Source organism: Dermacentor albipictus, chromosome 3, assembly GCF_038994185.2.
Source record: "Dermacentor albipictus isolate Rhodes 1998 colony chromosome 3, USDA_Dalb.pri_finalv2, whole genome shotgun sequence".
Classification (NCBI taxonomy): domain Eukaryota; kingdom Metazoa; phylum Arthropoda; class Arachnida; order Ixodida; family Ixodidae; genus Dermacentor; species Dermacentor albipictus.
In genome coordinates this window covers 25,898,456-26,186,813 of record NC_091823.1, presented here as the reverse complement: position 1 = coordinate 26,186,813, position 288,358 = coordinate 25,898,456, and the positions used below count along the sequence as shown (strand labels likewise).

Below are 288,358 nucleotides of genomic sequence, written 5' to 3'. Positions count from 1 at the left end.
CTCGCTTGAGGTCTCTGGGAGGCTCTCACATAAAGCACCTTCCTGCTCAGCCTAGCTTCCTCGATCAATATAGAAGATATTGGGGGCAGGTCTTTTAGTTGCTATGCGCGTATGAGAGGCGACGGAAAGAAATATATCCCATTCATCATCATCATCATCATCACCAGCCTGTTTTATGTCCACGCCAGGACGAAGGCCTCTCCCTGCAATCTCCAATGACCCCTATCCTGCGCCAACCGATTCCAACTAGCACCCACGAATTTCCTAATTTCATCGCTCCGCTTTGTATTCTGCCGTCCTTCACTCATATGGTCTACCTCATCTGGTCTTTTCCGAATTGCAGAGCACTTTTCGTGCAAAACATGCAACTGGAAACAAGAGTCGCAAGGAATTGAGAAATTAAGCGATCTACTAAGGGAGAGAGCAGAGGCAAATAATCAAACAGGAAGGAAAAGAGAAAATTGACAAATTTAACTGCTGTTTCTGAATATATTTATGGATCAACATATTTTTAACCCGCCGTGGTTGCTCAGTGGCTATGGTGTGGGCTGCTGAGCACGAGGGCGCGGGATCGAATCCCGACCACGGCGGCCTCGTTTCGATGGGGGCGAAATGCGAAAACACCCGCGTACTTAGATTTAGGTGCACGTTAAAGAACCCCAGGTGGTCGAAATTTCCGGAGTCCTCCACTACGACGTGCCTCATAATCAGAATGTGGTTTTGGCACGTAAAACCCCATAATTTAATTTTAATTTTTAATCAACATATTTTTATTTAAAAAGGAAGTTGAGAAAACGCCGTCGGAAGTTGAGAACAATTCCGCCTGCTTTGAATGACGCTTCTACAATTATCAGTCGAGCCACCTGATGTAGCAACCACTCTATTGTATTTATGTGGGTGTTTTTCTAACCTCCGCGGCGGGCACCGTACGTCTAGAACGGCCGCGTCCTGCGCACTGCGCAGTTGTACGGGACTGGCGACCACGCATCGTTACGCAACTTCTCAAATAACAGTACGAGCCGGTTTCGGCACTTGGTAGAGCAGTAAACGAGAGATCCAAAAGAACTGTGATTGTTCCGCAAATATATATTTCTCTGTAATTCTTCCATAGCTAATTCAAAAAACGCTACCAGAAATCGCTATTTTACACTTCTCCTTGTTTACTTGTTCTTGGCATTGTTCTTCCTGCGCTTCTCTTCTGCGTGAGTCCATTTGATGTGGTTGCTTGTTTGCCAAATAAAGGAGAGGTGTATCTCACAGGCTGTGAGACACACCTGATTTCATTTCTCATTTATGGGTTTACGCGTCTTTATGGCTAATGGTGGGCATTGTTCACATTTGTGCTAGTAAAGCTACACCCCCCTCCTCATTTGCATGGAAAAGTTACCTGGGGTGCCCCCACACGCTACCCCGAAAAAAAAATCCTGGTTACTTGCCTGCCTGATGGAGAAAATTCGGGAACGACGAATGCTGAGGGTTTTAGTTGAAGTGCGCCAGCCTCCAGTGATGCCGTTATAGTGTCTGTGATAGAAGTCTCCCTCGCTCAACTCTTGACAAGCGCGTTAATGTTCTTTTTCGTTCACAGCCCGTGCACACAACTTATACCGAAAAAGCTAAGCTTGGTCAATGGCACGTAGCGTTTGTGAAAGAGAGGGAGGAGAAGCTGGCCAAGATTTGGAAAGTCTGCGCCCGCGACACGCCTGCAAAGAGACAGCGCCGTTCACCGAATCGCCCCCAGGTAAACACATCGTTTCTCAAGCAATCTAGAATAATAGTGTCTCACTCAGCGCCAGATGTATCCGTTACACAACCCTTCGGGTCCTCGGTGAGAAATCGCCGTTTCCATGACGACGCGCCGTTGAGCCGTCACGGGCTATTCACAGCACGCCCGTGCCCTGAATAGTCTAACTAGATGCGAGGCGGTGCTCTGGGCCGGTATTTTGTAGCGATGCCTTTTTCGATTCTATGCTTTTTCAGGCTTTTCGCGCTTGGCCAGTGGTCAGAGCGATGGTCTGCCCACATTATCAACGGGATCAGGCGGCCATGTGTGGTGGATGATAAGAATAGCATAGAATCAGGCATAAGACATCGCTACAAAATAGCGGCCCTGCCTTGAGGCCGACATTTTCCTGCCATCGTTCGATGTTCTGGACAGTTTACGCATGGCATATGTACGTGTTCGGTCGAGGACGTTTTTTCTAAACACCCTGCAGGTCAGAGTTGCTTAACTATCCCAAAGATTAGTTTTCTTTTCCTTTATTGTTTTCGATGGAAGAGCACAGATTTACCGTATATAAGCCACCGATGAAAAGGGAAGAAATTTCGGATTGCTGTTTTCTAGTGCAAATGGTATATGCAAATTTGTGTACCTCTGGCCCACTTTAACACTATAAATCAAGGACTTCAGAGCAATTCCAGTTTTTCTAACAATCTGTGACGACGCTTTGCAGAAAAGGTTGCAAAACGTGGCTATGGAGCGTTTGGCGGACTCAGCGTTGCCGATAAGAAGCACCTGACGAATCGAATATTCAACAATAAAAGTTATTATTTTGGGCCAACGTGAATTATCATACTAACTGTATGCGAATTCACCGCACGTCACACCGGTCTTTTCGTTAGCCTAGAAGTGGTTTTTCTCGAGGTGTCTCGAAAACTTCTGTTTCGTGAAAACTGCGCCATCGTCCAACATAGCTCAATACAGAAAATCTGTACTACCTCTCCAGGTGTGCTAGTTTCCGGCTCTCTTCTGTACAGGATTACGCAAAAAAAAAAAGAATCGTCAGCAACCATTTTAAGTCCAGTGCAAAACGAAGGCCTCTCCCTGCCATCTCCGCCTGCACCTCTCTTGCGCTAGCTGATTTCAACTTGCGCCTGAAAATTGTCAATTACATCACCCCGCCTAGTTTTCTGCCATCACAAGAAACTGCACCTAAATATCCTCATTGCTGCAAAATATACCTCCAATAACACCATTTCCTTAATAAACCAAATTATATATATATATGGTCATTTTAACACTCCAACGGGCGTGTTCGTCAGCTCTTTAGACCGCAGCTCTTAGGCACTAGTTCCTGCGGCTAGAGTCGGCGTCACTTGTAACCTCGCGAACAAGCACAACGAGGGCGAACGCGGCATGCAGCAGGGGATGAAGAATGGTCACAAAGATGCACACCCATAATCTTAAACGGTAGCAACCTAATTGAATATGCAATGATGTCGATGTCCTTTCTAAGCGTCTGTTGAGAATGTCCCCCAAAAATACAGCATCCCTACAATCTATCTATGAAACAGTGATCTATGGTCTCGGCACCTGGACAGAGTCGACAGTTGGTTGATCACGGCACAAAGCAGCCCATAGAATTCAACCAAGCTTTAACTGGGAGTGTTTCCGAATGTAATTTAAAGAAAAATGTTTTTACTCCAGGAGGTACACACATTTTTCGGACGCGCTTAAATACATCGCGATAAGGTTGGCTTAAGTAAGGTGCACGGTACAAAGAATCTGGGAAAATCGAGTCCACCAGTGCCGCAAGAATTGCTTTTCGATTCGCAGTGACGATGGACTCCAGGCAACTCTGATTAGTTCATTATCTTCCTAATATAGTAGTGTCATCAGATGCCAGAGATGTCCCACAGGCTCCTTGGGGCTTTCTCAGGGAGTCATGCCAACTCTTGCTAGCATGCAGCGGAAAAATGCCCTATACAAAATTTATTCGGCATCCTAGCCCTGCGACAGTGAATGTCCAACGAAGCTGTTGCAGAACCCCCACTTAAACTGCTGAGGGGGGTATGCAATGTTTTATTGATGAGCGATTGCATTTGTTGCTTCTTTACGGGGCCATGAGCCATTGCATTTTTGCTTGCTTAAGAAGGTATGAACCATTGCTGATGATAATAGAAATTTGTTTTGAGCTTGTTCTTTATTGAATCGCATGCTGTTCTGCACGTTGTATGCATGATTGCAATGACTTTATGCACTGTTCGATTCACTTTGCTTAGTGCTTGTAGCCTCTGCCATTATGAACGGGATGAGCCATTGCATTTTGCTTGCTTAGGGGGGTATGAATTATTGCTAATGACGATAGTTTTCACTCATGCCGACCACCGACATGCTAACAACTTCACTGTAAAAAATCTCAGGTCTGTCCGGCACACGCAGCTAAGTCACCGCGTAAGGAACTCCGTTTTCGGTAGCACGCACCACAGGGTCTTCGCGGTGAAGTCTCTAATCGTCGTTTTCACGAGAACGATCTGGACTGTGCGCGCAGCGTCGACGGCGAGCTGCGGTTTGGGCTGTGGCTTGTCCTGCTTTCTGCACAGCGGTTTTGTGAGCCCGATGTTGCGTGGTGGCAGCCGAGCGTGCAGGTCTACGATTCACTTCTTCAGTAGTGATTCGTACCTTGCGAGGAGGCACCATAACGTGTACCGACGAATAAACACAGCTGTCTAGACTACGGGGCACACATGTCCCATCCCTTGACCCACGGCACGGTACGTCGCTGCTGCTGTTGACGGTTTATTGCTGCTGCTGTTGGTTTATAGTGACGGTTTATTGGCATCCCTTACGAAACGTGGTAGTAACCAATAGTCACCTAGCCTGCTTGAATTCACCAGGTCCACATACATGTAGCATGCAACTGCTATATGCATTTCGTTTCATAATTTATTTATTACTAAAAATACAGATAATGACATGCGCGTAGTATACATAAGGAGGTCCCATAGTCAAAGACTGTATCGGGACTTCCTGTTAAAGACACTTATGTGGTTATACAATGTTTGATGCAACCGTAGTAAAGATGAGAGCTAAGAATGTCAAAACATGTTTATAGCATATGAGTAATAAGAACACTTGTTAACAGCATGACAATATAAAAAAAACAATAAAACGAGAGAAAATGGACAATATGAGTAAGTATTTATTATGAATGCTTTTATTTATCTTTGAAATTGGTATTATTTTTTTCATTCCTTATTATAGCTGGTAGAGTACTCCAAAGCGATATCGAGGGAAATTCCGCAGTCTGTTTACTATAGTTAGTTCACTCTTTAGGTAGACAAAAATTATTATTGAGTGCAAACCTAGTGTGACTATGAGCTATCATGTGACAAGGTGAGAAGCAGATCGATGGTAGTTCCGTAGTCATATATTTGTAGAATAACATCCCTAGATTATATTTGGTGTGTTCTGAAATGGTTAGGATGTTGTTTTCATGTATCAGTGATTTTACATTTGCAAAGCGTGAACTGCTTGTAATAATTCTTATGGATTGGTTCTCGTTTACCTGGAGGGACGCCAAGTGAGTGCTATAAGTGTTAACCCTGCATATTATGCCGTAGTTAATATGAGAGTGAATGAATGAGTGGTATAGCGAGATTAATGTATTATGTGTAAAGTGGAGATGGGTTTTAATTAGAACGCGAATACCGTGTGCTATTTTCTTTTTTATGCGAGTAATGTGATCTTTATATTTCAAGTTGCAGACAAGAGAAATCCCCCCAAAATATGAGCATGGACTGGGAGAGATAGAGTGTGAGCCAATAGTTAAAGAAGGGGAGGATGGCAAATGTTGTTGATGGGAGGAAAATACAACAAATTTAGTCTTGGTGGCATTAATAGATAATGGGTTAGCATTACACCAACTTAAAACATTTTCTAGATCAGTATTTAGATTGTTAATAAGAAGGGACATGTTTTTATCAGAGGCAAATATGGTAGTATCATTAGGGTACAGAATGCACTTAGTAGACGACAAGCAGTTAAGTACGTCATTGATATAAATCAAAAACAGTAGTGGTCCTAAGATGGATCCTTGAGCGACGCCAATGTTAGTCGTTTGTTTTCTGGAATAGACATTAGACACAGGCACAATCTGGACTCTGTTTGATATGTAACATTTTAATAGTGAGAGCGCAGGGCCACGAACACCGATAGCTTCAAGCTTAGCAAAAATGATACTATGGTTTAACCAGTCGAATGCCTTTGTAAGATCGATGAAAACTTAACCTGCAAATAGACCATCGTCAATTATCTTTTTAATTGGTAAATTAGATGTATGAGTGCCAAATCTGTGGAGTATCCATTACGAAAGCCAAATTGGCATGAAGAGGAAATATTAAATTTAGTGAGATATTTGGTTAGACGCAATTCGATTAATTTCTCAAGAACTTTGCCAAAAAAGGGTAAAATACAAATAGGGCGGTAGTTATATAATTATGCGCTGTCACCTTTTTTTAGAACTGGAATGACGTTACTGCGCTTAAGCCCGTTAGGAAACATGCCAGTCTTGAAAATCCAATCAGTAATATAAGACAAGATATCAGAAATGAGGTCGGCAATTATTTTAATGGCAGCAGGTAGAACTTCATCTATTCCCGCACTGGTGGGTTTTAGGTGACATATAACGTTATATATTTCTTCTGGTGTTGTGGGGAAAAGAAAAAATGAGTGAGGGAGACGAATAAGTTGAGTTATTTGGGAAGGAGAGGGTGTGTCATTATGAAAAAAATAGGAGCTGAAGGCGTTGGCTATTTGGATAGGGGATTATACTCTAAGGATGGGATCCTTCTTTGCTACATGTCGGGACACCTGGCGCAATATAATGGAACTGCAATACAAAGTGTGTACGTATCGACGCTACGCGGCACGCATGTCACATCGCGTGTGAAATGGCACAATATGATGGTAATTATGATGAGGATGATGATCATTACTGGCATGCCATATGAAACGGGGCGGTGATAAACAGTCGCCTAGACTTTTTGAATTAATCGCGTATATGCCGTACGTGTTTTTCATTACATCAATATTTATACATCTTCATAAGCTTCGTTTTCTTCCTCAAGGATTCACTATCTACCTTGTACTGCTACTTATGCAACTGCTACATGGCCTGACACCTGATATAATAATGGGCAACTGCACTGCAAAGGGGCGCACGTAGGACGCTAATGATGTTGATCACGATTTATTGACATCCCCTTTGAAACGCAGCCGTGAAATAATCGGCTAACAAGCTTGATTTGACAAGTGGCCCGATACGATGCCAATTATGGTGATGATGAGGATTTACTGGCATCCCCTTTCAATCACGGGGTGCTGACATAGTGACCTAGCAGGCTTGATTTAATCAAGTACAAAATATCTTTGTAACATTCTTGTATACATGTCCTTAAACGTCTTTTTCTTCCTCAAACCTTCTTTAACTGCTTTGTACTGCTACCTGTGCATCTGCCACAAGGCATCCTACCTGCTGTAATAAATACGCAAATGCAATGGAAAATGGGTACGTGTCGACGCTACGCGGCTTGCATGTCACATCGCGCGTCTCCTCTCACGCTAGAATACGTTTACAGAGTATATTTCCGCTGCGTGCTTGCAGGCGCTGGCGTGATGCTTCGGTACAACATGCGCGTCTTCCAAATGGTATGTAGTCCAATTAGGAAAAACATATCAAAAGGCACAGGCGACAGGTAACGTTTCACTGTGTAATATAAAGAAAGATGTTTTTGTACATGGGGATAAAGGCACCTTGCGGACCCGCTGAAGTACGTCATGCCCTGGCAGACTGAATAATATAGACTGGTCAAAGGGAGGTCGGAAAATCATTGATATCAAATCTTTATACAGTTCATTTCTGGACGCTGTGTAGAGATACTCAGTAGGAAACTGAACCAAGAGTAATTTCATAGCGGAATGCACTTCTTACATAAAACTTCACCAACAAGGTGGCTCAGAATATTGTGATGAGACTACCAGATTGGATAAAGCGTTGACTAAGTTAACTTGTATGAATGACTGTAGCATTGTGGGTGAAATATCTCGAAAAAGAAGAAACTTCAAACAATCTGTTAGCAGAAATAGGCCCAGTTCGCCAGCACATACGGGTGTAAAGATATTATCTCGCCTGATAGGCTCATAAGTAGAAGACCACACGAAAGTAGCGAATATTCTATGGAAACGCTGAATGTACGTTCGGACACAATGAAGTATCTGTCGTACATAGAATATTTTTGTAGCCGGGAACATGTTATAAGCCACCGCCCTACAAAATATAAATTTCAGTATTCTCAAATGATTGGATACTTGAAGGACATGTATGGCTTTACAGGTTTTCGACCGGACTGGTACCAGCTCTTGATAAATTGTTGCGTCTCATTGCCTTTTTTTAAGTTCAAAGCTAGTTGTTCTTGTGCGGTGCATGGTGTGCTTAATGTGATTTATAGATCCTTCTTAGGCCATGAATACGGGATGTGTTGGCTAGTGCTTGCACATTTCTCGTGCATGGTACGATTCTTGCCTGTATCTCAGGCAATAAATACAATGTAAGATAAGAAGTGTTGGTGTGTCCAAATAGAGCCACGCCAATACTTCTTATCTTACATTGTATTTATTCCCTAAGATACATGCAAGAATCGTACCCTACGCGAGAAAAAACAAGATGTTCTTTGCCGTGTCCGTAGAAGGTGCATAACGCCAGCAGCGAAAACTGAGTATCACGAAGCGACGGCGAACAACTTTACCTTTGTCGTGTCAGGCTACGTGGTATTTTGATATTTTTAAATCTCGGTGCACGATAGTTGTGACAGCCTGTATATGGTTGCACTGCATTAACCGGTTCGAGAATAGGAGTCGCTCTTGAGTTTCCTGAATATAGGTACAGTTTATTTTTTTTCTTTGTACTCATTTTCTACCTCTGTTATCATTTCAATAGGCCATCGGTTATGGAAAATAAACCGGTAAGTTATCACCCAGCAACAGGACGGTGTAACCACTCAGACATTGCGGCGATCAGGTGGACGTGCGTATTGTTCAAGAGAACTGAGACCTTGGCCGCCCTATACTTGGCTGCGGCTCCCGCAGATAAGCCAGTGGCTAATTGCTACTCCTAATGAATCAACGTCACGTCCGCCCACTCTTCGCCGTAGCACAAAGTGCACACGCACGGGAATACTTGGTGGCGAGAGAATTCTATGCGTTTTTAGCTCTGAGTAAAGGGAAGCCTTGATCCAAGGAGCAGCGGCCGATTAGGAAGTGACCCATGGCTCGCCCACTGCTTGCTAGCTGGAAGCAGGCACATAGATATCTGAGCCCTCACTCGCATTCGCCGACCGAGGCTCTTGCACTTAGTGTGGCTGGCACCTCTTAAACGGTGAGCACTCTGTGCATTTGCGAAAAGGAAGTGGCAGCTCCAGTAACTCTCCTGTCGACAGTCGAGGGCACCCGTTCGAAAGGTCGCTAATGCACAGTACTAGTGCGATTCGCTGGGCCACGAAGTAAAGACAATTGGCAGAGGTGCGCTGAGGTCGCAAATAGCTCGCGTGCCGGTGACGCCAGTACTGAGGCTCTTCGGCGTTTCATAGCACGACCTAGCATTTGAAATTCAACGCAGTGTGTCCTTCGACAACACTCCACAAGAGAAGGTGATCTCGTAAGAGCGTTTGCTGCATTATTAAGACTGATCCTGCTGCTACTGTCGTCGTCGCCAAATGGTCGTTTTATTGCTTTTTATCTCATCTAATCATTGCTAGCCCATTAAATTCAGCCCGGTACTGCTCGCTACCATTACTGCAATGATGCTGCATCGAACGCGCATGGTTTTCTCCGGTGCCCCCGCTTACTTGTTGCGCCGCTCTGCTAAATTAAACCTGCTCATGACTTATGAGGCAACCCGTGCTCTTTGGCGCTATGCGCATTGTCGGTATCTGGGCAGTCCAGTAGAGACGCATTACCTATATTTCATAGGCATTCCTCATTCCAACCCTACCAAAATCTGGCAGCTGTGGCGAAAAGGCTAACCTGAAATCCCATGCTTAACATCACCTGTTCCAAGGGGCGTGGAGCATGTAAATGTTGGGTTTGTTCACAATGTCAGCATGCAACAGAGGTCGAATTCAGAAACGTTTTCACTCGTAAGAACTCTTTGTCGTTTACTTTGGCGTCTCGCTAATGATGAACTTTCTACAAAGATTAGACAGGGCGTTTTTTACAGGCCGCTATAGAGTAGGAACTGCCTTTTGACTGCGGGACCAGTTTCTTATTCACCAGCCTAGAGTCATGGCGACGTCCAGGGCCGGTATTCTGTAGCGATGCCTTTTCCGATTCTATGCTTCTTCACGCTTTTCGCGCTTGGCCAGTGGTCAGAGCGACGGTCTGCCCTCATTATCAACGGGATCGGACGGCCGTGTGTGGTGGATGATAAGAATAGCATAGAATAAGGCATAAGGCATCGCTACAAAATAGCGGCCCAGGGCGAGCTTTATTTGTTGTAGGACGACAGCTAGCAGACATCGTGAAGCGCGACAGCACCTAGTCAAGCTCCACTGGCAGGTATTAGAATATTGCACAGATCGTGATGCTGGTATCGTTTCGTAGGGCTGGGGCCCTATAACATAAAACTATTCCAATATGTTTCTATTCCAATTTCCTGACGTCAAATTTGCGTAACCACCGACGCAAGCACCGGGCGGTCACCCGCAGGGTTGTCTGAAAAGACCAATCAAACGCTCTCCTCGTTCATAGGAGGTCAGTTTTGTTTGCTTGAAAAACGAATAACATTGCCTACACTGAGTGTGTTGTCGTATCTAATTGGCTGACAAGAGGCGAGGAGAACGCTCAAGTGGAGAGGGACTCACTGGGGCAGAGCCAGTGCACTGAAAATCGATAACCGGATCAAAAGGGTGGTGCCGGCGTCTGCGATTGGTCGGCTTTCCCTTACTTAGCTTGTGGTGACTGGTCGAAAGTCGCGGCGGCATGCAACGGAAGTTTAACAATGACGCTAAAGCTGACCCTCAGCAAAGAAGAGTTGACAGAATGAGGTAGTAAACGTTCCGAAAGTGCTTGAAACCATTACACGGTCATGCAAGAAGTGTTTTTATACGCAAATACACCCATGCTCACCGGCAGGTGAGAGTAGCCAGCGTCTCAGCGATCGGAGGCAGCCATCTTTTATTCCTTTCGGAACGGGGCAGCCTGCGGCTATTCCGAAAAAAAATTCAGTTTTGTTCGGCATATTAATGCATCTTTATCGCGTACACGTCACTTTGACGTGGTGAGTTTGTGCGGTTTTGTGACGTCGCGTCACAGGCAGGTGAAATGGGTCGAATCAAAATGGGTCGAAAAAGGGGTCGAATCAGAAATAACTGTTTTTCTTTTTTTTGTCAAATCATGCATAACCAGTGTGTACACATCATATCAGATGCGGAGGTATCGCGGTTTTCGTGACATCGCGTGACAGACAGGTGAAGTGGGGGTGGTCGAAAAAAGTTTTTGACCAATCGCGGAGGCTGATAGCAGAATTGGAATAGAAAAGTTTGGAATAGTTTTACGTTATAGCGCCCCCTGAAGTGCCAATGATGATGATGATGATGATGATGATGATGATAAAAACCGAGCTTTATTAAGAGCAGACGAGGTTGTTCGGTCGCCTTCCTTGGTGCTGGCCTCCTCAAGCCAGGAAGCCATGTGACCTGGCCGTCCGCCTTGCCTTGTTTACCAGCTGACGCTGCTCATCAGGGTTTAGGCTGATGAGCTGTCACCCATTGCTCCGGTGTGGCATGGGGGATACTTGGGATGTCGTTGTTTCGGTCGCATTCACATACCATGTACAGGGTGTTTGGGGCGTGACAGAGTTTGCTGTCGTATTCGGGAAGTCTGGGTTAAATGAGGTGATATTTCGTTCTGTGTGGGAAAGTATTAATTGGTTTGTAATCCTTCTAACAAAAAATTCCATATTTAAAAACTGTTCTAATCTCCCAGTAATCTTCACTACTTGGCTTTTGGTCAGCGCGATTTCTCTAGAAATCACTTTAAGGAACATGAATTAACCAATGAATCGCTTCGGGAGCTTGGGTTTTAGTCGCGTCCTGGGAAGCCATGGGCTACAGTTGCTAAAGCTGTGGCGCTAACACTCACTTCTGAATCTCTGCTGCGTTCCCTTCCTTAGCTTGCTTAATACCACTCTTCTGAACCACGAGTACATATTGGATTAGGTGGGTTCCGTCCGACTTCACAGAACGAAATCACTGGTTAAACTACGCTCCATGGCTGTCACGGTCCATGCTGCACTATGTACGGGGTGTATCACACTATCAACCTGGTTGACTTGATGCTCTGGTATTTGGCTCAAAATTTCACTACTACCTCTAAGTAACCAGAGCGAGCGTGCAAAATAAAAAATAAAAATAAAGATGGGCCCTTTACGAAAAGTGAATAAGCATGGTTGTAAGATTAGACTGTAGATAAGTTAAGCACGTAAGATTTGCAATGTGTCAATACAAATCAGTTGTGTATTTCGTTGCGTCATTTATGTACACTAGTAACTATATACCCTCTGCAGCATGTACAAGACGTTTCATGCACCCTACTTTGGCAGCGTTCTCGATACAGCCGACTCGATTTTGTTCCTGTCCAGCCAAAACAGCTATAGATTCTCCGAGGTTCTGTTGCTTCTTTCCCAGCTCAGTTCTACCCTTTGTTCAGACGTACTTTTCTCCGAATTTCCTTCACTCAGTAAGGAAATTCCAGCTAACGTAATTATGGCTAAGCTTTCAAAAATGCATAGGTTCTCATCTCTCCGTACACCTTGTGTCAAAATCAATAACAATCTGAGAGTTATATCTTGCGAAAACAGAAACTCTCAAGTGAAAAACCGCAAGCTCCATCCGTCGTTAGAAACACGTAAGACAAATTAAACATTTCGAGTGGCAAAACGATGATTTGGGGTATACTCAAGTACAGGGCTCTGTTGAGACTTGCTTTCGGGATCGATACATCGCTGTGGTTACGGTTATCGTTGATTTTTTCATCGTATTTAGTTGCCCACAAGATTTCTGAATTCTTCACGAGTTATTTCTAACAGAGCCGTGGGGCGTCGCCTCCTTTTACTCAGTCCGTGTCCACACACAGTGCTGCTATACTAAATCACCTGATTTACCCCATGCAGCTGAATCTTAAAAAAAAAAAATCAAACAACAGGGGCCAATGAACAGACACCGCCCTCAAGAAGGGTCATGCATATCATCAAATGAACAGGACAGGAGTCGACTCGATGGGACAATAAGGCATGCAGTCACGATTTAATACGATTCACAGACAGCTCACTTGGACAACTTTCACAGGCACAGCCTTCCTCAGGCTTGATTACTCGGTTACAGCAGACTTTGAACCCTGATTAGGGAGTCTTTGAAGCCGTTGAGGTTCCCGCCCTAATTATAGTGGAAGCACCGTAACGAGACCAGGGTAAGGGTAAGAAACAAATACAACTCTAAAAGGTCGCTACCGCACAAGCAAATGCCAGCTTTCACAATTGCAAAGGTGCAGCCGAAAGGCTTTGACAGCCCGCCTAAGGATGAACCTGGAACAAATGCGTGCATCCATGTGCCTCATTAGATAGTGTTTACGGGCCCGAACAGCAGTAGCGGCCGACAACATCCAGCGCTAATGAGTCGCGCAGTTCTGCTGTACACGTGCCGAAACTCTTCCTAGAAGATGACTGTTGCTTTAGGGGCAAATAAGAAAAAAAGCGTAAAAAATTTTCTTGAGTCGAGCACAGACAACAACAGAAAAGAGGCATGCTGCAGCTGCCTCAAGATGGGACTGGCACTCTTTATGTGATCCAAGTCCTTTCCTAATGAGGAACAATGAGCACGGAATAATATGTTTGCTAAATCGGAAGCTCCGAGTCGGGAACGAACTCTTAAAGGGCTCACTAATTGGGCTTGACAGCCGCCAGCCCAAAACGAATGCTTAAACGACCACTGCTATATTTAGCCTTTCTTATGGTGATTGTCGCAGCGCTTTCTGAATGGTGCTTTGCCATCGACGTACCTGGAATAATAGAGGCTGGAGTGGTTTGGCCTAACGCCTCAAAGTTTTATCTTCTGTGTGTTCTGTAGTTCAAGACATTTTCGCTCAATCGCATTCGACAATGGAGACGTATAGTACGTCTCGAAGAGATACTTGGTGCAACTTTAAGGCGAGACATGAAAAACGCGCTGCTAGAAGTAAACCGTGCACCGTCGCTGTTGCGCACAGCGCTGCTCGCTAATAAAGGGAAGAATAAAAAAAACATAAAGCTTGCGTTTACCTGTTTTCATTGCACAATGCGAAAGACCACATGCTACGCATGCTTCCCACCCACCTCGTGTAGTCAGTGATTGGAGCCGACACAACAATCCTCGTAGTGCAAGAGAAGCAGACGAGAAGAAAACATGCGGATCCAATGCAATGTTGGAATTTACATGACGCAATGCTTGTTTGAGTTAGCGAGATAGCAGGAGTAGCGGATTTCAGAAGTACAGCCTCACTGCCCTGTAGCTGTTAGCTCTCTGCATCGCAAAGACGAAGAATGTTGATCGCTAGGCGCCAAACGCCTCCCTGATGTACGGCGCAAACAACGCGTTTTGGGGCCTGCAGATGCCGACGTTAAAGTTGCGTAAGATCGCAAGTGGCATGTTTTGTTCGCGAGCTTTATTGTAGTACGCTATGACGGCATCCTTGCTTGTAAGCGGTTAGGCGCACTGTCATGAATGGGTGCACCGTCCCCTTGCTTGCCCCGGGATTGACGTAGGAGGCAACGGCGATGTTTAGCCCTTGTACGTGATGTGACCCATCAGATCTCTCCTGCAGTGTTCTGCACTAGTGTATATTCGACTTGGAGTGACAGACGTAGCGTGGCCGATTTGATAGTGAAATGGCGAAGATGCCTGTCCCAGAAGCGACAGAGTCTCCCTCGAAAGTTTCTGACGTGCAGGTGGAATGACTGCACGTTAATGGCGGCGAGGACAACGCCCTTATCAAAGTTGCCTTTGTCGACAAGCTCATGGGCCCGCTCCATGATCGTGTGCAGCTTGTTCTGTGAAACTGCAGTCATTTCGTCAACGAGGTAGCGGTCGGCAGAGCCTGCCGCATGGATCTTGGGATCTCCGCTGACATTAGTGTTGTAGGCAAGGATAGCGCCAACGAGCCGACCACCGACGGAGAACGTTCCCGCGATGCTGCACGAAAACGACAATCGTCGCGAGCCCGGGTACCTCCGAAAGAGCAACGACGCCAGACTTTTACGCAAGAAATGACGACCATTCCACTATGTGAAGATGTAATGGCAGCGAAAGCTCACGACCGTCAAAGCTCTCAAACGAAAAGCAAAGTGCTTTCGCTGCCATTTCATCTTCACAGGGTGGAATGGTTTTCATTTTTTTTTGCCCTGCCGCCTTTTCAAAGTTCATGTTGGATTCTAAAACACAGGCCACCCAGAGGTTGAAGGTGGTCAATAACTTTTGGCGTGGCTCTCGTTTCAGAAGCGCAATTGTTCGGTGGATGCCCGTCTTCAGCACCCTGATGAAGTCTTCCTCATAGCGGATGCCGTTGTGGGTAATGTCCTCCAAGGAGTTGTAGTCAGCCTCGGCGAGTCACTTATGCATACCGTGGAACTTAACACGTAGCATCTCAAGCTCGAGCACGTTATCATCGTGCTTCAGCTTGGGCGGGACCACGCGCGTCTCTAATGGGCCAGAAAGGAGCGCTGAATTGGCCTGCCTTCTTTGTCTTGTCGCACTTGCACACTTGAAAATGTGCTGGAAAACTTGACACTCCCTCTCGAGCAGATAAGTGTCGAGGCTCATGAGCGTGTCGACCAGAGCGTCTGACTCGGACATTTTGTCGCCGATCTCTACCGGACTCGGTGACATGTGCGTAAGTAATACGTGCCGTGAAGTTAGTAATTAAGGAGATAAATAGTGCAATTATGTCGATTATTCAATAAGGACTCATTTTCTCGTTGAAGTAGTGGCCGCCTCGTCGAGTTATTTAGTGCAAGGTTTAGAATTGCGCTATCTGCCCCAGGCAATCTTTAGAAATTCGGTGCAGTTAAAAACACCCTGTATATATATATCTACAAAAATATTGGGCGAGGAAACTACGACGAATGCCTAACCCATGCGAAGAGGCGCAGAAAGCTTCGCTTTAAAATATTCTATGAAAGACGAAACCGTGGAGCACTTGATATTTGCTATCTGAATTTACCGCTGTTCGATTAGCCTCTTTGGCACCAACGTCGGTCACTATGTATGGGCCACAAGCTATGTGCGGCTATTCAACGAACCTTTTTGATGTCCGTGTGTCTCGCTGGGTACTTGGGTCATTTGGATGACTGCGGGTTCAAATTATAGCCATCACTGGAGACAGTCTACGTCGTCAGCTAGGACGACAGCTTCGAGCCAAAGCAGTGGAATGTATCTCGAATTAATTGTAAGACGTCTATGCGACGTGACGCCACATCGCGGCGACCAGAAAAAGCTAAGAAAGGCGTATATTTTCGCTGCATTTTAGGAAATTTCATGTGAGAACTTATGAAAAACGCAACTTAATTCGCTTACATCAAGCGCGTAAGAAAGCGTGACTACGTTTTCTTGTAAACAAAAGACCTTCTCGTCGAGTTTCCAGGCCATCTGGTTGGCCACCATTCTGTTTGCGCAGCTATGTAGCCAAAAATATTCGACTTCGATGCTGTGTTCGCGAAGTTGTCTCCTTTACAGGCTTCCAAAGAATTGAAACGAGACTTGAGATGGCTGTAATCCGCTTAGCTCATAATTTACAGTGTATAGGAACACAGCGTGAATGGAAGCTTCACAGAAGGATTATAACGCACACTGGGCGAGCTCTCCTCACTTTTTCTGGAACACAAAGCTGTATCTCGTTACTGATTGTCTGACAATAAGCCTCAACGTTCGCTGCTTTACGCGGAATCAGCGAAAGGAAGCAAGTATAGTTAGGAGTGGAAAAAAGAGAACAGGGCCGGGATGACGTAAAGATTCTATTCCAGTTGCCATTTTGCGCTTCGCCGGCTGTCCAAACGATGCTCCTTCTACGTCAACACTAGCATCGGCCTGTCGTCAGCGGTGGATCACAATAAAGAAATGTAATCGAGAGAAAGGAATTGCTGCATTATGCTGGCCCAGAGTGCCAAGCTTTAACGATTAATGGCAGCCGCCATCGTTGTACTGAATTTTTATGGTTCCCACCGGGAGCAATGTACCTCCTGCCAGAAGTTTTGCTTCGGGGAACGTAAAAGTAAATCAGATTTCCCTCATCTTTCCTTTTCGAAGTCGCACCGAACGAAAGCGTATATAGTGGTGATTCCGAGATTGATTGCTTTCATTTTTTTTATTGTTAGCTGCCCCTTCATCGCCTTCTTGTATCAGTATACGCGCCTGTTCTTGGCGGAGTCCAAGCCTGTGGTTGGTGGCGTCTGAAGGCCATATTTCAGGAAGTCGAAAGGCGGGTAAGGAGGCGGTAGGATGGCGAAGCGGGAATGGGTGTCGCTAGCGTTGGGAAGGAGGAGGCGATTGCCTGCTGCCATCTGTGCGGTCCGGGCGAAGCGCAGGCCATTGTTGCAGCTGTCTTTGGCAGCGTCGGCCAGGTCCTGAGATTAATGACTGGGTAATATTCGTTTTCTTTCTGCTGCCTAAATATTTTCATGTAATCTCTTACAAAAATCTTGCGCCCCGTGTGAATTCAATGATGATCATTGGAGAGTCCTACCGGTACGTTTTGTATCAGTAAGTATAATAGCCTAGACTCGTAAAATCTGCGGGGTTAACATTCTCCATAATTTTAAATGACATGTAATCATTTTTATTTGGAAATAGATAAGTAGCGCACAGGAAACACTACCAAAATCTATGTCGTCACAAATATGGTGCGCAAAGTTAAATGTCGGGTCGCCACTGGTCTTTTAGTACTGTTTTTTTTTCTTCCGGCTCACAAAGGCTCCTTTTATGACACGGATGTTTGCTATTCTAGAAAAATAATAGGCAAATCTAACTTAGCATTTTTCTTCAGTATTCTTTTAATTTGCACGTTCCCGCAGATTCAATACATATGTGTGTACACGTTACACACCGGCTCTTAATGTTCGTTCGCAGCTTTGAAGATAGCATTTGTATTTTGTTTTTTCAGTGGAGCTGCTAGAGCCTCGCTGGGTTTCTCTCGACGTCCGCAGCTTCGACGAGCAGGGGGAGAGAGATCTGAGACAGAGTGAAAGCAGAGTATAAAAATAGCATCGCGCAGCATAGCGACGCGGCGAGGGTGGGTGGAGCCTAGCGGGGGAGAAGGAGCGGCGCGACGGGGACAAGGATGGTGTGACGTCATTGCTCTCCGATAAAAAACCGCGCGCTCGCTTCGGCGGTCCTCTTTCTCGCAGTGGAAAAAAATATGCGTGGCTCTGCTGTCGCAAACACCAGAGACCAGCGGAACTGGGGGAAGCCCAGTGAAAATTACACAGATTGTGCAGTTTGGCACTACTTTACTGGCTTTCCCCCAGCTCCACTGGTCTCTGGCGTTTGCGATAGCACAGCCAGGCATAATTTTTTGTGTACCACGTGAGATCTCTAGAACAGTAGTGTTACATGTCAACGAAAGCCCATCTGTTCTTTCCCTACAAGAACATTGAACCCAGACTTACATAACAAGGGTATTTTGACAAGTGACAACAATAGATGGCCATATTTGAGATTAAAGAAATATATGTTTTGTACTTTTATCTGTACTGTTTGCGAGAGAGGGCGGACTAGATGCGCTGACCACGGACAAGTACAGCGGTCTGCATTTTGTACAGACGTGGTTGATGTGTCCAATAAAAGTAATAATGATGCTAATCATGACGGCAGTGGATAGGTAATCTTTGATCTGATGTATACCTTCCGAAACACAAGTGGCATATTGTGTTTTTGCAGCACAAGATATCCAAAATCTGTTGCTCCAAATCTTTCTACTCTGCCGTAGAGTTACATATTTCATCATCTTCTCTGCCTCTAGTGCCTCCTGATACGATATTACACTGAAAGGATTAAGCTGATACGGGCTAAGAAAGATATGCATGGCGCCACTGCGACCTTAAAGCTGGAGCAATGTACAGCAAAACCCACAAAAAAGTGTGTCCCGTGCGACCAGGACTAACCGGTGCAATACCGTGATAGATGTTATAGGTTCCTCGCAGAATCTTTCAAGAATCATGTGTGCTAAAATAAGCAGTATGCGATAACCATCAAAAGATAGGCAAGTTTATCTTCGGTAGGCCCGTTCTGTCATAAGTAACTTCATCGGCACCAACCTTTAGCCAAGCTGAAAGGAAATAGCCTCCACATGTATCTTTCTCTACGACATAAGCAGATCAGAAAATAAAGCAAAAAAGAAATTGAGAAGGAAAGTGCCAGGCCAGTCCTGCGTCATCCTTCTTTCACTGTAGGAACATCCTACATATAAACGCGTCATTGTTTTCCTGTCGGGTGCCGAACAAAGATAAATAGCGTCATAAATAGAGGGCCTGTTAGAAGGGAAAACAAAGGTTAGTGAGCAGTGGGGGCGCAATTTGTGACAATACGCGAAGGCCACGCAGGGGGCCAAGGTTAAAGGAAAGAAAAGAGTCGAAAAATCCGTAGACAGTTAAAATATAAAATCTCATGTCTTCAAAAAATATGAATAAATAATAAAACATAAATAAGACGAAAAAAAATGGCGGCTCCATCTCGTGAACCCGCGCAACCGTTTCGGCGCCCGACGAAGCCGCGTTCTTTTGCAGCAGTGGTCTAAGCACGGCTCATGACATATGTCGAACACGTATGCAAGCTATAGCCAGCGGCGGCTTCAAGCCTGCTTCTCTGTTCTGCCCACGCCTTCGCCATGCGATGGCTCCTTTTTCAACACCAAGGGCGGGCATTGGCCCTGGTCCAACTCGACCGATTCCTATTTTGTAGGCCCGCGCAACAATCAAATTTGGCCACTTTCGCCCTCACGTGGCTCACTGCTTTTGCAATGTGAGAACTCTTTATCTGTCACTTTGATCTGCCAATTTGTATCTGTGAGCTAACCTCTTGGACGGTGCCCAGAAGTGTGGGAATATTAGAAATTTCGTATTGTAATCGGATGCCTTTGCTTGGAATCTAAATTTCCGATGCGATAATTTGATAATCTTTTTATTCAAGTAATACATTTTCGCCTAATCTCTAGAATTTTACTGCGATTCGAAGTATGGCTGCCATGGAAAAATCTTCATGCATATGCTGCACAATCCATTTCAAACGCCTCAATAAGGCAGCTTGGAACAACACTAAACAAAGTTTTCGATCCTAGGTCAAGTGCGCAATCGAACGGAATTCCAGATAGGATTGCTTCGATGAAATGAAATCATGATGAAATTTTACATTTACATTGTAAGCTATGTCTCATTTTTGTATTAAAAGCAAGAAATATTAAGTCTTACATTTCGAGGGCACATGAAATTTTTTGTTGGGTTTACGAGAATCAGGGTTTTCGACTCGTTATAATGTGTTTATGAGCGCTTAAATCTTTCACTACCGTACTGCGGTTCACTGCCCGATAAAAAGGAACCGCAAGCTTTTCAACTGCCTTAGAGGTATGTCGAGAACAGAAACAAAACCACCAAGCACAAGCTAACTACAACCGGCCTACAAGTTCGTGCGATAGTGTTGCGAAAATATCATAGCTTAAACAAAATGAAATCAAAATACAGTATCTTCGGCTCTTACAGTTGAAGTCTACAATTCACTTTCACGTATTCTGCGATTTCCTTTCGAAAAGAATCGTTTCAATTCACCGGCGCTTCTTCGTGTTTAGTTAAAGCTGGCAACGAAGAACTGCAGCTTGCATTGGTGGCGAGCCATTTGCGTTCTAATCAGGGCTCTTCAAGGCATAGCCGCGTCCTCCCGTCTAGACAAAAGTGTCTCCGCCAAGAGCACACTCTGCGTTCTTGTCTTTCGCCTCTGGAAGGTCTATGGATATACTGCTACGTCACTGTAATAAAACTGGGTGGGCGAAGGGAGGGAAGGGTGCACTTTAGGCACGTCTGGAAGACCGCTTAGGCGCATTCTGTGCACGCTGGCAAGCGTCATTGCCTATATATATAGCGGCGCTTCGACTGATGGAGTAAGCCGGTGCATCCTGCCTCACGCGCCCATGCGCGCAGTGCAATTCCTGTCAAAATAATGTAAGGCGCCCTCTGGACACGCACGCGAGCACTTCAAAGGGCTCCCGTCCTCCGAGGGGGCGTGACGTGATGGTCGCACAATAGATATTACTCTGACGTTGCATAAGTCCCTCCAAAAGCTGAACGACGCGTATTGTGGGATCTCAAGCCCTTCACAAGGGACCGTGGGTGAGGGTGGCGGACACACAGAGAACAAGCGACACTGACACTGGCTGTAATGATACTATACGCGAACAAAATGCAAATAGTAATTCATTAGAATCCAAAAGATTTAAACATTGCGCCCCATCGAGTACATTTCAATGCTTCTATATATAGCCTATAAGGTGTTCTGTTCACCACGGTTAATCTCGCACTCAAACAGCAGACATTAGTCGACTTTTTTGTTACCGGTGGTATAACTCTATGCGCATTAACGAAGCGATTCTGTCAACAAATCTTAAGTTTTTGCTTTGAGTGTTGTAAAGTTACTTATGGCACATTCGGCTGGTAGCTTTTGAGCGCTCTAGAGTGCTCTCGTTGTGCACGCTGGTCAAAATCAAGACCAAAAAAACAGATTATACGGTTTCATTCAGATCGCCACGACTCGGCTCAGAGTGCCTCGAAAGCGCTGTGCACTTTCAAGCTGGCCCCTTCAAGCTGTCTCCTTTGAATACCAATTTGTAATTTCCACAGTGGAAGACGCCAAGTGATGCACATAGCTTGACGGCACGCTGTTTAGCTATTTTTGCTTTTTTCTTAGTAAGAGGGGGATCCTGCATTCTCGAAACGAAGAGCTATTGCCAGCTTGCCCAAATTTCAGCACACAATATGCAATATCCGCGGAGCGGGAACCAACACCATACCGGATGAAGGATTTCATACACTTCGAACACGTGTGGCCCGACGTGTTCTTCATGGCTTAATGCTGTCAAGAAGCGTGTTGCCCGTATACATGCACGAAGGGGACCACTTCATTGATTTTCTTGAAGTCAAGGGAGGTCAGCTTTCCTATAAAACTACAGACTATTACTTTTATCACAGGCAGTAACACGACGCCACGTGGAAGGGCCATGCATGCAAACTGCCTCCTGCTCGCTAGTTTACGCGGCCTGCTCTAGAGGCTTGACAGCTCCGGTCAGCCACCTCGGAATACTTACGTTGCCGTAACAGGGTTCCCAGGAGGAGAGCTTCAGTGAATATGCAAGCTGCGCGCTGCAAGCGAAGCCTCTTTACGTCCGCTCCTCCTTTTTGCTTCTTCTCTACCTTGCGTAAGCGCTATAAACGATCATGTAAATCCGGGTGTTCGCTGGCGCCCGTGCAGCTGTCCCGGGGTGAGATCGAATTCAACAGGCTGGGAACAGAGTGCAATAAAAGAGCGAAGCGATGTCCAATGGGGAGCAATAACGAGATGCGCTGACGCCAAAGCAAACATCCTAGCTTTAAAACGGCGAAAGGAGCGAACGTAAAAGGTGCAATATGCGCCATGCTACCGTTCTTTAAGCGTTCCCGGGCGACAGCCCCAAGCGCCATATTCTTTTTGATGTCGCACCGAGACGATGAATCCTGCTGACAGCGCCTGCTTTTGCAGCCACTACCGCTGCTACTCGATACGTCTGAGCGTTACACGTGTTGGCCTGGCTCCGAGTTCCTCCGGCTTCTCCTTTAGATGGAGTTCTTTAGGAAATCGTTACTGTCGTACCGTTAACCGATACCACCCGCTGCAGAATGCGCAAGCGCGGAGCCTACTACGCACGCAGGTGCAGTTGGGGGGAATCGATAACAGTAACCTTAAGCAGCACCTTCATCCTAAACGATGAAAAACCAAACTTTGAGAGAGAGAACGAAATACAGAAAGGTTAATCAAGGTCACGCTTGGTTGATTACCCTACACGTGGGCAAGGGGTAAGAAAAATAAGAAGGAAGAACGAGCGTCACTGTGCCCACACCCGCAGGTTAATGTTACTGGAAAGTCGAGCAGAGGGACGTGTTGTTACATCAAAACACGACTCTCACCGACCAGCAACATTGATCACGCAGAAGGGGATGAAGCGTACACGTAAAAGCAAATAAAAACCGATAACTTGGCACACTTGCGAACAAAGAAAAACAGAAAAGAATATAATTGCCCCACAATTGGCGCCCCCTCTAGCGTAACCTTTAGGACGCCTCATTAACTATACTGAGTAACCACAAGGGACCCGTGGCTGGCACGCATTTGATATGGGTCAGCTGAAAAAAATTTGGTGCTCATAATATTATGAGCACCAAATGTTAAAGATAGGTTACTAGTCGGAAATTTAAGAAGCATGCTGTCGATGAAGAAGAATCGGTGGCAGGAAAGACGAAAAGCTTATCGATAGTTTCAGTTCTTTCAAAGAAGATCAGGATAGCAGCAGTGGACGAACCAGACATACAACATATGAATAATTTTTGCAGGGTGTCCCAACTTTCATGCACTAAGATTTAAAGATATGCAAATCCCACGTAGCTGGACAGAACCAAGGTATCGCTGTTCGCCGCGCAACTTCCGCACGTCTGGCCAGTCGAGGCACTTTGCGTGCATTCGCGGGCTTCTTTCACGTTCGAAAAACACTTTCATGTAGCACGTATTGAGCAACAAAATGCTGTATCGGGAGTTTTTCGGGTTGCTCTACAATTTTCCCATTGACACTTTTTATCTAGTTATAATATTTGAGCAGTTGAATAATTATTCAAGACTAATTATGTAATTTGGCAGGATGCAAAGTTTATTCTGAGTATCTCCAGACGACGGCAAACAGCATTACCTTTGTTCAGTCCAGCTATGTGGCATTTGCATATTTTCACGTCTTGGTGCATGATAGTTGGGACACCCTGTATATTATGTGTTTCTCGCTCTGCATACAATTATGTGACATGCTTCAACATAAATTACGTTTCGCCATTCCAGTTCAACGTACGCACCCTTTATGGACATGTCAATGAGAAATGGCGACAAAATTACATGTGTAAAAGTGACTTTTCAAACACTATACAAAAATAACGTGTAATTTCTAATTTGAGAAAGAAATATACAAAATAAAAGTTTTATTCTTTGAGAACAAAAACAATCTTGCACCAGGCGAACGAGTCCCGACATATTGAGATATCTGACAGGCAACTGAGAATAAGGATTCCGTACTTTCTTTTTTTTTTCGGGTTTCTTGCGTTTTCCTCGCTCCGTACCTCTGTGACGTCACGCATTGATTGAAATGTTCTGTGCCGTGCTGCAGCTGTCGCCACGGTTCTCCGACATCGCGCATCCCTCTCAATATTGCCGGCTGGTGTCGCTCGCGTCCAGAGTGTGCGCCCGGCTTGTGCGCGGTACATGCGCCGTGTCCGCGGATTTGCATGTTGTACGAGCGGTGCATTTTTCCGTCGAAAACGAGAAGCGTGCATAATGCACCTCGTTGGCGCGAGACCGCGCGATGCGCACAGAGACGGCCAGCGAAGCTTGACTTCGGTTCCCCCAACAGCACGTGCACCGCGCGTATACCCTGTTTAGCGTGTCTGAGTGAAAGACATGGCGGATTCCGGAATGGCCACTAAATCTGGAACCGTTTTTGAACAATTTTCTAATGGTGTAGAGAGAGAGAGAGAGAGCAAATGATAAATGAAAGGTAGGGAGGTTAACCAGGACTGAGCCCGGTTGGCTACCCTACACTGGGGAAAGGGAAACGGGGACGGAAAGATTGAAGAAAGAAGAGAAAGTCCACCGGGGATATCGTTCAGTCACTCAGTCCGGATTACAGACGCTGACTCAATCCTGTATCTTTCAAATATCGCAGCAGCGCTTTTGTGGCCTTTTGTAGCTGCGATATACGAGGCCATGGTCCCAAGATCTTGTTCAAGGTGAACGGTTTTCTATCTAACTGGTTGAGAGCTGTGCAGAGATCTTGTCTTTCATTTTCAAATGATGGGCAGTAGCACAGTACATGGTCTATAGTTTCTTCGACACCGCAGGCATTGCACTCGGCGCTATCAGCCATTCCAATCAAAAACGTATATGCATTCGTGAATGCGACACCCAAGCGTAGAATGCAGAAACGCTTGTGTACTGCACGCTGAGTGTGCACTTTAGTGAACACCGAGTGGTTGACAGTTAACCGAGATCTCGTCGCTATATATTGCGTCCGTCGTAGCCCAATGCGCACGTGCGAGGCATTAAAACCACAAACGAATAATGGGAACAGAAATAGTAATGGCGTTTGATAAATCTTTGTGCTTTACTTTCTTCCTTTTCATCTTTCTTTCTTTCTTTCTTTCTTTCTTTCTTTCTTTCTTTCTTTCTTTCTTTCTTTCTTTCTTTCTTTCTTTCTTTCTTTCTTTCTTTCTTTCTTTCTTTTGCAATAATAAAAGATAATTTCTAAGCTTGAGCTTTTATCATTATATAAGCGCTCCGCTTTTACGGTAATGTTGAATGCGCAACACTGATCTGTTCTGCAGACCGTAGTACGCACCTTATAGAATTTTACACAACGTATAGGATATTACACACGGTATAGGATTTTTCGATGTTTCCCCCATCGACAATCAGTTTAACTTCACCGCAATATACCAGCGTAGCTCGAAGAGCAGGATTTTTTTTTAATGCGTTTCAATAGATTGGCCGTCTTTCAACAAGTTTAAGTTAGCAATGTCGAGAAGGTAACGCCTTCTAATAGCATACACATGTTCACCACTTAGTCGGCACTTAGTCCTGCGCTATTGCATTGTTTTGTAAGTCTCAAACCGACTCTGCTTCGTACTTGTCAGGTAACGCTGCGGAAGCTATACACAAGTGGTGCGGCCATGCAAGTATCACGCGGCGCGCTTCGTTGTGCAGTTGCATTTGACCTTAGACGATTTCTACGTAATCCCAACTTCACATATCAAAATCAAAATTTCAAAATCACGTATTCCTGCACCTCTACCGTTCCAGCATGGGAGGTACTATGTCTTAGTAGCGAGCACAGGAAGTGTGACGTGGCCGCTGGTCAAAACAACATGCCCATCCAATAATTCGGGGGTAAATAGGTTCAGATCTGCGAGTTCTTGTGTGGTAATTACGCCATATTGTGAGACGTAAAAGTATAAAGCATTATAATGACATCCAATTACATGACGCGTACCTGTATCTTTCTTTGACTACTTCTTGTCTTTTGGCCAGCGAATACGAACCATGATGGAAGTATCCCTGTAGATACCCTTTGTAGCATTGATTACTATGTATAAAGCCGAGTGTAATCAAAAGAAAGTTATGCGTTCTACGTAAATTATGGACATATATAATACCTTGCAGTATTGGAGCTTAGTACCACTAAAGTTCCAAAGCAAGTAGGTTTGTTTCTGAGTACTGCGTTGACTCGGCATATGCATATGTAGAGAAACTCTAGTGACGGAATGGACTCTCTGTTAATCGAGAGATCGATTAAGTTTGGGTAACGCCCTGGAAACATGGAGAAGTTTTCACAACAAATCATTCAGAATTTTCGGGCGGAAAATTTTGTTCCTGGGGTAATTTTCGCTATACTTGCCGGAGCCTTGCCAATAGTAAAATTTCATACCAGGCTGTCTGTTATCTCACTATGGCTCACGAAGCGGTAAATGGTCATCTACCCGAGAGTGCCGCAAGAATTATTAAGGTGTTGCACCGTCCCGGAACTGGGGGAGCAGAGAGCGACACCTTGGCAGAAGGCACCGGATTAATCTTAACCCCCTGGGGTTTTTTAACGCACACTTTTAACGTTCTTTTCTTTTCCTTTTTCTTTTTGCATTCTGTCCACAAGAGAATGCGACCACACTGCAGCCAAGAACCGAACGCGTTCCCTCGTACTCTGCAGCGCAGCACCATATATCCACGGAGCCACCGTCAGTAGCCATTTTATAACTAATTTAAGCGCAAGAGGGTACGTAAGACAACAGAAAGCGACAGAGACACAGTAGTACTAACAACTGTTAGTTGTTAGGAGCGCTGTGTCTTCGTCACCTTCTGTTGTCATAGCGGGGTCGTTCCACGACAAATCAACAAGCGTTTTTTCGACCGTCAGAAAGGAGGTAAAAAAAAAATCGAAATGTTCGTTTTAAACTTTAAAATTTATTCTTCCCATTTATTTTTATTCTCAAAACTTTTCAAACATTTCGGCAAATATTTATTGTTCTCGTCCAGCTGAGCCAGAAGGCATCAATTAACATTTTTTTTCAAAGGGACATTGTATGATTGAACCGTTCAAATGGCGTGTATGGCAAGACAACGAAGTGATGTGAGTGTCAATATAACCAATGTTTCAAATATTTTAATACTTCTGGGTGATTTTGGTACCAGGAAAAGCCGGAAAAATTGCAAAGTTTAAGTTTTTTTTCTCAGAAAGCGGGAAAAATCAGAAGCCACGAATGAAATGTAGAATGGTAGCCCGGTTGACACAATATTGGAGAAAAACATTTGCACCTTTGAAGGTTAAGCCAACCGCCTGAAGAATACTTGTAAAGGTTTTTTTTTAAAGCTTCGTGTTCAAGGTCAAGAAAGTAGCTTCGGTGGTGGGCTTTAAAATATATATGACATATCGTCGATAGTTCTACATGTCTACTATTTATGTGAGAAGTCATCAAAATGCAGTATTTTTAAAAAGCGTAAAATAGGTCTCTCGGAATGAAGCGCTCGCGACCAACGAGCTCGCCAGAGAAGTCGCATAGCTTTAGCTTACACGAGTCCCAGTCGGTTAGCCCTTCTTCATGTGTGTCATACCAGGTGCGTGCTGGTCCTATGGAGGTAGAAGACTAGATTTACGAGCATCACTGTCGGTTCCGATAGGTTGTGTGCAGCGACTGGTTCGTATACGCTAAGCCATGCATTCTTCGAGGTCGGCGTTGGGGCTGCCTTTACCAGAGAATGTACCAGGGTCGCTCGGATGGGTCAAGACGACTGGCGGTTGCGGCGTCGCGCACGCTGGCGACCCGGATGCACCGGGTGCTGACGCCGTGCTTGACCCAGTGGCCTGGTCGTACGTCTGCATGGTAGGATGGCCATGCAGACATGGTCACGCAGACGGCGGAGTTCCGTCTTAGGCAAGACCCGGCACCTCCACCAAAAAATGAAGCGGGAAGAGATATAGGGTTAAATGAGACAGTGTTCATACCCCGCAGAAGATATGGCCATAGAAACCAGTATGGCGGAACCTTAGGCTAGCCCCACTACGTCTTCTTTTTCGTTCCGTTGGTGATCGTCTTCTTTGTCGCTCCCGTGGAACCGTGACAATATCGGTGAGACGGGACAATCGATGCACGTCAGCTCAAACGGACATCGCGCGGACACAGCTAAAAAGTTTCCCAGAGCCGTTGCCGAGCATTTCAACCAACCAGGTCATAACTTAGATGAAAGTAATCTCTACATCCTGCTGTCCAATTTCCGTTATGCGCAAGACAGAAAATAAAGAGAATCATACTTCATCCATAGGTCAAAAGTCATAGCTTCAAGTCAGGCATAAACGTTTCAAACGGAGCTTTAGAATCTATTCGCTATGTGCGAAATTTCAAGCTATAATAGCACTTAGCTATTTTTCATCGGGTTACTGAGTGTCTTTTTTTTTCTTTGCTTTCCTCCCTTTCTTTTGGGCTTTTATTTATTTATTTATTTATTTATTTCATTTTATTATTTTTTTTTCCCACGAGTACCATTTTCTGCCACGTCTTATATTTTCCCTTGTAGAGAGACGATAGCTCCCTGGCCTCCAGGAAAGCGGATAATGCCCCTAAGACCCCCCTACCCCCTCTCGTCCAGGCCCCTTCAACGAAAAAAAAGGGATCTATAGTGGCACGTCAACCGGCTGACACACGGCGCTACCTCACATTCCTCCACCGACGTTGAACAGCCACACCTTTCTTTTCAATTCCGTACCCTCGCTGCTAACACACCCTCGGTCGTTGCCTCGCCCACCCACATTACCCCCTCTTCGATTTAGAAGAACCCCTCTATACATACCGTGCCGAGGAAAGCATATGTCACCTTGGAAAAAAGGCCACTTGTCGAACCGTTGGCTCCCGCTTTTACTTTCTCTTTATGCTCATCGTCTTCAAGTTCCGTCTCCCGCCTTCTTCGTGTTTTCCATGGATCATACAATGTGTTTTTTTTTTTTTGTAAAATAAAAGTATTGCTTATTGCCTTCTGCCTCAGCTGGGCAGTAACAATAAATTTTTGCCAAAATGATACAAAAATTTCGGGAAGAAAAAATAAAAGGGGAGAATGAGTTCTGTATACTTCAATGGACCCATGGAAATTTTTTCGACTATCTCTGTGACGATAAAAAAAAACGCTGGTTGAATTTGCGTGGAATGACCCACGTGCTCCCATGCCAAGCTATTCAGCACCGCGGCCACTCGATGAGAAAGAAAGATGCCGCCTGCCATCACAGGTGGGCTGCAATTGAAGCGAACGTGTCAGCCGTAGTTGCATTCTCAGTCGCTTTGCAGGGCCCAACGGCGCTATCTGCCGGGGACGGGACGCGTCGGCTTCCACGAGCGACAGCGTTCGAAGCGCGTTCCTCACGAATTCCCTATGCGAATCCCGGACGACAGTCGGCGACTGGCGGCGCCGCGCCGGATGACAGCGTGTACCAGGCAGCTGGAAGGCCGCACATTTTTTTTTTCTTTTTTTTTTATCCAGCGGCCGTGGCAGCCAGTCTACCTACCAGCTAGCCTACCAGTCTTCTGTTTCGTAGCCATTGTAGTGTAGCCACAAAGCTACAGAGAAAACTCACACGTGTTCCCCAGGAAGAAAGCCTCGCTGTTAAAGAAAAATTTCGCCTGGTGTGGGGAACCCAATGTGAGCGCTTTTCCGGGGCGGTCCCTCTGCCATCTCAACTATAGAGGATGTCAGAAAATCACAGTTGTGGCCAAATTAATGGACAACAAGACGCCCGGAAACATGGAATGCCGCAAGTCAGTTGTTCTGATGGAATCCGTCCCTTTTAATTAGTCATGCTCAACCTTTCATTGCAGATTTCCGCTGAACTGACTTGCCCTATTGGATATGAATGCGGCGAAATTCATCCCGGGCCAACTTCCAGCACAATTCACTGGTTCGAGGTCCTCTCAACATTGCATCCCCTCGCATACATTCAATCACCAACACGTTGGGTGCCTTACCAGGAAAGAAAAAGATGAGAAAAAAAACGAGAAACGGCAATGGAACCATCGTAAAAAAACAAACAAAAATGTAGGTGGGCTTAACAAGGAATTGGTACGGCCTTTTGGAAGCTTCGGTGTGCGAGGATTGTTGAGAACAACACGACAATAGAAAGGGAAAAAAATCGGCAACGCCTTACGAGAGCGGGATTGCGCGCCGTTATTATTTATTCGAAGCACGCCACGGTTGCTTAGTGGCTACGGTGCTGGGCTGCGAAGCGCGCGGCCGCGCAGTCGAATCCCGCGGGGGCTAAATACAAAAGCACCCTTCTACTTAGTTTTACTGTGCGTTGAAGAAACCCTGGAGGTCCAAGTTATTTCGGAGTCCCCCACTACGCTGTGCCTCACAACCGAATAGTGGTTTTGGCACGTTAAAATCCCATGTGTTACTTATTTATGGAAGCGGGTCTCCTGTTTTTAAATTTGCATACGAATCTCCAGCGAAACTTTTGTTTTCATTAAGCAACCTGCTGTGGATAGAAAAGAGTTGTGACGGCAAATGATGCCAAGTTTTAATTGGTCTGTTCTTTGATTTATTTCCACATTGCCCTATACTTCACCTTTCTGTGGGGTCGTGCATGAGGTGATATTGTGAGAGCGAAACTTGCCTTCCAAGAAGCAGTAAACTAACTCTCGTACAGTCTAGCACAAATGTCTCTGGCACTGCAGAAGAAAGCCTTCGACCTTACCGATCTTACATTAACTGAATAGATATTGATAAAAAGCTGTATTGAAGTTTGCTAAAAGTACATCTAACCTAAACAGAAGACCAGCAGCGATCTTTCTCCGAATAAATAAATAAATTGTTGAAGAAACAGGCGTTTTAACCGCAAAGCAGCAACGGTGATCTTTGCTTGTTGCGCTATTTTACAACCAATAGCCAAGAATAATTGCTTCACTGCGCTCTCTTCAAGATATTTAAGAGAAACGAAAACTCAAGATTGATTGCGTCTTGGGGAAACACTGCGTGTCGAAAGAAATAATTGCGTTCTCAAGATGTATGGCAACACTACCGAGACAATTAACTTTTTTTCTCCTTATGTTTCCTACTCTGGACGTAGCATGAAAGCGCCACGGTGGCATGAATTTGCAGGAACACCGCCGATATTTACCGGGTGTCGCAACATGAAGGACGAAGTGTTCCACTGAAGCGCGAAAAAGGAAAAGCCATCGTTCTTCTGAAATTGCACACATCGATCATATTATAGGCATGGACATGGCGTAAAGCTGCAAGTGATGACATTCGGTTGATTCCCTAACGCAGCATAAAAACGGGAGAAAATGAAACGAGTTTAAATTGGGAGACGGTGGCACAGTAACAAAAGACGATGAAAATCAGTTATCTGCTGGCAATTTGCGGGCCAAACGGGGATGAAAAGTTGCGTGTTTGACACACTATAACGAAGAAATTAAAGCCGAACAGCAGATCCAGACAAAGAAAACAATGAATGAATGCATAGAAACCTCTTTTGAAGGTAGTTGAAGACACACTGTGGTCTTACGCTTTGTCTTTTACACTTTTTTTTCAATATATGATGTTTAGGAGATGTTAGCGCTTTTGAGTGGTGCTGAAAACTCCTTTTTCACATAGCAACGTATGTCATACAGGCCACGGGAATAGCAAAATGACATAAAACACACTGAGACCTAAAGGAAACTCATATATGTAAGTCAAACACCCTTAATCTTAAAGTTAAAAAAAATTAAATTACGCGGTTTCCCACGCCAAAACCACGACCTAATTATGAGGCACGCGTTAATCTTAAAGTTACATACATACTAAATGAACAAAATCCTAGAGCCAAGTCTCATAATTATACCATATATTTTTAACTATATATTCGCTAACTTGGTAAAATGCAACAATGTAAGCCAAGTCTGTTGACAACGTTGCACAATAATGAATGCGGGGCAACATGACGTGGAGTCGTGCTTATTGAAATTTGCATAGATCGAACATTTTTCTTCAATCACACAAATCTAAGTACCACTTTCGCTTAAACGTAAGGGTCTCAGCGGACGCTGAAAATTCTGGTGCATTTAAATTTAAATGGCAGCGAAGAAGGAAGAAGTGCCGGAGGATGGCTTAGCACACGCCGCTGACGAAGCAGCCGCATGGAACTCACATCGTGGTACAAGAAAGTTGAGAAAAAGGAAACACTGGCGACTGCTGCCACCCTGCATGCCTGGAGGTGACGCCGCCGAGACAATGTACAGCTTTGACCTGGACCCGCTAACCACCAATTTGACACTCGACTTTTTTTTTTCTTCCTTTTGTTACAAGGAAGCAAGAACAAAGCTGGTTCGTTGGCACAAAAGAGGGCAAGACGTCTTTCGTCAGAATTCAGTATAAGAAAATTTTAGTCCCCCCTAAATAACTGTAATAACTCACATACAAGCAGGAAGCATCGATTGAGCACTCGTATATCGCCTGTATGGGAATTATCTGCCCCTGGCAAACAATCTCGGTCGTTGACGGTGGATCTGTTTGTTTATTACGCATTATTGTTCTTCAAGGAAGGTGTAGGTACATAGAAAAAACATTGTCTGTCTTTGTCTCAAGTTTCATAAGGGAATAGTGACATTGAGTGAGGTAATACAGAAGTAATTTTTCAAGTTCCCCTGCAGCATATCCCCTCACCCTTCCCCCCTCTCTTTTCAAGAAAAAAAAAAGTATATTGCGTCCTAACAGTCATTCAAGCAATCATCACTGGTCGGCTATCATGCCTTCGGGAGGTATCTAAAGTATCATCTTTAGTAAATAAAAATTTTGCTGGCAGATACACATAACTCTCGGTAAAAAAGGTTGAAAACAACTGTGAAACTGACAATTTCCGAATGTAAATCATCTTACAGGCTCGTGAAAATTCACATCAATGGCACATCTAACCAACGCGCAACTTTATTACATTGCAGTTGAGTGCGCGACGCGGAGTGAAATACTCGTAGCGTTCGTGCTTATATTTCAAAGGCAACAACAGTCAACACACACATGAGGTAAAACTGTTTAAAACTAGGAAAATAGGAGTTCTCGATAAACGATGGTGCAGATGACGAATTCTAAAGAGCTGTAGCGCGAATGAGAAAGTACGTGCCGCGAATGAACGCGAACACAGGGTGTATAAGCAATGCTAAGGAAGGGAATTTGCCAATCAGACGATGGCCTGGTGAGTACAAGCAGCAGGAGTGTTCCAGATTAAATCTGAATGCAGCGAATAACCAGGAAAGTTGGCTCTTCGCCGATTCAGATGTCAGTCATTCCTAAGTAAAACAGAGACTTCCCGCCCCCTTCTTTAAGAGAACGAAGAGGAGGAGGACCGTTGCTTGCTCTAGGAGGACCTAGCTTTTCAAATGTTGCCGGCAATTGCTCCGTCCGAGTGCCAGCCATCAAACGCGGTAGCATCTGGATGAAGTCCGTCACACTCCATCTGGTAACATAAAAGCACCCTATAACATGAGCAACTTTACACGAACCGCCACAGCCCGCGCGTCATCCATTCCAGGGCGACCCACATGGTTCACCATTCACTTCCCAACTCTTTATCACGGAGGAACTTTGGGAGGAGCCGAAGTACCTCTCTCCTAAATGTACAGTGTTCTCACCTCAGCGAAATGTGGCTTGCACTCCAGTATGGGGTTATCTTTCCACTTCGGTTGATCTATTAATATTTTACGTTCTGCGCCGATGAAGTTCAAGAAACATTATCAAATAATTATCGATGCAACCAAGAGTTTCACAAAGCACGCAGAGCGATGACGTGCTAAGTTCTTTCTTGGAATGCCACGTGGTAGAGTTAACGCTGGTACTGTGCGAATGCGATAAAGGAAAATAGCTTCAGTTCTATGGAGTGCACAGAGATTTCATTTACGTACGTACGATGCACATTATCACGTACGTTTGCTACAGGCAAGGACATACCCAAGTCCAGATTTTGTTAACAGGATCTATCCGGAGAGAGAAACTCAAACCACTTGTAATAAGTGCATTGGCGTCATTACTCTTGGCCACATGCTTTGGCGGGGCCCCGCGGCCTTCACAGACTGTGACAAGGAACAAGAATGGCGACGGCAAATGCTACACACTGAATCACTCTCTTACCAATTACGGGCAGTTCAGAAGGCCCGCGATGTGGCTGAAGGGCTCGGCCTAACAGTCCCAACGCGGGAGCGGCCCACACCAGCCTATAGCGTTGACTTTCAGTACCCAATAAAGTTCTTCATACCATACCATATGGAGTCCACAACGAATGGAAGCGAATACCTCTTTCGCCCGTTTCCATAGTTGGTGTTCGGCTGTAGTTGGACTCTCATTGTCAATACGAAAAAGCTCGTGCTCCCGAGAAACCAATTTACCGGGCGCTTCGTGGCCAAATGGAAATTAGCGCTCTGGGTCTGAGGCGCCGTTGCGCGAGAACTTTGTCGTGTCAGAATATTTAGGTGTAGTGGTGGAGCACACGGAAACGACAGCCCTCTTGTTCTCTCGCTGCCCTCTCCCCTTGTAGCTGCTGCAGGATAGCGCTCTAGAAGCGGGAGAGGGGGATGAAAGTAACTTTACACACTGGCGCTATTTCGGCTATAGACACCACCACCTATGACAGTCAGCTCATTTGTGTAGCCGCCTATGCTATTCCACCTCCACCACAGAGGTGCTGGTTAACGGCTGTATTCTCTACGAAATTGTGCAATGAAACAAATGATAACTTATGTCCTCGCTGCGACGAATATAAGTTTTCAACCCCATCATTCTGTTAATAACCGTGAACACCTTTCTATAAGCGCTCGGCTAATCGCTTACACTGACAGCCATCGTGGATAGTTTTTGTACATTCTTTTTGTCGCTCTTTTTCGGAAGTAAAACACCAGGACTACCGTGCCTAAATACTCTGTTTGATTTTACTATTCCCAAATACAATAGTTCTCCATTATCACATGTGACAATATGATTGCATACGTGGTTTTATGCATTGTTCCTTATGATCATATGGTATAATTCAAATTGCTTATAAGATTCATATGTATATTTTGCTATGGCGCATGCTCAAAGAAAAATAAACGGCTCAAGAAGCAATCGAAATAAGCGCAATAAACATTATTTTCTAGTAAAAATCTCGAAATGTACAGTTCAGATTTCTTTAAACAATTGTAAAGAATTTTGTAGCGCGATGTTATATTAATCTTCTCAGTCTTAGGCACTCATCCGCTATGTGACTTTATCTTGCCACCAATTGAGATGCTATTCGGTGCACTTTAATTATAGCATATCAATTCATCAATGCTCCTTGCAATCAATGCAATCATCAATGCTCCTTGTGATGCGGCGTTTTTTAAATTCTTTTTGGCAAAGCTTTCTTTGATTACACTTCCGCGCTTGACATGGTTGCTGCAGTCTACTGCTGCGCAGGTCAATATCCCAGCGTATATATTCGTGGATTTACGCGGTGATTATTTTCACGTTTTACAGAAATTTAAAAAGATCACTTGTGGCAGATAAGCATAGCGGGAATATTCAAAGTGGTGTGCTATAATTGCAGAAGGAATCAAGGGCCGTATAACGTAAAGCTATTCCAATCTGTTTTTATTCCAATCTCCTGACGTCAAATTTGCGAAACCGCCGACGCAAGCGTAGGGCGGTCACCCGCCGGGTTGTCTGAACAAACCAATCAAATGCTCCTCTCTTTCATAGGAGGCCACTTTTGTTTGCTTGAAAAACGAACAGCATTGCCTGCACTGTGCGGCTTGTCTTATCTAATTGGCTCACAAGAGGCGAGGAGCATGCTCAAGTGGAGAGGGATTTGGTGGGGCCGAGCCACTGCACTGAATATCAATAAACGGATGAAGAGGGTGATGCCGGCGTCTGGGATTGGTCCGCTTTCTCTTACTTAGCTTGCGGTGGCTCGTCGACAATCGCAACGGCATGCAACGGAAGCTTAAGAATGGCGCTAAGAAGGATTCTCATTAAAGAAGAGTTGGCAGAACGAGGTCGTAAACGTGCCGAAAGTTCTCTAAAAGTTACGCGGCCACACAAAAAGTTTTATTACACGCAAATAAACCCATCCTTTCCGGCAGGGGCGAGTAGCCAGTGCCGGAGCGATCGGCGGCAGCCATCTTTTATTCCTTTCGGAACGGGGCAGCCTGCGGCTATTCAGAAGCAATATCTGTTTTGTTCGGCATATCAATGCATCTTTAACACGTACGCGTCACTTTGACGCGGTAAGTTCTTGCGATGTTGTGACGTCGCGTGAAGTGCGTGCAGCCCGTGCAACCAATAGACGAGGGCTAACGGCGAAGAAGCGTCCAATCAGAAATAACTATTTTTGTTTTGTTCGGTCAAGTTACGCATAATAATTGTGTACACGTCATATCAGATGGAGAGCTATCGCGGTTTTCGTGACGTCGCGTGACATAAAACATAAATATTGCATGAGAGTGAAGTCGTGACCTATTGGGTGCGTACCCACAAACATTGCGTGAGGTTGCACGCTGCATATGATGAAGGTAAACATGATTGTACGCATCACTGTTAGTTGTATGGGATTTACTACACATCGCTCGTCTAAAGTATTCCTTTACAGAGATTACAACATGTTCGTATACGGTATGCTTATCCTTTTCTAATTATTTGACCACGACGTCAGCTTCAGCTCCATCCATTCTGATTCAAAAGAGTAGTGTATGCCTACATTCGCGTATAAACGGTTTCTGACCCTCCTACTTTTTTTAGAGAGGAAGGTGTAGGAAGCACATATTTTTAAAGTAATAAGATTGGAGAAGGTACGTTATTATAGTAGCTCGCTCGCCATGTGTTAACGGGATGCTATAACTGTCTGTCAAAACGGCGTTTGCGCTCATGTCAAATGTTTATTTTATACTTATTTTTTGTTATTGCTGTGAGGATAAAGGTGAAAGAGGAAGCGCCACTAACGTCTACACTACCATGCACGGGAGTTCACACCACGACCGACAAAATCAGATAAATATATTTAAAGATTATAAAATCATAGGTGTAAGGCATGTGAAAACATGCACCGCCAGATTCACCGAACGAACGAACGATATCCCCAATGGACTTTCTCTTCTTCTTTTAATCTTTCCGTTCCCTTTTCCGTTTCCCCAGTGTAGGGTAGCCAACCGGGCTCAGTCCTGGTTAACCTTCCTACCTTTCATTTATCATTTGCTCTCTCTCTGTACCACCAGATGAGGCGTCTTGACTAAACATTGCACCAAGAAGAGCACTTTTGCCTGCGTGACGGCTCCTGCACGAAAAACATTTTTTTTTCGTCTTGATATTTCAATACTACGCACCCAGTATATCTGCGTTCTTCTGAAAGAAGGCACATCCGAAAACATAGACCCTGAAGTGGCTTTTTACGCGCTTTTCTTTCTCAATGCAGCCGTCACCGTAATCCGGTGAGCTTGTTTTTGTCCTTTCTTTTTTTCCTTTTTTCCCCGTTCCGTCACACCTCACATCTACGTTTACAAAACGCTTTAAGTTCCACACCCCTCATACGATGCGTGCTGCTTTTTTTAGTTTTGCGTCGCCAGAGAATCCGTCTCTTGCAACAAGAAACCGGCATTTGGTAAGACCAGCTTGAGCAACGGATTTGTTTTTCAGCGACAATTCTTCGTGTTTCCCTCAGTGCTCCGATATTGCTCGCGTTTGTTCTGCTTTTGCACGCCGCCTGTAAGCCCGCTTAACGTACTGCCCAAACATGACCCAGATTTCCCTCCGTTTCGTCTCCACCCTCTCCTCTTTTTACTACCCTTTCCATACTTCTGCATTTTGTAACACTTGTGTCATTGTGAGCGACAGTAGAGGGTCATGTTTTCACGCAGGATACGTATTTGCGCTCACACGTGTAGGTGGGAATTGTAATTCACTTTACACTCTCAGGAAGTGCTGCGCAAATGGCAGCAAGGCGGCAACTCAGCCCTCCGAGCCCGTATGATCCTCGGAAAAAGCGGAAACAAGAACAAACAGAATAATAATAGAATAAAAACTGCCAGTGTGAAATGAAAACGAGGTATTTTTTTAATTTTTGTAACGTAGTGTCTCAGTCGTCTTTTAATATATTTCTGTACATTTATAGTACAGAAAGTACTATAACTAGCCTTTATTATTCATTCCCACACTTCTTTCCTTGTTTCTTTCATTTGTCTCGTATTTCTTCCGTCTCAGTAGAGGCTGGCCATGCGCGGAGATATTCTTTGATCAACCTCCCTCTCGTACCTCCCTGTGGCTGAGGTACCAGAAATAGACGTGTCCTTTACCATGGAAGAACTCGAAGCTGCCCTGGCCATTTCTAAATGACCATCCTCTCCAGGCCCTGACGGCGTCACCTATGCTGCCCTTAAACACCTTGGACAAGAGGCAAGAAGGGCGCTTCTAAGCAGTTTCGACAACTCATGGCATAGAGGTACAGTTCCCGGCAGTGGAAGTTCAGTCGGCTGGTACCTTTGCTAAAGACAGGAAAATCTCCGTTGAACTTGGCGGAATATCGCCCTACCACTCTAGCCAGCTGCATCGGAAAGGTGATGGAAAGGATGGTCCTTGCGCGTCTAGAATGGTATCCCGAGCATTACAGTATCGCGCTTCCATGGCAGGCTTTCCTCGGGGTCGTTTTTCGATTGATAGCGCCATTGACCTGACCACCTTTGTGCAACAGGAGAAAAAGTGTAAGCGCATACCAGTTGCGCTATTTATCGACGTGAAAGGCGCGTATGACAACGTTGCACATGACGCCGTCATCAACCCCCTGAGGACTATTGGAATCGGTGGCCGCGTGCTTCGCTAGTAATCCAACTACGTGACTCGCCGGTCCTTTTTTGTACAAACAGAATGTCGCCCCACAGCTGAATATTACACTTACTGCGGCTTGCCTCAAGGAGGAGTATTGAGTTCCACCTTGTTCAATGTGACAGTCATTGGACTATATCTGAAGCTTTACCTGAAACAATCTACCTCTCGATATACGCAGATGACATCTGCCTTTGAAGCTCTCGGTCACTCGCCTTCAGGCTCGCGCGCGTTTGCAGCGGGCAGCAACTTTGACATCAGCATACCTTCAAACACAAGGCTTGACTGTATCGACTGAGAAATGTGCATTGATTGCATTCACACTTAAACCTATGACACCATGCTCAGTCTCCATTAATGGACACACTATCACGTATGAAAAGACCCATCGATTCTTGGGTGTAATAATTGACCGAAGTCTTTGCTGGAGCCCTCATTGCATGTACCTGAAGAAATGAATACAGGGAAAATCAGACATCCACCCGTTCGTAGCAAATGCTACAAAGAAAACCCATATGGGTTCCTCGAAAGAAAAGCCTCAGAGGTGTAGAAAAATTCGTCCTGGTCCGGGACTCAAACCCGGGACCACTGAGTTTCCGGGACAGCCGCTCTACCATCTGAGCTAACCAGGCGGCTAGCAGATGGCAGGGCGAAGTCGAATTTGTCGACAACATGAAGCGTCCCGGAGCAGCAAGAATTTTTCTTCAACTCTGAGGCTTTTCTTTCGAGGAGCCCGTATGGGTTTCCTTTGTAGCAATTGCTACGAACGGGTGGATGTCCGATTTTCCCTTTATTAATTACTTCTCTCCGCCTTGCGTGTTTCCGCAGAAATACTACGTCACTACCGGAAGAAAAAACTGTTGTCGATTGTCCAGGTACTAAGATTCGTGTGCGGGAAAACATGGGGAACATCTGTACGCTCCATGCTTCAGTTGTACAGAGCTCTATTCAGGGTATTTACGCTACAGCCTTTCAGTGCTGTCCAGTACGTGCAAGTCAAGTAGTCGCTCATTGGAGAGCTTACAAGGTGAAGCATTGCCCACGTGTTTAGGACTTCCTCGCTGTGCATCAACAGCTGCCAACAATCGTGTTCGCCAAAGATCATTCCACCCAAGCATACGTTGTTGTGGATTGTCTCAGGACGCATATCCGTCATCTTTCCCGCGTCCCCGATTATTACTTGGCGTTTTTGCCATCGCGGAGACCTCGTGCAACGTTTTCTGAAGTTATAACAACCATACAGATTGTCTTCCATTAGGATACACACCAGCAGCACGGCCTTCATTGCCCTTGTGGTGTCTCCAACAACCTCAGCTGCGACTAAGTAGTGCGGGTGCAAAGAAGGCCAATCTCCCAACAATAGCTTTGAAACATAGGGCGCTGCTGTTAATCAATGAGACATACGGGACCGAATACACATCTATACTGATGGTTCGTTCTCACCTACCAGCTCTTAAGGTGCCGTTGTCATACCGGCTACGAAAACCAAAATGATATTCAAACTGTCCCACATAACAACATCAACGGCGGCAGAGCTTGCTGCCCTGCGTGCTGCTCTCAAATATCTCCTGCAAGCGACACCTGTGAAATGAGTAATTTTTTGCGACTCTAAGGCAGCACTTCAGCGTCTGCAGTTTGCCCTTTATCATAGGAGTCGTCATGAGCAGCCGACATATGAAATAAGAGATGACAATCGAACTATCGCTAAAGGGCATGGCATATTCCAGTGGTTACCTGGACCTACCGGCATTGCTGGTAATGACCTCGCCGACGAAGCCGCCCGGTCTGCCCATCTGGATGCCCGACCAGTTCCAATCCCCTGATCCAGAACGGACGCTGCAAGAAAGCTTCATATCGTGGCTAAAACTATGACACACAAATACTGGTCTTCTCCCAACCTCCCGAAGTGTCATCTTCATAGGCTAGATCCATCCTTAAAGCTACAAGTGCCATCAAACGTTTCTCGCTCTGAGGCGACAGTATTGTGCCGTCTCTGGCTCGGGGTGGCATTTACGAAGGCCTGCTCGTTCCGAATCGGAATGGGGGATACGCCCATGTGCGACTTTTGAGGAACCACAGAAATGATTGAACCCATCCTATATATCTGTCCCAAATACGACGTCGAGGGTGAAGTTCTCCGGACAGCATTGAACTAGCTGGACTCTAGACCATTTTCGGTAATGAAGATCCTTGGAACATGGCCGTACGCGTCGATGGCACAGAAAGCCACGAAAGCGCTGTTGAAATACCTCAAGTCGACAGGTCTTCGCAGCCATGCGTAAGACTTGGTGCGAACCTTCAAATGTGCTCGATACGGGGCTCTCCGTATCTCCTCTCCCTCTTCATCCCCATACTCCCTTTCCCCAGTGCAGGTTAGCAAACCGGACATGCGTCTTGTTAACCTCCCTGCCTTTCCTGTCTGCCATTTCTCTCTCTCTCTCTCTCTCTCTCTCTCTCTCGACCTTTTTTTCGGTTATATGCACAAACTTTTACTGCACCATTGTAACCCCGGTGAAGAATACTTCAAGGACGCCAATACTGCTAAAATTCTAACAATTTAATTGGTGAACTTGTGCAACGAAATAGAATCAACACTCAACTAAGCGCGATAGTGGCAAGCACAGTGGTCGGTCGTCTAATCTTAACTGGCGAATTAGAATCGTCTCCTGTAGCATGCATACATGTGCATATCATCGTACAGTCCAGCCAAAGTGTCAATGCTAGGGTACACTTGAGAAAGTGCAACACTATTTGTATCGCGCGCGCAGTCTGATTAGACAGGACCTGCCCCGGCATAAAAATCGCCGATAACATTAAAGAAATTTTGAATGCAGTACGTGCGGCTTTCATCGAGTGACAAGTACTATACGGATGTGCCAGCTACACAGCACGTAGCTTTAAAGAAGACGGATCAGAATACGCGAATTAGACCAAGAGCATATTGTTCGGAGTCTATTTGAGAAACTGGCAATACAACTTTACTCCCTGAAATATCCAATTAGGCGATTAAATGTAGTTAGTAAACTTTCTTTAAGTATGTTCTAATTGGCAATATGTCAAATAGGCAGTTGTAGAGAATCGCAAGAGACATCAAATTTAGGTGTTTCTAGCAAGGTACATAAAGCTTGTTCGCTAGTATTCTTTTTTTTTTCGCCACAGAAAAAGCTTGGGAAGTATGAAAAATACCACCTAAATACTAAGAAAGGAATGCCATTGACAACTCTCAGTGGCAAAGCACCATGTTCATTATAAAGTTTCTTTAATCTTTTTGTTCGATTAACGATTATACATTCATAATTTTAGTGTTTAATCAAATCATTGAGTTTGATACATGGTTTCTTCATCGGTTAATTGATTAATTGAAATGTTTTGCCGTGCACTCTTAAAAAGGTTGAAGCACAGTTATATTTTCTTGTAGGACTCTATCTAAATGTTTGAGAGGTAGAACCAAGTGTAAAACACAAGTGCATACACGTGTTATAAAGGATAATCGTTAACTTCTTAAAGACTAAACATAGGTGGTTTTTGAAAAGATAAACAATATGTGTGATACAATGGCACTACTGAATCCCTGTATGGCACAGTTAATCAAAAGATAAGGAAAATGGCAAAAGCGAATGGTAATGTCCAAGTTAATTATGTAAGAAATTGTAATAGGCAAAGAGGAAAAGAAAATTACTGGTTTATGATTTTAAACCACCTGCAAAGGAATGTCAATTGGCTGGGATGTTTGGGTCAAACCGACACATTATTTAAATGGCCACACGACCAGCATGCGAGCATAGACACCCCTAGGTTATATATTTGCTGAAATCGGCAAACTCCATCACTGCGTCAAATACATGCTGCAAACACATGCTGCGTTAAATACATGCTGCTCTTTGAGGGACTGGGAGTGACACGACGGTAAGCGACTGGGTTGCTATAGTATGCCTTGAATTGCAAGAGCATTTCAAGCCTCCTATTTCGGGAGGCGTGGTGGCCTGTGTGGTTTGAGGGAAAGTAAGGGAAGCGCTCGGCTCGGAATCACTCGGCACTGGGAAAAACAGTGGACGCGCAGTCTCCACAACACCAGCAGTAAGTGACATCTTGATCATTAGAAGAGTAATTGAATAGTCAATTAGATTACTTAGATTATATAACTAATTCGATGCGAGGTACCTGAAAATTTCTGGCGGTTTCTCAAATGATGGCGGTGCCTCAAATGATCGATGCTTTTCCCCTTACTGAAATTCCTCTTGCGTGTCAGGTGAGGGCTCTTTGAGCAACGTTTCAATCGGTGAACGTGCATTTCGGCGCCAGAATGTGTACGAACACTGGCTCCGATGCGTGTGTGTGCGTGCGCGTGTACGCCCGCTGTTTGCCCGCTGCTTGCATGAACGGACGGACGGACGGACGGACGGACAGACAGACATTTACCAGCTTGGTAGAAGTCTACCAAGCAGGTAGACTACTTCCGTTACTGGGTCGGCGTAAGATGACAGACAGACATACAGACAGACACATACACACAGACACAGACACGGACAGACACATACACAGATACACATATATAGAGACAAACACGGACAGACATACACACAGACACATACAGACAGAAAGAGGCAGGGACAGACACAGACAGACACAAACAGATGGACAAAGACAGACACAGACAGATACAGACAGACGGCCAAGCCAAACAGACACAGATATGCAGACAGAGAAACGGACAAACAGACAGACATGCAGACAGGCAGAGACAGACACAAGAAACACGAACAGGTGGACAGACCGACACAAACAGACACAGAGAGACAGGCACAGACAGGCATAGACAGACAGAAAGACAGACGCAAACAGACTAACTTTGATGTCCTGACGGCAAGCATAACCGTAAATCATCGAAAAGGTGCATCAAACAACATGATCATCGTGAAAACAACTGAACGCACCCCAAATGTTGTCTGAATATGACCGAAATATACTATAGTCCGACAGCCATTAGTAAAAGAGAAAAATAAACAAGAAATGAGACAAAGAGTGGCCGTAAAAAATGCAGTTTGTCAGCAGTTCTGCATGTGCTTGCCTGCGCAATAATCTTCTAAGCGGCAGGCGAAAGAAGACACATCAGAGGAGGAGCTTGGCAGCATTTCAAGGGATTACAAAATTTTTACACAGAAGTTTAGCTGAAAACAACATATTCGGCGTCAGCGAAATGCCGGCTTCGGAGGATTATTTCCTGAGGCAAGCTTTTGGCTTGCTACAAGAGTACTCATCGTTTTACCCCTCGCTCTTATGCTTCGTTCGAAGAATTTCCTCCCCGTGGCTGAGTGCACCTTCGGTAAACGGCCACACACGAAAAAATAAAGAGATGTTACACAGCGCACGGAGCAAAATAACGCGAGTTCGCGACAATAATAAACAAACATTTAGAACTATTTTATTTCTGAACCCATGTAGGCTACCGCAGAAGCTGTGGGCGCTGAGTGCTGCAGGAACATTTAAAGTAGTCAAGAAACGGTTGAGAAGTATGTGGCATTGAAATGTTTTTGAGCGCGTGGTCGACGATCTGTATAGGTGGAGCCACTAACCCAGTTCCTGCGTACCTTGTTCGTTTGGGAACTACTACTAGATCGTCAGTTACACGCTTTCTTTGGCAGTGCAACCTATAGCGTTCCGTTGAGTTAAAATATTTGCCCTCCGTGCAGCCATTCGTCTTGACAGAGGCGTATATTTATAAATCGAAATATCTATAAAAGCATTTGGACGTGTGCAATCGCCGATACATGAGTGAGAGGAGAACATTTGCTGACGTATGTTGACTGAAGCAATGCCAATTAAAAGCAATGACCATTGTGAGTATTGTGTTTCCACGCATCTCTAGAGATGCCAATTTCTCTGCAACGGACCGGTTGCGCCATCTGTAACCGCATGGCACGTTTGACTATGTTTTTCCAAAACGGTCATAGAGAGCGCCACCATTCATTTGCAGTGATATCGTGAGCTAGGCCTTTGATCCTATATATCGAGGACCAGTGTCTCGAAGACCACCAAATAACGCTCGAGTTTTGCTGCCAAGGTTTTATAACATACAGCGTGATTTACTTTTCATGAAGGTGGCATACAAGCTAGAACGGCTACCTGTTCCGTCTAAATGGGCAGACCTAGGAAGCTCGGGTGCTTCCGTGCCATGCTTAGACGTAATTGCTCTTGTATTCGGAAGTCAGCAAAACACCTAGACAAATATCGCTACTATGGTATAAGTGAGGCGGAGCTACTGCGTCACTCCATCAAATTCTCACCGAAATATTCAGCCATTACTTTCTTTTTGCTACGACAAGCAGTTAACTGCTCAAAACTGGGTATGCCTATGTCCTACCATCCGACCTTTCCTTTACGCTGTTGCTGCCATGTAGTGTTGACGTCAGACCATCTCCTCCTCTTCGTGAGCTTTGCCCTCATTGTGAAGCAAAGGAAGAGAAAAGCACCCCTCGTCGTCATCTCAACGTTGATAAACGGTTTAGTCACGCAGCAAGAAATTTACGACCGCCTATAACATCATTCTAGTTCAGTCTGTAACAGGGATCGGCCATATCGCTATGGAAGTACCACGTATTCTACAGGAAATTAGCACTTGCTACCTTGTCTGTCTCGGTTATAACGAGCGCAATCTGGGTGAACGGTACATGAAGGGGAGAGAAAGGTCAAGAGTCACGTGATGGCGCTCTAAAGTTATGTTCAAGGAGTAAGCATTAAATATTTTCCCGTCAGGCCGCTAAACGCTATTCCTATCTGAACACGCTGTGAAACCGGTTGCTTCCATCGTAAATTAGCGGCAGAGCAGGCGCAGTCGCTGCTGTCGTTGGTCATAAGGTTGTACGGGGTATTTCAGTATTACAGTCTGTCACACGACTTAGCTACAGCGTAGTCAAGAAAAAGGCAGACATCGCTAAAACGTACTGAGTCATCAGTGGCAATTCCTAATTTGAATCACCATATCAGAAAACTAGAGGCAGTAAAAAGAAACATTATGTACCAAATGTGTACCTCTTCAAAACTAAAAATAATATGATGGCCACCACAACAATTAAGGTGAAAATCAAACTATAGGATCGAGCTTAATTATTTAGCCATCGAAGAAGTCAAGTTCGCTTGTGTTTATTCCTTGCAAACCATAGACACATGGACTGCATTGGCTGAGGGTATAGTCCTGTGATCGCGGAACTGCAATCTTTTCGTCGAAAGCTCACCAATCAGAAGGCTTCTGCAAACATGCATTATCATGTTCATCTGCATGCGATGACCCTTCCAACAATGACTTGGGCTTACAAGAATAATTCTTTTAGTAACTATCAGAATACCTGTTTCCGTTAAGTTTAACAGCGGACGTATCCGTCGTGATAGCAAGCAATTGTGTTAGTATATTTCAATTCCAGTAGTGGAGGTTTGAAATGCCGGCATATTAAGGGGTGGATCCCTTCAAATTATCATGCCGTACTGCGAACAGAAACTGTGATGAGCATTGCGACTTGTACGTGCTGCCATGAACACATTAGTGACCATCATCGAAAACCAGACGCGCCATTAACGGGTCGCATGCGCTCCGACTCCGAGTACAATCGTTTCCCCAATTGCCAGTTCGCACACAGCCCAATGGGCGCGTCCTTAATCTATGTTTATGGGTTCACGTGCCAATGCACTTTCCCCGCAATGTCGTTGTGTAAGCTTATCTTCACAAAAAGAAAACAAAAATAATTACCAATGTTAAAACAAGTGTGCAGACTTTGGTGATTTGTCCTGTTCAGCACTCCTCTACTGCGACAGCAGAAGGTTCTGACAGCGGACAGCACCAACGTTGATGACGATGACCTTAAAATCTTAGAAATAAACTTACGATTCCATAATTTTGACGAATAATTGAAGCGACTAAAATCCAGTACGATTCAGTAAGCAGTCATTGTAACAGAACACAGAAATAGAAGGGTAACATGTATTGTCATCATCATTAGCAGCAGCAGCATTTTTCTATGTCCACTGCAGGACGAAGGCCTCTCCCAGCGATGTCCAATCGTCCCTATTTTGCGCTAGCTGATTCCAACTTGCGCCAGCGAATTTCCTCATTTCATCGACCCACTTAATTTTCTGCCGGCCTCGACAGCGGTTACTTTCCCATGGCACACACTTTGTAACTCTAATAGTCCACCGGCTATCTGCCGTACGCATGACATGTCCCTCCCAGCTTTATTTCTTTTTTTCTTAACGTCAACTGCAATATCAGCTACCCCTGTTTTATTTCTAATCCACACCGCTATCTTGCTGTCTCTTAACGTCTTGCCTAACATTTATCATCACGTCGCTATTTGCGCGGTCCTTAGCTTGTTCTCGAACTTCTTTGTTAACCTCCAAGTTTCTACCCCATATATTAGCACATGTAGAATGCAATGATTGTATTTTTCTGCTTGTGACAGGGTTTTATACCTATACGTAATGTCAACACAATAAACACACAATAAACTGCAGGTTTCAGCAGGGCCATTAGTAAAATCACAAGTTGTAGTGGCGGGTAAAGGTTTGCTTTCATTTGCCATATGCTGAAGGTGATGCTGGTAATGAGGTCAAGTGATCACAACAATGAAACGTCAATGACGCAGTGACAGAGAAGCAGAAAGGATAAACTCAGTTTATAGCTTTGAACTGCTGAATCATGCAGTGTGGCGCGCGATGGCCTTGTTCAGAGTTCATGATCGTCTATATGTACAGGCAGGCGGGAAACACATTCGCAGGGACAGAGTCGTTTCTTGTTTTCATGGGCCCTTGTCCGGGTGTGCGCAATACCTATAGATGACCCTAATTGCTGCCACGAAAAATAAATAAATAGAAAAGCAGATTCAACATCTCAAGCACTGGTGATGTTAGGAACAGTTGCGCGTATGAAAGGACGAACGCAGGAGGAAAAAGAACGAGGTAGACTGAGAGAGCGCCATTACCATAGCGTCCATAACAGCCATAGCCGCGTCGACAATTGCACGTGCACTTCTATCGGGCCAGCGTTAACAGGCTATTCGAGCTGATCGCCGCGTAGGTCACGTCGAGTAACACGGGTACGCGAGAGCGCATGCGCGCGCACGTCAGTTTCTTTTACAGCAAAAGAACGTAGTGATTAAACAGTCAAATTTATAGCGTTAGGTTAAACGCTTCCCAAAATATTCGCTTCACATAGGTTCCAATGTGCGCGTTGGTTCTGCATTACGTTTTCTTTCATTTTTTCATTCGTATTGTCAAAGACCTGTCTGCGCACGTAGCTCAAATAACACAACAGCTCGCTGGTTTCACAGGCTTTCGTACTTCTGTCGCATTCACACCCTACGAGGATTAGAGATACTACTTGCGATTTTGCTTGGATCGAACGTCTCTACAGCCTCAACCATTGACATACGTTGTTCCTATTATTGTTGATGAGAAGGGTAAGACAAGGCCATCGTCGTCAACCTTCCTCTCTCTCTCTCTTTCTCTCTCTATGCGATTGCGATGTTTGTGCCCCTCGACATGCTCGAACATGTTCCTGGCTGTTCAACCATGCTAATCGCCTTTTAGGTTGACGGGTGTTTTGCATTTACTCCGTTTGCCCATTAAGAGGAAGCCTTAGTTCGGGCTCAACTTCGACGCAGACTATTCAAATACATGTAAAACGCAGAAACGCTTTTCTGAGATAACCCCTGGACCGATTTTAATGAAATGTGTTGCATTTGAGAGAGAAAGTTAACTTCTGGTGACTGTCGAAGCGCAATTTCGATTTAGGGCCTGACTTTTGTGAAAAGATTCTTCAAAAATTTAAAACTTCGAAACAAAATTGAAACACGAAGTTTACAAATTAATAGCTCTGCATCAAAAACAGATATCGCGGTTCTGTAAACGGCATCCGTTAGATCATTGAAAGCGGTCAAATTAAATATGTCATTTCATATCTTACCTGAATTCGTTACGTTATTTACAAGGGTTCTGCAGAAGCTTTATTAATATATTACCGAATTTTTTCACATTCATTTGTAACACATCAGTTTTGTCCACTTTAGGTGTTACTATCAGATGCAGTTCACAGAATTGTGTAATCATCTTTCCTTACTAAAGTACATAGCTGTAAACTTGATAGTTTCGTTTCGTGAAAATTTTCGAGTTTCGCACGTGTTTAATAAGAAGTTCAGGACCTAAATAAAAAATTAGCAAGCAACAATCAATGGATTAAATTTTTTTTTTAAATGCAACAAACCTCGTCAAATTTGGTGCAGTGGTTGCTCAGAAAAACTAATTCTCCTTTTAAATGTATTTAGATACGAGCACCCAAGCTAAAGCTTCCTCTTGAACCTTATACACCTTAAAACTTAAACCCTATAATAATGGTGCTTGTAGCTACAGCGTTTCTTGCGGTCAAAAACTGTTGGTCTTCGCAAAGTGCAGCTAAGCGCGTCGTCCCGATTTTACCTTAAAAAAAGAAACTGGTGACGTTGCGACAGTAATGATATTACACCACTGGAACAAAAAATAAAAACAATACGACTGTTTCTTATTTTCATTTCCATATGAGCGCATATATTCCTTCCCCCTGCTTTTCGCCACAATGTTTCAGCGTGCTTTGTATTTTTTCCCCCAGTAAAATAAATTATCTTCACTGCTGGACCAAAGGGTGGCCCCAGAACAAGAACAAAATCAGCGGTCTGCTTGATTGGGGCTCCACCCACAGAATGTCACAGCACAGCCTTACCTTGTCCGGCAAAACATGAATGAAAAAACATCATAAGAGAAAAAACTCTGCTCAGCACAAAAAGAGGAAGCTAACTGCAATGCTCCCGTTGAGCGGTTCAAAGCAAAAATAAAATGACATTTCCGCACACCAGGTGGCTTTCTTCTACAGGAAGCTTCTCCAGTGAAGGGGATAACAACGGAAGCCGAAAGGTCTCAGGGGAGGTACGGTGCCCTTATTTATTGGCTGGGGCCCATTGCCGACGAAAATCGCAGTCCTCGCCAGGCAATTCAATTCAACTTGAGATCTCAGGCTTGCAAAAAAATAAACGTTAGCTATGTTTGACTTCCAATGAAGCAAAGCCCCTTCTTTCTTGCACTTGCTCCAGCGCTGTGATTGCAGGTTTCCAGCTTGTGGTGATGTATGTCAGGGCGTTGCAGAAAATAACGCTGGGAAATTTCGAGCACCTTGGTTTCTTCAACGGGCACTGATATCTCCGTACATAAACCTTTCTTCAGTATGAACAATTGTGAAACGCATAATTGCTGCTAATTTGAATAGTTGCGTTTGTCCATGCGCCCTTGGCGTAGTGATTTCAATATCGGGCTTCGATGCTAGAGGTCTTATGTTTCAATTTTGCCGTTTCGCAATTTTAATAGCGTTTATGTAAGTATTTTATAACGCAATACTTTCTTAAAGATGGTTAGTCTGCAAAGTCACGAAGCCGTTTAAAGCCAGAAGGACGACGTTTCGGCAAATGTACGCACCAGCCATCATTGCCACGCCAGCTCAACCACCCTGTTTGCAGTTCCTGTAGACACTAGCCCCACAGTTCATTTTAGTAATTGTTTGAAACTCTATGCTTGGAATGAATGGCCTTCACAGTGATTGCCTTGCATGTGTGAATGTTCTCACGAAATAGTTATCTTCGCCAACTGAAAGACGGCAATGCATGCCGCTTCTTCGTTTGAAATTGAAAGCCACCGCAGCTAAATGCCCCTACAATATGAGAGAGTTGCCGCCATGTTGGGTTTTCTAAAAATTTCTCGTTCCTTCATGCCAACACTTGTCATAATACTTGACAGATCACTTTCGTGGAATGCTTACATATCGTCTCTTGAAGGGCACGTTAACCGCACCTTTAATATGCTTATATGCATAAGTGGCACTAAATATGGAGACAGGTCCGAATCTCTGACGAGATTACACGTTGCACTTATTCGCCGAGCTACTGCTTACTCCTTTTCTGTGATGCATAACTATATCCAAGTCTATTGAGCTCAGACGAGCAAACATAATAACCAGAAGTCTCAGAATTGAGTGTGAATCTTTCGTTTGACGTTGAGCAATAGCAGAAACCAGGCAACCACCTATCCAGGCTCTTCTCGCACCGATAACGTGCCACCGTTTTTTCCGTCTGTCATCACCACCCAGAAATCATTCGTTAGGAAGCAGGCGAATGCAGAGGAGTGGCAGCATCTGCGATATGGGGCGAGCACTAGAGAGCTCATTTCCCCAAGAATACCGTAACATACTGCCCGAGATTAATCCTCCTCCTTGGAGGTTGATGACGCTTTCAGTGATACTGATGGAACGTTTCGATTTTCGACTCATCCATTGCAGGCAATTTTTTTTTTACTCTGCAGGAAACTTACACATTTGTTTTTACAGATGCAGCAACGACAGATGTCAGTTCTACTGCTGCATTTTACATCCCAGCATGGGAAGCCAGGAAAAGTTACTGTCCTTCTCACAAAACAATGTATTCCATTCGGACTTCAAAGCAGCCCTGCAGGCACTATTTCAATGCTATTTTCGTAGTGACAACTCCTCGCTCTGCTACAAAATTAGGAATTTATGAATCCCGGCTTGGTATTCTGGTCATCACAACTGCTTACAATAGATCCCAGGCCACATTGGAATAACGGGAAAAGAAATCGCGGGCAATATAGCTGCTGTGGCGCATGATTTGATTGAACTTCGTGCTTCTACTAGATAGCCAAAATAATCCACATATCCAAGTTATTCACCTCACTCCAGCTCATTTCCTTTCCGTTTCTTTTTCTTTTTCTTTTGTTTTTTTCTGATTTATAGCCTTTATAAATATTTTTGGTTTGTTCTGTTGCGAATGCCTTTAACTGCTGTCTTAATTCTACAACTACCTATTGACTTTATATTATTTTGCAGTTTACTACATTTACTTTGTATACTCTTCAACCTAGTGACTACTGTATTGCTGTTTTATGCTGTGTATTTCCTCTAATGTGTATATTTTCTGACAGGAGGTCCCCTTCCAGCCACATGCTCTGGGACCTCCTTCTGTATACTTGTGTAAGCATGTACGCCTCCTCCTTATTAAAAAAAATTAACTGGAGCTGAAACTGAAACTCACACCTACACCTTTCGCTGGATCCGACGCCAAAAGAACACTTCAGTGACTGAGACACGGATTATCAAAGGCCATGTGGTTCGTTAGCAAGGCCCTTAGCAAGGCCCATAAAGCCTTGCTAAGTTTCATACAGAAAACTGAATTGGCCTTCCGTTTAACACATTTTTTGCCGTGCTCCTACATTCTTTTGTCCGTGTCTATGTCATTTGTTTATTTCCTCTAATAATAATAATAATAATAATAATAATAATAATAATAATAATAATAATAATAATAATAATAATAATAATAATAATAATTGCAATTGCGACGCTAAATTTCTAGGCATTCTTCACATCCGAAGAACTCCTTTGTATCTCAAGAATGGTGATGTGACATGACGCTGGTCTACAGCATAGTTACTTTGTTAATTGTGCCAACTACGAAAGGAGGAGGAAAAGAACGGCATTTGAATGAAAGGAAAAGTGGGAAGGTCGACTGGAGAAGCTTGTATCTAGCCTGCTACTCCACAATTGAAGTGAACGGTTAGTGAGAGACATAGAACAAAGTAATTGGAAGTTTTCATTATACGTACTAGATTTGCGCCAGGTTTGCCATACTGAATAGCCTTTGCAGTGTTTTAAACCAACTTTAACAGAAAATGCATTGAACACCCACAAGCTTCACTGCAGGATTTCATTAGGTCTGATTTTGTTTTTAGCATCTGCAATATTACCGCTGCACTATCATAATTCATGTCAGTGTACGAGCTATTCGCTATTCGATTTCTATTCTTCCTGCATCACACGCAAATTGTGCTTTCCTTATAACTGTATATTGACATTTTCCTCCCCATTTCTCGCACAGGACAAACAATAAACATACTTGATCCCACAGCGAGGCCATATCACTCGGATCAGACCCAGAAGTCGCAACGAAAATTTAAATCAGAGATTATACAGTATATATTTGTAAAATAAAAAAAGAGAATGTCTGCCAAAATTGGTGTTGCCAGATGGGTTGACCTCTCAGATACCACGTTGCAGCCTTGCTCACCAAGATAAAATACTCAATACAACGAGCGTAAGTTCGCTTCATCAATCTGTTCGGTTATCTTGCCTGGGCAGGCGGTAGATTCCCGTCATTCACATTCCGTCTGTTTTTGTTGTATGAATAGTCAAGGCTTTCAAAATATGCCGCGTCATCCAGTTATTTTTCCTGATTATAATTGAAGCCGGGCCGCTGTTGACGTCATCCTGTGTGGCATCCGCGTACTATACGGGGGTGCTGGAAGCTGTCGTCCTTTCTCTTGACAGCGTTCAGGTTCTCCCTTGCTCGTTTCACCGTTTCGTACGTAATCACAGGATAGGCGGGGTGTGTTATGCACCAAGTCATTTTGGCTGGCGTTCAGTCATTTCCTGTCTATAAAGTGAATGTACTCCTGAACTAGACCAGATATCGCCCAATTATCGATCGAACGGGGTGACCACCACTCCTTTCCGAAGGTTTTGTTTGTTCACGGTGTTGTTTCACGATGAGCGCCCATTGAATTTCTCAATTCAGTCAGGGGCTGATCTGCAACACCCGTTCTGCCTTGTCGAGTCACACGTCTCACCTTGTGGGCTCTTAGGTTGGGCACAATGTGGGCGGAAATGCTATAAAAATCAAGTGGCTTTCTCTATTGTCACCCGTTTTTGAATTTTAATTCGTATAATATATCAGGTCCAGGCAAGTGCGTTTACCACTAACCCACTTTTATCATGACACCATGGACATTTCTTCGCACCTACAATTATACACTATACAAAATATTCACGAACAAAGAAACATGTGTTCTTGGCAAACAAGCCCGAATTACTCGTTCAAAGAATGTAAACGGCCTGCAGTTTCACATATTGAGCCTCACCACACATCCCCCCCAAAAAAGAAGAAAAAAGAAAAAAAAAGAAGTAGGGTTCACTAACGAACGCATACAAACACCGACAGCTCCGGGACAGTCATTGCCGCCTGTCTGGACGCTCTCAGAAAGGAAACCAGGTAACGTGAAATAACTAATGAGTGAGGCCGGTTCAAACATCGATTCTCACTTTGCAAGTGCGCCTCGCGTGCAGTAAACTATACCGACTATAGAAGGGGGAACATACCCAGAATGCAGACCGCTTTGTGAGTCATATTGCAAGCCAGCAAAGGTAGCCATAGTACAAAGCGAAGGTGCTTGAAAGCACCCGTGCTAGAATTTTGGAGTGTGGATAACTAATGGCTTATTGAATTGGCTAATGGCTAACAGAAGCCTGCACAGCAGGCCAGCGCAGAGTGTGTCTGCGTGAAAGCCATCAATGCATCCAAGTTGTTTGCGTATCTGCCTATGCAGCTCTATCATACTGCCGCTTTTGTTTCCAAACTCGAACGCACGTGTCTACTGAACTATGAAAGCAAATGCATGCATGGTGTTCGCTGTGGGAATCGATCATGGCGCCGCTTGAGGGCCTAGACAGTCGTGCGAACTCGGAATAACACTGCGCACTGCAACGTGAGCTATGCGCCGAGCTCATGAGAAAGTGTTTGCCTATTCAGCTTTGAGCGATTGAGCAATAACTCCTCTTGGAGCTACGAGATAATGTCCTTGACGTTTGAAAAGCGCGAAGAAAAGTGAAAAAGATAAAAATATATTCACCTACGCCTTTGGATGCCCCAAAAACATTTTATGTTACTCAGCACACGTGCAGTAGCCCGACGTAATGACAATATGAGTCGATAGCGTGCAATTTCAGGTCAAAATTTGAATTAGAGTGGGAATTCTGGCGCTTTCCGATCACACTTCTAATTTGTGGGATCCCTTTATGTGTGTTCAGTTAGATCCTGCGCTTTTCGGTCTTTGGTCAGAGAAGTATACGTTATGGTTGTAGTAGTCATAGTTTCAACGAATAACTCTTACTCACAACCGCGAAACAAATAAACAAAAATAAGCAAAACTAGCAAAATTCGGTGATTCTTCCGACTCCGAACTCGTTTGCGGTGACAGGAATGGGTCATCGGAGTGGACACCATTATCTGCCTTCTTCTTGTTTCTTAAATTATGACACCACTTCCCCCAGAACAATCTTTATTTGCAATGCGCGCAACGCCATAGTCGTCGGCTGCAGGAATGTTTGATGTTCCCTCCGAAATACATGCGCATGCCTCCCCACTTTCAAAGTCTGCTCGGTACACAACGCCCCACACAAGATACCAAGCTCTAATATTGTGCTACAGCTGAGGCTTCTTTACGAACGACCAATCGTTCGCAGGCTTATGCGTCGATTTACTTTTACGGGAAATCTTCCCGCAGTAGTGTAACGGTGCTGCAACACTAGTTTGTGCGCGAAGCTTGCGCTCTAGTAGAAGTCATCATGTACTAGCGCTCGTTATAAGAGGTATTGTTGAAAACATTGCCAACAAATGGCGAAAGCATGTCTGAAATACAAGGAAGGGGAGCGAAGGAGTGCCAACTTAGACCAAGAAAATTCCTCCACTCGTCCTCGAACGCTTGTTCAATTTCGGTCGGAAAAGCAGAACAGGAGAGCAAGAAGCAGTCTGCATTCCTCGCGGCTCTCAAAACTTTATCTTACTTGAGGGAACTCTGTCACTAAGTCGGGAGTGCTTTCAATCGATACGCATCCACCTAATGCAGCTTGATCCGCCACCTCAAGGCGCCAAGGTTGTGCACTTCGAAAGCGCAATACAGGCAGAATCGATTCAGAATCACCTTTTCCTTCACTACGGTACGGTAAAATGAAACTGCTCTCACGCCGCAGGTGCCTTGAACCTGCGGTAAAAATCATTGCCAAGGACGGAACCTTTGGCTCAAATCTCCGGATTGCCGACACGGCTGCGGTAAAACACGACTATGAATAAAACAAGCTGCTGTGGCGATACGGATATAGATTTCTTCCGACTCGCCTGCTCTCTTGTATCACTTATATCCCCCTCTTCTCAGACAAGGGTCGACTCCACTGAATGGAGCACTGCGGCAATCCTCGAATGAACAAAACACCGCGCTTACGAAGCGCTCCTCGGTGATCGCTACAAAAGCGGTTGGTTGAAGAACAAGCTTTCAGTAAGGTGGATGTTGGCAATTGCTGTGAAAGACCTGGCTACAAAGTTGTCACTCAAGAATCACCATGCAGGGCATTGTGTGTGCACACAATGTGCACACAATTTGCACACAATGTGTGTGTGTGTGTGTGCACTAAACACACACACACACACACTTCAATAAGTTGGACAGCATCATTGTAAACTGTAAAATATTACTCGCCTTCTAAAGTGACGAAGTCAAACTAGTAGGATTATGGAAAAATGCATTTGAAAGTCCGTCGATACATTTAGAAAGGCAAATTACTCAATGTGTCATGACAGAATTACCTATAAGTCATACTCAATGCTGGACAATGCGTGAGAACGGTCGCCAAAAATGATGATAGTGGTATAAGCGCTTAACGTCTATTCAGTGGCCGTTATCGGCGTCGAGTGTGCTGTATCATCAGTATTTTTTATAGCGATGCTCTGGCCACACTGATGTCTTGGCTTTTCCTAAAGAAAAGGCGGCTTGAAATTCTTTCGGAGTTCAGAGAACTGCCGATGTTCGGCAGTTCAAAGAACCAACTGTGGATTGATGAAGTGTTTCACACTTCCTGCAGTTTCTATAGTCGTTTATTTCAAACTTGCGCTAATATTTGCTAGCCTACTCCTCAGTTAAGGTTATAGAACGACGTCACATGATCATGTGGTGATGTTATATTGGATTTACAATTCAGGTATTGTGAATTGGTGATTGTGCTGCACTGCGAGAACAGCCTGATCAACTTTTAGAGCTTGCGGGACTAGTAAGGCATGGCCATTCTTGCGAGTAGTTTCTTCCCACTCAATTGTTATCTAATGTAATCATAATATCAAGGTCTTGTTACATCGAACTGTCGCATTCAGCAAGCTTTTTTTTAAACGTCTTGGCTCTCATCATCATATTTGTTACACGTTCGTTCGAAGCGGTATTGCGTCAGCAGTTGATTTGTGGTCTCAAACATTCGCCACTAACACATCTGTGCTTAATATTTTCGTGTGATAACAATTATATGGACCGTCGTCGTCGTCATCAGACTGTCACGATATCGATGGCGCTTGTATGACCTGCGTGCGCAGGGCCACAACGGCTCCAGAGACGCAGCGCCTTTGGCAGCGCGTTTGGCTGCATAAACGACGAAGTGGACGCGTCGTAATGCTCCGCTCAGCCGGTTCAGAAGCGGTACAAGGGCAGCGTTCTGCCTTCCAGTGCCGGCATTCCCATTGTGCAAATACCGTCGCGCGAGAACAAAGCAAGCTACGTTGCTGCTTCGATCGAGCGCTAGAGCGCGTGTGTATCAAGGCTCCTTGCAGGTTGTACACCTGTAACGCCAGTCCCGGCGCTTCGCATCTCGCCGCTGTTATGAGACGCCAGGTAGCGGCTAGAGCGCAGTCTCTGCTGCGCAGCTGCAGTCGCCTCGTGTGCTGCGTTGCGCCAACATGTCGCCCCAGCGATTGTTAGAACACTGTTGGACGAGTTGTAGCGCAATGCTATCATTTGCAGCGCATAGCCCATTGGAACAAACTGCCCACTTTTTTTTTCTTTTGTGATGCAAACTAGTGCGTATATTCCGTGGCTAGGGTAGTTTCGATTTTGCTGCCTTGGTCATCAGCGTTTCGTTTTCTTTTATTACGATAGCAGTTATATGGACACTCCAGGCTGATTTCTGCGCTCGGCATCGCTGTGAGGGTCCGTATAAGTGAAAGCGTGTGAGGGTGAGCCGGCGAACGCGGCCCGGATGCGTGCCCTCTCCTGTCGCACGCGAGGCAGGAGGATCAGGGGAGGGAGGAGGGGCGTTCTTCTCCGCCGGCTGCTAAGGTGCCGCGATGTTCTCCTCACCCATAGATCTGTACAGAGTGGAGACAACTGCAGCATCTACTACGGCTTGGCCACGAGAACCGCGGATGACGTAGTAGACGCCTTTGGCGGATGCCATAGTGACGTGTTACCGACGCTCGAGTGTCTTGAAAGTGATCTGCGACGCGGACAAAGTGCGCGTCCGCATGGGCCTCATCTTAAAACCGATCTGCGATGTTTTCAGAGTGCGCGTAGTGCTCGTAGCATCGGTGAGCTGGGCTTTCGATGCTTCGTTCGCGTTGAAGCCAGAGATGCATGAAGGTCAATTCGCTTGCTGCTGCCGCGATTCCTCCCTCTGGAATTTCGTTAGCGAGTTTCCGCGCCCTTCGAGCGAGATGTATTCACGTTCACCTGTGCGCGTGTTGCGCCGTGCTGGCTAATTCAGTTAAAACACGTTGACGGGCTAGTTGGTTTGAATCCATGGTAAAATGTGTAAAAGTGACTGAACAAGGACGTAGAAAGAAGCAGACACATAAAGACAGCGCTGTCTGTCTGTGTCTGTTTATTTCTGTGTCCTCTTTGAGTCGCGCTTACACATTCTATCATTGTTAATTTAGTTAGTAAGCGAATGTTTACAAGTTTATACGGCCGATAACACTACTGTCCTTACTGCGTACAGGTATCTATTAATTTGCTATCGAAATCGGTGCTTCGCCTTTCGAGCGGAACTGCGATTTTTTTTCTACAGTGATGTCTTCAGCCTACTCATGGTCGAGATTTTAACGCGATAGGGTTAAGGACGCCGTGTCACAGAAAATACAGCGCAGGCGTTCGGGATCCCTCATCCTGCATCGCTTAGGCAAAAATAATTTCGAACCAAATTCCGAACCACGCATACCCAACCACTCTTCTGCCACCAAAGTTGCTCATACCTCGGGCGCTATAACGTAGAGCTATTCTAAACTTTTCTATTCCAATTCTGCAATCAGCCATCCACTATTGGTCAAAAGTTTTTGCAGCCAACACCCATGCGCCTATCTGTCACGCGACGTTACGGAAACCGTGAAGACGCCCTATCTGATATGGTATGCGCACGTTGATTATGCATGATTAGACACGAACGAAAGAAAAATAATAATTTCTGATTCGACGCCTTTCTCACCATTAGCGAAAAAGGCGTTATTTGACGAATTTCAATTGGTCAAACTTTTCGGGCTGCACCCACTTTGCCTGTCTATAATGCGACGTCACAAAGCCGCGAAAGCTCACCGTGTCAAAGCGTCGTGTATGCGTTAAAGATGCATTAATACGCCTAACAAAACTGAAAGTTTTTCTAAATAGCCGGGCACTGTCTCGTTTCGAAAGGAATAGAAGATAGCTGCCCTCCGATCGCTGTGGCACTGGGTTCTAGGAGCTGCCAGGGAGTACGGACTTTTTTGCGTATAATAAAATATTTTGCGTGGCCGTATAACGCTATCGAAACGTTTCAGGACGTATACGACTTTGTTCTACCAACTGTACTTTGCTGAGTATCTGTTTTAGCTGCATTTTTAATCTTTCGTTGCACACCGCCGCGATTTTCGACCAGCCAGCTCAAGGTAAATAAGGGGAAGCGGACCAATCGCAGAGGCCGGCACCACACTCCTCATCCGGTTATCTACTTTCACTATGCTGGCTCGGCCCCGTCAAAATTCTCTCCACTTGAGCGCACTCCTCGCCTCTTCTCAGCCAGGTAGATAAAAAAAATTGCTCAATGTGGGCAATAATCTTCGTTATAAAAGCAAAAGAAGGTGACATCCCATAAACGAGAAGCGCGTTTGATTGGGCTTTTCAAACAACACTGCTGGTTACCGCCCGATGCTTGCGTCGAAATTTACGTAAATTTGACATCAAGAGATTGGGATAAAAACAGATTGGAATAGTTTTACGTTATAGGGCCCCTTGTCTTTCATTCTTTACAGAGTTATTCCTCGGAATATTGAGAACGGCTGCCTACAAACAAATGTAATGGAAAAAGCACCGACAGCGCATATATTTTATGTAATCTGTTCTCAGAGTGAAACAATAAAGGGCGAAACAGCAGGAGATCGGCCCACGCAAGAGGCCGCGTTTCCACCAGAAAGCTTGCCTTCGTGCATGGCACTCGCCGCCAGCGTTTCCCGGTAAACGTTACGGTTAGAGAAGCTGCAGTTGCCGGGAAGCATGAAAAGAACTCAGGGATCTTTGAACGCTATGATGTTCCACTCTTAAAGGCGAAGCTTAAGCGTCCTCCAGTTTTTTTTTTGTGATCTCGTGCTCATCCAAAAACAACACCTAGAAGCTGCGGCCACTCAAACAGACCTCAAATGGCAGTTGAAAAGGGGCTTTGTCTTTGAGTTTCCGCGTAACACAATTATGTTTTCTAGTATATCAGAATTAAAATCCGAAGCTATCATATCTGCAGATTGTGTGTAAGTTGTAGTTTACGAATTTCTTGCGCAATTTACTTTCAAAAGATTCAATTAATTCAGAAGGGCACTTGCGCTTGGCGGAGTGCCAAGAATGAGAATGTGTACTACCCTTCCGCGAACCTGCGTGCGCGCGTGACGTACGTCGATAGTGGTGGTGGTACGTAGAAATATTCATTTAATGCACATAGAATGCAGATGCCCGTGATTTCTGTGTGTGTGTCCTCTCGTATACATGATCATTTTTGTACATACACATCTCGTGCACATCACTTCAAAATTGTGTAAAGTGTTCTATCACATCATCATTGTATATAACCATTGTGCACACTGTATATATTGAAAATCATTTTGTACATGTGGCATTTAGTTTATGTGTAACTGTGCCTTTCCGTGGGTATACGTGTTTATATGTTGGTGCGTGAGGACTCGGACACTACTCGCGTTGACAACGCGCTATATTTCGTGTCTTACATGTTATCGTCCGCGTGGAATTGTGCCGTGATTATGACTGAGTGTTCATATCGTCTCTTGTCGAAATAAACTTTTTCTAAACACACGTGGCACCTGTCTAACGCCGGTTGTGCTTATCTAACGTCGGCAGCAGCTTCGCTGTACATCCAATTTCACGGCGTAGAATTAAGGGGGACATTTACAGTGGACAGTCCAACAGCCCACCGCCCATACCTCGTATCATGCACCATCGCTCAGCGCTAGCAGCACTCTGCTCTTTTCTAGACGATTGAGGTCCACATTACAGCAATGTGCCTTGTCGTTGCTCGAACATCTACGCGCTGTTGTCTCGCCAGCAGCTCACGTCCCGCTCTCCCTCCAGACCCCGCGCTCCCCAAGGCCTTTCTATAACGTGATCCCCGTCTTAACCAACAGCAACGAAATTTTGGACCATGTAAGAAGCCTCGTTATATATATCGAAGATATAGAGAAGCCTCCGGCCAAATTCGGCGTTTGAAATACGAGCGGGAGCGTCACGACAAAATCTAAAGAAATAGCTGTTTTTTCATAGCGAGTCTGAAAGAAAACACCCGCCATTTCCGCTCTCCGGAAGTGACGTATGTCCTATGACGCGTGCCTTCTCAGCGTGACCTCCGAGACAAATGGATGCCCACAGCTGCCCACAGCATAGAGAAAGAAAAAGACTAAGCGCGGACACTCCGAGAAATCTGGCCTCAGGAACTACGTCACGGCTACGTAACGAACGAATGCTCTCATCAAACGCCAGGGGACGCAGGCGCAAAAAAAGAAAATGTTGTAATGAATTCTGCTCAATCGCTTTACAGAATAATAATTATACACCCAAATTTGGCGTGTTTCTGATACGTAAGAACAGAATTTATCGAGAACACCTTCCGTGCTTTTTGTTCTTCATTCGTACTGCCATCAACACCAATCACCATTCGTCCATCGAGAAGAAATCAACGACACCAGCGGCGTGCCAGCGGGAACGTCTCGTGAACGTCGGCTGCGGCGGTGTTCTTGTGTGTGAGAAAGGTGAGTCACGTTTTTAAGCGAAGCTTGGAGTAATTGACTTGTGAGCGCGACGAGGTTCGCTAAAAAAAGCAGTTTGCGGCTCTATATGAGGCGGCGAGACGCGAACATTGCGAAAAGCATCCCCCCTCAAGAAACGCGTAGCAAGAGGGCTGTACTAGCTGTACTTCCTTGCTATCTCCACTGAGAACGGCATAATCTTTGTTGGTTGCGTTCCGTGAAAATAATCAAACGACGCGAAGCTGCCATTACCTTCCACCGGTTCACGGCTGTGCACTGCACTGCGACTCGCAGCTTGTCAGACGCCATCGAGACGCTGCGTCTAGGTTTGCGAGGGTAAACCGTTCTTGCCCAGCGCTGTTTGCGATAACCGCGGTATCGGCGTTCCATTGAAATAGTTCGTGTTGGCGGATTAAAAATGATCTGCTGGACAACGCTTAAGGTCGATATCATGAATTGCGCATTTCAGGAAAATTCCGGTTTCGAGAAAATTGAATTCTTAACCGCGTTTAAATGATCGCGTCACGGTTGACGGTCTTTTCGTTGGCCCGTTCTAGAGGCTGACGAACGCTGGAAAGAACATAAAAGACGCCACGCTGATTCAGTCCGAAAACGGCGTTCCGGGGACGGGCGCTACCTAAATAAAGCAGGATGTTAGGCACGCTGTAGCGAAGTTTTGCTTGCTCGTTTCCTTTATAGAGTAAGGGCTCCTGAATATTTTAACGATATTGCTTGCAAACAATGGCATGTGACATAAACAGCGAGCATAGCTTATTGCGTTTGGTACTTTAGCGAGGTGTGTATCTAAGGCGCACGGACGGACGCTGGTGTATGCGTCCGTGCGGATTGTTTATACAGAAAAGTAACGGTGGAGAAAAGTCACCAGTGACTACTGCACGTACTTATTGCGGCGGCCGTGTTGGGAAGTACTGCGCATTCTAGTAATTTTCGGTTCCTTATCATTTTTTTGTGGCGAAGACATTGCACAACGTATTGTCGCGTAGGCGTGGCGTGGCGCGCATTTGAACAAAGGCGTCGTATTTGGACGTTTCGAATGTATCTTCATCACGCTTATGTGAACTGCTATTTTGCCTACCAATGTACTCCTTATACTGAGTACGTACAGGGGTGTCCAAAACTTCACAGGCCGCGATGCCCTCCATGGGATTAAATGGGAAAGCGGCCTGGGAACTTTTGAACGCCCCTGTACGGGGTATCAACATTTATCCTTGTAAGTCCGGGTTATATGGGTCAGAGGTCAGGATGTGTCGGTGGTTTTATATTATGCATCGGTTCGCTATTCATTCAAAGCGGTTTCCTGGTACAGTTATGACGTGTGCATATGTTTTTGGTAAATAATGAAGCGTGCACTTATTGACATTTTCAGACCGTGCTGATGCCATGCCGTCCGGCGGTCCAAGCTACGGCAGCTACTGCAGTGTGTCGTGGTGCTTTGACAACGGCAGAACCCAGAAGAAGCCTATCTTGACTTGCAATAAAAACATTGCGGAAACTCTATCTCTTTGATACATATGAGCGCTTGTACCAAAACACAAAAGACAAGCGCGATGGATAAAGCCGTAGTGAATTATGATTACCTCTATCTCCATCTGTTACAACTTAATCGAAATAAAAATTGCGTCACTACCTCAATTCACACCAAATATTGAACTAGACAAAAGAGTGAATCGCTAAATCAAAGCGACAAATAAAAGCGTTGCCATTTGGGTGACGAAAAGTGGTCTGAAATGACAAGCTTCCGCGACAGCCCAACGTCGGTTACGCGGGGTAATCCAAATTTCGCGCCAGCGGAACCGAAACAGGAAGTGCAGGCCAGTTGCTCTCATCAACCGCCAGGTGCGCTAGGTTCGATTGGGCCGCTGGGGGTGTATGGGAGTGGCCGCTCTTAACTTTTTTTCTTTCTCTATGCCCACAGTGCGCTGTAATATCTCGGAGGTGGCGTGCTGGGGCTTACGTCATAGCAACAACCACCAGGTGCACGCGTCGTCTGCATAGGTGCTGTTTAAAGGCTACCAACAAGAAAACTATACAATTACTAGCCCTGTGATATTGCCAAGATTGCTTCAGTGGTATAGTACACTATGCATTCGTACTAGATTTACTCAAAGTGTAATTTTGCAGTAGTTGGTCTTTAATCAAAATATCAAGAGGAAGACGAAGCAGTGCTAAGAGAAATGCAGGCCGGTCAGCCCTGCTGAGCCAGGTTGGTTACCGTGCACTAAATAAGGGGGAGAAAGAAGACAGAAAAGATGATGAACATGGAGCAGGAGTTGATGCACGCACAACACATACGCTTAAAAGTTTGTAGCATGGTTAAAGGCGGTCATGTAGGTCGAGAGGTCTGAAGAAACCCAGCACTACTTTTGTCAGTTTTTCTCATTGCAGTTGCAGGAACTTATGGTTTTGAGGAACTTCCTTCTTCGTTAAAACATTGTCGTCTACGTGCACCAACACGGTACGAATGGCGAGCCTGTTATTGAAAGGGAAAGGATTGTCACATAAATCATGCTTCAATTTACTTTCAAGAGCACATTACTTACAGTTAAAGATATTGTAATCAAGAGGGCAGCGATGGACAACACTGAAGTAGCAAGCTAAAGCATGGTTTTACGCCTAGATACCCAACTCTTTTAATGCACATAGCACTCTTAGCATACTACAGCCACTTTGGGTGTATCTACCTAGCGCCTTTAAGCCGCTATTTAATCAAACAAAATCCTTTAAAGTAGTGCTGGGATGAGTAGAAACCCTGTCGCAACGGTTCGTCAAGCAGAGGAGCCCAACACGTTAGCGCCGTGCGACGAATGCGCGCTGGTAGTGAGTCAATAATTCTGAGCATTAGCGCGCATCCTCACATCACGCATCTGTGAAACCGAGCAAAAAGAGGTGCGCTTCCCGCAGTCTTAGACGGCGTGCTACTAGATGACGCATTGTGGCTAGATGGAAGCGCGAGAGAGGAGCCCGTCTGCAGCGCACATGACGCGTTTTGGCGGTGATAATTCAGTGCGTCGCTTTTTTTTTCAGTTTCGCTATCGAAAACGACTAATTCTGCGAGCTCGTCATGTCACTTTATTGCTTGAGTGCTAGTAGCTTTAACGTCGACAGTCATCATGAGGTGGGTTCTGCCGGAATTTTTTATTTGGTGGAATCTTAAGCAGGAGTCCCACGAGTACGGGGCATTAATAAAGCTATTAACTGCGCCGCCTAAACAGGTAGCGGTGAAGCGATGGGACAATTGCACATGATCTTGTTACGCCAATGCAAGTGCCTATCTCATTTACAAGTGAGAAAAAAATTTCACTTTATTTCCTGCTGGCTCTGCTCTGAATTCTTTGTCTCGCGACGGTACCAGTGCTCTCAATACAAGCAGTCAATGATTCTATCCTCTTCAATATTTGTAAATTTTCAGTTTTGAATGCACGGCAGCTGTCTGCCACCCAAATGATGCACCACCGCTGAAATCCTTCAACAACAAAATTTAGTACAATCATCCTTGCTTTAAATTTTAATCTTGTTAATTTATTACTGAATGTATGACTGTTCCACACCAGAAAAGAAATGCTCAAGCGCCAGCAATAAAAAAAAGAAGATTCTCCGAGTAAATGCGAAATTCTTAAGTGGAACGAAAGCACTGAAAACAACCCATGCGTGTATTACCTTGCAACAGGATCTCGCCTCCCGAACCATAGCGATAGAGTTCGGTTTCAGAGTACGCTGAAGAAGTAAAAACAGTAAAATTAAGCATGTACTTTATTGGAGAGAGGAGGGGCTGGTGGGTATCTCATATATATATATATATCTATCTATATATATATATATATATATATATATATATATATATATATATATATATATATATATATATATATATATATATATATATACACATATACATATATATATATATATATATATATATATATATATATATATATATATATATATATATATATATATATATATATATATATATATATATATATATATATATATATATATATATATATATAGGTGCTGTTTCTCCTTAGCAGGAAAAACAAATGTCAGAAGGCGCGAACAAAAACAGCAAGAATGCTGCATGCAATCACGTCGACGTCGCTATATCTCCGAGCTACGTGACAATGGTGCTGGCGGGTGCACCGACCATGGCCACAGTACGCAAAAAGCATGCGCTGGCTTGTCGTGGGATACTGCCGGCTATTCTGCTGGCGTGGCTCGAATGTCCAGGCACCAACGCGTTCGTTTTCCTGTTCGTGTATGTTCTCCGCTACACAGAAGGTATGGATTCTTCACCTCCACCGTACCGCACATAACAGGGCACGTGCGCAGCGTAGAAATAATCTACACCCGCGTCTTCCTTATACCCCAGTCACACGAGCATGCCGAACGTCATTGGAAGTTAAGGAGCATTGAGCTTTCAAAGGCACATTAGTTCAAGGGATATGTGTCGGTGCTACACGGTCTCCAGGTAGTCTCCGTTGAAGCTTTTAATAGAAACCGCAACGTATCCTTAGCGCTGCCATCGCCTCGATAGTAATAAAAAAATATGGCTCAAATGCTTCTTATAATACATTTGTCAGAATTTTTTCAGCAATATTTATTTTTCCTAATACATAGAAACATCAAAACAAAATGTACGCATAGTTAAGGCATTACTTTACGAAATACTGATGTATTTATAGTAATGATGGCCACCATGTGTACCACTTCGTACATCGCATGTTGGCGTCGATTATTCGTTGTTGCCCTTGCTTCAGCTGTTTTGTTTCATTCCTTGTGGCTAGGCAGCGGTAGGTACGCGTAAACGCGGTAAAGAACTACAAAACAGAAGTGACGAGGGAAGAAGACGCGCAGAAAAAAGCCGAGGAGACTGGGATGCCTAGCAGCCACTAACCAAGGAATTAAATCGCACATGACACCAGTGTTGTGTCGATGTTGCAGCTGACGACAGGCCGTGCCGGCGCTGCTGTACCGGCGCTTTCATGATGGAGATTGCGGGTGTCCCGAACGTGTTTAGTACATTATTAATAGTATACAGTACTTATAAGCTTGTTCTGAAGAGGTAAAAATTTAATTTCCATATTTTTAGAGATGATATTTTCTGCTGTCGGACGCCCCCTAGGCTCAAGAGTATTCCCTTGAGGTTTCAAAGGATGAACGCGCACTCCTTTGACTTAAAGCTCCCTTCCAGTAGAGCTCCTTTGCTGTGCCTGTGTGACAGCGTGCATTCTCCCTTGAAGTAAAGGATCTTTGGTTCAAAGGACTTTGAAAGTGCCCGTGTGACTGGGGTATTAGGCGTGTAGGAAAGAAACAAAATAGGAAAGGCCCTGACGTCACGTTTTTGAAGCCGGAATTGCAGCCATGTGGGTGTGCCATCTCTCTTTGCGCCTCCAGTCACTTCGCCGGTGCAGATACGCGCGAGCTTTGGACTTGCATTGCTACGAGCTTCCGGAAGTGTGTGCTGCCGACACCCGTCAGAACAAAGCCTTCAAAACTTCTGTAACAATTTTTACTGATGCAGACGGGCTCCTGTGCTTTTCCGTGGCACGTTGAAGAAGGCGCTTAAGACCGGCGCCGTGATTACCTGAGTGTCTCTGTTGCTGGCTAACACTCGCGCTCGTAGACCCTAAACACGACTTTCAAGCTTACACACCACGCTCCAAAGTCAGCTTGTCTCTCGAACTCAATGCTTCGCTAGAAATACGCGGACCGGAAAATCTTATCTCACTTTTCAGAGGCCGAAAGCAGCAGCCAGAGCTTCACTAGCACGGTTTCTCGTTGACGTTTGGGTGCTAGGGATGGTGGATTTTTTTTATTCTAATAGTGATTAACCATTCATCATTTTCGCCTTTAATCGAATAATCGATTTAGATGCAGGTTAGTCATCGTATAATTCATTATTGGAAAATTTCGCCGGGCCCTTCAAAAAGGTTGAAACACAGTTATCTACTTTTGTAGGACCCTATATTATGTTTGAGAAGTGGAACCAAGTTAGAAATACTAATGTAGAAATTATCATAAGTAATATTTCTGAATTTGTTAAGCACTTAATGTAGTTGACCCTAGCGGCCTTTGAACAGATAAACACTATATATATATATATATATGTGTGTGTATATATATATATATATATATATATATATATATATATATATATATATATATATATATATATATATATATATATATATATATATATATTACAATCACCTTAATGCAGAATTATACAAGATACATGACACCAGTAAATCTTTGTACAGCACATTTAAACAATAAATTAGAAACCTAGCAACAGTGAAGGGTGAAGTCGTACTAAAATATGCGAGAAATTTCAATATGCACAGGGGAAAAGAAAACTATTGGCTTAGGATATTAAGCCTCCTGTTCTTTTCTACAGAGCGAACGAACGTCATTTGTATTTAATGTTTGACTGAAACCAACACCTTCGTTGAATGGCCGCACAACGAGCCTGCGATAATAGACGCTCCGAAGGTATAGATGTGCTGCAATCGACATGAACTCCATCGCTACGTCAAATACATGCTACAAGCCGGCGCGAATGCTGTACCACATTTTTAAGGGATGGGGAGTGAAACGACGATTGGCGACTGGGTTGCTATAATATGCCTTGAAGTGCGAGGGAATTTCAAACCTCCGGCTTCGGGCGGTGGGGTGGCGCGCGCGGTATTGGGAAGTAGAGGGGAACTGCTAGGCCCGGCTTCACTCGGGATTCGGGAAATCAGTCGGAAATGTGTTTTTATTCCAATCTCCTGACGTCAAATTTGCGTAAAAGCCGACGCAAGCATCGGGCAGTGACCCGCAGCGTCGCCTCAACAGCCCAATCAAACGCCCACTATTTTGTAGGAGGCCACTTTTATTTGCTTTCAAAACTATTAACATTGCCTACATTGAGCAATTTTTCGTTTTTAATTGGATACCAGGAGGAGAGGAGCACGTTCAAGTGGAGAGGGTTTGTATGGGCCCGATCCAGTGCACTGAAAATAGGGGTGCGATCTTGTACGCGTCCCAAAATAGAACGGAGGCGGTTCGTTCTTTTCGTCACGAAATAGGCGGTATGTTCCGTTCCGTTCATCCGATAGCAGACGACACGGAATGATCGACAGCAGATATCACGTCACAACTGACGTCATGGCGTTCGGCAAGGTTCAAACTGACGAATCGTATTTGGCTCGTTGGAACGAACCGCCTCCGTTCTATTTTGGAACGCGTACAAGATCGCACCCTAGATAACCGGATGAAGAGGGTGGTGCCGGCGTCTGCTATTGCTCCTCTTTCCCTTACTTAGCTTGCCGTGGCTGGTCAAAAATTGCGGCGGCTTAAGAATGCCGCTAAAATGGATCCTCAGCAAGGAAGAATTGGCAGAGCGAGGTCGTAAACGGATCGGAAGCGCTTGAAAACATTACATGGCCACGCGGAAAGTATTTTTATGTGCAAATGCTCTCCGGCAGGTGCGAGTAGCCAATGCCTGAGTCAGTGCCTGAGCGATCGGTGGCAGCCATCTTTTATTCCTTCTGGAACGAGGCAGCCTGCGGCTATTCAGAAAAAAAAATCAGTTTTGTGCGGCATATTAATGCATCTTTGACGCGTGCACGTTACTCTGACGCGGTGAGATTTCGCGGTTTTGTGACGTCGCGTGACAGGCAGGTGAAGTGGGTGCAGCCCGAAATATTTTTACCAATAGCCGAGGGCTAATGGCGAAAATGCGTCGAATGAGAAATAACTATTTTCCTTTAGCTCGGTCCAATCGTGCATAACCAGTGTGTACGCGTCATATCAGACGGGGACCTATCGCGGTTTTCGCGGCGTCGCGTGACAGACAAGCGAAGTAGGATTGGTCCAAAAAAGTTTTTGACCAATCGCGGTGGGCTGATTGCAGAATTGGAATAGAAAACCTTGGAATAGCTTTACGTTATAGCTCCCCTGCTCCCAACTGCACAGTACCGCTCCGGCCGCGGAGTCAGAATCCGAGTAGTTGTACGTGTTAAAGGCCAAGGTCGTACTCTTTTTTTTTCGCCCTAAGGCAAGGGTGAATGTCGGTGCGAAGAAGTTGATTGACAGTGATGACAACAGTCGGCATGCATGACGCAGACAACGGATGTTCATACCAAATCCGGTTTCGAGTTCTAGACTGCTATTGCCGTAAAATTCAGACAGAAAAGCTTGGATTGCGAATGGACGAGGAGTACAGAAACACAGCCCAGAAGGCATGCGACTAGAAAGCGAAAATCAGTACTATTTCGCACGAAGTATCTCGCTGCGGGGAACCCGCGCTCGCCCTATACTCGTATACAACCGCTCGCCCTGAGCAAACGCACACGCGAAGGTACGCGTTCTGTGCGTTCCAGCCACGGATGACAAATGAAGCCGGTCCCGACGGCACAGCCTCTAAATGTGTTCAGCATCGCTCATCCACCGGGCTGCGTCCCCACGGGTCAGGAGCGTGCACACCGAAGGCCAGCGCACAGCCGGTAGCTCTCCTCGGACGTGAGCGTCCTTACCGCTTGCCTTGTTGCTGCCTCGCCAAAGTCTGTCTGTCTGTTCGTGCGTCCGATCGGGCCTCGAATTTTTTCTTCTCTCCGCAGCCTACGGGCTGGGTCCCGTTGCTTCATAGCCCCGAGGCACGCCACGATCCCGGCAATATTTCATTTTTGCACTGCTTACCACTCTCCTACTTCCTTTCCGGCCTCTCTTTCTTGTTGCTCGTGTAGCGCGCTTACTTCTCATGTCGCAGCCATGCCACCTTTTTCAGACCCTGTCTTGCTGCTCCTCGCCAGAGGACCCCGCCTATATTTGTGCCGCTCTTGCTCTTCATTGAATTCCTAGCGGGAAAACAATAACGCGACGATTCCTGGGCCCTGCCGGCAATGAACGCGTTTCGGGCGAACAAGTGGGAATCTTGGCATTATTTGTTTTTCTGTTATTTTGTGAAACATTGACTACTAGCTTCCGCAGGTCGATTTGTTGACCGTAACCTACTCGGCGTGTTTGGCGTCATGTTGGGTAGTTCTTTTTCCCGTTAACCGCGCTTTCTATCGTCTTGTGCAGGAGATGCTCACCCACGTTTATTTTTCATATTGCGGCCATCATTATCGAAGTTAGGCCGCGATTCTTGCCTCGTCCTTATTTCGCTCAATGAGTTTGTATATTCCTCTTTCTGCTTCAGTTTCTCATTCTAAGGGTCTGACCTGTATAACTTGCTCTGAACACCGTTTGTGTCTTACAACGACAGATGGTTGTAGGGTTGGTGTTGCTATAGCTGGGGTTAGCTTAGGTAGTTGTTGACAATCCATGTTTGTCTGAAAAGGCAGGAGCGGAGCTCGCAAACACAGAAGGAGCGATAAAGGGCGACACAAATGTCCGAGGCAATGTCACAGAAAACAACAACCTCGTAAATAGAACACAGTCACAACCGTATTCCTTCTTTCTCGGTGGCAGCTGAGGCAGTGGGCTGATTTTAGGTCTTTTTTTTTTTTTCGAGATAGAGAGTTACTTTCTCATCATTGGCGTTATTTTTATACTAGTTGTGACGTTTATTTCACCCACCCTCTCGGTAGCCAAGTAGCTACAGCATTGCGCTGCTGAGTGCGAGGTCGTGGGTTCGTTAACGGTCGCGGCGTTTTCATTCAGGTGGGACCTGCTGCGTCTCTAAACGGCAAGGACATTCTTGGTGGGCTTACAACGATGCGACCTACTTCACTAGCGTACGCCTAGACGGCGACGACTACGGGACCCGGCGCTGACAATCGACAGGTCAACAAAGAAGCGCCCTTCAAGGGGACAGTCGCCGCCGCATTCTGTGAAAGCGGTAGCAACCGTCATGACCGGGCTCCCGAAATTGCTACAAGCTGACCGTCACGGAGAACCCGCTAATCGATGCAAGCCGGTCAACGTCGACGACTTCCGTGGGAAAGCGTCGACTTCAGATTCCCAATTGTCTTGTGGTTGCGTCCTATGTGGAGGCGATTGCGCAACGTCGGGGACGGAGTCCAGCAAGCTGATGCGGCATCATGAGAAGAGTATTGCGAGCACTTCGGCCTGTAATTATGATTGGCCGGGACATAGTAGTTGTATAAAGAACATAAAAGTGTTTTTCCTAACGTGAAAGAAGGCCGCGTATACACAGAAAATATCCGCGCGACTGGCCGCTCGAGGCAGCTTACGTGAAATCGCGGGCTTTTTTCACGCTCGGAAAAACACTTTTATGCAGCACGTATTGAGCAACAGAAAGCTGTATGGGGAGGTTTTCATGTTGCTCTACAATTTTCTATTTGACACTTTTCACCTAATTATAATATTTGAGAAGTTACTTCAGTAACTAGGACGAATTATGTGATTAGGCAGAATGCACAAAAAATATCAATCTCCAAGCGACGGCAAATGACATTACCTTGTTTCCGCGCAGCTACGTGGCATTTGCATATAATAAAATCTTGGTGCATGATAGTTGGGGCACCCTATACATGTACTTATGTTAGCGAATATTTATATTTACGTGAGGAATAGCGTGCCTGATAGTGTGGCTGAAAGCCAAGCTTCAACCGATTGCTGCTAGAGACTTCGACGTCAGCACAAAGTGCTGAAACATCAAGAGAAGACCTGAAACTTTGTCAAACACAGCTCCGTTTACTGCATGCACCTTAGTGTCCTATCATTTCGGGGGTAAAGTGCAGGCGCTTCCAACTGCACCAAATCGGATTGCACAAGAAACTTCACTTTGCTGGTTGGTGGTGTAGGCTACTTCGATTGTATATTTAAAATATATATATACATACTAAGCCAGTAATAAAACGCCCGCTAGGCTATTCACTATTGGGAGTGAATAAGATGTTCTTGCTATCGCACAAGGAAGCCCACGTTTCCTCGGATTAATGCGTTTAGAGAAGTAGATCACGACGCGTTTACATATAGTGCGTTGAAACCATATCAGGACATCTCTATAGACGGTTCATTAAGTGACATTCCCCATGAAAAAGTGTTTCAGCGTCACCATAACATAAACGGAATATTATCGCGCATAACGTTTCTGCACTTGAAACGCCAAATTATAATACTCCGTGAAGGAGGCGGAAAATAGCGCGTCACATTGCTTCGGCGCGGGTTCGTTGAACTACCAAACATTTATCTACTGTTTCGCCAATTAAACAGAACGGCCATCGTGGCGTGGTTACACGATGGGGCCGTATTTTCTAAAAAGCCACTCGATCTTCTTTTCGTTTATTGGTTAGCGTGGACGAAGCTAACCAATATTAACCTATTACCTAACCTATTATCGCCTGAATCGACCTAGCCGTGCTGCTTGTGGCGAGATAGGGAGGACGACAAACTCAATAGATCGCTAGAAAATAAGAACCCTAGCGCGTGACAGTTCATTTGCTAGTTGCCCCGCCGCGATAATTTTATAGACAATTGTTTTCTGCATTTGCAGACAAACCGAAACCATCGGCCGTGAATGATATCTAGCATAGACTTGAACGATGACAGTAACAGACAGGGCACCAACACTTGGTAGAGATTTCGATCTACGAAAAGAAAGAGAGCAAGGACAGGAAACGCAGCAGTCAACCAGACGAGCATCCGGTTTGCTATCCTACAATGGGGGTGGCGGAAATGGGAATAAAAAGAGGAAAAAGGGAAAGAATAAGCACTGAGTGCATGTGGGAGGATGCACAGGGACACTACAAACGCTATCTCATGGCGGTGCACTTCAAGTATTGTACTAGTGCACGAATCGCTTTTCGTGCCAGAGACGGGTGCGGCTGCGGTCCGAGTATCTTCGACTCGGAGAGCGGTTTCGTGTACAGTCGGTTTAAAGTTTCCCGCTGTGAGAGGCGTTGTACATCGCAGCAAGGGCAGGTACACAATAGGTGCTCTATGGCTTCCTCGCATCCACAGGAATCGCTCCCCGGGCTCCCGGCCATTCCCATGCGATATAAGAGTAGGCGTTCGTGAACGCCACTCCTATCAGCGAGAATTATGAGCAGATAACGCGCTCTCATCACCAATATTCTGACTTCACTCTCACAGTGAGGCAAGCAATGACCTGAGTGGGACGAAGCGGAAACCAATCAGCGTGTGTCACTTCTCAAAAACGGCTATCGCGGAGGCTTAATTGCCACTTATTAATGTATAATGATTCCCTATAAAAGCAGCATACTGCGCAAGGCGCGTACCTGTACATAGTTCGCTTGACTACGATTAGGGCAGCGATCACGTACATCGCTGAAATCATAGATAACACGGGCTCATTTTTGACCTGAGAGCTGCTGAAGCTGCAGACCCGCACACATAGCGCGAAGAAAGCGAGTGGGCCGTAGAACGGAGCATATTATTATTATTATTATTATTATTATTATTAGTAGTAGTAGTAGTAGTAGTAGTAGTAGTAGTAGTAGTAGTAGTAGTTGTAGTAGTAGTAGTAGTAGTAGTAGTAGTAGTAGTAGTAGTAGTAGTAGTAGTAGTAGTAGTAGTAGTAGTGGTAGTAGTAGTGGTGGTAGTAGTAGTAGTAGTAGTAGTAGTAGTAGTAGTAGTAGTAGTAGTAGTAGATTTGAAGACATGTATACACTTGATAGGAAACGGAAAGCGAGGGGCAGGCTGCCCTCTGCCACCGGAAGGGGCGCAACGCCTGGCCACTCTTAAGAAAAGAGGAGACAGAAACATGGAAATGGCAGATAGGCAGAAGGGGACGGAAGAGGAAAGAAAGAACAAGATGAAGAGAGAGAGAATGAAGAGAAAAGACAGGGAGGTTAACCAGATATGAGTCTCCGGTTTGCTACCCTATACTGGGAATAGGGGATAGGAGTTAGAAAGATGACAGAGAGGAAAGCGCTAAAAGAAAGAAAAAAGAAAGAAACACGCACACATGGAGACACACACAAAAGGCGTTCCAGTTAAAGGCGTTCGCAAAGGCCGGTAGAGCGCAAAAAGCGCAATAGCGCTTGCGCGGCTTTCTTCTGTGATGTTAGCTCCCTTCGATGTTGTAGAATTCTTTTTTCGGATAGCGGTTGGTCGTCCAGTTGGTCAAGTCCTCAAAGAATAAACTAGAACGCACACAGTAGACATCACACGAAGTAGGAATGGTCACTGCAGGTCACGCTACTAAATAATGTTAAATAGAAGAAATAGTGGCTCACTTACAAACGTGAACCTAAGTTAGTTCATTTTAGAAAAGTAAGAAGAGCGCAGTGAGTTTGATCACGTCGAGATGCACAGCCACTGGGTAACAAACACTCGTCGAGTGTCGTACATCGCAGACCAAATAAGGGGATGATAATCCCTAACTAGCGACATGCGCTGCACACTGAAAGCGGGACACTCCAGTATCAGGTGCTGAAGGGTTTCGCAGCAACCGAAAGACGTACACGATGGACTGGCCACACGTACTTGTCTGTATATATAACTTTCTCACACATTCACATAGCGTCAGTATAGTGGTGTTCTAGCACGACGTGGCAAGCCTCGACCATGAACACTGGGCGGGAACATTCCATTTGCGACGCCGCGCTGCTCTGGATGCTGCTTGAGTAGGGCGCGATGAATCAGCAGACGAGCGTCATCAAGCTTGCACAAAATTTGAGGGCAGACCCAGTTATGAGCGCAAGTTGAAGTCAGCCGATCAGCCTCTTCATTTCCGATAATGCCCACGTGTGAAGGTATTCATTGAGCAATGAGAGATACCCCACGTGATCAAATTTCATTTGCAGAGTCAGTAATGCGGCGCACAACTGGACGATCAATCTGACTGTGTCGTAAACTGCTAAGGGCAGCGTGCGAGTCCGTAAAGATGACAATCTTTGATGCTGTTAACTTCTCTTGCACGTATTTCAGTGCAAATTAATCACTGCTAGCTCCGCTGTTGATGAGGTTGGATGGGTTATATGCATTATACATCGTAGATGAGTCGAAGGGCAGGAAAAAGCTGCATAGGCGCCTTGACCATTGCTGTGTACAGATACATCTCTGAATACTTGAAAATAATCTGGAAATCTTTCGAGCTTGTGCGACTGAGTCAAATGGAATATTGCCGAAACAGGCATATATATGTCAGGGACTGTCAGGCAAATGGTGAATAAATGTTTGGCAATATCTTTCGGAGGTGGAGGCGTAACTGAAGCAGCACGTTCAGAAATGTCATCAATGTTCATAAATAATGCTGCCATTTTTCCCATGTGAAAAAACGGACGGTGAATCAGGCAATCAAAGAGCGATTGACCATACGATGCGCGGTGCAGACGCTCAATATGATATAGGGTTCCTTGGTCTGCTTGCATCATCAGGGTTAACTGATGCGCTTCAATGAGCAATGCAACAGATTGCGCCTCACGAGGTAATCCAAGCATTAGTTGAGGGGCAATGCGATGATATGGTCGGCGCATAAAGAGGAACCCATAAAAACGGAAGCAGCTACTTGCCTTCCGACCTCACACCAGAGGCAACTCCCTTCTGCTTGAGCTTGCGTGATCAAGCCCAGTAGTTCAGAGAAGCATGACCGTCTCTCTCCTTATCTGTGTTCCGTTGACTTCACTTCTCCGAGACCTTTTCCCAAACGGTTTCGCTTCGAGGATTAAGGTCAAATAGCTTCATTGACGGGTGCTCCAATGAACGCGATTCTCTGCTCGGTCGGTCGTTGTGTGCATGGATGGACGGTCACGGCATGGCGTGGGCGAACCACGGCAGCAAACGACCCTCCTCTTCCCGTTATCGATTCATTTCCCCTTGGTTCTAGACAGTTCAGAGATTCTTCGAGACTGGTAACCTGCTCATTGGAACTAGCATGTGATAGCGAACGCTCGCTTTCTTTCTTTAATGCGACAAACTACATAGGTGTTATCGCACCCCAGTTTGCAAAGAGGGCTGATAATGAAGGCAGCGTAAAAATCGTGCGTCGGCCGAAACTGATCTATATGCCCTATGTGTGTCATGGGGCGTTTTTCTTCCACTAATATTTTAGGGTTTTACGCGCCAAAACCACTTTCTGATTATGAGGCACGCCGTAGTGGAGCACTCCGCAAATTTCGACCACCTGGGATTCTTTACCGTGCGCCTAAATCTAAGCGCACGGGTGTTCTCGCATTTCGCCCCCATCGAAATGCGGCCGCTATGGCCGGGATTCGATCCTGCGACCTCGTGCTCTTTTCTTCCAATAACATCTTAAGAGTCAGAACTTTGGCCATTAGCGATGTTTAACTTGCTCTCAGGTCCCACCTGTACAACAAAAGATTGCTCCTATCCGAATGTCATGGAACTAGCAACACGGCAACCGGCTTCAGTGAAGTCTAACCAACGTGTAATCGGGTCAGGAGCCATTTAATATGGCGACTGCTAACGGACCCCTTAAATATATAGAAACACTGCAACGGGCATGCCAACACTACACTTATTCTTTCAGAATTCAGACCTTGAATGTAATCACTCGCTTCCAGAGCCAAGCGCCGACTGCCCCCTCCCCCCCCCCCCCCCCCCTTCGCCCCCAACCGCCTTCCGTATGCTTTACTGCGGTAACTACCACTGATGACCAACCGTACCTGGCCACTTAATTCAGATAATTTGGCGATGCGAGCGGACAGGAAGCCAGTGAACTTAATGACTTAATAACCAAGTATATATATAATATTTTTCTCTATACATACCATATATTTAGGGTATAATACTGCTGGCACATATGTGCGAGCAGAATGCTTTCCAAAAACTAAGAAATGATGCTGCGTAAGAAGTGACGTTTCACGTGATCTAGGTCATCGTTTCTTGAAGCCACGTCCACAACATGAAATCGTGTAATTTGCCAGTGTGAACCGTGCTCATGAATGTACGCAAGTGCAGTCGGCGGCAAGATATTTTGTGAATTAGGGCCCTGTGCATGCGAAAAAAAAAAACAACCTGTCACTCTTGATGATTCATTTGTACCTTTAATAATCAACGATTCCTAATGTAATGATAGAAATGTGCTAACCTTAATAAAACTGGGATGTGAACATCGTTTTTATTCAGTTCGCTTCTGGCATTATTCGTATTCGAGTAGCTCTCAAAAATTACTGTTCCCACATCCATAGAAAACGACGACCTAACCAAATATTTGCAGTCTTCAGTCGAGTTTCCGCAGGAGCTACCGGACCTCGCTTATCTTGCCAGTGCCCCTACTTTTTGTAATGTATTGGCTAATCAAACCCTTCTTATACAGCGCCTCGCAATTTATTGGAAACTGCGCTTCTTTCCATCGTTTTCTGCTCTTACGTCTCAAGTTTTATCAAAGCTGTGCTTGGCCTTGAGAACGACAGGTTTTCACTTCTTGTTTTGAAGATTTGATTATCTGCTTTGTTGCTTCATGCTTTATTCTAATTTAGGTGCATGCAAATATTCTAAATATTAAGTACGAATTGAATAACTATTGGATCAGCATTTAATCCAACAATATACTCTTTGAAATTGTCGAATATTTCTTTCTGTTCGAATATAATGGATAGCAACACTTATTGAAGTCTCGAGGGAGAAATATGTTTGCAACTGAGGACAGTCGCAGTTGCTGGGGAGAGGCGCCAGTTCCTGAGCGAAGCCGTGAGACAGCATACTTAGGCTTCATACGTTCTAGTCATTCAATAAGAATACCTTCAACTAACGACATTTCATACGTGCTTGTTGTGATATTACTGTCCCCACAATTTATTGCTCTCAATACCGTGATGCGCCAGAAGGGGGAAAGCAGCATTTTCTCGCACACATGCTCCTCAGTTGACTGGATGTCCAGTTGCGAACGACAACGCTTGCGTCCATCGAACATTTTAAACAAGCCTCATACTTAACTATACTAATACATTGCATTATACTTTCTTCAGAATTGTGAAAATATTCAGTATTCAATACTATGTTCGAAGGTCGTTTTTCTCGAATATCCGCATTCCATCGGACTCGGAAACGTCGCTATTTGTAAACCTCTCATGTACTTGTGTTTTCCTCTTTGTCGTATTTATGGCATGCTATTCTGGTGAAATAGCACAAGTGGCAGAAAATACAAGGCGCTGTTGCCACAGGGAGGAAAGCCTGAAAAGTGATCGAAATTTCTGAACATCGTTAATTGTGAGGCATTACGGGCACATAATTTTGAATAAGAATATTGCAACTTTCCTTAATTTTAGTGCACCCAACATCCGTATGATGTTAAATAAACATATTGTATTGTATTGTATTGTATTGTATTGCATTGTATTGTATTGTATTGCATTGCATTGTATTGTATTGTATTGTATTGTATTGTATTGTATTGTACATTTATTAGTCATCAAGCGCTTGTTATAGGATATTTTTTTTTAAATCAACTTACCTGTCATGCTCAGTGCACCAAGCAGAGTTTTGCAGTCCTGCCATCTGTAATTGCCACTGAACAAGCGTGGGACCAAATTTTTTGTTTTCTGATGACCGTGGGGAATCAACGATGGATGAATATTGATGGCCGCGGACTACGGACTGTGGACAATCGCTAAATACCACGGACTACATATGTGCCACTAGTACAAAGGCACGTTTCTACGCGCATTTTCAGAACCACCTCGTTTCCAAGAACTGAGAGTTCGGAGAGAGAGAAAGGAGCCGAATGAAAGACAAGCCAGAAATCACGCATAACGAATACGGCACACATAGACACACAACCTGCCTTCCGGTGGGCACCCTGCGTGCCGAGCAATATTACCTTGTCGGTGTTTGTCCCGAGCCGTTTATTTCGCTACACTAGTTTATCCCCTTCCGGTGCCACGTATTTGCCAGCTTCTATGGCCTTGATGGCTTTTCCTAGTCCTCCTTTAGAGTTTTCCCCTCCAACAAAATAAGGAAGCCTTTTCTTTCCCTTACTCCCATCTTTCCCACGGCCTCATCGCCTTACTTTGCCCTAAAGTCGATAAAATGGCGCCCTCGCTTTGCTCCAGCACGCGTGCGCGCTCGTGCGTGAAAGCTTTATGCGGATCTGTGAGCGCTTGGACGCTTAACACCTCACGGCTTGCTCTTTTTGTGTGCCCCGCATTTCTCGCCATGGGAAGAAGAACCGTATCGTTTACGAGGCATGTTTCAAAGCCAAACGACTTTCTGAAAAAAAAAAAGAACGAATCGGATTTGCGAGAAAAAGAACTAACGCATCTCGACTGAATCGCAAAAGTAAGCACAGCGTGACAGCATTGGGCTTCTTTACAACAGACCTTCGTAAGCAGCAACATAAAAAGAGAGCGAGAGGAACGTGCTTACCAAGAAGACGGTAAGAAGCGACAGTCGCCTGGCTAAAGAGAAAGTACAAAAACCAACTTAATATAACGTTGACTCAAGGTAAAAAAGAAATTCTTTCTCCCGGGACATTCAATACGGTGCGTTCGAGTTTACCCTGCGCGACGAAGGAGGTCGTGCAGGAAAACCTGTCCGAATGGATGCAACGAGCGTTTCTGTTCATTTCCTCCCAATAACTTAATGCTCCTTTCGCAGTCGTATTTTTCTTTCTTCGTCTTTTTCCGACGAAGTTGCATTGATTTCGTTTGCATTGGAAAGGCACGGAGAGCTCTGAAAGGCGTGCATATCGGAAGCGTTATTCGGTTACTCGTTTTAAACGTTTCCTGGAAACAGTGAATTAGAAAATCGACGTGATTTACAAAAGGGCACAAGGAAACGGTGAAGTGGAACTCCAAGGAAAGTCACGATAGCGCGTTGCGAAAGTCTGTGCAACTCGTTCAGTGTAGAATAGCGTGTCAATCAGGATCGTATTAAATTAAGAATCCCTAGAAAACATTTTTCTCACTTATTTTAAGAATCGCACCAATGATTCAACAGTTCTTTTTATTTTAACAATATTCTCACAAAGCGACTGTCCCAGTATGTATAAATCTGTGTAATCAGATGGAATGCACAAAAAGGTTGACACAATTCGGCGTATATTTGATAAAATAACTGCTAATGCTGCGCTTTGAATTTTCTGTTTAGGGCACATGTTGCAATCTCAGATTGAAGGTAGTCAGTGCTCGAGCATTGGTGTTTTTGCTAAAATCCCCGGAACCGACAACACTTTCAGGACATTTCCATTTTCCTTTTTTTAATACACTTCCGATACATTGGCGTTGGACGTGGTATTTTCCCAGAAGACTTTCCTAATTCTTACGCACTGTAAAGTAAGCCGGCGCAGAATACTGATGCATTTCGTGGCACCTTTTCAGGCATGAGGAGGGCAAGCTCGACGACAAAGTGGGGGTAAAAAAATGGCGCTTCAAAAGTTTGAGAAAGCGCTGGCTTGCTTTGACAGTGCTTTTGCAGCGCGTGCCATGGAGTAAATTATAATAAATATAGGGAAATGTTGTTTCTTAGCTCATTTGTTGTAATTGAAACTAGTCACGACCCGCTGTGGTTGCTCAGTGGCTATGGTGTTGGACTGCTGAGCACGAGGTCACGGGATCGAATCCCGGCCACGGCGGCCGCATTTCGATGGGGGCGAAATGCGAAAACACCCGTGTACTTAGATTTAGGTGCACGTTAAAGAACCCCAGATGGTCGAAATTTCCGGAGTCCTCCACTACGGCGTGCCTCATAATCAGAAAGTTGTTTTGGCACGTAAAAACCCCATAATTGAAACTGGTCATGTAAGTTATTTCTGCCTCTCCAATATATTCAGCCTTACAAGCCACGTAGTTACGTTGCCACCGCCAGCAATTTCTCCTGCATTGGAAAGGTTAAGTGCCGCGTAAATTAGTGGCTATGGCGTTGCGTTGCGGAGATGGAGGCCACGTGTTCAAAACCGGTCGTGGTGGCCTCATTTCTATTGGAGCGAAACGCAAAAAAAAGAAAAAGAAAAACGCTCAGGAACGTAGATTTATGCGCACGTCAAAAAGCTCCAGTTGGTTAAAGGCAACCTGGAGTCCCCCACTACGGCGTTCCTCATAACCAGGTCACGATCTTGGCTTGCGAAATCCCAGAATTCGTTTTTGCGACAGTTTCACAGACGCGCAACTAAAGTTTCCAAAGCTTAGGTCGGGTAGCGGAGAAAAACACATCAAGGGTAATGTTTTATTAATATTTTCTTTTCGTTTTATAATGGGAAAGCGTTTCCTAAAGCCGTTTCAAATTGATCGGCTTTACGGCAGCGCCAAGCACGTATTCGAAAAAGGTGGTGCGGCGCGGAAAGCTTTAAATGTCTTAATTAAGAGTCAAATCCCCCAGTGGACATTGTAAGCAAGACAAGAAACATACAGAAAAACCCCAGTAGTACACACTGAAACCGCCATATTTTTCATGCGCTTATACGCGCAAGTAATCCTTGATTCAGAAATAAAAAAAGACAAGCACTAATCGCGTTGTATATTGTCACCCCACGCAAAACAGACTACATCATCACATGCCTGAGCTCTACGACAAGTCTTATTGCACCGATTGCAATACATACCTTAACGTCTATCATTTACTCTGGCCGTGCTCGCAAGCTCACATAAACTCTGAACCGGACAAGCGCAAGTTTGAGGAAGCAATCCGGCGCGAAGAACTAGCTCCCCAACTCTGGGCCGTCCAGCAGGTCCACGACGCCGCCAGGAAGCTCAACCTCCCGGTTCCGTCGTGGGAGACGCCCACTCCATGAGAGCCCAAAGCTCTCGTGGCCCGCAGTTCCTTGAATAAAGTTGATTTCCTTCCTTCCTTCCTGCGTTGTCAAGTTCATGTGCCAATATCTTGTAGTAAATGGATGCATGGACACCGAATAAAAACAACACATGCAGAAACGCAGTTGTTCCAATACCGTAAACTTTATTTAGGCCCGAGCGAGGTCACTTTGTTGCCGAGCAGATGGCAACATTCAACCAGAGCTTCTGTTCTCGGCGGGCGTCGGGAGATAAAGTATTCGGCAATGGCTTGGGACATGTGCAGTTTTCGCTGCCTGGCTTGAAACTGGCCATTCCTCTTTTTTTTTTGGTTGGTGTGAAAGAAAAATTTGTGATGTGAAATATTCATTGATCCCCACTACATTTCTTCCACGGGGTACAGGCATCTGCGGGCAATCAGAGTGTACCGAATTTTTTTTAATTCCATTAATCGACCTTGTTTACAGAAACATGCCTGACGAATTTGAAGTGAATTCAAGCCATCTTTATTTGTTCTTACTCTTAACCGTCGCTCATTTTTGGTACCGTCTTTCAGTCACGCCGCCGTCGACAACGACGGATTCTAGCGTTATGGGACATATAATGCTTTCACATTAAAAGATGCAAATGCAGTTCGGCAGAAAGTAATAGCTACTTTATTTGGGTAGCCAACACGAGACGAAGTGTAAGTACCTTGCGTGGTAAGCGCCTGATGCAGTGCTTGATATGATAAAAAATTATGAAAGAGTAAAAGACGGGAATTTCTTCTAAGTACCAAGTGTGGGAGCGAAAACCTAATTTTTCTGAACGTGACGCTAGCCATGCCGTCATAAGTATTAAGGCGAAAGCCTTAAGTGCCTCATGGGTCGCAAAATCCGTTCTACGGCGTTATCGAAAAATTGACCGCCCGGTGTTATGGCACCAAAATTCAGTGGCACCAAAATTGATGGTGCCACTCACGACCATTGAAGGACTAGAAACCACGACCTTTGCTTTTAAGGCACTCGAACCCTCCACCATTGGTGGAACCAAAATTCAATGGCACCAATATTGATAGGGCCACCGTTGATGGTAGATCCCAGGAAAATTAATGAGAGGCGAACCCACAACCTTTGGTGTTAATTAAGGCAAAGTTAAGGCACAGTTAAGATAGAGGTAGTTAAGGCACTCTAACCCAAGACATTTAGTGGGAGTTGAACCCGCGATATCTTGTGTTGATTAAGGCGAAGGTAATTAGGATACAGTTAAGACACTCGAACCCAAGACCTTCGGTGGCAGTCGGAACCATGACCGGTGGTGTTAATTAAGGCAAAAGTAATTAACGCACATGAACCCGCGACCTTTGGAGGGAATCAAAGCCTCGACCTATGGCGGGACCAAAATTTAATGGCACCAAAATTGATGGTGACGCCATTGATTTTCGAACCCAGGACCATTGGTGGGAGGCGAATCCACGACCTTTGGCGTTAAATAAGGCGAAGTTCAGGCACAGTTAATTATGATAGTGTTAATTAGGACACTCGGATCCATTGCCTTTGGTAGGAGTCGAAGCGCTGACCATAGGTGGGACCAAAATTCAATGACGACAAAATTGATGGTCGAACCCAGGACCACTGCTGGGAAGCGAACCCACCACCTTTGGTGTAAAGGCGAAGTTAAGGCACAATTAATTAAAGTTTATGAAGGAGCTCCAACCGAATACGATTGGTGGAAGTCGAACCTACGACACAGTATGTCTGTGTAATTTGTCAAAAAAAAAATGACTGAGAGAAAAAAGCAAAAGGAGAGACAAGACATCAATTCAAAATGCAGACAAACAATACAGTGAAAGAAGTGAGCGTGCATTAGATTTGAAATGTGTCATATTAGTTCTATATTTAATGTTTCCGGGAAGAGAGTTCCGGAAGGAATTGGCAGCAAATGTAGGTACGAATTTACCATAGTTAGTTTTGGGCATAGGCAACAACAAGTTGTTTTCCGTTGCAAAACGCGTGGTGCTATTAATAGCAAACCGACATTTGCTATTACGAGTAAAGGAAGTTGAACAAAAAATTCAAGGCCATTCCACCCTCCGAAGGTGGATGACCAGCGGAGCTGTAAACATCGCAGTAAAGAAAACTTGTCGTAAAGACTTTGTTTAAACACTCATTGTCACTATGTAACGACGGACGCAATAGCTTTGTGGTCGCCATAATATACGGTGATCAGCATACTCCCTACTGGAGACACATTCCTTGTTAATGTCAAATCGATGCACGTACGCCGCTGGGTGGTCGATTGGGTCGAATCGGTGTGGCATCGCAAGCGAAATGTCTCTAACACGAAACGCGTAAGCCACTCCCTTTTCAATTCCGACACATCCACATTCCAATCACCGACAACGCATGTTGTAGACGTGATTCCAAAGAATACTATATGCACTGTTCGCTGCACTTTGATACGTGCCTAAAGCCTCTGATTCACGGGGCAATGAGCCATTGCATTATATACTTGCGTACGGAGGATATGAGTGCTTACGGGGGTATGAGTCATCGATGATGCTGATTTTGTGTGTGGGCACGAAAATTTTATTATACCCTAGCCATGTACAGCTCCACTGCAAAATATATATGTGTGCAAGGATACCAAGGGGATGGTTGTTAAGTTTGGTAACTGACAACATGTTATGACAGCGTAATAAAGACGAAACAGTGCATCGAAAGGTACTGAATGTTATCATTCTTATGGCCTGATTTTGAACATGCTGCAAAGGAGCGTAATGGGTTGAGTATGCATGGCTCCATTATAAAGCGCAGTAATTGATCTGACTATGAGTGAAACCATAATATATGGTCATGAGGGCGTCTGTATAAGAAACGAACAAACGTTCATTAGAACCCTTACCATACGCCACTTGTTTTGTGACTAAGTTAACATGTTTCTCAAATTTTGAGTGCTTATCTAGTTCTACACCAAGGAATGGGAGTCTAGTTTCTTTAGAGCTATGTATTTCCGTTGACTCGAATAATACCGAGGGTAACGTGCAGGAATTTTTTGCCCCGAAGAAAAAGTTAAAAATTTTGTTTTAGCGTTAATAAATTTTTTAACATTTTTCTGTTAGCAGCTTACAACATTAACAGCATCCCTGTTAAGTCTCATTAAATCATCGATATATTTGTCAGAACAGTAAACAGTACAGTAACACAGAACAGTAAACATCACGTAATTGTTAACAAAAGTCAGATACTGCACTGGGCACTTACATTAGGGAGCACTTTGATGCCCTAGTCGGAGGCGCACACAATTTTAAGGCGGAATTACCTGGAACCATATACGACGTCAGTTAATCGGCCACTACAATAGAAACAGGATAATTATGAACAATATAACTATGCAAAGTAAACGCTGGTAATTGAAGTTCGAAGCTGAAGCATGCGTGTTAAGTACCGATCCTGTGCTACATGTTCGGTTAATATAACGCAGGTAACATTACAAAAGATTTTTTAGCATTACACTGTGTGTAATGCTTACTTATTCGCTTCCCTATTCGTGCCAATATTGATATAGAATGCATAGGTTGCATTAAAGGCCCTTTTCGAGCTTTTACTCTCAGAGCATAGCTTCTTACATTCTCACTACGTTGATATGCCCGGCACGAGCAGGTGAAAAATCGTTTCGTGAACCTACAAACTTTGAGATTGCAGACGTTGTAACGATCCGTGTCTCTTTCGCTTTTTCGTCTCATAAAACCGCTCGTGAAGAAATATAAAAATGCACGCTTCAAAACTGAGGCAATAAGTACAAAGGCAGCAGCTGGAGGAGAAGTATTTTTTCACCCTCTTCCCTGTCTGTGCCTAATCTCAAGACGTTCATTTCTGCAGTGCATGGGTTAAGAGGAAAGAGCGGGCACAATGAACCAAGTTATCTGCTCGCCGTTTCCCCGACGCACCCACAGACGGCAGTCGGAGATGTATAACGAAGCCGCTCGTGTGAAGGCAGTTCGTTTATGATTTTATTTTTTCTTTCTTGGGTCTTTTGTAGCGCGGCGAACTAATAAGTGCGCTGATGGTGCCGAGCAGGTATCATCGCTGCAGTAATCACGCGTATATTTATCTGGCACCCTTAGCGTCGACCAGCTCGTTTCTGAGACCGAGAACTGTTCACGCGTAGCCAGCTGCTCAAGGCTCCGTAACGCTGGCGACAGGGGATGCAGTTGCTCGGTCGTTAAGAGGACTTACCGACTTTCGTTCGTTCTCTGGTTCTTCTCAGGTTGCTGTCGCGACTTTCCTATTATTATTTTTTTCTCTGCTTTTCCCGGTTCTGGTTGGTTGTGCTCAGCCTCGGGAGAGAATATAAACGCCCCCACCGATTGAGTGCGCCACATGGCGAGAGCATTTATACGAACCCGGAGTTCATTACACGCTTGTACTTTGCGGCTTGCGTCTCTTTGTCGTCGGCTAAAGCCGGCTCCGCTAAGCGAGTCGTTGGTGCACCTTCGTCAGGGTACTAACTTTTCCAGAACGGCATGTTGTATTCTATTTGCCGTTTTAGCGACCACAGATGCTTCCTTTGCTGTCGCTGTCTTGTCCTCGCTTGCAATCTCCCGGGTCGACACAACCTCTTGATCACGTGTCGCTTTTACGTACTGTAAAAATATACACGAATTTACTCATGAAACCATGTGGATTCGCTCCGGGTATTCGAAGTAGGGTGCAATTCCTTCTGAAATAAGGATTCATCAATTTTAAAAGCAGTCAGTACAGTGAACAAATTTTATTTTTCATTTCCGAACAAAATATGTGCCACGTACATGTTATTACAGGATGAGGTTTGGCGGTTAGGAATGGTAACTGGGATGTCTAATAGCTCATTTAAAATCTTCTTTATCAAGTGCCAACGGAAAGAAAAGGAACTGTTTCTGGTTCTGTGAGGTGCGATTTGCAGTATTTTGCGCTCGCATAATAGAACGAGGTTCCACTTTCAAACATCCTTATTTCAAGCCCACCGCGCGTTTCTCGAGCGCAGTCGACCAAGGCAAACACCGATAATAGTAACATTCCAGAAAAAAACAGAATGGCTGTGAGCGCCCAGCGATGCTCCTTTCTTTCTTTCTTTCTTTCTTTCTTTCTTTCTTTCTTTCTTTCTTTCTTTCTTTCTTTCTTTCTTTCTTTCTTTCTTTCTTTCTTTCTTTCTTTCTTTCTTTCTCTTTCATTGCGATATCTATCGCTCATATTTCCTACCTCACTGATTCTTCACCCTCCTTTTAATATCCCTCCTGAGAATAATAAAGATCCAAGAAGGGAGGTGGATGACTGGAGTTGGAAACTCAAACCAACCGAGATTCGCATGGTTGTTGTATGAGAGAAGCGCAGAAAAAAATCACAGCCACGCTGAGAATTTGCTCGGCCACAGCAGTGGAAGGATAAAAAAAAAAGAGGAAAAAAAGTTATTTTATAGATTACAAGACAAACCACAACGTGCGTTTATAAAGCTTCCGGCTGACAGCCCCATTATTTTTCGGGTATGCCTTCTATCGCGTTCCTTGGTGAGACTGTAGCTTTACTCTGCCGTCGCTGGCAACTACAGCGCCGGTAATCGCCTCGGAAACACGTAATGCTGCTGTCTTTATTTTTAAGCAGTGTTCTGTAGTGCTAGCTCTGCAGGTATTACTTTGTGACAGAACAGGACTTTTAAAGCATTTGATTCGGTTAATCTTAGAGGGGAGACAAGTTATTCTGTCCAGGTTTGAAGAAGGCCACTTCAGCTTGTCCAGTGCTCCAACATTACAGTATCAAAGAAGATAAAATTTATCAGTCACAATATGCAGAAGATGTTGCAGGAATAGTTGGCAGCAGGTCATACTGAGTACAGGAGGAAATCAGAAGGATGCGCATGAAATATTTTGAAAAGTTTGTCCGTATCGGAATGGCCGACAGCCCTACTTGTGACACCTGCGGCTGCGAGGAGACGATTGAACACCTCCTTTGTGACTGTCCCCGTTACGCAGTGCGAAGAACAGTGCTTGTGACCGCTCTCGCAAAACTGGACAATCGCCCCTTTACAGAGGAAAAAGCTCTAGGACATTGGTCCAGACGGGCTTCGGCACTGAAGGCCTTAAGGGCTTTGTTGAAGTTTTTAAGGACGTGCGAATTGTGTGACCGCCTTTGAACGTTGTAGAGCGTAGTTTCGCGTTACTCTGTGAATTTTCTTTTTTTTTTCTTTTTTTTTCCTCTTCTTCTTCTTTCTCCTTTTATTCCCTTTACCCCTATCCCCAGCACAGGGTAGCCAGCCGGTACTTACACTGGCTAACCTCCCTGTCTTTTCCCTCCTTTGTCTCCTCCTCCTCCTTGTCCATTCTTTGTGACGTTCGTAGTTGTGTTGATTTCTATCCTATGGCTTTATTGTCAAAATAAGGTCCAGAAATTAACAAAGGCTGCGTAGGCCTACCACATTCAAGTATCGCAGGCGGGGAATATGATAACAATTGATTGGTACAAAAATAAAATAAAAATCCAGCAGATTTCAGTGATTCTTGCAACTGAGAACTCATTTACTGCTACAGCATCAGGCTCTCGTAGCGAGCAGCGCCATCTTCCGAAGAACAAGTTCTTTGCGATGCTCTATAGTTTTCGTGCTCTAAAGGGCATTGCCCACTGTGGCCTCCGAAATGCATGCGAAGACGCCTCCATTCTCGGAGTCCATGTACAGCGCACAAGCTACCCTCCAACTACCAAGCTCTACAGATGTCTGATAGCACAATGGTTAGCTCATGCGTCTCCCAACTCTAAGCGGTGGGGAGCCCAGTCTTGATTTCGTTCGCCGTATAGCGAAGATGAAGTTGAGGAGGTGACCTGACGTTACCTACAACCACGTCACCGGAAGAACTGATGGACGAAGCCACTTTCAAGCTTTTAACAGACGTAGCAATGCAGTAGGTGAACTGTTAGAGCAGCATGTCCTGCCTTACTATGAGATTATTTATTTACTTTTGACCACGAAAATGATGATATTGGGCGCTTGTTCTTTAAGTGGCATGTTGAAAAGGGCTCAACGATAACAACGTAGCGTTCGGTGCTCCTACCTCATCCCGGTATTACTTTCGTAGGCCTTTGGGAAGCAAGTGTGCAGCAAGAGTACAGGAGCGCTGTCGCGTTGTCGTGCCATTCTTTCAGTGAAAACAAAACTACAAATCTATTCCGCACTATTTGCTTCACATATTAATTATTGCAGTTCGGTATGTTTCACTACTACACAACGGAATGTTACAAAGATTTCTTCATTACAAAAGAAAGATATTCGCAACATCGCAAGTATTGATTATTTACCTCCGACATAACATTATTTCCAGTCATACAACATTATGAAGACACAGCATATATATGAATGTCGTGTTTTGCGCTCATTCTATGTATCTTCACCCAATTTGACACATTTAATTACATCAGCTGCACTGCTTCAACAGTATAGTTACATTCGCACACGTAGCACTGACGTATGGTTGATATCACGTTTCCATATTATTTATAAGTTACAATCCTGTTGTTGCTTATCTAACGCATTTCTGTTGATGTGTTGTTTTAATGCTCTGTTACCAACTGATACGTTTCCTGTGCTCTCTGTGTTACTGTTTATGCTAACTTGAGGCAAAGCGCAAAAAGCAAGTAGGACAACCGAAGGGAATGAAGTCCTTGAAACATAACCTTCAGTTATTCCTTAATAGATACAAGCATATGGCGACACGCACATTAACATTACTGCGTTGACTATTCTTTGATTAAATTATTTTGGCGTGCGTTCATTTATGTTCTTATTCAGTTGCGTTGTTGGAGCATGGGCAAACTTATCCTGTCATTATTTGTGCTTCACGTTGTAGTGTTTTATACAGTGAATAATTTCATGTTGAGTCGTTTAATGTTTAATGTTTATCTAAAGCAGTTGTGTTGATCTGTTACTGTAATGCTGTGTTACCAACTGATGTGTTTCCTGTACTCTCTATGTTACCGTTTATGCTTACTTGAGGCAAAGCGCAAGAAAGCACGTCTGACAATAGTCTTACGTGTTATTTTGCGCTTTGCCTCACGTTATGCAGTGCCAATTAGCACACCAGTCTGTTTGATTGAACTTCATTTATGCTAGTATCTAACCTTGCATACTTTATTACTCTAACACCTTTACTCTATTCTTTGTGTTATCATTTCTTCTTAGTATTTCGTACAACGTGTTACACAATTCTAATTCCTGATGATTTGTTACTTTTAATTCCCTTTTTACTCAATTATATGTATCTGCTCATGATTTGGCATACACATCAAGGTCGGACACCACGAGTGCATGAAGTCCTATCTGGTATCCGGTTTCTGGGCCTCTGTTAAGCAACTAACCGCAGCTTTTAGCCCCGGAAACCATTCCAAACATGTTAGAAATAATAAAGAATTTTACATGTTGACTTTTTCAATCTTGGAATTTTCATATTTTTGAAGTCTTAGGTGTTTATGCGCACTTTTCGCCTAACCTACATTGGTCTGCCATGTACCATAAGCCACAATTCAAGAAACAAATAAAGACTTGTTAAACATGTATACAGTAACGTTGAGACCCCGCTTATTATTCTTGTTCGGGTTGCCTGCAAATTCTCCACTCCGAGCTTCCGATACTACGGTTAAAGACATGTCCCTCCGAACCCAAATGTGTCGCTCGTTCCTATAGAACACAGCCCTCGCCTCCCTCCTGAAGATGGAAATGAGCACCATACGCATCGCCTATGTGTCAAGCTGACGGCGAACCACGCCACCCTGACTGTGTCGAGAAAGAGTGCCGCTGTATTTGCAAGAAAACGGAGGAGCGAGATCGGCGTGTGTGGTGATTCGAATAATGCAGAACTCATTACTGACACCCATTTAGGCCACGCACCACAGTCACAAAACTACTCTTCTCGGTAGCGCGCAGGCGAGAGGAGGAGGGGAAAGCGGGCTCATCAACTCTGCCCGGCTGATAGTGCAGGAAAGCCCGTCTTCGCGGTGACGCCATGCGATCCCAATAACGAGGCGCTTTAATCGCCTCTGGCTCGCTCGAAGGAGTCGTCCGGCACTTTGATTTTTATACCCGAGCGTTTCGAAAGGAGACTCTGGATGGTTTAATGCATGCATTTAAGGGCTAAGTTTCTGAGGAGGCGGTTTTTGAACGGCTCGTCGAGAGAACTTTAGACTTAAGCAATCAGATCTTGTCCCTCTTCTCCCCCCCCCCCCCCCAAACCCCGCTCCAAGCGGAGTTCGTAAGTGTATTGCACAGCGTAGTACATTGCGATAAGCTCATCGGCTGCAGGCCAACATCTGTGCTTTTTCGACTATCCTTGTGATCATTGTGGCATTGTTTGAAATGTTTAAATGAAGACTTCACTCAGAACATTGTGTAGTCACTAAGAAAAGCGTTTAAGTACTCCGAGGGTCCCGTGGGTTGAGAGATTAGGAAATGTTTGCCTCTGTGCTCATGACCTCTTATCGATTCACGAGCACTGGTTGAAGGGAACGACAACGTCTAGCGCGTATAACAAAGAGAAATAAATATAAAAATAAACTGTTACTGTCGTGTAACAGCTTCACTACTGCCATACCAGTTCACGGTTGTTCGAAAGATCGAGATAGTACGGATCAGGTATTTTATATTAAGGAAAGACCATGCTCAGAAATTCAAAGCAATCTGCAGAAGAATGCATATAAACCATATATGCACTCTAGATATATTCCGGACATGAGCGTTGTCTAGCACTCAATAGAAGCGGTTACAAGTAAAAAAATAGAAATGGCGTCTGGCTAAGCGAGACGAAACGGGAAGGACAGGCGGCAGCCCCACGAGGAGTGCCCCATGGGGAGTTATTCTGACGTCATTTGTGCTGCCATTCGGAGACAGGCAGTGTGCTAGAGCAGTCCTCACTCTCGCGCCCGCAATCTTTTTCCTCCTCTCTGCCACATATCGCCGCGCTGGCTACCTTTAACAACCACTCTGTGTTTGGCAGGCAAGGAATATGCGACTGCAGTTGAGTGCAAGGTAATCACTGCGCCATTTTCTTCTGACGTTTGCCCTCGAATAGAAGTGACGCTGCAATATGGATTTTCGAGCTGCTCATTATGCCGCCTACATTGCTCACTGATGACGTTCGTTTTCCAAAATGGAGGTTGGGTGGTAGGGGGGATGGAGGGAGGGGGGGAGGCGCGTTGTATACTGACGGCTACTGCCACAGTTGATCTTACTGCAGTTGCGGGTTTTAGCCAGAATTGAGTGGTAGATAAGTTTAGTTGGGGCGTCAGGTGGACAGGTTGAAAGCCCATTTGTTTCCTGCTGCTCCATCTCACTTCTAATTGCGCCGAGCTGCAATGCGTGATAAAGTTATTTGTAATAAAATTAAAAAACTTATCAACTGAGAAATATTATCAACTGAGAAAAAATGAAAAGTAACCAATTGGGGAGGATGAAATGTCATGCTTAGATGCAAGGTCGAAGAAATGAAAAAGGGAAGGTTAATTAGGTTCAAACGCGTGTTCAATGTCAGCATTCTGAGGCTAGGTCGCACGTAACAACTTATTTCTCTGCGTGTGATGACTCACGCTGGAGCAGGTCTGTGTGCCCGTGAGCTCGTGAACTCGGTGTTCCGCTTAATCTTCTTGTTTACCGATCCTATTTAAATGTCAAACAACTGCATTTGGAATACACCGTGCGCTATCTGTGAATTCATGTTATCCAATTCGTCGTTCGCGAAGAGCTCCAAAAATAAATGGGGTAGCGCAATCCACTACTTCAAAGCTTCAGCTCACGATGCCTCTGGGAACTAGTGCTGATACGAGTTTTGCCCACAGGGATACTTTGCATCTGACACCACTCCGAAAATTACTTCCACCTCAAACCACGTGCCTATCGCTTTACAATTATCAAGCCCGACTTCAAGTTCGCTTGACCAACTAGTCCTCCGTCAGGTGATTCTTCTCAAAACGACTGTCATTCATGTTCCATTCTAGATAAATATCCTCGAAGACATATTGCAGCAGCCGGCGGAGTAGCGACGGAAGTCTGTTCCCCGCACTTATAAACTGCGCCTCGAAGAAATGGCCAGATTCGGCTAGTATTCGTACTTAGCGCTACTCGAGGCAAGTTCCTTGCGGCGGCCGTCAAATATGCTTTTATTGTGCCCTTCTGGCGCCTGTCTATTGTCGCACGTCTTCAACATCAATTACCTCGTCTTTGTTCTGCAGTCTTTCTCCATTAAGAATGTTTGTACCTTATATAATAATAGATACAGATTTGATCTCAAATGCCGTTGTTTGCAGGCAGCCTGTATAAGAGCAGCGCAATATTTTTTGTGACTGTCAAAAAAAATATGTAGATCGAACGCTCATGTTGTAATCTATGTAAGGCGGAAAGCTATCATGGTAAATGCAACCCGCACAATTGTCTTTATTGTCATCCTATTCAACGTCTAATCCCACAGAATGTTCGAACTCCGATACTTGGGATCCACTGACCTTGTGTTAACGACTGTAATAAAAACGCTCTTCCCGCTTGGTTTTCCTACCTTCTTCTTTTATTTTTTGGGATGTTCATTGTTTCATATGCAAGAAAGATGACAAGGTAGGTATTCAATGATGTGGTGCTGTTTGACTTTTGGATATGCTTCAACGTACAATTTAGAAAAAGAGCGCCCACTTCATCTTCAACGAATACACGTTTTTAGAGTTGAATCCGATCATATTACTTTTTGTTTAAATCTTAATGTACCAATAAACAACTTACGAAAATGCACGCTGACTATTAGATGCGGATATTCACGTACGCACAGCACGGGAGTATTTCAAAGAAAGCATCAAAATTAGGATTTTGCAACTGTAAAAAACACGGAAATACATAACGTAATAGTCACCAAGCATCAGTAAATTAGCTGCCCTAATATAGTTTTAATGTGGTGATGCCAACTGAGCCATGGCTGACGTTTTTAAAACCTGATTCCTTGCCTTTTTTTCTAATTCGATTTTGTTTGATCTTTTAAAGTCATAGTACACTGTTATTACAGGCCCAAAACAATAATTCTGACCAACTGGTTAAAGCATCCAACTCGGACAACCATCGGAAAACTTATCATTTTGTTTTTGCTGTAAGCTATTTAGCAAGGCGGCGGATGCGGAAGGTCGTGGGTACAAAAGCGCGTTGCCTCCAGTTAGCCACTGGTTATACAAATGGTTATCACCACGAAACACAATATCACCGAAGTCACCGAAATCAACACAAATTTGTATTCAGTGATAGGCGGTACAGAAGTAGAGAAAGAGGGAAAAATATGCCATTCACAAAACTGAACAAGAAAATATTACTATATTGTCCACTGATGAGTAATGAAACATGGGTACAGCGTATCCACTACGGGTACTTACAGTTCCGAATACTGACTTCCCTGTGGAACGAATAATTAAAAAAGAAACTAAATATGTTCCCGGTCGCTTCCCAGCAAATGGCGCTGTATCAGACATGTAAGCGATACCCTGTACACGCTCATGTATGAACAGATAGCTCCAGTTTGTCCGATTCATCGACATCCGCGTTTCATCGTCCCTCACTTAGGTATACAAACAGTTGTTTGATTATAACGAGCAACATCTTCGACTGCGGCTAAACTGTTTGCCATCCTGCCTGCAGTCCGGTTTGTAACTTCGGCAGAAAACAAACTAAAATAGGTTAATTTCACTGACTCGCAGGCAGCGCTCACGTCCATTAGCAATTTAAATGCATTATATATAAGGAACCGCTGCGGTAATAAACGCTAAAAGAGATGACCAAAGCATATCAGGTGCATCATAGGGTTGTCTTTCAGCTCATACCGGGACCCTGTAACAGAGACGAAAATAGTGCAGCTCATGCAGCAGCGCGAGATGGACGTCAAGAGAACAAGACCACCCCACTTTCTATAACTACATCTTAAATGCGCTATATTTTGAGAGACGCATCAGCATGCAATAGCAAAAGAACATGGCTTGATTCAAGAGATAAGACTGCATATCTTTATAATATTGGTTCCCCATTGCATTTACCGATAGATCGCAACAGGCGTCTCCAAAATAGTTCAAGAACACTCACTGCAAATGTGACTGTGTCACTCGATGTTAAACACATACTTTCATAATGCAACAAATAATTTGAGCCAAGAAACTGACTGACGCCAACATTTGCGCTGCTCGAGCGAAAGCTAATGAGCCTAAAGAAGCTGCTGGGACCATGCCTAACAGCTAGGCATAAAAATCGTGCCCCTACGGCCCTTAAAAAATTCTTGGAGGTAACAGACACAGCAATGAAATAGTGAACTATGAAATGCGCGTTGTATTTATGTGCAATGTATGCAATTTTCTCTCTGTATCTTTATCTGTATTGCATTGTAGCGTTTGTTTGAAACATTTATAATGGTTTATTTTACTATGACATTTTTATGTCATTTGTGCATTGTACTGTATCTGCGGTGTCTCTGACACTTAACATGAGTCAGCATAAAGTGTGTTATTTTTAATACACATTCTTTTAACTTTTGGGATGTATAATATTTTGTGAATTTGTTAGACTGTGTGATATGTGATGCATATCACCCATGTAGAAAGGGGTAGTCGGCACCCTATTTTATTTATTTGCACTCTTTATTTATTTACGCCCTCTTTATCTATAATATCTATAAATAATAAAAAAAGCTGTGAGGTGACAGCCAGGGGGTGCAGGAAATTTAAGATGACATCGTTACAGGCTTTCATGTAGCGACATTTATAACGTTCATCTTGAACAATATCTTGAGACCATGGGCTACACATGGCCACGGCTACACATGGCCACAAAAGCGCTGTTGCGATTTTTGAAAGCTGCAGGATCGGGTTACCGTCTGTGATATAGAGCAGAAAACTATTACCACGGGTTGGCGATACCCACAGTGTACTTTCTCTCTTTTTCTTACTCTTTCCCTCCTCTTTTCCCTTCCCCCAGTGTAGGGTAGCCAAGCGCGCTCAATCCTAGTTAACCTCCCTGCTTTTCATTTACCATTTCCTCTCTCTCTCTCTTTTTTATCTCTTTTAGCATCTATGTATGATAGGACTGACCAATCCCGTATTCTGGAAGTGTAATGTACCAACTTTACATTTGTTTAACGGCCTCCTTTAAAGGATTCGCGCATGACTTGGATACGCATATCATGCCCTCCTTTCTGGACTACCTTCTGTACTCCCAGAGCACTGCGCGAAACCAGCAACAGCCTCGGCCATGCGAGCGAAACGTATCGCCCCCTTATCCTATCTATTTGCTTCCCACATCTCTGCAGACTAGCGCAGCCAGAACCGCTGTCCCAGCGAAGAATCATGATTGATGCCGGGCGGCCATGCAGCACCAGCACATCGATGACCCGCCGTCATTTGTCTGCGTGATGTTCATGGGCGCTTCTATTACGGGGCTTTCTACGTACAAGTCCACATTCCTTCTGCGTGTGGGATTTATATCTGCACATTTTACTTTATTTCAGAGAACGTGTGCTCATTTGCGACCCATGTGCTACATCAATGTTTCTTGTTTACGGCAACATTCGTTTTCGTGCGCAATGTTCTGGAACCTTACCGCTTCCTTTCATGAACATGGCTGCAGAAAAATATCTCAGTTTTTTTTTATGTTCTGCCTTTCCGTAAGAGATAACATTCGTCTTAGCTATACATGTGCAAACTCCAGACTTCTCGTTGCACTCCAACTATTTTTAATTTCAAAGTATAGAAGCAAGGAAGGAGACCGAGCAAGTAAAAAGTTTACCGCAAGCGTGTTAAAAATACGCCTCGCCGAAAGAAACGCAGTTCATCTACAATTTCAGAAGTATGAGGGAACAGAATGAAAAATATAGGGTAGTTTGAAGCGCGCAAGTATGTTTCTTTACCGTGTCACAACTAAACCGCGCACCAACTAAAAAAACTCTTCAAATCCAAGCGAACGTCTTTTTTATTCTTCCCGGAAGTAATCTTCAAGCGACGCTGATACATCGCACGTGTCAAGTCCTCCTCGTTGAGCTTTCCTGAGGGCGGCAAAAAAAAACTGCAGCTATGGAAGGGAGTCATTCAGAGCATCCTGGCAGCTCATAACACACCCACAACTGGGGGAGGGGGGGGGGGAGGGAGGATGGCCCACCGTTATCTCGGGGGCGACGTCGTCAAGGCAACAAAGCTTTGTGACCTAAGTAGACACTCAGGTAGGGATAGCGGATGCGTACGTATCCCAGAGCGCAGACGTGGTGATTTCGGAGCGCTCAAGAGAAGCGTGGAGAAAGGGGGGAGGGGGGGGGGGGGGCGGTATAGTGCGGAATCGCGCCATGTCCGACGCCTGCCTGGTTGCCGTGCACCGGTTCGTGGGAATTACCAGCTGTGAGATTCCCAAACCTGGGCGCACCCTTGAACGCAACAACTCTTACCCCTCCCCCACGCGCCTCCTTCTTTCCGAGTCCGCGAATCGAGGCGTTCGCAGGGGCGAAAGAGTCTCGCGAGAGCGACGTGCCGCACGGTCTGAGCCGAGCCAACCGGGAAATGCTTTATTTCTCTTGGTCTCCGACTGTGTTTGCCTTTCCACCGTACGGCGCAACACGTGCTCCCCACGCTCTGTTCGTAAACGTCCAACCGTAGCGAGACCGTGCACGTCGTCATCTGTTTACTCCGACACGCAAATACTACGGAGATTTGTTGGCGCCGAGCAATATTGGTGCGAAGCCGGCCCTTCTTCCCTCCTCCTTCCCTATCCCTATCCCTATCCCTTCCCTTCCTCCTTCCTCCTTCCCTCTTCCTTCCCTATTTACGTGCGCCTGCTTGCGCTCGGTGCGCAGAGCTTCCGCCATTCTTCTCGGGCCCAACAGCTGAAAAGCGAAATACTTACAACGCAACACTGCCCTGCCTTTGGAATACGCGTGTTTTAGCCATTTTTGTTGCGGACGTGGGTTGCCGGGGAAGCTCAAAATTTTTTGTCACTTGTCCCTACACAGGAAATACGTGTAAGCACGAAATCATTCTTTGTCGGAAGATCATCAGCGTACGCGTTTCTTTCCACGTCCCCACTAACAGGTACGCCCATGAGCAAAAATAGACGGACTGCAGGTCGCCGAAAAAAAAACGTAATTTTCTTCGTAATTACCAGGCATAAACGGAAACTGGCGAGTGCACTAGAAAATCCACAACGCCGAGTTTGGACTGCAGTCTTTAATTTTAAGTTGCACTCACTGGCAAAGGAGAAAATTAGTTGTTTGGTCCGTATGCTTTTGCTCACGCGTGTAAGTAATGGTACGCACGCATGTGCGCTTGGAGGTGTTCGTGAAGCAACGTTATTACATAAGAAACAAAATATCGTTCTCAGTGCGGCCCCCAAGCACAAAGCTACAGATGTTCGTAGGGGTTATTCCATCTATCATCAAGAAAAGAAAGGCGAGTGTTTAGTACTCTGCCGTATAGTTATTCTCTAGCGCAGGCCTCAATGAGTTCTAATCTGCTGCGCGAGCTGCTATGATATATATAGTTGTGATAGGAGGTCCACTCGGCGCAAGAGAAAACTCTTTAATTTTAAACTTTTTAGCTTTAGGTAGAGATGTAAGAGCCGAGAAAAAGGCCGGAAAGGTTCAGAAAAAAAAAAAGAGGGCGTTTTGTTTTCTTTTTAGGTTGGAGAAAGTGGGGAAAAACATTAAAAGTTTCACATACATTTATATTTTCCATTCACTGCTGTGCAGCCTACGATTCTAGAAACGATGACAGAAAAAAATAGTAGCACAGTTTTCAAGTGTCCTCATTATATGTTTTCAGTTCAACTTTGCAAACGCAGCGGTATACAAGACGCCACCTGGATCTTGGTCCAGGACTGGCGTCTGAGACTCCGCAAAGCACCTGGTGACAAGGCCTTTGCACCAACAATCCCTGAGCTGCTAGTTGCGAAGCCTTTAATTAGAAATGTTCATAGCAAGTTTTACGAAAGGCACATAAGTATATGTGTTCGAAACGTGTCTACGTACAATAAGATATGTATGGTAAAGCTGCCGGAATCGATACTAATGCAAGCGTGTCATGCGAGAGAGACTCGGACACATAGTGACCTTTTCCCGCAGTTATCAAATTGGCAGTCTTTCGTTGAACAGAACAAGGCAGTCATTGCATTGTCGTCGCGTTCTTTGCATAAATATCGCATGCATTTAAGGATATTTATTTATATTTCTGGAATAATGAATAAAAGCTATTTTCACTTGAGTTTCAAATTTTTTCGAAAGTTACGAAATTTCCTGAAAAACGGAAACACAGGAACAAAATCGTATTTTTCCTCCCACAGAAAATTTTCGGAAATATTGTATTCGTGTATTTCACATCCTAAAACCGCAATCTTATGCCGAGGCACGCCTTTGTGGTGCCTCCCGAATAACTTAATTGACCCCTTGGGGTTCTTTGAAGTGTACCACAATCTAAATATATAAGCATTTTTGCATTCCGCCGCCATCAACATGCGGCCTCCATTGTAATGATCGAGCCCATGACCTCGAGCTGAGCAGTGTGAAGCAATAGCCACTATAAGCTACCACGCGGATTACAAGAAGATCGAGCTTTCCTTTCAGCCATGTTTCAGCTTTTTCCTTTTTCCCAACTGCCTGAGGAGTGCTACAGGAATACAGTTCCCTATGTGCGTTTAGTGATTTTGCACCATTCCCACACATCTGCGAAACCACGCCTGTTCATCGAAATGGAAAGAAACAGTGCTGTAAAGCACATGTAATAGAAACTGACACGACGCATGAAGCAATGATTCTCCTGTTTTTCTATGTAAATAAACGCTTAGAACTGCTTTTCCGTGTCAAACATACTCTGCCAGTATCTGGCGGCTTCGACCACATCATTTAATGATTTGTCCCAATTTTTAGGCGACCCTAAAGTTAATCGTGGAAGACAGGAATGGAATTCTTCAGTACAAGCCTCAACGCACGAATAATAAATGTCTTACTTACTGAAAGGAATTGTACGATGGTAACTTCTAGGAATGGCTGCAAAATTCAACTACACATTTGCAACCGAAAGGTTGCTTCGACATGGCAACAGGTCGCCTGAAAAACCACACTCACTTTGAAGTTTATTTTTTATCTTTTCGCCAGCATCATGCCAAGTTCAGTTCATCCCTCCTCAGGCTAGACTAAGTTCAGCTCCGTACAAGACATCATCCCATGATCCACAGATTGCTTACGCCGCTTGCCAATCTATTAATAGGCGCACCGAATCACTGATGAAGCTGACCCGCTCTGTCTTGGCGCCCATGCATCAATGTCAGTGAACGGTGACACTGGCCGGCCCCTGAGCTAAGAAGAAATGTCTGAACCTTGTTTCTTTCCTAACTTTCTTGAAAATTTATGGTTTAGTATTGTGTCTACTTCTGTAGGCAGAGATCCTTCTTCTGCTCAAGCTGAAGTTTAGGAAGCTGCATGCAGACGGCAAGTATCAATAGCGACATGTATACTAGCCTGCCTCCTTTTCTCCTCGATGGGATGTCACTTTCAGCTACGGTGATCGTAACTATGATGTCACATAAATAACGACGTTGTAGAAAGATCATCCGATGCAGGTGCAAACATGGTAATGCAGATGAAGCAAATAGAAAATGTCCCTGTATAGGTGACTTTATTCTCTGTTTGCTGCGTGGGGCCTCAGTAAAAATAGAGTGTCGTGAGAGAGAGAAACTGCGCGTCAGCTTTTACTGCAGCCATGGGCTCGTTGTTCATCTCCACTGTGGCATGTCATGGACTGGAAGTCCGCTGCCGCCAATTATTCACTGGTGAAAGTGGGTGCAGGCGTCCTTCGGCCGTACATCCGGCTTTCATTTAAGGGTCCGAACAGCCTGAGAGTGGAACCCGCACCATACAAACGTTCTTCTTAATGAGAACCGGAGAGGTTCGGCTGGTAGCACGCTGCCTGATGCTCCCTCTGAATGCAATAATAAATGAATAAATAAATAAATAAATAAATAAACAAACAAATAAATAAATAAATAAATAAATAAATAAATAAATAAATAAATCCAGACAAGTAACACGACATTCAACACACACACAACACAACATACCGAACTTAAGTATCTTGTTGAGATTAATTTAGAAGCAGGGATAAGGTGTTCCAGGAAGGCTGCCCGACTTTTCAGTAGGAGGGCCTGTCTTCCTCAAAGGGTGCTTGTCATCCTCGGCAGGATAATTTTTAAGGGTTAGTGGAGTGACGTCACGTGCCGTCGTCGTCCGCGGTAGCTGGCTATAAAGAAAGAGGCTGAAGGGAAAATTAGCGATGTCGTTGACGTCTCTAAGCGTGGTTTCTTAGACCAGGGGACAAGAGCGGGAGAATGGGAAGGTGGCAAAAAAAAGAAAAAGAAAAAGAAAATAAAAAAGAGGAGGACATAGGATGGTCGTGTGTTGGGGGGAGCGAGAGCTTAGGGAGCCTTCAGAGGTGTCGTGGGCTGCGTGCATTTGGGCTTGTAGAAGAGCCGGTCAGCCGGTCAGGGTGCGAGTAACAAAAAGGCACGAGTTGAAAGAATGACCTGAGTAGCGTAAAACCAATGCGTCAGGTAATTTTTAAGGTGTTAAGATGGCGACACGGAGTCTCGGGGCAATGGCTAGTGTAGTTAGAAGGCAGCGGTTTGGTGTTACCAAGGACGTTAGCCTCAGAAGTTCGGCATAGGCGTCGTCAAAGGGGCCTACAGAAGTGGCGCGACCTTGTGCGATCGAGGTGCCGAAGAGGTATCCTGGCGTCTGGGACTTTAGAATGTGTCGATGTGGATCTTTAAAAAAAAAGTAAGAACACCAAGTAAAAACCTAAAGTAAAAGAAAAAGCCGGAGAAAAAAACGGAAAAACAAATAGGAGGGTGACAGCAGAAAAAGCGGGAGGGTTGTACATGGGAAAAAAGATCGTATGGTTGATATATGCGTTATAAGTGAGGTTACGTATACGCGTATGCGATACATGCGTGGTTATTGATTGATCCCCGTTGGGTGTAGAACTCTGCAGCCGGAATTAAAGTGACGCCGCATCGAACAGCCTCCACAATTATCAACCACGTCCATGGCTAGTTCGCTATGCGGCTGATTGTGTTCTCCACGATGAGACGCCAAGTCTTTAGATTTGTCCTGTTGCAGTGTTCTACTTTGGTCTTTAGATTTATCCTGTTGCTCTCCTTTCCTTTTTCTTTTTTTCCTCCCCTCCTTCCTATCTTCCATTTCTGTGTTGCTGTCGCCTCCCTTCAGAAGAGTAGGCAGGCGTTGTGCCCCTTCCGGTGGCAGTTGCCAGCCTGCTCCTCGCTTTCCCTTTCCTGTTACCTGTGTATATGTGTATATGTGTGCAAAACAAATAATAATAATAATAATAATTGGGTGTAGGCATTTAAACTTGTGTATTAGGTATGGTTCCGTACATTTCCTTTCACGAAGTCAGCGGAAATTTGTTTGTAGCATACAGAGCCTTGCTTTACCGAATATATGGCCATGTTCATTGAAGTGGCTGGCTACTGCGTTAGTTAAATTGTGTTTTCTATATTCGAGATGTCCATTGAATCTTTTATTAATTTGTTGTCCACTCTCACCTATGTATTCTTTGTTACAAGCGGCAGATTCTAGACATTAGACTACGTTTCTTAACCTGCAGGCGAAACTCGAAGTCACCTTGTGAAGGTAATCCGACGCTGTACTTTTTTTTACTGTAGTAGTAGAATGACTATGTTTAGATGTAGGGCGGCTGGGTCGGCCACAGGGACCGGATATTGGCTTCGTCTTTGTCTTTAGCTTGGCATGTACAAGAACGTCCTTGAATTTAGTGTTGTGTCCGTAAGCTACTCTGAGCGCGCCGGGAAAGATATTATTAAGTTTCTAGTTTCTGCTGAGAATAAAGTAGTACCTAATGAGGACGTTGTTTACGTTTGGGAGTGTGTTTGAGCGTTTAGTAGTAAGAAGAGGCGTTGTCCTTTCTGTTTGTGACCTTAGGGAGGACTTTGAGGACCTCAGCTCCATGAAGTTTGGTTACAACGGTGCAGGCTTTTTGAAGAGCAGTGTTCGGATGGTTCCTGTTTGATAGAGTTTCTTTAAGGTGATCGAGTCTGTCTATGTAGTCATAGTTTTGAAAATCATGACTACATGTGTTGTGTTGCACAAATAGACATATTTCTTTGCACTTGAAGCAATTAACGGGGCACAAATGAATCACCTTTGAAAGGTGAGATATACAACGTTTCTGCAGGCTAATGCCAAAACAAGAAATAAATAAGGGTCAAATGTACCACGCTGATTCAGTTAAATAAGACTACACGTGTCTTTTTCATTGCACCCATGTGCGAGGGCGGCAGCCGCTGTCAGATTTTCATCCCCCAACGTCTTGCTTAGTTGCGTAGTGGCCTCATAGCCACCGCTTCTCGTACTGCAGTGCCAGTATTTTCGGCAGACAACGTCGCTGTCCATCTGAGCGATACCTTTAAAACGCGGTTATAGCCCTTTAAGTTATTGTAACAAAAGCCAACTGATTTTAACGCACCGAGTGGCACAAGCTTTAGAATATAGATGACAGCCCATATTCGCTTTTTTCTACCAATATCAAGGCACATCTGCGAAGGCAGGTATTTGCGTGGATTATAAAACCAGAGCAAAACCACGCCATCTCTAATGAAACTGGCCAGTCAGCACGTGACTACCGGCACATTAACAAAAATTATGCCCAAGTCTGAAGCGCCATGTGTATCTCGAGCAAACGCCCCTCCAACTCGCTTACTTTGCATTTTTGCATACATCTATTTGTAGTCGTCAGACTTTCCATTTACGCTCCTTGTCAGAAAAGTCAGGCGTACACACATGGGCACAAGAAGAAGGAAACGTACAACCCACATGCCGACCTTCAACCGAAGGGTCGCACAGCGGCTAAAATGATGGCACACACAAAGTGTATCTGCACATGCTCAGAAAATGCAATCGCGATTTCTACTATCGCCCCTGTGCGATCTTCAGTTGATAGTCGGCGTCTGGGTTGTACATTTTCCTCTTCTTGTGTCCGTGTTAGCACGACCGACTTTTTACAGCGAAAGCTGTATATGACTAACCTTCCGTAATTTTTTCAGCGTCGCGGGCGATAGAAACGGTCTTGCCTATTTCTAACAAACCCATACACAATAGGTTTCATTGTTTGCTTTTTGTGTGATTACGTGCGGGTGTAGTGCGGCGGCGCAGATGTCGATATGCGGAACAGATTAGAACGCTTGTCGTAAAAAATAGCATGAGGTTAAGCTTAACAGAGTATATAAGCAGGAGATGTATGGGTGCTAAAAACAGCTGAGCTATCGATGGCGTGGACACGTAAAGTTCGTACACTCGAAGAACAACATGCGTACGAGGAGCGCCGGATGGAACGGCAACGAGATTGTAAGCGGCGCCGGCGCGAAACTACTACTGACGAAAAACGTTCCCGCGATGCTGAACAAACAAATGACAACCATTCCACTCTGCGAAGATAAAATTGCAGCGAAAGCACTCTGCTTTTCATTTCAGAGCTTTGACTGTCGTCAGCTTTCTCTGCCGTTCCATCTTCACAGAGTGGAATGGTTGTCATTTCTTTTTTTCTAGCATGAAGCTGAACCGACTAGCTCAATTTCCTGTTCTAAGCTCTCTCCGTGTTTCATTCCCAAAGAACAACAAAACCACAAAACATCTTGTAAAATATTTTATTAAAGTTTATTTTCGTGTATGTACAAATTTACAAAGTCACGAAAACAGCCGGCGCCATCGCGCACATTGCCGCTGCTTCAACTAAGGTGGTGGCCCTTTCGTGGAAATTACCGATAAGCAGTGTCATAACGTCAAAGTACTGAAACAGTTTGCCATATTACAACGCCTGAACGTTGTGCACGTGGCAGTGAGTGTGTCAGTGACTTGTCTTTAGTCATACAAAGTACAATCGCAATTTTATTTTTTTCAGTGCGCATCCTCGTCGTCGTTGTCGCTCTCTTGGGAATGTCCTACCGCAGCCTTTTCGTGCAAGGAAACAATATTTGAAAGCAAATATCACAGTATACCAACGCTCTTAAGTGTGGATGTTCGAAGATAGCACATCATGCGTAAAACGGCAATATGTTCTCGTAACACCAATTGTTCATCGCGTGACATCCTGCTGGTGTTGGCGAGCTCTTGCCCGCCCGTCACTGCAGCCGTGTCAATTGGCTTTCACGGCATGTCGTCCTGAAGGGCAACACGGTGTTAATAGAAACGTAGACATGAGCAGCTGTGCTGGTGGCGCCACCTAGTGACGTTGAGTTCAACCACAGCACATAAAACTACCACTTCAATATCGGTATAAATGATACCTAGCTGCTGGCGAAAAGGTCATAACCAACAACATTACGAATACATACAGTGGCTCTTTTCCTTTTCCTTCGACAAGAACAGGGAGAATGACTAAAGCCTTTCTCGCATATTTTTGTCTAAACAAAACGACACACGATGTCGCTACTGTGGCTGCCATCGACGGCATCCGGTGTTCAAGTCGACCCCGTGACCCCCCCCCCCCTCCCCCTCCCACTCTAACACGAACAGAGCAAACCTCTCCATTATAAATTGACTGTAGCTTGCCACTTCATCCCCCTGACCCTACCTGCATCAACCATAGGTCCTATTACGTAGTTAGAGAACCGGTTACGGTATAAGGTCCTATTAGTTTTTTTTTTTTTTTGTATTGCAGTTTCCAACAAAATTAGAACGATCAACAACAGGCATGGTACCGAGGCGCTCGGCCTAAGCGGCTCCTTTTTGGCCGTCGCATCCAAAAGTCGATCGTCTGGAACGCCATGTTCGACAACCGTTGAAGGTGGGATGATGGAGCGCTGAGGCTTGGTTGCAGTGTACACTTGGTTCCGAATGTATCAATCTAGAAAGAGAAAAAACGGTAAAGCCATATTTGAACACTTAAGTGGTCTAAGAAGTTTCAGTATTCGTCAATGGTTTTGAATCTACCGGGTGCGGAACCGGACCGCATGTTGGGTGGCCCAATATGTCTACTTGAAACATTGTGTTGCTCCAAAGATCACAAGACTGTGAAGAATAGTGCATCTAACTCCCTTAAGCATCTTTGAGCCAGCCGTTTTGCAGGGACAATGCCTCATAACGTAAGACACATCTTGTAACACGCACAGTGTGCTCAAAACTATGGACAAAAACCATTACTCGCGACTTGTAACTAAGTACTAGGACGACCGGGAACGCAAATGGGGCACCGCTTCCTAACAGCTTAATTTACTGAATCATTCAGCAGGTTTTCATGCAGTAGCAGGTTTTCGTGCTACTATCATGCTTATGCAGTTACTGCGCAAATTTCCTTCATCTCTTCAATAAACTTAGTCTTCGTCAGTGGTGCTTCCGCTCCAAATTCTACTGTCCCTGATGAGTTAGGTTAGCGAAGTCGCTTGACTTTTGACTATTGGCTTGAAAGAGGTTTGCAGTTAAATACTAAAGTCCCTGACAAACTCCGCCGTAAATAACTGGCTCTTTCTTCGTGGTTCCTACATTTGTCTTGCTTTCACGAAAAGCTAGAATCCAAGAGCTAACTTCCATATGCCTTCTTGTGCGGTATTGAAATATCACCAATTTGACATACTGACGTATTGCCGTAGGAATCGTTGTGGGCCTATGCCGCTGCACACTTTACTTTAATTCTTGCTCAATATGTCCTCATAAAAGACAGACATAAAATAAGTCAAGACTGTTAATGTGATAGAAAACTAGCTTATTGGTAAGCTGTAAAAAAATGTGAACGATTACCAAATCTTCGGCGGGCGTACACAGAGAAGAAATAGCGGTTTCGCAGTATAAATGAAGCTTAATAGATAATGAAGCAGCGATATCTTAGCAACACCTTAGAACAATACAGAGAAAGCTAACGTATATTAGTAATAGTAGTACTCACTGATATTGGTCAGACAAGCGGTGATTATCCTCCGGCAACACTGCTCGGATTATGTCCTCCAATACAATGGTATGACGGCAGCCTGTAGGATTCACCATACATATTCAGGTTAAAACTGAGTACGAAAACACAGTGCATATCGTTCGAACTTACCACGCGTCATAACCTGTGCATTTCATCCTCGTCAAATACTTTAGATTTGCTGGACACGTAGAAGAGTTGAGACCCATCACGGCTTCTGCAACATCAGGGAAATAAAACACAATTCCCTCGAGATGAGCGTCTTTGCATTCTTATTTTTTTTTGTCAAAAAAATTCGGAGTATCTTTGCCCTACGCAAACAAATTTCTGCCTCATTCTACTACAATACTTGTGATGGCAAACGTGAGGGAAAACTTACAGGCCCGTAGCACTCTGTGACTTCCTAGATTGAATGGCTATCTGTTCCACTGAAAGAGGGCAAAAAAAAGCGGGAAACGAGAAATTGCATTAATCAGTAACTCATTATCATCAGCATTTACTGTACATGAATACGGTGGTCCGTGACGAGAACGAGATCGGAAATTATTAGTTTGGGTAACAAATAAACGCTCACGAATGCTCTCGTCAACAAACTACACTAACCACGCACGTAAATGAGCATGAGGTGGCCGAGATGCTGTGAGCGCACACGGATGGTGCTCGTTGTTTCAAGATAAGGTGTACTAGCTCCTACACGAAACCGTTCGTCACCCAAACTATAAAGTGTGACCATGGAAGTCGTACCCGCTTTAAAATCGCGTCATCACTCCATTTCAAGTCAATCCGCACGGCGCCATTTTTTAAAGACTGAAACCTGCGCTCTTTTCATTTAATGTAAATTAAGCATACCTGACTTTCTTTTAATTCCATGAATTTTAAAAATAACTTTTTTGGTTTGCTTCCGAACGTAATTCGCAAGCGAACTTTCAGGTTGGTCTAAACTGGGTGTGGAAGAAACCATGCCCGAGTATAGCATGGAAGGCATTCATTAAGCTATGGAGCTATAATGTCTATTTTTTGCACCACCTGAAAGATAAGCTTCGAGAACAGGCAGAAAAAGCTCAAGGGCTTGTCCTATAGCTTGAACCGGGCATAAGTGTGAAATTATTTTTTGTTTATGTCATCACTATAAACGCAATGACTCGTATTCACAATACTCATAAGTAAGCGCCATCCGCGATCGGCTGTTGCCTAGGCAATTGTCTCATCATAATATCGATGGCTGTCACGGGTGACGAGCACCTGAATTTCGGGCCGAGGAGAAGACGCCCTTATGCAACAATTTTTTTGTGAATATGGGTAAGGCATCTTGTTTACGTCGTCTATATGACGGCCATCGCACGGGTGCACGGAAACACGATCGCGAATGGTGCTCCTTATGCGAAAAACCTTCAAGACCACGGCTTTAATATGTTGGTCTAAACGGTAATCTCAGTGATGTAATCAATTGATTTCAGGACGTCACCTTTGCGGAACTTATAGAGACGAGGCCTCAGAACGTCGGCGTTGTAGGGACTTGGAACACCGTGATTATTTCACCGATATTCAGACCCTTGTTGTTCTGCTCACACTACTGTTGAAGTATTCGCCATTGGTTGCAGTAACATGCGGAACATTTCCTTTGTTGGACTATTGTTTATATCATAGGTTCTTTCTTTTTTGCTTGCTAGTTTCCTTGTTTTGAACTTCTTGGTTCCTTGTACTGAACAGAGCATTCCACACGCCCCCAACGCCGCCTGCATTTGGAAACGTCTAATAGGCTTTGTTAGCACAATGCTCGATGTGTGCGCGAGCGTGTGGCTGATGTTGAAGGGCACCGACGGCATGCCTCACTCCGAGACAAAGAATTGCCCGTGAAAGTGCATGCGCCTTAGTTGAATGCAATTGACCTATATTAACATGAATTCGGAAAGCAAAAGAAAAAAGAGAATCTATATTGCACTTGCAATTTTTAGAATGAACACAGTCTATCAAAATACAGGTCGCCGATAAGGAAACGATTATTCCGTCGCGTCAGGCTACCTGGCCTTTTCTGGGCGTAAGGCACATCGTAGACTCTGTGTGGCACCGCGTACGCTGACGACCCTCTCGAGGAGCCACCGCCGCAGTAAGTGGGCTCCGCAGAGCTCAGCACCTCGCTCTTGTAACGCTCGCCACACACGCTGCCTGCGAAGAAGAACAAGAAACGCAGGTCAAGGCAGAATCAGTGCTCGTCGTCTGTTTCTCGCACTGTCTACGAACGCTTACTCCCACCGTGTTGCAATGGTCGATAGCCTGACGTGGGACTCCTGTCGGTGCGAGGAAAACTGCAGTGAGCCCGTACTGTTTATCTGACCTTGCTGCGATGCTCAAGGCCTCGCTCTCAGGACAACTTGAAACCAGCTCGACTCGAGGCCAATTTCTGAATCAAGAATACTCAGAACACGGCCACGAGTGTCGCTGACACAAAAAAAACTATTCGAATAATGGAGTATTTAACAGGGAGAGCATGGTTACATGAGGTTACATGATGCATTCTAATAGCGGAGTTCTTGAAATGCACGGCCTGAGTGACCACTTCAGCCCTCGTGTGCATCCTCCAGCGTGCACGTATTTCTCTCCCCCTCCTCTCTCTCGTTCCGTTTTCCTATTTCTAGTCCCCTCTTCCCATTACACGAAGTGTAGGGTATTAAACTGCACGCTAGTCTAGTTGAACTGCCTGCCTTTCCTCTCATTGCTGTCTCTCTCTTACTTTTACACTGCCGTCTTGAAAGTGAGGGTGAATTATACGACAACTCGAGGAACAGGGATCTTCTAGATCGCGCTGAGATCTGCTAACCTCCTGGTTAGCTCAGATGGTGGAGCGATCCTCCCGCAAAAGTGCTGCTCCCGGACTCGCGTCCTGGACCAACATTATTTTTTTCCCTCAACTGTGAACGTTTCTTTCAAAGAAACTCATCTGGGTTTATTTTATAGCTTAGTTCTACATTCGGGTAAGCACAAGGTTTTCCTTTCAAGGAAAAATAAACTTTCTGAAGTAAATTCAGCCAGCTTTAGGCGAATTGTTCTGTTCTCATACAAATTGGTTTCTGTGAAGACATTGAGGTAGAAAATACTCAGCTGCTTCATTTCTCCCTAATCTACAGTAAAGAAGCAATCTTTACTGACGAACTAAAGAAAAATAAATATGGCTTTCGCGAAGCCAGTTTTAGTCAATACCTCATTTGTGTCTAGGCTACTTCGAAACTGCGGAATACGCATTTACATATTTTGGTGAATGCTTTTTCCTTGCAGTAACATAGTGAGAAATGAACTTCAGTATTGCTGTGTGTTGGACGTGTTGGTATAGCAACTTGTATAATATTTTAGTGCCAGATAACAAGGAAAAATGGCGGACGTTGCGCATCATGGCGTCTGTCTTCTTTTTGCCCTTGTCTGATGGCGCTAAAATGTTATCCTAGTTTGAACGTTTAATCAGGTGGCTCAATTCGAATAGACTACGTCAGGGTGAACATCGTGAATAGAAATGATACATTGTGTGACTCGCCGCGGTAGCTTAGTGGCTATGGCATTGCAGCGCTGAGCTCGAGATCATGGGTCCGATCGTGGCCCTGTGACTGCATTTCCATTTTCGATGGGAATGATATGCAAGAACGCTCGTGTACTTAGATTAGGCACACGTTAAAGAACGGCACGAAGTTAGAGTTATTCTGGAATCTAGCTCCCACTGCCGCGTGCCTCATAATCATATCGCGGTGTTGCCAAGTAAAACCTCAAAATTTTTAATTTTTTATACGTTGTGTAAGGTTTGGCTCAACTGTGTGTGCTTTTATATAACGAGAATTCATGGCAATTCACTGTGGGATAGGACATAGAAACAAAATCTCGTACCAACTATTCGGCGTTTTCGCATTGAATAATCTGATGTTGTTCGTTTCAAGCCCACATGCGTAATAAAAGTCGCTCCCTCGCACGCGAGCTAACGCCCAATCTGTGGAACACCAGTGAATTTACGAACGCACCTCTCCACAGATTGGATCCACGTCTGCAACTCCGTCTTCCACCATGGTTACCATGAGCAGAAGCAACCCTTCTGTGCCACCTGTGGCTCGGCGTGGCATTCACTAACTCCTATTCCTTCCGCATTGGAATGGCCGACAGCCGTACTTGCGACACCTGCGGCTGTGGGGAGACGATCGAGCACTGCCTCTGTGACTGTCTCCGTTACAATGCGCCAAGAAAAGTGCTCGCGACCGTGCTCGAAAAACTGGACGATTGCCCCTTCACAGAAGAAAAAGTTGTACGACACATGTCCAGACGAGTTTTGGCACTCAAGGGCTTAACGGCTTTGCTGAAGTTTTTAAGGGCTTTCGAATTGTGCGACCATCTTTGAATTTTGTAGAGCGTAGCATCGCGTTACTGTGTGAATTTTCTCAATTTCCTTTTCTTCTTTCTCCTTTTATTCCCTTTATCCCTTTTCACAGCACAGGGTAACCAGCCGTACATACACTGGCCAACCTCCTTGTCTTTCCTCCCATTTTGTCTCTCTCAAATAGGTTACGCTTGCCTCCGCTCTTCTATGGAAAAATATATTATCTATACTATCCGTGACAGCCCTCACTCACCCTGAGGTGTGCCTTGCGCACCAGTAGCGTCGTCCGCGTGGCGGCGCATCACGCACCAAAGCACCGCCAGCACCACGACGAGCACCAGCACTGAGCTGCCGATGGGCAGCGTCACTGTGAGGTGCCGGTAGAAGGACGCCATCTTGGCGTCCAAAAGGTGAGGCTTGTGTGAAGGCACGTCTGAAACGCCAGCAACAAATTTCAATTCTCATGGCTGAAATAGCTAAGTTCAGTACTTGTCATAGTGAAGTCGCACTCGAGACAACTCCACACCTTCTGTAATCTATGCTCTCGTTTAAAGTGAGGTCATATTCCAACATTGTTAGCAACTTCAGGCTCGCCTGCTTAAGTGGATATGGCAAGTTCCTACCAGGCATGCCAAGGGCAGAAATAATGGACATACCATTCATTCAACGTTTTCGTACCAGTGGGGCATACGTTCGCGCTTATAAAATTTTATTGGAATTTAGCAGTGCTACTACCACACACAAAAAAATTGCTTAGGTTCACAGAATGAACAACAAGGGTTCTCAAAGCAGATAGCAAATAGCAAGCTTGCGAGCACGTCTGCGTGATTCATCTCATCATGTCACTGCAATAAGAAAGCTCAGCTTGGTCTTCACAGGAAAAAGGAAGTGATAGGGATCGACGCTGCCTCCACTAGTTCATGCAGATATTTATCAAGTTTCGTTGTTCTAACGGCAATAATTGGTTTTTTTTTTTCAGACTCTTGTTTCTCTTCTCTGTGGATACTAAACATGTCAGTATAGACCGCATGCATGAGCGTAATTACCTAACATAACTAATCATTTTGCTGCCAAAAGACTGCAACTTGATGCGCAATCCATTCATGCGACGGCAATTAGCAGGCGGCGCATGTATAAGGCTCTCAGGAGGCTCGTCTCTACGGAGACTCATCTTTATGGCCTCTTCTCTTGTGTCGCCTTCAGCGGTACTTGCAGCTAACCAATGTGCTAACCCAGCGCGAAATGTGCCCCGGTGTTCAAGCTGGAAACTGAGACGCACAAAAAATTGGAGCGGAAGCTTACGAAGGCGTGCGAGGAAGTTCAGCACGTGTTCACTGTAGCATAAATAAGCTAGATGTACGCTATATTCACACCTGGCTTTTACACAAGATACAACAACAAGCAGTTCGAATCCTCGCTTTATCGTATTGGTTATCACCGCTCCTTTTCCAATTTATTCTCAATTGAAATTTTGACCGTTTCTCAGGTTATATCTGCAAAGCACTGCTACAGTTTATTTTAACCTTTATCGCGACCTATTAACTTTAGACATTGTAAGCTACAAGTATCGGCAGACCTACTACTCGTATACATGTTCTTTTAATGGATGCGTGCAATAAAATATTACTACAATATATTTTTATAGTTAAAGCTGATTTATTTTCTATTCGTAACTTAACTGGGTTTCCGGTGATACACAACTTTCTTTCGTCAAATGTGAATACTAGCTATATGGTAAGCAAACTGCGCTTTTTTCTTCCATATCATTTTGGAATTCCTCAGAAGCTGATGTTAAAGACGCTACATCTGTTTAACTGCTTGCTTAAAATTAAACTGAAATCGTTGCTGTTCGATGCATATTTGGTTTCCCCTTTCCTTACCTGAGTGATTTACGGTTATTTCTTGCTAATATTTTATGCTATTCTTATTTCTATTAATGCATTTGCAAACCTTTTTATCGCATAAGTGCTCTGTTTTTATTTTCCTTTTGTCCTCCGATAGAAGGTCCCGCCTACGCTTTTAAAACCACTGAGCATCCTTACTCCCTATTTAAATTGTTTTTAAATATTTCGTGAAATTGAAAGTAATTACTTTTTAAAAAATCTCTAAAGAAGAGTTTAGTTCGACAAAAAGCGGACGGCAACGGACCTCCGTCAGGCGTCAGTGTGGCGAAGTTGACCTGCGCCGTGGTGCTGCCGGCATCGTTGTGGGCAACCATGAGCAGCACGTACCACGACCCCGACTCCAGGCCGGAGAGCACCAACGGTTCGTCGCGCCTGTAGGGCAGGTGGCTGGACGCCAGCGTCCAGTCCGTCTCTGCGCTGCGCCGGTAGTGGACGGTGAAGTGGCTGATGGGGCAGCCGCCGTGCCACCACGCCTCCGGGTGCAGCCAGGCCGCGCTGGAGTTGCTCGCCACCAGGCGGTCCGGCTGCTGGAGCACGGGGCCTGCGGAAAGCGACGGGTCGCTGCGACAAACGCGCTCTTCGCTGTGTTCATTTAAGCCTCTGCGAACTTCACAGTAGTGCGGCTATCCTGCGAGTTATATAAGGCTTCCTCGCCATTTATGCGTAAGTTAGGGTTGGAAGCTTCTTAAGGTATTTTTTTTTCTGCACTTCCTTCGTCGTGAAACGTGGGATAAGAGGTTATTGAGGCTTGACGTGATGGAGGGTGCCATTTGCAAAACACTACTTTCCCGAGGCCGCAAATGGTTTGGCTATTTCTCAACTCCTAATTGCGGCATCGTTACCTTCTGGATGATTTCCGTGAGACGCGTAGTACAGGTGGGGCACATACACCGCGAGATAGCGCGCAGTCGTCGCTTTCGGGGCCGCCCTGAAAAGTTTGTACCAACATGAAAAGTTTGTACCATTGTCATGATGCGCAAAAAGAAAGTTGGCATAGCACGTTTGTCCGGGTCAGATAAACATGTACATGGCTTAAAGTCACAAAAGGACTTGGAAACGTTGCTGCAGTTAGAAACTCCGATGTAGCGACCTTGAGCAGCGCACACCTCAAGGTCGCTAATCTGGACGGTCTGGGTCGTAACCGGGGCCGTAACCAGGCTACTCACGTTATGGCCGTCACTTCTTTTCGCCTATTTACATATGTTCATTACAGCTAAGCATCGGATGCCTCATATCTTCCAACAGATCTGATAAACTGTAGAAATGCGCAGCAGCACTGGCAGGAATAGATGTTACATGTTACAGAAAACAAGTTACTTCAACGGGATGGTGGCCTTCATGAGTCATAAATAGAGCGCCCATGGTTCCTTTGATTTCGTCCAATACGCACCTTTTTTATTTATTGAAATGAAAATAAAACAAAGAGACGTAGTCACCTTATAATGGTGACGGCTACTCCTATACGCACCTTGTATTTATATATCCTACTCACTTGTAATGGGAGGTCCCCTGTACAGTCTGTTGACTATGGGACCTCCCTCTGTATGTACGTATAATCCCCATTTGTAACCTTATTAATATGCAAATAAAGAACTCTTGAACTCTTGAACCTTAAGTACAGTTCACCCCACTAACAGCCCCTTGCCGTAACATCACCGAGAAGTAAAACTTACGGTTCCCTTCGGTGGAGGCGGTGACAACATTCCCTTCGGGTCCCCGTCCAACGTCGCTGGCTGAGCGCATGCGCAGTTGGTGCCTCGTGCCACAAGCGAGACCGGACAGCGCAAAGCTGGTCCTGTCGCCACCCAACGACTGCTCCCGCCAAGGGTGCTCGTCGCCCTCCAGTCTCCACGACACATAATAGCCTTCGAAAGAGAGAGTGACGAGCCCAAAATGAGACTGGCAGGTCAACGAAAACTGGAAATACGGTTAGGTACACTACACTGGGACGGAGTGAGTGGACGCGAAAAGATGAATGGGAGGTAGAGGAGAGAGAAGAAAGGTTAAAGAGAGAGGAGGAGTGCTCATAGCTCAGTGATGTGGGTAATTATTTTCTGTACAATTTTTACAGCTGCCTGCTTGCGATGAAGCTTGACAAAATGCTACCTTTGTACCGTACGGCGCGTCACGCGATATGATAAGGTTCTGTGGGCACAGTCTAAGGCCCAAGCGCAGCAACCAAAAGAAGTTCTATAGTTGCCAGCAGGCCATGCACGGCGCTGAAATAAGGGAGAAATATTGCCGCACCGTTTCATGTGTTCTTTCACCTGTTCAGTAAAGGTTGACATATATCATATATGGAGCCCAGAATTCTTAACTATCCGGACAACTGCCGTCCGAGGTGCTGGTGTGGCACCCGTAGACTGCTCACGCTATTTCTTCGGCACTCGGAAACAAGCAAAACAAGCAAGGCAGACATCTATGCGGTCCACTCCAACTCGCGCAGCATCAAACTGTACATTCTTCAACACCTGTATGCTGAGCGGACTTCGTAAAATATTCTCCTTGAAGAGTGCATCTGAAGGATACCGGGTAAGCCGGTATCCTTCAGGCATGGTTGGGGGGAGGGGGGGAGAGAATCTTGTCATCACGTCATTAGAGGCACATATCATACATGCATCAAGCGATCTGAAGCATATTAAATTATCTTTAAATCGACTCGCGATTCCATCTCATCCATATCCATTTTATCGCAAGTCATAAGGTTGTTCCGTCGTTGGACTATTTCCTTCCAAATGAGCTAGCAGAACGGGTCTCTTTCGCTTCCGCAACGGGCCACATCATCACTGGCGGCGAAGCAGCCTACGCTGTCAATAATGCAGCGCGTGGGCTTACTTCTTATTGGGGGATCGTCGAAAGGGATGACCGGCCTCTCCCAAGCCAGCGAAATGGCCCGAGCTGAGGTGCCCACCACACGATACGTTGGCGGCGGAGGGGGATCTGCAACATCAAAGATGCGCAATCAGCTATGGCTCACCGCCGTGGTGAACGAAGATGTCGAGGTTACTTCAGTCAACGGTAACACATTGCTCTGGTATGCATTGAATGGCGGAACAAAGCATTAATTATGTCTAACAATACCATTATGTTGCATTGCGATGTTCTTGTATCCTAATTTGATGCACCTCATCGTAACCTCCTGCACTAAGCAGTGAACGAGAAGAAAGGGGGTTAACCGAGGGGCCCGAGTGATGAATGGTTCGTTCCAAAAGGCTTTGCTAACTATAAGCTGCGCGCTTATGCTTAGGCGGAAAGCCCGTCGCCAGGTAATAAGCAGAGGTGTTTTGCCCCGGTTACGAATCTACTTACTTGAAATAACTAAACAGAGATGATCTGAGCTAGACAATCCTCATCACTCGTGCCTCTTTTGCAAAAGCGAAAGCGGGCTTTCTGCAAATCAATATCCCGAAAGCGTTATGACACATTGCAAATACCAGCTTTGTTTGTATATAGGAAGAATGCGTCATGGTGATCCGCAATATAGTCAAAGAGCTGCAATTATTCGAACATCCAAAGTACCAGTCAAATATACGCATACCCTCGTTAACCAAGTAACATGTCTTCTAACGGAACAACACATTTAAAACCATGTGAGTCAGAGGTTCATGTATCGGAATTATTAAATATGTATATAATATACAAGCATTCAACTGTAGGCTATAATGATCAGCTGTCATCTCCATTTTCTCACGCCTTCATTCCTATGGACAGCTTGTTATCAAATAATAATAATAATAATAATAATAATAATAATAATAATAATAATAATAATAATAATAAGAAGAAGAAGAAGAAGAAGAAGAAGAAGAAGAAGAAGAAGAAGAAGAAGAAGAAGGACTTTCACTTTAAGAAATTGGAGGACGCAATTAAGCTTCGCCTTTAAGAGTAGAACGCAATAGAATTCGAAGATCCCTGACTGCTTCTCACGCTTCCCAACAACTGCAACTTATGCAACGGTGTTTACCGGGAAGCGATGGCGGCGAACGCTATGCACGAAGGCGAGCTTTCTGATAGAAACACGGCCGCTTGCGTGGGCAAATCCCGGAGGTTGTGCACAGCCGCGCCAAAGAAATTGCACTATTTTCAGGTTTACGTTATTGTTTCACACTTTGACAATTTAAGTCTCAGAATATTTATCCCAAAAGGCACGCGCTGTCAGTGTCTTGCTCTATGTCAATTGTTTGCAGGCTGTCAGTTACAAAATTCCGAAGAAGTACATTGTCAAGAATGTAAGAAAAGGTATGAGCAACTACATATATATATATATATATATATATATATATATATATATATATATATATATATATATATATATATATATATATATATATATATATATATATATATATATATATATATATATATATATATATACAAGGGTATTGTTGCTCACGGGGACGCCGGCACCGGATGCCGACGCCGTATATTCTGTGACACGGGGCCTTTAACTTGGTAATACATGCAATGTAAGCAAAACAACTGACATGGTTTCATACGTTTTCGCCAACAGCTGGTAAAGATAAAAGGAAGAACGTTCGCGCAGAGTAATTTTGGTGAACCTGAGTTGCCTTGGAACGTTAAACACCATGATACAAATAAAGAAACTGCAGTTGTAATACATATACCCGGAGTAGGAATAGTCAAACGATTCTATTACTATTACATTATTTTGCATAGAAGCGGTGCTCCGGTAAGTTTTCATTTATGATCGGCTGGCCGTGAACGGTATATGACAGAAAACGAGTAGAACAGAGCAATAGCAATCCCTACACTACACCTGGTCCTGCTTCCACGAATACGTTCTGAACATTGATGAATGGTTTGTTCCTAAAGGCTTTTCTAACTATAAGCTGCGCGCTTTTGCGTATAGGCGAAAAACTCTCCGCCATGGTTCACCTTCCCTATAACCTCCGCGTGCTACTTCACGCCACCCACACTTCTGAAATAAATTGAGCTCGTAAACGCTAACTTAACGGCGCACATGCCCATGGACGCGCGCCCTTTTTGCTCTCACCTGCCGCCAGGGTGCGCACGACATGCGTCCCGGAAGGGGGCCCTGGTCCCTTGGCGTTGTAGGCCTGCACGATCACCTCGTAGCGGGTGTCCTTGTCCAAACCGGAGAGGACGCCCTCTCGCTCGTGCAACGTGTGATAGCGCAGGGGTTCTGACGAACCCTGTCGACGGTAGGCAACGTAGTAGCCATCCACTCGTCCGCCACCACCATCACTGCTCCTGCTGCTACCCGGTGGGCTGGGAGAGGACGGGTGCTGGTTGCGTGGGACGGGGAGGGAAAGATACACGCTCGTTCGACTCCACGTGCAGCTTTTCAAGACGCAATACTAAACAAGAACGTTCCACATTTTCTAAAAGATTATGCCGCGTTGCAAAGACAGAGCAAGGACACAGTTCAGCTGGACAGCCAGTGCAACGCCGGCACCGAACACTGCCATACGTGCGGCCACATAATTGATATTCTTAGCGCCGTCGCCCTTGAGACTGAGGGGCCTTCGGAAGTGGCTCTACGCCTTGGGTCGTGGCATGACCAAGCCGCTGCCGGGGCAATGAACCGCTCGTTAAGAGCCTTACCCCCAACCTATTTACATGCAAGGTCACCTTCCAAGGTAGCAACTAACAACCGCTAGGGAATGAAGCCGAATATATCACACGTTTTTGCAGCTTCCCGAAGCCACCACTGTAGAAAGAGTCTGAATGTCTCCGAAATGCTGAATTAATTTCTGCTAAACCTTCTTGGAGGGGAAGGGGGTGATTGTTTGATTTGTCTAATTTCGATTGATGTTATGAACCAGTCTAAATGCAATCGAACATTCACTTAGGACGGTGGAAAAACTCACAGGTCCTTTTGCTACACCTGAGCAACTGAAATACGATAGCATTATGGCATTCTATCACAAAATATCATCAATCGACATCCACATTAACGTTTTGCCATGTTCATTCGTGAACTACGTTGACTTTATGACATGCAGCTTCTGTATATTTATGATGCATCACGCTCAAAGCACGTGATCAAAAACCACACTCATTTTGTAATTCTCGACGTTTCTGTAGTATTACAAACCTCGGGTTTGTTTCACCCATTCCTTTGATTAAACTGCCTCCGTTATATACCTTGCACGAGTATTGTGCCAACACAAGCAAAAGTCGGTGACTGTTTTGCACAATGCTATCACATGGATACATCAGCTTCTCGCTTATTATTTTTTCTATAGTCCATCAGGATGACTAAGAAAAAGGGGCATAAAGACGTCATTAATTTTGCGGCGTATATTACGCGTAATATATTTCGGGTCATATTTCGTTTGTGAACATCTCATTTCTCATCTCTTCCCCCTCTCCCTTTCTTTTTTCTTAAGTGTAAGCTAGCCAACCGGACACGACCATGTCGAACCTCTCTGCTCGCGTTCTTGCAGCTTTCGTCGCCAATTTCTTTTCTACTTATACACGTCATTCATGCGTACTTCGGTTGCACATCTTTATAAAATTGTTATAATGCTCATTGTCCTAGTTCAGCTCAATTGTTCTATTGGTAACTATCTTTGCGCTCAAGCCGTTTCCGATTCTTTTTCTGCGAGAACGCTTTGCACTATCCTGCTAACATGATGGGTGAATTTCTTGATGGGTCTTTGCAGAGTTGCTGATGTCCATTACGACGAATAATACATCGGGTGACAGGCTAAGCAAGGAAATTCCTGGTTTATACATAGCACTTACAGACGTCGACAAACTTTATAAAATGTATGCGCAACCCTTATACGTACTATCGGGGACAGAACTGCCCAGGACGCAGCTACAGCGGCCGGAGCAAGAGAAACTGCATTGCTGCACTATCTAGTGATGATTCACCTGGTTCGAGATCAAGAATGTGCGCATGCACGTCCTAACTTGCCAGCAAGCATGTAGTGGCTGGCACCTGCACGCGAGTAGCTCTTTGCCCGCGAACCTTCCGCGAGATGCCGATATGGTGGCATCGGTTCAAAGCGTCTGCTGCGCGTGCTTCAGCGCAAAATGAAAGCTCATACGGAGACCACGGGCCACAGCTAACAACAATCACGCTGCCGATAAAGCCGCATTTGCCGTGCGGTTATAAACTTGATTGCAAGCAAGTCACGCTCCCAGCCGACGCCCACATAACGGCATCTCGCAGAAGGTTCCTGGGCGACGAGCAACTCGCGTGATGCAGCCAGCGAGTATGCACGCTTGCACGCAAGCTAGGGCGCAAGCTCTGTCTCGAACCAGGCGAACCATCACCAGACGGCGCAGCGATGCAGTTTTCCCCTGCTCCGGTCGTTGGAACCACGTCCTGGGCAGTTCTGTCCCCCATAGTACAATAGCTATTGACGCATGGCGGAAAAGCTGTATGCCAGCAGGTACCACGAGGCGAGCTATGAAAATTTAGCTTCGGAAGTGCACAAGAAACCAAAATTCAATAGGCTTTCTCCTTTTGGCTTACGCCTTAGACCGCTTTAAATGGGAAAAAAGAACTGCATGTAGAATAAACAAGATAAAATGTATAGCGATGAGACATTGCACAGATACTCATGGTATTTTTCTGTTTTTAAGAACGACTAAATTATAGATTACAGAAGGTACTTTCACATTTGTGACGCCTAACGTTGTTAGTATGCAAACTGCAAAAGTTCTGGTAAACAAAATAGAGAGGCAAGGCTGCTTAGATATTTGACTGGCTGCTTATATACCTCAGCTGTATTCACTCGCACAAAGCATAATAGACCCTGGATACGTCTTGCTAATAATATTAGACCCTAATAATAATAATAATAATAATAATAATAATAATAATAATAATAATAATAATAATAATAATAATAGCACCTGGATACCTTACGCTCATGATTTTCGTTGCTCATATTTTCAATCATGACGCACAAATATTGAAAATTCTCTTGTTCATCCGCTGCAAGGAAGCAGCATATTCTTGTTCGCTAATGTTCTTATACGCGGTTAGTTAGCTAGCTTATTTAGAAGACAGATGGCACATACTCACCTCAAATGTTACTGCTATGCTTCTGGAATCGATAGGTGTGAGATGAACATTACTCGGCGCATTTCGAGGGGCTGCGAAGACCGCAAGAAACAAGACACTTCAAACGTTATACATGTGTAGCAGCATTTACCGTAACAAATAATGCATACTTTATTAACTTTTATTCTTTAGTTGAGAAAGATTTTAAATTGGACTTAAATATTTGCTAAGAAACATGCAAATCCGCCTATAAAATAATATTCGCTATTTTATTCATAGTCAACTTCAGGGAAGAGTTCAACTGATTCAAAAAGTCAGTACTGGAGTCTCTTTCGGTAAAGCAACGCATGAGAAATAAGGAGCCAGAAATAATCCTATAATATATAACAATTAAGCTCCTTAATATAACAATTAATTTGAGCTTAACATCCTTGATGCATACTTTCAAATGGCGTAATTCAAGCCAATCCCGCTCAGGTCAAATCCAGCAAGAATATATGTTGCATTTCCTAGCAAGAATGCTTGTTGTAGTTTGCAAAATTATGACGCCCGGAGGAAGCAAGTCCTCTGAAGCATTGGCTATACCGATGATAAAAAATAAACTCCAGCGACTAACGAACGTCAAAAGAAAAAAAAGAAGGTTCAAAACACTGAGGCTATTATCAGTTCTGAGATGTTCATCCCTCAGAATGCGTCGCCTAATAGATTGCTGGCTTTACGCGTAGTATGTGTTGTAATTATATCAAGCAGGTTCCTGGCGAAAAATGATGCGTAGAATACCCGTTTACGAAGCGGCACAATTATGATGCGAATGCTTATATACGACCCGGGGTTAATCTCTCTGGGTCCCGCCTGCCGGCTTCAATCCCTCGGCTGCGAGGTGTGCATTAACGGAAACGCTTTTAAGGCTAAGTGCCGTATTCGCCGAGTAACCCAGGACGGCATGACCACGTTCGCGTGTCGAAACTGCATCCACACGCAGTCGGGCAGCACCCTCACCTGCCTCTGGATCACCCTCACACGAGATACGATAGTTGCGTAATGTATGTCTGGCGGCGCAGGGCACTTAAGCGTTGTGTTCGCCGTTTGTTTAGCGGTTGCCATTCGCTTCGGTGAAAGTAGTCACCAAGTTGTTCGAGAAATAACGTGCGGCGGTTAGGCTAGGGGACGCTGCCGCTGGAGCAGCTGACGAAAGTTGTAGAGGGAATGATGAGGAAGATCAAGCATAAACGCCAACGCAGGACAAATAGGTAAGTAGAGAAGAAGGCGACGGCTAAGTGAGAAAGAATCAAAGCGTTCGAAGATAGATCAGCAACGATCAACAAAAAAAAAAAGGCTCCTTCGCCATCACGCATATTCCGGTCATATTGAAGTAGAGAGACGTCGCCCCAAATATATTCTTTTTCTCGCGGAATGAGGCACACTTTCTGACATATGTTACCACGAATAACCCATTGCCGAGAAAAACATATCTTAAGCCTTTACAACGCCGTCGTGGTCGTCATCATCATAATCATCATCGTATGCAGGTCATTGCTTCAACATCATAGGCGATGCTATGGGGGACAGTAAAAATGCAATATGTGGTTTGACGGTGCCTACGCAACGCACGCATGACAGTTGCAGTACAACATTAAGTAAACAGAAAGTAGTTAGTGGCAAGTAGCAAAATGCCTTACGCATATAATCGATAAGTAGGTGCACATACATACATACATACATACATACATACATACATACATACATACATACATACACACATACATACATACTTACATACATACATACATACATACATACATACATACATACATACATACATACACACACACACACATACATACATACATACATACATACATACATACATACATACATACATACATACATACATACATACATACATACATACATACATACATACATACATACATACATACACATACACACATACATACATACATACATACATACATACATACATACATACATACATACATACATACATACATACATACATACATACATACATACATACATACATACATACATACATACATACATACATACATATTCAGTTAGCTCTAGTAAGCATACGAATGTTACGCATAAGCAGTTTTAAATACGTGATAATGCAGCTCGAAAGCTACTATTAACAAGTCCTTTATGTACAAATAGGGTAAATAGGCCCTCACTAGATGGCGCATGCCAGGCCACAAGCTACACCGAATTGGGCTTGCGTAACAAGGTGCTCTGGGTTAGCCCGAATGTCCTTTTGTAATGCTTCGATATCCGTGTGTTTGAAGATGTCATTTCGTTCATTTTGAAATGCTCAGCACTACAATATCAGACGCAGCTGTATTGCGATGCACAAATACAAAATATGCCTCGACGAGGAGCAGTAATACTTTTGCTCCTTCTGTGGCAGTGCTTGAGGTAGTGGCCGTATTGTCCACTATCTTATTGATGAAGATTCCTTGCGATCTGCATAGTTTCAGGTCCTCAAATATGTCTCTAGGAGTTATTCATTTCAGTCTTTCCCCATTGTGGTACTTTATGCAGCTGCGTACTCTGGCCATCTCGAATCGGGAATTCAGTGGAAGAAACGCATGGCCATGATACATAAGCATACATAAACTATACTCAACAGCTTCCCCTACCTCAAGCTGCTTCCAATTTTTCTAAGGCAGCAATTACCTTCCAGAAACTACCAGTGTATGAGGACTCTGTTCCAAAAATATGTAGTTCGGTGTAATCTGGTCTTTTCTTTGATGAAGGTGTTAAATCTTGAGTGATAGATTGCGTTATGCATCTGGCAGGTTCACTTACGTTCGTCATCGGTGTGCACTTCCAACGGCGATGTGTAAGCACCGGGCCCTATGGCATTCTCCGCTCTCACGGTGAACAGGTACGAAGCGGAGGGCTCTAATCCCCGCACGGTGACCTTTGTCTCGGTGCCGGACACCGACACGCTGTCTTCCCAAGTGCCTGCGGCAAGCAGCAACATGTCTCCGCTCAGCACCAGGCGCTTCTTAGAGCGCAGCTCTGAATAGCCCACCGTTGCGACGAGCGTCGGCGTCGTCACCGTAACCGAGCGAACGAGCACCGCAAAGAATGAGAGTGAACGCGGAGCGCAACCTTAGATGAAAGAAAGGCCATAGCGAAGAGAGGAGGAGGAAAGCGCAGGAGGAGGAAAGTGGTACCGTGAGGCAGAAAGCAAAGGAGGAGCGGAGGGAAGACGGACTGCGCATGCGCCGAGTTGCCTTCGGCCGCGGCATCCGCAGCTGCGTGGATGATCTCATCTCCGCTTCAGAGGGGCTCGGGGGTGGGGGGGAGGAGGGTGCTGTAAGGTGGGTAGGGCTACGCTCGTCCGGGACGTCTGCTGCTGAGGCCAGTTTGCGCTGCCAGCGTGTGTGACAGGGATCACTATTACTTCAAGCGGCGATGACAAGCGGCTACGAGTAAGGCTCGATGTGCTGCTCCCTTGGGTGTTGCCCCCGGTGACACTGGCGGCACGACTTCCCCGTGACAAAGGGCCTCTCTCGTCGTTGGTGGAACGAAAGCGTGAGAAGAAAAGCGCATAGTGGCGCGCAAGATGGGCTGTCCGCCGACTATATGGCTACGATATGGCGCCAGAGTAGTGCGCGTCGCCTGTATGGAAACAAAGCGCTGAAAGAGTGGAGGTTTGTCTGCGGCGGCTGCTATGAATCGCACCCACGCGTCACCCACGCACTGCCTCTCGCCATCTCCCGATTAGCGAGACAGATGCACCACACCTCGCTCCGTTTGGAACGTGCCACAGGAGAAAGATTGTCTGTGCCAGCCAATATATCGGGAAATGAAAACACGTACAGAGCCTCGCTCAAATTTCGCAGTATCGCAATCGTCGGTGAATGTTTTTTTTTTTCAGTAAGTTCGGTGTGTAATTTCAAAACCAGCCACTAAGCAGTTACGTGCGTCGTTTGTTAAAGGGACTGACCAATTTTCATGGCATCCACTGTTTTTAGTCTAATGGAAAGCTTTCCGGCCAGAGCGTCTCATCATAAAGTAGTAACGCAAAAAACGCCATGGACAATCTTAAACTAGAATTTGTCGATCTTCAGTGAGGATGATGTCGTTCACTGGAAGCGTGCTGAAACCTGTGATAGGTGAGCGCCATAGCGATTAAAGGCTGGCGCTAGTGGGGGGCAGACAAGTGCGGCCGTAGGTGCGAGAAAGTATTATTTTGTTTATCGAGTCAATGTTCCTGCGATTCGTGTTTTCCAAAATTTTAAAGTACTTCTGCGATAATAGCAACGTGCTTTTGCAGTTTCCTGTCCAATTGCTTTGGTATTTGACTAGTCAAATGGAAACCAAGCGCACGGAAAACGAGACGACGCTTTTACACGTCATACGCAGTTCGTGTTGCTGTAGCCAAGCGTGTGCTGATTTCCGATGTCAGCTCTCGAAGACCTGAGCGAGCTGGAACAAAGTATTTTAGCTCGCACACGTGCTCAGAATTTAGATCCTTACGAAGTAGCACTCCAATGTCGTGCTTCGATGGACGAAAGCGGCAGCGGAAGCGACGAGTCCGACTTGCACGATAGGCCACCGTCCCCGCCACAAGCAACGTGCCTGGCGGATGCCAATTGGTAATGCTCACTCACAGTAGGCCGACCCCACACCGATTTCGGTCTGTCGACTGTTGGCGACAGCGTTTTTTCCTTCGTGTCGGCGCCTCTGTCACGCTGTACCGACGCCGACAATCCGAGGGTGGCTGGCGGAGAGCTCGGCGTCGGTACAGTGTGACAGAGGCGCCGACACGAATTTAGGAAACGTACCCATTTACGGCACAACTCGTCGATGGCATCTGGTATCACAGGGAGATCATAAAACTCTGGGTGCTTGCCAAACTCGCGCTATACTCGCGTGCGTACCACAGCATGTGCGCGGCCATGCATGTGGGACGACGCGAGCGCCGCTCGTTAGGGTGGAATTTCTTTACTTCCTAATACGCATAGGATAAAGCGCAAGTGTATAATATACTAACAGCGATTTTAAGCAATAAATGCACTGTACTTAATGACAATCGACTTACGTAGAGTAAACTCTTGACTACATTTCGAAGTATCAAGATCTCACCACCAGGCCTCGCCACACAGTGGTTTTTCTTACTTTTATGTGCTTCCTATACTTAAATCCCGAACAGCGTGCTGGATTCTATCACTATAAATTATGATCACTTCATTTCCATCAACGCCTCACAACACATTCTGGCGAGTGGGCAGTCACGGTAAGTGGCATGTCGTAGCTGCATGCATATTTGCCAAGCGTCACCACCCTCATCAATGCGAAATGTAGCGTCCGTTCCAGAAAAGAAGCAATATTTAGCATAAAGGTGAAGACGAACCTTCCTTGTTTGTCCATCGCAGAAGGTACTGCGTTATCGGCATGTTTCCGCTGAAAGGCTCTGTCCAGGCGAGTCGCACGAATCTGCTGGACGCCTCGCTGACTTGGAGGCTGTCAGGTACTCCGGGAACATCTGTCAGAGGTAATATATACTACTGAACAATACCGCTGCTAAGTAGCGCGGATGCCAGAATTTGTTCTTACCCCACATTCACAAAGCTTCCCTTGCGTAAGGGCGTCTCCTCGCAGGCCCACGCTCGGGTGCATGCCACTAATGATAGCGATCGGCGTAATGAAGACCTATCGCCCCGGTAATGGGCACTCACGGACGGTGCTTCTATAAAAGAACGCCTACAAATGCGGGTCCTAGTGATCCAGAGATTCAGGACCCGTATTCCTTTTTTACGTAAACGTTGTCTAGGATTGGCATTTGCGTGGCGATCGTCTTGTTATCATGCCGATCGCTCTCGTCAGTGGCGGACTCACGAGTGCTAGCTACTGAGGAAATGCTCTTACGAAAAGGAAGTTTCATAATTAGATATAACCTAGGGAAAAGGTACAAGTTTACTTTTAAGTTTTAACCTAAGGTTTACGGAATTTCAGAGTTAGGGAGGCAATGATACCTTTTTGATGGTCGCACATGCTTGCATCGACTTTACGCACTCTTCTCTAGGGAAACCATTGGCTGGTTCTTTTGCGAGACGGCTTACCTTGAACAACCAGGTTTATGTTGGTGGTGTCTTCTCCGAAGTCGTTGGACGCGTGACAGGTAAAGAGGGCGTTATCCGACTTTTGGGTATCCGTGATGGTCAGCGTGGATCTCGCCTTGTTGGCGTCAGTGTGCTCGACTTGGGAATACCTGCAAAGAAAGCAATATGCTTGGCCCTCTCGAAATCATTGAATGTAGTGCAGCAACCTTATTAAAAAGCTTAGCTTTTGAGTACTTGTCTCTATTAAATTAAAACAGCTAATCCTAAATCTTCGCATAATATCAATATTCTCCCTTCACTTACTCTTCTAGGAAGTTGCTAATAAAATTTTTCCGTTTTTCTTTTAAACAAAATACCACGGTTTTTAACAAATGTACGCGAACAAGCATAAAAATAAGAAACGTGTTTTCTAAGCTTTCATGGAATAGTTGCATGATATTTACGTGGCCTGGGCTCACACGCGAAGGCGCAAACCAATCTCTTGCGTCGATGATGATCACGCTGAAACCCCACATTCATAAGGGGGTATCAAGCTTAATTTTTCGTTTAGTAAAGTACCTCACTGAAGTCCCCTGAGTTTGCAAAGAAGGTTATGAATTAAACGAGTGATGCAACTCGTATAGCAACGACAGAATTGTCTGTATTAAAATGTCTACCTTCGATTCTGAACCATGCCAAAGCCTTGACACAACATACAAATATACGATATTTTTTTGGGGGGGTGGGGGGGTGGGTGGGGGGGGGGGGGTAGTAGTACTAAATTACCTTCATTTCGTTCCCCAGTGTTATTGTGCCTGCGAACAGGTAACATCAGACATGTTAAGTGCACTCCCATTGTTTGCTAAACGGCACCTTTATGTCATATGTATTTGCAAAGTTTCATTCTGATTATGTGCTACCAAAAGGACTGCTACCTGTACTTCTCAAAGCGCACATGGCGGTATTGCTTTGGACCGTACCTCAGATCAGCGATTGGGCTGTAACTCACATAATCCCCATGAATCATCAGGATGTAAAATGGAGGAACGCCATCCCACTTCTGCAGTACTAAGAGCAAAAGAATAGAAAGGAAACACGCCGTCAAGTTCTTTCTATTCGTATTATCAGGAAGAAGCTCTTCCGAAACTCTTATTTTATTAAGTTTGAAGTCCTTCCTACCGGATGGTGTGTTTAGGCAAGCCAAATTCCCTTATGCAAGCACTCCAAGCATGTGACATTTAATGTCCTGATCCACCAACTATCCCCCAAAAATGTGCTGAAACGCATGCCTCCTCTCTGCGCTGCTGACAGAAGTTGTTTAACTTCGTTTAACGAAGTTAAACCGGTGGCTGCAGCTGAAGGTGATCCACACGAGGCCAAAGGTGCCAACGAGCAGGCGCTTACTACGGAAGCGCTGTCATAATTCCTTCTCGCACTGCAAACTGATAACTGCTCGTCCGGGGCATATGGTTCTTGAGCTTTCACAAGTGCTTGAAATAGATAATAACACGTCTTGCAGATGTGTTTTCAAATGACAATACCCTGAATTACAACGCGATAAAAGCTCATCGGAGCATGGGGGACGTGTGGCCAGTCTTAGGAGGGGACAATAGTCCGCCAATGCTACATTTCTTAACCATTGTAAAGAGTTGAAAATGGAAGATAGCTCACGACGAGCACGCGGATATACAAAAATCTAAACTCAGCCTACTACTGCAACTGAGCCTATTGCTACGGCGCAATATTCGTACGCTGGCAGCACCGACAGCGGCACTGGCGGCTCAAGATAGGACTGTCAACATCATGACTGCGCTCGTTTAGTCACGATTATGGAGACGTGAAACATTACTTGTTAGACTGCCTAGGGGGTATGTCGCAAAGCCAAAGACTCTCTTTGAAGGGATGAAACGTAGACCTATTCTGTGCGCGACTGTGGTTTCTAGTAGACCCTAACCATAGAGGATATAGCCTTCCCACAAGTATACTGGAAGGGAGGTGTTTCGTCTCCTATTGAAGTTTCTTATGTGATATTAATTAGTTTCTTATTGTTATGTTTAGAAATTATTAAGTTTTTTTTATTAAAGTTACCTAGTCCATCCGAATCCTAGCGGACCGACGCAGGAGGCATTCTGGGGTCTAAGTAGGAGAAGCATTGCGCCACCCTAACAACCAGTCGCTCTTCGGAGCCATGGCCGGGAAGGAAGTAAAAGGTGAAGCAAACTTTGCATAACGAGATCAGCAGTTGCGATGGCGGTGACGGATGGCCATCGCCATTGCCGTGAACTGAGCGAGAGTGCAACCACGGGTACGGGCGAGGTCACGTGACCGGGAACCGGCCAGATCTGGAGATGGACGATCGGGAAGGACCTTCTGAATTTAGCCGGAGCGTCGCTCTCGGAAAATTCGAGCAAGATCAGCCTTTGGAGAGTGCTTTAAACCTCTCGAAAAACAATCATCCGAAGATCCCATTACAAATACGGAGTCTTTTTCCATCGAGTGTTGACGCTTAGAAAGATTTACTCATAGCCACCGCTTGCTTGACATATTATGTGTGGAATTAGTCGAGCTCATAAGTCCTACGTGTGCGCCGTCTGGCCGTTTTGTTCGTTTCCTCTTAACAGCGTTAGTGGCAAGTGACATGCTCACATCCCATGTACCTCTGCTCTGTGGCATGTTTACCTAACAGAAGGTAAAACGAGACACTTGGGCGGAGCAATAGCCCGGCGTGCCTTTGCTAGGCTATAGATACGCCTGTAGCTTGCACCACCCTCATCCTCTTAATACCTGTGGTCACCGATGGCCGCTATGGGCACGCCGTCTTTCAGCCACCAGAAGCGCATCGGCGTGTCACCGTGTGGTTCGCACTGGAGATGCACAGTGCTTGCCCGCTTCGCCGATGTTGTGGACTCCTTGGGCGAGAGACGGGGGCTGCCTGCATTGCGGAAAACACAAATAAACGAGTGAGAAAGAATGTACCAATTCTAAACTCTCATCCTGCGCTTTGGACAGTGTAAAAGTTCTAAAACCACGTCATTCGGAGAGTTTTAGCTTGGCTCTGCCATTTGATTTTGATACGGGGTCCTAGGTATACATGAGCGACTTGGGGTCGTGAGTTGTGAAAAGGGCTGTGAAAGAAGCTACGTGATTACCAGACTAGATCAAACATTGGAGTGCATAATCGAAGCGGCACTGCTTATGCCAGTGGCATCTAGAGCCGTGAACGCCATTCGTTGTTTTCGTGCACTCCTAGTCCTTCAGTGAGACTAGCTCCATCTCTCCGTATTCATTTATCCCGTTAAAGATATTTTAGCGAAAAGCGGGTAAGAAAAGAAACTTCCAGGGACATGTATAAGCTCAAATGTCGAGATTTTACATGGCCATTTACTTTTCTACGTATATTAAGTTCCAGTCCAGAGCCGCTCCAGCTCGCGCGACAGAAATTCAAAGCCCTCGTGATCGTCTCTCACTTTTCTTTTTTATGGGTTATTCCTTATTTAGATCTGATCCATCTGAATTGACATTGCAACTAGCAGGCTCCAAATCGCTGAAAAATTCGCACACAGAGTGAAAGTCACAAAAACGGACAACTGACAAGCCTGATTTACTAGGATCTTTCTCAACCTACTCATCTCAAATTGTAACGAACTGAAGAGGCTTAGGTAGCACAGCCACGTCACGCATCGACAAAACAGTCCGCGCAGGCTGTAAACTGTTCCTGACAACAAGCACAGGCCAGTCGTGAAAGCGAACATATTGTTAGTGATGGCGGCCGCGAGATGACAAACAGCCCTTACGTACAAATAGCTTCGCGAATTCCGCCTCAAGAATCAAACTCAGAAATGTTTTCGTTCGCAAGAACTTTTCGTGATTGGTAAGCGGCCTTCGTTAATATGTTCGCTGTAACTACTAAATATGTTTTTTTTTGTTCTTACGAACTTCACTAGCGTGAGAGCGTTTCGTAAATGCGGGCCCAGGTGGCGCAAGAAAGAGCAACGTTTTATGTCGCTCCCCCCACTCACTGCGCACGGTGAGCCGGACCACCTTGGAGAGCTCGGCGCCAACGCCGTTGGAGGCCTCGCACAGGTAGAGGCCCGCGTCGCCCGCCTCCAGGCTGCGCACGCTCAGGGAGCCGTTGACCAGCACGTGCACCCTGGAGCTGCTCACCAGGGCGCGGTACGGGCCGCTATCCCTGCCTGCAGAAGGCACAGATGCTCAGCGCTGACCACTGTTAAAGCAAGTGCGAATTTTCCCTTCCCTGGCAAGCTATATACTACCGCGCGGAATCGCAGCAAATGAGTATAGCGCCGGCACATTTCTCGACACCTTTTCAATGCACTGGTGTAACTTATGCCGGAACTAGCAGCTAAAGCACGAGCAAACGGAGCACCGCCAATTACAGTGTTTCCTTTAACTGTGGATCGCAAGTCCACATAGCTTTACCGCTGCGCGCAGCTCGACGAATGGATCGTTTCGTTGAGCCGCGTACGGTGCCCTTCGCAAGTCCTACTGGCTTCGATTTATTTCTAGCAGTACTGCGTGTAAATGTTGCATGGCCCCATACAAGGCACGGACCCAGGATTTTTTGTTTAGGGAGGGGGAGGGGGGAGGGGGCCCTACCAAAAAGGTAACTTCTATGCAAATGAGGGAGTGGGTACTTTAGTGGTACAAATGTGAATAACGTCGACCATTCGCCGTAAAAACACGTAAACCCACAAAAGAGAAATGAAATAAGGTGTATTGTACAGGTACGCCCTGTGCGATACACCTCTCCTTTACTTGGCAGGAAAGAAGCGCGGGAAGAACACTCCCAAGAACAAGTAAAGAAGCGAAAGTGTAAAATAAAGATTACTTTAGTAGAATACAACTCAAAGAAAGCAGCAGTTGGCAACCTAGGCATACAAACCGCGCGGAGTTGTGTTACTTCGCCAGCCAATCACAGAAGCAAACAAAATCGTCGTCATGCGGCCTCATCAGTATGGCGTCGTACTGGATACTTCCGAAACGTCTGCTGTTCTTGAAGAGTCTTTTCATCGGCGGAAGCAATGAGGTGCGCAACAGACATGGACAAAGTGTATGCGTTCTGAGCATTTCACTCTTCAAATGTCTGCGGTGTGTTCATTTCACTGATGAAACCGTTGTACTCATGAAACTTCACTGCCAACTGAAGTGAAACTTCACAATAAATAGTTGCAGCAAAGCAAGCACGTTATTTCAGTTCCATAAATAATTAGGGTTTGGCCATTTCGCTATAGTAGGCGAGGCAAAACGTATAAAATTACGCGCTAATTTTATTTTTGTGATTACCGCCTTATTTGGGTAATAGCAAAAGTTTGAAGTACGAATTACTTGCCACCTCGCAGAGGAGCAGTGGCAGGAGGTTATGAGGGCGTGGGCGGGACTTCACTGCAGGCTTAACTTGTATCCGACTATAGTAGCGTTTTTAAAATTAGCTCTGCAAGAATTGTAGAGAAATATGTATTTGCGGAGCAATCACAGTTCTTTTGGATCCCTCGTTTACCACTATAACAAGTGCCACAACCGACTCGTGTTGTTAATTGGGAAGTTACGTAACGATGCGTGGCCGCCAGTCGCGTGCAACCGCGTATGGCGCAGGAAGCTGCAATTCTAGACGTACTACGCGCACTGCGGAAGGTTAGAAAAACACCAACATAAGTACAGCAGAGAAGTGGCTACGTTTGGTGGCTCGAATGATAACTGTAGAAGCGTCATTCAGAACGCACGATATTATTCTCCACTTCCTTTTTCTGTTCTACTTCCTTTTTAAATAAAGAGATGTTGATCCATAAATATTTACATAAAGAGCGGTTTCATTTGTTAATTTTCGCTTTTCCTTCCTGTTTGGCTGCTGCCTCAATTGGCTCTCTCACTTAGTAGATCGCCTCATTTCTCAACTCCTTGCGACTCTTGTTTCCAGTCGGCAATATTGCACGAAAAGAGCTCTACAATTAGGGAAAAAACAGACGAGTTAACGGGTGACAGTCATAGTGCCTATGAGTTCAAGGGTTACTGCAGGGTTTCATGATGGACGCTGTATCATATTATTTTATTTTCCACCTTATCTAACTCATATCGCGGGTATATGGTTCCGAGAATCTGTCAGCGTCACGGAGAGACGTTATTCGGGGATATAATGAAGCAAAAGGAAAAGTTAAACGCAATTGGCGTTTTTTCTGGCCGCAACTCGTTCCACCTGCACACAGACCAGCTGACAACGAACCAACGAACCAAACCCCTTTCCTAGTCCCTGGATAAGTGCAAACAAAGAAGGTTGAACTAACGAAGCAACAGCGATGCGCGTCACCATCGAAAAGACGGTGACAACTGAATGCATTTTGAGTTAATCGCGTGGGCACAGAATCGATGAGGAAAACGGCCTTCACACAGCCAAAATAATTTTCTGCGACTCCAAGACGGCAGTGCGTAATTTTGCCAAAGGCAGAACCCACGAACCGGCGCTACAAATTCTAAAGAAAGTACATTTCACGCCCCGCCAGATCAAAATTATCTGGATCCCTGCGCACTCGTCCCATCCCGGGAACGAAGCGGCTCACAATTTCGCCCGAGGACTCGTCAAGCGGGCAGTGAGCCAACCGATCCAGCAAGGAGCAAAAGAGAGCATGATAACCTATCACGAAATTACGCAATACTATAAAAACGAAAGACTCGAATACCCACCCCTGACTATTCCTTAACCAAAAACCAGCAGGTGACGTGGAGGCAACTCCAAACACACACCTTCCCCAACCCGTACAAACTATCCACAGTCTACCCAGGGACACACTCCCCCGAATGTACGCTATGCGAGGCCGACAAAGCCGATTTAGCACCCATCTTGCACGGATGCCCTGAGCTCAAACCTAGAGCCGAATGGCAGCTATCCAACCGAGAGCAGTGGGAGGCTGCGGTGACCAGCTCCGAACCCGCGGTTCAACTGCAGGCCGTGACCTGGGCTTTAGAAGTCGCCGTAAGACACGGTCTGACGGCCACCTCACGAAGCCATCATGACTTCCCACATCTAATCTCATAAATCATTTTCTGTTGACGAATTAAAGTTTTTATCACCACCACCACTTCACACACCAGGAGATGCGGATGACTACCGCCATCCAAAAGGAGTGAGAAAGGCAGCAAATGTTGACCGCCGAACAGCTGTTAAGTTTCAACATTGATTTGGCGGCGCTTTAGGAATGTGTTGGAGAAGTGGTGGCGAGGACGCGGAGGCAGGGGTGGGGGTGGGGGGGGGGTTATACGTCGTAACTTCGGAAGGGGGGGGGGCGAGCCCCCCGTACCCTACCTTGGGTACGTGCCTGCCCACCACATAACGACAGGTAAGAGTAATCTGGGACATGCGAAGTGACAGTCGAGTGTTTCTTTACGTGCTTGATTTCAACCCTTTATTTTTCTTTTTTTACACGTGCAAAATGTTTGTGCAATATTTACGGGTGATATCCATACAATGAAACTCGTTAAAGTGTAACTCTCGTTTTACACAAGATACGCGGGAAGAGGACGTTCGTTTTTTGCACTCCCTACATGATGATAACTAAATGTTCATTACTGCGCAGCTTAGTGCGAAATCTACCGCGTAGTATTAAAACTGCACCGCTATGGTTCAATCAAGAAGTACGGCTGTTTCGTATCGCTTTTTGGGCATGTTGACTTAATTCTTAATACATGTATAGCTTATTGGCTCGTTATTGACATCTAACACATCTTTGCCTTCGTATACATTTGCCCTTTAGGTTATTTAAAGCCCATAGAATGCAAAAGGGTGACTTTATAGAGTGATTACCCATATAGTGCTTACCGACAGCGCCCGCTAACAGGTCTGTTTCCTTTAGCTTTTCTGCGGCCATTAGACTTCAGCAGGTGGTAAAACAATGTTTTAAAACAAGACTTTCAAATCACAAATTTTTCCAAAATGCAAAAGAAGACGCATACTTCAAAGAAAGGCGTATGTACAGTTTATGTTGACACTCTGAAGAAAAAAAGTGTTTGTTTGAATATCTAGCTTTAGACAGGTACTCCATTATCTTGCTTGATTGCCCCGAGTGGTACCACGAAAGCTAACGCTGTTGTACCACGTGCATCGCAGCGGGCCCAATCATGATGTATCCCTGGCCAGAATAAAAAAAAAACATAACTTCCAAAAAGAAAAAAAGTAAAACGCTATAAAGGCGGTTCTTCTCAAATTACAGCCATCCGTCTTGCTAAGCCTCAACAAGAGAGGCAGGCACCTGCGAACGATGGCTTATAACAGGTCCTCCGGAGACCATTAAAATGTATCACGCTCGGGAGAAGAATAGCGAATCTAAACTTAAAAATACCAGCTGCAGCCAAATGTACCCTTATTATTCGGCAGGTAGGTTGCATGTCGAACGCAGGCATGCTGCTTGAAACACTCGCGAGCCTAACCGATCGTGCGACGAGGTAAGAGTGCAAGAATGCAAAAATAGGGAGCAAGCGAAACAGAAACACCAACGCGCTTGTATGCTGCAGCCACGGTGGTGGCTGCCGGTTTAATTTTATTATTGTTTCTATTTTCAACAAAGCAGGTATTGGCCTCACGCCAGGTAACACGTAATGATCCTTATTAAGGGTCTCGACAACGTCGCCTTGTATTCGTCGCAGAATGAAAGTGTTTTCTATTCCTTTTATTATATTTTTCCTTTTATTATTGTTTTCCTTTAGTCTTTCAAGGGAGCACAAACACTGCCGAGTCCCAGCGAGACGCCAGCAAACACTTTCCGCTCCGTCTCTGTAAACATGCTTCCGCAAAGCTCCCCTGTGTGCCGCCTTCACTTCCGCTTTACACATCCGTGAAACGTACGCCCTATTTTTCATCCTTCACCTTCCGTTATTCATTTCTTCAATTTCCCCAGCGTTGCGTCGTCTTCCCCAAATCAAATTCCGCACCCGTGCGTAGCGTAGGAGATGCAAAATTTATGTCGGCATATGTCCTTAAGAGCAAATCGATGCGCCGGAGTGTAACAGCTGTGCCTCCGGTGGGGCGAGCCCGCTATTCCTCCCACGTTTTATTCCGGCACCGTCATGGCCATATCCTCTCTCTCTTTCTCTCTCTCTCTTTCTTTTTTCGTCTGCTGCTTCTTCGTCTGCTCGTTTTCATCTGTATTATTATTGCGTTTTTTTTTTCTCCCGCAGATGTGCCCCGTGAGTTTCTGTGTTTACCGGGCGTTGAAATTCCACTGTCGTCCTCCAACCTGTTTCTTGTTTTCTTTTTGTTCTCTGTCTTTCTTTGTGTATGTTTCTCATTGCACGGATTCACCTTGCTGGTTGACCCAGGGTCCCGGGCTTTCGAGTCTCGTAATGGCGCTGACTTGCCCGGTTTTACTAGTCACGTCGTCACGCCTCACTTCTCCCAGATTTGCCGATTTCGCACATTTTTCCATCTTTTTATTTCTCTCTTTATATCTCTCTCGTCTGATCAAGGCAAATCACGTATGCGCCTTTATCCCTTCTTTTTTTTCTTTTTAAGCGGCGCTTACACTCCTTGTTTCCTCGCTAACACTGTCAGATCGGGTTCACGGAAGTTGTCGTTTTGTCACAGGAGTCCCACGCGTACAAGTTCGCGCTGTCGTGTCGCAGACGTCACGCAAATTGTGCAGCAGTCGTCGGGCACCCCCGTCGCGCTTTTCTTTTGCGAACGAGTGACGGTGCTGTATGTGGCCTTTGCTTAGGAAAAGAAAAATCGCGGAAGTGAAAACTGAGATATCCAAATCCAGAAGTACGCGCACAAAAGCGAAACGACGTCCATTTCGCGAGGAACGTCCCAGTGCAGCAGAAAAAGCTAGAAAACGGAAAGCTATGGCATTTCGAGAAACGACATCCTTTCGTTTTCCTACACGCGCGTAGTTTGAATAATAAGCACTACGCGAGCAGGTGGCCCACGTGTTTTGATGGCCGCGGTGGATTCTCGCAGGATATATGTCTTCGTACAAGACGCAGGTGGCTCACTGGCTTTGAATGGCTTCTGTGCTATATGGTGGGTCGGTCATTTCGTTCTTACATTTCATTTTTCATTTTTTCTACCTTTTTTTTCTTTCTTTTCTCCGTTTTTTTTTTAAGGAAGAAGAAGCAGAAGGTAAAACTTGGCGTGCTTGAGCACGGCCATGATTGGAAATTACTTTCGGTGCAGTCGTTTTGTTGCTTGTGTCTTGCTCATCGCTGGTGAAAACACAAAAAGAAAGTAACTTTAGCCGTTTTCGCACTATATATGTATTTCTTTAATCAGGACCTTTTTCTTTAATTCATGTATTCCAGCTTCCTTTTAAGCTTTGTATCGGAGCGTATTTCTATTTAACAAATCTTCTTGCTGAGCTAGTTGGTTCAAGACTTAAGAACAGAGGTTACGGCGCTAAGCGGACGAGGACGAAGTGAGACACAAACGACACATACTGGTGCCAACTTCCAACTGTTTATTCACCAGAACCTACGCGAATTCACACAAGAAATCAAAGTGAAAAGTAATCACAGTAGAGACGTGCAGGGGTGATAGGAATTAACACTGCTCGTAGGCCAGTGACCTGTACTGAATTTTCATGGCAGGTACATATGAGCACGCGTGCATTACATGCGTAATCCGAGCATCGAACCAAATGTGGCAGCTGCACGTTCTAATCTTAGCGGCGATTACAGGCTATCGTCCTTGTCTGCTTAGAGCCGTAACCTTTGTTTTTGAGTTCAATGCATTCGTGGAATGAGTGAAATCTAAATCTCCAGAATTTGTGAACATGAGTGCAGAAAAGAAACACAATCCTATTAAATTTCAGTGCAAATAATAGAAACGGTTCTCCTTGCACAAAAATTCCCTTGATTTCATAACTAAGATTTCTCATCACATAGCAACGTTACCATCCTTTTTTTTCCTTTTTTTACTTGATACGGTCTTCAGTTCGATCAGCATAGTACGGTCGCTTGCTAAACCTACATGTAACGAAAACATCTTATACTACTATCGCCTATATCGTTGCCAACGCACTACCCACGCGCCTTATCTTGGTGCCGTTGCGTAGACAAAAGAAGCCACAACTCGATGGTTTATGTGTCGAGTGCACTTATGGTGTCGTCCTTGCGCAATGCGTGATAAAATTGGAGCTACATTTAGCCTCCCGCTCGTCATTCAGAGAGGCATAGCTTGACAATACATCTGTGGGTCCGAGTGGGAGTGGTCGATAATGAGCGAGCTCACTTAGCCGTAGTATAGTATGTTGCATCAAACTAAGACATGCGTTCATCAGGAGTTACGAGGTCTACAAGAGCGCAATTCGTTCCGCAAATCCGATGACTGCCCTGATACAGCGCGCACACGAACTACAGGTGTGGTCCATGAAATGGCGTGAAGAGAATCGGGCAGCAAAATAGAGGGACGTTAAGTCACGCCGCCACCTTTGACCTCGGCTGACCTACTGAGAATAGGCCGCGAGCACGATTACAAGATTAGGCCATAGGATCGCCACTAACGTTAGCATAACTATAGCACATAGTTTTTTAACGCGTGATTTTAGTCACCTGTGTATTCGCTTACGTGATCTCTGTAGTCTAGTGCCCGTAGAACCTCAGCAGCACACACAAAACGTCTTATGTAACCCCTTGCGGCTGCGTCCCCAATACAGCCTACGCGCTTGCGCTGTCATTGTTTTTGTTATATGAGGCAATTACTCAAACACAACACACCCGCCATGGTTGTTCAGTGGCTATGGTGTTGGGCTGCTGAGCATGAGATCGCGGTATCGAATCGCATGAGATCGCGGTATCGAAAACACCCGTGTACTTAGACTTAGGGGCACGTTAAAGAACCCCAGGTGGTCAAAATTTCCGGAGTCCTCCACTCCGGCGTGCCTAACATTCAGAAAGTGGTTTTGGCACGTAAAATGCCATAATTTAATTTTAAAACACAACACGCATATTTACTTCTTCAGTTCCAGATAGCGGTCGACATATATTGACACACGAAGAAATCATTCTAAAAGAGGGAGCCTGTCTTCCTATTTGCGTCCAACACTGCTGATGATATAACAGTGATTGTGGCTACAGCATTTCCAACAGCAGGACCGGTTCACGAACATTATTGTGTGAAAGACGTGGTCTACCTGCCGTGGTGGCTTAGTGGCTATGGTGTTGGGCTGCTAAGGACAAGGTCGCGGGATCGAATTCTGGCCGCCGCGGCCGCATTTGGATGGGGGCGAAATGCGGCAACACCCGTGCACTTAGATTTAGGCGCACGTGAAAGCAGGTTGTTCTAATTTTTAGAGTCCCCACTGCGGCATCCCTTATAATCAGATAATGGTTTTGGCATGTGAAACCCAATAATTCAATTTTAAAGACGTGGTCTCAGTTTTTTGTTTTCCCATTTTTATTGTTGGTTTTTCAGTAAGCACTCAAAGTGTCTCTCCTCGTCGCCGTCGAATTACGAAATCGAGGGGCTGCGAAAGGAACTAAATTGGCATCAACCGGGATTGTAGCACGAAGCTTCAAAGGGAACCTCCATTTTGCGGGTTTCCGCAGAAATGATTTGCCAGATTCGAGGGGCTGTGTCCTTCATTCACGTTTAGTGGATGATAGCAAACCACACGCTCGTTTGGTTCACCTCCCTCCTATTTTTTTCTCTCCTTTTCGCTGTCTCTTATGTGTACTCATTGCTACAAACTGATTTAACAGACAGGGGTTGAATCTACAAAGCCGGCCTCCTTGACTACCCGCAGCACCAGGATTGGTTGGAATCTTCTCTTACAAACGATTTTATCGTAAGAGCTTTTTGTGAATACAGGCTCAGATGACTACTGCGGCTATCACCACAAAAATTAGTTGATTTTGTCTTTGAAAGCCTGCAGACGGCTTTCTAAGACGTTTTGAGATTGTCTGCATAAAAGCTGCGCGGTTAAGCCCTTACATGCTTTGTCGCCTGACTTCCACAATCTTCCTTCCGACAAAGCAATCGAATATCACGGAACCTATTGAGCGGAAGAAAATATACTTGCTGAAAAGTTTTATACGTTTAAAGATATTTTACATCCACAACCACACATATATAAGAAGACATAACAATCTGCAAGCATACAGGCAATCTTCAGACTGACCAAATGCATGTGCACAAGGGTAACCATTCAGACGTGTCCAAAACTTGTAGCCACCTACCCGAGGCCGTCTTCCAGCGTATGTGTGGTGGTGGTTCCCCGTCAGCCTGACAGTCCACGACCACCGAGTGACCAGTGACCGCAACCACATCCCTAGGCTCGGACAGCCAGCTCGGGGCAACTGCGACACCACACCGTAGTTGCGTTCGAACACAAAATGCATGTTGCGATTCATTCATTCATTCATTCATTCATTCATTGATAAAACTTTTCCCTTCCTTCTGGTTGCCTGAAATATGCAGCTTAACTTGAGAGAAGCGCCACTGAAGTGTTATGAGATTCCAGGACACGAAAGTGTAGTTTATTCTAGTATCCTTAATCCTTAATCCTTAATCCTTAATCTAGTTTAATCTCGTCTCCAGTATCCTTAATCCACAAGTGTCATAGAGTGAAACACTTGCAGAGCAGCAGCAAAGAAACCAGAAAAAAAATAACCTCTACGAACAAAAAGCCGTCTAGCTTATTCTCTTAAAAAATTGTTCTACTATTTATTTTTGACCGGACTATGCAATGTATATCATTGAAGATGTAAATACAAAACTGGGAGTGTCGGAAACTGTTCGGCCTGAGATGTTCAAGATCGATTATATAGCCAAGTTGTACTCCTATTCACGGCTCGCAGTATGCACCGGCTAAAAATCTGTGAGTAACAATACCTAGACAGAACTTAAGGGGGCATGGTACCCGGACAGACTACTTTAAAGTTTTTGATGAATATCTCAACTTCCACTTCTTAGAAACAATTCAAAATTCGCAAATCTATTTAAATGTGTCTCTGCTTCTTCCACATAAAAACTAAAGTAAGAAAGTTGAATAGTACGGAATTCAAAAAAAAATACATATATGAAACACATTTGTTACTTTGGTAAAGGAACATTTATAAAATAAGGATTCCTTCTAGAGCGACGAAAGTGCTCTCACATCTTCTCTACAACACGGGGATTTTACTGAACGAAAGGAATACAATTCCTAATTGCAGTCTAGAAATAATTTTTTTTTAAATCACATTTTACTAGGCGATTTTCGGATGAAGAAAGTTGTAAATAAAAAAGTATTCATTGAAAAAATTATGTTTTTAGTTAAATCTCTGCAATGACCCTTTAGCAATTACTTATTGAGATTTCAGAGTGAAAGTTTCATTCATTGCAGGGAAAATGTTCCTTAAATAGGACAAAACGGAGTTTTCGGAAATACAGTTTGAAGTTTTAGCTGACTCTGCAGACGACTCTGCGGCGTCACCTGCATCAGATTTTTTTACGAAAGTTTTTCTGACACTTGCCATGGCCCTCCGTCGTTTTTCTCATTGTTGTTGCACTGCTTTATACATAGTGAAAATTACAACATAAGCAACGTCTTTAGAAGCCACGCCCATTTTAACCAGCGGGTATGCATCAGATGCGCGATTTTTTGAATAGCTTGTGGTGCAACTACAAGCACGCCACATGCTGGCCATGTTCTCCATAAGATGAAGCATTTATTGATCCTACTTTTTAGAAACGGTGTTCCGGACAGATTTTGGGTACCGTCCCTCTTAATGCCACTACGAGATTTAAAGCATCTTACCATTCCGCAAAGGACAAATCAGCAATAAAAAACAAAGTAAGAAAGAACGAGACACGAGCTATTGTAACTAGATAATGTAAACGTGAATATTGCGACTAATTCTCATGGCAGTTCCACAGGTTTGTTAGAATATTTAGTGAAATATATTGCTGTCCACGGCAAAAAATTATGCAATCAGACGTACATAAAACAATCAAGATGTCGCAAATCCGGAAATTGCATCAACTGCACCACGGAAAACAATGGGCATGCTTTCACAAAGAAATTCAAGCTTGCGACAGACATGGCATACTCATTTGTAAACTTAACCGTCGCATCACCTATATAGGCGTCGGAATTTCACCGAAACAATAATTTAGGGGTCTTGATATTTTTCTACCGTTGGTGTATGCCACTAAGGCAATCGTGCTCTCGCATAATCACATGACACGGAATATCTGAGTATACTACGATGTGTGAGGAATTAGAAAATTTATAAGAGGTAAGCGCTTCCGATCCACAAGCAGCCCTTGAGACCTGAAATGCAGCTGTAGTGGCAGCACGGTCGTTCCGGGTTCCTCACACTTACTCTCTATACTACGGCATTGTCGAACGAGAACCGGTGTATTCAGCCTTGTATGACCGATGGTATTGCCAATCGAGGGCTTTCGCAAGTTTATCCATAGTTCACTCGAAACATTATTATGTCCTCTTACCACTCCAATTCATATCGGCATTATAAACAGGTAACAACGAACCTTTACATTTGATTTATCGTGCTTGCTCCAAGAAAGTCATTCGACTTATTGATTCTTTCGAGAAACGGAGAATGGAAGTTCGGACCTTTGACCCTGAGCACGGCGCTGTAGGTGGCCGTCGCCCACGCGTTGGAGACGCGACAGGTGTAGTTGCCGTTGTCCTGCGACGACAAGGATTCCAGCGAGAGCGTGGACACGAACCCGTCCTGGCGAACAGGACGCGCGAGGGGTGCGCCGTCCTTGAGCCACTCAATGACGATGGGCTGCTCGCCGGCGTGCACGAAGCAGCTGAGTCCAGCGCGCATTCCTTCCTGCAGCTCGTCCAGCCAGCGGAACGGCGTGATCTGCGGGCCGGCTGCGTTCAGACGTCGAGAGGAGAGGGAGGAAGAGGAAGGCTTCGTCTGAATTTGCAACTTCAGCGCAATTTGGGCTGAGAGGCGAAGCGAAGGAGAAAGACGGGAAGGTGTCAACCGAAACGGAAAATGCGCTGTGCTTTCCCACGATGGCTCGGGCTAAGCATACGCTGCAATATACAGGAACGGGCATTCGCATCACTATATGACAGACTTAGAAAATCTAATGACCAAACGATTCTGGTGATCGGCGACCTTGGCGATTCTATTGCAAATACAAATGTGTGCACGCAACTATTTTAATATCATACGTCCCTTAAGGGTCTACAAGAATCTGCTCCCAGGCGTCATTATATTCAGGTATGGTGGAATCAACGAGTGCGTTTGCTGTGTCATGGGTTTATAAAAGCAATTGTTCAGGCTGAAGGCTGCCGCCACTGCGCGATTAATGCACCGAAGCAGCGTGTCGTAACGAGAACAGTCATACAGCAATAAAAGTACTAAACTACCCACCTGTCTCTGTCTTCGCACTGAATTAAACTTCAGCATAAAGTACTACTCTTATTTCTAGCTGACCTATTCCTTTATTTTTATTTCAAAACTATACCTAAAGGCCACCAGAGAAAGCCTTTAGGCCCCTCTGTGGGCTTAATGAGGGCCCTACATAGGGAGTGGGGATAATACAATACATGAGCATTACTGCAATTAGTAAAAGTGATTAATAATAATTAGTGATAGAAATCTAGAAATCTTAAAACTAATATAAGCAGTGTGGATTAAACAATACAAAAATATAAAAATAAAGTTTACAAGTACCAGCATACTACGAGCCTAAGACAAAATAACTAATTGGAGAAAGATCACGGCAATGACAAGGCGAAGTTAAATGGAGAAAAATACAACACTAACGTCAACATGTTGACATATTTATAAAGTTTAAGAGAGAGAGAGAGGATAAACGGGGATAGGCATGGCATAACATGAGCGCTATTGTTAACAAAAGTTCGGCTTGAAACGTCGCGAATACACAAGTCGTTTTCGTTGACTGGCACTCCTTATTTTTCACTATTAAATATGAAATGGGGCCTATTTGGCCATAAAGAGGGTCGGATATCTCAATATTTTGGATAAAAAATAACTAAAGAAGGTATAATGAAGATATGAAATACGATAATGAAACGATACATTAACAGAGCAAGCCCGTAGATCGCTGAGGAAGTAACGAAAACTGGTCCGCCAGCTCAGCAAACTTTATCGTAAGTGCCGCCACGTGGCCGAGAACAGAAATAGGTCACGTGATGCTTAACGTCCGAGTGTGGGAACTCGTGCGTGCGATCACAGACGCCATTTCAGGAGACGCCATTTCACGGATGCCATTTACTCTTCATTGCCTGCTGTTCGGCGGCTCATGCAACCCGCTCTGCTAGGCTGACGTGAAAAGCAGCAGAAATGTATGACGCGGCCGTTAATCAGCTGGGAGGGTTATCTAAAAGCAGGGGTCATAGCTTACTTCTGACAATGACCCGAATGAGTTGCTGAACGGAGGTGCCATCCAGGCTTTCCACGACGCAGGTGTACTCCCCTTGCTCCTTGGTCTTAGTGAGTGTCTCCAGCAGCAGTGTACCATTGGAAAATACAGTCTGCCTCTGGTTAACGGGCAGTTCGCTTCCATCTACAAAGAGAATCGGGAATCCAGCAGATCAGAACTGCCCAACTTTCATTGCCGAATTATCAAACGCGCTTTCGAACGCGGTGTTTCCACCTTTGCGTTTGCGATAACAGCTGGGCCAGTTTTTTTTTTCATTTGTTTTATTCAAGATTTCAAACAGAATTCATGTGCAGCGTCTTCAGAAATTTCAATAAAGGTTGTCTCAATGTGACATGATGTTTGATGAACCGACGGGCTGAATGATAAAGATAGCTAACCTTGCAATGAATGCTAAATTTCTTACAAGATGCGTACACATTGTGTTCAGTTTGTTTTCGAGGCGAACCTGCTGAATCAGCACTTCTTTATTATTATAATACTTTTTTATGCTGCAACATACCAAAATACGTGAGTGGTAATGCATTTCCGGTGTTTAAAATTAAACCTCTCGTAACATCACTTTTAATATCAGCTTGTAGGAAATAGCACAAGTTACTCCTCGAGCTGGATTTCCTGAGAAGGCACACATTGCGTGCACGAACAAGAAATAAAACTGCTCCTCTTGCTCACTAGGCTGCCTGGCAAAGTGTCTGCTACACCATCTGCCCGCTTCCGTCACCGCCGTACATAGGCGTTTTAAATGTGTTTGCCGTTTTTTTTTTTTCGTTCTGCTTGAAGACTTGGACTGCGTACCTTTGAACCAGCTGATCTTGTCGTACGGGTATCCCCCGAATGGACACTGCAGCGCCAGCGAGTGCCCTTCGAGCGCCGTGGCGTTGTACGCGGGCCGCGTGAAGAGCGGGCCCCGCACGTCCAGCCGGAAGAAGTGCGAGGCTCGGCCCGCCACATTGCTCGCCACGCACTGGTAGAGTCCCGAGTCGGACGTCTCCACCGACGTCCAGTTGAGGAAGCTCACCGCGTCACCCGTGGCCGAGTCGCTGGTCGACCAGAGACGCAACCGCGGGCCGCCCCCGGTCACGGGCCACGCGCCGTCCAGGGTCCAAGTGATGGAAGGAGCCGGGTCACCGGACGCCCGACACCCTAGGCTCGCGGGAGACTTGGGGCTCAGGCTACTGCTTGAGGTGCTGTACGTTCGCTCCATTCTGGGGGCACGCTCTGAAAAGGAGCATATTGGAGCAGGCGTAAGTGGAGGATAAGCCGCAGGGCCGTAATTCTAACAGAGAATACGCAAATCCAGGACTAGACTCGTTGCCACCGATGTATTACGTGAAGCCTCGTACTTTAAAGGATGTGCTTTGCTTAGAAAAACGGCGAGAAGTCGAACCGAGTTTGTGCGCTCTAATCTGTTACTCTGGGCTGGGGAAAAGAAAAATGGGAATGAAAGAGGGATGGATGGATGGTGATGCTAATAACGGTAGTACGATGACTGCTGGTTGTTAACGGAGCAGCATGCTTAAAATCTTGATTACATTGCCTTGTTGGGCAGAAATTGCGCCATACGGCTCTCACTGCTTACATAGCACATCTCGTGTGGAGCCTAGGACCCAAAATAACGTAATCCGAGAATAATTTGGCGTTTATTGTTGCCAGTGAACATGCTAAAGCTTGTTCGCTGCTGTCTGTTGGATGTTGGGCAGACGCAAGGCCAAAAATACATATACATAAAACAACGCAAAGCAATACAGCGCTCACTATTTAGGCTAACGTTTTCTCGGCTATATTGACTGAATGCGTAAAGCATGTCACTTTCACACGCGCCCCCTTACGGTTAAAGGAACAAGCAAAGTGGTTCTCTCCAGAAACGGTAAGGTTGCAGGAGTGGACACCGGGGTTGGAACCAGCGACCAATCGATTCCGATGCTCACCCCCTACTACGAGCTCGGCCGTGGCCTGTGCCGCCCTGCGTCCGTCCCTGGAAGCGGCGAAGCACTGCAGCATGCCGCCCTGGTGGCGGGCCACCGCCGCGACGCGCACGAAGCCGCGCTCGAGCCGCTGGAATCCCAGCGGAAGCGGCGACCCGTTCAGGCGCCACTCGAGCGACGCGTCGGCGCTGCTCGCGTTGCACTGGAAGGACACCGAGTCGCCGGCCTCGGCACGGACCAGCCGCGGACGGATGCTGACGGTCAGCTCGCCTGCGGACACGTGTGCCAAGCAATTAACTCACACGAGCCACCGGCCATAGCTGTGAGCAGATGAGACCAGATTTTGCGCAAGTGCGCTTTTGTTGGATTCACTACGTTCCCAACTGCGCATATATACGCGCGTCTGTTAGGATATATTGCATGATAAACGATCAAAATTAGTGTGGCTACTTCTGGTTCAGTATTCAAAATGCTTTTCCATTGTAAGTGTTCCTTGTGATTGGCTGACATTCTTCGCTAGTATATGCGTCCAGCATCATAACTGGCTGGAATTTTCTCTCGCGAACAATTCTGTGCAATGGCTTTTAACGCGACAGCGTTAAGGACCCAGCGTCACAGAAAAACCGGTGTCGGCGCCGGCGTTGGTATCCCCTGATGAGCGAAAATTGCCGTATATACTTAGGCATATGTACACGCCACGCCTTGCTATATGGCATGCGGTATATTCGGGTTATGCTGCCCCACCATTCTATGACTAAAGTTTCGCATACCTTGTCTTAAATTCTTGATAAAGTTATTCCTCAGAAATTGTAGAATGGCCGCCCACAAAAAATATCATAGCACAGAACACCGAGAGTGCATGTCTTCTACACCGAAGCTGTATATGGCTAAGGTACCGCGCATCTTTCTTTTCCCTGAACAAAAACTATCATCATCAATGGCTCATACCCCTGCTAGCACTCATGCTCCCGTAAGCAAGCAAAAAATACAATGGCTCATAGCCCTGTGAGGTAGAGGCTACAAGCGCTCAGCAAAGTGAAACGAACAGTGCTTAAATTCTTTCTAATCACGCATACAACATACAGAAAATTGTCTTCATCAATGGCTCATACCCCCGTAAGCAAGTAAAAAATGCAATGGCTCATAGTCCCGTAAGGTTCATGGCTGCTCACTTTGAGTGAATTAGCTGCGATGACACCAACCCTGACGTCGTTGTCGGTGATCGGAATGTGGATGTGTCGGTACCGAAAAGGGAGCGGTTTACGCATTCCAACCAACCAACCACCCAGCGGCGCACGTGCACCAATTTGACATTATCAAAGAATGGGGATTCCACTTGCGAGTGAAATAATGACTACCGATCAAGACAATAAATGAGTTCGTACCTTTGTTAAAAAATTATGTGTCTCCCTCCGTGTCGTGTAATAAACAGCTTCGCTGGTCAACCACCTACACAGAGTAGAATGGCTCATGATATTTTTTTTTGTTAAATCTTCTCACACTTAAATATTAAAAGTTCGAAACAGTAACAGAAACCTGAAACGATGTAATTTTTTGGCACATTTTTGCACCACCTCCGGAATCGGCTCACGCAAGAGGCCGCGTTTCTCCAAGAAACTTCGTCGCCAGTTTTTCTCGGGGAAGATTACCGTTACATAAGCTGCAATTGCGGGAAGCGTGAGAAGCAGTTAGGGATCTTTAAATGCTTTCGCGTTCGACTCTTAAAGGCGAAGCTCAAGCATCTTCCAAATTTTTTGTTAATCTGGACCTTGGCTCCGCGCATCGGAAATGGGCGCGCCCAGCAGGCATGAGCTTAAAAACAGGCCTGAACTGGTGCCTTAGTTTCTATGGCACTAATGAATGTTATTTTTCTTTACTATAGGAAGCGTAAACCCGCCCTTGTAGCGCACCGTGGACTCTTACGCACCTTCTACCACAAGCCGGCACAAGGTTTCTCGCGTTCTGTATTTTTCTTTATCTGCTTTTCAGTAGCGTCTTTTATCAGTGTTTTCTATTTTCGCAATGCAAACGCGAAACTCGTTCTTTTGTTTGAGATTTTCTCTCTTGCAATTACTGAGCAAGCGGCTGGCGCACTTCTATACCTCAAAACGAGTGCGGCGTTTACAACAAGGGTTTAGTAAAACTTGGCTTTCCGTACGCCTATGTTTGGAAAAAAACTTCGAGCATAACATATGTAATGCCTGATGGTTTGTTTTCTATCACGTATTCTTTTTTTTTCAAAGGTAGTATTGCGAGAAAGCTGCCTTTATCGTTATAATTATAGATGTGCAGAAAGAACCCTTTACCGTTTTGATCTTGCCTTTTTACCTACTATGAGTGAGCCGACAACGTTGCTCTGGCAGCGCGTGCTTAATTAAAATATCAAGAAATGTATATCTAATGATGCTACAACGCACCGGTAGCCACTAAAATAACATGCCATGCCTTTGTCAACTGCTTGTGGTAGCGTAATATTATTTGACAAATTGACAAAGCTGCTGGTCAGGCACGTGTGAAAGCGAAAAAAAATTAATTCCGTTATCTAGCGAACGAAAGCAACACGTCATGTCAGCGATCGTGCCCATAGTATCCAATTTAAAGAATCTAATACACAGGAGTTCACTAACAGGCGCCCATATGCAATGCACCCGTAATTAATTTACAGCTTTCAGCCTGTTTTGTTCGTCTGAAAGAAAACGTCACTGCTAGCATGTTGCCTCCGAATAAGAGTTACTTTACGACACCTACTCATTCCTAAATAGGAATGCCGAACAGTGCCGATTGCAACACATGTGTCGTAGGAGAAACCATAAAACACTCTGTTTGTGACTGCCCATATTACGAAGATCAGAGGCCTAGCCATCGGACACTTAGATGAGGCGCCTTTTACCGAATAAAAGATCCTGGGACCGTGACCTCGCGCGACTGCGATGCGCAAAGTCACCAAAAGCGCTGCTATGCTTCTTGAGGTGCATCAGCCTGTACGATCACCTGTGACAAACTGAACGATGAAGCGTTAACTTCTCTCCTGCTTTCATATTCCAATCCAATTTGCTCCTTCCCCAGTGCAGGGCAGCCAACCGGAGTCAGCCTGGTTAATCTCAATGCCTTTACGTTATGATCTCTCTCTCTCTCTCTCCCAATTAAAGGTAGTTTGCCTCCTCTACGTTTAACTGGGATTCAGTACCTCGACTTTATTGGCTTCGTTGGGCCTCACCGCGCGCATACTTCTCTCGTTCCAACGGCCGACTAGCTCTTTCTGATGTTTGGCTCGTGTGTAAGAGGCCATGCTCGGTCTCTTCTTGTCGGGTGTCCTGTTTCCAAATCTGGCGCATTTAGCAATCATTCATTAGAATCAACCAACTAGCCCCTCAAGATATCCTAAGTGACAGGCCAGTTTCTCGCATTCTTTCTTCGTGGCAGCTACCACTCTGATACGCTGTGTTAGGCAACACCGCCTTCGGTATCGCCCACATTCTGCAGTATATTTACCGTAGCAGCTAACGCTGCGTAAAATCTGCGTGACGGTGTACTGCCTTCATTATCGGCCCACGTCGAAGATGTATTGACGTTTCTTCGTCGGAGTACAAATGTCATCGTTATTTTAAGACCGACCGCACGACATAGACTTTTGTACGTACGACAGTACGTGCAACACTTTGTCGCAGATTACATCACTAACAACGTTTCTCTCCCCTTGCTCACGTGGATAGCACCTGAGTGGAACACAACAACAGGCAATGTCTTAAGTTGGCGCCGGACGGCCGGCGTATAAATAATACCGTCGCCGTCCTACGATCGTTACCACCGCCATCGGTTTTTTTTCCTTGCTGCTGTCGTAAAACACAAGCTTGCTTGACTTAAACAAACACGTCAATACACTTAACAACGCTTTGTAGAACCCGAAACTATGCTAGTTACCAGCCTACCTGCAATTGGCTTTGTATAATCTGGATTTCCACAGTGTATTGGATCGGTGCACTTTTTCTCTTCGCTCTCATGCATTATCGAGGTGCGACGTCTGCAACAACACTGGCAGCACTGCTCAACCTGTTAGTGTTCTAAGACGCCTTCAGCGCAACGCTAAACCTTGCTATCGCTTTCAATGCTTGACTTTCGGCGGAAACTGTTTTTCTTTTTCTTCGTTTGTCCTTAAGTGTGCTCTCTTTTGGTCTTGTCGCACAAATGCCAGGGCGTACACAGCGCGCTGCGCCGAACACAGATAACGGGTGGGCAGCATCGAACGCGTAGTGCTCGGAAACGAAAAGCGAATGTTTAATCAACACTCGGCAAACACGCGCTATTCAGTACTGCCACAGGTGGATTTCACTCACGTCTGTGCGTTCGTCGTCAGCCCGAGCCATCACATTCCAGGATTTGTTCTGTTTGCGGTACCAAAACAAGCCCACCGGTCTTTTCGTACCATATGAGGAAACCAAATAAAGAGTTTTCTTTGCTTAACCTAGCAACAAATAAAATATAACTAAATATTACATGGCTCTGGGGAATGGTTCTTTGGAGAAGCGAATTTGCAGAAGCGCCTAGCGAATTCGGATATTGCTCCCAACACAATGGCGTTGCTATACAAAGAGCGTCACACCTTGGTCGAGTGTATATTGTGTTCTTTCTTTTTCTTTCTTTCTTTTTTTTCTCTCTTTCCTTTCTTTCTTTCTTTCTTTCTTTCTTTCTTTCTTTCTTTCTTTTTGCCGGTCGTTGAAGTGACGGCGCAGCTGAAGTTCGACATGAAAATAATAGGTATATTGTAATGTAATTCTGAGAGCAGGAAATGGTGTTCTTCTGTGACATCAATCAGTGATAAGACAAGACTTCTAAATTGCGCGCGTTCGCCAGAATGACAGTGACCGTTCATTGACGCCACCGACACCGACGCTCGCCGCAAGAACGGGCGCCTAAAAGCTGCGCTCTAAAATATGGGATGATCAAGATGACAATAATGGCAGTAACAACGAAGTCTCATCGCAGCTGCATTACGCTAGCGTATACGCCACATTACAGGTTCATGGAATGGGATCAATGGTCAGTGTCTGCACCTGCCTGCCTCTGCAGTGGCATTGTTCCTCTGAACGAAGCTTAAAACACAGGATCGTGCGCTAATCGTAAAGCATAATGAAAGCTAGGTTTTCGAAACAAACTACTTTGTTCTTGTGCGAAATATCGACCCTTGCTTTTAAAACATTCCCTATATATATGCGAAGAGTTTAGGAAGCAAACGAGACATAATGACCTATTCCCAGGTTATCGGCAAATCATCTCACACTGCCTGGTTAGTTAGTAGTCCTAGTTGACACGAAAGCAACAGACAGTGCGTATTCTGCCGTTCACTTGGTGCCTCGTCTTCCTCGTCGATGGAGCAGGGCCATCGTCACGGAAGGCATGAAAAAAATTCTCTGCGCACACCGTGCCCCCCCCCCTCCCCCCCCCCCCCACTCAAAAAGAAATGACATCAAAGCGAAGCCGCAAAAGATTTATACGCCTCCTCGTTTCCTCTGGCTCGGTCGATAGTCACGCCATCCATTGCCTGAGCCGCCCGTTCTAATCGAACAATACGAGTGCAGGTAGCTAAGCCGAAGTCACTTCACACACGCCCTGGCTGCATGGCTTTTAAAATTCTTGCTTCGCTCATGATGTAATTTCTGCAGCGTGAAGCACTGAAGTGCGGAAAGAAAGGCAAAAAGGAGTAGCAGCACTCGTGCTTGTTCCTTTCCTGCTATTCATTCCTTCGTCCTTCTTACCTTTCTTTCGACCCTTCAGTGCTTCGCGCTGCAGAAATTACACCATGAGCTTAAACCAACTCGGCCACACCGCTATTATTATTCTTGTTTCGCTCTTTCATTGTCCGTTTCAAGGCCTGTCGTACGCCGGCACAACATTACTACGGTAAATATAACAACATTATCAACAATGCGTCTATATTAAGCAACGCTGCATTTTCTGGTAGTTTTTCCCGGGAGATATCTCCAGTAACTACTCGAGTGTTTCAAAAGCCTCTCGTGGTAACCATCACTTTCTTTTGTTCAGGCGATGCGCACTTCAGTTCCACGTCGTTTCTACAGGGAGATACCCTAATTAGGTATTCCAAACTTTCACCGTGTTTGGCAGTATCGACGGCTTCCTTATATTCAGGCAAGAAACAGCCGCATGTATGACACACGCATACTGCTCTATAGCCCGAGAAACAGTGCGCAGCGACTACTCCTATAATAACGTGTTTGTAGTGGCGTGGGTCAGAAGGAACGTCTATTGCTTATCTCACTCGTCAGTCGATTTCCTCTCAACCTCTACGAAAGTATTCAGTAACACACGACTAAAAACATACAGGGTCTCTTAAGATCTCTCTGAGGAGGTGAACGGCGAAAGCCTCCTCTTCCTCCTTTTATCATTTGACTCTTTCTATTTGCCTCTTCTCTTTCTCTTCTTTCTTTTCCTTTTTCTCTTCTTTGTCTTTCTCTTTCCTTCTTCTGTTCACCTGAAATCTTTTCTTCTTGTCTTCTTCTCTTTACCTCAAATCATCTCGATAATCCCAAGTCATATGCAATTAATTACGAGTCATTAGGAGTCGTTATTCATTATTAGTCATTACTACTCACTACTAAGCATTTTTAGTCATTTATAAGCAATTGTAATCGTTACAAGTCATCGTTAGACCTATTGGTCATTTCGTAGTCATTACAAGTCATTACAAGTGATCTCAGTCATTATTAGTCAGTAGTGCTCACTACTAAGGATTTTTAGTCATTTGTAATCAATTGTGGTCATTAGAAGCCGTCGTTAGACATGTTGGTTATATCATAGTCATCAGTAGTCATTACAAGTCATTTCAGTTATTTTAATCATTACTATTCATTACTAGCCATCTCTGGTCATTTCTAATCAATTGTGGTCAGTACAAGCTGTCGTTAGACATATTGGTGATTTCGGAGTGTTAGTAGTCACTACAAGTCAATAGTAGTCATTATTAGTCATTGCTAGTGATTATTAACCTCTATCAATCTCTATTATAACGTTATCATTGCCTAACTGTCACTATCAATCGTTTTCCATTCTTTAATGTGTCTTTAATCTGTTCATATGTCATGATGACGCTTCGGCGGACACTCCTGCGGTCAGGTCTGCTCACACAAACTTCACCATGAGCCTAGAGAGGCTTTAGCCTTAAAATAGGTATTATTTGCCCTTTTGCGTGAAGCTGAAATTTCGTCTTATTTCATATCATATGCTGTCGTGAAATATTAAATCAGCGCGTTTCCTTTGCAACTTTTGTATACAATTTTCCAGATATAGCTGCTCTGATACGCGCCTTTGTTGCAATGCAAAGCAATGTGGATCCCTCTTCACTTCACTTCATTACAAGTGAATGATGACGCCACCCCCCCCCCCCCCCTACGACTGTCATGCGATGATCTATTTCCATTCAATGTGACAGATCTATTTCCATTCAATGTGACAAATAAATTTCAAACCTTCGAAGTGCAGCCGACTCATTTTAATGAACCTTTCTCCTCTTCCAACGGCTATGTCATATTTAAGGAAGCGGTGGATGTATTTACATTTGTTCCTTTTACTTATTTGCTGCATTTACGGAGTTGTTGGTGCCCATATGTGTCACCGGCTGCTGCTATTCTCTGACATGATGATTCCGCTCGAGAAGATGAAAATGATGGAAATAACGATATAAAAAAAAAGAACACGCAAACGCACAACAACATACTGACACATTTCTTGCATTCCTATCTTTGTAATACTTCTTGCGCCTATCGGGGTTTCTCCCACTGTACAAATCACACTTTATTGCGTTGCTACCGACTCAGCTGCCATCTCTGCATATGACGGAACGTCACAGTCACTGTTATTGAAACTGATGAAGCAACAGAATGTTTTGTATATCGTCATCACACGTTCTGCTAAGCAACACAATAATAAAGATGACGATAATGATGATGATGATGATGATTAAACACAGAAATGATATCAAGAGCAGACACGAGCTGTCACCACCGGATTCATTATTCACAGAGACCATATGCACTATTGAGCTTTCATGGACAAGGACAATGGTAACCACTGCCTGAATTTAACTATTCGCTGGCACCAACTGCGTTGCAATGGCCTGACTTTTTATGACCGTTCGTCCACGTTGTGCTCAGCGCATCCGCGGAGAATAAGGTAAAGGGAAGCGCGAGAGATGAGCCCGGCCACAGTCATGCATGACGCGTTTCGGCGGTGGCAGTACGGCGTGTCGCCACATTTCTCTAATGCTACTCGCACTGCCGCCGACATTCATCGCAAGATGGGTTCTGTCGGTACTGCTTCCAAGAATCGAGCTCTTACATAAAAACTCGGCGAGTTTTGATCCTTAAGTCGCAGCTTTCATATCTCGGCTTTCTTTTTTTTTCTCTCTCTCTCTCTGCACCAGTGCGTGAGGAGGATGTGAACGACGGAAACACAGCAACTTGAATCGCACGGTTTCAGATCGCGGCCCTCTCATAAATGCTGTGCCGTCGGAGGTCAAGCTGCGGACCGAACCGCAAGCCGTAACTTCCTGATCGAGCGCTTTCGTCGACCCGAGGCTCCCCCAACCCCATCGTCGCCGACTGGTAAAACTGTCGATTAATCGATCGGTATATCGCTGAATATTTATGCCCTCGAAACACAATAGGAAACTTGTTCAAAATGAACATTGCAACTACGTCGCTAGGCCCGTCGTTTATTATTCCTAATGTTTATTGATTAGAAAGTTGGAGATAAACCAAGGCTTCCTGCGCTAAGAAACAAGTGCGTTTTGACAATGCAGATGACAGAGCTGTGGAGTGGGGCCCTCTCCATTCCATTCCCGCTACTGGAATGGCTGAGTTGAACCATTCCATTCCTCCGATTCCAGTGAATGAACGCTTTATCAATCATTATTTATTATTTGCGCTTGCGTGCCCACATAACCAAAAAAAAACGTATTTTTGGGAGTCTCAACAACGTTACTAGCAAATATTAAGCAGATTTTCTTTAGGATAAGAAACGTGTTGATGCCTCTAATCTCTCCAGTATCTGATTTCTTTGCGAAACCCCCCGGAATTTCTTGAGCATGGCTTGGATGCTCATGTCTTGCCGAATAGCTCACGCTTAGAGATAACTGAATTAGGTGCCCGATGGTGGGATGGAGTTTTGGTACAGGGGACCGAGGTTTGGTCCACAGCAGCCCGGTGCTTTAGTAATTAGGCCACAATCGCATGTACGCTTCCATCGTGCTATCGCCTACTAACTCTAGGAGATGATAGCCGTGTGTAGTCACACTGCGCGGCTTGGGTGCACGAGAGCAGATATGCGCATGCCAGTTCTGATTACACCATGATGCAAGACTGAAATGTGCAAATAAATAATATTTCCCTAATGATAACGCCTCATGAAAGCGTCGCTTCACAAAGGTAGAAATATGCGTGCTGGAGCCGCATACATTTTTTAAGTAAGCTTTTTTGAGAATTTTGGTGTCTTCAAAAGTGTTTTTGCCTGTGTGGTGCGAAAATGATCACCAGGCCTCAAAAAATTATTGCGAGGAAACTCGGATGGTATAGAGCACCTGACTCGTCAATACGGTATTCACACATAAAAACAATTTTTTCGCCAACAAGATGGCACACTCGATACAATTACACGTATCATAAAACTAGACGAAGAAATTTATAAAACAATATTACATCAACTTTATTGCTTTACTTATCAAATAGCGTCAAGAAACAAGATAGCTGCATGGGTTAGAAGTCATGAATATGTGATGTGATTGCAAAATACGTTCAGTTGTGGCGATCATATTATCTTGAAAGTATTTAAGTTTGGTGACAGTCTGAACCGTGGTCCATTTTTTGAAGCACCATCTTCGTTACATCGAAAAATGTGACGATACAAGCAAAGGCACACGCTCTAGGCTTTTCAAACCCTAATTTCAAAAATTGTCTATATTAATCGAGCCATTCATATGTGAAATGATGCCTCGTCGTGTTCACGTGGTTTTTCTTCAATTTAGGATTAAGCCGCACTTCACACCCATTTCCGACATTGTGGGGCACCGATTTTTCATATAGTATAGTATAGTATAGTATAGTATAGTATAGTATAGTATAGTATAGTATAGTATAGTATAGTATAGTATAGTATAGTATAGTATAGTACAGTATAGTATAGTATAATATAGTATAGTATAGTATAGTATAGTATAGTATAGTATAGCATAGCATAGTATAGTATAGTATTGTATAGTATAGTATAGCTGCTAGCTTGTGGCCACCGAAGTTTGCTTCATTTTAGCTGCACATGTGTTAGGTGTTTCATGAATACATCCTACACTGAGACCTAAGCAAGGCTTGCGCTCGAAATAAGACCCACCATATCCAAAACTGTAATTCGTTCGAACCTCAACTGCGCAAGGCAGATAAAAAAATAATCTTAAACCGTTGCGTAGGCCATGTATTCAGATAAATTATTTTCTAACTTTGAGGACTAACATAGAAGCGAAATGCGTCGATATTTGTTGCAGCGCAATCCATTTTGTTCCACATTTACTGGTATATTAACGGGCACCAATTTTCCCAGGGCATTTGCCTGACTTCCTGTTGTCGCGCCTTCTGTATACTCGACAATGTCCCGTGCAAAAAAGTATGTCGCACGTTCTAAATTGCCGTAGACTCGTGCAGAGTACAACCATTAGCGACATTGCATTTGGCCTCCATCCTTTGTCGTAGGGCAAGTGTGCTCTCACTAAAGCGAATCATATTTCTTGGCAACAAGAGGTTGCTGTCTTTAGAGCTACTTCATTCTTGTAGCGCGGGATGGTTTCCATGTCTTCAGAAGTAACGTTTGTAGAATAATATGGTGTTTATATTTAACCCGGCCGAGGTAGTCACTGATAGGTAGGTACTGAAAGAGCCGGTAGAAGAAATGCACTATGCGCCGGTTTGGTGACCTCACTCAAAATCAACACTTAGCGTCGCAGGACTAAATGCTCATTCGACTTCAACTTCATTCCAGAATCTCTGGTTCGCTTTCTGTTCCCATTCCATGAGTCCAACTTTTGCCATCATTTCATGCCTATTCCATTACACGTGTTTGAAGATGTGGAATGATTCCGGAATCAATTCAACTCCAGAGTTTCCACTCCGCAACTCTGATAGACACGCCCATTTTCACCCACTCAAAATTCATAAGGAATTGAGGAAAGCCTTTCGATTCGCTTATTTGGCCGACTTCGGGGAGACAGCAACCGAATTAAAGTGAACAGGAGTGAGTCAGTTGCGCAATTAGACATGGCCCCACAGTCGGGTTCTGATAGGACACTCAGCCAAAACATATACAATTCTGTAATGCCTTGAAGCGATACGGAAAGTTAGGACAAACAAGTGAAGTTAATCGAGGACCGCAAGTATGAGTTAGTGACGATGGTGTAGATGCGTTGACGATCTGAGGGAATAGTGCTGAAGCAATCAATCAGTTGAATAATTACATTGACAGACTGCGTCATTCACCGACCGGAAGAAACCGAGGTTGAGTTTGTGAACCTAAATAACTAAACGCTGCTCAGAACGACCAGGTGGTAGGTTAGCTGCAACACGCATTGAGACCGAGATATTGGTGACCCATGAAACAAAGCTAGCTCGCACTGACCGATCACTGAAAGCTGGAGCGTGGCCTTGGCGTCTCCCATAGTGTTTGTCACCACGCACACGTACTGCCCTTCGTGTTCAGGCTGCGTGCCTCCGCTCCAGTGCAGGACACCATCCAGCGCTGTGGGTGTGGTCGAGGTTGGCAACGGCACCAGCCTCTGCCCCTGCTTCCGGTACCACCTGTAACCGCAAGAGCGTAAACTGGATGTTACCCTAGAGGTGGTCAACCATTACGCGCCTCCAGCGAGGCTGCCTGCCATTCGATTTACATCTCTGTGAGTCACGTATCTCCTGCGACTAAAGATTATATATCAGCTAAGCAATGCGCATAGCAATAGCCTCAAAAAGAAAAAAAGATGGATTAGGTGTTGTGCAATACGAAAGGGAGCAGATAATGGTTACTTAATCGGCGATTACAAGTGAGTGAGTCAATTTCATATACGGATGCACCCACCGACGCCCACACATTCATAAATAGCCTTCTTAATCTGACACGTCATAGCTTCTAAACTACGACGTTGAAACGTGAGAAATGAGTGGTATTGAGTGGTATTAATTACTCTGTTTTGTGTGCGTGTGTGCGTGTGTGCGTGTGCATGCGTGCGTGCGTGCGTGGGTGCGCTTGTATGCAATATAATAATTAGGGAGCAGCGAAAGAACTTGGAAGACAAAGCCGCTGTATATACAATGGTCTATAAGTATCTATCACAGTTGTGCGTTCACAATACAACGTTTTATCGTAGGCTAAAGCTGTAATATCATTCCTAAGATATCTTTATGTCAACCAATGAAATCGAAAAACAAGCAGTATGGGGTAATATCCAGACAGTCGTGTAGTACTAGTACAGTGTTATATAGTTTTGTATACGGATATATTATCATATTATCTACAATAAGCTTTATTTGACCTCTTTGAATTACACAACTGAGTGCGTACATCGGGCACCTGTATGACTCAGACAGCGTAGGTTAATGAACAAGTATGAGAAGCCATGAATATTTTACGACGCTCACTTGTACTTGGGTGGCGGCCAGCCTTGGGCCAGGCAGACCAGGTCAGTGGGGCGTCCCTGCTCAACAGTCACGTGACCCGAGTGGAATGTGATTGAAGGTATCTGACTTCCTGCTGGTTCTGCATAGGTGGAATGAGAGGATATGAAGGCATTGATAATAATGATTTTTTTAGTTGAACGAAGAACCTGCTTGATCACAGTCAAATTTGGAATAAACGTTTTCACAATTACTCAACGAACACGATTTATTCCAATTTCCTTTTAGCTTGATGAAGACTTGACTGCTTCCAAATATATTTACCTCTCCTAGGCAAGTTGATGACAAAAACAATCACGAAGCATTTCTATAGACACCCAAAGTGCATTGCCATTTATACAATGTTCTGCTACCGACTGCAATGTTATGATGCCGTCAACAAAAAACGAACAAATACATTGCGCATCTGTGAGCACTAGGAACGTGCATGCCCGTAGAGAAGCATTTAAATTATATAGCAAGCGTGTAAGAAATCAGAAGGTTTGACTTGCAAATCTGTTGCTGTAAGTTTGAAAAACGGGCGCTACACAAATTTGGCAGCATCAACGCGAAGTATTGTTCGAAACGACAGGCTGGGCGCAATGACCTGGTTTGTTGCTGAGGAGATGTAACGCTCCAAAGAAATGCTGACTGCGTGAGCCATCACGCCAAATGCTTATTTTACGATTCTCGCATTCGCTTCGTCATAGCCTTTTATCTCCAATTCTCTCTCGCTTCAGCTTAGTAAAAGGTTAACTGTTCTGCCACTCGGTACAATAGACATAGCTTTTTTTCTCTCTTTTCCCTCTGTTAGTACATCGACCCGCCCGCCTCTTTTGTACAATATACATTTGCTGAAACGAAAATAAAAGAAAACTTGGTACCCTTGTAATCATATTTACTACGCTTTGTTAAGCATACATGATAAATAAGAAAAAAAAACTATGAGAAAGAAAGATGCGAGGCACACTTAAGAGGATGCTTTAGCTGACGTCCAATTCCGATGCCGCCTATTCAAATACAGATAAAACGCAAAAATGCTTTTCTGAGATAACCCCTGAGCCAGTTTTATTATTTTAAGGAAATTCGTTGCATCTGAAAGAAAAGAAAGTTGAATTCTAGTGACTGTTGCAAGCGGAACATTGGTTTAACGCTGGAATTCCTTAATAACAATTTTTCAAAATTGGTAGGTTTAGAATCATAGAAGCACGAAGTTTACACATTTGCAAAAACTTCGCAACAAAACAGACATCACAGTTCTGTAAGCTGCATCCGTTACACCATTGAATGTGGTCAAATTTGAACTGGTGTGAATGTGGTACGCTGCTTACACGTACTTCGCAGAAGTCCTACACTCATATTAGTGCTTTATCTGAGAGCCATGTATAAAGCATCAATTTTGTTCGCTTGAGGTGTACTATTAGATGTAATATACACAATTATATTATTGTTTATTACCGGGTTACTGATCTGTAAACTTGATAGTCTCGTTTTCTGAAAGTTTACGCTTTCCAACAATTTTTATTAGGCAATTCACAGCCTAAATACAGAATGAGCTACCAACAGTCACTATATTTTAACTCTTCCATTTAACTGCAACTAACCTCATCATTTTGGTTGCAGTGGTTGCTGAAAAAAACGATTTCTCCTTTTCCATCTGTTTAGATAGGAGCCCCCGAGCTAAAGCTTCCTCTTAAGGCAAGGTCAAGGAATTCTAAAGAATATTACACGAGGTTCCGCGTAGCCTGAGATACGTGAAAAGTCGAGTAAGTCAAGCCCGAATTCACGCTGGATAGAACGGATAAGGTCCTGGTGTGCTCGAAGATCTACAGCCGGAGTCAAAAGTTTATAGACTACACTGAAACACAGGTAAATATTTCCCCGCATGCAGGTTCGTGTTCGGTTATCCAAGTTTATGCGGATATAGGCGAACAGCATAGCATCGAATTGTGTTACTGGCTCTAGGGTCACAACCGTTTCCCTGGATCCAGCGGTTCGTAAAACCCTGACGCCGACTGTGTACAGCTGCGCAAGTTAAAACACGAGAACCACGGTATAAACAAAGACAAAAGCCGAGAATGGGCTGGGTTGCGCAACGCTATACCCACCAGCACTGGGTACGTAGCGTTTCGTACAGCACTGCAAACAGTGGGTAGCGCAGCGGCTAGCCATAGCTGCGGCATGCATGTGGCGTCTGTAAGCGTCGAGAGCTGCTCACCCGTGGCGTGGTAGTGCGCGTAGTTCACGCTCGTCCTGTTGCGACGAGTGAGCACGTCCTCCGTGTGGCAGCGGAAGCGCGCCGCCTGAGTCAGGCTGCGCACGTACAGGTCGCCCGATGACGTCATCACGTACTGGTCTGCGAGAGGTCGCGAGGACAGACAGTCGCGCACGTGACCGGTCAGTGATGAGTGAATGGAAGCAAAACATCTCGTGTATGCGCACTTTGCGCGTTTCTCGAAACATTTGCAATTATTTCAATATTAATTAAGCTTGGTTCAGCGGCTGATTGATTGTTGTGGTGATACGTTTGTCACACATACTTGCACTGTTTCGTTTTCTTTTTGCATCAGGGTGGCCGCAAGCTAGGTAGAAAGTTTGAAGACCAGTTTTGACACCTCAACGAAAGCAGTATGGGGCTCGCGAAATGAAATCTTTTTTTTTTCAATTGAATCAAGTTATTTATTCCTCACATTCACCAAGTGTTACAAATAAAGGAGCCACAGTAATTCGGCGAGTGGCGAAAGAAGAAGATATTTGGATGCTGTGCTTCAACTTATTTCCGTGTACTTTCACAAGTTATTATTTTTCAAGCTACAGATGTCCCGTAACAGCGCGTCGAGAGGACACAAGATCACACCAATCTATCATTTCTAATTTTTTTATTTTCGTGTATTTAGTTTTTTGTTATGTAGAAGTAACTTTGTTACGGCCGTCTACCATCTTACCGATGGAAACTCTTTCCCACTATGAGGTGGTGAATAGATAAGGATTGAGACCACAACGGCATCCTTGTGGAATTAAGCCCATTAGGAAATAAAAAAGGGACGTACGTGGATGGTGCTACCATCGTTGGTTTATAAGCTTCACTCAGTTTCGAAACAGCCGGAAATGTGTCCATCATTCCAGTGGTAGTCATTAGGTTCGTATTATTAAATGACATAGTTTCAACAATTGTCCGTCATTTAAACTTTCAGGGAAATAGCTCACATAATTAGCCATTCAAATGTGAGATCAATGTACCTGCAGTACAAGAACGGCAAAAAGGAAAAGACAATTATCTCGTCATATCTGTGAGTCATCAATTTTCAGGAAACATGACATAAGCGTTTTCGTTATATGACACATTATCTGTCGTAGTAGATTGCATATTCCATTAAGAACAGCATAAAAGCGTGAAACGAAGCCAATATGATATAGAGCAGTTCTCGGCTCGTAATGTGCACATGAGGAACTTAATAACACGAGATCCGGTGACAAGAAAGCAGTACCAGAAGAGACCCAGGGAAGATAAGATGGGTTGCACTCTTGTTTTGGTGTGAGGAGAATGCTTCCTCGTGTTAGGTCATGGCTGTGTGCAGCACAACGAATGACCGCTGCATCCTGCGCTGCGATAGGTTCGACCGAATTGAAATATCTAGCTTTATCTCGATCGCGGCCAATTGATGAAAGCCCGAGACGTCGGTATCTTTTATCCGGTATCTGACGCCTCCCGTTCTAAGTGCAGCATCATTAGCTTATCATGGCTGCTGCGGCTGCGCCAATTATCAAAGCCAGGAGCCAAGTGGACTTGCCTTTCCACATCACCGCACTGATCAGGAGCAGCATCACGGAGTGATTGAATGCTTTCTGCGTACCGCCTTTGGTGCAACCTGACCGGCTAAGCAAGTGAAAGTGTATCTGACGTAAGCTAAGGCACATCTGACAGCTGTGTAATTTTCACGTCGTGTCGATCCAACGGCACTGTGGGGCACCTCAGAGGCTCCCTTTTGCGCCCCCGCCCCGCCCCCACCCCGCCCCCTGCCCCCTACCTAAAAGTTCTTGCCCAGATATGTCGAGGCTGAGCTTGTGCGAAGAGCCGCCTGTAGCTGCGCACTAGGGCTTCGACATGCGAATAGTGGTGCAACTAATTCGGCCGCAGGTTACATTCGTTAACCTGAGGCCGAATTCGCAAATATTTTCGTTCGTAATTACTGTTTGCTAATGGGTCGGCCGCCTTCGCTAACATAGTTACATTAATATTGGCTATTAGGTGCCCATAAGAGCCGATCTAGCATAACAACGTTTTTTTTGTGTGTGTGTGTATGAATACAGTCCTTGGTGACAAAGACGCTTTTCCAAGAACACCAAGAACACCACGAACAGCTGTTGGTTGTAGAAGGCGGTTAACAAGACCCTCTTATTGTCGTGGGCGTCTAATTTTGAGCAGATCTAGATGTTATTCTCGACCTGATAACACACGTGTGTCCGTGAGCCATGAAGCGTATGACCGGTGAAATAACTTCTTTAGTGGAACTACACGCGTGTGTGCTTTGGTGCATCTTCTTCACAGATCGCAATATGTTTGTGCGTGGATTGCGCGAAGGTCATTAAATGCTACCGAATTTGTTTTTACCATCTCACGCTTTGTACGGCTCGCTTACCATGTCCTAGGTTTTGGCGTGACTCATGCCACGCCGAAAGAAAAGGCACAACCTGAACACGTATCCCTATTATATTAGATCTCACTAAAGAAAATTTCAGATAAGTTTTCTTCCGAAATGTATGCAACTTATCATAACAAAGCGAGTCTTGATTAAGCGCTCACCCGGTGTAAATTAGCTCTTTTATTTTTCATGGCTTATTCTGAGCATATAGATAAGCTAGGAGACGACGAAGGAGTTGAGAGATAACACTGGATCATACCAGTTTTTCCAGTTGGCTGGGCTTCATATAGGAGGTCTATATTGATTTGAATGCGAACGAGTTCAGCCTTCTATGCTTATACTTGTTTCGGTCTCTGTGCTACAGCACCTTCCCACAGACGCTGGTGTATACCCTAAGATCGCTTTAGGTTCACCGTGCTACTACGCCAGAGCGGTAACGTTGTACCAAATTACAAATGCACGAAAAAAAAATGAATAATGTAAATAAAATAAATAAAAGAAACCCAATCAGCAACGGCTCACCGATTTACTGGATTCGCGTTTTCCAAGCAAATTTTTTTTCCGGCGGTTTTCAGACCTTTTTGCTTTTCCAAGCCTTCGGGTTCCCACTGTAGTGTCATGTGCTTCCCCCTGTCTGCTACAAAATAGATAAAACTTCAAAGGGGTAAAATAAATTCCCTAACTATTGCTGATGACGGAAATGAATATCTCGAGCACATTCTCGTTATTACGCGTTCTTGAAGAGACATTCGGTTAGTTATAGCGCTTGTTTGCTTGCCGCATTCGATTAAATTTCCGTTTGCACAGCGAGACTGATTGCTTCCTTCTGCTGGCACTCTCGAACATCTATTGCGTTTTAAAATTTGCCGAAACTGAAAAGATTTATTTGTGCGCCAACCCCAAGTGGACTCGCTGCTTCTTGAAGTAGCCTTTCAGTTCAGACTGTAGAACGATCGATAAAGGAGCTGAAGGACGACAATGCAAGTCTTATTTCAAGCGGAAACCACACAGAGTGTATTTCTGCCGCATTTCCCACACACTATCAGGGCATCTAATTCGTGCCTCATGATGTTGTTTTTCTTGTTGTGTAGTGAAATGACGCATTTCAATCGAGAAATTGGCCATGAATAGAGCACACGAAAGATTATTTTATTGTTACCACTTCTTTCTTTCTTTTTTTTCCTGGAACCATTCAGTGTTCGTCGTTGTCGTCGTAGTCGTCGTTATTGTTGTAGTTGTCGTACATTTACCATCATTTGTCATAGTTCTGGCGGGAAAACTTTTTTATTGAAACTACATTGAATGGCTCTACGACTGACAATTATCACGCAGAAACGAATACTGCAGGCGCTCGCCTGACAAGGCAGCTAGCGTACTACTTTACATTAAAGAAGTGACGCATCACGTGGCACTACACATACAAGCATACAAATGCATATTCTCAAACACAGGTTAGCAAGCAAGCACAATGATATAGTCGCATAATTTTGTTGCGTTATATCGCTACCTAAAACTATGTCTTTTTTTGTCTTAAATGTAGTCATGGTCGTCGTCGTCGTCGTCGTCGTCGTCTGATCTCATTCTGCCACTTTTGAAAAAGCGCAGGGCTGTCATGACATACATCTACCTTTTCCCATCAGAGAGAGAGAGAGAGAGAAGGGAAGACGGAAAGGCAGGGAGGTTAACCAGACTGAGTCCAGTTTGCTACCCTACACTTGGGGAGGGGAATGGGGAGTGAAAGAGGAAGAGAGAGAACTTAAGTGTAGGATGTCTATAGTCGGACACTCAAGTCCGTTGCCTTCATGTAGCGAAAAAGCGCTCGAACTGCTTTCTGGGCCAATGATCAGGAAAACTGAGACACTACAGGGGCGCCTGCATGCAGGAAGTAATTGATCCCAAGCATAGCATTTTCGAGCCAATGCAACTCGCTTGCCGCTTTCTATACGTGCAGCGGCTCAGAACCAAAAGGGAGCACAATGCATCGCTGGCGTCGCCGTACACATTTCACGCTCTTCTAACAAAAATTCAAATCGCACTAATGTTTCTGGTTCCCTTACTCAGGAATGGGACGGTCGGAGTCTTTTGAAAGACATGCGGTGTTACGGTAGTCTTCTTTGAATCACTGTGGCATACGTTTATTAATATCAAAGCATTGCTCTTTTTTAATAAAAGGTGCACAGGATAAAAATCGCACAATAGAACGAAAGCTGGAGTGCGGACCTCGTTCTATAGGAAGCAAGCATTGTTTATTCCGGATATAAAGAAGCGAATTGATAAGGCAAAGATGACTGAATTTTACTTTTGTGCGTTTAGCACGGTTTTTTAAATATTTCTTTTATATGTAGAACTTAATGAGGAGGCATGCTTCCTTAGGGCCGGCAATTCCGGAATTCCGAATGCACTAGCCAGGCATGTATAACGAATAAAAAAAATTAGCAGTTCCGCCCGAAAGGCGAATCACCGAATACGATAGCAACGAAGTAAGGATAGCAGTTTTATCGGCCGTATAAGCTTGTAAACGTTCGCTTACTAACTAAATTAACAATGATAAAATATGTAAGCGTGACTCAATGAGGACGTAGAAAGAAACAGCCACACAGAGACAGCACTGTCTTTCTCTGTCTGCTTCTTTCTGTGTGTTTGTTCAGTCGCGCTTACACATTCTATCATGGATTCAAGCCAACTAGCCCGCCAACGTGTTTCAACTAGATTAACCAGCATGGCGTCATGCGTGCTGAGGTAAACATGAACACATCTCGCTCGGTGACAGCGGAAACAGTCTGTGAAAATGCTGGTGTTGGGAATAGATAGAGCCGCCGCGAGCCAATTGACCTCCGTGCATCTGCCGCTTCAACGCATACGAAACGTCGAAAGCACAGCGCTTACGAAGCTACCGGCACTACGTGCACTCTGCAGACATCGCAGATCGCTTCGAAGATGACGCCCGCGCGCTCGCGCACTTTAGCCACGTCGCAGATCGCTTTCGAGACACACGAGCGCCGGCAACGCGTCCGCCAAAGGTGTCCACTACGGCGTCCGTGATTCGCGTGGCCAACGTCCTAGTAGACGCCGTGGTTGTCTCCACATTGTAAGGAGCTGCGGGCGAGGAGGACATCGAGGCACCATAGCAGTCGCCGGAGAAGAACGCCCCTCCCTCGCCTGACCCTCCTGCCTCGCGCGCCACAGGAGAGGGCACGCATCCGGGCCGCGTTCCTCGATCGCGCACCTTGTTCGCCGGCTCACCCTCACACGCTTTCACTTATACGGAACCTCACGGCGACACCAACGGCGACGGCAGAAATAGACCTGGAGTGTCCACCCATAATTGAATAAATCTACTGCAACTCTCACACACACAAAAACTCGATTCACAAGAGCGTATATATATATATATATATATATATATATATATATATATATATATATATATATATATATATATATATATATATATATATATATATATATATATATATATATATATATATATATATATATATATATATATATATATATATATATATATATATATATATATATATATATATATATATATATATATATATATATATATATATATCTTGAGGGGGAGATACGCGTTCCAGCTAGTTTGCAAGGAAGTTGTAGACAGAACAAAAAAATTTGCGTGAGGATACAGAGTACAATGCAGAATTAAGAAGATAGCTAACAAATGAAAATCTTATGATACTCAGCCTAATATAACTCCCTGGTGAGCCAAGGCATGATCGCCAGGCATCTGCTAATAGGCGCAAAGGAAACGTATTTCCGAGAAATCAAATTACGTACACACAGTATACGTTATGGAAGTGTAATAACACAAACACAGGCTTACAGATATTCAAAAGATATGATTTTTGAAAGACATGTTCTTCTATTAATCTACGTAACAAAAGGCAACATAGCATTGCTCCTTCATGGCGCTTCTAGTCACGGAGTTGCAAACGCCGTCGTCTCCATTATGAGGCGACCGCTAACCGACGCATAGAAAATGTACACATAGGAGACACACAGGAAGTAATTACAAAACCTGTACTGTCATGATTATATAATTACTTCCTGTGTGTCTCCTACGTGCAAATTTCCTATGTGTCCGTTAGTACGCGGTGTACTTTCATGAATTTATAATTGCTTCCTGCGTCTCATATGTGTGAATTTTCCTCTGTGCCTGTTAGCAGTAACCTGACGATCATGACGCCGGTGTTTGCAATTTTTCTATTATAATTAGTAGCGCAATATAGGCGCAATCTTCTATTTCCTTTATTTGTAGATTTATAAGAGGTTGTGGCTATAGAAAGCGCATATTAACGCGAAAATGTCATCTGCCGGGCTCCAACCAAAATCTGTTCCCTGTATACAATCAACCACAAATTTCTAGGGAACATTAGATCTGAGAAAAAAGCTTAATGTCTGCGCAGGCTTACAACGAAGCCTAGTATTCGCATTTACACCCTCTACTAGCATATGTGAAGAACATTGTGATGTTCGTTTTTACTGACTACTGTTACAGGTTGCTCGGAAATTCAGCGTTTTCTCAGATCCCGTAGTCCGTAAACTTTTATGGTTTACTGTACGTACGTGATGCAGTTATTAACACACAAATCCGAGAGATAGCGATACTGTGCCGCTTTGTCCCTACCTAACGTTTAGGGAAGTAGGCATGTAAAGGTTATAAAGGTTATATTTACTAAAGGAATTGTGTTCTTGAGATATATTTATTGCAATGGGCATATTTAGGCATAATTTGGTCCATGACTGAGTAGTTCTACAGAAAAAAGAAGAAGGTCGGCAGCATGGACACCTATAAAGGTAGTAAGGATGGTAGTGTTTGAAAGTGTATTGCGCCCAACACAGTCGGGGTCTACGGGCAACGGCTTTCCTGGCGCATTCCTGGCGCTTTTTTTTAACAGTTGACCCACGGCTACCGACACCACTCAGTGGCGTTGCGGCGACTGAGAGCATTCTTCTGGGTCTGCTCACCTTCTAACGCGTGTAAAGGCGAGCGAGCGCAATGCTACCTTTGGCTCTAACGACGTATTTTCGCCACGTACGCACTCATCGTCACGTGGTGTATGACGCCCGGTAGCCTCCTGCTGGGCTCTCTTTACGCTGCGCAGCAGCACAGGCCTCGCGTGCTTGCTATGGCTTCCCCACCCTTCGAGTGACGCTGTACATAGTAAAATCACTGTGCACGTTCATGTATTTGTATATGCGAATGTGCAACAAAGGTGTGACTACTTTATAGAATACATATTTCACTTTCACCTTACTCTCGTTCCTCTAAAAAAAAGGAATCGACCAATTAACTACGTTGAAGATATGTACGCCCATGATTGTGTCATTCGACCTCCGGAATGTCTTTTGTGTTTTTGGTGTTACGCTCCTGGAAATTCGTTTCCTCTGTATCCTGTTAGTACACGCATGACGAGGGTGCCTTGGCTCAAGAGGAAGTTGTACTGTACTATCGATCATCGCATCTTTTTAATTATTATTCTGTATTCTACTGCGCATCCCCCCACTTTCAATGTAGTTCTGCTTATAACTTCTCCTTTACAAACTGTTTGCGCAATGTTGTAGGAATACTCTTTCCGAAGTGCATAAGAGAGCTGTCAAGCGTCTGCAATCCATCCTTGATGAAGATCGGTTTCTGGCTGCAACGTGGAAACAAACTCGTGTTACATACGAGGTGTCCGACGTAACTTGTGTTGAAGTGTTAAAATATGGGAGTGCCATGTTGCTGGGCATACAAGATAATTTGGTAATATTTATTCTTTTTATGTGGCGTAATTGCATGTTTAGGTATTATTAGTTATTTAACTTCTGAAATATTATACTCGGAGAAAAATTGTAGATCAGAAATTGTAGGCCATCATGAAAAATCACCGATCCGTCTTTCTGTTGGTCTATACGTACTACATAAAATATTTTTCCAACCATTAAAGAAATCCTCGAAAGCCCACGAAATGTGCCGCGTGACTAGGTGGGCGGCATTTCTGAAACTCAAGGAGATGAAACACAAATGAAACACAAGGGCGTGAACCCAGACCGGAAGCCATCGCTCCGTATTTGTGTTACCTTTGGTGCCAGTTTCCCACTAGAGAGAAAAGAAAATATTGAGTTAGAACTGTAGAAAGGAATACATTTCTAGGAAAGAAATGAGGCTATTGTCGTGTTGTTATCACTGCTGTAAAAGAAACTTACGAAAAACCGATATAATACAGGTACTCACACAGCGTCTATAAAATTTATGAAGGGGTAATGTACGGCGTAGGGTCACGTATTTGTAGTTTAATGAGAACTTATATTGCCCCCTGAACCAGAAGCTGGAACACAATATGTCAACTGGTTGCTTGCGTCATGGACAGACGCAACCAGTAATAGGTCTCGTCTCACAATGGCATGATGGTTGCACTTTCGCCGCGAAATTAATTTCATTCCTGGAATGACGTCAACCAATAGAGAGGTCAGCAACACTAACTCAGCATTCTCTTCTGATTTATTCAATATTTTTTTATCGACACCTAAAGTTTGCACTATATCGGCCGCTTGACACAACATTTCAGCGCGAAGTCATTGATGTAAGCCTGAGGGCTAGAAACCCAGCAGGCGATGCCTATACTGATCTCTCATCAGTAACCGCTACAAAAAAAAAAAAATGACGCCCCTGTATAGTGCACCGCTCTCTCCCCAACGGCATATCTCTTCTTTCACTCTCGCCTCCAATTCATTCGCCGCGATGGAGGATCCAAAAACTGGTGTTCCTCCCCACCCATCAGCTCGCATCCTCTGTTCGTGGTAGATCTCTCCTGCGATTGCAATGGTATAGGGTATTCGAGATCTCTTTCCTGACAGGCAGTGACACCTAGATCACTGCATGCGCTCGCAGAACGTTGTCCCTGTTTCCTAGTTTTCTCATTTGTTTACTGTTTTGCCTCGGAAGTGTTACGGTGACTACATTTTCTGAAGCTGAATAAGGGCCGAAGGTATGGAGTAGGGAAAGCTGAGAGCACCGGCGGTCTCGCTTCGTGGAAGAACGAAACACTTGGGCATACAGAAGAATCCATGCGTGTTTTTCGTGGCGAGCGTAGTATCGCTCCTATCTCCTTTGTGCTCCAGGAAAACACCATTTGCCGCTGTTGTGCGTCGCGCGGATTTCAAGTGTATAAGGAATTGCGAGTACTATTTCCGCTTCCTTGCGGAAATAGCTCGCGGTGCCTCCAGTAGCGTGTTATTCAAAAGACTCCTCTACATCTCGTTTTCTCATTTTTTATTCGCCGTTATGTGGCCGCTCCCGCTTTTTTCTCGCTGTCGGAGGCACCAACTTCTAGCACATAGACAACGCTGCCGTCTCTCGTGTTCTTCACAAATGCTCCAGTTACGTTACCACCATCTCTTTTATACTCCTAGCATGCTTCTTCCCTTCTCCGGAACGAGACCCCGAGAAAGTGGACGTTCCTTTTTTTTTTACTTGTTGCTTCTTGCTTTCTTTACCCAGTGCCTTTCCTTCGGCGTTCGGCTTACAAGTCTCCGAGGTACTCCTGTCGCATTCGTCCCACCTATCCCGATGTCGTGAATGAAAACAGGGAAAGTAAACGCACGCAGAACATGAGACTTTTCCAACGCCTCGTTTAGGCTTTATTTCGCTCTCTTCGTAGAACTACCTTTGAGTTTGTTTCTGTGCTACATGCGGCAGTTGTTAGACATCTCTCATTTGTCTTTTCATTCACTCGGCTCAACGCGTATGGAGCAGATTGATGCTGATAATTGAAAGAATAATAAAACAGTGCGCATTTTTGTTTATGCTTGCATCAAATGAAAACAAAAATATCCTTTTCTTTTTTTCAACAGCTTGACGGGCGATGCTGCGGATAACAGCTGTAACTTGTGGATGCGACTTGACTCCGATCACTGAATGGGAAATAGACGAGCTGATCTAGTCTTCACCCCAAACGCAGATAAGAAGGTCATTGAATTTCATTATATATAAGATGAATTATAAGAAACGCTCAGGAACTGCAGGAAAAAGCACCTCGCAGCAAGCGATAAAAAGAATTATAGGTATGACGGGAAGAGACATAAGTAAACACAGCAGCGCAACATCAGACGTGCTTACGCCATATGCCATTTGAAGTTAGCAGAAAAAAGTCACGCGAAAGAGTGGTTGTCAAGAGCAAAGAGCTGTAAATGAACGCAGTAGCGAATTAAACGGGCCTGCTAGAGTAGAGAAACTGCGCATGCATGAGGGTTTCCTATTACGCAGAACAGGGCAATTGAAGATATTTTTGACCTTCTGGTTATTAGGACCAGTCAAGTAGCTTTCTTTAACAACGTTTTTTCCTAATGCCTTGGCACATTGTACCACTTGTTTTCATGAATAAATGTATTATTATTATTATTATTATTATTATTATTATTATTATTATTATTATTATTATTATTATTATTATTATTATTGATTGCATTGGTATTAGTATTGCTATTATTAATTGTTGACTACAATGAAGATGCTGATGATAACCACGACGAGCATAATGAATACAACGCTGATTACAAGGTTTTCTTAATGCTATCGCTCACGCCCCTTCCCCTCCGAAGGTCTTCCATGCTACCAGCACCTACATAACCACGAGGTTCCCCGTAATTTCCATAAATTACGACTTGGTTTAACCACCGTGTCCGACCCATACCTACGCCACGCTCGACACATAATCGCGGAGCACAGGAGTAGTGTACAGAAGGCGAGTCATTTGCATGACAACTAGCACTCTCGGCTTTCTGAGCCTGAGAGCGCGGTTGTCTTGCATACGTGTGCGTCTCGAATTAATTACCTTCGTCCCGGAAAGGGGATCCGCGCTGAATTGGCCACGACGCTGTAGCGCTAGCAGCCCGAGTGCCCCTTGGAGCGTCGGTTAACGGAGATTACAACAACGCTGCATTATCGCAGTGATGCAACGACGCGCCGCAAAATGGGGAGCTTGAAATAGGGGACGCGAAGCTCAGTGAACGCTAAGCCGTTTAGCACGGTCTGGTGTGAGGAAGTTCTAACATATACCGTATGGCGTACCACTCGGAGATCGAACGTCTGGCTTCGTGTTTGCTATCTGCAACGATACCGCGGCTGCTAAAGTGAGCATTTAACAATTCAATCCGCGCTGATTTTTTCTGCTAGTAATCTCACGACGTAGACGAGACTAAATGGCATTAAGTTTTGTGTCATCGGGTTTCGTACCAGATCAATACACATTTTAATGGTACTGATTTTAATGCTACAGCGCCGACTAGCGCAACTGCGCTCGCTCGCTTATCACACCGCCGTCAAAAGGATGGCATTGGAAGTGTCACGGATTCTTCTCACATTTATGCGAGAGACAGGGCTGGTGGACACATGGTGTCACACTTGTCCCAGAAAGAGAGGCTCAGGTGGAGCAATTGTCGTCCAGATCATCCAGGCTAAGCCCGCCTGTGGCAACATCATCGCCGCCCCCACCACATATTACAAAGCGACTAAATGTCTTTATTTCAACATCAATTAGAGAAAGAAAGAAAACTTCATAATCAATAGTTCATACGGCCTCAAGACAGAGTCAGCAGCACAGCCACGTCCATAGGAATGGCACCTAATTACGCTGCACGTTGTTGCAGGTGTGGTTCTAATGCAGTGGACTGGCTCAATGTCTGCTCACTTCCCGTCTAGCACGCTCGTTGACGGTGTCGTCAAGCGCTAAGCGACGACGGAATGCGCACTCCCTTTGCATAGAAACCTTGTCGAGCGCACGGATACATATATGAAAGCAGCCATGAAAGACAAATGTAGAATGAAGCCGCGGCTACTGACACTGTCAAATATATGAAAGAAAACTTTGCTTCGGAACATCCGTACGTGCAAGTTTCGCTGGCTATGAAACTTTGACGCCGCATCAGCGTTCACTGCTTCCCCTCGGCTTCGCCTCAACTGATAAAACATGGCGACCCCTCGCACCAAGTCAAGAGTTCGTCTTAAAGATCATGGGACTGCATTCTGATAGAGGCGAAATGCGCAAAGGGGCGCACACTTCAGTTTTAGAGCCCGGTACTAAATTACATGTTGGGGATGTCAAGTTCTGGCGCTCCTAACTACGGTGTCAGTCATAGCCCAACTGTACCTCATAGATGTCAAGTCTAATCAGTAGCAGGCTAGAGGGCGTTAGCTCAGGCCAACTTCTCTGACTTCTTTCAAATAAATTATCTCTCTCTCAGTCCACATCACCACAATAATCAGCGCCAATGTACGTTTCCGTATATTTCCCAGCTTGATAAGATCACACGTTCAAGGCACGTCAGAATCCTACGCCGCGCGCAAGGTGCATAACAGTTGAACACTCGAGCCCCTTTCGGATCAAATCGATTAAGGTCGTTGTGGACTTGTGGTCTCAATACACCAACGCATTTTGTTCGGAGCCGTCGCTGCACATACACTCGTACCACGAGGCCAAGGTGCATGGGGGTGGTGGTGGTATCCAAGCGGTAGCAGACACCGTTCTGTAAGTATGTGAATGCGGCCTCACAGTACGAAGTGAACTTCGGCTTCATAGAAACGATGTATGAAAATTACGGGCGCGCTTTGCATGTTGTAAAGCGCCACCAACCTATTTTTACATGCACTGCAGCACGTAGGCCTCTCCCAGTCATCGCCATTTACCCCTGGCCTGCAATGGCGGATTCCAAGTTGTGCCTGCTAATTTCCTAATTTCATCACCCCACCTAATTTTCCGTCGTCCTCGACAGCTCCACCTTTCCAATAGCACCCACTCTTCCGGTTACCTACCCTCCAAGTTACGGGGCCGGCCCAGCTCCATATTTTCCTTTTATTGTCAACTAGAATATAGGCTACCTCCGTTTACTCTCTGATCCACACAACTCTGGATGGAACCACACTACTCTTAACCATAGCCAGCCGGTCTGAGAACTGCCTAACCCCCCTGTCTTTCCGTCTATTCCTGCTTCCTTCTTTCCTTAACATAACGCTTAACATTTTTCGTTCCATCGCTTTTTGCGTGGTCCTTAACTTGTTGTCAAACGTCTTTGTTACCCTCCAAGTTTCTGCCCCATATTCCAGCGCCGTAGAATGCAGTGATTGCACACTTTTTTTTTCTATGACCACGGTAAGCTCCAAGTCAAGATTTTGGTAATGTCTGCCGTGTAGTTGTCTAGATAGACACAAAGATGTCCGGCGAGAAAACGAAGACGCGCATCAGACCCTGGAGAAGCGCCAAATAACGTTTCGCTTTAAAATAATTCTAACGTTCCGGTTCAGTTCTGATTCACGCAAATATAGCTTGCTTTCATTTTTTTGGTTAGGTTACCATTCCATACGCTATTTGGCACGCTTCATTTCTCTTCTACCTCTACTATAGCAGCTGCGCCAAAGAAAGCTTTGAAGGCATAACATCTCAGTTAACACTGTTAACACGCTGTTAACTTTTACCATTCTTGACTCTTGTGCCAGAAAACACCGCATACTGTCATCAACGTTTCGTCCTGTATTCAAAAATACAGAAGTGGGTTTTGAAACTTACGTAATATATTTTTAGGCCTTTCTTACACGGACCGGTGTTTTTTCTTGTTTGCGAAAGTTTCATAAGGAAGCAAGAATGCCCTTTTCCTAACGCGACTGCGTTGCGTGAAATGAGCGGCTTTCTCTGAACGTTGCCTTCTTCACAAAAGAAAATCGCGGGACGTCTTAGTGAACTTAACCATCCTTAGCAATCACTTTCCTATCCTCCTCATGTATACGCTGCAGAAACTTAGTCAATAGTCAAGAAAAGCAACCAGACTAATCGGTCTCGCCTAGAAAATTGAACGTTTATAAACTGAGGAACAAACAAAGAAATGTCTGCGGACTTGTTTCGCCGCTGAATGAGGTGGTCAACGAGCGAACAAAAAAAAAAGAAAAGAGTGAGACAGGAAGTGCTGACGAATACAACGGACAATTCAGTTAAGGTCGATGTGACATTCATGGGAGCGAACGGGAGTGGTCCCTCCACATAACGAGTTTTGCCGATAAAAAATGCACACGCGAGGTTACGACACGCCTGGCGGCGATGCGAAAGAGGCGAACATAAAGACCTAAGAAAGGCCGGGCGGTTAGAAGAACAATGCCAGAGTGAAGTGGACATTCTGCGGTCTTCTTCTACTTCTCATTTTCCCCCGCACGCTGTTCACGGGCACTTCCATTTATAAATATAAAGGTGCGTCCGCCTTCGTCACACAATATTTCTTTGTATCCTCCCGAGATTACAAAACCCATTGGTTGATGAGAAAAGGCTTCTTTTGACATACCGATTTTTTATTTTTTTGGCCTGCCACAGATCTGTTAATCTCAGTGCCGTCGATTGAATGAACTCAGCTCAGTCTTTTGAAATCCTCACGTGGTTTATATATATATATATATCTTTGGCTTTTCTTTACTTTACCTGTTGCTGTCAGAACCTGCTTGTCCTAGATGTTTGGAGGCTTCATAAGATAAAAATAAATAGCTATTGCGTACAGTTTGACCATTACTTGTTTCTTGAACACTTTTCGTGGTTGCTACAATCATATCCACGTAGCCCATGGTAGTGCCGTTATTTGCAGGGGTTCCGCGGTTGTAGGACCTTCCGAACTCTGGAGTACGGCCATAATTCATTAAAAAAAATTGAGAGATCTTTGCTCTGCTCAGTGCCCTCTACGCAGAAATTAGCGGTTCAGGGAGTAGTGACATTGAGCGAAGGTGAGCGGGTTCTCAGCCGCCACGACCATGAGCCTTGTAGGCATGGCGTTGGTTACACAAAAACTATATTGCATCAAACTCTTTAAAGAATGAGCTTTTTAGTATAACGTGGAATTCACAGTTGTAGTAAACCATGTTTAGCGTAAAAGGCATCTCCTCTGCTGGTAAACGGATAGAGATTAGGCTTGCAAACATTCCTTTGAGCCGGCTAGAACCTTGGACAATCTCCAGTAATTGTGTGACGCGGAAGCGAAATATTCTGAGTAGTGTGAAACAGACAGATACCTAGAGCGTCTTTTCCACCCACACTAACAATAATTAAAGCACTATCAGTGTGCTTAGAATTATATTCAGCAGTATATAGGTTAGGCTGTAATGCATTGTGTAGATAACAAAATTCATGCTTCTAGCATGTATGCGTGCATATCTGTCCGGTCATGCATTTTTATACAAAACAGCGCATATAAAAACCAGCACAGATACACACATCACCAACGCTTACTTGCAAGTGAAGGGTTTATTCATGCCTTTTATATATATATATATATATATATATATATATATATATATATATATATATATATATATATATATATATATATATATATATAGATAGATAGATACACACACAATCCCAAACATACACGTCATAAGAGTTGCTCCAGCCGTCCGCTTCAGTTAAAGTTAAGAAGATATCTGCAGCAGAAACATCACTTATTTGCCATGCAAACTTATAGCAGTTCGGCTGACATAGTTTCCCTTTAGCCTTAAATGTATCGGAAGCCTGCGGCAACTGCTTTCTGGGGTATGTTCGTGCTTGTTTCTATATGTGTGGATGCATCAACAAACCTCCGAGTTCCGAGTGAGCGCCGGTAGTGTGTGTCGCTCGATATAGCCATCATGCTTTTTACTTGGGCTGTTTTATATCAAAAAGAACTGCCAACCTATCCAAATTTATTTGCTGCTGATGTTGTATTTCAATACTCGTGAACCACACTGGTCGCGAATGACAAAAAATATTTTACTATATTTTTCGCTATGTGATAGCAACACCAGAAACAGCTCTGAATGGCTGCCGGTACAATAATTAGGCATCTCAGTGCTCGTAGTGTTACCGGTAATGGTGCGCATCCACGTGTGAAATGGAAGAACTCGTGCCGTCTCCCGTGACAGCAGCCCCTTCTTACTCTTATTATGCTTCTCCGCTTAACAATACTGTACGACAGCTAAGCTGACTTAAGAAGACCGGTCATTTTGCAACGCACATTAGACCTTTCCCCCACGCGCACTCTTCAAAGAATGTCTCGATTTGAAGCGAACTGATTTAGGCCTATATTACCTACACACAAATGGATTGCATCTAAAACTGACTTCGGTTAGCTACCTATCGCATAATGGCAATTACCAGTCTATGCAGGTTGTGAAGCTGGGGAAGATTTTCGGCAGATTTGTGGCCATGTCTGTAAAATCTGCAGTCTCCAGGAAAAATTGGCAGAGTTGGCAGGTATGTTTGTGAGTTACGAATAGTTTTAGTACTTTCACTTTTGGGGGCTAGAAGGCGCTGCAAGTGTGATTGTATCCACTGTCAAAGTACGCACCGAAATGTGACCATCAATTTATTGTTTTCCATTTCCTTCAGATGAGAGAGTGCACCAAGAGTTTTGCTTCAAATAATCCTTGCTCCCCATTGCTATCGTTTTTATTTACTCATTCCTGAATAGACTTCGGGTCCTTGGCTTTTAGCAACTTAAATCTAACGAGTGAACCCGCTGTGGCTGTTTGAAGAGATAGCTTCTAACCTCAACATTTCCTTGCTCCATTCTTCTCTCATTTTCCTTTCTTCCCACCCCTGCTGATAGATTTTCACATTGAAGCCCACGCTAGACGTTTACGGTAGGATTGACAGTCCTTTAGTATTACTTTTTTTTGTTTACTCAGTCGTTGTTCCGTCTCGCAAGTGAACTGCGTGCATGGCAAGCCCCTCTCACCGGTTGACGATCGCGGCGTGATGAGTGCGGGGCTGTTGTGCTCCTCTTCCCAGGCGGTGACAATCACGTGGTGGCTCACGTGGCTGGGCACTGGACAACGCAGAAGCAAGGCACTGCCCCGTGGCACCGAGCCCGGAGCCGACCACATGCGCAGCTCCCAGTCCTGGGCTACCACTGCACAACAAAAACAAGAGCACAGGCGCAAACGTCACAGCGTGTTCCAACTGAATCTCTTTGCTGAACATCTGTGCTGAAGTTGCAGCACGGCGATGCTGAGAAAGCGTTTGGAAAGAGGCAACGATAAGGTCGCAGCGCTACCACTGGTTGTAAAGAATTGAAAGTTGGAAATGTGATCGTAAGACGACATAAAGATTCACAAAATTTGCATAGGTCAATGCAATATCCGAGCGAAGACTACCCTGTACATGTCGGTCACAGCTGCGCCTGCAGTCTGTCGCCATGATTGATGGGGCGTGCAGGGGGCTTCGGACCTTGCGCCATGTCACGATTTTGCATTTGATATCTCGGCGGACAGAAAAGAAAAACCGCCTTGCCCGTTAGTTTTGTTTTAAGGAAAGAGAAAGAGTGCGCGAGACAGAAAAAGGGAGGCAACGGGGAGGCTAATCAAAAGGAAAATTCTGTTTGCTGCCCTACTCTTGGGAGAGAGGGGAGGAGGAGGTAAATAGATAGAAAAGTAGAATGAGAGAGAATGAAAGAGAGCATAGCAGGTCACTATCGCCACATACTATTACCCCGCAGTAGCACAGTAGCACTTGTAACATCATAAACATCACTTCAGGCTACAGCCACTTGGGCAGGTCTGTTGTCCTTAAAAATTGTGATAGTGCACTCGTCGCTCTCCGCTGAGATGGTTCGTGTGATGTCGGTATTCTAATCGTTTTGTCTGTTAAATTCATTTGACAAAAGCGCGCTATCGTGAGTGTGAGCGATCGTCACTGTGAATTGTAGCGAGGACAAACACCGAGACAACGTTGAAGAGTCTCCTCGCTACCAGAGTCATCACACGACGCGTCGTCGGCCCATCCTGTTCGAAAATCAAAAGAATTTGTCAAAGTTACTCCTAGCCATATTCGACTAAGCAGGGTAGTCTAGCGGGGACGTGAACGCAATGAGGAGAGCCCAAACGGTGCTCTGAAAACATGGGGATTTTCACATGGCGAACGTGATATCCCGTGCTACATTCAAAGTTTCCTAGCAGTATCTGTCCTTGATAACGATATCGATTCCTCTTTGCTGCCTCGAAGAGCCGACCGAGTAGCGTTATCGGCGTGTTCGTTACCTATGACGCCGCAGTGACCTGGAAGCCACCTGAAATGTCATGCGGTGTCCTTCTTATGCCCCAGGTTTGTATTGGTTCTCTAATCTTGAATACCCGTTGTTCTTTCTCTCTGCGCAGCAGGACTAATAGCAAGGATTGCAGTGCTGCCTTCGAGCCGCTGAATATTGACCATCTTCGAGGTTGTTCTTGGCTGACGAGACGAAGTGCAGCGCGAAGAGCTGCAAGTTCCACAGCCGTCAATGTCATTGTGTGACAAGTTTTGAAACTGATAGTGACCGCTCTCGATGGAAAAACTGCGGCTCCATCCGAACACTGGAGAGTATTGCTGATCCATCACTGTCGTACAAGCAGTACGTGGTCGGTGTACCTCTTGTGCAAAAGGAGTAGAGGTAGTTGTTTAAGAGCGGGAGATGACAGCTCAGATTTCTTTATTCCTGGTACGGCGAAGTGCGCTACATGTCGAGCAAAACACTATGGAGGGATCGATGACTTATTTGCGAGGGTGAACCCTAATGGAAGGTTGTTCAAAATCGTAACAAAAAATGCTGCCTGCGGCCCTTCTGACGGCAGTGGTGCAAAATGGTGGGAACAGGAGCGAGCAAAGACCCTAATGTGCCCTCTCAACACCTCCACGTGCATGTATGATCGTATTGGTTGGCCCCAGCCGATTGCAATAGTCGCCTCTGTTCACGCACGTATTGCAACCAAAACAAACTCTGAGATCCCGAGCGTAGCCTGTAGAAAATGAAGATTTGTCCCGCAACTGTCGGTCAGTACGGGCAAACTGCATCACAAAAAGCCGAGAGAAAATGGCCTGCGCAATTCCAATATTACATGCAATGACATTCGCAAACTCTTTCCGCCCAGAAACTTAAAAATCTGGGAAACTGCTGTCAGGTGCTGCTTCAAGTATGTCACGTGCGGGCTCCATGAGAGGTCCCTATCAATCATTATTCCAAGAAATCTGTGAGTCTTCTCATAAGATAGGCTCTGACCATTTATATAGGCGGCGTAGGGTGTTATTGGTTTGCGAGTGAATGTCACCAGTGCACATTTGTCTGATAAGATTTTGAGACCTTGGTTGCGGAGGTGCACCTATGAGTGTAGCAGCTTTCTGAAACCTCGCACGTATCTTAGAAAGTATCACACCACAAGTCGATACGCATATATTGTCTGCATACATTTATATATTGATCACTGCTGACCAATGACTGTAAGGTTGGAGAGGGTGGGGCTTAGCACTTCGCCTTGAAGAACGCCTCGGTAGATGTAGAGTCGCGTGGTTTGGCCATTGTCGGTACACAGAAAGAGTGATCTTATATATAGGTAATTAGAAATCCATTGAATGACTCAACACCAAGGCCAACCATCTCATGGGAATCGAGAATAGCCTCGTGAGATACGTTATCATATACCCACTTGACATCTAAGAACAAAGCTGCAGATAGTCTTTCACGTGACTTTTGATGCCGGACATTCATACCGAGATCAACAATAATGTCTATTGATGAGCCATCTCGTCGGAAACCAGTCATGAATACGGAATACATGTTGTGGTTCTCTAGGTAACACTCCAAGCGGGCAAGGATCTACTTTTACGTCACCTTTCTCCCACAGCTGGACAGTGCTAATGGGTGGTATGACGTGCTTTCGAGTGGAGACTTGCCATGCTTAAGGAGCGGTACCAAGTGGCTTGCCTTCCATTCTTCGGGAGTCATGCCATCTTGCCAGGATATGTTGGACAGATTTAACAGTTCTCTCCGTGTGCATTCACCCAGGTTGCACAAGGAGTGGATAAACCTGAGCGGATATTCCGTCTGGTCTGAGGGACGAAAAACGCCTGCGTGGAGCAAGAGCCGCCTCACGCTCCTCCATTGTGAAAGGAAGATTCATGCGGCAGTCACGCGAAACGGGGATGTCATTGGGAACTCCAGAGCCTGGACCGGTTGCTTGGCCAGTGATCATCCTACAAAAGTCTTCTGCAACGTGAATACCAAGCCGCCCCTGTTAGAGTGCAAGCGCTTTGAATGGGAAGCGCTGTTCAGGGAGAGAACGCAGATCACGTGCGGTTCTGGAGATGTAGGAAAGGGGCCTCCGGGTGTATAGTGACTGGCAAAGGGTTGTCTAACGCTGAAATGCTAATCTGTTTGTTACGTCTGTACAGCCACGGTAGGCTGCCGACGATTTATCAACTCAAGAAAACAGGATCATAGTAGCATACAGTAGTTCAGGCGTAGGATCCAGCACTGGTGAGGCGTTCGTTCCGTGAGGCGTGCTCGTGCCATAAAAGCAAATGCCTTCGCACGCGCACTTGATCGTTGTCGTCTTCTGGCAACATATCACCATTCAAGCGACGCTAGGTTTTCGTTTGCATTCTGCTGGTTGTCCTAAAGTCATAGATGGACTTTGTACACCAGTATAACTGCTCCACACGGCGACGGAACACGCGAAGTCGCTCCAACTCTATATCCAAATTCCTCTAGTTAGATGAAACCATGGGCGTGCGCGTGATGTCTCGCATTGTAACCGTCATTGCTTGCTATAATCCAGAAGATAAGCCCTCTCGGCAAGCACTTTTGATGGCAGACCCAAAAATATATTTTAGAGAAATTGTTGATCGTGTGGCAAAGGTAAACGCCCCTTCGGCACATTTACGAGGGCAAGCAGGAGTGACCTGCCGAGTTTCAACACGCCATTTTGATAACGCGACAAAATGAAAATAAATTTGATATGCATCTTACATCAAAACAAAGCTACAAATCAAATGCGTTATGGTTTTCTCAGATAGAGAGTTATCAGCCGCGAGGTCTAAGTGACCATAACCTTCGGTTGCTCAGTACAAGGACTAATAGTAATAATTAATATTGACACCACTGCCCGATTCATCATATACGCTGATGACACTAGTCTGTTTTTTACATCTGGTTGTGCAAAGGACCTGTTGGCTCTTGCGAACGCTGCTTTAAGTAAACTTAATCGATGGAGTTCGTTGAATTCACTGTCTATAAATAAAAACAAGACAAAGGCTGTACTTTTTCAACCTAAAAACAAAAATGCCCACGTTGATGGCCATTTGCTAATGGGTTCCTCGACTATCAACATTGTGCCATCTATTAAATGCCTTGGGGTCGTATTTCAAGAAAACTTACTTTGGAATCTTTATACAGACTCAGTTGCTAACAAAATCGCTCGTGTTGTGGGAATACTAACGAAACTTCGATTTTTTCTTCCCTTGAGCGTCAAAAAATTGCTTTATAACTCTCTCTTCCTGTCCCATCTGAATTACTGTCACTTAGTCTGGGGAAACACCACGATGTCTAACATGACCAAACTTATTCTATTGCAGAAGAAAGCCGTGCGCGCTATCGCCAATTCTTCATATGACGCTCATACGCAGCCCCTTTTTAGCGCCCTTAATTTACAACCGGTCACCTCCATATATCGTAGTATTTTACTCAAGCGTTTCACTACTGCGAAAAAACAGAACACGAAATTTTTCGAGCATTTATCTCCATTGACAATGAATTCTAACATTTACAACACACGTCACAGAGAAACATGGTACGTTCCTAAAGCGCGCACTAACTACGGTCAACAAATGTTACGCCACACACTGCCATCTTTGTTAAACTCATTGGAAACTCAATAGACACCCATCTCTCCTTTTAATAGGCTCATTTTGTATTCCTTTCTTTTTAATTTTTTTGCTCTCGTATACACTGACGCCATGAACGCTTAACCAATTTTCTCTGCTTGTCAATAACTTATTATGTATAGATGTGAATTTCAAGGTTGTATTATTTGTGTCATTTCATACTATTCGCTTCCTGTAATACAATTTCTTGCAGCATTCTATTGTTGATTTTTTACCCGTATGCATTTCTGTTACACAATGTTCACTAATGTTCACTTTTTTTTTCTCGTTTATACATTACTGTATGTTTTTGTTCTCTTTATTTTGCACAGTGCCCTTTTTGTAGGGGGTACAGACCCCGTCAAGCCGAATTCATTTGGCTTTTTGTCTGTATTCCTGTCATCTGTACATGTATGGATGCAAATAAACTTGAATTGAATTGAAAAAGGTTGCGGGTTCGGCTCCCGGCCATACCAGCCGCATTTCAACGTGGTCGGAGTGCAAAATATGCTCGTGCTTATAGATATGGAAGCACGTTAAGGAAACCCAACTAGGAATAATTAAGCCGGAGTTTTCCACCGGGGCGCTTCTCTTAGCACCGGTGTTGCTTTGGCGCAGTCAAGCAGAAATGTTTTCAAATAGAACGGCAAAAAGAAGAAAGAGAAATATGATGATCCCTCTTTCGTAACACGAGAATGAAATGTGTATTGATAAATGTAGTTGCCGCTTTGTTGGACGTTCAGAGATACAATTGAGAAGTGGCAGATGGGTAGGATGCGCGGGGCCACCTGTTGCCGAACGGAGACACCGAAGGTAGGAGCATCTTGGTCCGGCTGGTAAGTGTCCAGGACAGCGCGGTCGCCATTGAAAGCGAATCTGTAGGCGGCGTGCAAACAATGCTACGACACCTGTAAACTGCGCTCCCAAAGCAATCAGGCGTCGTATGCTAATCCGACACGGAAGAGAATTCATGTGCGGAACTGCGTCGTCAATTCTGTGCCGTCAGAGAGCAAAGCTCAGAGAATCGCAATGGTGACATCTCGCGCGGATGCTAGAACTAGCGCGCTGTTTTAATGACGTCATTTCCTTGACGTACATAACGCGAGATAATTCTTGGTGGGGTGGAGCTCGGCATAAAACATTTCCGTGTTTAAAAAAAGAAGATTGTACTCGGACGAAGAATGAAGCCAGGACCACTGCATTCTGATACATAATTTTACGGTATTTAGTTAAATAATAGACAGGAAACAGAGAATGCGCGGATGAACCAGCTGTGACCTTAAGGCTCTTAACCTTTAAAAATTTGTTATATTAGCACTAAAATTAGTTGCTTCGAATCTACTTTCCTACAAACCAATGGACGGATGAATGGAAAACCGTTATTGAGTGAGCGTTTTGAGTGAGCCAACTAGTTGAACGATTGTTGCACCAGCAATACCAGTGGTAACCAAAGTAAGAAACGTAATGATTTCAGAAACAGGCATTACAAGTATTCCCATTGCACCGAACTTTCTATCCTAACCCTGTTGGACTTAGCTGACCGTGGTGGCCTTGTGCTCGGTGCAGCTGCTGTCTTTACGAATAGATCAAACACAGGACAACACTCGCATAAATAATCGGCTTCTAGCCCCATCTGTACTGCAGCTCTGCAGACGTGCGGGTGGCTGGCTTTGTTCTATGCAGAATTACGCAGTGAAACAAAAAATGGTACCTAAATGTCCTCACTGCAACAAATGTTCACCTTCATGCGCATAATTCGTTTATTAAAGTGTAGCTTTTTATACGTTCTTTTGCGAGATTTGGCGTGTCTACCTCGCTCCCCCCTCCCTTTTTTTTTTCGCCAACCACAGTCGGCCGATTCCTCAGACAAGGGTAACCTGCGGTGGCATGGATCACGTGAGTCACATGGTGGAGTCTCTCCTCCTTGACAAGCGTGCACGCATTTTCTGTGCTGCAAGTCGCGGTGCCGGATAGGAACAGTTTTATAGGAGTTAATTAACCGACTTCACGAAAGTTTCTGTTCATGCAGAATGCAACGTGTGCATTGGATCTGCAATATTCTTATTTTTTATTTTCCTTTATTTAACGGGGTCCTCTGCCTCAAATCTGTAATGCGGAATGTGACGGGTGCCGCGCCGCATGTGGGCCGAGGTTTAATTTTGGCTGCGTGTCATGCTTTAACACAAATGTTAGTTGTTATACGTAAATGTTTGCCGTTTGTGCATTGCACGTCCGTCTGGACGCAGCCATTGTGAGGGGAGATCAAACTCGCGTCCTCGTTCATCGCAGCGGAACACCATTTAATAAATCTCAGTTGTAGTAGCGAAAAGAACCACAATAACGCACCACTTGAGAAGCAATACCAAATCACTACCCGAAAGATAGAGATGGTCAGCCATTGAAAATGAGCTCTTGAGAGAACCAGAGCAACGAACATTCAGTTTCACACAGAAGTAACACACAACTGAACGTGGAAGTGTCAAAGATAATTAGTAAAAAGATGACAAAGAGCAATCCTAGCGTCCTTCAAAACGTGGCAGTATAGGTTTTCGGAGAGCTATAGCATTGCTTCCACAACAAAGGAAAGCAGACCCTCTTCAGAACACTTTTGGACCTGTTGCCGAGGGGATTGTGAATTCCTAGTAATTAGAAGAGAGAGACAGCATCAGCCGGAATTTGACGGTAAACAAAGGGATTACACAAATCCCGAGGACCCTGCTATTTCTCTTGGGGCTGAGAGTTTAGCGCCAGCGAAACGATCGACATTGGAACGTCACGCAAACGCCCTGTACAGCAGTGACGCACGCCCGTTAATCTTCGTTTTCCTCTCAAGGAAGCCGTACCCAGGGAAGAAAACTTTTTTTCTCTTTTGCGGGCAGCAACTAAACAGCAGACGCTCTGACTGCCTTTATTTAGTGAAAGTTCCTGATAAGTTCATAATCCACATGTGGAATATTGTAAGCAGTTTATTAATGCGTAATAATTAAAGACGTACTACAGCTCTTCAGATGAAAAATAATAAAACACTGATTCCACGGATAAGGTTGACGACGCTGAAACCTAGCCGAAGTGAATCATGCTATGCAACTGCCGTTGTCATCGAAATCACCAGAACCAATGGTAACACGAAACCAGTGAAGGCAAAACGCAATTCGCTCTATGTGTTTAACTAACTCTTAATATATCAGCAATTTGCGTTTAAAGTCGACAGCTCCCTAAAAACTACGTCTTTTTTGTATGTATGTATGTATGTATGTATGTATGTATGTATGTATGTATATATGTATGTATGTATGTATGTATGTATGTATGTATGTATGTATGTATGTATGTATGTATCTATGTATGTATGTATGTATGTATGTATGTATGTATGTATGTATGTATGTATGTATGTATGTATGTATGTATGTATGTATGTATGTGTCCGGATTTTTTTCTAACCGAGCAGTACAAATTAGAATTCGTTAATGTTACACTGCACAAGACAAGCAGATAGCCTTTTTCTCGAACTAGAGTCGTTTTCTCTATATCGTTCGCAGACCGGCATGTGATGACGTCATCGGGCGATCTGTTTGAGCGGAGTGTGACAGAAGCTATACGCTTCAGGTGCCACAGGGAGGACTTGCTCACCCCCCCCCCCTCCAAAAAATAAAGAAAGTAAGAAAAAAGTTTACCCTGGTCTACTTTCCGAGAGAGAAGCAAGGCGTTGAGACTGAATAGGGGAAAGGCGTCGAAGATGATTTATAAGGGTGCCTGTGGCGACATACGTACTAATGGGATGTTTTCTAGCAATGAAAATTCTTGCAGCTGTTGAAGCGCATTGCGGCAGACTAAAACAGAATGAACTTGTATGCTCTCAAGCACTCGGAGATTTGTCCTCCGGGTGCTTCACAGCACCGGAGTGCTTTAATGCAAGAAACCCATGAAGAGCGCTTTGTATAGTTCAAGCATAGAACACATCAACGGTTCCCATGTTTTCGCTGGGACGGCTTTGAAAAGGTGACGGATCGCGACGAGGCTCTTCTTTCGGTAGGATACACGGGTACTTCAGGAGATGTCGCAGTCGACAATGATCCCTGAAAATCGATAGATTATGTAAGAACAAGTTTTTTTTATTTTGAGTAGAGTTAATTACGATTGTAGCGCTCATGCAAATTTGAACGCACTTTTTATTCAAAAAAGGCGCGCGCTAGGACTGTGAAAATACTGCATCAGCTCTAGGCGGTTCAACAAAGGAGATACCAGCGGTGGCCACTGTTAGACCTTTGATGGCGTGATAACAAAGACGTAGAACGAAGGACATAGACACGTGATACACCAAGAGTAATAAGATATGAATCAGAGGCATGAGCAAAACTATCAAAGATCATTACAACGGGACTGGCGTTAAAAGCAGCCTACATTTATTTATTCTCAACGATAAGCGAACTTGGCCATGTACCTGTGTTTCGCAAACTTACCGAGATCAAGCAAGATACCTCAATGTGTATACGATTTGTTATGACCGAAGCAGGAAGCCAATATTGTCAGCTTTCCTTTATACCCTTTTCTTTTTTTGCTTGCTAGCAAATGCTCGTAGGGAAAGAGCACTTCGGTACTTACGCTGGCAGCCGACAGTGAGATAACATCGCCAAGCGTACAAGTGACAATGTTTGTCTTAGCACAGTAGTGAAACTCTTTTCGCTCAGTGCGTTATCGAAATGAAGCGCACATGGTAGAACAGTTATTAATGCATGTCGCAAACTCACTTCTTTCGGCGTTCAAGTTCTCAGAACGGCAAAATATTTTCGTCTGTCCGCGTTTGACGTAGTACATGACGAGCAGTCGTACTTCTTGAAGCGACCAGAAATTTTATCGCATGACATAGACGCTGACTGACCACGAGGACAATCTTAACCGGAGCGCTATATGTCCCTCCGAAACGCTCTACGTAATACTTCTATAAATACCCGCCTTTATTTTGTACCCTAATTCTCCGAGAATCAAAGTTCGCCCCCTTGTGCTCCACTGTGCAATACATCTAGGCCTAATGGACAATCGCGCTGCCATATTATGACCCCATTGGCGGAGACTGGCAAGGTCCCGCGCTTTGAGGGGCGTGTCCTGGCCTCGCCGCGTGCCCGATGGGGGACCGCAATCGCGATGAGCAATGCGAGCTCGACACGCCGCCGCGAACTCAATAACGGTCATCATCGAAAACCAAATCACCTGCGCATCGTGTCGCGTGCGCTGTCATCGCGGTCGATTGGATAATTACAGGTTTCCAGAGAGCGCCATGGGCGTGTACCCGTTCTGCGTCCATGCGCGTGTGTCAGAACATATCCTCCGCACAGCTATTGCGTGGCGCCACCCCGGGACAGAGCCACCGCGTTGGGGTCGAAGTCGGGTAGAACGGAAAGCCTTCCAACGCACGCGCGAGGCCACGGCGAGAATCTGGGGCACTTAGCCAAACTTTTGCTCGTTTAGGAAACCGTTGCGTGCTCCAGGCTTGACACAACGTATACATATATAGCAGTGGTCGCGTATCTAAGACATCACGGCCTTTATGGCCGCTCACTCGCGTCTGCATGTACATTTTCTCGTTTCCTTTCATCTCCGTTTCTTGCCACTGCTTAAAGAAATGAAGTCCCTTCGTTTGCAACAACGCCGCCTCCCCGACTATTACGGCTGTCGTGAGCGATAGCCGATATTCACTAAGCCTGCTTCCTGCCGCATTGAATTCACCAAAAGACAAAGTAATCACTGACTCGCACTCAAAGGCGCTGTATACGCTGATCATTGTGTGCAAACGAGGTCACATATATATGGCAGCTGTGGAGACACCACTGCGCGCGCCAACGTTTTATTTTCAGTTCTATATTCCGACGCACGCCATGTTGAGTGGACCAAACGAGATGTTTGGCACAGAGAACTACAGGAAACGATAAGAGGCAGAATAAAAGCAAGGACAGTAAGGTTAACTACACCCACGTCTGGTTTGCTACCCTGCGCTCGGAGAAGATAAGGAGCTAAAAAATTAAATTATGGGGTTTTACGTGCCAAAACCACTTTCTGATTATGAGGCACGCCGTAGTGGAGGACTCCGGAAATTTCGACTACCTGGGGTTCTTTAACGTGCACCTAAACCTAAGTACACGGGTGTTTTCGCATTTCGCCCCCATCGAAATGCGGCCGCCGTGGAAGATAAGGAGCTGAAAAACAAAAGAAATGGTGGAGAAGACGCGTACTAACTGCGCACACGTGAGGAGGGGCACACGAAGGGGGCGTAAACAGTACTGCAACTGTACGCCTCTCGATATGAGCAACTACAGCAACGCATTCTTGGCTTTTGCGCTAGCGACGCACATGGTAAGGGTCCTTGCCTCTAGAAACGGTCTATCGAATATCCTCTGCGCTTGCACAATATTATAATATACGTCAAAATTGTTGCGTAGAGTGGTAGCTTAAGTTTATTTCTCGTAATATGCACCAAAAAAGAAAAAGGTATCCGAAGACACCGAATGAATTATTACGATCGAGTTGCGAATGCGAGAGCGTTAAGGTTCAATTGAACGCTGCGCATGGTGGTGATAAACTGAGCCGTCCTACCCGCCATGGTTGCTCAGTGGCTATGGTGTTAGGCTGCTGAGCACAAGGTCACGCGATCAAATCCCGGCCACGGCGGCTGCATTTCGATGGGGGCGTAATGCGAAAACACCCGTATACTTAGATTTAAGTGCACGTTAAAGAACCCCAGGTGGTCTAAACTTCCGGAGTTCTCCACTACGGCGTGCCTCAATATCAGAAAGTGGTTTTGGCACGTAAAACCCCACAATTTAAAGAAAAACTGAGCCGTCCTTCGAGCTATGGGCTCCTCGCGGGCGAGCGAGCGCGTTGAGCCGCTTGGCCAACGCCTCCTAGATAGCGCAAGACCGGTGCACTTTGATCTGTGATGTGATGCTACCTCGACTATAGAATCTAATGGGGACGCTCCAGCGTAAGCTGCGGTGATATTGACGTCACCGCTTGCGTACGCCGCGCTTAGCAATGCAAAATTCGGTCCAAGTAGCACGATGTCATAAACCAGAGTGCATATAGGCCTGCTAGAAGTAGGAGGCGCCGGTTGAGCCCAGTGGGCTTCTGAGTGTCGGATCTTAGGTTGGAAACAGACGACTGCCAACATTTTTTGCCTTCGAAATCATTCTGTTTTTTTATATATTAATTTTTTGCAGTGATTACCGAGGTGATGTTAGAACGCAGGCGATAGCTTGCGCGGATAACGCAGGCTTCCGAGAGTGAGGGTGACGTGCGTCGCGACGATGCCCTCTCCCTTCACCCAACACCTGGGGCCGTATAGCGTGAAACGATTCCAATATGTTTCTATTCCAATCTCCTGACGTCAAATTTGCGTAACCGCTGACGCAAGCATCGGGCGGTGACCCATAGCATTGTCTGAACAGACTAATCAAGCGCTCTCCTCGATCATAAGAGGTCACTTTTGTTTGCTTGAAAAACGAATAACATTGCCTACGTTGAGCGGCTTGTCGTATCTAATTGGCTGACAAGAGGCGAGGAGCATACTTAAGTGGAGAGGGATTCGATGGGGCCGAGCCCGCTTTCTCTTACGTAGCTTGCGATGGCTGGTCGAAAATCGCGGCAGCATGCAACGTAAGTTCAAGAATGACACTACAACGGATCCTCAACAAAGAAGCTTTGGTAGAACGAGGTCGTAAACGTGCCGAAAGTGCTCGAAAACATTACACGGCCACGCAGAAAGCTTTATTATACGCAAATGAACCCATACTTTCCCGCAGGTGCGAGTAGCCAGTGCCTGAGCGATTGGGGGCAGCCATCTTTCATTCCTTCCGGAACGATGCAGCTTGCTGCTATTCAGAAGAATATTTAGTTTTGTTCGGCATATTGATGCAGCTTTAACGCCTACACGTCACTTTGACGCGGTGAGTTTTCGCGGTTTTGTGACGTCGCGTGACAGGCAGATGAAGTGGGTGCAGCCCGAAAAGTCTTGACCAATAGCCGAGGGCTAAGGTCGAAAGGCATCGAATCAGAAACAACTTTTTTCTTTTGTTCGGTCAAATCATGCATAATCAGTGTGTACACGTCATATCAGATGGGGAGCTGTCATGGTTTTCGTGACGTCGCATGACAGACAGGCGAAGTGGGGTTGGTTCAAAAAAAGTCTTCGACCAATCACGTAGGGCTGATTGCAGAATTGAAATAGAAAAGTTTAGAATAGCTTTACGTTATAGCGCCCCTGGCACGCCAACGCGGTAGCAGATGTTTCCTTTCACCCACTGTGCTCCGGCGTGGCGCGCACGTGACGCCTCATCGCAGCCAATGGGAATTTAGGTGCCGCTTCGCGGCAACAGATGCCGGCTTTTTCGTTCAATGGGCCATTTGAGGCTTTTGCATAAAAAAAGGCGCGGTAAAGGTGGTAAACTTGCTACTTAAGGTATAGGTTGAATGAGCCCACATTTTTCACAACAGGAAGCGTAGGCGTGGAGCGACTGAAGTAAATGCCACTTGCAGAACACAACAACAGATGGAAATAAATTTTGCACATTACACGACCCGTGAGGTCCTTCTGACCTCACGGACCGCTGTCTGGCATGCACATTTTGAGAGACCGATGTAACTAGCCCGGTGGATGAAATTAACGAGACCCGAAATTGGCGTGAAACTACGAGATTATCTCAAGTTCTATGTGGGCATGGGGTAACTCTTCGAATCTTGCTACAACCATATTTACATCACTTTATGAATTTATGCTTCACAGTATTGCTGAACAAGAATGAAAAAAAGAACACAGTGAAGTACTGCTAGTTGCATGTTTATTCTTAACAGTATTACGGTGACGATGACGACTAAGACGTTGCCGTCCTAAAGATGGCACAGACCCACTGTTGCGGATAGACGAAGAGTCAGGTCGGACAAAATAAAGAAAGAAAGATAAAAACACAAAAAAGGCCAACCAAAACTGAAACAGAGTGACGTGCAATAGAGCAGTTAGCCTAGCAAGTATATAAAAAAGTATAAAGGGAAAATCAGACATCCACCCGTTCGTAGCAATTGCTACAAAGGAAACGCGTACGGGTTCTTCGAAAGAAAAGAGAAAAAAAGCTTTTCTTTCGAGGAAAACGTATGTGTTTCCTTTGTAGCAATTGCTACGAACGGGTGGATGTCTGATTTTCCCATTATTCATTTCTTCTCTCCACCTTGCGGGTTTCCGCAGAACTACTATACGTCAAACATAAAAAAGTAATCTGCAAAATCAACTTCATTCAAGTTGGAAGAGTTGACGTCCCAGTTGAGTACACTTGTTCCGCGGGACGCAGACTACGTGTGCTAAATAATTTTGACATTTGCGTGTTGAGTAATTTCAACTCCGGTATAACTTCGACTACTGCACTTCTTTGAAATTCACCTATGTCCAAGCAGCGTTTTTGCATCAGTATGCGGCCATTGCGGCGGGCACTCGAACATGCTACCTCGTTTTTAGCTGCAGAACGCCATGCATGCACTAAGCCACCAGAATGTTGCGGTAGCTCTGGGGAAAGAACAAAGGGGTTGTGGGAAGCCTGTATCTCAGGAAGTTCGAACTCGACGTTTAATTCCTGTTTTTAAAGCTTGAATTTTAGGAAGTAAATAAATAAATAAATGATGACGGATAAGACAACCTTTTCCTATATCAGGTCAAACCACTCTGCAAAGGCAAATTTCTAATCTCGAGCCTGTTTTCCTTTCCTGTCATCGCTCAGTTTGCAGAAGCGCGTTCTTGATTTGTTTTGTTCCCGCTATCTTAAAGCTATTTGCCTTTTTCTAAGAACACGAAAACCCTTTCAAGCAATGTAACTCAAGTGCGTCTGCAAAAAATGCAGTGAAATTGATACCACATATCCCGAGCGGTGTTTCTTCCCCGCGATCAGCCCTGATTGGTGCTCCACCCACACAACGTTAGGGCCTCATCTTGTCCGACAAGGGTACCGACAAGAAGAACTCGGAGGCACAAAGAAAGGCCGACAATGCCAGACGTCCTCCTTCAGGAATCAAAGGGGAAAGAAGATCCCCTTTTCAACTGATCCCATTACTTTTCTTTAAAGGAAGTCTCTCCAGTCAAGAGGAAAACACCTGAAATGATTGAGATCTTTGGAGAGGATGCCGGTCTTCTATTTGTTAGATAAGGCAAGTCCCAGGTGTAATTAGAACCCACCAGGTACAGCGACAGAAACGCACTCGAGATTTTTGTCTCGAACATAGGAAGTGAAGTATGTGAGCTTTGAACAAAGTTCTTATGTTCTTTCACTCAGCTGAAGGACGACCGGTTACTTCGGTAGTATCTTACTGCCACGTGTATTTCATCGTTTGTTGTGTGTTTCGTTTCGCTCTTGCTTTTGCTTTTGTGTTTGGAGAGTTTCATTCTTATTGGATCCCGCTTGTCACTTTGCGACGCGCAACTACCACCTGACATATGCTGATGTTGCGCCAGTAATGCAGTTTTCACGGAGACGGGCCCACCGTAATTGAATGTACGAGATACGTGTAGTATATATTCTCAAATAGTTGCCATTAGCCAAACTTATCTATAGCGTGCAATGACTTTCTAATTGACATCAGTTGTAGACCGTGTGATTCGGTTTTACGACCAATCTATCACTAACAAAATTGAGTCGAATATACGCGCCTCGATGATGATAGCAAAGAATTGCGGCACAACTCTTCTTGCGATGACTGTCAACGGTAATGCGTTAGCACCGAATCACTATAGCGACACAACGTATTGACACCTTCGGAACGAATTGTGTATGAGGCATGTACTGCAGCGGCACCCCTCTTTCGCGCCTCCCTAAGAACACTCGGTGCCATATTGACCCGCTGATGCGAAGCCTGCGCGCGGCCTCCAAAATGCATGGCGGACTAGTGCGTACGAATGCCGAAAAACGCGTCATGCGGCAACCGGGCTCCTTTAATTGTCGCGCTTCTTTCCGGAGACAATGCCCCATCTGGCGGCACTGCCTAGAATTACGCGCTTGGCCTCCGGGATGAGAAACGTGGCTCGCCGGTGCCTTCGAACGCTGATAATTATTGCCTCGCTTGCTGCACGCTCAGTGACGCATTCTTAGTGGCCCAAGCTGACGAGAGGTTCATTGAAGAGTGGCACAAACCCACTGCATTTGTGGCGCAGTCTGCTAATGTGTCGGGTTGTTGTCCTTGAGGAACCTTTGTGACGTGGGCTCGATTCTGTTTAGCATCGAAGAAATGTGAGGGGGATCTCTTTCGTCATTGTAAAGCGGCACATTCCCTGAGGCACATACGTATTACCACAGCTGTCACCATACACGTTCATTGAAGAGTGGCAAGAACCTACTGGCACCTACCCAGTTGCCTAAGTTGGCATCAAAGCTGTTTATTGGAGACCAGCACAGGACGAGTGACACATACCCAGTACTCCAAGTCGGCGTCATAGAGTTTCTTCCAACAGCAGCACATACCCAGGCCTACGTCTACAGCGACCTATGTTGGCCTATTAGAGGCTGGTTCAAGAGCGGATCGTATGTAGACACTGCAGCGTACTCAGTCACCCAACTTGCTCCAAGGATTGGCTTCGCTACCCGTTTGACCGCTGCCTACCCAGTGACCCAGGTAGCCTGGTAAACGCTTACATACATACATACATACATACATACATACATACATACATACATACATACATACATACATACATACATACATACATACATACATACATACATACATACATACATACATACATACATACATGACGAAAGTACGTGATGTACCGTAATAATGCTAATGGCATTAAAGATTGGTTTGTGCTTGCTACTTTTTATTTTATTTTATTCACAAGACTGATTTATTGAATAAACGTGTATTCAAGCGGCTGTTGCATTTGTTCTGACCAGCTTCCTTAGTTCCAGAAGCCGTGGTTATTAGCTGCACTCGCCGCCCTGTTGGTCACGAGTAAAAAATAATAATTACGGCGCTGAACGTTTCTTAACTACAGAGTGGGTTATAAAGCACGCGTTTGTGGAGAGCATCGCGGAACATGCCCTCCCCCAAACAAATTACTGCATAAAGAGCAGGAAAGATTCCTCCGAGGTCTACCAGTCATACATGCCCCTACCTAACAAGTAATCACCTTATAGCACCTACAGCAAACTGGAACCTCTTCTGGTTAACCTCCTTGCCTTTCCCAACCTGTATCTCTCTCTCTCTCTCTCTCTCTCTCTCCGTAATGCCGCTCCTGCGGGGAACCCGAGTCCCTTAGTCATATAGTGGGGGAGTTGCCGACAGGCACCACTAAAACTTCCAAACCTTTATCACACCAACGATTTTTGAGAGACAGCCTCGGCCAGCTCCGACCTCGAGGATCAGAAACGGCTGATCGCGAGGGTTCAGGACGCGGTCTAAACTTAAGACATTATGCAATGAGGACGCCTCTCTAAAGTTACATTCACATAATAAAGGTGCTTATTCTCTCTTTCTCTCTCTCTCAATATTCTTGACCTCCTACGATTTGTTAATGTGCACACGAAGCAGGGTATACGAGCATGTTCGCGTCCCGCCCCCACCATAACGTGGCCCCCGGCAACCGAACCCACGCAGCAACGCATTGTCATAGGTATAGAGACACCACGGCGAGTAGCCCACTGAAAAGCTTGTTTCTTTAACTCGTCCTCACCGCCGCGTTTTTCCTGCAGAAGGCGGCCGAGACCACATAACATAGGACTGCAAAATGTGCAGCAAGCAGGTGCGAGAAATAAAACATGCGTGCTTAATCTCAGGAACCGAAAGGGATTATTCCGAATTAAATATCTTGTGTGTTCTCATTATTTCAATAGCTCTGTCATGCGTTCGACTGTGCCAATTAGTCCCAATTGCAGGCAGCTTTCCGAAAAGACTATTCCGAAATGCCGAAAACACCAGTCGTACCAGCGCAATGCCAGCGCAATCCCATGAAGGCGTTATTGCGAAACCCTTTCAGTGTTCATCTGACTTGTATGCAGACACACATATGGACAAATGTGTGTGTGTGTGCGTGCGCACGCGCAGGTTTGTGCAAGTGTGTGTTTCACTACCGTGTCTTTTTAACCCTTTTAAACGCTCTTACAAATGCAAATTGATAGGTTTAGGTTAATCAAATCACATAAGCGTTCCGGCGGCAGTAAACGTACTATGTTAAAATCTGCAGTGTCGGTTGAGCTGGTACCATAGCTGTTGCTTGGTCTGTATGTTGTGGCGCCGCCCATGGTTCGTGTTTTCCCAGTAAAGCTTCTGCCCCCCCCCCACCCCTTCAGAAAGAAACAAAGCAAAAGAAAGAAAGAAAGAAAGAAAGAAAGAAAGAAAGAAAGAAAGAAAGAAAGAAAGAAAGAAAGAAAGAAAGAAAGAAAGAAAGAAAGAAAGAAAGAAAGAAAGAAAGAAAGAAAGAAAGAAAGAAAGAAAGAAAGAAAGAAAGAAAGAAAGAAAGAAAGTTGTGCCGACACTATGCATTTATCGTCGCATCTCTCAATTGAACATACCTCCCAGAACAGTGAGCCTTCATTGCACGTTTACTTTTTTTCCCCCCACTTAGCAAAAAGAAGCCGCCACATTTCGTCAACGGACGAAATATTCAGTTTTCCGAGGAGCGTAGAGCGATTACACGTTGAGGAAACTTCGATTTCGACGAAAGCGAATGCCAGACGGAATATACCGAGCGAGCCTGTGTATCGTATCTGACAAACATAGCACCTTTAGCGAAAAAGCACTTGCGCGTGCAAACATCGTCCGTAGAAGATTGCTCCAAGAGCAAGCAAAACACATGAGGGCCTTCTCCAGAACCACCTTACTGCGGCGCTGCAGATATAGGGTTTTCTGTTGACGCACATCTGGAACCTCCTGCGAAGATATGCGCGCACGCCAACACTACGGGAACTCCTCCTTCAAAAGCGAGATCGGTTAACCCGTTGTATTGGACGTACTGGAATAGGATGCCTCGCCGACGGCGTACTCCTGGGTACTGCGCCAGAGGTAGAGGAGGGCCTTTTTCTGAGATAACGAGTTGGCCCACAAGTCTGGCGAGTGGCTGATCCTCTTAGCCTTGCTCTCCAACTGCAGTTCCCGTTGTTGGTTCTTGTTTCCCTGCGTTTATCAGTATACTGAAGAAGCCCTTGTCAAAAGAGGCACGAACCCCGAAAGTCCCACAGGGAACGAGCAGTGATCCACCTCCCTTTTATAGACTAGACTCATACGTGGTGCCTCAAATGCCAAAGGGCTTTCCTGTCTCCAGGGAGCTGGGCGTTCGATATCCGAAAACCCGACCGGTGGCAATGAAGGAAAGCGAGATGGTAACTGCTGCCTTCTGTTTTACTTTGTCGGTTTGCCCCCCCCCAACGGCCCACAGATTTGGGCGACGAAGCGACGATAACGCGCCTCGGGTGAAAGCACACCCCATAACCAGTGCAGCTTTCTGGCAGCTTCGGATCCTTACCTTGCCTTCCGACAGCGTAAATGCTAGTGTAGATCAATCACACTTTTGATCAAAACGCTGGTCAGCGATTACTGAAACCGATGCGCATTCACGCAGTTTTTGGATAAGAAGCAGATCTCCCTCACTACGGGAGTGCTACGGAGTGGCGGAAGTATGCTTTAAACTATGTTAGCAAAAGTCACGCGTAGGAAAGGAGGAACACAGAAAAAAAAACGATGTAGACGGAAAGAGCGCAACTATTCCTAACATAGCCATGCACCAACGCGCCCAGCAAGAAGTTCTTCTAAACAAGCTCTAAACTTTCGGTACGATTTGCAATATGTGAGGCTAGTAGAAGACGACGGCAGCTACCTCTGCGCATTGTTTTAGTTCTTTCTTAATCCTATATTCTCTCTTTCAGGCGCTGATAGGGGAGCGAGACGTTTCTACGTCATAACAAAAAGGGTGGTTTATATTGCAGAGATATACGGATGCATCTACCGCCTGGGTTACCACTACGTGAACAGACCAGGCTGTATCGTCTGTGGCCAGGCGTTGCATCTACGGACTGACATGCCTTCCTTATTGGAATGGCCAACAGCCCCACGTGCGACACATTCAACAGCGATGAGACGCTCACACACATTATTTATGTCTGCCCGCGATATAGCGCCCAGAGGCAAGTTACGTGCAGAGTGCTGGACCAGTTGGACAATCGTTCACTACCAAAGCTAAAAGTTTCAGGTCAGTGCTCCCAAAGAATATCCACGCTGAAGGTCTTACTCGCGTTACTAAGGTTTCTGCGGTCTACGGGGCTTCACGATATACTTTAGGAATGCCGCCCATTTCCGCCCTACAGCATACGCGGTTTGTCTGTGCTCGTCTCTCTTTTTCTTTCTCTATCTCCACCTCCCCATTCCACTCTTTTTCTCTTTCTATCCCCTATACCTTCTCCGTGCAGTGTAGCTAACCGGAACTACCTCCAGTTAACCTCCCTAAGTTTCTATGCATCCTTTTCTCTATATATATTGCAAAAGATACAATTATGTTGTTGCAGGATTAAATTACGTCGTCTAGCGTAGTGTGGTCTTCGCAAAGTGCAAGTCGATTGTTCATTACACCGAGAAAGTGCTTAGAAACCACTGTGGACATTCATCACAAACTAGGAGCAAAAATAACTAAGTCTATGGAGTTTTACTTGTCGCTGTGTGAACTTCGTGATCCATGCGACTTCGCGTTAACTGGAGTAAATACACCTGTTCAGACGAACATGTAACAAAAAATGCAAGAACTTCCTCGGCAGTGGAGAGAAAGACAACGCATTTAAAGTTTCTCACTTCACTGAAAATAATCGGGAGCTTAAACAAGAAAGAAAGAAAGGAACGTGAAGGTAAACGATATCAATTTATATGTATACCACGCAGGCGTCGTCTATGAAAAAGAATTCAGGACAGTTAAAAAAAAGAAGCTTTGAAGGAAATTCAAGCAAATGCCAAGCTGAGATTCTAACTTCCATTCTAGCCGCCTTCTTGGTGCAGTATATGCTCAAGAATTTCGCAATTCATTGTGTCATTCACCTGCCGTCCAAGTGACTCTGCGACCTGCCCAGGAGAAAACATTTTGCGGAGTGATGCCATGAAGAAATTAACTTTAAGCGTGACCGTTAGCCCTATACCTCTGTTGGCTCGAGTGAAATGGTACGCTTCTGGATTTTTCGACACATTGTGGTTTAGCAAAAGTCAGGAAGCTTTATTGTAGGGACCAGTGCTTCTTGAACATTATTGCTTTCACGTATGCCATAATACGGTCGCTTTCAAACTATAAAAGTTTATGACACATCTACCTGTATTCGGCGTCACGTGAGCATAAAATGACGCGCTGTCGTTCCTTATTGTTTATTTAACTAGCAAAATTACGTGATATTGCCAGCGCGAATGACATAAATTCCTGCGAGAAGAACAGCGATGAAAATCTCCAAGCCGGTACTTTCCCGAGAACTTGCGCTTCTTAGAAAGAGTGAAAGAGAGAAACCGAAGGAAGGGCAGAGAGCTCGATTCCACACGAGTCCCGTTTGTTGCCTTATACATTCTCGAGCGGCCGGGTGTCGCTAGACGGCTGCTTTTCTCGAATTAAAGGTGCCTGTGTTTGGGACTGGGTGACAAGCTTTCTTGGGAAAGTCACTTGACAACTTTAGCCAGAGTTCAGAAATATGCAGATGGCATGTAGCTGGCTAGAACAAAGGTAATGTTTGCCGTCGCTTGGAGATACACATATATTTGTGTTTCATTTCTCTTATTATATAATTACTCCTCAATAACTAATCAACTTCTCAAATATTATAATTAGATGAAAAGTGTCAATCAGAAAATTGTAGAGCGACATGAAGAACTCCCTATACATCTTTCTGTTGCTCGATACGTGCTACATAAAAGTGTTTTTCCGAGCGTGAAAGAAGCCCGCCAATGCCCACCAAGTGCCTCGAGCGGCCAGTCGCGTGGCAATATTGCGCGATTTTCGGGCTTTTTTCACGCTTGCAAATACACCTTTATGTAGCACGTATTGAGCAACAGAAAGCTGTATCGGGAGTTCTTTACGTTGCTCTATAATTTTCTCATTTACACTTTTCACTTAATTATAATATTTGAGAAGTTGATTAAGTAATGATTACTAATTATATAATTAGGCGGAATGAATAAATAGTGTGAGTATCTCCAAGCAACGGCAAACAATATTACCTTTGTTCTGGCCAGCTACGGGTCATCTGCAGATTTTTAAACTCTGGTTAAGGTTAGCTGGGAGACCCTGCACATGCAGATAGTTACCTTTCTAGCTTTAACCCTCCTGCTATTCTCTCTCTATCGCCTTTCACACATCCCCGCTCTCCCATCTGCTCATACTATCGACCGCTGTTGAATTGTCAGCAACCACCATGATCGGTCTCTGCAGCGCTTATAAATTACCACTGTGCTTTCCGATTGACCTAGCCGCTTGTCGTGCTGTTTCCTGTCCTGGCTGAATGTTCAACCATTGTTCTATACCTTATATAAATGCAAACTAAGTAGGCGCCAGTAACCTGCACCAGTCCAGCTACTTCTTTTTCATGTTACTCTTTTTAGTCATAATACAATTTAAACCACTACGCTCAATTCCCTCATGCCGGCCAGCTCGCCTGAGTTAATGTCTCGCAGCTACCCTAGCACCTGTAAATAAAGCTTGTTAGCACAGGTTATATATCGACAATTTTAACCCGCGTCCTCTCACTATACGAACGTTATTTATGCCGAGAAATGAGAACATTTCGTCAGGGGGAATTCTCGTGCTTTGTTCTATAGCACAGGCCACGAAAAGTACCTGCCCCTCCTCCTCTCCTCTTCCAGCCAAAGGATGCTAATAGCAAAAGATTTTCGGGCCCGACCGGGCGCACAAGACGCAAACGCAACGATGTACAAAGTTACATCTGTTTCGATTCACACGCGAGAGTTGCGTTACCGATTGCGACAGCCAGGCGGCGCGCGGAGCGCGCGCTCTGCAAACATCTTCCATTCCGTTCGCAGCGACCACGCGCCAGCACAAAGATGCCCCCTGTTTCGTACCGTGCGCGTAGACAAGAATATCACAAAAACAAAGGCAACGGGGCTGACAAAAAAAGAGCCCGTTCTTGCCCCAAGCCGGCGCGCGTTCAATTTAATTTCCCTTGAGCGGACGAGTGGCAGGCCCGCACCTACATCGTCGGCCCACTTACCTTATCGCGCTGCGAACGTCCCTTTAAGCCACCGCTTCTTTGCCCGCACGCACGCCCGCCGTGCGGCGCGGTGCCTGGAACGAACAAACCGACGCGCTGCCTGGCACAACTACGGCCTCCACCGCGTTCTCACGGTAGCTCGCGCGCGTTGCAGAGAAGCGAGCTGGGTTGCGCGTCGAGTCTATATACGAAAACAGAAGCGCCACCGACAAAAACCGTTGCACAGAAAACCGCGCCGACTCCGAAGACAATCGCTGCGCCCTGTGCCGGATTCTACCGCAGAAAGAACGACGGAGAGACGGCAGGGGGGAAAGAGGCGCAAAGAGCCCCCGACCGGTAACAACATTTATTCTCGGGGGCAGTGTATTGTGCCGTAGCCAGCCCGTGCGAAAGATTTCCGCAAACAAGATTCGGCAGCGCGAACAGCGCGCGCGAAATTCTTTCCGGGCTAGACAAATATATATATATATAATTTGGGATTTGTCGAGCAGGCTGCGTAAAAGGCTCGAGCACTGCAGCGATGGCCGCCAGGAAATGCGAGGAGTGCGATGGGGGAGCGCTTAAAAGGGCCGCCGCCAACGCGGCTAAATTTTTCGCAGCTTAGATAATTAATAGGAAATTGCTGCTCGCAGCGCCTCGGCGCGGCGTGCGTGGGAGCCACTGCCCATCAGCGTTGGCACAGAGCAGCGTGCCTTTGCTTCTGCGGCACGCCGCCGCTTTTGTTTGAAATGGACGAGTCTTCCGTTCTCCGAAAGCGCTCCGGCGCGCCACTGGCGTGCGCTGCGTGGAGAGCGGCGGCGCTTAGAGGCTTAGTCCGTATAATGAGGATTCCGGAGTAAAGCTCGCGTTACAGGCGGGTGCTGCTGCCGCGGAGAGCCGGCGCTAAAACCTCGTCTCCAACGGTGGCCGTTTTGGGCGAGTTTGGGGCATTAGCCTTAGTGGGTTGCCCCCGGTTTGACGCGTCAGAGAGGCAGAGACAGGCGCTCCCTGGCGGGTGCGTCCTGTCGGCTGTTCGCGGCATCAACCTGGCGGTGCAGAGGCCACGTCGTTCGTCCCGTTAGCACCCGCGAAACCTGAAGGTGAATCCTAGTCAGAACGTCGACGCCGGCCAGCTGCTACATATCGAAGCCTAAACGGCGCGAAGGATGGGTGTTCGTGTGGTTTAGTCCACTCCCAACAAAGTGAGCAGAATGGGCAGGCTTTTAAATTCAGGAGAGTCCATAGCGTCACCGTGCATCGAGAAGCAGCGGACGAAGTATACGTCGCCTGCACCGCTGAGGTCGTCTACGAAATCGCTCTGTCACGCGGGCGGTCCTATGCATTGGACAGACCTGACGCTCCATTAGCGGGCGGCAGTGAGAACACGCGTGTTCTCTGAGGCGGCGACCTCGCAACGGATGCCTTCCAGAGAGAGAGAGAGACAAAAGGGAAGGAAAGACAGGGAGGTTAGCCAGTGTAAATACCGGCTGGCTACCCTGTGCTGGGGAAAGGGGTAAAGGGAATAAAAGGAGAAGGAAGCTGAGCGATACCCCCGTTCTAAGAAAGTAAGCAAAGCAGATAACAGATGAAAGTTACGGAGCATTCATGATGATGAAGAATGGCGCAGCATGTTTAAAGCACACCATCAATTAATCTGTTTGATAAGTATTTTTTAGATGATCAATTTTTACGCTAGAGTTTATCATCTAAAAACTATTTGTAAAAGAGATTAATAAAACGTGGTCTCAAATCTCAAATTCTTTGCCTCAATGTACCGCGAAATGAAAAGACGCATACAGCTGCGCTCAAATTTCGCGCTAGGGAGTATCGTGATCGCGGCATGTTTCCTTGCAAACAGAGACTCGGAGAGAACTAAAAATAACGATCATACCAGAAACAGAATGATGAAGTGAAGCACTCACAAATCCTAAACATGAAGCGCTTTCTTTTAATCAATCAACCACTTCGTTCTTTTCAATTTTGCCACTTGTGCAGCAAGAACCTATGAGAGTGAACCAGTTGTTTTTTTGTTTTCTCGATATTGCCTAAATATAATGGACGACAATGGCTATACTACGCTGTGAACCTTAGCTTTCTCGAATAAATTGTGTCTGCTGGGCCTAATCTCTCGTCTGAACAACGCCCCGCACTGTTACGAAGGCTACCTGTTGTCTGTTAGGAGTCAGAACCGGAACAGCTCGCTCACTATCCATCGCTCACTATCCATCGCTGGGCGCCGCCACCTGAATGAAAGGATCACGCCAGTGTTGGCAGTGGTACGCTAAGCCCCAGACACTGACGAAAGAGATCAAGGAAGGTCACTGGGCCATCTTTAGCCAGGTGTTGCATGACAGCATTGTATACTGAGCACGTGCTGGTGGGCGAGTTGGTCTGTTGCTTTATTTCGCGCCTTCGCTGTAATCAAGCATTGTATATTTAAAGGCACAGTTGGAACAGTGGCAAATGCGACCACCTATCTCAACCGAGCTGCGTCCTCGATATTTTTCCCGATGCACTTGAAGGGAACAAAAATACACGCTTCATATTGAAAACGGCTTGCGAACTCGGGCGACCTAAAGCAACCTCGTTTGGCGTACATCCTGTTCTTTTTCGCCACAATAGTTCCCATAGGTGACATAGAAGGCACTTCACCCTGTAATATTTTGTACTTTAAGCTAATACGTCCTTTTTAGGAGAGCATTGCAAGACCGCTTTTCCTTCCCTTTGTGATGCTTGTAGATGGGTTCGCATAATTAATAATCTCAATGTTTATGTGATATCCGTTTTACTTTGCTAAAGGAAGCGCACTCGACGACGTTGCTGAATGATTTGTACTGTGGCCAAATGTTCCATGGGAGATTAATGTTTGATAACTATTGCGAGGACCGCAGCCAGTTTCCGTTCTTGATTGGCTGACACTGCTCGCCGCATTGGCTGCTCTGCAGGAAGCTAGCCACATGGAGCATCGAAGAGCTCCCTAAGTCGGTCGATACGCATTCTCCAAAAGCACCTTGATGCGCGACCCCCAGTAGGCGAGTACCTACGTCGTGGAGATCACAGAGGACGCTTCGGAAAGAGACAGGCCCCATTCAGAGCTTTCTTCTTTCCAAGTTGAAGATAGTAAAACAAACATTTCTGCGTGACCAGCCTGCTTCAAGCAGGCTATTTCGCCTTCATCATGCAGCAGGTACTTGAGCTCGAGTAACAAGTCATGATGAGAACCTAACTTTTTGCCGGGAGCACTCGATCCCCCATGGTCGTGGTAAGGAAAAGGTCAACGTCTCGACCATGAATAAAAGAAAGCCAGCTCTAAAAGTAGTAAAACAAACTTCTTCCGCATCCTATTTTTTTTTGTTTCCCAGCTTCCAGATAGACTCTTAAAAAGCTGCCTTGCTGTGGCAGCGAACACTCCCTAATCTTTGCCCGAGGGGATATCTGCAAGAAAATGTTGGTCCGAGAAACGAGATCAGCGACCAATCGCCGGAGGCCACTGCTTCCCGCTGCCCGGCGAAAGTTGGTAAAGCTCCGCTGCTTTCCTGCTTTTCCTCGCTCGCCTCGCGAAGCTCTCGTCTTTCCTCAAACTTTCTCGTTCACACTCGAGAGCCTGGCTTCTCAAAGTTGGGGAACTGAATTATACCTTTTTTCTTGTAGCCTAACTTTCGTGTGCTCACGTAGGTGTGTAAGTACATGTGTGTGTACGTGTATTGCGTGTTTGTACGTGTGTGTGTGTGTGCAATGTCAGCGTGCTTTGGTACTTGTGTGCCTGTGGCTGCGCGCATTCTGTACGTGCGTTTGTAGTATACTACCGTCGCGGAGATAGCTCGCGTTTCTTTTGGTTTCTGCGTGTTTATTTGCTATACTCGAAGCATGACTCCGTTATGTGTTCTCGTTAAGAAATTTCCCATAGTAATTATCTCGTCTGTTTAGTACTTTTCATTTCACTTTACAAGCATAAAGACCCAATTACATGTTTTCGGGTTTGTGTGTGTGTGAGGGGGGGGGTCTCATATACATAGAACAAATACAAGTGTTTAAGTCATAACGCGAAGCACCACATTCTCCAGAAATGTACAGAGAGAAATGTAATGTCAGCAACACCCAATGAAAACAGCTTCCATTCGTTGTCAGAGTTCGGATGCAAGCGAAGCAAGCGAGAAAAAAAATGTGGGGTTTTACGTGCCAAAACAACTATCTGATTATGAGGTACGCCATATGGGAGATTCCAAAATGATTTTGACCACTTGGGGTTCCTTAACGGGAAACTAAATCTAAGTACACGGGTGTTTTTGTATGCTCCCCCTCCCCCTCCGCCATAGAAATGCGACCGCCGTGGCCGGGGTTTGATCCCGCGGCCTCGTGCTTCGCAGCGCAACACCAAATCCACCAAGAAACCACGGCGGGTGTGCAGCAAGCAAAACTTGAGATATGACTGTCGGAGGTAGTGTTTGAGTAGGTGACATAGGGGACGCTTTTAAGGGTGCGTTATGCGATATAGGCGATAAAGCCTGTTGCAAAGAAGAAGAAAAAAGCTTACGAAGAAAGGCTAGAATGACGTAGATTTGGGAGAACTGCCGCACTAACCAATGCACAACATAAACAGTCCCGTTTCAATAACCTAGTTCCGCCCTTGCCATAGGTAACAACCTCCGTTCGAACGGAACTACTCCTCCATTTGTGTTAAATGACTTGCCCTCAATCCGCGCTCATATTTAATATCCTAAGAGCTTAGGTTACAGCGAATCGAGAGCTCGGCACAATCAAGAAATGTCAAGCGTCGCTTCCCAGCGATTTGAGCTTGCCCTCATCGATCAAGATAGAAATAAAGATAATAAACGTGTGCTTCGAAACAAAGATGCCTTTTGAAACTATGAACTTCATTTCTGCCGCATGATGGATAACTGCATTGGAAAGTTAGGCAGTGGGATTAGGGCAAAACTTGTTCCGCCTCAATCCCGGGAGAGATAATCGATCGCGCGTCAAGCTTCCTCACAGTAAGCACGGCTACCCAAAACAGACGCCTGGCTTTTGACCCGATTAAAACCCCTTGGAGACATGCACAATAAAATGGGCGCAGCAATGTAGTGGCATTACGGAAAAAAAATTAACGGTGACCGCACGTGTACGTGACTAACATCGCCCCTGTGTGGCATGTGGTGGGAAAAGCGTAGCTGTTGCCTACGCCCCCCACGATCACTGGAAAGCTCCCGTTTCCCACTGATGTGAGTTGCGTTCTCGTAAAGCGCGTTGGTTAACCTGTCACAATGAAGAAACATATTGACTGAGAAGTCATTCTGAGTGACCAGTGCTCTGTCAAGCTGCTTTGTTTTTAGTGGAACAGCCTCCTCCTTTTTTGGTGTATCACTCTCCTAATTGTTGTGCTGTTATGTTTCCTTAGAGAAAACCAACACACGTGAAATCTCCATCTGCTAATCCCAATTTTCTTCTGCTAATTTTAAAAGCGCCTCTTCTTTATTTTTTTTAAATTACACAGTGAGGGCTCTTCACTTCGTTGTATAGCTTAACGGCTTTGTATTTACCCCCTTACTATGCCACCTGTTTCTTTCTTCCTTTTCTTTTTTTGTCCGCTTTGGTTCGAACATTTTTCTTTCTTTTTTTTTTTGCCTTTGACAGATGGCGTTTTTGCGCCTTTTGAAGTGCATTTATGGAATGGGCAGGAATTACCTGCATGAATAATCGTAAAGCTCGTGGGAGATAATTAAAAAATTAGGTAATGAGGTTTCTAGTTATTGACGTCAGGGCACATGTTGCGATTGACTGTGAAGTCGATAAACAGTAAAGTCACGTTCGTTTATCAGGAATCAGAAGACTAGCGCCAATTTCTAGATGTGTGTTATTTCAAAAATGTGGTACAATATACATCGGCATTCCAGCCAATAATTTCTGAAGAGCCTGAATCAAGCAGTTAGGGATGATCCTAATTGTAACACCAATACATTATTTAGCGGATTGGGGAAATTGGTGCTAGTCTTAGGGCTTCTACTAAAAAGACATGACTTTACTAATGCTTGGTCTCAACATATGCCCAAAGGTGAATGCCTAAAAAAATAATTACGCATATATTTTGCGCGAAAATTATCAGGCTATTCGTTGTACGAATATACTTCGAGAAGTGATCAAGCCGAGTCGATCCGGAAATTTTTGCACTGTTTTCTTTTCTTTCCTCTTTCACTGTACAAGATAGCACAACACGGACATCGAGCTATCAGCCAACTCAATATCGAGAGTAAGCTCACGAATAAGATTCAGAGCCCAAACTCAATCAAGTCAAGCGCAAGAAAGCCGATAAGCAGCAGCTGGGTGTCTCCGATAGCGCAGGCTATTGTTGTCACGGTTTCAAACTTTGGGTGAAAGTGCGAAATGTTTTTTTTTTTTCCTCTGTTATGACCTTGCAGCCGAAATAAAATATAAGTGAAGTTCGAAAACATATCGCGGATGAAATCATGTCCACGTCGTTTTATCGCAGAGCGACGCGACATTTGCCACCACGCTGCCCAGCAGGGACAGGTGCGAGATAACAAAAAGAAAGGGCTCGGTTGGATTATGAGAACTATGTGTGTATCTTCGCAGGCGTGGCTCGAATACCAAAGTAGGAGGGCGCCTCTCGGTGTACGCGTGTCTTCACCGACGTAGCAAATATGAATTCCTCTGAAACGCTATGCTGGAACACGAGACGTGCGTGGCATGAAATAAATCCGTCCCCCAACGCGCTTATTTTTTTTTATTATTCCTTATTTGTTGAAGCCCTTCGCGAATTTATCGCTTCGCTTTGCAAATCCATGGTGTGCGCACTTCGAATGAAGCCTGTACTGTAAATGCGGCTGGCAAGAGGGAACGGAGGAGGTGCTTTGGGTAGAATTCGTCTTTTTTTTGCGTGTTTTACGACCTCCCTGCGCGGCGGGTTACCGTACAAAAAGATCAGATGGCGTGACAGGCTCCTTGAAAGGCTGCGATGTAAGGAAGCCAGGAAGTTTAGTGGGACTGGCCTGTTGCTTGCATTAGTATTGTTTCCTTTTTTTTCTAGCATCCAGACACACCGAAGCGACCAAGATCAACTATAGCCTCAGACGACAGGCTTGCGCAGAGAAGACCACCTTATCTTTCCCTATTCATTGTGCCTTACCAGTTGTTTATATTTCTTTCCTCCTTACACGGGTGTTTCTTTTTATTTTTTCATACTGCTGTTCTAGGTTTCTCATTTTCAAATACTCCACTTCAGTATTGCTAAAAAGAAAAGAATGAAATGGTACTGCAGCGTGGGGCGGCACATGTATCATAGTCCTCCCACATATTGCAATCTATTCTGCTCTTCTGGCATTCGTTAGAGGTACGCTTGCTCTCTGCGCAGTATAAATGCAATACAATTCAGAGCCCGCAGCGCAACCGGCAGAGTTAATCTACTAGAGTTTGTCTAACCCTCTTGCGTCTCCGTTAAAGAACATGTTGTGACTACTGCTCCGCATGTTGCTTCTTCTCTCTGTGCGGTGTGTATGCCGCACTGCTTTTCCCTCTCTGTGCTCGCCAGGCCTCACTGACTGGAAAGAACCAACAGTAACGCTTGGCTTGCAGTTTATAGCGCCGAGCTCTACACCAAAGTTACGTGCGAAGGTTCACCAACTAGTTAGGTAACTAGTTTTCCCCCTTTTCATCCTAATAGCAATATGCGTCTTTTTTATTTATTTACCTGAAATATCCACAAGCGCATTACATGGGAAAAGGGAGAGTGGGGAGTTGTTGTGCGGTGCAATGATTTATTTCTGACTTTCTTTTAAATGGCGTTGCCTCCATAGTGCTTTCTTTTTTCTTTCCCTCTCTCCATCACTCTTTCTTTCTTTGTTTTTGTTTCTTTGTTTCTTGCTTTTTGTTGTTTTTTTTTGGTGGTATAGCTTGCAATACTGTTGGCTTGGTCCTATTCCATTGTAAACATCAACCGTCCCGACAGGCCAAAGCGCAGACAATTTCCCGCTACTGATAGAGTTCCAGCAATAGTAACAGGAATGTAGTATTCGAACAGAGACACAGACTTGAAGCAAAAATGTGAATATAGTGTGAAGAATTATATATATATATATATATATATATATATATATATATATTGTGGCCCACTCTCTTTGAAATCAAATTTAATTTCTCGCTCTCTTTATAATGGCGCTTTCTGCTGCTTGTATTCACTTCTTATTTATATTTTTCTCGCTGGAAGCATAGAAGATAGAAGAATGTCAACTTTAGAAGACTTATATTTTGTTTTCACTATCAGTCATTATATATTGACCTCACATCGGATATACAAAAGTGGAACCCTTTTCTTTATTTGGGGTGAAACAGTGAACAGCCTCGTTTTTCACCTGATCACGATACATTTTGTTTAAGGCGTACAGACACGCGTGCTTGAAGAATAAACAACGCAGTATTGCTATGTAAGTGCCAATGAAGCCTTTGTGGAGTAGGAAACACCATCACACTTGTAGAGTACTGTATGACTCTTGTCACATGTCACTAAAAAAAAGATCTGGGCACATCTCCCTCACTGCTGTTAAGGCTTGTGTTCTGTCCTTTCGTTGTCAATGAATAACATATATTCCATATACAAAACCTGCCCCAATTTAGATACGTTACACGTACTCCGGCGCAAAATTACGCATGCGAGCTCGTTACTTTTCTTTAATAAAGAAAGCAATTTTTCATTGTAACAAATGTATACCGTAGGGATGTGAGGAGAATTCATTGTTGGCTAGCGCTCTTCCACGTCGTCCACCTCCTCCCCCCTACACCTCTTCCCCTGCTCCCCCCAAATAGTTTCCTGGGAAACACCAACCAACCAAAATCCTCCTTTTGTCTGCAATTACAGAAAGAGTTGGTCAGGTTCTGTTCACTCGTACCATCGATTCTTGTTCTGTGACGATTTATATCTGAAAAGGTTAACACTAACCAAGAAAACGAAGTTCTGGTAGTAGAGTGGAACATGCATTAATTTGAAAACGCTTCTTATATAAAAAAATATGGGCTTGGTACTTAATAAATCACTGTCGACGTCGGCGAAGCAGCGAAGGTCAGAATAAGAGAGCATAATGGAGCGAGAACTTCAAACGAGGAAACATGAAGTGCATAAAGAGCAACGGCTTCTCTTCCAAGTCTTGCTGACAGAAAACAAGACTTATGGACCAGGTGGTCGTTGCCAGCATTACACATTTATTTTAAGAGCGGCGGCTATGAATTCGGTTTCGGCATTCTCTAGCGTTACGATAGACGACCGGCAATGTGTTGCGAAGAGAGCTGCGCAGAATAAGCTGCGTGGTTCTTTTTCAGTCCACATTCTTATCATATGAGAATCCAGATAAAGCGTAGTCTTGTGGAAATGCCGTCGTCAGGGTCCAGGCGCCTTTTTACGCAGCAAACTTTTCATGGAATGCAAAATCAGAATGACTGGCGCTGCGCTTCGCTCATATTACTTGCAACACTTTCTGTAGATGGTAAGAAACTAAATCAGTGAAGCTTGTGGAGAGGTCATTTACGGAGACCTAACTAAGTTGTTGATAGTTGTGGCACGCAGCTTAAAAACTTGCAATTTTGCTTCAGTGCTGCAAAAATCAATACACTTAAAGCATCGTTGGCCACATTTATGGAAAGGTGCTAGAAGTACTGTCGCAGAAGTATAGTTGGGGCTTATTTTTCTCATAAATTGCGAACGCGGCCGCTGATATGTTGTTAATTAGAGCTGAGCGCCTTCACCTGTTTCCTTGTGCAGGCGAAAATTAAAAACGCGAACAAAAATAAGCATATTTCAATATGTCACGTTGCCCACATCTTTTGCTGCATTTAAACAGATCGTTTGCCATAAAGCCAAAAGCTACTGCGTGAGTAACTAGACGTAACCCTCCCCCCCCCCCCCCTTACTGTAAACAGGTCCCTAGCTTCACTGTTTCCAAATCCCGATATTATTAAAGGCAGTGGACATGGTTGTTCTAGGTCATACTAGTACCGCGCGTTCTATTATAGTGTTGCAAGATGGCTCTGAGGCAGACCCTGTACGCAGAATTTGTTCCAAAGTTTTGACTAATACTGCTGATAAAAGTTTATTCGAAGCAACATTCCAGCGTTATCAGCCTAAACTGAATCGCGAAAAGCTGAAAATTTATAGCGCGTTCTTGCGGTGTCACGACCTACAGTGGGCATAGTACAGAGGTACTTCATGCAGACAAGTAGGACCAAAGCAAATTATGCTGCAGTCGGGCATTGTTCTTTGAAGGTACAGCGCGCCTTTTAAGAAACATCGGGCCTTAATGTAAGACAAGTCTGATCAATATGCAACTTCGCTCCCGTACAAGAAGCTGCCTCTACAATCTCAAGCATTAACTTTCCTTAACGACACCATCACTCTATCCTGCGAGGACAGATTGGGCGACCTTATATCTAATGTTTTCGGGCAGTTCCCTAGTGTGGCGCACACGTGCGACAATTGCCAACCGGCCAGTATTTATCTCAGATCATGTTATCGAGTGCCTGCTCATCCCTAACTCCATTTCTTGGATCGAGCCGGACCACATGCACCAGACACGTGCTGCTCCTGGTGCTGAGCGTGCCTCACCGAGAGAAGACCTCGAAAGTCGTCATTATTTTTTTACCACAAAGGATCGCCAGCTCAAGAAAAACAGATTCGCTCTTGAATAAGGTTTCCGTTCCTCTTGGTTTGTCAGACTTGTAGAATTTTTTTTTCTCTATTAGGGTATTTTAGCATAGCACTAACGTTTTAATACTGCCGCTATCAGATTTGCGCCTACAGCTGACCACACATGCGCTTTAGACCCCACCCCTCCCCTTTCGGTGCCAGGCAGGATCGGTAACGGTAATTGAAAATTGAAAAGAAGTAGCGCTAAACTAGCCTGCTCTATCAAAGTGTGACAAGCACCTGTGCTAAGCAAAGCAGAAAAGATGTTTGTTCGTATATTTTGCCCTTCTGACCTTTTATTTCTGCCGGCAGTACGTTTTCGACTTCCGAAAGACAGTGGGGGAGGAGAGTCGGTGCTGTCAAGAATGGCGAGCTGCGAAACAAGATTGCCACACAGTTACGACAGGGCGACACGACGCGCACCTCTCCCTCTCCGTCGCTGCAGCTGGGAGGCGTTCAAAGAAGCGGCCTTTGCGCTGGAATCCGCCGCCTTCCACCCGCCCCATCGACATTGTGACGGAACTAGTTCGGCGTGTGTGAACAATGATTCCGGAGTTCCCCAACGCGGAGCTGATTTGACACGCATGGACAAGCTGCCGTGGGGACGACGTATTTTGGTGCGTCTCACGCTTCGGGGTGGCACGGAACAACGAGCGACCCTCGATCGGCTCCGATAGTTTCCGGAACGGCACCCCGCCAACGCCGTCGTCGGGCATCAGAGCGCGGTTGCCTTTGTGTACGTAAACTGATCTGCAGAGCAGCGGCGAGTTGGTGATGAGTAAACGAACAGTCGCCGCGTCGTATGACCGGCGGATCGAGTGTATAAAAACTGTGGTTGTGCGAATGCTGAGGACACTTCTCTTGAGCAGTCATGTTAGACTGAGTCACTTCTCTCATGCAGTCATGTTGGACTGATACTATTTTTCTCAAGCAGTCATGTTAGACTGATTTAATTTCTGTAAATAAACCCTTTTCCTCGTTCTCGATGAGAAACAGCTCTTCACTTCATCAACGATCTCAGCGTAAATAAGTTGGACGACGGCATGGGCCAGCTACCTTCGAATTCATGCCGCACTCCAATCTTGGCAAAGGACCACGGACGATGGGATTGAGCCCCCAATCCTGACAACTGGCTGACAGCGGTGGGATGGACTTTGCGACATGGTGCTGTATCTGCGGTGAGTGCTTGGTTTTTGCTTTGACTCTCTAGGCTTCATTTTGTGGTTGTTCTGTTTAGAACAGTAGGGAAGCTAGATTGTTGTGTGTTAGCTAGGTTGTGTTTTCCTAGCTAGATTTAGAGAGCAGAATCAAGGCAGTAAAGCAGCAGTCATGGAGTTAAGGACACTGCTGAGAGACGAGTTGTTGATTGTTGGTGAGGAACTGGGCCTAGATGTACGCAAGGAAATGCTCAAATCGGAATTATTGGAGCTAATTTCCGAAAAGGCCAGTGAGGAAGAAATTGAAATGGGGTTTGAACTTCTGAAAAAGAGAGAAGAACGAGAGAGAAAAGAACAAGAGAGAGAGGAACGCGATAAAGATCGCGAGTTAAGAAAAATGCAACTGGAACTTGAAAGCAAACGTTTGGAGTTGTCTCAAGGAAGTGAAGGCGCTCTGGGACGATCAAGTGAGGCAGAATCGTACCGCATGGACAGGCTATTAAAGCCATTTGAGGTCGGGACCGACATAGGCTTGTTCCTAAGCAATCTTGAAAGGACTTGCGAAAAGATGAAGTTCGGCCCGAGTACATGGCCACAGCGGTTGCTGTCTATGTTGCCGTGTGAGGCGGCGGAAGTAATCGCCAGACTAAGTGTGCAGGATGCATATGATTATGCAAAAGTTAAGGCTAGTCTCCTGAAGAAATACCGCCTTTCAGCCGAAGCTTTTCGGCAAAGGTTTAGGAGCACAGGCAAGAAAGATAGCGAGGGCTATCCGGAGTTTGCATATAGCTTAAAGGCCAACCTAGTCGAGTGGCTTAAAAGCGCGGAAGCGTACGACAGCAGAGACATGATCATTGAATGCATGTGTCTAGAGCAGTTTTACAAAACCATCCCCCAAGCTGTGAAACTGTGGGTGCAAGACAGAGGTAATGTAAACACTGTGGAAAGGGCGGCTGAATTAGCCGAAGAGTACGCAACCCGTAGAAAGTTGAATGCCGAGGAGGGAAACTGGGACGGTCGAAATGGACCGCGGAAACCATTTCCGTTCAAAAAGGGTGCGCAAACTAGACGATCAGAGCCTGCAGACATGGCGGAAAAGCCCGCAGAAAAGAGCGAGGAGAAACTTAACGGAGAAACCGCACAAAAAGAACAGAAAAGAAAATTCGAATGTGTAAGACCAATTCGCTGTTACAAATGCCACAAACTGGGACATATAGCTGTAAACTGCGAGAAGTCTAGCGTAGTTTTTTCCTACGTGGAGGAAAAGGATGAGAATATGGAACTTTTAAGTCCATATCTCCACGACCTGCAAGTTAATGGAAAACCATGCCGAGTGCTAAGAGACAGTGCCGCCACGCTGGACATTGTCCATCCGTCTTACGTGATGGTAGATGACTTCACCGGAGTAGTAGCATGGATAAAACAGGTTGTAGAAGAACACAGCGTGTGTCTGCCCATGGCCAAAGTCAAAATCAGTGGACCATTCGGGGAGCTAGAGACTGAGGCTGCAGTTTCCAAATTTTTGTCACCGCAGTATCCCTACATCTTTTCGAATCGTTCGAATCAGTTACTGCGTGACAGAGGGCTCAAACTGGGAGAGGGCATAGTACAGGCATTCACCCGAGGCCAAGCTCGTAAGATCGCGGCGCTTTCGGCTGAAAATGCTCAAGCTCCTCCAGCGGAAGCAGAAAAGGGGATAACTTCAATACCCGAATCCGAGCTAGGCCCGAGGGACAAAAGAACAGTTGAGGAGAGCCTGCCAGCTGACCAGCTCAATGAGAGCGTAGCACTAGAGTGTCAGAGTTCTAGCCTGCAGGAAGAGCAAGCAGACGCGCTCACAAGCGAGACAGGGTCGTTATTATCACCGGCCTCAAAGAACTTTGATCAACTCTTACGCGTGGATAGAGAGTCACTGGCAGCTGAGCAAAAGAATGATGAGAGCTTAGCTAAATTACGTGACACAGCTAAAGAAGGCATTGGTAGGCGCAACGTAACGATACATGAGAGAGGAGGATTGTTGTATCGGCATTACAGAGATCGAAAGGGTAGGATTTTAGATCAGTTAGTCATACCTACTAAGTATAGGGAGGACCTTTTGAGTCTTTGTCATGGAAATGGGTGGTCCGGCCACCTAGGCATAAACAAATCAAAGGAAAGATTGCTTATGGAATACTACTGGCCTGGCTGTTTCAAAGATGTAGAAAACTTTGTAAGGTCATGCGACGCCTGCCAGCGTTCTGGTAAACCAGGAGAGACATGGAAAGCTCCACTGAAGGTAGTCCCCTTAATAACAGAGCCTTTCAGACGGCTTGTAATAGACACGGTAGGGCCTCTTCCAAAAACAAAATCAGGCTACAGGTACTTGTTTACCATGCTGTGTCCGGCTACGAGGTTTCCAGAAGCAATCCCTTTGAAAGAGCTCAGCTCCACCGAAGTAGTAGACGCGCTTTTGACAGTGTTTGCACGAGTTGGGTTTCCAGCCGAAATTCGGGCAGATCAAGGGTCAGTATTCACGAGCGCACTGACTTCCACATTCTTGCAAAAGTGCGGGGTAAAGTTAATACACAGTTCTGTCTATCACCCTCAGTCAAACAGTGTAGAGAGGTGGCATTCGGTGCTTAAGCGAGTTTTGCGTGCGCTCTGTTACGAGCACAAGGAGGACTGGGAGAACTGTCTGCCGGCAACTTTGTTTGCTTTGCGAACGGTTCCACATGAAGCGACAGGGTTCTCACCAGCAGAACTAGTGTATGGGAGGACACTCCTTTCTCCACTGAGAATGTTAAGAGAGATGTGGGAGGAAATAGGGGAGAGTCCAACCGTGGTTGAATACGTGCTAAATTTACTGGAACGGCTAAGCGCAACCCGAGAACTAGTCGGAAAGAACATGGAAATAGCTCAAAGGAACGCCAAATTCTATTACGACAAGAATGCGAGGCTTCGCACGTTTAAAGTCGACTTAACGATGAAAGCGGAAAAGTGTAGGTTTGGTTGTTCGCAGGTTACTTATCTGGGCCATGTTGTCGGTCAGGACATGAGACGGCCGGCTGAGCTGAACATAGCTACGATTGGAGAATTTTCTCAGCCGCGCCCGAACACGGACCTTCGTTCATTTCTGGGACTTGTGGGGTACTATCAATGGTACATTCCGAATTACTCGCAATTGGCAAGTCCACTAACAGACGCCCTCCGAAAGGGAGCACCGAGTAACGTACACTGGGATAAGGACAAAGAGAACGTTTTCCAAAGTTTGAAAACGCTATTGGTTTCTCGCCCTATGCTTCGCGCGCCAGACTACACAAAGGAATTCATAGTTGAATGCGACGCAAGCGACAGAGGTATGGGCGTGGTACTTAGTCAGGTCGGCGACGATAACGAGGAGCATCCTATCCTCTACGCCAGCCGTAAACTAAATGTAAGGGAGGAAGCCTACAGCGCTTCAGAGAAGGAATGCGCTTGTTTGGTTTGGGCCGCCCAGAAGTTGTCGTGTTACTTGTACGGAGCGAAGTTCATCTTCGAGACCGACCACTGTCCTCTGACGTGGCTCAATCAAATGTCACACAAAAACGGCCGCTTGCTCCGATGGAGCCTCACTCTCCAAGAGTACAACTTCTCCGTTAGATATAAGAAGGGAAAGTTGCATAGCAATGCGGATGGTTTGAGCAGGCTAATTTGAATTCTGCGTTTGAGGGTCCCGCCTAAATTTTGGGGTTACTAGTGTTAGCTTTTCTTTAGGCGAAGAAAATCCCCTCTCATTCAGCAGAATTCCCTCCATTAATTGCTGAATTTGTCAGCAGGAATTTGCTTCAGAAATTGGCATAGTGAAATGTAGCATTTTTTTTTTGTTTCTGCACTTATGTTGTTGTTGTTTTTTTTTTGAAGCCTAGCGAGTCTAAAGTGAGAGCCAATGCACGTCATCTCGGCGCAGAGCCGTGTTGTGGGGTTCATTTTGCAATTGCCTGTCCTTGTTGGATGTTTTGGGGCGGTGACATCAATGCACAAGTGGTCGCTGCGAGCCATGACATCAATCTCCCCCCTGACCAGCAGCCGTTCTCTTCCTGCCTAGCGGTTGTCAGCGCTAGACAGTCGAGACTTTCCGGGCCATGGAGGCGCTGTCAAGAATGGCGAGCTGCGAAACAAGATTGCCACACAGTTACGACAGGGCGACACGACGCGCACCTCTCCCTCTCCGTCGCTGCAGCTGAGAGGCGTTCAAAGAAGCGGCCTTTGCGCTGGAATCCGCCGCCTTCCACCCGCCCCATCGACATTGTGACGGAACTAGTTCGGCGTGTGTGACCAATGATTCCGGAGTTCCCCAACGCGGAGCTGATTTGACACGCATGGACAAGCTGCCGTGGGGACGACGTATTTTGGTGCGTCTCACGCTTCGGGGTGGCACGGAACAACGAGCGACCCTCGATCGGCTCCGATAGTTTCCGGAACGGCACCTCGCCAACGCCGTCGTCGGGCATCAGAGCGCGGTTGCCTTTGTGTACGTAAACTGATCTGCAGAGCAGCGGCGAGTTGGTGATGAGTAAACGAACAGTCGCCGCGTCGTATGACCGGCGGATCGAGTGTATGAAAACTGTGGTTGTGCGAATGCTGAGGACACTTCTCTTGAGCAGTCATGTTAGACTGAGTCACTTCTCTCATGCAGTCATGTTGGACTGATACTCTTTTTCTCAAGCAGTCATGTTAGACTGATTTAATTTCTGTAAATAAACCCTTTTCCTCGTTCTCGATGAGAAACAGCTCTTCACTTCATCAACGATCTCAGCGTAAATAAGTTGGACGACGGCATGGGCCAGCTACCTTCGAATTCATGCCGCACTCCAATCTTTGCAAAGGACCACGAGCGATGGGATTGAGCCCCCAATCCTGACAGTGCTTACCGGCGTTGACGTTCACGGCGGTGCTCAGCACGCTGCCTCTGGCGTTACGCGCCCGGCAGCGAAACGATCCGCGGTGCACCTCGGCGCGGAACTGGTGCTCGCGGAAGGGCAGGAAGGTGAGCGTGCCCTCGTGGACCGTGAGCAGCTGCGGTCGGGAAGTAGCGGCCGGCAGGGCGCTGGCATTCAGTCCGTCGGTCGCGCTCACCCACCACGCGTGAGGGCGCGGGTCCCCGTCGGCCGCGCAGCGCACCGTGGCGCCCGTCCAGTTCGAGAACAGGAGCCACGTGGGAGGCTCGCTCAACCAGCGGGGCCCGGAGGATCCTTTCGCGACGTCCGGAAGGTTCACCAAGAGGCACACGGCGGCTGCGAGAAACGAGAAAGAGCAAGCCCTGTTCGCCCACTGAAGAAGAAAGGACAATGAAACGTTATGTGAGGAAGCTTATCTTATGTATGTGGACTATTTGATTGATTGATTGATTGATCGATTGATTGATTGATTGATTGATTGATTGATTGATTGATTGATTGATTGATTGATTGATTGATTGATTGATTGATTGAATAAACTCCACAGCTGTGCCTGTTACTATGTTCCACAACTATCCCTGTACACTATAGATTACCAGTTATTTTTTTAAAATAACTGATATAAGCATCCATTGTTTGCCACTTTCTTGTTCTTCACTGTCCACACAACGTCACACTCTCCCTCATTCACTTATATGTCGCAACGCGGCAGTGCGCCGTTAAGGTGTCCTCTCCTGAGAGACAGTTACTGCGCTGTGCTTTATCTAATTAACCCCTTCCCCCCCCCCCTTCCATCAATCACATTCTAGCGCTGTTTCAGCGTTTCATTATGTCCGCATTAAACTTGCGCCACTTGCATTAAGTATAAATTAAATGCTCCATTCCCTCACCTGGTGTAGCATCTGAAGCGTGTAGACAGGCAAGATCTAGTTTTCACCGCCGAGCCTCGAACATTTGCCTAACGAAAATATTTGGCAATACATATTTCGTGAAAGTCAGCGTAATAAGATCCTGCGCAGCGATATTATTGCTTCTGGGCAACCCATAGTCAATTCGCAGCATACTTATGGAAATGCGTCAAGTGGAATTCCATTGTCTATACTATTGCGGAGACCAAAAATCCCGTTGCTCGTTCCTCGGCTTCAGAAATGTAATAATGCGACGGCTTTGAGTAACGGCACATGACTACACTGCGGCCGCGCATGATCCATATACATCGCTCTCCGTTTTCATCTTTCTTTGAGGAGCAACGCAAGAGTTTTCTTTCCGAGTCCCGAGCTGCGCGTCTCTCTTTGAGTCTCATGGTCGGAGATCACGCTGACGCAAAAGGAGCGGAAATCGATGCTCTACACGAATACGCGCGCCTCGATCGACTTCCGGCGGCTCGCTCACTGGAAGGAAATCTTTTACGTCGATGGCCGCGTGGCTCGCATAAGCTTCGCAGAACGATCTGCTTTAATGGAGCAGCCTTCAACTTCCTTCCGGCCTTGACGACAACCGACCAGCGGCACAGCCTTCTTGCACACGTGGCTGATGGTTGACCGGTAACTGTCAGATAGATTCCTAATGTATACTTCTTTATATTTGCGTATCTTGGTGGTTACTTTCATCCTCATGGTACCCCTTATACATTATGCACATAAATTTCAACCCTTTCGAAACTCAGCTCGTTAGTTTTCCCGTGAGAAATTCTGGGTTGTATCCGCGATGCAAAGCCGTATGTATTGCCGAAATGTATGGAAGTGGCTTGGTAACATTATTGGCCCTCAACTATGCAGAGAATTGGTGCTTATTTGTTGTAGGGTGTTCTATATTGCGGTATAGGCTCCATAAAATCGGCACTAGAGGAGACAGTCACGCCGCTACAATCTAGTATACACCGACGCCGTCATGAACAGGGAAAACCATCTACGGAGTGCCTTCTGAATAACGAGACTCGCGATGAAAATTTGGTATGCAGCGTCAACCTGCTAACCTACCAGGCACATACCCAGGATAATTTTGCGGGGGCGGGGGGCAACTCAAGGTAACTTTTCTATGCAATAGAGGAGGGGGGGGGGGGGGGTACCTTTGCTAGTATAATTGTGAGTAATGCCCAGAGTTTGCCATAAATACGTGTAAACTCTCAGAAGACAAGTTAAATAAGGTGTATCTCACAAGTACGCCTGTGAGATAATCTCGCATTTTCTTTACAAACAAGGAACCACATAAAATGAACTGCATAAAATGAACTGCCAAGAACAAGCAAACAAGCGAAAGTGTAAAATAAACATCTCTGGTAGCGTTTTTTTTTATTTAGCTCTGGAAGAATTATAGAGAAATGTTTATTTGCGAAACAATCACAGTTCTTTTGAATCCCTCGTTTACTGCTTCACCAAGTTAAGTGCCAAAGCCGACTTATTTAGGAAGTTCGTAACGGTGCGTAGCCGCCTGTCCCGTATAACCGCGTAGAGTGCAGGAGGTTGCGGTTGTAGACGTACTGCGCTCACCGCAGAAGGTTAGAAAAACACCCATGCACGTAAGCACAGCAGAGAAGTGGCTATAGCAGGCGGCTTGACTGATAACTGTAGAAGCGTCATTCAAAACACACGGAATTATTCTACGCTTCCGGCGGCGTTTTCTTTACTTCCTTTTTAAATAAAAAGATGCTGATCCATAAATATTTGCATGAACAACGGTTAAATTTGTTAATTTTCGCTTTCTCTCCCTGCTTGGCTGTTGCCTCAGCTCTACCCCTTAGCAGATCGCTTAATTTCTCAATTCCTTGCGACTCTTGCTTCGGGTTGCCAATATTGCACGAAAAGGGAGGTAACGGGCAACATTCATATTGCTTAAGGGTTTAACGGTTATTGCAGGGTTTGTTGAAGGACGCTGTTTCGAATGATTTTATTTTCCACCTTATCTAATCTGTATCACGTGTAATATGGTTCCGAGGATCTGCCAGCGTCATGGCGAGCCGTCTCTCGAGGAAATAATGGAGCAAAAGGAAAAGTTAAACACAACTGGCGTTCTTTCCGGCCCCAACTCGTTCCATGAACATACAGACCATCTGACTACGAGCCGAATCCATTTCCTTGGATTCCTTGGTCCTTGGATCAGTCTAAGCAAAAAGGTTGAACTAACGAAGCAACAGCGATGCGCGTGACCGTTGCAATATATACTGACAGCTGAACGCATCTCGAGTTAATTACGCGGGTAATGAATCAGTGGGAGAACTGGCCTTCACACCCCAGGAGATGCTGATAACTATATCGCCGCCCATATTGAGGGAAAAAGGTAGCAGTAGCTATGTGCAGTATAACTGACTCTTATTAGCACCCTATGGTCATATGGCGGTATATCACTTATAGCTATGTACAGTCCAGTAACATCAAGTTTCGCATTAACAGGAATACAGAAATATGCTGTACATAATGATGCTAATAAAATACGCCACACATCTGGTACAGGGACAAAATGTGGCTCTACAAGCTGTTTTTTCTTTCTTTCTCTCTTTCTTTCTTTCTTTCTTTCTTTCTTTCTTTCTTTCTTTCTTTCTTTCTTTCTTTCTTTCTTTCTTTCTTTCTTTCGTTCTTTCTTTCTTTCCTTCTTTCTTTCTTTCCTTCTTTCTTTCTTTCTTTTTTTGGGCGGGTGTGATGGAGGTAAATTAGCGCCCATGTGGAAAATATCGGTAACCTTTTAAGGCATCCTTATTGACGTAACCTGGAGTAATCTATTTGCGGGTAATTTCTGTAGTCCTAAGAAAAAATGCCACCAGAGCTCGTAAATCATGTATTGGGCAAACTATGCAATTGTCGAGCCACACCTACCGTAGATACAAGCACAGATCAAGCAGGCCTAATTAGTTGACTTTATGTATATATACACCGTTCTCTCATAGCTTTTGATCAACAGTGGACGAACAGTGGAAAGTTGTCTTCTATAGCATATCTAAATTGTGTGCAACTTGAGCACACCGCACATTGCGCACATTGATTTCAGCACTTTTGAAGTTTACATCTTCAGCTGTCACGTAACATACTCGGGGATATATCAGGGTTATAAAGTTACGTGTTCGCAGCCAGTGCAACCACCGCACACCATCACAGCACAGGATCACAAGTAGCAGCACCATGGACACCAATCCACGCTAAAGTGGCGTGTGCAGGTTGGTCTCCCTAAAAACCTTACCGGTGCCCTCGTCACCCTCCGCTGTAATGGATTCAGGTCAGCATTCCAAAACAACGACCCGTGATCAAAGCGAGCTAGCGTAGTAGCCTGCGATCGTCGGCGCAGGCTGTGGCGACAACAGTCACACAAAACGTGTTCAGGGGGCCTCTGCGTGTCCAGAATATTCACACATAGCTTTGTCGACCACTCCAATGCGAAAAGCCTTTGTTCCTGTTGCTAGGAGTCGGCGCTTAGCCGTTTCTAGTGCCGACAACTTCTGTTTGAGAGACAAAAAAAATGAAGAAGCAGTGTTTAGTGAAATAAATTTTATTTTCAAGGAGGAGTTTTGGAGCTCTGCAGGATTGCTCTAATATTTTTTATCAGCAAAAGTACCAAGTGCCGACATAACTAATACCCTCGTTGTCGCTACTCGCTCAGTGCTAATTAACTGCGCACGTATGAACGGAGTGCCAATTTCGATCAAATTAAACGCGATTTTAATAGAAAGTTTTCCTTCTTTGGTGAAGATCTACAAAAAAGAACGAAAGAAAAAGAGAGACGAGGTTAACAGTGGGGGTTAACACTGCCAAATAGGAACAGAGGCAATGAAACAAGAACATGATGTGCTCACGCAGAACTGCTTTACGGATATAAGCGTAAAGAAATATTGATTTACACTGCTATACGGCACGGAAATATAATGGGCTCGCTACTCTTAACGAATTCCTTCGACACATCTGTGAATGTTAAGTTTTTCCCACACTTGTATATGGCGCTGGTTGCAAGTTTGAAGTTCGGGATTCCAATTACTGAGAGCTTCTACATCATTTTTTTTCCTTTTTTGGCGTTGTTTCCTTTTCTTTCTTTAACCTATTTGTCGTTTCTTCTCATCAACTGGTAGCATGGGTGATAAGGTTTATCCAATCTGCAAGAGATGCCGGAGGCTCTAATATTCCGTCGCACATTTGTTTATCACTAGTTGTTTAAACAAAAGCAAACATGTTCAAATTACTGCATGGTTGCTGTGAAGGAATGTGGTTGATTGGTTTTGAAGACCTAATTGCAGGTTTCTTTTTTCTTCTACCAAATCTGGTGCATATTAACGGAGACCGTAGACGCTAGCGCGCCGTAGATGAGAAATAATTTTTCTTGCAAAATAACGATTACGTGGTAACGAGCGCAGCTGTAGCCTTCACTGGGCACCATGTCCAGTTGTAATTATCAAGCTTCCGATTCTTTATTTATTTATTTATTTATTTATTTATTTATTTATTTATTTATTTATTTATTTATTTATTTATTTATTTATTTATTTTGCAATTGATTCGGGTCAGGTACTGAAAGGCCTTTGACGTGACGAGATTATGCTGAATGCAGACAAAGGCTGCAAGCTTTGCACAAATGAATCACCGGGCACGTTTCACGCAGAATGTTAACTGATCATTCGCGAGAGTAATTATCATCTCATTTTCAATGTGGTTTCCGCTGTACTTCAGCGCCACGAATTACTCGTGCAACGAAAACTACACAAATCACAGAACATTGCCCATTCAGACGGCGATTCATGCTCAACACACTCAACCACGACACGAAATGCGGCAAGTTCTGGTCCTGTGGACGGTGGTCAGATGCTACTTTCCCTATTTGGAAGAGACCAACCGGGCCGAAACGACGACAGTGGTCGTGGAGTGTGCAGCAGTGGCCTGTCCATGTAAATATGAACACGCGGTCGGCGTGTGCTTCGTGTAAAAGCGATAAAGTGAGCTACTTCAGAATTGTCGCTTACATCTAGGCCTCCGCATTGTCGGTAAAGGACCGACTTGCCGATGGAGCTACCCGATTCGCCCTAGATAACGTGCAGTCTACACACATATCACTAACAGAAACGCCTAAGCAACTACGCCAAATTGCTCGCGACATCACGCTGTATTTTTGGAAGACTCCGGGGTATTTCAACCGTCGTTCGTGTCTCCTTCATTCATAATTGCAATTGCGACTACTGTCAGCCTTCGTCCGCTGTGCCGCCTACGAGTGGGCATAGCCTTCAAAAACTCGTACTCATTCTTCATTGAAATGACTCCCCTCCCTCATATGCGATCACTCCAACTGTGAGGAGACAAACGAGCACATCCTCTGCCACTGCACCCGCTTCGAAGATCAACGTCAGCTTCTTCAGGGCACTCTCAGCCAACTTGATGGTCAGCCCTTTACAAAGGCAAAGGTCCTATGCACTTGTCCTCATGCATCATCAACCCATATAGCTACGCGAGGTCTAATAATTTTCCTTAAATAAACCTGCCTGACAAGGCGTTTATAGACACCGTGTGTCTACAACTGCGCACGTGCACTTTCTCTCTAGCCTTCTTCTTGCTTTCAATCCCAATTTATTTCGTGTAGGATAGGTAATCAGACACCAGTAATGTTAATTTGCCTGTCTTTTCTTGTTTTTTTTTCTCTGTCCTTTCACAAATTCTTAATTTCGGCCGTTTACCCCTGGTGTGTACAGGAAGGCCTAGAAGAGCAGCAGTGATAAAGTTCTCAAATTGAAAACGAAATAAACTCGCTGTTAAAGCTACACCCCTCTGAATACTTTAGCTCTGAGGTATCAGATCTGCATGCTATATGATAATTATACTTTATTTATAAGAGATGCTACCGTGCACTGACACAAACCTCACGAACAGCAATGACGACACTGGCATTTCACCAATCACGGAGTAAACGTAGTGCGTGTGTCCATCACCTAAGGCAGTTAATAACAGGTAGGAGGGAAGACAATAAGCAAGATTTCTTTCAACAGACGTGCCAGAGAAAAGAAGAAAAAAAAACTGTGAAAAACGCATAAAGTCCTACGAACGACTTGTGACTGCTGAGACAAGGCAAGGCATACGTGCAGCCACTACGTCCAGTGGCCTCTCAACCATGGATTATATACAGCTGAACGTGACTGTAGGCACAGGCGCTGTAACCGGCAGGAACACGAAGCTCTGCGTACTGCGAAGAATTCCCGAGCTAAAGTTTCACTGCAGAAGAACAGTAACAAAAACTTCGCATACCAAGCCAAGGCGACGAAGCTGAAGCAAACAAGCTTTGGAACAGAAAACGAGTTCCTCATGACACCGACACAGAGAGGGGGCGAATGCCTGGACAGCGCACTACAAGTGAGAAAACTTCTCCAAATCGGGTGCTCTCCATCCGGAGTGCAGAGAGGGTTGCTGTTGTTGCTGTTGTGGTAGTAGTGGGTCAGTATACTGATGGCTTGGCTCCGCGAAGCCTCGCACGTGAAGGTACTAGGCGTCTGTTCGTTTCTTCACCGGAAGACAAATGGGGGTGGGTCCCGATGGCACAGCCGAGAGCGGCATTCCCAAATGTGTTCAACATCTCTCATCCGCCGCGTGTCCTCCCTTCCCCGTTGGTTACTGCGCTCGCGGGTTTCGACCGCCGGTGCACCACCGGCGAGGCGCTACTGGGACCCTCCGAGCTGCGACGTGGCTCTCTTTACCCTTCGCCTGACTGTTGCCTCGCCAGCGTCTGTACGTCCGTTCGTCCGTCCCCGTTCGTGCGGCCGTGCTTGGAATTTGTTCTCTTTTCCGAAGTCAACACGGAGGGATTCCGTTCCTTCGACGCCCCGAGGCCCAAGGCGCTTTTGGCGATATTTCATTTCCGCACTTTTTACCTCCTTTCTTTTCTTCCCCTCCGGGTGTCTCTCTTTATTCTCTGTCTCTTTCACTCTGTTCATTTTGCGTCTCATCCAGCCAACTTCCTTTCCCTCTGGCTGTATTTTTTTCTTCTCTCCTCTCATCCAGCGACGCTTACTTTTGATGTATAGGCATATAGCCTTTTCAGGCCCCTTGTCTAATTTTACTCACCGATAGAGGAGCGCCTTTTGTTTGTGGCAACCTTACTCTTCAATTGATGCTCAACGGAGAAACAATGACACGCTGTTTTTCTCTATTCTTTTCTCTCTCTGTCTCTTCTTTTCAGCCTAAGGCTACAAGGAGTGTAGTCGGAGAGGGAACATGGTCGGATGAAGGCCATTCTCGGTTTGTCCGCAGAGCACGCAGGTCGTTTGTTGGCCCGTTGGGTTCCTGCGCGTCTGGCTTTTGCCGCTTGCTTGTCACCGCCTCAGAACGTGGTGCACCTTTGCCGCTTCCAGCGCCTTCGATTCTTTACTTGTGCACAAAGGAGACGTGCGCCACCGCGCCCTTGTTGTCCTCCTTGCGTGTTTTTTTTCTTTTCTTTTTTTCCCTCCCCTACGGCCATATACCTTATAATTCGGGCATCTTTCGCCAGCACTTTTCTAGTGTTCTAAGCCGGGTCTACAGCCACTCCCTCGCGCTCTTTCAACGCTCCTCCTGTCGTCCACAAAAGCATGTTTCCGCTCTTCTGGCTCCGTCCTGGCTTGGCGTTATGTGTTTTACCGGGTTTGTTTCATTTACTTTATTTTCTTTGGCAACGGCGCTTTTTCCACATTTCCGTTCTCTCGGTCACCTATGTCAGATTGTGTGGGTATGTGTGTTTATTAATACGTCATTTACGCAGCTTGCTTCATTGTGCTACAGTGTTCTATAGCGCGCATTCTGAGGCATGGCGCTTGCAGAGTATTGCCTTCTAGCTTTTCTCTTTCACCTACAGCTGGGACTGTGTGAACCATGCCCCATCAAGTGATGTTACTTCTGAACGCGGTAATTCTTCTCTGTTAGCGCTCTTTCTGATTTTCATTTGTTGTGACTTCTTTTTTTGTATGTTCTTATCTATGTATTAATTAAGAGTGCACAATAGGAGACTGGAATGATAAAAGAAAATATATGCCTTCTATGTGCACTGCTGTGACATCCTGGCGTCTGAAATTGGCCCCTGTGGTTGCACAAGTCCTTCATGTATATTCATTCATCTTTGTTAAAACTCTGTAGAAGTCTTTCCTTGCTTCTTTTTGTATTTTTCGTGAGCGTTCACAGCATTTTCACTGTCCTATATAAAATCAAGTACCGAAAGAGACATGGTCATGGCAGGGCTAAAGTATTTAAGCAAAGAATGAGAAAAGTGTTCTCCGCATGCGATACACTAGCCTTTTTAACTTTTTTTCGTCAATAGCGTAAATATTTTGACAAACTCTGCGCCGAGAATGCCTAGTGAAACGCTTTATAAGCAGCCAAATTGCTCTCAGTAAAAATACTGTTATATTTTGTAGTTAGTTTATTAACTTTTTACTTCAAGACATTCATCGTCTCTGCTGCGTCAGGTTGCGCATTTCTTTTGCCCATCATTGTGTACCACAGACGTCATTTTTTTTAGTGAAAGGCCGTGTGTCACACTGGCCAAGTCATTGGCATAAATGAATGATGAGATAGAGATAGAGAGAGAGGGAGAGAGAGAGAGATAAAATAGATGATAAAGGCTAACCGGAAACTAGATATCCATTTTGCTATACCGTGCAGTGGGGAATAGGTAAGGGATGAAAGAAAGATATTTAAAAAAAAGGGGGGGGGAAGAGAAAGAGTGCACACACATGAAAAGAGTGGGAGAGGGGAAAGAACGATAAAAAGCACAGATACCGTATCCCTCCAGAATGCAAGATGGCATTTCACTGGCTGCATGTAGACGTTTCTTTTTCACACGGAAGGCTCGTACTAAGGAAAATGCTGAACGAATAAAAGACAATTAGATTGAGTGGCCCTATGCCCATCAAGGTAGTGGCTACTACCACATTATTCATGATATTGGGGCAATCATGAGGCCACCTAATTCTCGTGTGCAACAACAACACGTCTTTTCGCCAAGTGTCAGCCAACAGTGCGCGTGTGAGTTAGGAACGGGCTGCGTGCCTAAGGCGAATTTTCGAGGTTAGGTGCGACCACCAGTAATCTTTTCACGTCAGAATATGGGGCCAATAGAAAAAATGAAGAAATAGAAAACAGAAATATGAGGACCTAAGAAAGCGTTTGCGGAAACTGCCCAAGGCAGCTGAAGCGCGATGGTCTAGCTCTCCTTCAGAAAAACCAACAACGCACAATAGCCAATGCTGGTGAAGCTGTACGTCGGACACATGTGCAGACACTGCCCGTAGCAGAGGATGCACATAGCAGACGCATGCAGAAATAATGTACCTGCCAAGTCTAATACGCTGTTTTCTCTCGACACAAGGTGATTATGGAGTGGAAGTGCGTGAAAAAGAAATGAAATAATGAAATGTGCAATACGTTTATCTTGCTTTCAGATTCCACTCGTGCGTTCGCGAAGGTTCACTCAGGTCATGCTGTTTATAATAATCTGTCAACCCGCGGAAGAAAACGAGAACTGCACCCTCATGGTAATGACACTGCGGTGAGGTCATCACTTAGGTCTATCGCTGTGCGTGTACACTGATGTAGCACCACAACGTTTGACCACACTGATGTAATTTTCAGCGGAGCAGGCATAGATGGTCCCAAATTTTCATTTATATCTCCTTTTTGGAGCAGTTAGTTAGTTAGTTGGTTAGTTAGTTGGTTAGTTAGTTAGTTAGTTAGTTAGTTAGTTAGTTAGTTAGTTAGTTAGTTAGTTAGTTAGTTATTTCGTTGGTTGGTTGGTTAGTTAGTTAGTTAGTTAGTTAGTTAGTTAGTTAGTCAGTTAGTCAGTTAGTTAGTTAGTTAGTTAGTTAATTAGTTAGTTAGTTAGTTAGTTAGTTAGTTAGTTAGTTAGTTAGTTAGTTAGTTAGTTAGTTAGTTAGTTAGTTAGTTAGTTAGTTAGTTAGTTAGTTAGTTAGTTAGTTACTCGTCGATTATTGCTTGATTGTTTGTTTTATTAACTGTTGTTTTAGACAACTGCGTGGGGTCTTGTTGATGCGAGCACAGTGGAAGCGCTTTTATATACGTCAAGCTCTTTTATATGAAAAGAAATTTGTTCGGATAAGTCACATTTCCCCGCGACCAAAAGCACTTTGTCTCGCATCCACAGCGCCAGTTTCTGAGAACCCTTCCTATAGGAGCATCCAGTAAGCACTTCCGAGAGAGCATAAACTTTTTCTCGTCTCTTCGGCCGCACGTAGCTACGAACACGTCGCTCTTTTCTACGCCAGAACAGTGGAGCATTACTATGAAAGATTCAGAGCTTGCAATGTCGCACACGTGGGCGCGCTATATCTAAGGAAGTTCCACACTGTCAATATTTCATCTACATCTCGTCTTCCGCATTTGCCGTATCTCTGGAATTACTCTGGAGGCACAAGCGCTGCTTCAGGCTTCTTCGAAGCAGCCCTCAATTTCTTTTTCTGTGGACGATTGTGCCTTGCCTCGATTTGTTTCCTCCATGGGTCATTCGGCAGGAAATAAAAATTGCCAGTTTTGAACAAAAACGAAACTATGACAGCAATAGCTCGTGCCATCCTGGGCACCCGACGTTGCTGAACATTCAGAGTCCCCCCCCCCCTCTCTCTCTCTATCTCTCTCTCTCTCTCTCTCTCTCTCTCCCCCGCGCCGTTTTCTATTATGCTTCAACAATGCTTTGCTTCTTATAGCTCTTAAGGTTTTAAAAGGACACCAACCGGACAGCACTCAATCAGTTTAGACTCTTATGATCATTATTATTACGCCATTCACTAAAAACACTATCGTCGATGGGGGCGAAATGCAAAAAGGCCCGTGCCCCGTACATTGGGGGCAGCTTAAAGAACCCCATGTGGTCAAAATAATCTGGAGTCCTCTACTACGACGTGCCTCATAATCAGATCATGGTTTTGGCACGTAAAACCCCGTATTTTAATTTCTTTATAAACACTATGTTCTTTCACATGGCGGAAAGAAAGTCGAATATTATTAGATGGTGGTGGTGGTGGTGGTGGTGATGTTGAAGCAGGCGGGGTTAGCCTGGCATACATAGCCGGCAATTGTTCCGCCTGATCCTCCTTCGAGTTGAGATCAGGGGTGTGTCACCAGCTGTCGATGAGCCCCGTGTCTCGCAGGAAGGCTATCAGCAGTCGTTGCGCTCTCTTCCTGCACGCCGCGGGCCCTCCGGGGAAAACAACGTCCTCAAAGGTCCTGTGCGTGAGACCGCTTTTTTGTAGCTTGTCGACCATCGCTTTTCTTTCTGTGTCGAACTGCGGGCATAGCCAAATGAAATGTTCGATGTCGCCAATGTCACCACAGAAAGCACAGAGTGGGGAAGCGCGAAGCCCAGTCTTGAATAACCAAGCTGGGGTGTACGCGGAGTCGGTCCTGATGCGGTATAAAAGCGTCGCTTGTTCGCGTGTAAATCCATGAGTCACACAGGGTTCGTGTGGATTCTTGTGCATCGCTCTAAAGTGAAGGCGGATTGCTCCCTTAGAGTTTTGAAAAGGTTTTGGAGCTTTCACTTTTGGGACACATGTAAGCGCTAGGCGTGCAAGGGCGTCAGCTTCCTCGTTTCCATCAATTCCTACGTGTGATGGAATCCACTGAAACCTTATGCTAAATCCTTTGCTCGTTAGGTCGTCAATCAGTGCCAGAGACTGCCTTGTAAATTTCTCTAGAGGTAGGCCCCGATGTAATCTCTGTAATGCTGACTTGGAATCCGTCAGCACCACGACATCACGTGCAGAGAAGGCCCGTAGTTTCCGCAAAGCCGCGGTGATTGCGGCGCTTTCTACTGTTGTAGAGGAAACCACGCGATCCAGTCGGCCAGACCATGACACATCAAGGGATGGTATGTAGAATGCCGCTGCACAGCTATCTGTTTGTGCGCACACCGAACCGTCTGTGTATACTTGTAGGTGGCTTTGAAACACAGTGCTCAAGTGGTTCAGCACAAGAAACTTGGCTTCGGCAGTTGAAATGGTGCGTTTCGTCGGTAGGTGGGGTACATTAAGGCTGCAGGTAACGTCCGGAAAAGACCATGGCGGGTCAAGGCGGCTTTGTTTAGGCCATTGCAGTCCTAAAAATCGGAAGGTGTTCAGCGCCGCATGAAAATGTGAGCGAGTTCTTGCTCTTAGCCGTCGGAGAAGCGCCGTGCCAGCGCGTGACTCGCCCAGCCTTAATAGCTGCGTCAGCAAGGCCTGAGATGCCAAGAGGCGGAGTGGGAGAGACTCTGCCTCATTAGTGACTTTCTTGTTTGAAGCCGCCGTTGGAACTCCCATCGCCAAGCGAAGTCCCTTTCTGTGCACTGCCTCCAAGCGCTCGAATTGAGTCGCTGACGGTGATATCAGAGGGAGCTGATAGAGAATGCGGCTTGTTATCAGTGCAGCGTTCAGTTTAAGCATGGATATAGGATTGTTTCCCCAACGTACACCTGCCAATCGACGAAGTGCGTTGATTCTTTGCACTGATGCAGCCACAACACTTTCGACCGCACCACGCCAAAGTAGCTTGTTGTCGATGGTGACGCCCAGGAATCGAACATGAGTTGCACAAAGAATTGAATGCCCTCTGATATTCAGCGTCAGACGTGTTGACTTGCGTCTCACTCCCGGGAAAAGCATGAAGGCAGATTTTTCTGCTGATAAAGACAGGCCAAGCGTCGATAAGTGGCGATCGATAGTGGAGATTGCGGCCTGGGCTATCCGGGCCAAACGTTTGTGTTGGTACCCCGAGATCCAAATGCAGATGTCATCTGCGTAGATGGACATTTTAACTGCCGTCCGACCTACTTTCAGGGCATCTGGGAGGCTGGCCATGGCAACGTTAAAAAGCAAGGGAGACAGGACACTTCCTTGTGGGACGCCGAGGGAAATTCGTCGTTTGTCACTCATTACACTTCCGAGCTTAACTTGGACACATCGGTCACTGAGAAATTCATGGACGAATCGAAGAGCATTTCCAGACACGCCCACGGCTCGGAGTCCGTTGATGATGCCTGTGTGAAGCACACAGTCGTATGCCTTGGCAACGTCCATAAATATGGCGAGTGTGGAAAGGCCGTCTACGCGATGGTGCTCGATATGGCTTAGTAGATCCAAGACACTGTCCTGGGCACTCAACCGTGGACGAAATCCGGTCATACATGATGGCAGTCTATTTCCTTGCTCAAGATACCAAGTTAACCTCGTAGATATTAGTCTTTCCATCAACTTTGATACGCATGATGTGAGCGATACCGGCCGATATGAGGTGAGGTTTGCAGGATCCTTTCCGGACTTGAGCACTGGAACCACCCATGCTGTCTTCCACGCTTCTGGGATCTCTCCTGTGCTCCAGACGAGATTAAATATGTCCAGAAGGGCTCGTTTTCGTTCATATGGCAGATTTGTCAGCATCTGATTGCTGATCGAATCGGGACCCACAGCACAGCGTCTTCTTAATTTGCTAAGCGCCAAATCCAACTCACGAAAGGTGAACGGCGTATCCATGGTATGTGATGCTTCAGACAACAGAGGGTTCGATACTCCTGCTGATCTGCCATATGTGTATACGTCTGCAAAATCTTCTGCAAGGGTTTGCAAATCTTTTCCTTGCTTTAAAGCAAGTGCTTCAAATGGCCTGTGTAGGCGAATCTTTCCAGATAGGCTATTCATTACTCCCCATATTCTTGTCATGGGAGTAAACGCTGATAAACTCTCACAGAAAGCAGCCCATTGAACTCGTCTTAATCTTTTTGTGTGACGACGGATGACGGCGTTTATCCTGTTGTATTCAGTTTTCGGAGATGGATTTCCCGTTTTTCTCATTAGTTTTCGTTCCGCTCTCCTACGCGCTGCGCAGAGGTTCTTTAGTTTCAAATCAGGAGTAGGGAAATGGTCTGGCAGTTTCAACATTGAGGTAGCCACTCTTTTGCTCCGCAGCATATCTGCGAACAGCTCACCAGGGGATTCATCCAACGCTTCTCTGTATGTGTCCCAGCGGGTCACAGCACAGAATTGCCTCCCAGCAGTGTGAAATCCGGTGATGGTGGTGAAGATCGGAAAGTGGTCACTGCCCATCCTGTCTGGGGCCGTTGTTGACGATACGACAAGGTCTGTAGAATGGATCACGAGGTCTATGGCACTCCATGAATCTGGTGGTCTGAAGAAAGTTGGTTTGCCATCGTTCGCGATACATAAGTCAGCAGCATCCATGGCTGCGACAAGTTCCTTGCCTCGGTAATCTGCAGTCTTATCTCCCCAAAGCGAATGATGTGCGTTAAAGTCGCCACATATTATTATAGGAGAGGGGCAACGAATGCAAAGGTCCTTTATGAACGCCTCCATGGAGACCTTCCTGCGCGGGCTTATATACACCGACACCACACTGAGTTTTCGTTTTCCTAGGCACACTTGCACAGCGGCGACTTCCAATAAGGTAGAACAAAGGTCTTGCACTGGTAAGGTGACGTGAGGTATTTCTCGCCTGATGTATATCATCGCACTTCCGTTTGCAAATGATGGTATACTCGGATTTCCATGTCTGATGTACCCTGGGATCGTCCTTCCATTTGGGAGACCGGCCTCCGAGAGGGCTAGAATTGGTATAGGTATGTCTCGAAGGAAAAGGCTGAGTTCAGAAAGACGCTGTAGGATGCCGGCGCAGTTCCATTGCATTATTAAGGGCACTTTTGGACGACGGAATGGACCAAGTGGGCGAGAAGCTGCCATTATGTTACTGAGGGTACGCGGAAGTAGAGCAGAGTATTACTGACTCAAGAGCCAGCACTGCTTCCAACATATCCTTCGTTGAACTAGCAGGCATCTTCGCGACGTGGGAACGTAGTGCCGTGAACAAGGCGCGTATCACATGCTGGCAGTTCTCCTGCTGACTGTTGCCAAGTGGTACTTGAGGTCGGTTTACTGCGGCCGCATAGGTGCGTTTTTCGGACTCTTTTCGAACAGGTTTCTCAGCCGCTGTGACCGTTTGCGTTGGCTCAATAACTTCGTTTATCGGTGTGAGGCGCGGGAAATGAGATGCGTACTCTGTTTCCAAACCAGTTAGTTGTGGCGCTCTGGACGTCTTCTTCGTGGTCGATGGTGCGCTTGCACTCTTTGGACCCAGAACAAATAACTTATTTCTCCGCTGAGCAGCTGTCCGCGCAGGACATCGACCGTAGCTAGCAGGATGGTCACCGCCGCAATTTGCACACACAAAGTTGTCTTTAGTTGCACAAGTCTTAAAGTCATGAGGTCCCCCACAGCGCTTGCACCTCTGTTCTCCACGACAGTACTTAGCGATATGTCCGAAGCGCTGGCACTTAAAACAGCGTGGTGGTGTCTCCACGTAGTCGATAAGCTCGTGTCTGGTAAAACCAAGGTTGATCTTCTCCGGGCGTTCAGAATTTGGAGCAAATGTGAGAATCACCGAGTTAGTGCGCCTTGACTCCCATTCAGATGACGAGGTTTGGACCCGACGGGTGATTCTTCTTGCATGGAATACTCCCTGAGGTCTCAGGTAGGTGAGCAGCTCTTCATCCGAGTACCATTTAGGGACTCCTCTAACAATGCACGTGTTTTTCATATAACTGTGCGGGACACGGGCAGATATGGCTATGCCGCCGATATTCTTGGTCTCTAGAAGGACGCTGGCTTGTCCTTCTGTCTCTACGTCTAATAGCAATGCTCCCTGTGCTGTGAAGTGGCTCTTCACTGGTGCTCCACCGAGGATCGTTTCAAGCTCAGAATACAGGGCAATAGGGTTTACTTGCCTTAGATCAGCTCTTTCGGATGTTGCAGTGATTAACACTGGAATGCCCTCCGCCCTGTCTTTACGATGGCGCACAATTCGGAAACCACCCTCGGCCATGTCCAGGTCTGAAGTGTTTGCCACGTTGTCGCCCTCGATGATAGTTGACTCGTCGTCAGATTCACCAGTGTCTTGTCGTTTGCTGTCAGGCTGGCTTGTACAAACCAGCTGGCGTTTCTGACCCGGTGTCAGCCCTTGGGAGGTCATGGCGGGGTGCTCGTCGGTGCCAGCTTGGTTCCTTCTAGCACCTTGTGAGGCGGCGGGTGGCGCAGCACCCGTCGGTCTCCGATACGGAAGGTACCTTTTCGAGTCGACCGACGTCTTGAACCGTTCTGGCCAGTAACACTAGCAGAAAATAACGAAAATAACGATAAATGTAGGCAGAGCTACTCAGACAGGCTAGCAGCAGACTCGTCGTCTTCTTCCTAAGCCGAATATTATTAGATAATGCGAACGTCACACTTCCTTCTTGAAAAAAAATATTCGCATATGGACTTTAGTACTATTACGACAGCGTTACGCAACAAATTTCAAACTATTGTCTTGCATTTGAGCAGTTTAGGAACAGGAAGTGCGTTCTAAACTCGCTAAGTCAGACTTAACCTGATTTTATAATACAGTATAGGCTTTTTTTTTCCTAGTAAACAATTATTGTCAAATCTATGAGCTGACTGCGGCTTCGTCACCATGGGTGTTTTTTTCTCTCTCTCTCTTTCTTTTCAGCACCTTTGTTGGCTTAGCAAGGCTGCTTTCACAGTAAGAGCGCCCGTTCTGCTACTGCAGAAGCCCAATTCACCGAATCCGGATTTACTTAGTATACCCCTATTAGTGTCCCGTTAATTTCGTTGCGCTTCTTTGGCACACCTCACGTGGTTTGGACTTCGTACGCGCGCATCAGTTGCATTGGCCAAGTGGGTCATCTGACGCCTTTCGCAGTGTTTGCGCGCAAAGTTTATTTTGCCTCCTTCAGTCTTCTCCTACATTATACTTTTTTTGTATCGGCATCTTATGAGTGTTGCATCGTGGAATAAATGCTAGTTTCGCGTGTGTGTACGTGTGTGCGTGTGTGTGTGTGTGTGTGTGTGTGTGTGTGTGTGTGTGTGTGTGTGTGTGTGTGTGTGTGTGTGTGTGTGTGTGTGTGTGCGCGCGTGTGTGTGTGTGTGTGTGTGTGTGTGTGCGTGCGTGCGTGCGTGCGTGCGTGTCATGTAACTGGTGCAAAAACTTAAAAAACTGTATTTCATGGTTACATAATTCGTATTTATTACTTATTCAAATTTTCAACTATTATATCCACCGCGATATTGTCAACCAGCATGTTGCGCGTCATTAAGAAGAACTCCCTATACATCTTTCTGTTGCATGCTACATGCTACATAAATGTAATTGCTGGAAACGCGGGTTGCGTGCCCCAACGTCTTGCAGCCCCATTCTAAGACTTCGTTATGTGTTGAACGTCTGAATACAGACAAATAAAGTGAGTCAGCACCACGCGAGAGCTATGCTTGTAAAATTGTCTCTGTCATTAGCGACAGAAGCAAACCGCGCACATGGATATACAGTGCACTAAGAGCACGCTTCCCCTGTGCCTCGTGCACCAACAAGCGGACGGTCATATCGGAGGCAGAGAATGTTGTAGTTACTGGACAACCGCGACTACTGCATTCTTCCTCCGTGCTTCTTCAGCTCCATCCTGCTACGGCTTTGGAAAAGCAACAAGGCGGGCATTGTGCTCTCGCCCATAGCGTGCCGATAAAAAAAAAGGGGGGACATGTATTTTCATGGGTTGTGCCTCCGTTTACCAGGCACTGCGCGCTTAACACATACATTAGATTTCTACGGAAAACATTGTCGTGCTTGGAGAGAGTGTAAGGGCTGAGAAGTATGTTATGCACATTTCCTTTCACCCATAACAGAGGTTGAAACTTAGAACACGCGGCGTCAGCCAACCTGTCCGGGGGCGCGCAATCGCGATAAAATAAAAGCGAGACACCTAACAACTGGAAAATATTATTGCAGGACGTGTAAAGCAGTATTATGACATCCTCGTGCCGAGACAAACGCCGCTGCATCTGTTACTTGCTTTGATAAGGGGCTGCGAGCAATAAAAGTACATCCTCCGGTATACATTCGTATAAACCACGGTAATAACGCTTTCCGCAGGGCGTTTTCCTCACCTACCGGGCGTCGCTGGATAGAGCGAGTGCGCTGCTACCTCGACCGCCTGAGGTGGAGGCGGTTGTTAAGTGGCACTTTTTGGTGGTCTTCGAACACGTCTACCTTAGTCGGAAGCCCATCACGAGTGTTGATGAGGAGCACCCCCGCTTTGCAACTTCGCGAGTGCCGAAACTTGCTTGCCGCCGCGAGTGCCGAAACTTGCTCGTAATGATGAAGCATGTCAGCCACTCCAGAACGAGGGGCACAAGCGGCGGCGAGCTGTCCATCTCGCAGAATTAATAAAGCTTCCTCAAACCAGCAGCCGCTACAGAAACGCATAGCTTGTCCGTGCTCTTGACAACCGCAATAAAGGTGGTGGGCTCCTTCTTTTCTTTAACGGGATCGGATATGGAGTATAGCGGGAAACTGGGTTATTTTGTGTTCGTTAATGTTGTAATACGTGGAATACAACTCACAATCACGAGAGGACACATCAGACAAGGACGACCTGGTCCTTGTGCTTTGTGTCATTTCATGGTTGTCAGTGGCATTCAGCGCATTACAAGATTTATTTGGCTCATATCAAAGCTTCCGTTTCCAAACTTCTCACTCAGAACACCCTGTGCTATGATGCCGTTATCTAATTATGGATCGGAACAAAGTTTGTCCCCTCAGAGAGATTCGAGCCGCAAACCTCGCCGCCAAAGTATACGTATAGGTACTGGTCACTGGACCATCGTCGAAATGCTGAAGCTGCGCTTGCTGGTCGGCGTGAAACACATGCGACATCGACCAGTCATAGACTGATCCCAGCGCTCGAAGATCCTGCGCGAGATATATTCCAGTAAAACTTCTTTCTGGGCGAGTTGGTGCATACTTGACATAGACTTGACATAGACTTGACGAGACACAGCGCTTGTGTCTCATCCTTGTTACTTTGTGGTTGCATGTGTTTGCGCTGTTACAATTCTTATGTCAGATATATTTCACTGGCAAAAAAAAAGTCATGATCATCTACACCGTGTACGGCGTAATATGCGTGAAGACACACGGGGCATGCATTTGCACAGTACGTGTAGAATAATGTCGTTTTATGCCGCAGGGAAGAAGCACCTGAGACACAGTCACCTGCCACGTCAGGTACCGGTAGAAAAGTAAACAGTATCGATGCCACAACTCTGCTATGTTAGAGAAGCCGATGATAATTGAAACGCGCTGATTGTATTGAAAACGCACCTCCTCAGCAGACCATTGTGATTTCTGCCTCTCAGGTCAGAAACAGTGACGAGTGCGCAAGCGTAAGCACAAAAATCAGCCTTTCTAACCTTCAGCCCAGATGAGGCTGAGCCCGAAACTGCGCGCAGGGCGAATGAATACAATAGGGAACACGCGCGCATACGCACCATCCGTGATTTAGACCCAATGTGGCGCCTTTCCCTGCCACCGCTTGCACCGCGGAAACAGCAAGCAAGCGCTATAGCCATCAAGGCACGAGTCTACCGTACACCCACATAAATGCCAAGAAGGACTAAGTGTTTCAGCCAACAGCATTATAAGCAGGGCGCAGGAGAAATTGGAGGGGGTCAGGCCCTTACAAGAAAGCGCAGCACTCGTGCTAGCCATGCTCATGGCACAGCGTGTACTCGGCTAAGAGAAGGTCTCACACGTACTCGCCCAGCGAGGGCGGCGAAGCCCGATCGTTTCCTTCCTTCTTTCTCTATCCCTATATATATATATATATATATATATATATCTCCATCGTGCATGAGTTCAGCCACCCTGAATCTTTTCCCCAAGCGCCTCGGGTTCACGGATTATGGTGAAATAGCCTCTTGAGCACCCGCTTCATTGCTCGTGAGATTCTGTGCTCGGTCGACCCATGAGTGCATGGAAGGAGGGCTGCACTGCCTTGGTGTTAGCGAGCTACCACGGCTGCAAACTGCTGCGGTACCCCAATTACCCCTCACCCCCTCACTTCCTTTCCCTGCCTACTGCATCCACGCTTCAACGTTATGGTTGTTGCCAGCTTCTGCTTCGGTGAGCGGCGGCCCATTGATGCACGGTGCTTATAGCGGGCTGTTATTCCGGCCACTTCACGATTACTGCAAGTACTTCTCGCCTCCTCAGATTCTCGGCCGCGTGTGATACTCCTTTCGATAACCTTAAGAGGCAGCCTAAAAGAACGTACGCACGCACTCCTGGCCATGTTACTGTGGGCCTGGGCAGACATCGCCCGCAAACAACTTGCACCTTCCGTCTGGTGAAAAGAAGCAAGTTCCTAATTTGGGGATCACTGCTCTTTAAGATCTATATATTTTGAAGGTGATATGTTCAATCCGCTATGCATCTCTCCTAACACCACTTTCTTTACTGCAATCTTGGTTCTCACATTAACCACTGCGGCAGCTTTAGAACTTGCACTTGGGAGAGATGGCTAAACGCATTTTGGAGAAGAAACCGAACTCGAGAGGAAATAGAATGATGGAAACAAAAGCAACTGCACAAATGAAAGGAGCGAATGTTGTAAGAGTCTATGTTCTACAGATCTCATAGATTATTTTCGCTTTGGACGGTACAGATAGCAACAAATCTCCGAGCAGACAACCCTAATGAGCTATGCAAAGACTGCAAGAAGTGGCATACCGTCCGTCTCGCTTTTACGCGCAAGTTCGCGCGTGAGGAACAGAGTGCCGCGAGGAAGGAAAACCTGTCGCACAGTTCACTCGCTCCTTGCCACGTATAACACTCGCAGCCTTCTACCGAGGCACCGTGGGAGCCGCACCGGTAGCGCCGCACCTCCCCCCCCCCCTCCCGTTCTCCCCACACCTTTTATCATGCCAGCGCACCTTCTTCCTGAATCGATTGGCTAATCGACCTGCCCCATTATACAGTGCCGCCGAAATCGATTGCAAACTGGCCCCCTTCCCGCTGCCATCGTTTTCCGCTTTCGCCTCTCCAGCTCGCTTGCCTCCGAAAACTCGGCTCGCCAAAGACGGCTTCGCGCGCGTCGCCTCCGCGTTGCCTCTTCGTGAGAGATCTTCTCGGGTGTTTTGCAACCTCCTCGATTTATTTTAAGCTTATTTTTCTTACCCTGGCAGCTCCGTTTATTCACTGTCTTCGGGGAATAAAGTAGGTGGCAGCAGTGCCGCGCCCGCTCCCCTTGTAGGAGCTGGAAAAGCAGACACCACACTTCGAAGCGGGTGGAAATAGCGGAAGATAATGTGCTAACAAAATGTAACTCATCGATTGTGGGAAATAGATTTAAAATATTTTTGTTTTGTTTTGTTTTGTTTTATACCTCTAATGCGTTATCCCCTTGCGTTTCACTGCGTATTCCACAAATACACAAACTGCCTCAATTTGTAAGCTTGCGTACCACAGTCTGTCATGGCTGTGAATTACTATAGAAAAAATTGATTAAGTGCGTAATTGAACAAAATGTTTGAAAAAGCTGCTTTCGAGAAAGAGTTAGTACGGCAGCTTGCTTAAGCAACCGCGTGGTTTTTAATGTTTTCTATGTTGTTTTTGTTGTTATTCAGCACTTTTCTTGTGAGAAAATTGAGTACTGGACATGTCCTACTCTAAGTCCGCGTAGAAGAAGAGTCACTCCACGAAGCCTAAAAAAGCAGCAGCATAAGAAGTAGAGGCCTATGATACCTCGCACACAGATACATTCGACTACTGCAGTAGTTCATGGCCGTCAGCATGAAAAGTAAGTACGACTATCTGGTTGTGTTTATTTGTGCTTATTTGTGCTTATTACGTGACACAGAGTAAAAAGATGTTTGGATTTAGCTAGAACCAAACAGCAACTGTGAGCAGTGTTTCATGATTTGAGATATTCAACTCATTATTCAGTCTCCGAGTTATGCTAATCGCTTGCTAACTAATGCTTTGTCAGTGAGTTTTTGCGCTTTTTATTCCACTGGCTGCGTCGACACACCGGCACGGCTGGTAAAGGTCTCGTCAACGGCGATTTTTCTCTCCATACATGAAGGAACCGGAATGGTTCCGAGCCTTCAGCATCCAGGAAGGAAGGTTCAGGAAAATTTGATTTCGTGGCTAAAGCTACGTACGGCGCTCAAACACAAGCCTTGTCCTAACTTCTCGAACTACCATCTGCATACGCTGGATGCATCTCTAACGCAACAAGTACCATCAAAAGTGCGTCGCTTTGATGCGACATTGTTGTGCCGCCTCTGATTCGGGATGACATCCACAAAGGCTCACTCGTCCCGCATTGGAATGAGTGACACGCACAAGTTAAGGCTCCTGCGGAAGAAGGAAACTATCGAACACACTTTGTGCCCATGTCCCTGGTACTGCGTCGAGCGTGAACCCCTTCGGACATCATTAAACAGGCTGTATACTCGATGCCCATATTCAGAAGCGAATATCCTTGGAACAAGACCGTGCACGTCTCTCGCGCAGGAAGCTTGCTTGCTTGCTTGTTCCTTAGCTCGTGGTGCTTGCCCACAACTGCGGATTGGCCAATAGGACGGTGGTAAAAGATCAAATCGAAGGGGGAGAGAGAAAACTTAAAAGAAGTAAATCAGGTTGCGGTAAAAATGTTCGATAATTAGAAAGTAGACTTACATGGTAGATACTGAGTTAAAATTAATTATTACTATATATAAACAATTTATTTGGTAATATTAACACTAAATTTTAACACATGATGAGTGATTTAGCTACCTGTCCGATAATTGATTCAGATAATTAACATGGTATCCTCTTTGTGTCACGGAAATAATCGCAAATGGCATTCCGATGTCCCTGTGGCTAAAAACCGACAAAGATGCCCCAAAGGAGAGAAGATCTTGAGCATTTAGAAAATACGTAATTTTCCGAATGCAAGTTCAAAATTTTTTATGTGATTTATACGTGCAACGTGGGCATTACTGTACCTGAAGTAGAACAGTACCTGAAGTCAATAAATCTCGGTGACTGTTTATAGACTTGGCGCGCTCCTCCAAGCGCGCGCGAAACTAGTGTTCTTTCTCTCTTCCTTTCATATAACTATTATAGCCCTTTCTCCCAATGCAGGGTAGAAAACAGGACGTCCGTATGACTAATTGACTTGCCTCTCCTCTTTTCTTTTTCCCTCTTTCTTTTGTCGGCTTTTATAGAAAGAAGCCTACTCATTCTTTATTGGAAACGCAGTCACACCTATGTGTGGCTCGATCAACTGTATAAGGTACTAAACAAATATATGGTATTTTTGTCGTCGTTATAGACGTCATGCTCAAATTTCTTCGGAGTGTGTTAGACCGGCTAGATCATAGACCACTTTCTGAGACAAAAATCCTTCTATCTATGTATCGTAGGCGCACAAAGCAACGCGGGCATTGCTGGAGTTTATGAAATCGCCTGATCTCAACGACCCACGGTAGAGTCGGACATGACGGGCTGTCCCACGTACTTGCACTATACCATACTTCCCTCTCTCTCCTTTCTTTCAAAGTGGACGCATGTCTCGCTGACCTCCCTACTTTTTCTTTCTCACGTCTTTTCCCATACTCCTTGCCTGTGCGCCCAAAATCGTCTACCGCGTATCTTTTACTGAGAACAGCAGTCAAGCGCTCGAAAGGGGATTTACTGCGGCCGCACATCCTTTCATTATGCCGTCGCTACTGCGTCCTTGTCGTCAGGCCAACCCCTCCTCAAACTCAGCAGCTCAGCAAACTCAAACTCGGCATCACGCTCACCACATGTTGCGAAGAGAAATAGAGCTTTCATTCCTACCACTGTCACTGAGGACCGATATCTTCTACACCCTGTGGCAAAATATGCACTTGAGAGTAGGACGCATTATTTTCCTCGCATATGAAGCTCTCAGGGTAGCATCGATTACGGGTTTACTTGGGTTAAGTTGGAAACGTTGGCAACTACTGTGTCGCAGGCTTCTCCACAAGCAATAAATTGTTCGGTGGTAACGTGAGATGATAGGGAAAAACGTTCCGCTAATCTAGATCTAGTACATTTCTTCGCTAGTCAATAGTCAACCCTCAATATAGTAAAAGAGAACAGCAACCAGGCGGCAGATTCCGCACTTTCTGCCTTTAAGCCCGAATCAATCAATTAAATTAGTCGAATAATAAAAAAATGGCTGTGGCTTAGGTAAGGTTAAGCCCAGGATGCGAAGCATACTAGCCTTTATTTTAGTTGTTGAACCACTGTTTAGCCTGGTGAACTGCTGTTGCTTGGCTATATTTGGTTCGGCTAGACGAAGAAACAACTCATGCATTACTTCTTCGCCTTCAAGAGTGGAACGCGACAGCGTTCCCGTCGACCCGCCAAGGGGTGTAAGACAATGGGCTACAGGGCAGCGACTACGCGCCCCGCATTGGACGCGGTGAGCGTCGAGCAAAGCAGCGTTCGGCGCGGCAACGAAATGTGCGCCTGAGCAAGAGACGCACGCCTTAGAAACAGCTCGTTTCTAAGGCAACACCGCATTCACTAGAGGCGCTTTTGTACCGCGTTGAAGCATCGTAATCGTGGCTCAGTGGTAGCGTCGCCGTCCCACACTCCGGAGACCCTGGTTCGATTCCCACCCAGCCCGTCTTGCAAGAGTTGAGCCAAAGCCACTTCTCCTCTGTCGTGACGTCACGGTGTCACGTGATTTCATGGTCACCGCCGCGCCTGAGGAGCTGGGTTGAGCCCTCGTAATATGCTTCGCATAAAAAAATGAACGAACAAGGACGCACTACTTCCTAAAGGGCCCCTCACCAGGTCTGGCCATTCTGAGCTGACAAGCGCGCAGCACACATTGCGCGATAAGGATAGTGCCTGCAAAGTATTACATCGCTACGCGCCGCGGAAAGATCTGAAAGTTCAAACCGAATGCCGTTTTTTATTCTCCTCGCGGCCGCCGTGCTCCAAGCCGGACGATGACGTAGTCGTGCCTCTGCGCCTACGTATTCGTGTCCGCAGTGTGACGTCGCTCGTGGTGGCACGTGACTTCGAGAATTATTCAAGACAATACTTGTTATCTGTGCGATTTGTTGCTTGAATTGACGAATTGAAATTTAGAGAAATAATAAAACACACAAACGGAATCTCCGTGTTTTTTTTTTTCGCACCGAAGCGAGAGAGATGTACTTCAGCTTCGTCTGCTTGTTCCCACGGTCGTGCGGTCACGTGCGCCGGTACCGAAACTATGCCATTTTCTACGGTGTTCCAGTGCGTGATCATGCTCTGCAACCAGCTTGTTTTGCCTAAGTATTCATGTGGCACTGAATTGTACCGCTAGTCATGTTTCCTTCTGCACAGCGCGCAAAATCATGCGATGCGTGAACGAGACAACTCGTGCGCTATGCCGTTGGCGGAAGTGCGTAACGCCGAAAAGAAAAAAGCGAGGAGGAAAAAAAATAAAGGCGGGGTCCGGTATGGGAGAACGCAGGGAAGGAATTTCGCTTGCGTAGGCTTATGGAGGAATGCGTAGGCTAGACGGGGCGAGTGGAGAGAGCGCCTTGCTTGGCAGTGGAGCCCGCCTGCTGAAATCATGGGTTCGTGGCACAGAAATATTTCTATCTCGTCTATTAATGAGCTCATTTGAAACATATTCGCGGCAGAACAAAAGGACACATAACAACTTCCAGCGTTTAATGACGTGTGTGGCCTTACAGAAATTGCATTGGTAGTCATCGAACTCACTGCACTTTCCTTCCCTCCTCTCTCTCCCTGTTATCTTTGTTTTCCCCCTTTCCCATTCCCCCTGTGTAGGGTAGCCAACCGGACGTGATTCTGGTTAACCTCCCTGCCTTCTTCTTATCTCTTTCCCTCCCTTCCAGCGTTTAATGAAAATTTGCTAAGGGGCCTGGTGAAGGGCCCTTTAAAACAGAGATTCAATGCGACCTTCAGTACAGAATGTTAATAAATCTGTAATTGACAGTTTCGTGTGTTTTGCATATCGCGTTGAAACTTCGCGGAACATTGTCGTATTCGTCATTTCATCTTTCCTCTGTTAATTTTTTTATTCATTTATTGTGTTGTTGTTGTCGTCGTCGTCGTCTCGCTGTGCCGTCTTCATCGTTTTCGTTGTTGTTTTCAACACGCAGTGTCACGATTATTACTTTCTTTTGAAAGATCGGTGCTTCCTAATGCACCTGAGTGGCGGCCATAAGTGGGTGCTGCGCTTGAAATTGCACAAACCGGGCGGACCGCGGGAAACATCTAGCCGAGAAGCATATTATAGTTAGATAAACTGTGCATTACACAATTTGGCCGCCGTAACCAGGGGCTATTGCACGTAATCTACCTCGATCTACGCAAAATTCTCAATGGACACTTAAATTGTTGATTGCCTAAAATGTACATCACATTTTTAGCTTTTTTTGTCAGAAATCGCTGCTTTTGCTTTTACCGGGGAAACAAGGTGTTGCGACCGACAACGACGTAGAGGGAAAGAGAGCGCATTGTTGGGCCACTGGGTCAAGTGTCTCTCCTGCAATCAAAAAGAGTGGCTTTCCTGAGCACCTCGGATGCTTCGGCGCACAAGATGCCGGACCGACGCGTAACACTGCTACCCGCAGGGGAAGGGAACAGTGTTATTCAGGGACATCTCACAGGCATACGGAGGGAAACTAGGACGCATTGACCACTCAGCTACCACGCAACATACGCCCGTGACTATTTGTGCGGGGTTTTGCACGCCATGCCTGTTCCGAGGGTGGTGCATGGATTTCGGAGGCCAGAGCAGGCAATACAGCAGCGGACGAGGATGAAATCGTGCGCCTCGCAAAGACGTAGTTGTTCTAGGGAAAATGGCAGTGTCTGATGTGGGAGCATGGTGATGTCGCAACAATTGAGTTCTTAATCGGAGGGATCGCTTAGGTTTACTTATTTCTTCTTAAAGTTAAAACGTGTCTTCCAGACAATCTTGCGCTAATAGCTAACAGTACCGTTTCTTTTTTGCCCAAAGCAAGGTGTAGTCGCGAGCCTTAGCTAGCATAATTCTACGCGTATCGTATAAGGTTTTTAGAATGTCACTATCGAGAGGTCCACGAATGCGCATTCCAAGTGCGCTCGTTGAACTGGAAAACCTAATTCCTAATTCCTCCATTTATATATGCGAAATTATTGCACGGAAGAATGTCTCGCAGTCCTCAGTACTTTACGCTCGTATGCATTCGCCAAGGTATGTAAAGGTATTCTCGCCGACGGCGCTTACGGTCACCTTATTTCGCTTCAAAAGCAAATAATCACGCAAAATTCTGCAAATCCGCCCACGCATGCTCAACGACGCTCGTCCAGCCAGCCGTTATTACCTTGTCAGTATTTGTCGCGAACCATTCCCTTGCTAGGGATGCGCTTATTTCTTTCCTCCGCCCTCTTATGCATACGTTCCTCGATAGCATTACAGAGTCCTTTTCCAGCAACTTCGCTCATTATTCTTTTTATTTCCTGCCCTCTACGCTTCCTATGCTTTCAGATTCTCGTCGCCGTCTCAGCAGCCGATAAAAATGGCCCTCGTTTCGCGCTCCCATACGCATGCGCAGTCATGTGCGAAAGCCCCGTCCGGAGCGTGCGAGAGCTTAAAGGTTAAATGCGTCGCAGCTCCCTGTTTGAACCGCACTTTTCTATTCGTTGATTGAACTGTATCGTTTTCGTAGCATGTTTCATATGGAACGGCTTCCAGAAAGAAATCAAATAAGAAAGAAAGAAAGAAAGAAAGAGAAAAAGAAAAAAAAAGAAAGAAAGGAAGAAACGTTAAAGTATGGACATATTAATGCGTAAAGTAGTAGAATAAGATTATATCAGAATAAGGTTTCCGAACATAGATGGATAAAAAAATAAGTATATGTCTGGCAACAAAAACGGAGAGAATATGTACGAAAGAAATGAAGGAAATTTCGAGAGAACCAACAAACAAAGCCTTTAAGATGCGGAAAATATATGCAGCATCGAGAATTTAATGCGGCACGCAGTCCTGTTTGCTTTGGCACTGCGAAGAAAGTCTCGAGGAGAATCTGTTCGAACCAATATGCAGCCGCTGTCGCTATTCATCGCTTTTCAGCGCGAGACTTGTTATCGTCGCCAGGCGCGGCCTTTTTCTTGAAAATGTGCTGCACTCGTTCTGCAACAATTGTGCCCGAAGTTTGTTTGAGTTCTCCAACTTTTACCGACGGCTCAGAAGAGCACGCCTTTATTAAGTCCTTCTGGGAGGTCCGTGGCGAGTGCAATCAAAAAAGGATGTGTATGAATTTAAAATATCTCTATGCGCGGGAAATGAAAATGTGTGAAAAAAATAGCGCTGAGGGAGTTCTTCCATGCGAGTTGTGCAAACAAGTTGCCTTTTTTGTAGACAAAAAGGGGGCAGTGTTCTTAGAGTATTAAAAATGGAAATTCTGGACGCCCTTTTAAAGATCCCCGAAACATGCGCATATGAAGATACACCGAATGTCTGCTGAACTTTTTTTTTGCGTCCCATTAGCGCTCATTCGTTTGAAGTCATTTGCGTCACCGCCCTTCCCGCCGCCATGTTTTATTTTGCCGCAGGAACCTCCAGTCTCTAAACACTTTAAGTATTACGCGTATAAGCTGACTCTCGAAAAGACCTGCATATTTAGGAGCACTAGAGTGCCTCTTATAAAGGACCGGAACCAAGAAAAATGCGCGGCTCTCGTCTTGAGTCAGCGCCCCGCGGCACTACCTCTCGTTGTACCCTTTCTCCCACTTTGCTAATGCTTAAAAGGACACGCTTCCACTCTGGCGTCATTCTTCGGAAACGGTAGCTGCAGCCCGTAAACAGAGCGCAGAGAGCGTTTACCTGGCAGCCTAATCCGGCTTCGATCGAGAGAAACGCTCCTCGAATTCTTTGGGATACCTCGACAAGGCAATAAATAAACGGGCTTGAAAGAGCAGCGGACGATAAAATTGGCATTCGACCGCGTGAAAACAGCCATATCGTTTCATTTCTTGGTGTTCGTCCCTTCGGCGAAAAAAGGCGCAAATCGCATCGTACCACATTTTTACAGACAAGCCTGAGCCGGAACCATGCGGGACCCACCCATCCGCATGTTCACACACGCGACAAACACACACGCACACGAACACGCGCAAAAAGCGCGCTCGGATCTTTGATTCGGGCCAACGCGATCTCCTCTGTTGTTGAGCAGACCACAGCAATTCAAGCGCCGCTTCCTGGTTGGTTGAAACGACGCGCTATAAAACATTTGCCGACGTTATTGCATCGGCGCGCAAATTTTTTGCGGGGACGTGCACAGGCCGGTCCATGTTTGCTTTCTTTTTTTTTTTGCTTTCACAGCTTGAACAACATCCCCAGTTTTATTGGCCAGTGCGGCTTTTCTTGAGCAGCGCCAAGGTGTACACCTGCACACGTAGCAGCATTTCGCGGGCTTAGCTAGATATCGTCCATCCTTTTCCTTCGTTCTGCCCAATTATTGTTTATCGAGAACGATGAAAGGGGCTTCGTAGATCTGTAGGTACAATCTACCGCACAACGTTCTGAAGATTGAAGTTTTTTTTTTTTTCATGACGGGTGACTCTTTGCTATTGCGAATCCCTCTAAAAAAAAAAAAATGGGTCGTGCAATCTCAAAGCAATGTGCGCATCCTCTCGATATTATTGCTTCTGTCGTGGTGCAGGCAGAAGAACATTGTGGTGAGCAAAGGTGGGCTCAGTTTTCTGTTCCCTTTCATAACCGTTTCTTTCTATTTTAGGTAACAGCTACGGTGGCAATGGGATAAAATAAGCCCGTGACTGCCCGGAATGAAAACCTATTTTTCGTAAAGCGGTCGCAAAGGTTGTGCCGGCTCCAGAGCTCCAATTCACATCGTGGTGCAAAAGCGGGACCGAGCGATGCAGTAAACCAAAAAATACTGAGTACGTATTTTGTCGCTTCCTCGAAGCAATTGGGACCTAAAGAAGAGCGGGCAACCCGACTTGGCAAAAAACAGGAAAAAAGAAACTGAGCGGTGCTCGTCAAGTGAAAAACGCGCATAAAACTGCTGGATCATGCGTTTTAGCTGGCGCAACTCTGGGTGTTTCGTCAACAAGGGATTGTTCTGTTGGTTGTTTCCTTTGTCTCGGCTTCATCCTCATCCAGCAGAGGCTGAGTCCTGTTCAAAAGCTTGATTGTGTTTACACCAAAATAAAATAAAAGAAGAAGAAGAGCAAATTCGGTCGTGAAACAAAAGTACTCGTGTGCTTCCGTTCATTTCCACGCAAGAAAACAAAATTCAGGGCAACAACCTTCGTGTCTGCATGCACGCCGGCGCCACGCGTAACACAAATGAGCGATTTATTTATTTATTTATTTATTTATTTATTTATTTATTTATTTATTTATTTATTTATTTATTTATTTGTTCAGTTTACCCTACAGGCTCGGAGGAGCATTGAGTAGGGGGGGTTACAGAAAAATGACAAATAATTAACGCAAAGAAGGGAACTGCATAGTAAGAGAAACAAATACGTTTGTACATTGGAAAAAAAAAGAACACTGTTAAACATTGGAAAAATACATACAAATTCAAGGAAATACAATGGAAAACAAAGTCCAAAACAATACAAAGGCGAATACAATACAAAGTCGTGCAACAAAGTCAAAGGAACATGTGAAGTTCCAAATGTTCACGAAATTTCACAGGATCTTTTATTGAGACAATATTATTTGGAAGGCTATTCCATAGTGCGATGGCGCGCGGTAATGCAGAGTTATTCAATGACTGTGTGCGGCCAAGGTTAATTACTGCACGATGTACCGAACTGGTGCGAATATAAAGAAACTTTCACCGCACACGAGCCATCGCCGAATCAGAAACACTCACTTCCGCTGCATCTTTGCGTTCATCTTATGAAGCACGATCCGCACCGTTTTTGGCGCCATTTGTCGAATAATAACGAAGGTACAAGAGATATTGTCGCTAGTGGTGAACTTGTGTCGGACAACTCGCGTATGGCAATATGTTTTATTGATTTTTTCAATCTGTTTTTACTGACATTTCAGTAGATGGTTTTTCTTCCCACTCGCTAGAATCCCCGTACACATCACCAATGCCTAATATTCAAGTTCCGCATGAAGGCATTGTAGCCCTTTTGCTTAAAATTAACGATAAGAAATCTGTAGGTCCAGACGGCATACCAAGTGCCTTTCTGCGCAGATATGCGGAATGGGTAGCCCACTATCTAGTGGTCATTTTTAATGCTTCGCTAACATAATAACGGGTTCCAGATGACTGGCTAGTCGGAAAAGTGGTTCCGGTCCACAAGTCTGGTGAAAGGCAACATATTGGAAACTATCGGCCAATTTCACTCACGTGTATATGCTGCAAAGTACTTGAACACATAGTTTCAAAGTCAATCTACACCTACCTTGAAGATAAGAAAGCTTTTTTTCACAACCAGCACGGATTGCGACAGCACCTTTCGACTGTCACACAGTTGACAGAAACGATGTACAATTTTTCAGCTTCCTTGAAGATTAGAAAGCAGGTCTGACGTTATATTTTTATATTACTCGAAGGCTTTCGATCTGGTCGTACATAACGAATTAATTAACATGACGGAAATGCATATAAAAATATGATCTTGTTATGTGGATCCGCTCATATCTTAGAGATCGGACACAACACGTTGAAATAAATGGCAACAAATCTAACCAATTCAATATAACCTCAGGCGTTCCAGAGGGATCCGTTCTAGGACCACTTCTTTTTCTAGTTTACATAAATGATATTGCTCATCACATAAGTAACGACATAACCATCCGGTTATTTGGAGACGACTGTTTATTATATCGTGAAATCAATAACCAACACGATCAGGCATCGCTTAGTCAAGCCCTTAAAGCTGTAGAAGTCTGGGCCGCAAAAAGTAAAAAATTTCCGTATCTAAATCAGTCATGCTCAGAGTTACAAACAAAAACAAAGCATGTTATTGAGTGTAATTATGAGATAAATTCATCAATTCTAACTGAAGCTGATACGATAAAATACCTAGGTGTAACAATTTCGAAAGTCTTAAGTTGGAAATCAGATGTATACATAATTTGTGGAGCTGCAGAAGAAAAGTTATGGATCCTTCGAAGAAAAATTAAAGCTAGCAACCACACCCGTTAAACTACTTGCATATTTAACTTACATTAGACCGATGTGAGAGTATGCCAGTGTCATTTAAGATCCGTTTCAATCAGGATTAATAAACCGCATTGAGAATATACAGAGAAAATCCGCAAGGTTCATTCTTTTCCGGTATTATCGTACTGACTCTGTTCCTGAAATGCTTCGGTTGCTTGATTTGCCTCCACTGGCTCAACGGTGGAAGTTCGCTAGACCTAATTTGCTTTCTTTCTTGTTATCAAAAGGCCACTTCAATATTGAAACCACACCCTATCTTGCTTCCCAGGCAGGCTAGAAACGTCAGGTCAAGCAATCATAGCATGTTCTCAATTCCAAAAGCATATCTGGACATGTACGCTTGTTCATTTCTTCCGCGATCTATTAAAGAATGGAACAGTTTGCCGGCGTCTGTTTTGCAGTCGAGTAGCATTAAAATCTTTGAGGAATGCGTTAAAAACCTTTTATGAAATTGAATCTTAGTGGTGTCGTTCAGACTTTCTCACACTGTTCTAGAATACATACTAAAGTCTTTCTTTCATGCTGCTTCCGATAGCACTGTCACAATGTTACAAACATGTACTTCTTAGCCAAAATATTGTATTCGTATTTGGTTATTCGTTTTGCGTTGTATTTAGAACATTCATTGCTTCATGTCCTATTTACGTTTGTAAGGTGTTTACATTTTTACGCTATGTGCAAACTTGCTGTACCCACCCTGTTACGGCCAAGACGGCCAACAGTATTTGAAAATAAAAATAAATAAAAATCAGGCATATAGCGCAATTCACCACTGTGCACTAGAAGGTTGAGAAAGGTATCTCGCCCCTTCTCTCCTTTCTATGGCTGGGAGCAGTTCCGTCTGGTGATTCGCTTTTCTTTGGAAAGGTCTATTTTAAGGCGACAGCAGTTACAAACTCAAAACTGTGTTTGCTGCATCAGTAAATTCTTAATTTCAGTTACGTGGTCGTCGTCTTAATATCGTGCCGTCTTCCGGCCACCTTCACACACTCAGCTTATCGCTCATCATACAGTTTTGGTGCTGTCTCACTCACAGATTTTGGTACTGTCTGGTTCTTCATCATCACTAAAACGTGACAATATTGTAGCGAATGAAGACGACGTTGCGCGCTGGTGACGTTGGTGTCACAACGTCGCTGTCCTAGGCTTGTAATTTGATTCGATTCGGTGTCCCATAGGCTTGAAGCAAAATTGTTTCATTGATTGATTGATTGATTGATTGATTGATTGATTGATTGATTGATTGATTGATTGATTGATTGATTGATTGATTGATCGATTGATTGATTGATTTCGCGGGGGAAGAGCATGATACGCTTCACGTGATACATAGCATTGACACAGTTCACAATGCCACGCGTTTAGTGCAAGTACAAAATAAGAGCATTCTGCTCTTTTGCACATCGTCTATAGCCAAAATAAGGATATACTTCGCAAACTATAACTTACGAGCTGGCGCTACGCTGTGTCTGAATTCACACGAGTCGCGGTGGCGTAGCGCGCTCGATGACAGAGCGGCTTGCACGGATGCTCTCCGCGGCGAAATGAACCTGCTCAGTGGTAGCATCAGAACAATTTTTTTCAATATTCTGCACTCTTTTAGAAAGTGCAGCTCCATCTGTAATTAAAGTGAGCTTACAAAACCTACTATTCCTTTATTCGCTTGATATTGAAACGCATATCGCACGCCAGCCTGCAATCAACGTGTCAATCTTCTCGATTCAGGCCACTTTCTTGTGCACGTGTGTACATGCACATGTACAGGTATGTAAGTCAGGGTATAGAAGTCCAGGTTACACGCCAGCAATGAAGTCATGACTCGTGAGCGTTGGCTTTGAGCGGCACCTGCGGCCTCACTTGTGAGCACATTGAAGCATAATCTCGAAGCACACTGAAACAACCTAATTTCAGACACACTTCTCGTGTGAGCAGATGGTAGCAAATATCTGCGCCACCAGTTTTGATCACTCGTAGATTAAATTTATCCTGCGTGAAATGCTACAACTACCATAACCTAACTTGATGATTTTTATGTCTGCCAACACCAATCATAACTCGGCAAGAGCTCTTGAAAGTCGTTTGTTGGAGCAAACGAAAACCTCTTCTTCTTTTTTTGCTACATCACCGCACAAACTTTTGCAAAAGACTTGACTGTGGTTCAACCAAAATTAGGTTAGCTAAGTTATACTAAGACAATATGCGGGACCTGGAATATACTCACGAGTACTTAGACTAATAGGCGCAATTATCAGCGACTGCAGTTTGTGCTCAAATCCCACGTCGCTGTAGATGCAAGCTTTGTGTACGACCAAAAAGGAAGATAGCGTTTTCGCAGCGCGGCTAGAAAAACCTCGTACACAGGAAGAACAAAATTCATGAAGGATATTCTGAGGCACTCCTCATTCGATTAGGAAGTTTACAAACGTCGTGAATATTTAACATACGCTTAAGAAATACCACGCCACGTTTACAACTTCTCCTACACGTAATGGCAAGTGGCAGATTTAAAGTTATCAAACGATCCTCTAGGGCCATCACGTCTTGCTTTCTTCTACGCCCTATTCCATTACGAACCACGCCTTCAAAGCGCCGCAGTATCTAGCTGCCACGCGACCAAACCCGCAATCATCAGCTTCGACTTCCAAGCAGCACGCCCGTTAAGTTTCAAAATCAACCAACACTGCTTTGAACTCGGTGCTTTCTTACAATGATCATTATGTTTAGCATTAAGGCAGCAAAGAAGTGATATACTGAGAGAAAGGGGTCTGAATGTGAAGAGAAAGGAGTGTGGGAAAGGACGTTGGAACCTGGTAGCTTTTATCGCTGCAGAAAAGTGTTCGAAGGGCGAAGCAGCCCAGATTGCAGGTTCATTTATCGAGGCCGGCCTGACCGACGCTGGGACGGACGTCGACCACAATGCAGCCGGCATCGCTCGGAGCAGCACAGATGGTGGCGCAGACCGTGCGCCCTTCCTTTCCCTCCTTGACGACCATTTCTCCCTCTCTCACTCCGCCTCTCACCAACACCACCCGAACCCCCTGCACCAGGACGTCCACACGACTTCCGTGGCCTCCCCTTTCGATCCCTTAAAAAATGGCCGTCCAATGTCAGAAACCGCAAAACCGTGAGACGCTGCTGTCTGGTACAGGCGCGTGCAGTAGGGAGGGGCGGGCACAGGGGGTGGGGAGAGGAAGGGGGAGAGCGTGAGTTAACGACGAAGAAAGAGCAATCAATCCCCGAACGACGATTCTACGTCTTCGTTTGGCTGTGGCGTGGAAAATATAAAAAAAAATGGAGTTGAGAAGGCTAGCCGGCCTTCAGCGCACGCACAAGAAAGCCTAGCGCGCGCGGAAGTTCTTCCGCCGCTTCAGACCAGGGATGACAAAAACGCACCGCACTGATCAATCAATCGCTAAACACTGGTTCTCTACTTCCCGTTCGGCACTGCGGCGCAAGGGCTCAGAGAAAAAGTGCGCTGTCTTTCGCAAGCTTATCTCCTGGTATGATTAATTTCGCATATTTGCGGCCAGCGTCAGTCAAGTGCTTTATTCACCAAATATACGTTTACTTATATCCCAATTCTTGAACTTTGTTAAATTATCATGCGTCGTCGTCGTCATCATCATCATCATCATGATCCCCCACCAGCGAATTTTACGTCCACCGCGCAGAGTGAAAGCCTTTCCCGCAGATACCCATTTACCTCTGTGAACTTGGCTTATTTCCGCCCGCTTTATTTTGCCTTTCTTACTAAATAGAAGCGCCATTGTGGTAGTGCACTGAATTGAATGAAAGCTGACAAAGTGCGCACATTACCTGCTACAGCTGCTTTTGTTTGTTTTGACTCCGTCATGAGTTGCGGCCCTTCAAACGACTCTTGATTCGCGCATCTGCCGCAGTTTTTAATACTGTTTGAATGCAGATACTGAAAATGGCGTTCGAGAAAAGCGTCCTTGCGAAATTTAAAATGCACTAATTGTTTTCTCAACAATGTCCACATGAGAATGTAGAAATTTCATCTTTGAGGATTTAGGACAAGGTATTCCACTACTTTGGGAATTTTTCTCGATGCACTCAAAGTACTAAATTGCAACTTCAAGGTGTACTTTTCCACGTAAAAGTACAATTAGCAAGCTTTAAAACCTAATTCATTTGTTCATCTAAGAACATTTTCGGCTACTTATCATTGTCAATTTTCATACCTGCAAAGGAATCATTCTGATCGAGATAACAGAATAGTATGCTCGCACAATAATGCAATCACTATGTAAGTGCGAATTTCATAATCGGCATCGATTAAGTTGGGTATGTAAATACGGAAGCTTTCGATTTATCTACCTGAAAAACAAGAAAACAACACAGCTCAAGAAAACTTGCTGCTTTCACGACATTTTCACGACATTTTCACGCCATTGTTGGATACACTCAATGCATCATTTACAGATGCCTTCATTATTTCTCAAAAATGCTGCGAGACAAAGAATTGAATGCCTTTGTGCTGGTAGCCACAATGATTTACTGGAATTATCTATTCCTGTAATATTTTTTCGACAATTTGGAGATTCAATTGAAGTTCTTCAAAACAACTATTTCCTCTGCGGGAGCAGGTGTATTGCATTTCTAGACAATAAACTTTTTCAGAATCTTCCTATATTATGCTGGCAGCATCACCTCACCAAGTTAGCAGGAAAAAATGTGTCGGGAGTCAACGTTATACGCACGTATAGTGTTTCTTATCAATGTCGTCCGTGGTGAAGATAATAGCCCAAATAACAACGAACCCAAGATCGGACACTACGGGTGTTTGTGTTCTTTGTGTGCATTTACTGTTTGTGTGACACCAAGTACAAACCAACTAGCCTAAGAACAAGTTATTGTGAGCACCACATTCTTATATCAAAAATTGCGGCCATACTTTTCCTTGTGCGGCCTCACAACTGACTTCCTCTGATTGTGGATGATGTTGATGAAAACGTTTTATTGAAAGGAAAAGGGGAGGGGAGTTAGGAGAAGGGTGGTCGGGTTCTTATTCCGGAATTCCGTTGGCTAAGGCCGCCGCCCTATATATAGCTCTTTCCACGAAAGCTCCCTGGTCCTCAAGGGTTGAGCTGGTCAGGGCTGCCTCCCATCCTTCCCACGTTGGCTGTTGTATGGTTTCTAAGGCACTATTAGCCTGGCAGGCCCATATCATATGGTACAAATCTGCTTTCTGCCCACAGAATTTACACTCGGCCGAAAAAGATTGTGGTTCAATAGCATGTAGCTTGACTGGGTTATTAAATGACATGGTTTGTAATCTTCCTAAAATACATTCTCTGATTTGGCTAATCCCTTGGTCGGGCCCGGGTATTTTCGTCCCAATAAGCGCAAGTTCTGTAATACATCTGCATAAGTTATTAATGGCACTGGGAAGTCCGAGTCTTCGGTGAGGGAGGTGGAGGCACCCCGGGGAAGAAAAGCTCGGGCGGCAGTGTGTGCACACTGATTTCCCTCTACACTCTCGTGACCTGGCACCCAAATCAGCTCTTTGCACGAAGCGAAGACCCCAGAATGTTTCAGGATCCTGCAAGCTAGCGGTGCAATTCGGCCCCGCGCGTAATTTCTATATGCAGTTTGCGAGTTTGTACTGATGAATTCGGAACTAAGTTGCGAAGCCGCCATGGCAATTGCCACCTCTTCCAATTCTGCAATTTCCCCGTGCCGAGCAGAAAGTCCATTGCCCGTCTGCCTTTGATACACCCCTGATATTGTGGAGACTTCTCCCACCAGACCCGCAGTATCCACGAAGAAGGCTCCCTCTAATTTAGAATAGATCTGGTCCATCCTCTTGTCTCTTGCCCTCCTCCTTGCGTGATGATATTCTGGGTGCATGGTTTTAGGAAGGGACAGTGTCGCGACTTCGCCCCTCCACTCTTTCAGAATCTCTCGTCTTGTTGCCGTATAGTAAGGACAGCTGATACTAAAGTCATCCAGTACCTTGCGTCCCATTTCCGTTCATGCCAGTCTAGCATATTGACTTAATAGGTGGGCCTCAATTATCTCATATGTTGTATTGTGCACCCCCAAATGCAACAAGCGCTCTGTAGATGTTTTGACCGACAGTTCTAGTGTCTAATTATATGCTGTTGTGAGCATGACATCGAAATGCTTTAAATCGCACCTCCTCATCTGAAGGTATTGAGCCACGAACACTGTTCTGCTGGGTAGAAAGGCTTTGACCAACCGAAGAGTGACGTTCTCCATCATCCCTCTCGTCTTATTGGTGATACGTATGGTCATACGCATTACTTGTTCGCATGCTGTATGGAGTTGAGTAATAGTTGTTGGTCGACACCCTTGTTAACCAGTAGTCCCAGGATACGCACTGTCCCGACTTCAGGGATCGCAACTTCGTGCACCCTAATTTTGACCGGGGCTTCATCTTCTCGTCTGCGCATGATTAGAAGTGCCGATTTTTCCGGAGAGCAGCGCAGTCCGCACTCCTCGGCATACTTTTGAACTGTCGAAGCAGCCTCTTGGAGCGCCTCTTCCATCTGCCCCGGACTGCCCTACGTCACCCAGACCGTGATGTCACCTGCATAGAGGGCGTGCCAAATTCCTTCTACGCGATCGAGTGGCTTAGGCACATTTATAAGGGCAATATTGAAGAGCAAAGGGGAAAGGACTCTTCCTTGTGGCATACCTCTAGTGCCCATAGTGAATGTTGGGACCTAACATCTCCAACTTTTACATGAGCCTGTCTGTCTAGTAGGAAGTCTCCGATGTATTCAAAAGTCCTTCTTCCACACACTGTCTTTCTTCTTCCATCAGGATTTTTGAGTGCCTCCCATTACCGAAAGCGCCCTTGAGATCCAGGGCTAAGATGGCTCTGCTACTGCGTTTGTTGGGTGGGTCAATAACTTCCATCTTGAGCTGCAGCAGTACGTCTTGCATGGATAGGCACTCCCTGAAGCCAAACATGGTATGGGGCATATAATCGTTTTCCTCCAAATACGCTGAATGTCTGGCATGCACAGCTTTCTCCATCAGTTTGCCGGCGCATGAAGTGGAGACCCACACTGCCGGCTTACAATGATTTTCTTTGCTTTCCAAAACACAGATTGAAAAACCTTCCACTGACTGCGATAATCGCCTGCACACAACTGTTCATGCAGCTCGAAGTTTCCAGAAGCTAGCTTAGAGCACTTACCGATGACGCAGTTCTGTAAATGTTATATCAGCTCAGAAGGTAGGTCTAGAAGTCCCCGGGAACAAGGAACAAAAGAATATTCACACGTCATGGTAGAACAAAAAACTGTTTATATTCAATGGCAACTGTAGTGAACATTTAAATCGATCCCTCTTCATCCCTCAGCAACCCCTTGGCAAGTAGTTTCGGTATCCGAAACTGCTTAATCATTTAAATATTACGTGTTCTGCAGTTTCTGTTCTCGTATGAGAGTTTATTTAGTCAATACAAGGCGTTGGCACGGATATTATTTTATAAAAACCTAAAACATTATTCTAAAGTGCCACTTTGAACTTAAGTCATAAAGCAGAGCTCAAGCGTCCACAGACTTTTGGAGGATTTGTCACTTAGTTGCTTAACCTTGAAATAATAAGTACTATGTCATGCAAGAGAGGAATCTATAACAGCCCAGAGTCTCAAAAACGATAATTATTTATCTTGTTAACACGGCTGTGTGGTTACGTAGAAAAAAGATAGAGAACTGCTTTCGCAATGCAATATTGACAATGATTGTTCTTTATGAGAGGTCGATTTCTTGAATGCACTGAAAATAAATTGCCTAAATTTGCACACGTTGTCCTGTCAGCACCATTATGACATTTAGCTTTATTACTTTATCCCAGATGAAACTACCTCTCAAAGTTTTTTTTTTGCTGCTTTAGCTGATTTCTGAAAGGGCATGACTAATTCATGAAAAGGAACAGGGCACCCTGTATAACTTGACAAACAGACACCAATAAAACTTTTCGAAAGGGCGCTGGCTGATTACTTGAGGCGGCTTTGCCTCAGGCAAATGGTGCAAGTGGCAAAGCATGTTTTACAAAATATCCACGTGACGGATTGAATTGGTTTGAGAGAGAGCAAACGATAAATCAAAGGTAGGGAGGTTAACCAGACTGAGCCCGGTTGGTTACCCTACACAGGAAGAAGAGAAAACGGGACGAAATAATAAAAGAAGAAGGCCACTGGGGATGTCATTCAGTCACTGAGTCCGGATAACAGATGGCGACTCAATCCGACGGCTTCCAAATATCGCAGCAGCGCTTTTGTGACTTCTAACGCGACAGCGTTAAGGAGCTCATGTCGCAGAAAAGCCGTTGTCATCGGCGCTGGCGGCATTGGCCATGAGCAAAAACCCCGGAAGGCAATTTACAAATAAAAAGAACTTGCAAGATGTGCTGGGAACCGAACCAGGGTCTCTGGAGTGTGAGATCGAGACGCTACCACTGAGCCGTGAGTTCGATGGTTCAAAGCACGACAAAAGCGCCTCTAGTGAATGCGATGTTGCCTTAGAAACGTGCCGTATAAAGTTATACTGCGGTATATATCGGTAATTATGAGCATGTAAATTACAGAAGTCGCAGTTAAAGGAATAACGAAGTACGTTTCCGCTACATTTTTTCTGCGCTTGGCGCACACGCAGAGCCATCTTGCGGCAAACACAGAAGACCCCCTCCTCGCAATGTACGGCGCGGCCCCGACCGGTGGCGCGCCACTCACCCGCTTCTCCCCTTCGTCTCGTTTGAGCACATTGGGGCCGAGCGGGGACCGGTGCGAGGATGCCCAATACTCTTGCGTTTAATATGTTTTCTCGTTCTCTCCCCTTCCAGCTTCCAGGTTGCGTCACTCGAACCCTCGTGCTTAGGCCACGTGGCTCCTCTTTCCGCTCACAGCGCGATTCCTAGGTGCAGCGTTCGATGCGGGACGTCTCTGACATGATCGCTGCGCCGTAGCGCGTCTGGTGGGAAAGCGTCCCCTGCGATGTGTGTCGTGCTGCTGGCGAGGAGTCATGCGTCTGCGTGGTGCTCCCAAGCGAGATAGAGGATGATGCCATCGAGGCGTCAGCCCCATGATCGCGTCCGCCATCATGGCGCGTCGCGGCCTGGCTGTCCGTGCCGATCACGATGTTTGGCTCGCCTAGATCGTTTCTCCCTCCGAGACACCGAGTTCTTTGGTTCGTTGGTGCACAACACAGTGCGGAAATGCAGATTGTGAGAAGCATTTGTTAGAACAAATAATTAGAAAAAAGTTGTGCTGTGGACTTAGAAGTGTTGTATATGAAAACTATGTCTTTGTGTGACTCACGAGCATGCCGAGCGAATGAGTGGGCGGTGTAAACGGGGTGCAATAACGCTATCGCGTTCCACTCTTGAAGGCGAAGCTTAAGCGTCCTCCAATTTTTTGTAGCTGCGATATGCGAAGCCATAGCCCCAAGATCTTGCTCAAGGTGAACGGTTTTCTATCGAACTGATTGAGAGCTGTGCAGAGGTCATGTCTTTCATCTTCAAAAGATGGGCAGTAGCACAGTAGATATTCTATAGTTTCCTGTACACCACAGATATTGCACTCGGCGCTATCAGTCATTCCAATAAAAAATGTATATGCATTGGTGAATGCGACACCCAAGCGTAAGCAGCACAGCATTGTTTCCTCACTACGCGGAAGCCCTGGTAACAGCCTCAGTTGCATGGATGGATCGAGGGAATGCAATCGATGATGGGCGAATTCTGGTGTGTGCCACTTCTTCAATGTCATACGGTGCGCTAGCTCGTTTAAGTGTTGGTATGCGTCAGTCCGCAATTAAGGCACATACACAAGGGTTGCTCCTTCGTGTGCTTTCCCAGCTGCTTCGTCAGCGAAGTCGTTGCCGAAGATACCGCAATGGCCGGGCAGCCACAGAAACAGGACGTCGTGTCCTTTCGCGATCTTACGATGGCGCATTTCTTGTATCTCCGACACGAGTTGTTCACACGACCCGCGACGAAGAGATAAAAGAAGAGATTGTAAGGCCGCTTTCGAATCACAGAATATTTCCCACCGATTAGCCGGTTGGTTGTCAATATAATCACCGGCACCTCTGAGGACAACAAGCTCTTAACCGGTTGATGTTGTCAAGTGAGAAATTTTGTATCATGTGAATTAGTTTGGATGCGAAAGAGGACAAGGGGATAGAGAAGCTTATGTATTTATTAAGTTGTACGACTTCGCAAGTCAGCTAAGTGTCTCTAGAACCAAAATAATCACGATATATATTAATATTTGCCTCGGTTCAGCGAATTCATGTAGCGGCAGTATTGTGTCGAGACATCTGGCAAATGTTCCCTAACGTTCTCGAGAAGTGCCTGCGCTCAGGACATTTAGATATATTTTTTAAACGTCCATGATTTGTAAACTACAGTTGTCGCTCCCAAAAGACTTTCCCAAAGGGAGACATATTTTTTTTTTATTTAGCGTAATTTTGTTACTAATACTATACTACAAAAGTACTTTCAAGAGGTCCATATTTTGTGTGCTGACATAATCTTAGTGCATTTAACTCTCCTTCGTTGCTACATCTCCTTTCAAATTTTTCCTCACAAATCAACAGCCTCTTCATTCTACATTTTATGCTGGCCCATATTAACGTGGTTCAAAATGATAAAAGAGAAGCAAAACTAGCATGAAAGCAGAGTTTCGCGTCATTTTGCGTAATGGCACGCCAACTTGTTCTCATTATTTTTGAGCTAACGCGACACGATAATTAATTTTGTAGGTACACTAACTGGCGTCTTCAATGCAGCATGAGGACACACATATAGGTGGTCTCCAAATCCGCACCTGTGACGTCTTCCTTCGGATGACAGAAGTGGTTCTCAAAGGTCATGCTTTTGCTGAATGCAAGCGCTGGAAGCGATTGCAGAGCCGGAGATACGTCATAGACATCATACCATGTTTTAAACATGATTTATTGTTCCCGGACCAATTAAAATGGTGTACGGTTCATGTGAAGGTACAAGAGATATGCGAACATCTTCGCAGTTCACAAAGTTTAAAAAAAAAAAACTAGTGCTGCGCAGAAATTCCTAATGGTGTTTCAGTCGCTTCCTTGGTATTGCGCTGCTCTCAAGGGTACCATGAGTGAAGAAAAAAGAATATGCCACCTTCAAAAATAAAAATAGAGGAAATGGCAGCTGCAGCAACTGGAGCAGAGGAACTCGCTGCATTTTTCAGGTGATGTCATGGGCTTCTTGTCCTTTGGTAGTGTTCTTTATCGCTGCGTGGCTTTAGAAACGCAGACAATAAAAAAAGTGCAGACAATAAATCAAGTTGGCCACTTGATGGCACTTGGTGCTGCGGTCGCAAGAACAAGAAGCAGAAGCGAATTCGGGGTGTGAAGGAAACTGCTTTACGCGTCTGCTTTTTTCTACGATCTTTGTTCCCCTCTCAATATAATTTTTTTCCAGGCCGCGCAGTAATAAAAACACCGATGGCGCGGGCGAAGTAGCATCGCTCTCGTAATCAAGCGTATATTTATCTCTCACTGTTGGAGGTGAGCACGTTTCTGAGAACGAGAAGCTGTTCGCGCGTAACCGGCTGCTTCGCTACAGTGGCGTGCGCTTGGAGGGTGGGAAGAGGGAAAGCAGGGGTGCAGTTCCTTGGTCGTTAAGAAGCCCGGGACACCAGCTCCTTTCTCTCATTGTGCTACAATCATGCTTGTGTTTTGTTTTTCGCGCAATCGCTCAGATTTTTTGTCTTAGTTCGTTTGTGTTCACGCTTGCGAGACAATATAAACGGTCGCACCCTAGTAACGGGCCAGGTGGCGAGGATCATTTATACGACGCCTGCGCCGATTAGTCGGGTCCCTTCTGCGGTTGGCGTCGCTTTCTTATCGCCTACCCAGCTCTCAATGATGCAGCAATGTACACTACACACAGTGCTGCGGAAGTGCGAGGTCTAGTGACTGTCTTGCCCCGCACCAGGTTTCTTTATTTTTTTTTCGTATTTCTACTGTTTCAGCCTCTCGCGCCGGTAAATTGTTGCAATTAGACGTCTAATAGGGAGAACGCAGAAAACTAACACCGGTTCTAGGCTAACAATCCGCCGGACACGTGCATGAAAGCGTGCAAGCAACTCTCAGATATAAGGTTGATATTGTTAAGCGAGACTTCAGTAACCACCACTTCTGGCAGATTCCAGGCAGCTTGGCTGACTCGAGCTGGTTTACTCCAACATAACCGTTATCGTCACTGTTCAAACAGCAGTTGGGCCAGCTTTTATCAAAGTATTATAAAATATGTTATTTCTAGAATTCATGATTTCTTACTTCCTTGCCGCTGTCCTGGTGTGCGCACTCTATCCGATGTTTCTCATAAAAAAAGAAATATGAAGTGAGCGTGCAAGTAGCGGCACATACGAATAACTCTAGTGCTTCCAAATATCAGACAACCGTTTTGTTGAAAGAGGGTCGCTTGATTTCAATAGAAAGAGAAGTGGGTCCTATTTGGTATTGGGCTGCTGAGCACGTGGTCGCGGAATCGAATCCCGGCCACGGCGGCCGCATTTCGATAGGGGCGAAAAGCGAAAACAACCGTGCACCTAGATTTAGGTCCACGTTAAAGAACCCCAGGTGGTCGAAATTTCCGGAGTCCTCCACTACGGCGTGCTTCATAATCAGAAAGTGGTTTTGGCACGTAAAAGCCCATAATTTAATTTAATTTGTGTCCTATTTGGCTCTCAGGGAGAAACGTAGAGAGAAAGATAAATGAAAGCCATGTTAACCAGGACTAAACCAGGTTAGCTAGCGTTAACATGGGAAAGGGTAAAATGGGATAGGTTAAGAGAAAGCGAGGAAGTCAACAATTCATGTGCAATGGAACCGCCTACGCAATGAAAGTTTTCAGCGCCGTCTCCCAAACGGTCGCTCAGTCCGGATGCCTTCAGGAATCGCAGCAGCACCTTGGTGGTCTCCTGCAGCTGTGGTATATTCAAGACCATGGCTCGAAGATCTTGTTCAAAGAGAAACGTCTGTAATCTCGCTGGTTTTAGTGGTACAGAGGGCAAAACCTTGCATTTTCAAAGGACGGGCGGTAGTACAGAAGGTGCTCTAGTGAAGCTCATATCTTCTTATATGAGACTGGGTTCTTGCTGAAAGGTTACTGTGATCGAATGACCATCTCAGAGGAACGTAATGCTCTCTTTAGAAACGAGCAATTTTTATGGGCTGGAAAGCAATGGTAGTTGTAACACGCGATCATGTGTATGATGGGCTTTCCACGAGTGGCAACAGCCAAACCATAGATCATACTTTACACTTCTGAGTTATATCTATTACGCCGACTGGTTCTCTCTCATAAAAGACGATATAGACGATTTTGATGTCATTAAACAACATCTCGTGGACTCTTTTGACTTGCTATGCCAAGTTTATATGGCCTTGTGAAATCAGCATACAACTTGCATCCAATATGAACTAACTCGCCCAAATCAAGGTATTATTTCAGTATACGGGCTACTGATAAAAATTGTTCACAAGTTGGCTAATCAATTGTGGTCCACAGACAACCGAGCAGATTGTGCGAGTAGTAGTCCATAGGCATTAGTTGACTACAACAGTAGGGTCTTAAGATCACAGGTTCTCTGTAGGAACAATCCACAGACTTGGCTGAAAGACGTCTATAGACATTCGACTGACTAAAATTTAGTGTGAGTTTAGTGCGTCCCTGGCTCTAGCTTCCCCTACTATGGTGCAACGTTTCTCTCAAGCGAGATATGCGAAAAAAAATCTGTATGGCATTACGATTAAATCACGAGCGCAGATCACCGACGTGGTTTGTGGAACGGTCGCATGACAAAACACAAACTGGACACTTTAATTCAAGACTACGTGCAAATGCAGTGAGGAAATTCAGGTTATTTAGCAGTCGAAGTAATTCGCAAGTACGTACACGTCGGTACTAAACGGAAAAGCCCCAAAAGCTGCTTCTAAATACTTAACCAATGGCTCAGATTTCGTCTGGCTGCGGAGGTATCACGCACGATCTCGACTGCCGCAAACTGAATGACCTCAGCAATTATACAGGACGACCATACTTATATTTAGTGTAATTTTTTAATATAACCTCTTGCAGATAAAGAAGTTCTAGTCCTTGAGCTGGATTATTCAGAGAGGTGGATATTATACTTTCACGAGAAATCAAGATACACATTCAACTTATTAACACAGATCCACTAATTGCGGCACATATTGCGGCAATTGCGGCATTGCGGCACATATTGCAATTTACGAACTGTAGTCAATGAGTTGAGGCCAGTTTGGAGATATGCGTGATCAAACTTGCCCCAAAAATGCACCGTTTTTCCACTTTTTCAACAAAACGCTCTTTTATGCATTGGAGCACAAAAGTAACTGGAACACCCATCTATTTCGTCCCATACTTTGGGAAATAATATATCGAAACTGGTGTCATCCTGGGAATTCATTTTAAATGGATACGTCTTGCAAGCTCACCAGCTAGAATTCGGAGACTGCTATATGCACGGTAATGTAATTAAATAAGAAGTTAATTACTGAATATATGTTATGTATTAGAATATGCGTTTACAGTTCTCCTGCCAGTACTGTCCACCCCTTGGAACAATCCTGCTCAGTAACAAGAATTATGCTACCTACCACAGCCGATTTTAAGAAATTCCATAACATTTGAAATCGATCACCCTGTACAACAGCTCAGTCTTTGCCATTTTGCCTTTTAGCTAACGCTGTATTCTTTCTTGCTTGAGGTTCGCTTCCGCTCCCTATGTGACGTGAGATCACTTGAGGCTCGACTCGTCTAAGATGAAGCCGGATCGCAAAAAGCAAAAAAAAGTATTTTAAAAATGGCACTAACGCAAAGCCAACGAGGATGAGGTGAAAGAATAAATGAAACTATGTGGCGGCGCATTAATGCATTCGTAAATTCAGAGAAGCATAATTTAGAGAAGGGTTACTTCTCCGTTCTCTTCGAATGAGCGCAATAAACACCACAGTCCCCTTGTTAATGACGTGGACATGCCAAGGAAAAGAAAAACGAGCTTCTTCAGTTCGTCGCGACGTAAACAACTTTCTCCGCAAGAATGAGCTCGCAGAGTGTCGCCGGCATGGTTGCAGAACTGTACACAGCGGACCCGGCCAATAACACTAGCAGCGAATAAAGGGCCAGAATTGGATCTTGGGAGGTTCTATGCGGTCGCATCTCCCTGCGTCAGCGTGAATTCTTCTCACCCGTTTGATATTTCCTCTCTCTCTCTCTTTTTGTTTTCGTTTCTTTTTTTTTCTTCTATTTTACGCTTCAAAAAGATACAAAGGAGTGCATAAATGCGAATGACTGGTAGTGGAAACGAGATCCGCAAGGAGACAGCGTAGAAAGGGGGATGTAATTGAAGAAAAGAAGAAGCGGTCGAAAATTGGAACCAAGCCGAGACGTCGCATAGTTTGCTCAAAAGAGGCGGCGGAGGGTAAGAAAGCGTAAGCAGGGGAAAAGAACGAAAAAAAAAAGGACGTCGTTCAGAGATTACTAGATAAACCGCGCTCCGCGTTTATAATGCTTCCGCTGGACAGCTCCATTCGTCTTCCGAGGCCACCTTCTATCGCGTGCCCCCGGCAGCGTTGCCTCGCTTATATCCTCTGCCGTCGTGGTCAACTGCTGGGCCTCTAATCATTTCCGGAACACGCCATCCGACCTCTTTCTTCTTTCCTGCTCCTTTCTCTCCCCCTCTCATAACGCCAGCTTCATTTCTTCCGCCTGCAGCCGCATTCCTTTGTGACCGAGCAGAAAGCGGTTTTAACGGAGTTACTCTTCCCGGAGCCAGGACTATTTCGTCTGGAGGCAGTGAACCCGTTATTCCAGTCTTGCCTAAGCAGCGCAGAGCTCGCATCAGGTGACCAAAACGACTGTCTACTCTTTTTTTTCCCTCACTTCTCGAGAAACCGGTGAAATGGGAGACAAGCGAATATTAAATGCGCGTTCGAAGCAGCTGCTGAACCATCAATTGCGGTCAACCCCACGATGCCTCCAGAGAGGCAACAGCAGAGAACGCACTTCCCACCTTGTACATCGCGTGGCGTCACACATGCGTTCATTTAAGTCTCCGCTTTGTTGAACGCGCGGCTATTCCGGCATGGGATGTGTTTCCTGTGGTCGCCGACCGAAATGAAAAGATCAGTCTTTTTTCATAACTTCCTTGTTTACTTTATTCACAAAGTAGATGCTCAAGGCATGACGACAATCCTCATTATTAAAACAGCAATTGAGCTTTAAACACAGGTTGTTAACTGCATGCAAAGCAATTTTGCGTACTCTACGTGCACACGGCTTATATTTGTAATTTTTGTTTAATTCGTTTTGTAGTTTAAACCACTGTTAGTTGTCTTAGATGCGTGTGTTTGTGTGTGTGTGCGTTGTGTATGTGTGTCGGAACTCGATAGGAACTTCTTCCCACAGACCTCTCGATTTCGAAGCCGGTGATTTAACGGTCGTGCTGCACACAAGTCGCACACCATATCCCTCCGTAAAGCCACACAATGGAAAGTTCCGCACGCCTGCCAACAACGAGAAAACGTGTTTAATCGGCGGCCTCGCAGGCGCGCCACTTCAGGTTTCCGAGCCTGCGGGCAGGCGCAGCGCTTAAACTCCGCGACCGCGCTCATCTCAGCCTCCTCCCCCACGGAGACGACTCGCCTCGCCCCCCTCCATCCGCAGCCCGCTCGTCCCCTCTGAAGATGCAGATGAGAACCACGCGCCGCGGCCGTCTAAGCGATAGCGCCGGGCTCGACTAGTGTCGCCGAACCGCACCGTTGGATTTGCGCGGGGAGGGGACGAGAACGAGGAAGGCGCGAGTGGGGAGATCCGAATAATGCCGAGCTCATTACAGAGGCCCATTTAGGTCGCGCACACCGCAGTCACAAAACTGGCTGCTGCCTCTCTTGCTCCAGAGAGACAGAGGGAGAGAGAGAGAGCGGGAGAGGCGAAGGCCGGCCGAGGAGCAATGCATACATCCTGCGGGAGCGATTGCACGACGGCTCGCTCCCCATTTTTTTTCGCGGTGAGGTCGTGCCATTCTCCGTATAACGAGATGCTTGAAACCCCGTTGAGCACACTCGAAGGGAGAGATCCGGCGCTTGATTTTTATGCGTGGCTGTTTTGGACAGAGGCTTCACCCCCGCGACCCCCTCCGCTGCGCATTTAGAGCCTAAATCATGTACGGGGTGCTTTCTATACGAGAAATTCATCTATACGAGAAATTCGCTTATAGCTCGCTTAGGGCGCCCTGAGTAGTTCGTAGAATGCGTACTTTACTGCTGTAGTTGGTGGTCCGAACTTTTCTACAGAGTGAAAAGCTCACACTCGACTCCAGGCCAAGACAAAATAGGGACAGCAAGTAACGTACTTGCTCGTCACTGTTCGGAATAGTGTGGTGAACACTTCTTATTCGAAGCTATGAATTGAGCTTGCCTGTAAATACATATACTGCAAATACAGCTGAAATGTGGGACATAAAGCTAAGATTGGCGCACGATATACAGAATGAATAGTAGGCGGATGTGTGTAACAAGTGACGCCCTTGCTTACGTATGGTGATATACTAGTAGCACTGTTTAGGCTACAAACATACTTTAAGGCTGGAACATGGGCTGAAAGTACATTGGTTTCAATTACGTTAAGACATGGTAACATCTGTCACTAAACGATAATCACTCACTCACTCACTCACTCACTCACTCACTCACTCACTCACTCACTCACTGAGTAAGGGAGTGAGTTAGACCAGTTTTGTATATGATTACTTCTGAAGCGATCGTTTCAAACTAAGCCAACTAGTTTTTATGCTTATATTCCCTAATCCTCCTAATGCATGCCCCGTCTAAGGTCACGTCTCAGAAGGCTCATTTGTGTGTGTACTCGCATGCTTTCCAAGTGTACATGCTCCTTTGTTGGTGCCTATGTGTGCACCATTCTGAACACATGTGTATGAGTTCGAGCGTACAAGCATATAGACGTGTGTGCGTGTGTGTGTGTGTGTGTGTGTGTGTGTGTGTGTGTGTGTGTGTGTGTGTGTGTGTGTGTGTGTGTGTGTGTGTGTGTGGGTGTGTGTGTGTGTGTGTGTGCGTGTGCGTGTGCGTGTGCATGCGTGCGTGCGTGTGTGTGTGTGTGTGTGTGTGTGTGTGCGCGCGAGTGTGCGTGTGTGTGTGTGTTTGCGCATGCATGTGCGTGTGCATGTGTGTGCTTGTGTGTGCGTGTAAGAGAGAGAGAGAGAGCATGCGCTGCCGCCCCACACTGACCTGATAAATTGGTTTATATAACAGCGTTCTCTGTGCATTGAATTTCGGCTTAGACGAGTAGATTAGTGGAAGTGATAACGTCTTCAGGGCTCGATCTTATGTGATTCCTTTTATCAATATCTGTCTTTTATCATCCATTCTCGTATTTTCGTTCTCTTGACAGTGAACAGTGCGCAGGTGCGTAAGCGGCAGTGCGTAAGCGGCTCATGCCTCATCCGCATATGAGCGCGCTTATTCCACAGACACTGGCACGTTTCACAGACGCTGGCATGTTAGCGGGTGACATTCGTGCGTGATTGAAAGAACTACTGCTTCTTCACTTTTAGTGCTAAGACATATTTTATATTTTCTATCATTTACAATAACAAGCTGGTGAGAGTCTTTCATCGTACTTTTTTTGTCTTGCTATTATGCGTTTGCGCCTGTATAGATAAGGCAACACTCTTAGGAAATGGTCAAATGGTCAAGCACAGAAAACACTGCATTGTTTTAGGTGGCAATCTATTGAATGGGTATCACGTCATGGTATTGTGGGCAGGAATTTATTTGAGGTGCATTTTCACATGTTTTGTGACCTCAGACAAACGCTGCGGCTCGTGAAACGAGACACTTTTATGAAGTTTCAGTTCTGTTCGATCTTTTCGGCAGAACCCACAATCGCGCACAAAGCGATGCCTTTCTTTAAGGTTCTTTTGCTGAAGCACCTTTGTTTAACGCACCTTTGTTGAATGCTAATCTTTATGCAGTAGGGAAGAATTAATTGTGCTTCTTCTGATCTTCGCCGTACAAACAGCTGCTGCTTTCTTCAAAGGGTTTCTGTTGCCTACCAGACAGAACTGTTGATTTTCTTACATATCGGACACTTATCGATCGCCTTTAATTGATTGTCAGTTAGTGTCATATGCCTGGCTCATCGTCTTCCGCATAAACCTTCCTGCTGGATAAGTTATAACATGCCGAAGCTCTGCCTGAAATATCTGCTACCAGAGCCCGAGAATTATTTACCAAACAACTGTCGCAATAAATCACAAAATTAACCGTCCTACCGCAGGTAGCGCTCAGCACCAATAAGAAAAAGAGAAATGGTGTCGCACAAACCATCCCAACAGCCAACGATTCACCGAAATGTTGTCGGAGGGCTTTCGTGGACTAGTATTTACAGTAACCGAAGGCAGTGTCCCAGAGGGGCGAGATATTGACCGTTCTGGCTAGCACTGCCTACCGGTAACGCAAACTCGTTCCATGCAACTCTATTTATGAAGCCTTACTGCAGATCGTAGACCTGAGTAAGAGTAAGAACCTAAGGAAGGCTTTCGCAAGACTCGAGTATCAACTGTCACTCGGACTGTCACCCCGCATAGGCGATAAATTATCCTAATGCGTTCAACGTTCTGAGTCGAGCGTGGCCTACGGAGTAAATAAGTTCTGTACCCTAAGGTTGTAAACAACTCTATCCGTAAAGCCTCGCTCCGAAGGTGAAACCGAAGAAGTGCACAAAACCCAAAGGAACGCTTTCGTGAGACTGGCATCGGCTGTCATCCGGCAAGGCCCAGTGCCTCCCGCGGGAGCGATCCAGCGGTCACGTAGTGGTCAGCATCTTCATCGGCCACTGGTGCCGTTGAGACACGCATTTGCAAGCCGCACAGTCTGCCAGAGACGTCGGCGGTGACGGCGACAGGGACGACAATCCGCAGCGCGTGGAACGACATCGCCTCGGGGGATAGAAATGCTGTCCGGCTAAGCAAGACAGAGCGGGAAATACATGCAAGACGGGACACTGAGAGTCTGCTGCTGACATCGACTGCAATCACGCTGATGGGAACTGGACTTCCTCAGACTGCCCTTCGGAGACGGACAGCGTGCGAGCGCCCAATCTGTACCATTCCTTCAGTTTCCTCTTTCTCTCTACCTCTCTCTATCTATCTCTCAGCTGCCTGTGATCGGGATCCGCGGAATGTTTGGCGAGAAACCAATATACGACCGTCTGTTGTGCAAGATCAGGCTATTGTGCCAGGCAAGCCGGTGTTCCGACCGATCGAACAAAGGCCGACGCTATGGATTTTTAAACAACTCGGTACGTTCGTCCTTCGGGAAGACGTCGATACCATTCCTTCCAAGGGTGATAGGAGGAACACGAAGACACAGCAAGCAAGACTCTAGGACCGTTCTAATTCGTGCCTTTTCATTTCTACCTCGCGTGTCTTCCTGAATTACATTATTTCTTCACTAGTTGACGAACGTCTCTGTCTTTTAATATAATATGCCGTGCGAGTGATAGCCAAGTAAATCGTACAATACGCAAAGCATTCACGAAATGTTGTTTACTATTGGAAAACGCCTGTAAATTTTGGCAAGTAATTCCGATTCCTCGTATATTTTGTTTGCCGTCCCCTCATTCGTAACAAACATCAGTACCACTTTCCCTTACGCGTGATGCCCCGCACACGGGATCAGAACACTGCACCTAGTTACAGTTATAGTTTATTGCCTATTCAGTACACGGCAGCTCGTGACAAATATAATACCCGTATTTATAGATATATAAACGAAAATGCGCAATTATTTTGCTGCCCTGTACGTTTCTCGACGTCTAGACAGTGTAAGTTCATTTTGATAAACAAGGTTCTTATATTGTAAGTGCCTCTTTGACGTTATTTACTTAGACGAGACAGTTTAGTCTCCATACTAAGGCGTGGTAAGGTCAAATTAACTTTGACGTTCAAGGTGCTGTAAATTATGAATAGCACAATTTACTTACTCGAACGAGTTCGTGTCTCGTAAAACAAACTTTAATGTGGCGTCTCTACGCTTTGGCTCCAAAGAAAATAATAAATGACACGCGGCGAACTACGAGGCTCGTGTTACGCCGTCCTTTCTCGGCTTACGTGCCTCGCTTAGTGGGCTTTACCGACACAGCCTTGCCAACGTACAGGGAGTTACCTCCCCCTCACCTCCCACCGGCCCCCACCCGTCTCCCCTTCTAGGCGTCCATCTCCCTACCACGGTATAACCCTGGCCTTGCCAGGACCGCTGTCCCAGCGGAGGAGAATCATGATTGATGTCGGGCCGGCATCCAACGCTGGCACCGCGATGCCCGGCAGTCATTTGTCTGCGCGACGTTTATGGGCGCCCCGCTCCCGCTGTTGTCTTCATACATCCCTTCGCAGTAAGTGATTTATACCTGCGCGCTGTGGGTGTTTCTCCGCAGAACACGTGCCGATTTGCGACAGGCGGGGGAGTCTGGGCTGCCCGTATTTTCGGCACTTCGCGTTCTTTTCTCGTTGCGTCGCCTTCGTTTTGATTTCGGTGAGACGCCTTCAGAAAGAGATGGTCTTTCTTCTGGCCTCTTACGTTTTGATTTGAGCAACAGGCAACATTCGTGTCAGCTCTCTATTCACTTCCCACATGCGAACATTACACGGCGTGGCCATCGAGGTAGCGGCGTTACAGCAGCAGCGATTCCTAGCTCAACGTTATTGACATTCCAGGAGCTGACGAGGATAGCCACGATGCTATTGGAGGGAGGCAAGCGAATACCATCCAAAAAGCAAACAATCATGCGGCCTGTGTCACATAGCTAATTTGCCAAATAGCATGCCTAAAAGAAATGTTCGAAGAGGGTAGAGAAGGAAAGGAATGGAGGTCAACTAGACGCGCGTCCGGTTTGCTACCCTTCACAGGAAGAAAGAGTTGACGTGTGTTAGAGGAAAGAAAGCACAAAACAGTGAGGGTATCGCTTCATCCGGAGGTATACGTCATCCCCGTACTTAGTCACTGAGTACGGGGATGTCATTTATGATCTTGACGAATTGGTTCTTGATACGGGAAGGCACTGCATGGGGAACATATGTAAGTTCCGTGCAGATATATATACACAATTTCTTATAACCTCATCGACATCCGGTGCGCGCAGCAGTGGTTATTTGTACCTATACAGACCACTCTTACGTTCCGTCAATTCTTCTACGGGTGACAACCACAGCGGAGTGTTAAATTTATATTGCACGGACTTCTTTTTCCACGTGCGACGACCACAGCAAATTGTTTGTGTATATGCTTAGAACATGCTAAAAATGGTCGATACTAGTCGGCATCATTTTATCGCGAAAGCATTATGTGTCCGATGCGCATGAAAACCCTGTTTTCTTTGCAAAGAATGGTAACAAAAATTACCATCGATGACGTCAACAACACCTTGTATGACGCCAGTGGTAATGCAGAATTAAAGTTAGAACAAGTTAGAGTAAGATTACTTGAGGTGGAGTAAAGGAAATTAAGGTGAAGTAAAGTGAATGAAGTAGAATGAAGGTGAATTAAAGTGGATTAACGTGAATTATGGTTGGTACAAATTAGAGCAAGACGGATCAAGGTGTTGTTGCGGCTCGAGATGGCGTTAGGGCAAAGAATCCACCAAGCCCATCGACGAATACGTCCAATTGTAGGAATGAAGGGAAAAAGGTTTATTTGACGGTAGTTACATGGCTCCCGTTGCGGAAGCCCTCTCCATGTAGGAGCATGTTGAACGTCCGAGTTCACATCAGGAGCGTAGGCCCTCCTCCACCGAAGGTATCCGCTTTTTAATACCATCATCTACCCTAAGTGAGTTGAGTGTGGATGCTGAGGACTGTATGGCAGCCAATCACAACCATCAAGTCGGCTGCGATACCACCCCCATGCTATCGCAACGCTCCGCAGCACCCCCTCTCTGAAGCCTCCGCCGCTCATCCGACGTATAGAATAGGGGAAGAGATAGCAACCTTGGGAATCCACGATTGGCATCGGGCTTCGGTGGCATTTGACGCGGGCCCTTTTCATCATTTGTTAAGTTAGGGGTAGGGGTCGGTGCCTTTTGTGGCCCCTTCAGCCGTCGATGTCAACGCTACGTTGACTTCTTGGTAGGTGCTTGATGGATGCGTGGGGTTGCCTCGTGGCAAGCGTCTAATTAACATCTCTGGCCGTGTTGGGTCCTAACAGTGGATTAAGTTAGAGTTGCGAACGACATATGACAATGTATGACGTCACGTATCATGGACGTAACAAATTCTTGAGAGAAGTCATTATGATTTCGCATTCAAATCACTAAAGATACTCAATTGACTGTCAGTTTCTTTAGATCGCTATACTTTGCGGTGAGTAGTGATAATTGTGACTCTTATGGGCGCGTCTTGTATATGTTGCGAAAGTTACGCACTTAAGAGTGCTCTCCATTAGGGAGCTAACGAAAATTCTGGCCAGCAAAAACGCCCATGATGGCTGAAAATTAAGTGTTAAGTCACCATTCCTCTTAGCGAAACAGCGAAAACGTGAAAGCTTGAGATCTGTTACGAGCTACCGCACTATTTCGCAGAAGACTTTCCAAAACGAGGCAAGCTCGAAACTCCTTACAGTAAGTGAAGCTAGCTCAAAAAGAGAGAGAGAGAGAGAGAAGAAAGGGGAAAGGCAGGGAGGTTAACCAGATGGGTAGCTCCGGTTCGCGACCCTACGCTGGGGAGAGAAGGTACATTAAAACCCAACTATACAATAATAAGCCGAATATAGTAGTGGAAAGCAAATCTGAGACGCTAAAAAGAAAGAAATAACACACGAAATGGCGCACTTTGTTTGTTCACAATACCTTCTAAAGAATAATTCGGTTTTTGGTTCTGTCAGGCCAAGCACACTTAAATCCAAAGAACTCTGGTGGTCCTAGCACAATACCAGTAAAGCCTGGCGTTATACGCAAGATTTTACGGTAATAATCCTGCAAACTCGACAGCGACGCCGTGATGATTACTGAATGCTCAAGTGAAAGCTGGGCGGGAGGGAGGCGGGCGTGTGAGGAACACGAGATGGCGGAAGCCGTTCGCGCGTTCATCAGAGTGTTCGATTTCCGAACGAAGCTTAGTCCTTTGCAGCTCGCACCACGTTTCCATTTGCGTCGCAGGAAACCACGATAAAACAACACGTTATACAATGGTCGAAAGGACGCCCTACAGGCATTTACTTTTCTTTCACACTGGGAAGCCTATGCAGTGAACAGCTAGCTGCCCGCAGAGGGCTTCCTTTTGAAAGCACGGTTTCAGCGCTAAAACAGCACTGTGGCAGTTGTTTACGTAGGCGCACGAATACGAAGGGGGTTCGTTTCCGATGAATAAGTGTCCTGTGACGCGAGTTAGCTTACCGGCTTTCTTTCTGGGGACGCGTCTGTGTGTTTTCCGCTTTTATCTTGCTTATATACCTGCTAAACAGGCAGAGATCGATGCTTTTCTGGCAAGAAAATGGCTCCAAATACACGACGCTTAGAACTTTCTACGGCAGATCTGTGGAAATCCGCGAAGTGAAGCAACGTTCATGAAAGGAAAAAAAAAATGTTATCCACCAGACAACAGCACGAAGGTATACGAATGAAACATAACTGGTTTCTCAGAAAGAAAGCTTGGCAGTAGAAAAAAAAACATTTCTTCTGGTGCTTGGATGGAACCTGTAACCTACGCCTTCTAGGTGCGGTCGCCCTATAACACCTGAGCTAACCGTGCCAGTTGCTAACTTACTACAGAGCGTGACCGAATTAATCGGCTACTCGAAGCTCAAGAACACAAATAATATGACCAATTCATTTTTGCGAAAATCCTCAGATAAAGAAAGATTCACGAACAGAAATTATTGTCATGACAAAGTTTCCAGTTCAAGAAGCCTACGGCGTTCCGTTGATAGATTAGGCCTTACGGAGCCGTGTTTAGTCGAAATTGTTAGGTAAACACAAAAAATGTGGCAACTTACATTGACTGTAAGCGTACTCAATATATTTTTTCCCTTTCCTCTTTCTAAAATCTGATGACCTTATGATGCGAGGAAAGTTACACTGCATTTGGCCTGATTGCGAGAACCTCACATATAGAAAACATTGAAGCGTGCAAAGTTCATATTTGCGCACAATTTGTTCATTCATTAATGGCTTCTTTATTGGTTTAGTGGCTAACCTAAATCCCTAACACTCGATATAACTTTCAAAAGCTCGTAATTATTGCAAAAAGATTTTTTCTTGAAGGGTACGATAATCCATCGCCTTTCTTTCTCTTTCTTCTTCTCCCCGATGTGCGACTCCTGTAGGTGCGAGGAAACCATCGAGCAGCTATTGTGTACCTGTCCTCGCTATGGTGTACAACACCACTCTCTCTGGACAACTTTAAACAGACCGGACTGGAGGCTGTTCTCTGAGTCAGATACTCGGACCGTGGCCACAACCGTCACTGGCACCACAAGAAAAAGCGATTCGTGCACTAGTACACTAGCTGAAGAGCCCCAGTTTAAGAGAACGCTTGTAGTGGTCATGTGCATCATCCCACCTGCATCCAGTGCTCACCCGCTCCCTCTTTTTCCTCTTTCTAGTCCCCCTTTCACGTAACCTCAGTGTAGGGGAGCAAACCGGGCGCTCATCTGCTTTACCTCCCTGCCATTCCGCTCTTTGCTCTCTCTCTCTCTTTCTTCCATTCTTCTTATCTTTCTTTCCTTCTTTCTTCCTTTCTTTCTTTCTTTCTTTCTTTCTTTCTTTCTTTCTTTCTTTCTTTCTTTCTTTCTTTCTTTCTTTCTTTCTTTGTCGCTATCTTGCTTGCATACTTGCTCTTTTCTTTTCTTTCGGGTGTGGGGTGGGAATAGGCATTGACCGTTTATATAATAACTAATAAAGGACACCCTGTGTCTGTCCCCTTATGGAAATGGCATGTGCCATATTTTAACGCTCCGTGTTCAATTTCAAGCACAGCCTGTTTTCTTCCGTGACGTGAACGGTGAATCAATGATCAAAGGCATTGCAGTATATTCAAAAGAAAGGCTCTGAAATGAACGAGTCCAAATACCTTCATTTCCAAACGCATACAAATTCACGCTTCCACGCCAGACGCCTTCAGGCAAAGTCACGAGCAACAGTTCCAAATGTTGCAAAATAGGCGAACGAATAAATTCGCTGCTGCGACACGAACGCATCACGTTTGAGAAACCGCGCGCCCGCAACCAAGTTTATTGTTTTTTGACTTCCAAGCGGTGCTGTTTCAGAAAAAGAAAAACAAAAAAAAAGTCGCGTCTCTTTCATCACGCCAGACACAGCTCAATGCATGAGCCAGCGCCTCGCGTCGGGGCTCGAAAGGCGGTTTGCGCCACTTGCCAATCAATAGGCCCGCCGAATTCCCGATGAGCCTGACCCGCTCTATCTCAAAGGCCATGCATCAACGTCAACGACAGGAAGCGTGTTGTGCCCGTGCCATTCGCCAAACAAACCTCCACCACCTCGCTCCTTTCGCAACTTCCCTACAGAGGAGCCCCTCCCCCGTTCTTTCACGTTTTCACCGCGCTCAAGTCCTTTCTTGAGACAAACCTGAAGAGAAGTAAAAAAAAAAGATGACGAATATACGGAAAAGGACCAACGCGCGAAAGAAACAAGGACGCGACGCTGTTTCTTGTATTGCGCGCGGTGTCGTCCCGGTGGGTCAGCACTATCGCAAAACATGAATCTACACAGCGAAAACACCCTAATCTAGGAGCCAATCGCCGGAGCAGCGACGAGGCTACGCCGAAAGGAGCGGAAGAGGTGCAAATATGTCTGCAGCATGCACCGCTTCATTATGCCTCGCTGGTGTGCAGACGCGTCATTAGCACAGGTAAGTGGTGAAATCGATCAATGGATCGCGCTACATTCGTAACGGAAGCCGCCAAACTCTCGGGAGCAATGTTGAGTCGGCTCGCGCCAAGGAGACTCCCGCTGCAAGCAGTAGGGGAGAGTGTGCAATGGAGAGAAATTTCGGAAGTTGGGAGAGGCTGGAAGTTCGGGAAGGCGATGAGCGCGCGCGCGGAGAACAGAGGAGATCGGAAGTCCGAGAGTTAGGGGAAGGCGAACAACTTGGAAGGCGGGATAGATCACAGGAGTCAAACGCTTCGGGAAGCGAGACGTTCGGAGAAACGAAGACTTCAAAGAAGACGCGAGCGATTCAGAAGACTGAGAAGGTATAGAGTGTCATGGGTCAAGAAGGCACTGCACCTAGATCGGTCTGTGCGATCTAAGGAGCAAGAAACATTTTCTGGTAAGGCTCATTGAGGAGTTCGGTAACCGAGTATTTTGACAGGTTAAAAGTTTGGGGAGGAAAAAAATTAAAGTTGTGGAAGAGACAGGTTTGTCGCTGCGACTCACCGCCGAAGGAGAATAGACCTTGTAAGGATACCATGGCGTACACCTGCCGATCACTTCGGCACTCGCTGGCCCATTGAAAGTGGCTTTCATGCACTGGGAGGTGGTTTCCACCAGGATGTCGTTTATTTGTAGTGCTGCTCTTGCTGCTGCTCAAACGGTTCGCTTCTCCTGCTATTGACAGTACAGCTTTGGTCGCTGCTTTCGATGTTTTCACGTCTGTCAGGTCCGCCGTATGGGCATTCTGCACAAGAAGAAGAAAACAACGTTGTTATGAAACCCAGTGCCGTTTTCCACTTTCTCGTTACACGTGTCATTTCACTTCGTAATGGCAAGTCTAGTGGACGAAATGAGATCTCTAAGCGAAAAGACAGGAGAGGGCTATCGTTTCAAAAGCGTCCTAAAAGAAATGTGTTGCTGTTTATTACTTCTTTGCTGTTCACATCAATGTCCGCTTTGGCTAAGCCATAACTATAGCCAGTCTTTCTTTTTTCCTTTAGATGATGCTTTTCATCGTTCGATAACAATGTTTGCAAATAATGAATAAGTCATACTGGATCTTCCACATAACACTATATAGCACATTTGTAGGTGGTCTGAACAAAAAAGTCAGAGCTTGCTTTATAGCTCAAAAGCCATATGCGTTATCTCAGGCTATATTCATTGTTGTTTGTTTGTTTGTTTCGAAAACATGTATACATTTGACAGAAAAGGGAAAGTGAGGAGCACGCTGGAAACTGCCACCGGAAGGCGCACAACGCCTGCCTACTGTTCAGAAAGGAGAAGACAGGAACTTAGAAATGGAAGATACGAAGAAAGGGAGAAAAGAGAAAAGATAAGCGAGATGACAACTGTCAAAGAATAAAGTAGAACACACAGTACAGGTCGCACACAGTAGGGCCGGTCACTGCAGCTCACGCTACAACAGAATGTTAAATAGAAGGTATAGTGTCTGAGCTGCAAACGTGAACTTAGGTTAGTTAATTCTACAAAAACAAGTAGAGTGCGATGAACCTGATCGAGTAGAGATGCAGAGCCACTGGCGTACAAACACTCGTCGTGTGTCGTACACCGCGGGCCAAGGAGATGATAGTCCCTCACTAGTGACATGCACTGCGCATTGAAAGCGCGACACTCCAATATTAGGTGCTGAAGTGTCTCGCAGCAACCGAAAGACGTACAAGATGGACTGGCCACGCGTCCTTGTCTCTATAAATCTTCGCACACGTCCACACAGCCAACCCTTAGCTTGAGTAGTTGCGCTCTAGCGCGACGACACAAGCCTCGACTACGAAAAAGGGGCGGAAAAGTTCCATTTGCGACGCGCTGGCCTGGATGCTGCTTGATTAGGTGGCAACAAATCAGCAGACTAGCGTCATCAAGCTTGCACATCATTTCAGAGCAGACACAGTTGTCATGAGACGAAGTTGAAGTCAGCCGATCAGCCTCTTGATTGCCGGCGATTTCTACGCGTGAAGGTACCCATTGAGCAACGAGAGATGCCCCATGTGATGAAATTTTCTTTGCATTTCTAAGTGTAGTTTTCGGATTATCATGCCCTTTGTCAAAAGTGATGTAGCTGTTTAATACCATAACTAGACTGCCATTGAATAACTCATGCCACAAGCTTCACACGCATCGTAAATTATCGCACTTACATTATCAATAAGTTATTTAGATTACAAGAGTTACTTACGCAGCACTTCTACTTAAAGCACAATTGAATTGACCAACGCCTAACTACGCAAAAGGCTGCAAAGTCACGGACCTGTGGAAGATTCTCGGTACGTTAGCAATGACGTGTATCGTATACGTCGGAACTTTAGCGCGAACAGGACTGCTGTCATCAAATACACTTTTCTTCCTCAATAAATTTTGTTTTCGTTCCGAACATTCCTGAGCTGCCGTCCGCCAGGAAATATTTATGTAGAAAAGAGTGTCCCTCGTCTGTTTTATGAATGAAATAGGTGTCCCCACTGGGTGACAAAAGAAGATCAGGCGCGGATGGCCTGCAAGTCGCTAAACTTTCGCGTCGCCCTTGAGGCTCCATAAAGCGGGTAGATTAATTACCATTATCTGCCCTTCCATGCACTCGAGGTGTCGCGCGAAGCCGTGTCGTTGCCTCTTCGCCAAGGGCATCTTTAGGGAAACAAGGACCCCCTATAGGAAGGCAGCCTACTCTTAAATTTCCCTAACGTAAAAGGAATCCCGCAGCCCACACAGAGCCTCAACGCCATCCCGCCACGGCGATCACGGCTGGGTCGCGCCCGGTTCCCTACTATATCTGCTTGGCACCACGGCTGAGTGGGGCTCTGGGCGTGAACAGGGGGCCGGCTCTCCTGAAAGCACTGCGGCCGCCTTTCGCTCGAAAGCCGCGGCGCAAAGAAGGGCTACGCTTCCTGTCCGACCGCGCCCACATTTTTTTAGGCTTTAGAGCGCCGGCGGGCGCGACGAGATGCCCGCGCGCTGGCTCCGGGGTGGAGGAGCTCATTAATTTCGGCGGCCTCAAAAATGACCTTCCTTTCACGCTTCCCGGTTCGAGAGACAGGCTCGGTTGGTGTGTGTGTGTGCGTGCGACTATGTGCGTGTGTGAGGGGGGAAGGTTAGAGAGGGGGTTTCAATGGTTTCCTCTTTCTCCTCTGCAGCGTTCACACACTTCCTGCACTGTCCCGTCCGTGCCTGAAAGAGGGGCGACACTGCATGCCGGAGGACGACGCCAGTCTAGGGCATGGGTGGGGAGGGGGTAAGAGGTCACACACTTGGCCAGATTAATGAATGCGCCCTTAGCGATGTATATGCTTCTCTTCCCTTCCCATTTTTTTCCCGCTCTCCATCTGTCACACTTAGCTAATTGCGCGTGCATATACTTTTTTTTTGCACTGACAACACGTGCGCAAGTCAGGTTTGGTTGCAAAACCGAGCACAGAGTCGACGACGGGAGGCCGAATTCCTAACAGAATGGAGATGCAGGAAAGGTATCGTAAGATGAAAATGTGAACAAAGGAAAAACAACTTGCGTTGAATACCTCGGGGAAGGTTGATGAAAATTATTACTAAAGGCTGCGCAGTACGGAGTTAAAGCGGCGATATACCTTTATTACATAGCATTATATGGCGAGTCGGTCCGAAAGTTCCACGTGGATCCAGAAAACCCATTTCCCAACAAATGGCGAGAATGCACAGCTTAAGCCCATTGTGTACGCTGTTGATAGCTACCATCGGGAGTACAGTGATAAACGACCTATTGTATGCGATAACAACAGGCGGGTCAGCGCAAGACACACACGAGCCCGCCCGCATTCACCTTTCCACATACACTACACGCAGAAAGGAGGCGTTGAACACAGGCCAGAGGTGCCTCTAAGTCTATACTGAAAGGGGGAAAGCAAGCAATATCGGACGCCCTGGTAACCTGGTAAACACCCGACTAGTAAGGAGGAAGGTGACTAAAGGAGACCCGGAGCTATAGGATGCGTTAAACCGATGCAAAGCTATGTTCGGCAGCGTAAATATTGACACGCATGCTTGTTTAGCTTCATCCGGTGACCGCATGTTACCGACTAACAAATGTTAAAGGTTATCGCACAGTGCAAGGCGCACCTTTCTGTATCAGAATTTCTCGAATGTTATCTATGGTTCTGCCTGTTGCTTATGTTGAACTGAATTGATTTGAATTTTATTTCTCGGTCACTGAATCCAAATTGAGAATTGCATTGCATCCGCCACGCTCTTCTTTAGAACAGCAACATATTCTTTCAATTCTATTGCCAGCAGCAGCAGACATAAGTTTTCCTCCGCCTCGCATACCATTGTTTTGTTGGTATTGTCAGCGACAAAATGAAGTTACAGACCCTCTCTCCAGCAAAGAGTAGCCCTGCGCTATGCACTAGATACACCTACTATGTTCGGTGCTCAACATCCCACGGTGCATACAAATCGGCGGCTCTAAACGTGGCCTCCAATATAGACACACACGCACGCGCCACCATATTTCGGACGCCATGCTTTAAAAAAAATTGTTAACCTACCAGTATGACCGTCAGGCCTTTTAGAGATGATCCAGTCGCCATCACCGTCACGCATCTATAGTGCGAGTGGTGCGAGTCCTTTAATGCGTCTCGAACGCTTCAGCCTGTCATAGCAAGCCTGTACCGGTTACAGCCGCGCCACCATAAGTCATTACAGGGCAACTCTGGTATCTTTCTTTCTTATTTTCACCATGTTAGTAAGCATTCTTTTAATAATAGCACTGATGCTTCTGTCACATGTGGGGCGGTTTTATTCACTTGCAAACATCTAAATAATTTTCATAAAAAGAAAATCCCGACAGAACCAAGCTAGGATTGACTCTTTGTGAGCGACAGCTTACGCACTAGAACAAGAGATTCATTGCAGATTTCAGTGACGAACGTGCCCCTCAGCCACCATGGTATAGTGTGAAGATAAAGTTGCATGGTACTTCAGCAATAAAACGTGTTCGTTCACAAAACGCGACGTGCATGACCTTGCAGAAACGCATCGCGGCGCCACATTTCAATTAGAGACGCCTAGTGAATTTTAAGGGCGTCCCGTAACTTCTTTCGTCATCTTCAGCTAGAAGACGCGCGCGCTCACTTCTTATAATCAAACTGTTATGTGGCGTGCCCTGCCCGCCATGAATCTCAAGCGCTGGCTTGCACGAGTCTATCTCGCCTTTTCAGGCAGGCGTCAATGACATGTAGCGTTTTATTGCGATAGCAATTACATGGACACATGATGGACACTCCAGACATACTTTCGCACTGGCCATGAGGTTCCGTATGAGTGAAAGCTTGCGAGGGTGAGCCAGCGAACGCGGTTCAATGAGGGAGGAACGCCGCCCAGTTGCGTGCCCTCTCCTGTGGCGCGCGAGGCAGGTGGGGGGGGGGGAGAAGAGGGGGAGGGGCGTTCTTTCCGGCGGCTGCTACGGCACTTCGATGTCCTCCTCACCCGCCACTCCCTACAGAGCGGAGGCAACCGCGGTGTCTACTACGGCGTTGGCCATGCGAGTCCCAGACACCGTAGTAGACTCCATTGGCGGACGCCGTAGGGACGCGTTGCCGGCGCTCGTGTGTCTTGAAAGCGGTCTGCGACGTGGATAAAGTGCGCGCCCGCGCAGACCTCATCTTCAAAGCGATCTGCGATGTTTGCAGAGTGCGCGTAGTGCCGGTAGCTTCGTATGCGCTGTGCTTTCGACGTTCGTTCGCGTTGAAGCGACAGATGCATGGAGCTCAATCGGCTCGCGGCTGCTGCTATGATTTCTAACTCCGGCGTTTTCACAGACAATTTGCGCTTTCATCGAACGAGATGTGTTCATGTTAACCTGTGTGCGCGTGAGACCATGCTGGTTAATTTAGTTAAAACAAGTTGACGGGCTGGTTTGTTGGAATCAATGATAGAATGTGTAAGCACGACTGAACAAGGGCGTATAAAGACACTGCTGCCTCTATGTTTCTGTATTTTTCTACGTCCTCCGTTGAGTCCCTCTTACATACTCTATCATAGTTAATTTAGTTAGTAAGCGAATTCTTATAAGTTTATACGGCCGATAAGACTACTATCCTTACTTCGTACAGCTACCTACCAATTTGCTATCGCAATCGGTGCTTCGCCTTTCGGGCGAAACCGTGAATTTCTTTAATGTCATGTTTTTAATGTGATGATATCGCACACGCCACTACGCCGCACGTATAAATTATTATATGCACCCCCTTAGTGCAAATCTGGTGTCGTCGTCGGCGGCGTGACCGAATGATGGTACCAAAAGTGGCCGACGGCAAAGAGTAAAATCATAACGAAAGTTACTCGAACCGGCGTCAAATCTCTCACGAAGGTTCCTGTAAACAAAGTAAATGAGTGCTTTTGAAAAATAACGTTAAGCAAATTTCAGTATGGGTGGGAATCGAACCCGGGCCTCAGGAGTGCGAGTCGAGTACGCTTCCCCGACGCCACAGTGACTTTTTTTTTTATTTATTGCCGACGCCACAGTGACTGCTTGGTGCTGGCTGACTAAATGTGTTCAATGCCTCTTCATGTGTTCCTAGTGCGCGCGTCATTGCGCACGTCACGTCGCAGCCACCAGACTGACTAAACGTGTGGCATAGCGCGGGCGTCGTTGGACGCGCAACAGCGCAGCCAATAGGGAGGAGGCGGTGTCACGTTATGAGCGTATAAAACGACTGTATGACATAAGAAGCATTATTAACATCCGATTGAATTCCGCTGAGCGATCCTCCGAATTACGAACTCCTAGTGGGCGAGCGAGTGCGTTGAGACGCTTGGCGCGTTTTCCTTTGGCCTTACCGAGGCGCGGTTAAAATGCAGGAGAGAGCTAGCGCGGCCAAAAAACGGGCAGATAAAAATGTTCCAATAAAGTGACTATAATGCTTTCGCATTCCCCCACCTAAGCAGTCTTAAGTATTTCTGCGGAGTTTTCGTTTTCTTTCTTTTGCCTTCTTTAATTAAGCGAACGCTCCAAGGGAATTTTAGCCGTCAAGGCCGGTGAGAGCACGCGGCGAATATTCGCCTCCACCGGCTGACACAGACACGGGATGGCCTTGGCTGTCCTCTGGACCCACAGCCATGAAACTGGCCCTAGTCGTCCTCTGCGACATGAAGCCAAGAATGATGGTTCCAATGAAATCCGTGGCACGACGGGCAAGTAAGGAGATGAACATAATGCGAAAGAAAGCGTTCAGAAAAAGCTGAAGCACCTGGTAGAGTCGATGCGCGTGATTTTCTGTGGTCTAGACAATCCTGGCCGCTGAACGTTCCCTGCAAGTACTCGCCGTACTGGAGCCGCTTATCGCAGATCTTTACAGGCTGTAAAGCTTTCGCTTGGCGCCTATATATGTTGCTCATGCAGGCGATGCCCACACACCAGCTTCGTCTTAGCGCCTCTATCTGAAGGTTCACTTAAACTAGTGACTACAGACAAAGACATGGAGCCTGGCGGTGGCTTCATGGATGACATTTATGAAAGTTTATCCTCAGAATGTTGAACTTACTTTCACCGTTGTGCATCCCTCTTTGTATGTCATCATCATCCCTCATCATACCTTTATGTCCCCCTTCCCCCTCTCCCTGTGCAGAGTAGCAGGCTAGAGCGCGCTAGCTCAGGCCGACCTCTCTGCCATCTTTCAAATAGTTTCTCTCTCTTTTGCCATTGGCGCAGCCATGTGGCTCAGCATATACTGAGGTTTATTTATGCGATACGCTTATCGATGCCGTATATGCGGATTATATTGCTATGCCAGTCAATCACTTAAGTTGCCCATGCCAACGGCGCAACAACGTAAAGCTATTCCAAGCTGTTCTATTCGAAAAGCTCTCCATGATTGGTCTAAAAGTGTCCGGGCAACCTCCCTTCACCTGTCTCTCACGCTATGTCATGAAAACCATGAAAACGCCTCATCTGGTATTATGTATGCACACCGATTACGCCTGATTAGACCGAACGAACGAAACATAATTATTTCTCATTCGACGGATTTTTCACCATAATACTCTGCCATTGATCAAACTCTTTCCGGCTGCTCCCGCTTCGCCTGCCTGTCACGCGACGTCACAAAACCGCAAAATCTCATAGCGTCAAAGTGACATGCACGCGTTACAGACGCATTAATTTGCCGAACAAAACCGAATTTTTTTTCTGTATAGCCGGAGGCTGCCCCTTCCGAGAAGAATAGATGACTGCCCACCGATTGCTCTGGCACTAACTATTGGGAGCGGCCGCGGATCAAGGATTTATTTGCGTATAATAAACATTTTTCCGGAATATTGCCCCTTCCTCAGTGCAGTGTAGTAAACTGGATATTTGTGCTCCGGTTGACTTCCCCGCTTTTCGCATCTCATTTCTCTATATATACTTATATACTATGTTTGAAAAAAGTCGGTCAATAAGGAGACCGTTTACGACCATGCATGTGCATGCATGGTGCATGTATCTCCACAACAAAGGTTGACCTCCCTGCCTTTCCTCTCTTTGCTATCCCTCTCTCTCTCCACAACAAGCGGTCGTTGTATGAGCCTCGAGCACCCGAGCATGCCTCGATCGTACCTCCCGCTCCTTTGCTACATCGTTTCAAAACTTACTTAGGTATCGGGCCATCTTATATTAGACGTATTGAAAACTCCCAACCTAGACTTGTGAGAACCTTTGATAAATCCACGCGAGACTATTACGGCAGTTAACAAATTTTCCATGTGACTCCCGTGGAAGTGATAGGGAGCCTAACTATTGCACAAGCTAACCTACTCCACGTGCTGTGATAACCTTAATATATGAATGTGTAGTACATGACCGCTCACCCCACGCTGAGTCATTATTCTGAAAAGGCCGGCTCGTAAAGCGATGTACCACCAACCGTTACCTTACGGATTGTGTTAACGCGCGCGGTGTCACGCTACGTGAGCTCCCATGCGGTTAACCTTTAGACTGATTGCATTTTTCGCTTTTACGACAGCGCTTGCGTTACATCACATCGATCACTTCCGTTTTCTTTTGTTACTCCCCCCTTGCTGTATACTGACTCCTGGCTCTTTGTAGCGTGAGCTTGTTGCTGCAAGTGGATATCAATTAGGAAAATGACTCCTGATTTAATGCAGTTCTTGTCCTTACATCGATCTTCAGAAATGCTGTAGCTGTAGCGATGTGCCTCTCTTGCAGAAATGTTTTTGAAGCAAATCAGCGAACAAAAAAATAAACTTCGTAATGAGGCGAGTGACGGAACAGCATACAGATGCTTACTTTGCCTGCATAGAGAAAGCAAGAATTGATTCGG

At 45.4% G+C, this 288,358-nt stretch overlaps 1 protein-coding gene and 1 long non-coding RNA gene across 2 annotated transcripts; one reads left to right on the top strand and one right to left on the bottom strand.

Annotated features, from left to right (window-relative positions):
* Positions 1 to 61,756: 61,756 nt before the first annotated feature.
* Positions 61,757 to 63,413, top strand: LOC139057829 (uncharacterized). Its single transcript, XR_011513025.1, has 2 exons — positions 61,757 to 61,898; positions 63,283 to 63,413. It is a non-coding gene; the product is annotated as an uncharacterized lncRNA (long non-coding RNA).
* A 42,694-nt stretch (positions 63,414 to 106,107) lies between these two features.
* Positions 106,108 to 283,627, bottom strand: LOC139057303 (cell adhesion molecule Dscam1-like). The gene is made up of 28 exons (XM_070535253.1): positions 283,586 to 283,627; positions 279,561 to 279,801; positions 219,068 to 219,430; positions 179,216 to 179,389; positions 162,037 to 162,174; positions 159,804 to 159,921; positions 158,791 to 158,969; positions 147,028 to 147,393; positions 145,994 to 146,416; positions 145,163 to 145,324; positions 143,385 to 143,654; positions 141,001 to 141,120; positions 131,844 to 132,017; positions 130,609 to 130,756; positions 127,846 to 127,994; positions 127,137 to 127,268; positions 124,577 to 124,735; positions 121,769 to 121,839; positions 118,757 to 119,009; positions 116,578 to 116,682; positions 115,416 to 115,607; positions 113,987 to 114,283; positions 112,092 to 112,271; positions 109,510 to 109,653; positions 107,867 to 107,915; positions 107,620 to 107,704; positions 107,467 to 107,548; positions 106,108 to 106,431 (listed from the first exon to the last, which is right to left on the bottom strand). Exons 1-26 carry the CDS (start codon positions 283,625 to 283,627, stop codon positions 107,626 to 107,628), a joined length of 4,728 nt encoding a protein of 1,575 aa, XP_070391354.1. The 3' UTR covers positions 106,108 to 106,431; positions 107,467 to 107,548; positions 107,620 to 107,625.
* Between the last annotated feature and the right edge of the window lie 4,731 nt (positions 283,628 to 288,358).

Bases quoted from the DNA above. Each gene is read 5' to 3' on its own strand.
- LOC139057303 (XM_070535253.1), bottom strand. From the start codon at position 283,627: ATGGCGACTGGATCATCTCTAAAAGGCCTGACGGTCATACTG. The intron at 115,608-116,577 runs GTAAGCCCACGC...TCTCTTTCGAAG, and splicing joins CGACGATCCCCCAATAAGAA to GCTATTATGTGTCGTGGAGA. The intron at 107,705-107,866 runs GTAAGTTTTCCC...CTGATGTTGCAG, and splicing joins TCACAGAGTGCTACGGGCCT to AAGCCGTGATGGGTCTCAAC.